The 285,110-nt window shown below is 39.9% G+C and overlaps 4 protein-coding genes, 3 long non-coding RNA genes and 1 pseudogene across 13 annotated transcripts in view; 3 read left to right on the top strand and 5 right to left on the bottom strand.

Annotated features, from left to right (window-relative positions):
- Positions 1–37,659: 37,659 nt before the first annotated feature.
- On the top strand, positions 37,660–49,530 carry PSMA1 (proteasome 20S subunit alpha 1). 3 transcript variants are annotated; one of them, XM_082476050.1, is made up of 10 exons: positions 37,660–37,785; positions 39,103–39,147; positions 39,604–39,705; positions 39,826–39,929; positions 41,821–41,909; positions 42,533–42,603; positions 42,722–42,851; positions 44,044–44,123; positions 47,752–47,862; positions 49,167–49,530. In XM_082476050.1, the coding sequence occupies exons 1-10, from the start codon at positions 37,783–37,785 to the stop codon at positions 49,221–49,223; spliced, it is 792 nt and encodes a 263-aa protein (XP_082332176.1). In that variant the 5' UTR covers positions 37,660–37,782; the 3' UTR covers positions 49,224–49,530. The 3 variants fall into 3 exon arrangements, with proteins under 3 accessions (XP_082332176.1, XP_082332177.1, XP_082332178.1); XM_082476051.1 differs by lacking the exon at positions 37,660–37,785 and adding an exon at positions 37,881–38,210 and having other exon boundaries at positions 39,609–39,705; positions 49,167–49,360; XM_082476052.1 differs by lacking the exon at positions 37,660–37,785 and adding an exon at positions 37,889–38,210 and having other exon boundaries at positions 49,167–49,360.
- A 3,759-nt stretch (positions 49,531–53,289) lies between these two features.
- Positions 53,290–89,431, top strand: COPB1 (COPI coat complex subunit beta 1). 2 transcript variants are annotated; one of them, XM_082475999.1, is made up of 22 exons: positions 53,290–53,414; positions 54,118–54,268; positions 57,530–57,759; positions 58,182–58,351; positions 59,898–60,012; positions 61,219–61,311; positions 63,307–63,444; positions 65,374–65,493; positions 66,917–67,024; positions 67,108–67,254; positions 67,976–68,121; positions 69,321–69,417; positions 70,527–70,687; positions 71,583–71,703; positions 75,492–75,719; positions 75,884–76,063; positions 78,241–78,385; positions 79,424–79,543; positions 82,286–82,431; positions 83,046–83,135; positions 84,097–84,252; positions 84,724–89,431. In XM_082475999.1, exons 2-22 carry the CDS (start codon positions 54,178–54,180, stop codon positions 84,781–84,783), a joined length of 2,862 nt encoding a protein of 953 aa, XP_082332125.1. In that variant the 5' UTR covers positions 53,290–53,414; positions 54,118–54,177; the 3' UTR covers positions 84,784–89,431. The 2 variants fall into 2 exon arrangements, with proteins under 2 accessions (XP_082332125.1, XP_082332126.1); XM_082476000.1 differs by lacking the exon at positions 53,290–53,414 and adding an exon at positions 53,694–53,711 and having other exon boundaries at positions 54,117–54,268.
- Positions 89,432–96,573: 7,142 nt separating this feature from the next.
- Positions 96,574–106,344, bottom strand: LOC309636435 (kelch-like protein 34 pseudogene; annotated as a pseudogene). The gene is made up of 2 exons: positions 106,284–106,344; positions 96,574–105,784 (listed from the first exon to the last, which is right to left on the bottom strand). The product of its transcript is annotated as a kelch-like protein 34 pseudogene (transcript).
- Positions 106,345–116,729: 10,385 nt separating this feature from the next.
- Positions 116,730–145,184, bottom strand: LOC309667521. Its single transcript, XR_014267800.1, has 2 exons — positions 145,042–145,184; positions 116,730–139,612 (listed from the first exon to the last, which is right to left on the bottom strand). It is a non-coding gene; the product is annotated as an uncharacterized lncRNA (long non-coding RNA).
- A 142-nt stretch (positions 145,185–145,326) lies between these two features.
- LOC309667516 lies at positions 145,327–174,867 on the bottom strand. Its single transcript, XR_014267794.1, has 3 exons — positions 174,000–174,867; positions 152,681–153,030; positions 145,327–146,965 (listed from the first exon to the last, which is right to left on the bottom strand). It is a non-coding gene; the product is annotated as an uncharacterized lncRNA (long non-coding RNA).
- Positions 174,868–174,962: 95 nt separating this feature from the next.
- Positions 174,963–246,373, top strand: RRAS2 (RAS related 2). 2 transcript variants are annotated; one of them, XM_082476053.1, is made up of 6 exons: positions 174,963–175,352; positions 230,369–230,456; positions 231,373–231,475; positions 231,648–231,756; positions 242,570–242,688; positions 244,859–246,373. In XM_082476053.1, the coding sequence occupies exons 1-6, from the start codon at positions 175,245–175,247 to the stop codon at positions 245,052–245,054; spliced, it is 723 nt and encodes a 240-aa protein (XP_082332179.1). In that variant the 5' UTR covers positions 174,963–175,244; the 3' UTR covers positions 245,055–246,373. The 2 variants fall into 2 exon arrangements, with proteins under 2 accessions (XP_082332179.1, XP_082332180.1); XM_082476054.1 differs by having other exon boundaries at positions 174,971–175,352; positions 244,876–246,373.
- On the bottom strand, positions 180,736–181,652 carry LOC309667520. Its single transcript, XR_014267799.1, has 2 exons — positions 181,566–181,652; positions 180,736–181,232 (listed from the first exon to the last, which is right to left on the bottom strand). It is a non-coding gene; the product is annotated as an uncharacterized lncRNA (long non-coding RNA).
- A 13,325-nt stretch (positions 246,374–259,698) lies between the features above and the next one.
- Positions 259,699–285,110, bottom strand: part of SPON1 (spondin 1) — a 257,094-nt gene continuing 231,682 nt past the window's right edge. The window contains exons 7-17 of one of the 2 annotated variants that reach the window (XR_014267793.1): positions 280,947–281,011; positions 273,376–273,577; positions 272,247–272,387; positions 271,719–271,794; positions 270,524–270,706; positions 267,722–267,892; positions 267,471–267,638; positions 266,435–266,599; positions 264,156–264,419; positions 261,702–262,432; positions 259,699–260,907 (exon numbers count right to left, since the gene is read on the bottom strand). Coding sequence is in view for 1 of the 2 variants with exons in the window: in XM_082476001.1 (XP_082332127.1) it covers positions 262,269–262,432; positions 264,156–264,419; positions 266,435–266,599; positions 267,471–267,638; positions 267,722–267,892; positions 270,524–270,706; positions 271,719–271,794; positions 272,247–272,387; positions 273,376–273,577; positions 280,947–281,011 (1,599 nt within the window). In the remaining variant the exon portion in view is untranslated. Of the gene's footprint in view, positions 262,433–264,155; positions 264,420–266,434; positions 266,600–267,470; positions 267,639–267,721; positions 267,893–270,523; positions 270,707–271,718; positions 271,795–272,246; positions 272,388–273,375; positions 273,578–280,946; positions 281,012–285,110 lie in introns of both variants that reach the window. The other variant, XM_082476001.1, reaches the window with a different exon arrangement.

The raw sequence follows: 285,110 nt of genomic DNA, 5'->3' as shown, positions 1-285,110 counted from the left end.
GCATCCCTTAGCCCAGTCAAGTTGATACATAAAATTAACCACCACAGTGGGTAAAAGGTACAAGGGATCTTTCTGTATTATTTCTTACAACTACATGCTAATTTATAATTATCTGAAAATAAAAGATTTGATTTAAAAATACCTTTCTATTTTAAGATACCATGGGCTACATTTAGTAATAGCTATTTGGGGGGTAGGGGGAGAAGAGAAATACTTTATTAAATTTAATCGATTGTAAAACTGCATCTCGTTTTAGAAATGTTAAAATGTGGAAAAAGTTACATCTTAGAAACTAGGAAATATATTAAGTGTGCATGTTTATTTGTATAATTATACACATCAGACATAGGAAACCACATGAAAGTAAAGATACCAAAATAGTATCCTCTAAATGGTAGGACTTTAGGCATTCTCTCTCTTTTTGTTTTTAGCTTATCTGCATTTTCTCATTCTTCTGCAATGAACACATATTACTTGTGTAATTTTCAAAGCACAGCATATTTTTAAGCCATTATTTAGATCAACCCTTAATCCATTGCTCAAAATCCTGCAACCAATCCCCAAACGATTAGTTATTTCAGTCTATTCACATCATAGAAATCAGTATCTCCCAAAGCAGCCCAGACAACTGTAATTATTGGAAATGAGAGTTATTGAAAGCAAGCCTGTGCCTTCAGAGGGCTTAAGGACATGGATTTGGTCCCAGTACAGATCAATTAACTTGGCTTATTCATAGAGGAAAATCGTAAATGTACACCACCCCCATGGTTCACAAGGGCCAGGCACTACTCAAACATTATCCACAAGAGACACAAACATGTGAAAGCAAACAGGCGATGCAAATCCATCTCTGCTAAGCACGCCTTCTCACACTGGGCAATTCCTCATTTCCTCAAATGGTCAGCAGGAAACATAAACAGATTTTAAAATAGTTGTTACAATCAATAGCCAGATTGAAACTAAGGTGTAAAAAAGCAATCTCATTTGCAACCAAGCCCCCAAATCCCCATTACATACTTTAGTGTCAACCTTCCAAGAACTGTAAAGAAAACTACAAAACCTAATAACACATTGAAAGGAAACCAGACTATATGGAGAGCTATGCCTGCTCATGACTGGAAAGACTAAACAAATGATACAGTAACACTTCCTATTCACAGATTTAATGCAATGCTAATTAATGGGGCATAAAGAATTTTACAAAAGAACTTGACAAAATAATTATAAAATGCACCTGAAGAGAAGCACACAAAAAGGTTAGTGTTCTGGGAGGAGACAAGATAATGCTGCAGAACATCACTTTCCTGGATTTAAAAACATTGTGATATCGTACAGAAGCGATGATCAAAACTCTTGGGCAGTTCAATTCCCAACTGAAGGGGCTATTCTGAGTTAGCATGGTGAGGAGGTGAGGGAAGAGTCCAGCTCTAAAGACCAGTCAGAGGCAATAGGTGTCTTGGGAGGGCTTTTTTGTTTCTAGGACACAGGGACCTCCTTCAAGGTAGTTCAAGTAAAAGAGGGCTTATTTTAAGGCTGCAACAAGCAATTTCACCACATCTAAGGATGGAAACAGAACAGCCAGACCTCACTGCACTAAAATTATGAACCAAGGCAACTCTCTCCATATCTCAAGAACCCTCCCTGATGCACCCCTAGTGCTCACTCGGTCTGAGCACTAGCTGGGTGACACCTCACCCCACCTCCTATCTACCCTGCAGTCCCATCTCCCCGAAGCAGTGGCAGCCCTGGAGGATGTTCAAAACACCTCTTCAATTTTATTCTCCCAGTCTCATACGTAGTAGCTGCTTCCTGAAATACATATCTCTGGTTTTCCTAGCTTCCCCTTATTTGTGTTTACAGCTTTCCAACAGCTGTTTAACAAACTCCCTGAATTTAATCCCTTCTGTTTAACATGTCCACAGTGGTTTCTATTTTCCTGACTAGACCCCATTTGCTACATTGCCAATTCCAAGGCTGACCTTAGTTTGGTGTTTTTTGTTTTTTGTTTTTTGCTTTTTTTTGAGCCAGGTGTGCAAATCACAAGCTGTTTCTCTTGTGAGCAGGTATCCACCTCTGGTCCAAAATATCATGTCCAGGGCATGGCTATTTTCAGCAGATTGTCTGTCACCCCAAACTTTCTGGTGCAGCTGAGAATAGGACAGCCCAGAAGCTGGTGGACCCAGGTGAGAGTGGGAAGTTTGGGGGTGGAGAGGACTGACAATTGAGGAAGGACTACAAAGAGATTTGAGCAGAGTTACCCAAACACACAAAGAGCTAAGACTGAAATCAGAAATCCAGACAGAAATCAGTGACAGGTAGTCACCGTGGGAAACCAATGGGGTTGAAAGCCAAAGGTAGGTACAGGTACAGTTGCAGTCACTGGGAGGAGATTCCAGGAACAGGACTTAGACAGACTGGGACAAAAGTGGGCATTTCAGAAATGTCAGGGACAGTTATGCAGAGATGTGCTTACACAGAGGGCTGAACAGTGTTAAATATAGTCACATAAAGGAATTTGAGAGCAATCGCCATTTATCTGAGTTTGCCCCTAAGGTGACATATTCCCTAACCTGCCCCTTCTTTTTCTTTTTCTTTTCTTAATAATTGCCTTTTATTTTACAATTAATATTTCTTCTTCATTCTATCTGCAGAGTTTTTCCTTTTTTAAGCATTGAAGTGATATGTGTCCATTGTAATATAACATATATTAAAATTTATAGATAAATGGCAAGAAAAATATAAAGTTCATCTGTAATTCAACCATCCAAGGTTAACCTTCCAGACCTCTTTTTATGCCTCTGTATTCATATGCATATACCTATGTTCATACACACATAGTTTAAAACCAAAATTACTTCACTTCTTAAGGGGATGTAAGAGGGAAGAATCTTATAATACTAGACTTTTTTTTTTTTTTAAAGTAGACCTATTGACCAAATCAGAAATAAATTCAAACCTACACAATAAGTTAATACATGAAAAATTTGGTGAAATAAGCAACAAATAAATGAATCTCTGTTAAACAATATCGGAGAAACTAGATATCATTTAAAAGAATCTAAATATATGACCATACTTTACACTTGATCCTAGCCAAAAGGCCAAGAAGCAATATATATGACCATACTTTATAGTATATGCCACAATAGATTTGGAGGTATTAAAAACAGAAATCTATTGTCATTTGAAGATAAAAATTTCAAAGATTTATCATAAAATATATAATACAACATAATAACATACTTTTCCTAACAGAAAACAACGTATCAGTTTTGGAATATTGAAGCATTTAAAGAAATCATTAATGTCAAGGTCAGTGGGTTTTATGCTATAAAACACAAAGCCAACTATTTAATTAAAAAGTGAATTCAAGATAAAAAGCAATGGAATGAGAAACCACTGAAAATAAATGTCAAATAAAGTTTGTTCTCTATAATATATAAGGGACTGATAAAAATATGAAATATCAGTTCCCCTTTCTAGAGAGATAAATAGCCAAAAGATGTAAATAACAAAAAATACAAAAAGTAAATAAACACTTGGGAAAATGCCTTGCCTCACTAATAATTAAGAAAAATGAATTTAAAACAATGATGAGGTAAAAATTCTCCCTACTATCAAAAGTAAAGTGAGAAAAATCCAAAAAATTGGTAAATAGACACTCAAACATTGCTATAGTACTGCGAATTAGGAAAATCTTTCTAAAAAGCAACCTGGGAATAGAGCTTTTAATCCCACTTTGGGGAAGAAAAAAGAGAGATTTTTTAAAACTATTTTTTATATCTGTGCTACTTATTGTGAAAAAACCAGATACAAGTCAAATGCCCCAAATAGAGAGATTAAGTCATCATGGTAACATCAATACATTAATATGGTAGAATATTGAATTGCTTATAAAAATAATAAATCTATGAACAACGTGTGTTAATGGAAATGAAAAAAATAGAAATTTAAATGGTATGAAAATAACTTCTTGATATGAATATGTAAACATTATATCTGTACAATAATAAAGATTTTTAAAAGAAAGCAAGCAGAATCTTGTAAATGGTGGATATTTTACGATCAAGGCATTCTTTGTGCTTTTTGTTGATCTGTTTAGAAACTTTTTGCTTGGATCAACTCTAAGTTTGGTTAAATACACATAAAACCACAATATATACAGTTTTCAATGAATTTTCCCAGATAATCAACTATGAAATTTGGCAGATGACATATCTCACAATTCTCTATCCTCCTCCAACCCATCCCCATTCTAGAACTCCTAGGAACAGCTGAAATTTAGAATGGAAATTCCTACCATTTAGTTATTGTGGTGGATTCTGTAGTACACTGCCTACCTAGATCTCCCCTCTAGGACTGAGGCACTCATTCCCCTACCTGTTTGAGAGTTGGTTGACAGCTCTCAGATGAATGTCTCCAAGAATTGCTCTCCCTCAACTGAAGAAAGCTGCCTTGCCCAAGGTCATGCTCCTTTCCTTGGGGGCAGCAACTCCTAATGACTGGCCAGTGATGGAGGGGAGGATAATACAGGCCAGACTTCCTTGCCTCAAGGATGGGCACCCTATGGGAGCCTTTGTTGCAACTGCATCACTGTTTACTCCTCCCTCTGTTCAACCTACCACCAAGAGAGACCAACACTGAGCCCTCAATATGGCACCATTCTTCCAGGAGACCATCCAGCAACTTGTTGGCAAGTTGATTATACTGGAAGGGGCAGCGATTAATTTTGACTGTAATAAATATATATTTGGGGTATGGGTTTGCCTTTCCTGCCCTTAGGGCCTCAGCCAGCACGACTATCTGAGGGCACACAGAGTGTTTCATCCACCAACACGGAATCCTATAATATTTTTATTGGACCCAGGAACCCAATTCAAACAGAGAAGGTGCAACATGACACATGATCAAGGGATCCAAACTTTCTATTTTATATCACACTACACAGAAGCTGTCAACTTGACAGAGTGATAAAATAGCCTTTTAAAAGTGCAACTGCAGTACTACTTTGGAGGTAATACCCTGCAAAGATGGAGTGACATCTTCCAAGATGCAGCATATACCATAAATCAACAATTATTGTATGTGACTGTGTTCTCAGTCGGTATAATGCATGGTTCTGGAATCCAAGGGAAGGAAATAGGAGAGGCTCTGGGCTCTGCTTACCATCACTCACAGTGACCAACTGTGGTATTTACACTTCCTGTCCCAGCAACCCTGGACTCTGTGTTTAGAGGCCCTGGTGATTGGGTGGGTAATTCTTTGCCTAATTTTGATGGTAAATGGAGCAGCCTGAGAAGGGCATGGTAACCAGAGGCCCACCAGGTAAGACACATACACAACAGCACCGAGGGTGAGGGAAATAAAAATGGATTGCAGAGCAGGGAGACAATGAGTATCAGTTGCAACCTTCAAAGCAGGAACAGTACCAGGGGCTGTAGTTTGTTCCACTAACCTTCCTCTTGTAGGTTTCCCCACGAAAATAGACCAACCAGAATCCTGGAGGAGCTGTTGCCAGAACTTATTATAGTGAAACTGAGTGTATCCAGTGCAAATGGTTGGCTGTGATGGATGCTATGGTATGTCACTCAGATCCTCCTTTCTGAATTGAGGCAATCATTCCCTCAGCTGCTAGTAATATTGGCAGCTGATGGCTCTCAGACAGGTCTCTCCTCTGATATTCTCCTCAGCTGAAGAAAGTCACCTTGCCCAAGCTCATAGGCAGCCCACATCTAATGACTGGTCCCTGCCCAAGTATGAAGGCCCAGTCCTCTTTGATACAAGGCAGGACAGAGTTCCCCACAGGATTGGCGGGCAGACCTTTGTTGTGACCACTCTGCAATTCAAATCATCCTTCTATGCAATCCTACTTCCTTCACTTCTTTGCTGGTATTGAATCCCTGGGCACTCTCCAGAAAACTTCGTGCATGCAAATATCCATCTCAGAGTCGGTTTCTGGGGGACTCAGTATGCAACAGTTAGTTGTTTGGTTGTTTGTTTTTTAACAGAAAAGACTATAACACACAAGGCTTTGTGTGATTATCATATAGACATTAAGAATCCCTGGGTGATCTATGTCTGGAAAGTACATTTACCTCACCAGCAACACTGACATTATTTCCTCGCCTTTGGAGACTTTGTTTTCCTGGGGCTCCATTGCATGTGCAGAATACTAGAAGCAATCAAGAAATCTTTCGGTTCCACTTCTGTCTAAAGGTCATTTCCTTTCTTCTTCAGCTCTCTGGTTGTGTCAGACTCCGAGCTTCTCTATCCCATCCTTCCAGGAAGCCACTGGTCCCATTAGCTGGCATTTGTCTCCCTCCACCCACAGTCAAATAAGTTCTAGATGCTGACATAGTTGTGGGAATTTCTACAGTGTCACCAGGAGGAGGGGAACTTAAGTTCCTCTGGCTGACAGTCACCATCATGTTTCTCTGTTTCTTTCCTTTGCCCCCATGGCTTTTCTCTCTTGATCAGAGAGTTAAGTCACTTACGTACTCCAAGTTATCTTCAAGTCCCTCTGCCTGCTGTGATTCAACACCTTTTTATAGTAAATCTCCACATTACACTTTCCAATTTTATTATTATTATTGTATTATTACACTTTAAAAGTTCTGAATGACAAAGCTACAAATGAAAACTAAGCCTTTTCCTTCCTTCCTTCCTTCCTTCCTCCCTCCCTCCTTTCAGTAAATTTCTTGGGTACCAACTGTGAGTCATTTCTTAAGTGAAGCTAGGCAATACTTAACTTTATTTAAGGTTATTAAATGTGATATTAGGGACACAACCATTCCTTCTTGAGATGGCCCTAGGGGCCAAACTTAGCAGTAGATTGCAGGTCTGTCTGAATCTTGCAGCACATCCCACTGGGACAACAACACAGAGCTCATGCCCTTGGATGGAAAGTATATTAACAGCATTCTCTTTGTGTAGGAAGACCTCCAAGTTTTGTAAAGGCCCACCATATTTAGTTTAGTAAAGTGAAATGCCCCTACCCAGTAGATTTCTATTAATCAGCCAGTCCTCAAAGGCCAACTGGAGAGGGAGGCTGGAAATCATAACCCAGCCCCCTTCCAAGTGACTGCTTTAAGACATGAGGCCCTCTTGTATACTTTTAAATCAAGAGCCACATAAAATTGGACCTTCTCCATCCTCACATTGCTGTTGACCTTAGTCCTGAAGTCTGGACACACTTCTCAACTTTTCTACAACCTCCACGTTTCTGACCTCGCAATCATTCTTCATATGTAGCCTTGACTCTCCCTCAGGACAGAGCATGGGGTCAGCAGAGGGAACTACTGCTCCTCTTCACCACATTATCTCAAAGTACTGTCTTTTCAAATGGAGAAATATATAGAAGGTAGCCAAAAATTGTGACTTTTGATATGCTTACTCCTCTGGTTACAGAATCTTTCTTGTATTTTGTTCATCTTTGGCACCATTTCTTTGACTTTGACTTCAAACTTTTGTTCTGCTCATGAGTCAGGATTCAGGCTCCCTCATACTGGGACAAATCAAAGAAAGCTGAAAGAAGGAAGATAAATTGCACCATAGAACCCTGGAAATTTCTGAAATTAAAGGCACCAAGTGCCTCTGAAGATGGGAACATGGGGTGTGGGTGGAAAGAAAAGATTGCTTGAAAGTCTTTATAACTATCAGTTAGATCCCCAGATTCATCCCAAAAGCACAGCCAAGCGACTACCTAGAAGAAGCTAGGTGGTTTATTCTCTTGAGAGTCTGGGTCAAAGGCTCTCGGCTTGGTGCACTAGATGTAGTGAAAGATGGGGGATTAAATAGAAGTCTCTGTAAGGAATGATGAGCTCCCCTTACCCCCACCCTCCAGCCTTTTCCCCCTGATACTTTCCCAGAAGGCTAGAAGCCAGGTTCATAAACTCTCCTGCAAAAGGATTTCTTTGACTAACTGACTAGCCAGCCTAAGAGAAAGTAACTACAAATAATGCCATTTGGAGGTCCTTCCCACCGTCCCACCCCCAAATGTGACACTACTGTGAAGGCCAACAGTCCAGTACGCTCTCCCATCCACAGAGGGGGCATTTAAGTGCCTCACTCTTAAATACGAATAGACAGCCATTTATGAAAAATCAAAAATGTAAATACAAACAAAAAGAGTTCAGAGGGACATGATGATGTGGGAAATAAAAGAAAACATCAAGCACTAAAATGAATGCCCTTAGAGAAGTAAGAGAAAATGCTGCATCCATGAAATAAGAACAGGATGCCATTTAAAAACAAAGCAAAACAAAAACAGGGACAGGAGGGAAGGGACAATCAGGAAACCAGAAAGAGCTTTAGAAAATAAAAATATGATGGCAGATTAAAAAATTCAATAGAAGAGTTAGAAGACAAAGAAAATCTCCCAGAAAAAAAAGAAAGATAAGAAGAAAATTAAATCAGTTCAAGTGATCCAACAACTGAACCAAGGGTTCTAGAGTGAGCAGAGAAAATGGAGGGGAGGGAATTACTAAAATAAAAATATACATGATAATTTCTCAAAACTGAAGGAAATGTGTTTTCAGATTGAAACGGCTCATGGTGTTGAGGTTCATTTTGCACAGTGGATGAGAAAAGACCCTAATCTAAGGTGCATCATCATGAAATTTCAGAATGTTAGGAAGAAAACGAAGATCTCAAAACCCTCCAGAGAGGAGGAAAAACACCCTCAAGCCCCACAGGAGGTACCTAGTGTCAAAATTCTCAATAGCAATATGGAAAGCGAGAAAACAAAGAAGCAAAGTTTTTAAAATTCTGAGGGAAAATTATTTTCAACCTAGAATTCTATACCCAGACTATCATTTAATGTGCTGCTAAAATAAAGGCATTTCAAACATGCCAGTCCTAAAAAAAATTTACCTTTCATGAACTTTTCCTCAGGAAGCTATTGCAGGATGAGTTCCACCAAACCAAGTGAGCAAACCAAGAGGAAAATATGAGTTCTAGGAAACAGGAGACCGAACAAAAGAGAGACGTAGAAGGAATTCCCAAAATGATGAAAAAGGGAAGTTGCAGGAGGACCGCTGGGCAGCTGGCCTAGAGAGCAACCAGTCCAGACCGGAGCTGGACAATGAAAAGCTCCAGGATGACATCCAGAAGAGACGTCTGTGAGAAAACAAACAAAACTGATAGAGTGAGAGATTTATAATTCTGTCAGAGGGCTTGGGCAGAAATTAGTGATTGCTCTATGGAAACAGAAGTTTAAAAAAGACAATTATTAACCTAAGGGAAAACAAAATGATTATATAAGATACAAAGTGAACAGCAAGCAGCTCACCTGTGAACAATATTTCCATAAGCATAATAATGTAAACACTGAAAATGGGTCGAATCAAAATTGTGATATAATTATAATAGGAGGATAGTTATAGGTGAAGGGTGTGTGTTGTAGAGGGTACTATAAGAAAACAAAATTCTACCCTCCATAATAGGGAAGCAGGAGATAATACCTAAACTGAAAAAGTATTATCTCCTGATTTCCTATTATGGAGGGTAGAAAAAGTCAAGGGGAAAAAATTACAAATAAGCACCAGAAGAAATAGCTAAAAGATGTGATTATAGTTGGCTCCGTAGAGTGGAAATCAGAGGTGGGGAGGAGTGAGCAAAAGGACTGTCATTTTGTTTTGTTGCTTTTGGTAAAAGCCTTGTGTTTGACTTCTTATACTATGTGCTCATATACCTGATTTTTAAAAAGACTAAAGCAAAAAGAAGTGAGTTAGGGAGGAAATAAGGGAGAAGAGAAAATTAGGGTAGAAAAAATAAGATGAAGTCAGAAGTAATATTAGATCCAGTACACACCATTGCTAAAGATAGGCTGAAAATTGGGTTCTGAGCTTTTTAGCAGCCAACACAAAGTGGAAATGTAATCATTTATACAGTTTCACAATGTCCAAGAGATAAAAACAAACTACTTAGTCAGGAGAAATATATCTATTCCTGGTACTGAGATCTGAGAGACAGTTTTCCCATCTGTCCTCCTAAAGAGGACACCATGTGACATAGTGAACCACATCCTCATCAACTTGCCTAAAGCAGATGCAATAAGTTTATAGAGCTCTCTCTTATCATATCTCTCAACATGGTTCGATGGCAAAATGCCAATGCAAAGTTCAGTAAAAGCAACTCTGCAAGAAGATAAAAATCTCTTCACTTCAGAGAGACAATAAAGCATAGTGGCTAGTGTGTGGGCCTGGCTTCCAAATCTGTTCTTAAAATAGTTACTCAACTACTCTGCACTCAGTTTTCTCATCTATAAAATGGGCCTAAATATGATCATCTCCTAGGATTTTGTGAGGATTAAATAAGTGTATGCACGTGAAGTACTTAAAGCAATGCCTGGCATATATAAGCACTCAAAAAAAAAGATAGCTATTATTCAGAGAGGTGTTTTTTTTTTTTAATGGATCTTATATGTTAAGACCACAGTAAACAAAGCAGTGTGGTATTGGTGAAGAGATAGATAGATAGATCAATGGAGATGTACAGGGAAATAGATCCACACAAGCATGGCCAACTGATCTTCGACAAAGCTGCAAAATAATTCAGTGGAGGAAAGAAAGTCTTTTCAACAAATGGTACTAGGGCAATTGGACATCCACAGGCAAAGAAATGAACTTTAACTGAAACCTCACACCTTTTACAAAAATAGCTCAAAATGGATCATAGATTTAAATGTAAAATGTCAAACTATACAACTTTTAGATGAAAACAAAGGAGAAGATCTTTGGAATTTAGGACTAGGTGAAGAGCTCTTAGATGTGACACTCAAGGCATAATCCATAAGAGAAAATTTGATAAATTGGACTCATCAAACTTTAAAAGCTTCTGTCCTGCAAAACATCCTCGTAAGAGAACGAAAAAAAAGACACAAACTGGGAGAAAGTGTTTGCAAACCAAAAAGTACTACAAAAAGTATTGCAAACCAAACATCTGCAAAGGACCATAATGAACTCTCAAAAATCAGCAGTAAAAAACAAACAATCCAATTAGAAAATGGGCAAAAGACATGAAGAGACATTTCTGTAAAGATGATATACAGATGGCAAATAGAAATATGTTCAACATTATTAGCCATATGGAAATGTAAATTAAAACCACAATTAGACATCATTATACATCTATAAGAATGGCTAAAATAAAAATAGTGACAAAACCAAATGCTGAGAGAGCAGTTGGTTCTATTATGTATTGCTGGTAGCAATATTAAATGGTACAGCTACTCTGCAAAATAGTTTGGCAATTTCTTAAAAAACTAAACATACACTTACCACATGACCCAGTAATCACACCCCTAGGCATTTATCCAGAGAAATGAAAATTTAAGTCCACACAGAAACATATACAGGAATGTTTATTGTAGTTTTATTTGTAATAGGCTAAAATTGGAAACAACCCAAATATCCTTCAATGGGTGAATATGTCCATATCATGGAAAATTACTCAGCAATAAAAAGAAACAAACTATTGATACATGCAACAACTTGGATGGATCTCAAAAGAATTATGCTGAGTGAAAAGGAGCCAATATCAAAAGGTTGCATACTGTATGATTCCATTTCCATAACATTCTCAAAATAATAAAATTACAGAGATGGAGGACAGATTAGTGGTTCTAGGGATTTGGGTTGGGGGACGGGAGGAGCATAGAGGGTGACAATAAAGGGGTAGGATGAGGGATCTTTGTGGTGATAGAATAGTTCTATATCTTCATTGTGATTGCGGTTACATTAATCTACACATATGATGAAATTGCATAGAACTATACACACACATACACAAACACACACTCTCTCTCTCACACACACACACACACACACACACACACACACACACAAGGGCATGTAGAACTGGTGAACTCTGAATCTGAATACAGTCTATTGATTGTACCCAGGTCAATTTCCTGGATTTGATATTATACTATATTTATGTAAGATGTTACCACTGAGGGAAACTGGGTGAAGGGTACACTAGATCTCGCTGTACTATGTTTGCAGTTTCCTCTGAATTTATAATTATTTCAAAAGAAAGTTTAAAAAAATAGATACTATGAAAATATTAGGTAAATCCTACTTCAAAATCTTTCTAATTTGGGGATTAAAGTTACCTTTATTCAGCAAAATCTTTCTTTATAGATTGTATAAAATGATAATTTAAACATCTGAAGAGTTGGTGGAAATTGTAGAAATTCATCTGAGTATAGGGCTTCTTTCAAAAAATAGTGAAGGCAAGGAGCCGGGTGTGTGTGTGTGTGTGTGTGTGTGTGTGTGTGTGTGTGTGTGTGTGTGTGTGTGTGTGTAGAAAGAGAGGTGCTGAAGGCAAGTAGCACATTTCCAAATGTCCTTACAGAATGGCACTTATTTCATAGACCAGTGTCCGGCCTTCAGCTTTTTAGTTCAAAAACCTGATTTTCTTGCCGACTGAGCATGAATTCTCATTAACTGAGCTCATAAGACTCAGGGGGACGGGAGGAGCATAGAGGGTGACAATAAAGGGGTAGGATGAGGGATCTTTGTGGTGATAGAATAGTTCTATATCTTCATTGTGATTGCGGTTACATTAATCTACACATATGATGAAATTGCATAGAACTATACACACACATACACAAACACACACTCTCTCTCTCTCACACACACACACACACACACACACACACACAAGGGCATGTAGAACTGGTGAACTCTGAATCTGAATACAGTCTATTGATAAGATATGCCATACATGACAATCTGAGCCACATGCAGATACCCAAGAAAAGCCAAGTTTCTTTCTGTTCTTTAAATACCTTACTTTGAACTCCAAACCCGCATCCTACAACCTGGAGGAATATCAGCCTAACCAATTCTTTGCAAAGGCATCACTGGTCCGATTACTGCCCAGATACCAACTTTCATAGTCTGAAGGGTACTCCTAGGAATAGTGACTGCAAGCTTTTTATGATGCTTGGGATTCAGAGAGTCTTTAGGGCCTAGGATCCAGCCTCCCAGGCACTCCATACAATTTTGTCTTCTGTCTTACATCTTCTCAGGCTCCGATATATCCCCCTCCCCAACCTCTGGGAAACTCCTAGAGAAACCTCTTACTTCCCTAAGATCCCTTCTCCCCGTGTCCTCCAGATACCCAGCATCAAATGATCAATCAGCTTTGCTTTTCCAGAAGGTGGGAAAACCCACTAACTTGAAGCTGCTTCTACTTTTGGTCTTACCAAAATCCCTATGGTAAAGAATTATAAAGGCTTACTACCTTCAAAATGTGGGGGGAAATATAGGGAGAACAGAATAAAATTAATACTTCAACAAATCATTCTACTAAAATACATCGAACCAGAAAAGCCACTTTATTAATTTGCAGTGAGCAATGAATGGCACAACAGGTCACATACACGTGGCTAGCCATTTCTCCCCTCTTTAAAGTAGACATTCAAGATTCTAATTAGACTGTTTTTTGGTGAGCCTGGAAGCAGAACTAGAGGTATTAGAATAATTCAACATTTAAAGGGGACAGCCTGTCTTAGCCTGATGTATCAATCCCACAACAGGGATACTCAAGTCATGCTAAGGGAGCTGCAAACACTGGAAGTTCGTTGACTATAATCCCCTGGATCCATGTTCACTTTGAGAATGTTCTTGCCAGTGGAGTTGCAATAGTCAGAGGCATTTGGCTGGGACTTTGTCTCCCAGGAGAGCACTTGGATGAACACCACCAACGTTTGTCCTAGAGACTGTCCTTTTTCTATGCTTCCACAAACTCTTCCATCAAATAACAGCCCAGTCCTTCTGACCTATGACGCATGTCTCTTCTGGATGATTTTGCATAGATCTGTTCCAATCAATTGCATAGGGCTTTCAAACTGAATTCTCAAAGAGCCATATAATTTCTTTGTTCTTGGGTTAGCCTTCCTATACCCACCACATCCTGATACTGGTATATATAAAACTAATTATATTAGAAGATCTTCAATGTGGGATTCTAAATATCAGACGCATCTAAACAAAAGTATTATCTTAAATAATGTAAAAGTAATTATACATTTAAAATGACATCATTGCAGTGCCCGACTCAGCATGGCGGCCACACACATCCAGTCTGCTGGCAAGGGCAGTGGAGAGCCGGGGGAAGTCATGGCCTTGGGAATGTCCTCTGATGAAAAAGAACCTGCAGGCTTATCAAATAATTTTCGTGTGGAACGTTGGTGTGCTGAAAAGCAGTTCTGTGTGCTTTTCCCCCTTGGTGTGCATCAGCAGTGCTGAGGCGGCAGGCGTGATACAGAAGTGTGAGCAGAGACCGCTGGGAATCCCCGAACTCCAGGGAAACTAAAGGCGACAGCAAGCCTAGTGAAGAGGACAGGAGTTGGGGGCCTGTGGCGGTGGCGGCAGAAAGGCGCCCGAAGGCAATGCGTCCCATCTGCAGCGGCGGCAGCCCAGCAGGTGTCCCTCATCTCCCTAATCCTGGCTCCAGCTGGGTGGTCAGGGGAGCTGCAAGGTCTTCTGGGCGAGCAGAGCCCATAGTCCTGAGCTGTTCTTCGCTGTATTTGGGTCATCTCCCCCCACCCAAGGGGAGAAATCTAGATGAGGTTTAAGAATTAGGGCTTTAAGAACGTGGATCTCATAGTTGAAACCTTGGAAAACGTGTTTTCAGCACAAGGCGTTAAAGTGGATTTAACGCCTTTTCAAAGAGGGTGTCTCCATGGGGGCAGAACTAGAGAATAAATGGATCTTGAATAAACTGAAAAAAAAAATGACATCATTGCAACCATTGAAGAATAGTTAATTGTTTCATACAGCATGAATGATGATGGGTGAAATCTGCTGGATGCAAATGATCCAATAATAATGTATCACTGAAGTCAGATTTTTAAGGTTGAGTGTACACTGTTAAGTATGGAGTGGACTCACTGTAAAAGATCCTGAGTATTTATGTTTGGGTGGGTAATAATACCTTTCTGGATTATTGTATGTGTGCTATGTTGAGATATCTAATCCTCAGACATATCATAATCTAGTATAGGACAGGCAAGTCCATGGCATTTTCTCCCACTCTTTGCAGAGAAATAATGAATGTCTTAGTGAAAGTATCGTACTCTGAATTTGCAAAGTGCTTAAAAGCAATCTTTTTGGTAATTCCTCACCTATATATCTATGTGCACATCAAGAATTATTATCTTATTTTTTATTTTATAGGAGAATAAGAAAATATAGTTAATAATAATAGTAATAATAATAACAGATTTCACAGTCATTTTTCCTATAAAAAGTTTAACAAGTTACATCACCCATGGCAGCAAGAATAAAACTGAGACTGAGCCTGCTCCTTCAAACTCTGTTTAGTTACTTTGTATTCTCTAGTATCCTCTGCTTGTCTTATTTCTCTTTTCAATCATTTTTTTCTTCTCTAGTTTTCTTAAAATGGCACAAGCAGGGTACTCATCGTTACTAATAAGATCTTCCCAATCTTAATTCATTATGTCCAGTAAAGCCAGAGAAAACACTAGCCAAGTAGCCACATGAATGGTTTTGTAATAGCTTTCTCTATCAAGATAAATGGATAGGGACTTCCCTGGTGGCGCAGTGGTTAAGAATCTGCCTGCCAATGCAAGGGACACGGGTTTGAGCCCTGGTCTGGGAAGATCCCACATGCCGCGGAGCAACTAAGCCCATGCACCACAACTACTGAGCCTGCGCTCTGGAGCCTGCAAGCCACAACTACTGAGCCCGTGTGCCACAACTACTGAAGCCCACGCGCCTAGAGCCCATGCTCCACAACAAGAGAAGCCACCGCAATGTGAAGCCCACACACCGCAACGAAGAGTAGCCCCCGCTCGCCCCAACTAGAGAAAGCCCGCGCACAGCAACAAAGACCCAACACAGCCATAAATAAATAAATAAATTTATTTTAAAAAAAAAAGATAAATGGACATGCTATAGCATCTTAGGACTTCTGAAGTAATTCCAGTATAATTTTAGGATTCCAAAGCAGTATATGAGAAAACAAAGGTTTTTAAAGTTCATGTCAACTGGTTTGGGAGTAAAACTTAGCATAATGTTTCTATCAAGTTGTGCTGTTTTATTTTTATTCGATTCCTTGACTATTTATGAAGCACATGAATGTTTATGAAATACATGAATATATTTACTTTGAGATTTGCTTTCCTCCAGCTCATGCATAACAACCTTTTTTTTATTTATGTAAACTTGAAATAATAATAATAAACTAGGGCTTCCCTGGTGGGGCAGTGGTTGAGAATCTGCCTGCCAAGGCAGGGGACACGGGTTCGAGCCCTGGTCTGGGAAGATCCCACATGCCGCGGAGCAACTGGGCCCGTGAGCCACAATTACTGAGCCTGCGCGTCTGGAGCCTGTGCGCTGCAACAAGAGAGGCCGTGATAGTGAGAGGCCCGCGCACCGCAATGAAGAGTGGCCCCTGCTTGCTGCAACTAGAGAAAACCCTCGCACAGAAACGAAGACCCAACACAGCTAAAAATAAATACATAAATTTATTTAAAAAAATAAAATAAAATAATAATAATAATAATAATGCTAGTTGTGTTCAGTTCTGTCCTTTGAGATGAAGAGATGCAGTCATAGCCCCAGAGGGCAGTCATATGGTGTCCACTGCCTCTCAGCATGATAACAAGTAAAGACTGTGCTCAGAATCTGTTCAGATGACCATTTCACCCAAGACACATTTTTGTTAAAGACAGAACACCAGGCATTAGAGGACCATGAGGCTTAGAATTAACATTTTTGTTTTGCTAAGACAAAAAAAAAAAAAAAAAGACCCAGTCCCGTGTCACCTACTGACTCCATCCTACTGCAATTGGAGCATCAGGACAGAACCTGTTCTCGTCCTCATGGCCAGACCTCCAGCCTTGCACACACTCTGTGAAACTCATTTGGCAAGAAGGATCCAAGGGCGCAGGAGAGTGTGCCCTTGGATCCTGTTGCCTACGTGTTGTATGAGGTGGCAAGAACATCTCTTTTGGTTTGGTTTTCACTGCCGGAAATTATAAAATCAGATTACTGCACATAATGGGGCTTATTCTAAGAGGCTAGAGTGAGATTTAGAAGCCTTTCAGTCCACTTAGCAAAATGCTTACAGTTCCCATTTCATTGTGGATGAAACAATAATAAATATTGAGCAAAGGAAGTTAATCCCCATCCGAAGGATTTTATTCAGTTAAACAACAAAAGTTGTGCAGATCCCAGGCAATGAATTTCATATTAAAATTCACAGCAACCCATAGGCACATTTCATTAAAAGCCATAGACATTGTAATGTATCTTTTTCAGTACTGATTCTGTCATGAGTCTAATTGAAAAACAGTAATCGCGAACATCAGGGTTGGGTTTTTTTTAAATCAGTATTTTTCTTTTAGCAACATAGCAGATCTAGGACTGACAGGGACCTATCACGTAATGTTGTCTACATAGTAGTACCAAAACATTTTTCTATACCAAAATTTAACGTTGTATAGCAAGTATCTTCTTTTTTTAAACATTTTTAAAATTTATTTTTGGCTGTGTTGGGTCTTTGTTGCAGTGCGCGAGCTTCTCATTGCGGTGGCTTCTCTTGTTGTGGAGCATGGGCTCTAGACACGAGGGCTTCAGTGTTGCAGCACACGGGCTTCAGTAGCTGTGGCTGGCAGGCTCTAGAGCACAGGCTCAGTAGCTGTGGAGCACAGGCTTAGTTGCTCCGCGGCATGCGGGCTCTTCCTGGACCAGGGATCGAACCCATGCCCCCTGCATTGGCAGGTGGATTCTTAACCACTGCGCCACCAGGGCAGTCCTATAGCAAGTATCTTCTAGAGAAATCTTTTTATTTGATCTTTTAACCAATATAGGCTGGGTGTGAGGGAAAGTAAAGTTATTACACAGTCTTATACTTAGTATTTTTATACTTTGCTTGACATTTGACTATTTTTAACATATTTGTGGCTTATAATAGGAATTTATTTACATTTTTGGTTACATATGTCATATATGCCTATCAATATGATATGGGTGTATCTATGTGATATGTATTCCCTGTGGTGTGGTGGTAAGTCAGCCCTTCAAATAAGTCCTGATTTATTGCCTTTGTGAATTTCCTTGCTGTAAATACTCCTACCGTGGCCAATTTCAAGCTACCAATATGATGATAATGAATGTGGAGTTTGGAAGAGGTGTGAACATTTGGCTCCAGCACACCACTGTATCTATACGTGTGTGTGTGTGTGTGTGTGTGTGTGTATGCATGTAAATATACATACAGATAATGTGTACACACACACACACCTGTGTGTATAGGTATGTATACACCACACAAACACATATACATCTACACACACAACTGAGAGGGCTATGGAGTAGTGAGGAAGACTGAAACCAGTGCAATCCCACTTCTGCCACTCACTAGTTATTTGAACTTGGACGAATCACTTAACTCTTTTGTGTCTGTTTTCTCTTTTGCATAAAGAACATAATAATAGTACTATTAGGGAACCATTGACTGAAACCACCCGCCTTGGCCAGGCACGATAATAATCGCTTGCATGAGTTGTCTCACAACAGGAGGTCCCGCTAAGGAACATGGTGCTGCCACCAAAAACTAACCAGGATAATTTGAGAGGGGCCAAAAGGAGGGAGGAGACGCCAGCCCACCATATATCCTGCCAACCTTTTTGAAACACTCACACTGGAAACCATCTTGACTGAGGAAGGGCCTTGAACTGGAGCAAATATGGGCACAGGCAAGATGACTGGCCAGAGACAACCCAGAAAGCTAACCCCATTACCATAAAACCTGAGACGGTGAGCCCCATGGCAAAGCAGTTCTCCTGGGTTCCCTTACCCTGCTGCTCTCTGACTGCCCGGGCACCCCTTCCCAATAAAGTCTCTTGCTTTGTCAGCACGTGTGTCTCCTCAGACAATTCATTTCCAAGTGTTAGACAAGAGCCCACTCTCGGGCCCTGGAACGGGTCCCCCTTCCGGGAAGAGTACCACTTAATAGACATGTTGTAAAGGTTAAATAAATTAACATATGTCAAGTGCGAACAACAGTAACACTTAAGAGCTATATATCAGCTATAATAATTGTTGTTGCTATTAACATTATTATCTATAAATAACCATGTGGGGACTTCCCTGGTGGCGCAGTGGTTAAGAATCCGCCTGCCAATGCAGGGGACACGGGTTCGAGCCCTGGTCCGGGAAGATCCCACATGCCGCGGAACAACTAAGCTCATGCGCCACAGCTACTGAGCCTGTGCTCTAGAGCTCGCGAGCCACAACTACTGAGCCCACGTGCCACAACTACTGAAGCCCGCATGCCTAGAGCCTGTGCTCCACAACAAGAGAAGCCACTGCAATGAGAAGCCAGCGCACCGCAACAAAGAGTAGCCTCCGCTCAATGCAGCTAGAGAAAGCCCACACACAGCAATGAAGACCCAATGCAGCCAAAAAATAAATAATTTTTAAAAATAAATAAATAAATAAATAACCGTGTGTATATATAGTAATTTGCCAGGATCTTGCCCACCAAAAGCAGCTGATGCTCCACCTTCCTCTCCTCTACTCCCCAATCTCCGCCCCATCTCTCCCCTCCTTCCATTTGCAGGTTCAGGTTAGCCTTGTAGGGACTAAGTTCTTTCCCAGTCAGAATCAGCAAATCTTTAGACCTGAGGCAGGAGCTGTTCTGTTACCAAGTCTCAAGTTGTCTGTCTTACCTACTTGTCCCTCTCTTACAGTGCCCGGAGAGCTCCCCTTACTGGAGCATTACCCTGGATACTTAGCTACCTACCTTCATTCCCCAGAGTCTTTGAGTTCAGCAGTTGCCTCTCTTCTATTGGCTTCTGACCAGTGGCTTGCCTGATCCTTGCTCTGAATGAGAACCTGGATCTCTGGACCTTGACTGCTGGGTTCTAATCTCATGACTTTGCTATGGTTTGGAATCCTGACTGATGATCTTGTTCTGGACCGTCCCCAATTCCTATCCATTTTGCACTTACAATTCACTTGATCTGGGATATCTATAACTATGATGGCCATTCAACCTGGGTTTTCCAGATAGTGTCAATTGTAAATATTTTGTCCTTTAGACACTAGTGTTTTGGTATATAAAGTATATTTCCCAGAGAATTTTTGATGCCAGAAAGAACTATAAAATCCCATAGGCAAAATATGTCCTTTTTTTTTTAATTCAGAAAATATAATCAGGGTTTATCTAACCTTTTAATAAGTTCCCATACTCAAGTGACCACCAGTCTTAATGCCCAGTTGCAAACCACGGTCCAGGTTCTATATATTACTCTATCAGGCAGTACTATATTACATGGTGGAGGTGATTTGGAAAGAAGGCACAGTTAAAAGGAGGACCCAAAAAACCTCCTTGCCCCAGGTTTCAAATAATGGCTGGAATGTCACACATTCTATTCTCATTTTAAAAAATGATTTACTCCATCTGTGTGTACGTATTGTAATCATCTGATATTTACAGTCATTTGAATAGAATGAAGACAAACAACTTGATTGCGTGTTTTCTTCCATTCCACCTCTTAGTGACCACATGTGTATCAGCAGCTATCTCTTAAGATGGCCTGCCCTGGTAAGCTCCTCCCTAAATTGAAAAGTGAATAAATTTCTGCAAAATCTAAAATCAGTGATTTGCGCTCAGTTACCCCACTCTATTTCCAACATATTCAATCTCTGCTGGCAGCTTTTCTGCCTCACCAGCCATTCAAAAGTGAATTCTTAAAAATATTCCCTCTGAGAAAACGTCAAATTCCGCTAGAGCTCTAAACAACAATTATTTTTCTAAATCGATGTCTTCTATTGAAATATAGTAATTATATTATCATTTGGTAGTTGTGGTGTATATGGGTTGCATGCGTGGTGGTGGTTGTGTGTGAGGGGCAGGAATGGAGTAGGAAGGGGAGGGTCAGAGTTCAAACCCTTTTTATTCTTTAGAAATTTCCACACAAGCAACCCTTGGGTCCCTCTCGTTTTAGAACTGACTCACTCTAGCAGTTTAAATAAAATTCATTCTTTTCTACCTAATCCCCTTTATTAAGAGAGAAAAAAAAAAAGAGTAGGATTAGATAGAGAATTTAGTTAAGTCAGGAGGCGTGGATTTTAAACCAGCTTTCTCACTAACTCTCTTGATGGATCCCCAAGAGGTCCATTCTGTCCATAGACAGAATTCAGGGTGTCTGTGAATTTAAAAGGGGAAAAAAATTACATCATTATTTTCATCGATGTCTAATTGAAATTTAGCATTTCCTTCAAGAGCTCTCCCAATTCTGCCCTATCTTTCACTTCCTCCCATTTGTAGGCTTAAATTGGCCATGTAGTCCTTTGATTATTAATGTAGACAAGAAACCACAGAGTGTTAGCAGTACTTATGATTTTTCACCACGAGAAGTCAGACATTTTCTTATTGCTTTCGCATTTGTTGCAGATATCTCAAGATATGATATCTATTCATCACTATTTCAAAATTATGGTACTTAATAGACTTGCTGCTACGTCTTATAATTTAACATGTTAAAAAAGAAGCACATATATTACTATATCATATATTTGTTTTTTAATATTCTGATAACTATATTTTGATAGAATTGGTTTCCTTTGGATTCTTACGTATTTTTAAAACATCTTTATTGAGATATAATACATATAACATAAAATTCACCCATTTAAAGTGCACAATTCAAAGGCTTTAATATAATCACAGAATTATGCAACCATCACTATAATCTAAGTTTAGAATATTTTCATCACCACAAGAAGAAACTTGTACTCAATAGCAGTCACTGCCTACTCTTTTCCTCTCTATCCCTCAGCCCTTGGCAACCACTAATGTATTTTCTGTCTTTATAAATTTGCCTATTCTGGACCTTTCATATAAATGGGATCATACAATATGAGTCTTTTGTGACTGGCTTCTCTCACTTAGCATGTTTTTAAGGTTCACCCAAGTTGTATCATGTACCAGGACTTCATTTCTTTTTATTGCCATCTAATATTTCTTTGCATGGCTATACCATATTTTGTTTATTCATATTGATGGACATTTAGGTTGTTTCCACTTTTCAGCTATCATGAATAATAGCTGAAATGCTATGAGCATTCATGTGCAAATGTTTGTGTAGATATATGCTATGTTTTCATTTCTAATGGGTTTATACCTAGGAGTGGAATTGCTGGGTCATATGGCAACTCTGTGTTTAAACTTTTGAAGAATTGCCAGACTGTTTTCCAAAGTGGTTGCACCATTTTATATCATCACGAGCAGTGTTTGAGGGTTCCAATTTCTCAATATCGTCTCCAACTTGTTATTGCATGGCTTTCTGATTACAGCCATCCTAGCGGGTATGAAGTGGTATCTCATCGTGGTTTTGCTTTGCATTTCCCTAATGGTTAATGATGCTGAGCACTTTTTCACATGGTTATGGGCCATGGGTCATGGTATGTCTTCTTTGGAGAAATGCCTATTCAAATCTTTTGCCCATTCTTTAATTGGATCACTTGTCTTTAATTATTGAGCTGCAAGAGTTCTTTATTCTGGATACAAGTCCCTTATCAGATCTAATTTTTCTTCAGAAAAAAAATGGCAGAAGAAAAGAACAGACATGCTTAGAAAAATCCAGACCTTGGTGTCATTGTTTGATTATCCCTGTACATGAACCAATAAATCCTCCTAATTGTTTAAAAAAAAAAAAAGTTAGATTCTAAAATTAGATCATGGTGATGGCTTTACAACTCTGTAAATGTACTAAAACTGTACATACCTTAAATAGATGAATTTTATGGCATATGAATTATATTTCAATAAAGATGTTTTTAAAAAGACAAAAGAGGGGCTTCCCTGGTGGCGCAGTGGTTAAGAATCCACCTGCCAATGCAGGGGACACGGGTTTGAGCCCTGATCCGGGAAGATCCCACATGCTGCGGAGCAACTAAGCCCGTGTGCCACAACTACTGAGCCTACACTCTAGAGCCCGCAAGCCACAACTACTGAGCCCGCGTGCCACAACTGCTGAAGCCCGTGTGCCACAACTGCTGAAGCCCGTGCGCCTAGAGCCCGTGCTCCACAACAAGAGAAGCCACCGCAGTGAGAAGCCCGCACACTGCAACAAAGAGTAGCCCCCGCTCACCGCAACTAGAGAAAGCCCGCACGCAACAATGAAGACCCAATGCAGCCAAAAATAAATATAAATAAAATAAATAAATTTAAAATAAAATAAAATAAAAAGACAAAAGAAACCATTGCCTAATCTACAGTCATAAGGTTCACTTTTATGTCTTCTTCTAAGAATTGTATTGTTTTGGCTCTTACGTTTAGGATTTTGATCCATTTTGAGTTAATTTTTGTACATGATATAAGGAAGGGGTCCATCTTCATGTACTGTACATTATTTTATGTTCTTAAAAACATTATTCTGAGAGGGAATCCACAGGCGTCACCAGTCTGACAAGGTGGTCCATGTTACAGAAAAAGGGAGGAATCCTTGATCTAGAAATTGGACTATACCCTTACTTCCCTGGGTCTCAGTTTCCTTCCCTGTAAAATTCATGGGTGGGATTGAATTGGGAAGCCCCTTCCAGTTCTGTGGTGCTCTTTACTATGCATACATTATGGGTGGAAATCAATGATTCTTTTCTTAAGAAAATACCTATGTATGACACCAGCTGCTTTATTTAAAAGGAAGCCATTGTTTGGCAGTCGAGGCAGGGCTCAGCCAGAGCTCTGGAAAGTGTTTTAAGGGGTAGAGGTGACACGATAGGGGAAGGAAATGTTTTCTATTGAAAAGCAGTCAATTGCCTTCAACAAGTTGCCAACAAACTGGGAAAAGACTTTTTTTCCTCTGGTTTCAGCTGAATGCCAGCTTTTGGAAGGTAAATAGAGTGGGCTGGATGAAAGGGTTACAAACATCCCCAAATGAGGGAGGGAATTTTTTTGTACAAAGTGAGCAGGAGGAGAGATGCCATACAGGCAGCTGAGGCACCATCAGTGAAGTCATCAAAGGGGAAGAAAAATCAGGAAAATACAATCAGATCTTTGCTTTTACAATTGTAAAGGGACTTTTACAATTTTACGATTGTTCCTCTATATTCTTTACCTTTAAAAAAATTTTTTAAACATGGTACGGAGGGTCTTCATATTTATTGTTTGGGTCTCTTTCAAAATTAAATGATTATAAGTCATTTGCATTTTTAAAAGCTTTAGCATCAAATTCTTTTTTAAAAAATAAATTTATTTATTTTATTTATTTATTTTTGGCTGCATTGGGTCTTCGTCGCTGCGTGCAGGCTTTCTCTAGTTGCGACAAGCGGGGTCTACTCTTCATTGCAGTGCGTGGGCTTCTCATTGCAGTGGCTTCTCTTGTTGCGGAGCAAGGGCTCTAGGCGCGCTGGCCTCAGTAGTTGTGACACACAGGCTCAGTAGTTGTGGCTGGTGGGCTCTAGAGTGCAGGCTCAGTAGTCGTGGCACATGGGCTTAGTTGCTCTGTGGCATGTGGGATCTTCCCAGACCAAGGCTTGAACCCGTGTCCCCTGAATTGGCAGGCAGATTCTTAACCACTGCGCCACCAGGGAAGCCCCAGCATCAAATTCTTTAAGCTATTTGATCATTGTCTACATGCATTGTAATTTTTCCTGGAATCTATTTCTACACAGTGGAACTACAGATCATAATAATTATAAAAGGAAAGCAAAATGTTTGCAAAAAGTTGCATTAAATATGGTGTTTTTAAAAGACTACAGGATGCTCAAGCTGTACAAGTTTGATAATATTAAATATTTAGCAGGGTGTGTATTTATGTGCCTAATAGTAAGTCTGGGATTTTATCACCTGTGTATATAATAAAGTGTCTATTTAAAAAAAAAAGATCAAAATTTGCCTGTTGGTGAGTTTGTAATTAGATAACAGAGTGAAACCACCTAGCTTATGACCAGAAAGCATGTGGAATTGTATCTTTGCCACTGTATTAAGTAATATTATGGACTGAATTGTGTCCCAACAAAGTCCATGTGTTGCTTTGCTGTATACTTGAAACTAACACAACATTGTAAATCAACTATACTTCAGTTTAAAAAAATCCATGCATTGAAAAAAATAAATAAAATACTATGGGATATTTGCAGAAGGGCTAACATAGTCTCCTGAAATATGTAAGCTATCTACCCTGATGCATAGAACACGCTAAATTCTCTGTTTCTGCAAATTTTGCAAGTCTTTTTTTTAAATTAATTTTTTATTGGGGTATAGTTGTTTTACAATGTTGTGTTAGTTTTTGCTGTATGGCAAAGTGAATCAGCTATACGTATACATATATCCCCTCTTTTCTGGACTTCCTTCCAAATTTTGCAAGTCTTTTTTTTAAATTAATTTTTTATTGGGGTATAGTTGTTTTACAATGTTGTGTTAGTTTTTGCTGTATGGCAAAGTGAATCAGCTATACGTATACATATATCCCCTCTTTTCTGGACTTCCTTCCAAATTTTTCAGGTCTTGTGTTGATATCCATTTAAATGAACAGTAAACCTTAATCAAGGAGGGGAAAATAATCCTTAGGGGCTTGAATGTCAGGACTTCCACTTTTCCTCTTCCCAGCACCTTTTCCTCAGGCTCTTCCCCCTTCCAAGAAGGACCGACTGACAATGTGGGGAAAAAGAGTGTGGGCAGAGAGGAAGCAGGGTCAGAGCTCAAGAGCCCTGCCAGTTAGTCAAAGGTCAGCACAGAAGGGACTGTTTGTGAGAGGACGAGGAAGCTGACTTCTCTTGAGCCAGCTGAACTAGATGGCAGCCAGTCTCTATCTCCTCGCTGGGCTGGAGTCGAGTCCCCACGGTTTTATGGGGCCCCATAAAGACAAAAATGCTCTGTAGAACAGGGTCTAGCTTCACCTTTTTAGGTGAACAGGCCAGGTTTCAGCCGGGGGTCAAGGGAGAGAGGACAGAGAGGACCAAACTGGTATGTGCTGCTTCAGAAACTTACAGGCTTATTTGGAAAGACTGAAACTAAATAAAGACTTCTTATTAGCATAGAACTAGAGTTGTGAAATCTAGTCAAAGGGTTGTATGCAAGGATGCTGGGTTTTTATACATATACTCTGATGGGGAAAAACAGTGAAAAACAACATTCTAATTAGGGGAGAAAACTATTGTTTTTCATAAATTTATAACATTTCTCAGGCCAACAATTTTCTTTTGACACTAGAACACAGGAATGATGCTCCCAAGTTTTTGCCCCCCTCCTCAAATTGAAAAGGGAAGTAAAATTCTTTTCTCAGAAATAAAATGCACATTTAAAAAAAAAAAAGAGCATTAAACTAACATTAGATGACTTATTCTAAACGATGTTCCCCTTTAATTGGACTTTTCTTCAGATTTTCTAAGAGGAAAAGTTGACATCTAACTCCATGTGTTAGTTTCTGTTTTTCCTTTGAAATTTTTTTCTCACATTTACTTTCTGGTGGGAGTAGTATTTTATTGTTCTGTGAAAATCCAATTGCAATCCATCAGTTATTATTATCAGTTATTAGACATTTATGTTCAGAACTGATGGACCTTTTTGCTCTTTCTGCATTTAGATGATCTCAGCTTATTTTCTGGAAATGTGCATTGAACCAGAAGTGATATCCTATCCCCCCTGAGGACAAATCTTTCCTAAATGCCTGTCTAGCTCACTGTGTTTTTCACAGAAGGGAGAATCCTGAGGATTGAGTCCAACGGGGAGGAATATTGCCCAAGATGGCCTGAGACAACATAGCTGGATGGCGAGTCCCAATTTTCATCATCTTAGTTGCAAAGAGACAAGGTCATGGCACAGAAGACAACCTTCTGCATTTGAGAACCAGGCAAACGCAGAGAAGCAAGTAATAAAGCTGAAACCAGGGGAGTGAAGGTCTTAACAGAGCTAGGCGGATGGAGAGGGTCAAGGGAAGGGTTTTGGTTCTGAAGCCACAAACCGGAAGCAGGTGCCAGAGTGGCCTTTTATGTCAGCTGTTGAGAGCGGTTCTGCTGCCCGGAGGAGCCACCCAGCACTCCAGGCTAAACGCTGCAAAGCAACAGATATATCAGATCTATGTTTATTCTCTCTCTTATATACTTTATTTTCATCTCAGTACTCTATGGTTTCTTTATCCTTTCATTCTTCCTTCTGTGGGTTCCTGTTTTGTTTTTGTTTTTTTTTTTAATTTTACAGTTTTATTTACTTTTTTATACAGCAGGTTCTTATTAGTCATCAATTTTATACACATTAGTGTATACATGTCAATCCCAATCTCCCAGTTCATCACACCCCCCCCACCCCCCTCCCGCCACTTCCCCCCCTTGGTGTCCATACGTTTGTTCTCTACATCTGTGTCTCTATTTCTGCCCTGCAAACCGGTTTGTGGGTTCCTGTTTTTAAACTCCATTCTCTACAGCTCTAGGCTCCTTTTCGGACTTTTAAATTTTGTTTTCTTTAAGAGTGTTGTAAAAACTAGCACTTTTGCTGTTTTTGTTTTTGTTTTTGTTTTTCTTTGTTCATGTAGTCTGATCTGGAAACCAGGACTTTATGTTGGCCTGGATTTCTCAGGTCTCTAATCAACTCAGTGGAAAGTGGAATGGCTTGGCAACAGGCATAATAATAATAATTAAAAATAACAGTGAGCACAGAACTAAGAAATGAGATTCAAAAATAAGAAGGAAAGTGACGTAGGCTTTCATCTGAAAATATCTATTCTGGCCAACAGAGAAGCACCCTTACGAATCAGTTAATTACATCTCTCTATGTGGAGAAAAGCAAAACCATAGGGAAATTCTACCTTCAAGTGTAAAGTCTGCTTTGTGTATTACCTTCTGGTGAAATTCCCAAACCTTTGAAAACCCAAGACGAAAACAATGGCTGCCACTAGAAAGACTTCCAAGGATACTTTTAAAACAGAGTAGGTTTGTTTTTCTGGTACAACAACTTCAGAGAAGTTCTCACTTAAATCCATGCATGGTCATTTTATATCTCCCATTTATGCACTCTTGTTTGCTGAACTTAAGTCTAGTGAACGAGTTATTTTAAAAAATACTTTTTGAAATTACCCCCACCCTAAACAGCAGGACTGCTGTGTGTATACAAATGCTCTGGAAAGGCACAAGTCAGGTATTGGGTGTAGGCACAGGACAAACCGCATGGTCTGCCTTGGCAGCCCTGTCCTCACCTGCAGGCTGCCCACACACACACTGTCTTCCAAACGGTGCTCCTCTGATGCCAGTTGGCTGACTGAGCTACTGTGGGAGGGAGCCTATGGGAGGGGAGGGTGGAGGGGATGTGGATAAAAATTTTATAAACTAAACTTCAAGCTGAAAACTTGATTTACCCTTTCAGCCCAATTCACATTGGAAGTCCCATCTTTTCTTAAAAATCTTGGACACTGAAGAGTTAAAAGGGTATGGAAGCTGGTGTAGCCTGGGGCTGTCATCCAAGGCCAGCAGCAGGAAGGGTTTGGCTCTGGCTAGGCTACAGACAGGCCATCTGGATGCAGGGAAGGCCTAGAATGCCAGAAGCAGCTTTTCTTTTTTGGTGTTCGGCTTCATTAAGTTCAGCCTGGGGAGAGTCTCTTTGGTTTAAGACCCAAACTGAGAGTCTTCTTTGAACAGGGATTTGATATTTTGAATTTTATATAAAACAAACACCCACTACATATACTCTTTTGGCAAAGAAGGTCATGAAAAGCAATGTCCTCGATTAAACATATTTTAAAAAGGATGTAGACCAGATTCACTAGACTTATAAATATATAGAAGCTATGTGTAGTCTTTAAATAACTTTGCTAGGAATAGATAAATCTGGGTAGGTTATCTGAGAAAAAAAAAATTCTATTTTTTTATATAGTACCGCTCTGTGACTCTTATGAAGAATTCTTTCATTGTTTTTCCTATAGTTCACTTGGAAAAGCAGTTTCACCACGCTGAAATTGCTTTTAGGTCTTTAAAATTATTTTCTTTCTTCATTTTTATTTTCTATTTAATTATATAACATTTGGCATAATGTTAACGTGGGCCAATTGTAATTCCTTTCACAGGAAATTTTTCTTTACTAAAATTGCGAAAAACAAAACTCTGCAGGGAAATTATAGCAACTTCCTACTCTATATCACTCATGAACATACACTCCGTTTGGAAACCACCCTCTTTAAGAGATATGATCTATTCTTCCCTAGCTATAGCAGTCTGTGTTGGATTTGTATGTGTTAGTCTTAACAATGAAAGGAAAAGGTGAATGTAAATTCACTTGGACAAAACAAAGCAGGAAAGAGAATATTATCCTTAAGAGAGTTCTTACCTTAAGGAAAAGAAAATGCACGTATCTTTCTGGGTGGGGAAGGTGAAGGGGGGAAGGGGTGGGTGGGGATTTTTTCTCTCCAAGGCATTAATTGCCACCTAGCAGCAGAGGAGGGAATTGCACACATAACTTTGGACTTCAACTCTAGAAAATATTGGTTTTAAAGGGCACATTACTTTTATTATGATCTAAGGAATTACTAGCCTACTGGTAGTCTAGGGATTGACTTTTTTTCTCTCTTGTAGTGAGGAAAGAAAAAGAACTATAACAAGTGAAAAATTTTGCCTTATTTATAAGAATGCTCTTTCCATCCTAAAATGTCTCTATTCTTTTGTTTCTCAATGGTTACCCTTGCCACCTCAGCAACAGGCCAAAGGAAAAGAAATTCTGAAGCCACTCTGACACTAAAAAAAAGGCTGGCTTTGGCCCATTAAAGGAAGAAATGCCTGTTTTTAATATAGAAAGTAGTTTTCCAAACAATCTCAGAATTATTTCTATGAAAAAGATCAGAACATATTTTATTTTGCTAGGGCAATAAGACGCCATCTATTTTGAAAATTAAAAGACTTTTTTTTATAAAGGATGAAATAATTTCCAGATCAAATGATTATTCAAATGTGTTAAAGAAGGGCGTCCTTATTTCAAACTTCACCAACCATGTTTTTATTTTTGTAGCAGTCAGCCATACTGAATGCCGAAGTTTTAAAGGAGAGTCTCTATAATTGTGTTTCATAGATCTTGGCAGCTAAATAAAAATACCTAAAAATTTTCAAAAGAGATTAAAGCAAAATTAAACAGTTAAGAAGACTTCAAAAGCTAACAAGTTGAAAAACCTCTCGGCTTTACTCTTGGCTAAAATTGTATCTTATTTAAGCTGTTAGATATGGGGGGAGGGAGTGGCTCACTGTATACTTCCAATTTGTCACTTTTTATCCAAATAAATAACAGGCATTGCCACTATATTGATTATATGAGCATATTATCACTAAGGCAGTCAGCAACATTTTGGAAGACAAATGCTGTTTTTAAAAGTAATAATAATAGTAGGTAATATTTACTGACTATTTACCATGTGCCAGGCAGTGTGCTAAGCACTTTAAATGAGACATTCATTTATCACAATAATCATAAAAGATACTGGTTAATATGATCTCGATTTTACAGGTTTAAGCAACAAGAACAACAACAACAAAACAAAGGTTCAGAGAGGTGAAATAAGTCATCGGAAGTCTCAGAGCTTGTAAGTAGCTAGGCTTAAATACAAACCCAGTTCTGTCTTAAAAGTGGAATGCCCCAGCTTTCAGTTCTTGGAATTCTTTCCTATCCACTCTCACTCCAATCTCATGGCTCTGAATAAATCTTCTACAATCATGACCCCCAATTTTGGATCTCCACCCTGGACCTCTCCACTAAACTCCAACTCATATGCCAACTTACTACTCCATATCTCCATTAGAATGTCTAAGAGACATCCCAAACTTGAAATATACAAAACCATAACCATCATCTTTCCCGCCAAACCTACTCCTCCCATCTCTCCTTTGTCACATTTCATTGCAACTTTTTTCTTCCATTTGCTCAGGCCAAAAACATTAGCCATTTTGAAACTTCTCTTTCTCTTACATGTCACATCCAATCCATTAGCAAAGCACTGTTGGCTCTGTCTTCAAAATATACCCAGAATCCAACTACTTCCTACAATCTCACCATTACAACTCTTGTCCAAGCCATTGTCATCTCTCACTTAGATTACTGTAGGCTTGATCTTGTTAACCTCCTTGGCCCCCTATAGTCTGTTCTCAACACAGTGTCAGGATAATCTTTTAAAAAGTCAGTCCTGTAATGTCTCTGTTCAAAACCCTCTAGTAGCTTTCTATCTCACTCAGAGTCAAAGTCCTTATTGTGGCCTAAAGGCCCTATATTATCTGCAGCCCCCAAACCACTTCTTCTCTGATTTCATCCCATACCACCCTTCCTCAGGAATTTTTGTCTGTTTTGTTTACTGAGGTATTCTCAGCATCTTAGTAATAATGCTTGGCATATAGTAAGGTAATCAACAAATATTTGTTGAATTAAAGGGAAATATCTGACTCTAAAACCTTTCCTTTTCATCATTCCCTTCTATGAATATATTGGTGGCTTTGTGAGTTGAAGGTGATCGGCTGGATTATTCACAGTGGCTCTTGTATCAGAGCCCCACTTGTAGACGGATAGAAAAAACATTTTGATCTCTTGGGGTTTTAATGGCTTTAGGCTCCTTTAAGCATGATTTAAAGATTTGGCTCAGGGTACGTCCTGATTCTTAACCAGCAGTTGCAAAATTGATCAGTAAGGGTATTTTGCAGAAAGAATAGGCCAGAAAAGTGGCACTACTCTGTTTAAAGACCATTGTTAGTCACTTCAGGAGTTTTTAGAATTAAATAAAAATAAATTCGAATAAGAGCCAAGTTGAAACTTTCCTATGCACATGTGACATTTATTGTTACTCAACTATCTAGATGACATTCTGTAATAATTTCTTAATTTCTGGAAAAAAAAAAGCATTTCTCAACAACTCAAATATGCCAATGGCTTTTGTACAGGCCTGTCTTTTGGTCACACACACTGAGGAGAAAAATTATCTTATATATTTTAGATAGAATTCTAAAGTGTTAATCTTCCAAATTATGTCTATTAATTTCAATTTGCTCTATCCCAAGCTTTAGCTCTTACCCAAAGAGAATCTTAGCTTCTAAGTGTCTATTTAAAAAAAAAAAAAAAAGGTTGTAGTGGATACAGATAAGGCTACATTTAGAGTGAGCTATCTAAAGACTATCAAATGTTGGTTAAATAAATTGATACATTCCTATGATGAACCTTACGGTTATACAGACATTTAAAAGCATGTGACATGAAGAAATGTTTGTGGTGTAATGTTTAAATTAAAAAGCAGGTTAAAAATAAGCATATATAATTGGATATAAATTTTTGTGGCAGTTTATTTTGTTGAGATACTAATTCTATGTTTTCTCCTATCCCCCTGCTTCTTGACCCCATTCAAGCAGGTATCCAGACCTCAGATTCCTCTAAGGCAAAAAGCAAAAGCTGCATGGAGACAAATATAGGCTCTCCCTATATTTTGAAATGAGAAGGGGAAAAAAAGAAAGGAATGCCTTTGAGGATGATGTGGAAGAGAGATTCCTCAGGATTTAGGAGATGGAAGCCCATAAGTTGAGTGAACATCTAAGACTCCTATCTTGCTCTGTGACAAAACCTCAGAGAGGAAGCCTGCACCTGGGTGCAGGGGGTGCCGAATTTACTCACTTGATTCCGGATTCTTGAGTTCTCAGGGTGGTAAAGAAATATTGGAGTCCTCAGACCTGAAGGGAAGATGGCACAAAAGGGAATCTCAGCAGTAAATCAATGTGGACAGACGACCAAATAATCTGAGGTAATTCCAGGTATTTCCACAATGATTAAGGCCCTAGAAACTTTGGGGCCTAGAAACAATCCTGGATAGAGAGGAAATGCTCAATAATAACTGAGATTGACTTTCCTACCAACATGGCAGGATGGGAACTCAGGGTTAGATTCATGTTGATCTAAAGAAATGCAATATTTCTTTCTATGGAACGAGTCACACCCCACAATATGCATATGCACACAAAGACAATGTATTACATATTATAAATATTGGAAAATGTATTATCAGGATAATTTTCCTCCCTTCTTTGATAGATATTATTGTAGGGGGAAAATGACTAAACTTCTAATAGTAATTTTCTCTACCTAGTGGATTATGTGGGGTTATTTTTCATACTGTCTGCATTTGAAAAAAATTAAAATAAATGTATATTCCTCTTATAATTGGAAAAATATAAAACCAACTGTAAGCTGACTTCTTTCCTATATATTTGAGCAGGTAGAAAACAGGAAAAGGCATATATCATTTTAGGTTCTATTTTCCAGCTATTTCAGAGCCACCAATATTAATGTGCCCAAAAGTATAATATGAACTAAACTTCAAGAAAAGATAACAGATTTTTCTCACATTAAAAAAACTGATGTATACCTCCTGCACCCTGTAAAAACTGAAAATATTATTGTATCTGTCCGGGTCCCAGCAAGAAACAGATGGCACACTCAAAAGGGGCAACTGAAGAGAATATAATCTGAATGTGAGGAGGGAAACAGCAAGAGATGATGCAGTGTATTTATTACCCTCTCTCCCTCCACGTTGGCCAACCTGGCCAACGTGGAGGGAGAGAGGGTAATAAATACACTAATCTCTGTCTCCTACTGCCTTCTGATCTCCTGCTAGCGCTCTCCATCAGCTGAGCTCAACCAGAAGCCAGAGGGGAAGGGAACTTGCTGATGTAACCTCTAAAGGGTGACGCAGATCTATAGGGGCAGCAGAGAATATCTGGCACAGTGACATTAAAGTACAAGTAAATCTGTCATTTTGCTATAAATATTTCCAAATTTAAAGATTTCTACTAGAGGAGTACTATAAACAGAGTTTTGTACTTTAGTTTTTGAATTGGAATATCTGCAATATATTTGGAATTATTACTACTGCTAAAGTACTCTTACTCATCCACGAATTCTAAACTTTATTGAGTACCTAGCTTGCATGATACATTAGATATATATATTATACAAACAGAAATATGGCACAGTCCCTGTCCTCTGGGGGCTTGATTTACTAGATGGAGACAAACTGTAAATAAATAAGTACTACTGTTACAGGTGTGTAGCAGGATGTTAAAATGGGATTTTCTGTCTCAGTTTTGGCTGAGGCTCTAAGGAGAGTAAAGTGCCAACTATTCCCACATTCCACAGTAAAGTGGAAGACCACCAAAATTAGAAATTAAAAAACGGAGGGGGGCTGCTTTTGCCACTTTTAACTGTCTACCCATTTCCTCACTTCATGCCTAGGGAGAGAGGCTTTAATGGAAATTAGATATAGGACCCCTAAGCTGGGTGTCACGGTGGTGGATTAGTGTCTGGCTTATATCTGAGGAACTCATTCATTCAATACTTACAGAGCACTTATTAAGTATAGGCACTACTCTAGGCACAGGTGACAACAGAGGTGAACTAAATAGACGAAAATCCTCTGCCTTCATAGAGCTAACATTCTAGCGGAATCTAGGCAGCAAGAAATTTTGGTTGGCTAACTGTGAAGATGAGTTTTCAATTTTGTCAAAGTCTACACTCCCATAGATGTGAGGCAAAGCCATTCCGTGGGTGTTTCTTTCCGTCAGATATGGGCTACTGGAGAGGATCAAGTGGAAGTGTGAGGAGACCTCCACAGAAAGAAGCTGGAGGTGTATACAACAGACGCTAGTAACTGACACTGAACTTTAGACCAGATGACATGTATTTACCCAAGTGCAAGTGAGGGACTGTGAGCATTTGCTCACTGGGTATGGAAGTGTTTCCGAAGAAGGCATAAAGTAACGAGTCAAGTGTAAACACCTGCTAATCTCAGAGAGCATCAACAGAACTGTACTAGCCACGTTAAGAACTCTCTTGGGGCTTCCCTGGTGGCGCAGTGGTTGAGAATCTGCCTCCCAATGCGGGGGATACGGGTTCGAGCCCTGGTCTGGGAAGATCCCACATGCCACGGAGCAACTAAGCCCGTGCGCCACAACTACTGAGCCTGCGCTCTAGAGCCTGCTTGCCACAACTACTGAAGCCCGCGCGCCTAGACCCCGTGCACCGCAATGAAGAGTAGCCCCCGCTCACCGCAACTAGAGAAAGTCCACATGCAGCAACGAAGACCCAATGCAGCAAAAAATTATTTAAAAAAAAAGAACTCTCTTGCCCTTTCCTCTATTTCATCTGGGGAGAAGTAAGGACACCGAGTTGGTGGTGGTGGTGGTAGGAGGGGGCATGAAGAGAGATTTTAGGCCGGGACATAGAGAAGTCAACCATTCCCCTTTCACCATGGCAGGCTCAAGCTGGTAGAGGAGGGAAGGGGCTTTGCTATTATCTGCCAGTTATTATTATGCTGAACTTATTAACTACTGATCTGAGGCTACTGAATTGCCTAGTTAACTTTTTTTTTACTTGAATGTCAGAAGAGTCATGATATTTGTGCCATATTTCACTCACAGAGCAGGGAAGAAATAACTCCACAGGATGTGTTTTAACATGTGGTGGGAAAGTTTTGTGCAATTGCACCCTACACATCTCATTTGGCAGGGAGCTCCTACAAATCAATGAGAAAATGATTAACAAAATAATAAATTGAGAAAAGGAATGAAATGGCAATTCACAAAAGTAACATAAACAGCCAAGAAATATATGAAAAGATTTTTTTAGTAGTAATCAAAAAATATAACTAAAATTAAAGCAAGAGTTTTTTTGTTTTTTTTTTTTCTGCCTATCAACTTGAGGAAGGTAAAAAGTTCGTACACTATCCAGTATTGGTGAAGGTATAAAGAAAGTGGACTCTCAGGCACTCTAGAAAATATACTGATATAGCTTTTCTTTTCTTTTTTTTTTTGCTATTTAGCCATATTTATCATGATTGAAAATGTGGGTTCCCTTTGGACCTGCAATTCTATTTCTATGAATTCATCATAAGGAGGTAATCAGGAAAGTACACAAAATGTGTGCATGTACAAGAATATTCATTATAGTATTTTTATAATAGCAAAAACTCAGAAATAGTCTAATTGCCCACCCATAGTTAAGTAAATTATTGTATTTCCACACAACTGAATACTACGCAACTATTTTAAATAATATAGATTATTATTTATGGACATGTAAAGATGGCCACAACTTTTTATGTCTAGTATAAAACAGTTTAATATGATTTTACTTTTAAAAATGTTATATATTTATTATACATATGTGTGAGGCACATGAATATATAGAGCTATGTAGAAAAGAACTATCAAAATGTTTATGTGCTATATAATAATTTTAAATGATCATTTATTTAATCATTCATTCATTTAACACTATTTATTAAGCTCTTAATATGTGCTAGGCATTATGCTAGGTGCTGTGAAAACAAAAGAAAACAATCTGTTAATTCAATCTGCTAAACTAACAGTGATTTTGAAAAATGACAACAAGCAGTACTGGTGAGTTTAAGAAGGGGTGCACTCTCATATACTACTATTGAGAATATATTTTGGTAAAACATTTCTGGAGAGCAATTTAGCACTTTTTATGAAAGACTTAGAAATACCCATTTCATTTGACCCTACAATTCCATTTTCAGGAATTTATTCTAAAGGAGCACAGATGTACACACAAAAAATATGTCAAGCAGCTCATAAATGAGTTGCTTGGGAGAGGGGTAACCTAAATATTAAACAATGGGGATTTGGGTAAATAAAGTGTCATATGTTCACAATGCAGAATACTAGGGAGTCACGTTTAACCTAGAAAATGTTTAACAGGAAAAAATGTCCAAAATATACAAGTGACAAGGTTTAAAAAGAAGAGTGTGGTACTAAAGTGCTCGGAACTTGAGCAAATCACTTAATGATCTGAGTCTCTTACTTCATCTGCAAAGCTTAGATACTTAAGGACCCTCTCAACTCTTACCTTTTCTGAGTCTAGGTACTCATCCTTTCTTCTTTATAAAGAAAATAAGTCATCATTGGCAGTCGGTAAATGTTAGGTTGGCAGCTGATTGCAGAGCTGTCCTAAACTATTTCATTTGGGGATTTACTAAAAGATTGCTCACAAAAGAGAAAATACGTGTCTTGTAAGAAAATGTCCACTTTTTCCTTAGTAGCCTAATCTTTCAGGCATCGTGCTTGATTTTGAGGGCACAGAAAGACATTAGTGCCCTCGAAGAGTTCAAAGTCTCTTGGGTGGAGGGAACCAATAATGATGTTAAAGCGTGATAAATGACAACAAAGCCTTGAAAGATGAGTTCTCCAAGGAGTAGGGAAAAGGATTCCAAAGTAGAAAGAAAAACATGTCTACAAACAAGATGCTCGAGGAAGAGTATGGTTCACACAGAGAAACGAACCATTATATGTGGCCTTTCTTGCAGTCTCGTTCTTCTCACACTACACAACACCCCACATCTCTGTGGACGCTGAAGGAGAGGTTGACCCGCACACTCGCTCACCCGGAGTCTCAGGTGCTTCTGGCCGGGTCGGTGAGAAACTGGAGGGAATCTGCAACACACAGGTAACTTTACTGAGGACCCAAAAAGGGCGACTCGGTAGTGGCCGCCTAGCAGCTCTTATAGCTCCCGCGGGGACACCTGTCCCGGGGTTTCCCGCCAATCTCAGTTCCTCCAGCTTCCCAGGCCCCGCCCACTCCCGAGCTGGCTGAGAGCTTTGAGGGCGGGGGAGCGAGGGAAGCCTATCGATATCTCTGGAATAGACTGCTCTACCCTGCGCCACCGCCTTCAAAGTCCCGCAGACTTCTCTGTAGATCGCCTAGCGGAAGTTTAGGCAGCGCTGCTCGGTCCGCGGGTTTTCAGGAGGCCGAAGCCAGCCTCGCGCCGGAACCATGGTGAGTTGGATTCCGAGCTCAGGCTGGGTTTGGGCAGAGGTCCGCTGGCTGGGGGTTGGCGAGCCGCCTCGCCTGTCATCCTCAGAGCGGCCCGAGGCCACGGGACATAGGAACCTTAGCCGAGGGGAGGGTTTAGGCAGTGATTCAGCATCTCCGGCCTGGCCGGGAGAGGGGAGGTCGGTAGTCGGTGCGGCCTTTCCCTGGGGTTTGTTTCGCTTTCCACCGGGCCTTGAACAGTACCTCCTCGGACTACTAGCCGAGTTCGCCCCTCAGTTTCCTTCAGTCGAGTAGATTCCGAGCGGTCCAGAGAGGCCCCTAGTGCTCTGTGTGGGAGAAAGGGAAAATGGGGACTTGAGATCTCCGTGTACTGCCAAATGCGGACTTGACCCCAGGGTTTGGGTTCCTGGACCGCGTTCATTTTCTAGGTGGGTCCCTCTGTAATCTCTCCCTCAGAGCTCGATCAGAAAAGGCCCCTTTCAATCACTTTGTCCAGTCACCTAGTTTTACAAATGAGTGAACCGAAGCTGATAGGAGAAGTGATGGAATCAGGGTTACAATATAGGGCTCAGGGCTTGCAGACTTATGTCTGCCATTCCAGCCCTCAGCCTGCTCACCCCCATGATTAGTCTCCCAAGTACTGTGCTGGTGGACTTGTTTTAATACCGTCCTTAAAGCAGTAAATGGGTCTGTCGCTGTGGCTATTTGTGTCCACTTCTAACTTCCTGGGGACATTCTTGTGTTCATTCATTCAGTATGAATGTTTCAAAGGCACTGTTTTAAGTACAGTGAAGGTTCAAAGATAAATCAGCATATCCCTAATCGTAATATAAAGTAGAAAGGGACGTGTAGATAAAGAACTGGTGGGAGTATGTTTTGGGATTTGGGGAGAAAAGATGGAGAAGACTTCAGGAGGTAGACATTTGAGCTAGTTTAGGGAAAAGTAATGCTTTTGACTATTTATTAGGGTCTGGTATAAGGGAAGAGCATAAGCAAAGATAGGAAGGAAAGTGGACACATAGGAACTTTAGTAATTGACTGAACCTAAAGCGGGTGCTATGGACAGTGTTAGAACTGGAAGATAGGTTGGGAGGATAGGTCCCATGTAGATCTGCTCTCCCCCAGCCAGCTAGCTCCTTGTAAATGTAAAACGGGTTTGCAGCTGAGTACAGCAGTAATCTTACGATGAGGTTGCAATAACAGTCTTTTGTTAATGTTAGATGGAAACAGATGGAAGAACATTTTTTAATGATAGAGCTTGTTAAGATTTGGGATTTGTAATGTTCTCATATTAATAAGTCTTTTTTCATTTACTTTCAGTTTCGCAACCAGTATGACAATGATGTCACTGTTTGGAGCCCTCAGGTAAAATGTTTTATACTATTTCTATGAAGTGGTTTTTGGTGGCTGCAATGTGTTTAGAAACTTATGGGATTGTGGGCAGTGAGAAAATGGAATATAATCACTTTAGACTTTTCTGAAACCTAAATGTATCATTAAAGTAAGTTTCCTAGTTTTTTTGTTATTTATTTATTTATTTATTTATTTATTTTGGCTGAGCTGGGTCCTAGTTGCGGCATGCAGGATCTTTTTAGTCGCAACATGCGGACTCTTAAGTTGCAGCACGCATGCAGGATCTAGTTCCCCGACCAGGGATCAAACCCGTGCCCCCTGCATTGGAGTTTTACCCACTGGACCATCAGGGAAGTCCCAAGTTTCCTAGTTTAACTATGTTCACCTGATTTTTGGGATCTCTAATTTTAAATATATAAGAGGGTCTTGTAAGATGATTCTAAGGTATGTTTTTTTTGTTTGTTTTAGGGCAGGATTCATCAAATTGAATATGCAATGGAAGCTGTCAAACAAGGTTCAGCCACAGTTGGTCTGAAATCGAAAACCCATGCAGTGTTGGTTGCGTTGAAGGTAAGTAAAGCAGTAAATATATCTTCTTCCTTTAGAAAACAGCTGTCAAATATAAGTTTCACTATATAGATAATAAAATTGTAAACTTGTTTTTCTGTCTTAAATAATGTCTCTATGTAGAGAGCACAGTCAGAACTTGCAGCTCATCAGAAAAAAATTCTCCATGTTGATAACCATATTGGTATCTCAATTGCGGGACTTACTGCTGATGCTAGATTGTTATGGTGAGTATGATCGTGGAAAACAAAAACATCCCTTTGATTCATAATTGATTACATTTCTAGAAAAGATCCAGGTATTTTAAGAAGTTGTCTGCCAGAGTGCTTATAAGTTAAGATCATGAATACCTTAATGGATTTGGAGTCAGTTACTAAGTATTCCATTTCTTGATCACTGCAGTATTAATTAATAGAATTAATCATATTAATATTAACGCTTTTGAGAAGTCATTGAATAATGTGTTACTTGATAACTCAGTATATATTGTTTGATATCAGGTCTGAGAAGAGCTTGACACTTTTGTCAGGTTTCTAAGGATCAGCTGAACTACCCTTGCTTTGTTTAATACATCAGTATTCATGTGACATTTATTTTTTGCAAAGCTCAATACTGGGTACTGCAGGGTATACAAAAGTGAATCAGACATAGATCTCATCTTCTAGGAACTTAAAATCTAGTAGACTATCTATAATACAAGGTAGAAAGTGGAGAGTAACAGGTATATCTCTGTGAGAGACCAGAGGAGATAAAGATTATTTCTAGTTGAGGGGCATTGTGTAAATGAAGAGCTGGGGCTTTGGGATCACACAGTCTTTAGTCCCCACTTTTAGCACTTAGTCTGATATTGATCTAGTTACTTAAACTCTCAATTTTTTTAGTGTTTTTTTCTAAGGTTACTGATAAATAGCCTAACATGTAGAACACTTAACACAGTGTCTTTTGGTGTGTGTGTTGGGAGGTGGGAGGTAGTTAGCCAAAAGTAATCTCTTAAGTCTGTGATTTAATTAGGAAAGAAGGAATATAAACACTAAGGGCAAATAATAGTGCTAATGTTTAAAATTTTTAAGTTATCTGGCGAACCCCCCTGCTCTCTTAGGTCAGCAGTATAGTGACGGCATTATTAGTGACAGTTTCTTTTAGCTGTTGAAAATGTAATATATGTTGCGCCGTCAAACATTTTATTTAACGCAGTCTGTCCAGAATATTGTCGTGTCACATGTAATCAGTATAAAAACTTTATTAATGAGATGTTTTACATTGTTTTTTGGTACTAAGTCTTTGAAATTTCATGTATATTTTGTACTTATGGTACATCTCAATTCAGACTAGCCACTTTTTCAGTGCTCACTATTCACATGTGATTAGTACCTGCCACATTGGGCAATGTAGTTTTAGACAGCCCTGGGAAATGGACTTAAATGAAAGTAGAGAACAAGTAGCTTGGTTCCTGCAGCCAACATTTGATCATCACATGTGACATACACATAAACTAGACAAAGCAGCATGAAAGAAAAGTACGTATCCATTTCTTGTTTATTCTCTTGGCTTTAATAGTTAGGCATGAATTTCCTTTTCCCCTGTGTTATACTTGCTTGAATCTTGTCAGGTTTAAGAGTGATACTCAACAGTCTAGTGTCTGGTATCTCCTCTAGAGTGCTGCTTATGGATAGAAGTAACGTTGGCAGGACATGTTAACAGTGCCATACTATGGATTCTATTTCTTGTATTTGTTCTATTGGGGAAATTTTCATCAGCTTTCAAGAAAAAAAGCACTGTCTTGACGGTGGGAAGGGTAAGAGAAGAGACATTGCTCTTTTTCTCTTGCTCAGCCTTTTCTTCTCTATTCTATAAAGTGCTCTGAGACAAAGGTTATCTAGAGCTAAGGAACATTTTAGTCATAAACATAGTAAGATTATGAAAACTTTAAGGTTAGTCATTTAAAATTTAGAAAGAAGAGTTGGTATAAAAATGCATCCTTGTGGCCATGTCTTTATGGTTCCCTTGTATGGATGTAATTCATGTAAATGTCTGGAAGAAAGCAAAAAGAAATGAAATTATTTAGATTAGAAAAACTCTGTGATTTGAAATTACTGATTTTTCTTGTTTCTTTTTTAGTAATTTTATGCGCCAGGAGTGTTTGGATTCCAGATTTGTATTTGACAGACCTCTTCCTGTGTCTCGTCTTGTATCTCTAATTGGAAGCAGTATCCTTTTTATTTATGCATTTATTTTAGCATTTATGGATGTGGACTTCAAAGGGTTTTGATACTTTATCCTTACGTTACTTATTAGGAATATGATAATATGTAACATGGGTAAGATTGTGAAAACTTTAAGGTTAGTCATTTTTCAATAGCAGAATGTTTAAAATTTTTAGAAGGAGAGTTGTAGGAAGTTTTACCACGGAAGAATGGGTCTAAATAAGAAATTGGGCTGCTCTTTTATCAGCCCTTATAGATAAGCAATTAATATTTTACAGATACAGATAAGCCAAATTTCAGAAAAACTAAGCATCATTTTTAGAGGAGATTTAAAACTTTTTATTGGTGGTTCTAGATGTTCCCAAAAAATCCTTGCCCCTTATATCCAAAATGAATGAGATTCTTTACGTCAGAGAAAGTCATTTTGGTAGCGCTCACTTTGGATTTGGTGGATAGCCAAACATTTTTTAATACTAAGCCAAATAAATATTTCTCTTTTATTTTCTTCTTCTTATGGTGGATTATGCAGCAATTAAGAAACTAGAGTTCTTTGTTAATAATGTTTAATTTGGAAATAAAGATAGTACTTTATACCTTGTTAGAACAGGCTCTTTAACTAGTTTAAGAAACTCAGATACCAACGCAGCGATATGGCCGGAGACCATATGGTGTTGGGCTGCTTATTGCTGGTTATGACGTAAGTTCATAGAGTATTGTTATATTTTAATGATTTTTTAAAAACTGACTAGAAGTTTTCTAATTTTTAGCTCAATCAAAGTCAAGAATTATGTGGTGTATTTTTCTTCTCTTTGTAGGATATGGGCCCTCACATTTTCCAAACTTGTCCATCTGCTAACTATTTTGACTGCAGAGCTATGTCCATTGGAGCCCGTTCTCAGTCAGCTCGCACTTACTTGGAGAGACATATGTCAGAGTTTATGGAGTGTAAGTGATTTTTTTTTTCTTGTCCCCTCCAGTCTTTATGTAGTGAATAAATACAGTATTCTAAGTGAAGAAAACTATCTGCTTTACAGAAAGAATTTTTAAAAAGATTAAGCCCATGAAGTGTATATTATTTCTGTCACACATACTAGCTTTTACTTTCTCTGGCTACCACAGTAATTTGAATCATCAGTAGAACTTTTTCAAAATATAAATATGTGTCCCTAACCTTGAAGATTCTTGATTCAATTGGTCTGAAGTAAGTGTGCCCCAGCCAGAGTTGAGAGCTACTGTACTAGCTACCAGTTGTAAGTTCTGTTTACAACTTTTAGTTTCCTGAGATTCTTATTTTTAGCCACGCAGACATTCTGCATTAAGTATTCCATAAATAAATAAGAAGTCAGTGTAGCTGTGGGAAAGAAAGGTAAAAGATGTAAGGTGTGTTGATAGGGCAGGTTTTTGAGTAGTTTGCTTATGCAAGGGTCTTGGATTTTAACACATGCTTTTTATGCATCTATTGGGGTAATCATGTGGTTTTTTTTCCCCCCTGTATTCTATTGTGGTACGTTGCATTGCTTTTGAACATTAAACCAGCTTTGCATTCCTGGGATAAATCCCTTTTGGTCATGGTGTATAATATAAATTATATATATATGTATTATAATGTTTATATAAACATAAATGTTGCTGGATTCAGTTTGCTGGTATTTTGTTGAGGTTTTTTGTGTATATGTTCATAAGGGATATTAATCTGTAGCTTTACTTTCTTGTGGTATCCTTGTGTAGTTTTGGCATCAGGGCCAAAACTACACAAGGATAGTTGTACTTGGCCACATACAAGGAGTTGGAGGCTCCTTTTATAAAGAGCAAATACAGTGGTGAGCATTCCACAGAATACATTATATGAAACTTTGAGCTGTATCATTTGTGAATCAGGATTTTGATTTAACTTAGCATAAGAAAAGGGTAAAGTCAGTAACAAAAATCATGTATCCTCTCATTAAATAACATAATAGCAATCTAATAAGAGATTATTAAAAGATTATATGGCCAAACTTTAGACTTTTGGGTTTTTGTATTATGATATATTTAGTATGTGACTAAAACCATGATTTCAGACTATAGGGCTGACAAATAAAAGAAGCCTAGCATGAAAATGGAATTAAGAAATAGTTGTTAATCTATTATATTTTAGGCAATTTGAATGAACTGGTTAAGCATGGTCTGCGTGCCTTACGGGAGACACTTCCTGCAGAACAGGACCTAACTACAAAGGTAAATATCACATTTCCCAACTGTAGATACTAACATTACGGTTTAATCATTTATCATATAAATGTAAGTAATAGAGGTTTGTATACTTATAGTTCTTTAATTTGCGAGTTGGTTGCCTTGGCTCATTCTCTCTCTTTAAGATGTTCACTAAAAGGGACTGATTTTGAAATGATTTTTAAACATTTCTTTTTAGTATAAAACAATAAAAGCAGTATGTCTGAGATAGAATATTCTTCATTTCTTCAAGAGGTAGGAATATCGTCATATTTTTAATTCAGTTAACAAATATGTACATTGAGCACCTACCACATGCAGGCAGTAGGCATTGAGAATATATAGTAAACATAACAAACATCTTGGCATTTTTGGGACATACATCCAAGTGGGGGAAGAGAGACAATATACCCACAAGTAAATTATATAGGATATTAGAAGGTGATAAATGCTATAGAAAAAATAAAACAGGTTAAGAGGAGTAAGAGTGACAAATAGGGTGTAGGAAGGAGGTGTGGTGGGTATAATTTAAAATAGAGTGGTCAGGGATGGCCTCACTGAGAAAGTGAATTTGAGGGAAAGATCTAAAGGAGGTGAGTGAGTGAGCTATGCAGATGTCTAGATCAGTATTCTTCCAGGGAGTATTATTACAAAGGCCTTGAGTCTAGAATGTCCCTAGTGTTCGAAGCAAGGAGGCCGGTAGTGTCAGAGTCAGTGGTCAAGAGGAAGAGGAGGAATGAAGTCAGAGAGGTAATGGAGGCCAGATTGCGTATGTCCTATAAACCATTGTAGATGCTTTGGATTTTACTCCAAGTGGGCTGTTAGAGTTTGAACAGAGGAATACCATGGCTTGATTTAGGTTTTAAAAGAGTCACTCTGGTTGCCATTTTGAGAACAGATTGTAGTGGGGACATGGGTGGAAATAGTTTCAAGGTTGTTATAGTAATTCAGGTGAGAGATTGTGGTGGATTAGAGCAGAGTCATAAGAGTTGGAGATGATGAGAAGTGGTTCACTTTTGCTTATGTTTTGAAATTAGAACCAAAAAGGTTTGCTAACAAATTGGTTGTGGGGTGTGAGCTTAAAAAAAAAAAAAAATCAGGTTTTTGGCCAGATTAGAGGAAGGAGAGATTGATGAGTTACTGAGATGGATAAGACAGTTAGAGAACAGGTTTTGGGGTAGGGTTGTGGAGGAAGATCAGGCGGTTAGTTTAGGACTTAACAGGATTTGAAATGCCTCTTATTTGTCCATTTGGTGATATAGAATAAACAGTTATCAGATGTTCACCCCCTAGAGTTTGGTGGAGAATGGTCTATCCTAGAGTTAAAAATGTTGGAGTCTTTGTGTAGAAATGGCATTTAGAGACTGGCCTGGATTAGATTTCTAAAAGAATCGAATACTTATACAAGAGGTTTGAAGACTTGGTTAAGGGCACTCTACCCTTTAGAGGTTGGGAGGTAAGTTGGAATCAGCAGAAAGGACTGAGAAAGATGACGAGGGAGGTGGGAGGAAAACTTGGAAAATGAGGCATCCTTAAAAGCAAATGAAGAAACTGCAGTCGTCCCTTGGAATCTGGGGAGGGATTTGTTCCAGGGCCCCCCCTTGGATACAAAATCTGCAGATGCTCAAGTCCCTTATATAAAACGGCATAGTATTTGCATCTTAACCTACGCACATCCTCCTGTACACTTAAAATCATCTCTAGATTACTTATAATACCTAATACAATGTAAATGCGTGTAAATAGTTGTAATTGCAATGTAAATGCTATGTAAACAGTTGCCAGTGCACAGCAAATTCAAGTTTTGCTTTTTGGAACTTTCTGGAATTTTTTTTTTCCCCCGAATATTTTTGATCCATGGTTGGTTGAATCTGAGGATGCAGAACCCACAGATAGAGGGGCCGACTGTCTTTCAAAGAAAAGAGAATGAAAAATTGCCAATAGACCATGGAAGATGTGGACTGAGAATTAACCATTAGATTAGCAGTGATGTCTCTGGGACTTGACTAGACAATCTTAATGGAACGGTGGGGTAAAAGCCTGATAGGAAAGGAGTCAGGAGAAAATGAGAAGAGAGAAATTGGAGACAGCCATTTGGAAGAGATTTTCTGTTGTGGGTTCAGAGAAATGGGGTGGTGGCTGGAAGAGAATGTAGTGAAAAAAGGGTTTTTTGTTGTTTTGGTTTTTTAAGATGGGAGAGATTACAGCAGGTTTGCTGCATGGGTATAAGAATAATCCAGTATCAAGAAAAACATTTATATAAGATAAAAATGAGAAAAACTGCTAGACCAGTTACCTTGAACAGCACACAGGTGGAAAGGTAGGCCTTAGAGAGGAAATTGGGCTATTCATTCCCAGTAACAGGAAGGGAGAGAATCTAGGGACATAGATACAGAAAAGAGTGGATACTGTGGGAGCTTGTGAACATTCTCTTCTGATTGCTTCTATTTTCTCAGTGAAATAGGAACAAGGTTTTAAGCTGGAAGGAGAATGGAGAATATTAGAAAGAGTTGTCCAGGGAATGGGAAATTGAATGATCTAGGGACCCGTATAATACAACAACCACTAAAGGCCTCCTTGAGGTTAATGATCATTAACTAAAGTGAGATCAGTCAGCATATTATAAAATCCATTTTGTTATAATGAATGGATAATTAATATTTAATATGTATATGAAGACTTTATAGCCTGCATAATCTTTTTAAACACTTTTTTCTATTATGAAAATAATATTCTTTCAAAAAAATTAGGAAAGTACATTAAATTGTTTGAATTTGTTTAAAATACCTATAATGTCATCACTCCAAGATGACTGTCTTTTAAAATTTGGGTATACAGTTGACTGTTGACATTTACAACTTGGAAAAGTTTGCTCAGGTATCTGGCTCCCTGATTTCACATTTTTACCGAATCATAGAGAATGCCCTATATATATCCTTAATGCCTCAGGTTTTTGCTGAAATTTTTATCTTACGGGAGCTCTTTTGCACTGGTTAGCGTTCACTGAACACTTTAAGAATTGCTTTTTAATTTTTCCATGTAGAACATAGTTCAATCCCCTAAATTCAACACTTTAGAACCCAAAATTTATTTCCCTAAGAACTATCATGTCTTAACTTACACACGAAACAAATTTGATTATTTCTTAGAAGTTAGGGTTACTTCCTAGCAAAGTGGTTTGTTCCCTCACACTGGTCTTCTCATTCCCATTATGAACAAAGTTGCAAATTTCTAGGTGACATAGACCTTTGGAATTATTCATGATTATCAAAAGTGAATATTAGGGACTTCCCTTCCCTGGTGGTTCAGCAGTTAAGACTCTGTGCTCCCAATGCAGGGGGCCTGGGTTCAATCCCTGGTCAGGGAACTAAATCCCACATGCCACAACTGAGACCTGGCGCAGCCAAATAAATAAATAAATAAATAAATTTTTTTAAAAGTGAATATTAAATCTGCAAATTACAAAAGTTGACTAGTTTTCTTCTTCCTTTTTTCCCTAAGTATTTTTTAAGTCTCATTCAAGTGCTATATAAATTTTTACTCTGCTTTTTTCCATCCAACATTTTATCATAAACATTTTTCCAATCTAAATTCTCTTGAGTTTTAATTTTTACCTTTTTTTTTCCCCCCTCAGAATGTTTCCATTGGAATTGTTGGTAAAGACTTGGAGTTTACGATTTATGATGATGATGATGTGTCTCCTTTCCTGGAAGGTCTTGAAGAAAGACCACAGAGAAAGACACAGGTATATAACTAATTATAAGCAAAAGACTTTAGTTCTATTGTTCCTACCATGACTGTGTAAATCTACCACTTTTGTCTTTAATTATTGAGATAGGCTCATAATTCATGTGTCAGTGGGAAAACTAAGAACTGACTAAAGTAAAATACTGAGGGGTCAGTGATGTCCATAAAACACAAAAAGGGTGATTTGGCTACCTATTGCAGTTTCTCACTTCTGTGGGTTGATGGGCTCAGCTAGGTGGTTCTTTCGCTCATCTCATTTGGGGTCTCTCAAATGTTCCAGTCAGTTGAGGGAGTGGGGCTGGAACATCCAAAATGGCTTTACTCACATGTCTTCTTTACTCATACTTGCTGGGTATCTTAGAGGGACAGCTAGAAGGCTGGGACCTCTGCTAGGATCGCTGGGCCTCTATCCACGTAGTCTCAGGGCCTTTCCTTCACCAGAGTATCTCTTGCAGGGTAGCAGCTCAGAGGTTGCAAAAGTTCAAAAACTCAGAAGTGCAAGCTGCCAGGCATTCTTAAGGCTGAGGCCCAGGACTGGCACAGCATCACTTCTGTACATTCTGTTGGTTAAAACAAGTCATAGGGCCAGCCAAGATCCTAACAGAGTGGGGACTGAGAGAAAATTCATTGGGGACCAGCTTGGGAAACTAAGTTGGCTCTTCACAAATATTGAGAAAAGGATCAAGAAGTATTGGTGAATCTCAGGTTAAATACTAGACTTTTTTTGTTGAACGTTTAGAGTACACATTTGCTTTTGTAGATGCTTATTTGATAGCTGTGTAATTGAAAAAAAAAAAACTGTCATGAATTTCCTCTACAGCATGATTTTTTTTTAACTTGTTGGTATTTGGAGGAGCAGGATTTGCATTATTTAACTGCTATTGGTAAGAACCAGCACTGTTGGGAAGAATGCGGTGGAGTACCACACAGCTGCTTTGTTTGAAAATATTTTTGCTGTGTTCATTAGTGCTAAAGAGGAAAAGAATGTCTAAAATGTGCCAGTATTTTAAGGCTAGTAGTGATAATAAAAGGAAAGCCTTTATTCTTGATCAAGACAAAGTACGATGAAATGCTGGAATTGTTCAGTGATGCTTAGGTTTTCAGAACTGTAAAATTGTATCTATTTTTTTAAAACCCCTTGTTCAGAAATTTTAATAGGACAGGGAACCAAAATTGAGTATCCAGAATGTCTCCTAACTCCTTTTCTCATAAATTTTTTATTATAATGTAATGTTTATGATTAAAAGTATATATTGGTCAAGTGTTCTTTTTACATATTTTCTTTTTTCTTCCTCTCTTAAGCCTACTCAACCTGCTGATGAACCTGCAGAAAAGGCTGATGAACCAATGGAACATTAAATGATAAACCAGTCTATATATGTATTATCATACATGAAAGAATGCAGGAACACGTACTGATGACAATAACCTATACTTTGAACCAAAAGATGCAGAATGGTGGAATGGTGTGTTTTAGGAATCAGTCCAGATGTGAGTTTTTTCCAAGCAACTTCACCAAAACCATATAATGGGGTGCATTTTCTTTAAGAGCGTCTCTATAATCATTTTCTAGAAAGTATAGTTATCTGAACTAACGTTTTTATATGAAGAACATAGTGTCTTTGTGGTTTTAAAGACAACTGTGAAATAAAATTGTTTCACCTGCTGATGTATTGGTGTTTTGCTTTTTAAGCAGCTTCAACTCTGAATAGTAGTCTGAGATTACAGCTGTGTCATCATCATGTGTGGTCACCATGTTTGCCAAATTAAATTGCCTTATTTTTAGTGACAGGAAAAATATTACCTCTTATCTATAACAGCCTTATACTAATGCCCCAGTGTATGGACTGGCTGCATGAGAATCCATGGAGATTTGGTCCAGAATACAAATTTTAGGGTTCAACCCTGGAGATTCTGATTAAAACCTAAGAAACTACCACTTTCTAACAATAGTAGTAGGAAGATTGTTGACATAGGAACGATTTTTCTTTCCAACCAGCAGGTGGCAGTAGTGATATCTCTGGTCTGGTCTCAGTGTAGGGAATTTCTACAAAGATAGCAAAAGGGAAATTTAATCCCAAACCATCATTTCCTCTTATCCTGCCCAGCCCTACTTCAGCATAAGCTTTAGGCTGCCTTCCATTATTCCTATGAACTGTGTATGTAAATATTGCAGTACAATTTTTATCTTAGATCATGCAAAATGAAATTAGAGGAAATCTGTTTTAAAAAACAAAGCCAGTAATCCAGAATTTTGCTGCTAAGAAGCCTAGAAAAATTATTTTATTTTCTGAGATTCATATCTTTCTAGGGAGGAGCAGTTTGTTTATAGATAGGGAACTTGGATTTTTGACCTAATTCTACTAATTAGCTGTTACTGGCTTTGAGCAATTTACTTAGCCTTCCCTTAGGGAAATCCTTTGGAGAATTATTGTGAAGGTTAAGTGGGAAAATTTATGTGAAACTTAGTAGGTTTAAATCTCCCTGTGACTTCTTGAAGGCAGAGTGGTAAGAGAAACTGGCACTTGTTGAAGGAATGACCTCTGACTAAATACAGGAATGTGGAGATGTTGGTCTCCACTCTGGAATCAGCCTCAAGAGACCGCCATTTGAGCTTGAGATGAGGCCACCAGTACCATTTGACCTACAATGTAGTCGCATCAAGGATATGTAACTCACAAACACAAAACAGTGAAAGAGGGAGTCCTCCTACCTGCCTTCAGACTCGGCGTACAGTCTGGGCAAGGGAGCATAAGTGAGAAATTTCATAATTGCTCTTTCCTCAAGCAGGTCTCCCTTCCCATGTGCCTTTCACTGTGTGAGCCTCTGTCTTTGTTGAGTAATTATGTTTAAATGTGTGTGTGTGTGTGTGAGAGAGAGAGAGATTTTTGTGCCTGTTCCCTGAATGTAAACCAACTACTTTGCTGGCACTCAGCCGAAAAAAAAAAAAACTGATCTGTATTGTACTTCGGGGGCAATTTTAGTAATTTTTTTTTCAATATGTAATTTTAGTCTGACACACTGACTTTAGAACTTAAAATCCTCCCCACTCCAGTAAGATTCAATTCCATTATCTGTAGAGAGTTCATTTTGATGCCTTTTCATGTTTTATCTAGTGTGTTATACTCAGGCATTCCATTTAGTCTGTATTAAATAAACAATAAAATTCCTAATAATGTCCTCATAAAACCTATCACTTTAATATAAAGATAACATTTAATTCACTGGAATTATTAGGCATCTATATGTACATCTTTGAAGAACTGGTATAGTTAAAAATAAGAGACAGTAAAGTAGGTGACAGGATTCAGGTTCTCATCCCAGTTTTTTCAGTGTTTAACCATTTTGTGATCTTGGGGGCAAGTCCCTTTTCTCTAGGCCTTGATTTTCTAGACATCTAAAATTTTCAATTCTTAGTATATGACAGGTCCTTGCTCTCAATTTATAATTTAAAAAGTGTTCAAACACAACATTGTAAAACTGTACCCCAATAAAAAAAAAATAAAAATAAAGTGTTCAAAATGATATAATTACATGCTAGAGTAAAACGTCCCAAAACAAAGTTCATGTTATAACAAGTGAGGAAGAATTAGGCTGTATAAGAGCCTGATATCTGTTCAACAAGCTCTGTATTTCAGAATATACAATAATATATATACACCACCAGGGACAATTTTCAGCGCAGACCCAAACTGCCGAGCTTTCTTATTGCTAAGTCTAGTTTTTATGCCTTTTGGGTCCTCTTTTCATGCTGATAGATAGTCAGTTCTTGGTAAGTGGGCTTGGGAACCAGATAACTGCATTTATGAAAATTCCGTATTAAAAATGAAGATAGAAATGGAACAACTTCTTGTACACATACCTTGGGTTGATCTCAAGGGAATTACACTGAGTGAAAAAAAAAAAAAAAAGCCAAACTCAAAAGGTTATATTGTATAATTCACTTATATTACATCCTTGAAGTGACAAAATTATAATGATGGGGAACAGGGTCATAGTAGCCACGGGATAAGGAGGGAAGTGGCTGTGACTGTAAAAGGATAGCAGGGAAGGAAATCTAAAAAAAAGTGGATATATGTATGACTGATTAACTTTGCTGTACAGCAAGAAACTAACAACGTTGTAAAGCAACTATACTCCAATAAAAATTAAAATTAAAAAAAGAAAGCAGAAGGGAGCTTCGTAATGGAATTATTCTATATTTTGACCAGTGGTGATCATACAAATCTAATGGTAAAATTGCATGTGAAACTGGTAAAATCTGAATGAGGAGTGAATTGTATCAATGTCAGTTTCCTGGATTTGATATTGTACTCTAATTATGGAAGTTTTTTTTACCATTGGAAGAAACTAGGTGAAGATGGGATATCTGTATTAATACCATTTTTACAATTATCTCACAAAAAATAGTTTTAATAAAATGAATGTACAGGATTTGAGGAGCACATGGCCTTTGCGATATATTTTGGGTTCTCAAAGAATTTATTTTTTGCTTGATGGTTCCAGAAAGAAGAAATCTCAAAATAGCTGGATTCTAGATAGATGAAGCACTATTTGTGTTCTATCTCCCTAATTGAGATGAGCCTATTAATAAGGTCAGGTTCTGTCAGACCTCTTTGTATTCACAGTATTTTGCTTAAGGTTTCTAAAAAAAATTTATTAATAATTGGCCAGAAAACCCTCTTTGGGGGAGGGGGGTACGTGGAACCTTAAATGGACAAAACCGCAGGTACTATGATTGTAGCTGTAACAATTAGGTCTTTGGAGACCGGTAAAATCCTTTTAAAACAGTGACTGTCAGTCTCCCTTGAAGGATTAAAAAAATTTAATCTAGGTGCTTGTAAAGGATCATGAAAGGGACCGTTACTAAATAAGGACCGGAAATCATACCAGTGCGACTGTGATGTTCAAGCAACTCCAGCCTAACTGCAGAGGCAGAGATTCAGACTACAGCGTTAAGAACTGAAATGGATCTTCATATAATCTAGTGTCTCTTATTAGAAGAACTGAAATTACTTTCTCAAATTGTATTTAGCTACTTTCCCAGTTTATTAGTGGGTAAGCTAGAAAAGGGATTCCAGCTCCCAGTCTAGCGTTCTTTGCCACTGGGCCACAGAGCCCTGTAAAATGTTTTTCCTTTCTGTCCAAGCACTTCTTCTCCTTGGTTGTTTCCGTTTCTGGAAGAAAATACAATTTCTAAGTAGCGTTTAAATAACCTCAACGCTTAACCCAAGCTTGCAGGGAAAACTTAAGTATGTTTTTCCAGCTCCCTCTTTGGCCTAAAGCGGCCGAGGGCTTGAGAAGAGGAAAAGACTCGAAGTTCTTTTAGAATTAGAAATGCTTACGACGTACTCGCAGCGCGCAGACGCAGGACGGAGATCCGTGTCCTCTCTGAGTTGCCGTAGGGGCTAAGGTGGCTGTGGCCTGGGTCGGTTCCCCACCCCCTTCCACGTCAGCCTAGGACTTTGCTGGTCAGCCGCCGCTGCTGCGGGTTGGAGCCGGAGGACACGGTCCCCCGGTTTCCCCAGCCGCTGCCCCTCGGAGTCAGGTAGCGGGCCGCAAGCCCCTAATCTCGGAGAGTCGTCCTGGGCTGGGCAGAGGCGGAGGAACGCGCTCTAGCGGGAAGCTTCGGAAGGGGAGCGACTAGGCCGCTAGCGTCCGGGCCTGGCGAAGTGGAACGCGGGACTGGAAGGCTCTGGGCGGGACGCCCCATTTCGGCCTGCGTGCTGGCCGGGGGTCTTCTCCGACCCAGGGCGCCGGGGCTCGCCATTTCGGACCGGGGCTTGCTTTGCAGGAGGGAAGGGACGGGGAAGCGTCCCACGGATGAACGCATTAAAGCTCTTTAAGGTTTCAGCAGAGTATTCGTGCACGGGCTCTTTTAACTTCAGAAGTTCAGATTGTGTATTATGTTTAAAAATCACTTTTATATCGCGATGGGCTGGAGGGCTGGGGGACTGTCACTGTATGGTGGGCTTTAGTTCTGCAGTACAGCATTCTGAACCCCGGGCGGGATCGTGCGGTGGGAGATAATATACCTTAGGCCAAGGCTGACAAGTGTGTGTTTTTTAATATATCAGGATTTATTTTTATGCAACATAACATAGATTGATCCTCCCCTTCTAATACTTTAAAATTCATAAGCCAAACTGAATGAACTAAAGACAAGAAAGATCACGATAGTTACTGGTTCTATTTTTGTTTTTTGGTTTTGTTTTTTCGCTTGTGATGATATCCTTGTATTTATTTTTCTAGGTTTTTTTTGGCATCCGTTATCTTTAAATCTTGTATCGAGAGTTGGCTATAACCGGAAACCATGACGGCTGCTGAGAACGTATGCTATACGTTAATTAACGTGCCAATGGATTCAGAACCACCTTCTGAAATTAGCTTAAAAAATGATTTAGGTAAACTTTGATAATACTTTGAAAATGAAATGAAAAAAAGCTCATTTGCTTTTCAAGTTCCTTTATAATTAGAAATGCTTAATTTTTGTCTTAATTTTTTTCTTAGGATCTCTTCAATAGAACTTTGTCTTATTAAAAATGAAAATGTGTTACCTTTAGGCCAGCAATATTGGTTTTTAGAAATAAAACATCTCAGTTTAGCTTATAACATGGTGGGATGGGGCTAAAGAAATGTAATGGTTTAGTTTTTAACTATTCCTCAAGATAACGTAACGTCTGGTTTAAATGTAGCTGACAGTTCTCTGTAAATAACAGATTGAGAATGTGTATTTGAATGTTTTAATTCCTTTGTGCACTTAACTTCATATTACTTAGCTTGTAAAACCAAAAGAACTTTGTTCTTTGGGTTCACTACCTGTTGAACAAGTAAGTCAACACTAAGATATATGTATATTTTTCAGAAAGATTTAAGCTTTTCATTTTTAAAGCATTTATGCGAAGAAGAAAACAAAAACTATATTTCTGAATTTTAAAAGTGTATACTGTATCTCCTTTTTGTGAGTGATTCTGTCAGAAATTTTTTAAGTAATGCATGTTCCAAGATAATGATTCTTGTTTGGCTGAACTACTAAAAATAAGTTTAACTTAAACTGATAACTACTGTTTAAAACAGATTAGAGGGAAAATTATGCTTCAAACCTTGAGAGTATCTTTTAAAAGATAGTTTGCAGTTTGAAAGGAGATGATGTTTTGCTTGCATATTCCCACCTCTTAATCAGCAGTAATGGAATATCTCCTGATTTAGGTTACTCAATACTAGGTTTCTATTGAGGTCTGTTTTTAGAGAAGGAAAAAGAAATGTTTTTTTATGGCATTTAAACTGATATCCTTAGTTTACAAAAGCCACCTGTACTGTATTTCCTTTTTTTTTCATGTTCATGTTAGATAGTAGAATGGAATGCAAATTAATGAATAAACTTTCAGTACTATTTTTTTCTCATAATTTAAAAGTTTTAATTTTTAACCCCCCAGAATACTTAAGTTTACTGCTGGTACAATAAACTTTATTGCTGTTTATTGCTGGAACAAAACTTGTCCTTAACTGTAAAAATACTCTTTAACTACCTGCCACCTACCAAATAAATAAATAAGTAGTCTTGAATTTTTTGTATATTTTTTACTTTATCGCAAAAGAGTTGAGATGAGAAAAAGTTTAGGAGTAGCTTCCAATTTGAGTAACAAATACTTTTGTTTGGTGAAATAGTGAGTTGCTTTAACTACCCTTTACCTTTAATCACTGGATGTGAGCCCTGATGACTATACAGTCCCTGGAGTATATTTTGGTGAATTGAATTGATATTTGAAAATTTCTATGTTTTTGATAGTGTTCACACAGGAAAAGAAGTTCTGAAAATTTTGAGTATGTGGAAAGAAGCATTCTTCACCTCAATTTGAATTGTTAGAATAAATGGAAATTGGGGTTAGGGGAACTTGAAATAAATGGTGTTGACTTTTTACAAGTTTGCTTAATAAACTTACTTTTAAAACTTTTTAACCTTTAGTTACAAGTGGATTTTTATCCTGCTAAACTTCTTGGATTTGCTAATTCATGAAAAGTAGCCTAAAACTGGAACAAAAGAAGCCATCAGCATTATAGTGATAGGGTGTTGTCTTGTGGACTTTGTGTCCTTTACACGATCAAACAGATTAGGTAAAAAAAAAATTTTTTTTTTATATTCATAACGGAAGTTTTGGGACAAAGAGAGGAAAACCTGTTTAGACTCAGTGAATACAACTTTAGCCACTTAGAACTTTGCCTATCCGTCTTATTTTGTAGTTTTGTAGTACTGTCCTCTCTCCTGATGCTGTTTTTGTCATCCTCATGACTTAAAAACTGAAGGTTTGCCCAGATTGATACTTATTCATCCTTTTACATTAGTTCATTTCTTGATTTGATATGGCACACAATTTTTTTTCATGTGTGGCAGGAGATGTAATACTCTGAAGCATGGAAAGATGCATGAGAAGTTAGTCTGTTTTAAACAAAACTACTGACCCTTATGGGATAAGTTTGGCAGTAACCCTCACTGTGTTCTCAGTCCAAATACCTGAGGATATTCTCTATTCAACATGTTAAGATATCATACCAAGTTGGTAATAGATATATAGCTTTTGGGGGCTAGAAAGAACTTTTGATTTACCTAGTACGATTCTTCTGAACCTTAAATCCTTCCTATAACTCTACCAGTTAGTCATTCACAGTCTCTGTCTCTTTGGCAACAACAGGAACTATTTTAATAGCCACATATGTTCTGTTGAAAATTTACTTCTAGTTCTCTTCTTTTCCTCTTGATTATTAAAGACTTTTATCATCCCTCTTCATCCTTCCCTCTCCCAGATATTTGTTTATTTTCATGATTTAAACAATTGTAGTAGAGTGTGCTTGTCTCATATTTCTGTCTTCGAATTTTGGATCCAAAAGATTTTTACCATAAATTCTTCAGTATGCAGTAATAACGATGTGAAATTATAGATTGTTTTGCATAACATATAGCAAATATTTTTAGGTTAAGTAACAGTAAACTAGCATTTTATCTTAAATGCATCATCCTTTATTTTAAATAATGGTTACTAATCCAGTACATTTTAATTTTCCTCCAATTTTTTAGGTAATTTCTTAAGAAAGATTCTAAAGTTTTGTAGCCTGTAGAAATACGATGGGATTTTGGAATTAATCTAGTCTATTAATTCCCAACCTTTTTGAGTTTGAGGTTTTTCCTAATTTTGAAAACATGTCACTGATCCCCACCCCCACCCCCGTAATAGTGGTTGTAACTTTGGTTTAGAAAATACACACTGACTAAAAGCTACTTTGAATTCAAGAAGCACATAACAGCATCTGTTTAAATTTTGAAAAATAGCTACATGTGTGTTTGAGATATACATTATTTAGTGCACCTGTATATTCACGGCTTCTGCATTAACTCCATTGGTTTGGGACCAAAGATCTAATCCAGTGCCTTTATATTATGTGTAAAGAATCATGAGGTTCAGAGATGAATGACTTGTATAAAGTCGTACAGCTTGTTTTTGTCAAAGCCAGGTGGAAAACCCTTGTCACTTGGGTTAGTACCATTGTTACCATTGCCACTGATAATGTGAGAAAATGTTTTATTTTGTTAATTGCTTTTAAAATTATCTGAGAAATTTTCTTTTGAAATAATTGTGCTTTTTTTTTTTTTTTTGGAATTTTTGAATCAGAAAAAGGAGATGTGAAGTCAAAGACTGAAGCTTTGAAGAAAGTAATCATTATGATTCTAAATGGTGAAAAGCTTCCTGGACTTCTGATGACTATCATTCGCTTTGTGCTACCTCTTCAGGATCACACCATCAAAAAATTACTTCTGGTATTTTGGGAAATTGTTCCTAAAACAACTCCAGATGGGAGACTTTTACACGAAATGATCCTTGTATGTGATGCATATAGAAAGGTAAACCAAACCATGATTATTTCCAAATACTGCTTTGACTTTTAAATAATTGTAAAGTTGGTGGAATGGGCTTTGTTTTAATTTTTAAAATTAAATCTTGGGTAAGATGTAGGTTGTAGATATTTGGAACTGAAGTTGTAAAAAGTTACTGTGAAAAGTTCTATTGTTACTTTTTTCAGACACTTCCCATGCATTTTATATGTTACTAATAAAAAACAATGACACATAGAATATAAGACATTGATGTGATAAGTAAAACTTGCTTTAATCAACAGGAATGTGATGGAAATTGTGTAATAATCTAGGTCTTTTTCCTCAAACCTACTTTCTGACTTTTTTATTGGAAAATTTTATATTTAAAAATTGTGGATTTTTTGTAAAATGTTGGAACTCAACATTTCATATACAAAATTTTATATCAGGACCTTCAACATCCTAATGAATTTATTCGAGGATCTACTCTTCGTTTTCTTTGCAAATTGAAAGAGGCAGAATTGCTGGAACCTTTAATGCCAGCTATCCGTGCTTGTTTGGAGCATCGACACAGCTATGTTAGAAGAAATGCTGTTTTGGCCATCTATACTATCTATAGGTAAATAAAGGTCTTCCTTTGGCTTAGTTCTGTGAGGACTGTTCAGTCTTTCAGACTGGAAGTTCCAAAGTGGTTCCTTGCAGATTGTATGTAGCTTGCAAATATGTTTTGATTAGCCTGAACATTTTTTCTTTATTATCGTTAAGTTGTTAACGTTGAAAAGTTGAAAGATCTGGCCACACTGGGTCCTAGTTTCTACATAATGACAATCTGCTGAAAGTGAATATGGCCCCCTTTAAACAGGTTGTGCACTTTCCAGTTTATGACACTACCTGTCATTCTCAATTTTAGTACTCCAGCCCAATTAATTAATTTATTAACTTGCTTAGCCCATAGCTTTGAGATTTTGACCTTATTTTAGAATTCTCTTTTTGTGGAATGTGAGTCTTTTTACACTTAGAAGCCTTAAGGAGGGAACTTTTTTTAATAGGAAGGGTTGCAATTCTCAGCTGATTGCTGTCCTTAGAAAGCTGAAGATTTTGGACTTTAAAAGCCATTCTAAAAAGGCAGTTTTAAAGTTTGGACTTTAAAAGAATGAGTTAGATGAGGCTGGAATGCTTGGTTTTTACAGTCACTGGTGTCAATTTATTTAGAATTAGAATGTAATTTATATAAATATCTTTGTACTTTAATAGTTGATTGTTAAGTAATTTCACAGTTCTTTTACTGTTACATTAGATTTTGTTGTCTGTTAGGAAAAGTGGTATTCTGGTTAATAATGTAGAGTTCTTTGAAAGTTACCATACAGACTACACAAATTTCAGAATTTAAACTACAATATACACACAAAAATCATGACATGAGAGTTGGAAATTTGAACACTTTCTATATGATGATAGTAAGGAATTGTTACAGTTTTTAAGATATGATAATGATATTAATATTAGTTTAAAAAAGAAAGAGTCCTTAATTTTAGAGAAGCATGCTGATATATTTACAGAAGAAGTGTTAACATGGTGTGGGATTTGCTTAAGAATAATATGGAAGGAGAGGAAGTAATTAGAGATGTAGGTGAAACAAAAATGACTATGGATTAATCATTGTTAAAGCTAGGTGACTGTTTTTATTAAGCTGGTGTTCATTGTTTTGTATACTGCAAACAGTTTAAATTTTCAAAATAAGGAGTAAGTAAATAAGTAAATAAATACAGTGGATAATTAATAAAATTCAAGGGACTTTTTTTCTCTAATAATTCTTAATGAAGGATCTTTCAGTACCTTGAGGTTGTCATTATGAGCATCAACATTATATCCCTAAAGTATATGAAAGAGAATTGTTAGAGCTATTCGGTTGATAGGTAGCATGTTGGATAAATCAGCTTTTTCTGTACTGAATTAGAAAACATATAATTTGATAACTTAATAGATGAAGATGTAAGCTTCTGATTCATACTCAAAATTTTCTACTTGATTTAAAGTTTTGAAAAGCAAAAAAATTGATAGTGTTATAAGGTTTGATAAAGGTTAATTTTGGTAGTATCCAGAGAGTTACTAAAATAACAAAGTAGATTTTTATTAAATATGGATATTACCTGTTTTATTTCAAGAAATTTTGAACATCTTATACCTGATGCTCCTGAACTGATACATGATTTTCTGGTGAATGAGAAGGATGCAAGTTGCAAAAGAAATGCATTTATGATGCTTATTCATGCAGATCAGGTGAAGTACTTTTTAAAAAATACTTTTATGACTATATTTAAATGAGAATTAAAGATATTTCAGAGGCCTAATCAAGTTTTTAGTCAATAATTTTGTTTATAGTACATGTGATTTGTATATTTTGACTTTTTTAGATTTTTTAACTTAATTTATATAAAAATAGAATTTAAAAAAATTCCTTCTGTGGAATATTGCTTAAGTATATACTCTTTTTTTTTAAAGTAAACATCAGAGAAGCATTTAATAGCAACCACTTTACAGTTCTTCCAGACTGAAATTATTATGGCCATGTGCTGTGGCACTCTGTTTTGGGGCTTTATTTTTCCTTCTTTTAGTATAGATCTAAAATTGTTTAACGGAGAAAAATAGTAGCTTTTTATAGGGTCCGTGAGCCATAGCTTCAAAAGAGGGTGGACTTCAGTGTAGATATGTCTTTATTAGGCTTTTCAAACTTCATAAGTAAATGTCAGCTGTACATCCAGCTTCGCTGGTGATTAAAGTTTATTCTTCTGCTGGTTAGCAGTGACTCTGCATACCTTGGTGGCATCTAATCTAGGAATTTGTACCATCCAGTATTTATTATCAAAATATGCATGAAGACTGGAAAGTATGGAATCTATCCATTCCTCTGAAATCTAGATGCTATCATTTTATCTTTGTAAACGAGATTATAAGAAAGCTGCTTATTTGGGCCACAGTGTTTGTTGTTCTCTAGAGTTGGTTTTATTGACCTGTGTTATTGCTGTTATGCTGTTTACCTGCATGAAGGGACATAATCAGAAATAGTTCAATAAAACTTGTTGATACTTTTACTGTAGAGCTATTGTTGAGGTCATAGTTCTCTATATCACAGTGTTCAGTGTGTGAGAATAAGATTTTTCTTTTGGGTCTCAGAAATAGGAGTAACTGGGCTCATAAGCAGTTGGTTTGTTTTGATTGTGTGGATACCCTGAATCATGTAATACATAATGTCTTTCTACTTGGTTTAGCTGCTAGAAAATTCAGACCCTAGATTTGTGGCCCATTTCTAGAAAATATATTTGACTTTTACATTATGTGTTAACCTTCATTTTTTTCCTTCAATTAATTTTCCTTTGCCCTCATTTCCTCATTTGTTTTAGATTTAGTTGTATATATTTTTTAAAGTTCATTAAGTCCTTTTATTGAATGAGGTTGAGTTTGATAAATATATTGTTATTTTTTCAGGATCGAGCTTTGGATTACCTAAGTACTTGTATTGATCAAGTTCAGACATTTGGAGACATTCTTCAGTTGGTTATTGTGGAACTAATTTATAAGGTAAGACTAATCCTTAATGGGCAAAATTAAGAGTTTGAGATAAGGTTAAGTAGTCTCTGGGATGCTGCTTAATTGCTAGGATAATATGTTTTAACAGTAGAAATATTTTATATCATGGCCTAGTAAAGTCTTCCCCACCCCCTTTGTTTTATCATATTTTCCAAATACTTCCATTCTTTCTAAACCTCCATAAAGAATTCTGTGAAAACTCATGGTTTGACCCAATACAGCTGCGAAGAAATTGTTGTGTACTGCTAAGTCACTGAATAGATTATGAATTAGGCTTTGAAATAAAAGTCAAGATCTTTTCTTGAATACACACCAAACTACTTTTTTTTTTTGGCTGCACCAGGTCTTAGTTGCAGCATGTGGGATCTTTAGTTGGGGCACACGGACTTCTTAGTTGCGGCACACGGACTTCTTAGTTGCAACATGTGGACTCTCTTAGTTGCGGCATGTGGACTCTTAGTTGTGGCATGGGGACTTCTTAGTTGCTGCATGTGGACTCTTAGTTGCGGCATGTGAACTCTTAGTTGCGGCATGCACGTGGGATCTAGTTCCCCGACCAGGGATCGAACCCGGGCCCCCTGCACTGGGAACATGGAGTCTTACCCACTGGACCACCAGGGCAGTCCCCACACAAGACTACTTTGGAAATCTAAAAACAAACCAAAAAAAAGTCTTAAGAATTTTTTTGTTCCTGTTTGTAAAAGAGAATAGAAAGACTTTAGATACGTTAATATGACATTGTAAGCCATTGACTCACAGAAAGTTTAAAACTAGATTAGAGATTTGGATTTTAAAATGAAGTACTTTATTGGCAACATTTTAATTTGATATATCCTTCGAAAGAATTGATTGCATCTTAACGTTCTGAGAAAATAAAAGATGCAATAACATCCAGTTTTGCTATTGATACCATTGGAGGCCAACAAAAATATTTGTTAGGAATGACTTTTATTGAATAGGATGGCATGGACAGAATACCCCTAGCAGACACTCTCACTCATTACAGCCTTTTTGCTTCTGCAGGAAAGAGGCCCCTTTCAACACAGGGTACCCAGTCATTTGGAACTGGCATTTAAGATGAAACCAGAACTATAAATATATAAATATAGTATGTGTAATATATATAAATATAATTCATGTGTATGGTTTAGGGATGCCACTGAGAGTCTCAAAAATAGGGATTCTCTGCTATCCAGTGACTTCTTTGTCTGGTAGGGTCCAGGTTATAGTAAGAGGGAAGAAGTTTTGAGTCATGTTGGAGTAATGGAGATTTGACTGTATACATTTTAGGAAAATCTAACATAAATACTGACTTCAAAAGAGAAAAAGTAAGGAATATTTGCTTCACAGGTAAAGGTATTAAGATGCATTTAGAACGGGATAGAAAATTATAGTTGTCTTCCCAACATCGAATATGGCCCCAAATAATAAGTAGTAGTACTTGAAAAAGAGATTATCTTTCTTGCTTTATTTAAGAATTGGTATTTTTCTTTTATCAGCTGTTGAGATTTATATAATCCATCATGTTTCCCTTTTTGACATGACATCCAGAATAAAAATGTAGGACCGAATTTAATACCTATTACAGTACCCATATTAGTGTGGTTAGTTAACGTGTTGTCCTTCTTTTGTTACTTTACATTTTCTCTTTCTATTTCACTTGTGTATAGTATGCATATCTTTAATTATGAGCCATCTAAAAATCTTTATAGAAAGAGTGGAAATATAAAGTATTATTGAATGAATAAATGGATTAAGTAGCTGTAACAATTATTTGAAGTAAAACCTATTTCTTTCTGAAATTACCAGTGTTGTGTCACAGCGTCTCATCCGACATTGGCCGACATCTTCAGGTGTCCTTATAAGACTATTCTTAGCTTTCAAATTAAGAAAACTAGCATCCCGTAAGCTGATATCTATTTTAAAAATCTATTTGAAAGCAGGTGTTCCTGCAGTCAGTTGAAACCTAAATGTTTTCTTCTCCAGGTCTGTCATGCTAATCCATCAGAAAGGGCTCGTTTCATTCGCTGCATCTATAACTTACTACAGTCATCTAGCCCTGCTGTAAAATATGAAGCCGCTGGAACATTAGTGACACTCTCTAGTGCACCTACTGCAATCAAGGTACTGCTTTTTTTCTTGGGGGGGGGGGGTGCCAATTAGATGATAGATATGCTATCTTATGACTTATGATTTAGTGACATTGCAGTTTACTGTGTGGTTACATGGCATTACATGGCATAGAAATAACTACAAATATTAGAAAATTATTTGATTTCTTACATAGTCTGACCTTCCTTCTTTTCTTTCTTTCTGCTTTCACATGTATATAGAGAGAGAGCAAGAGAGACAGAGAGAGAATAGCAGTATTTCTAGTTTCTGGAGAATGATACTGGTATTTTAAAATCTCCCCCCAGACTTTAATCACATTAAAAACTAGATCTAGGAAAATGGATACTGGATCCTAAAGGATGGACCCTAAAAGAGTTCCAGTGAATATTTTCAACAATGAAATATTTCTCTTTTTTAGTTTACTCTATCAAGACTATGTGAAGAACCCCTGCTATATTCATAGAATGAAGTGTTCTAGAAAGCCAGATTGTATAAATAGGAGAATTTACTGCTTTCGCCACCAATACTTAAAAAAATTCTTTTTAACTTTTTATTTTGAAATAATTTTAGACTTAGAGAAAAGTTGCAAAACTAGGACAAAGTTCCCATTACCCTTCACCCAGCTTCCCATAATGTTCATGTCTTGCATAACAATTATATAGTTGTCAAAACTAAGAAATTACCATTGGAACAATATTGTTAGCTAAACTATAGACTTTATTCAGATTTCACCAGTTTCTCCACTAAAGATCATTTTCTGTCCCAGGATCCAGTTTAGGATCCCAAGTAACATCTAGTTATCATGTGTTAGCGTCCTCCAGTCTGTGACAGTTCCTCAGCCCTTCCCTGTTTTTCATGACATTGACACTTTTGAAGAGTACTGGGTCAGTTTGTTTGTAAAATATCCCTTAATTTTGGTTTGTCTGGTGTTTCTTCCTAATCAGATTAAGGTTATGCATTTGGGCGGGGGGGCGGAAATACCACAGAAGTGATGCACCATTCTCGGTGTATCATATCTAGGAGTATATGACGCTGATACATCGTCTTACTGGTGATGTTAACCTTGATCATTTGGTTAGGGTGGTGTCTGCCAGATTTCTCCACTGTTGAGTTATGATTTTTCCTTTTGTAATCAATCAATATCTTGAGAAGATACTTTGAAACTGTACAAATATCCTATTTCTCTTCAGACTTAACACCAACTAATTTTAGCAACTATCAGTGAATCTTTTCTACAGCAGTTACTACTATGATATTCTAATGGTGATTTTCTATTACCCTTATTCTACATGTATTATTTGGAGTTCTTCCACAAGGAGGACCTGTCCCTTCTCCTTCATCCTTTCTTCCCTCCCCACCTCTCTCCTTTCCTTCTTTCTTTCTTTATATCAATATGGATATTTTATTCTGAGGATTATAATCCAATATTATTATTTATTTTGTTGATCAAATTGTTCCAGCTTTGGTCATTGGGAGCTCTTTCAGGTTTGCTCCTTTGTCCTTTGCTTTTAATGACTCAGGGCCATCTTTATATTCTTGATTTTTCTGTGCTGTAATGCAGGTGTGTTAGAGTTTGCACCTAAACTAAAAGATGATCAATAGCTAAACTATTTGGGATTCTCTGTCAGCTTTTTTCTGCCTTGTTCCTTAGGTTCAGCCCTTAATTTTTGCCCGTTAACAAGTGTTTCTGCCTGTAATAGCCCCTTTTCATCCTTTCAATTTGTGATGCTTCTGATTTTTTGTAACCTTGAAAAAATAGTGAAATTTGTTAGAACTTGGGAAATAGATGGACACATTCCTCTGGGAAAAATGCATAAACTTTTAGTGCAGGAGTGGTAAATGTAGTTTGGTTTCTTGGAGGCTTTATTTGTTTCTTATTTTCAGATTCTGTGTTTAAGGTAGGTGAATGTGTTCTTAAAATATATTTCTTTTTTCATATAGGCTGCTGCTCAGTGTTACATTGATTTAATTATTAAGGAGAGTGACAACAATGTAAAGCTCATAGTTCTGGATCGATTGATAGAATTGAAAGAACATCCTGCTCATGAACGAGTACTACAGGTAAGTATTTTGTAAAAGAGAGAAATCCTCAATAAAATCTTTTTTCAAATTGAGATAATTCCTAAGACTTACTGTCTTGGTTAACTTAAATGCTTGGAGATTGGGCAGTTTAAATTTTGGTCAACTAAGGTGAAACTCTTGAAGCACCATAGCCTTTTGGGGTATTGTCTTTGTTATAAAAAAACATTTCTAACATGAATTAATATGTTACCTTTTGTCTTTTCTATTTGTACTGCACTTGGTGTTCTTAGCAGTAGAGATATATTTGTTTTAATTTTAATATAATTTACATTTCTTGGAAAATAATTATACCAACTGAGAATAAAAGATGATTAAATTCTAGAAAATTATCAGCATACCTATTTAATCTGTGAGAATGATTGTTATAAAAATAAAGCCCCATGGTACAAATAGAGCTAAATTCAATGCTGATCCTGAATAACAATGCTGATCAGAATAACAACAACAAATTTGCTATAAAGGACATTATTGGGACAGTTGGAGAAATGTGAATATAGACTCTATTAGTTAATAGTATTGTTATCAATGTTAAGTTCTCTGAATTTAAGAATTTTACGGTGTTTATATAAGAAATTTTTCTTATTCTTGAGTATACACTAAAACATTTAGGAGTAGAGAGAGTATGACAAAGCAAATGTAACAAGATATTAACAACTGGCAGATGTAAGTGAAGGTTATACAGTTCATTCTTAAAATTTATAGAACATTTTTATCAGAGAAATTTTTAAAAATAGGAAGTTTTCAAGAAGTAACATATTTTGTTTTGCTATATTTAAAAATACTTACTTGCTATAGATTTTTAATTATGCTTCTTTAAAATATTACAGTTTCCTGCAGAGCCAAAATAACATTATCACACTTAACAAAATTGCTAATAATTTCTTAATATTATCCAGTTTTCCCAGATGTCCCTAAAATGCCCTTTAGTTTGGTTTTTCCAGTTCATGACCAAACATCACATCTGGTTGTGATGTATGTGGTTGTGATGTATGGTTCCTTAAGTCTCTTAATTTGAGCAGTATCGTTTTTTCATGACACTGACTTGTTCAAGAGACCAGACCAAATGTCTGGTCTCCTTCTGGATGTGTCTGGTTACTTTCTTTGTGTCATTTAGCTTGTTCCTCTGACTTTTGTATTTCCTATAAACTGTAAGTTTGAGCTAAAGCTTGATAGAGTCACGAGTAAACATTTTCAGTGTGAATGCATCATATGTGATATTATATACTTCATATTGCCTTATATCAGGCGACTCAAATTATCTGGTTTTTCCACCAGTAATGATTTTGTTATAGATCAAAGAATTAAGGTCATGAGGGACAGAATCCTCTATTCTACAGTTAGGATTTTCTTCTTGTGACTAGAAATACTGGTGTTAATTCTGGATTTTTTTGTTCTTTTTTAGGATCTGGTTATGGACATCCTAAGAGTACTGAGCACACCAGACTTAGAAGTACGCAAGAAAACTCTGCAGTTAGCACTGGATCTTGTCTCCTCTAGGAATGTCGAAGAGGTAAAACAAAACTTTGACAGCACTTTGTAAGCCGTCAAGCCAAACATGATGTCATTCTCACTTATTTTTACTTTGTTCTATAGCTGGTTATTGTCCTTAAGAAGGAAGTGATTAAAACAAATAATGTGTCAGAGCATGAAGATACTGACAAATACAGACAACTCCTTGTGCGAACATTGCATTCCTGTTCCGTCCGATTTCCAGATATGGCTGCAAATGTTATTCCTGTGGTATGTAATTCCAATGATCTTAATTTTGAAATTCTCTAAAAATAAAAATTAAGAAATTCTAGTTATTTAACAGTTAAGCTCTGGAAATCTCAACTGTCTGTAATCAATAATCTCATGGTCAGAAGGGATCTTTATGTTTACTATTAAGCTCAAAAGGATAAGGACTCTGACTTCTTTCTCTTACATCTTCACCAAAAAAATAAACAAACAAAAAAATAGTGACAAAAATACTTCCACATATTATTGCATTTAATGTTTGTTACAGTTCCCTAAAGTAAAATTATTCTGTGTGTATAGATCATTCAGTGGGATTTTACCTCTTAAAGTTGAAGGATTTAATTAGAGGAAAAATTAACATAACCAGAATATTTTGTTTTCTGTCATTGTCAGATAAATGAGGTATGTTATTGTAATTTGAAATTTTGACTTTGAGCTCTGAATTTTCTCGAAAATGATTTTACTTTTAGTTACAACTTAGATGTGTCCAGTTAATTTATTTTGAATTGTGGATTTCCAGCTTCTGTTTTATCATGTGTTTTGTAATAAACTGAAAAGCCATCATGACTTTGTTTACATAATGGTGCTTGTCTCTCAACTTACATTTTGTTGTGTATTTGAAAAGTATTATTTATATTCTTTGTAAACTTGTTTAATTTACTTATTAAACCTTAGATAATTTTCTTTCTGAAATATGTAATCGTTATCCATTTTTTTCTTTTAGTTAATGGAATTTCTCAGTGACAGTAATGAAGCAGCAGCTGCTGATGTCTTGGAGTTTGTTCGTGAAGCCATTCAGCGCTTTGATAACCTGAGAATGCTTATTGTTGAGAAGATGCTTGAAGTCTTTCATGCTATCAAATCTGTCAAGTAGGTTTAAAATCTGTTTAAATGTAAAGTCAAATAAGCATTTTACCAATTTCTATTTTTAAGGGTCAGTTGATAGACAGTATAGGGGAGGAGAGGTGTCTCAACACAGTCAAGACAAAATAAGACAAAATAAATGTCAGAAACATGTCACCCCTACTCTCACCCTTAGTTAACCCATAATCTATGGGCAAAATAAAATTTTTGGTACATGTGATTTAGGTAGATTTCTCTATTCTCACTTCCTCTAAAACATTGTAAATCCTAAAGTGACTAAGGAACGTATTTTTAAAAGGTATCATTTTGGGGATACCATTATTATTTATATCCCCCCTTTAGCATTTACTGAAGTGAAGGATTGAAAATACAACCTAAATCTGAGTTGTTTCCTTTCAGATAGCCTTTGCTAATGAGAAAGGACGTTGCATCCAAGTTTTGCTTCATGTAAATCATCTGATAGACTGTAGTAGACTTGCATTATATCTGCCTGTATAGAAAAGAAGAGACTACAAAATTGGTTTTATGATATGAAAATGTATTGATATTTATGGAAGTGAGAAGGATTTGCTTCCTTTCTGGAAAAAAAAAACATATCAAAGTTTAGCTTTTGGCAGCCATAATCTCTTAGAGCTTCAGTTTCTAGAATTTTTTTGAATAAATTTAATGAAAATCTTAGGGAAAAGATGACTGAAGACTTTATTCAGTTTAACATTTTTTAATTAGAAAATTGTTGCTTTCTTTATGTTTTTGGTCTTTTTGTTGTGATCCTCTGCATTCCTTCCTTTTTCATTGTTCTTTTCAGCATCCTGCCTCTTCAGTGAATTACTTTTTATATTAAAATAATACATTTTTTGTAGTGGTAAGTTATAAAATCAAATTTACTTTAGATTTGGTGCTAAATGGGAGATAACACCTTTCTGGGAAACATTTTGGTATTTTATTTTTACTACTGGGTTTACCAGTTGTAGAATGTTCCTAAAAATGATGGATAAGACACTTACTTTCCTTTTAATCCTTTTGATTTCAAGAGAGAATCAAAGAAACTTAGTGTCTTTGTTATATTCTTCCTTAATATTTCATCCATAGTCCCTCACAACTGCAGAATATTGTTTTCTTGCTTAAGCTTAAATTCACAGAGAAAGATCACTGCTTCAAGATTTGTTGGCAGAATCAGTGTTTCAGAACTTGTATTCTTGCTATAGGATTTACCGAGGAGCATTATGGATCCTGGGAGAATACTGTAGTACCAAGGAAGACATTCAGAGTGTGATGACTGAGGTCCGCAGGTCCCTTGGGGAGGTATGTTTTACTTTTAGTAAATGCTACTTTATATGGTGATTTTTACTTTAGTAAACTGACTTTTATGTGGTGATTTGCTTTTGTGTTTTTATTTAGTAGTGCTTGGGCTAAAGAACACTGAAAAAATTTTAATTACACAGATAATTAAGCCTTTGGGCAATGGGAAATTAGGAGAGTTGCCCTCCCCTGCATTGAGCCATAACACCTGTTCTTTTGTCTGTATTATTTACCCTTCTGGGTAAGATTTTATTTGAACAAAAAGTTCTGTGTTTTAAAAAAAGAAAAAGACTTGCAAAACTCTGCTTAATCCTCTGTGTTATGAAAAAAGAATGCATATATTATAAGAACAGGGCTGACTTTAGAATATGTATTTATGTACTAAAACTGGCAGTATTTCCTCATGCAAACAACCATATGGTAGAATAGAAAGAACAGTGCTTGTTAGGAGCCTGGATTCCAGTCTTTCTTCTGCCAGTAATTAGCTCTGGGACTTTGGATATAAGTTCCTTAACCTGACTGGATATCAGGTTTTTCATCTATATAATAAAGGAGTCGGTAGATAATGATTGAAGACTCTTAGAGCTGTTAAGTTAGATGATAGAGTGGTGTTGAGAAATAAATACATAGTATCCATTTAGTTTAAAAGAGGAAGTTGATGAAGTTATTATGTACAAATAAGTTAGATTTATTTCATTTTATGGAAGGATGGGTGCTGGTTTTGGTTAGTATTTCAAGGGAAGGGATGGAGAAGAAAAATAAGGCTTAGTGAGTATCTCCTTTGTCTTAGTCAGTGTCCTAAGCATTTTCCTATTAAGTAACTTGTGTGGAAAGAATTAAGATTTCCATTTAACAGATTAGGAAACTGAGGCTCAAAGTGGTTTAATTAATTTGCCCAGAACCATACAACTGAAAGTGGCATCCAACTCCAATGCCCCTGTTCTCACTACATTATCCTGGGAAGGAATGAAAATTGAAAGCAGAGTCCCAAGTTCCAAAAATCCCATTGTGGGAATAGTTCTGTAGAGAACTATAGAAATGATTGAATATTTAAATATGTTTTGCTTGCTACTGATATTATTGCTAAATTGATGTTTCCAATTGATTTTTAGATCCCAATTGTAGAGTCAGAAATTAAAAAAGAAGCTGGTGAATTAAAACCTGAAGAAGAAATAACTGTGGGGCCAGTTCAGAAGTTGGTAACTGAAATGGGCACCTATGCAACACAGAGTGCCCTTAGCAGTTCCAGACCCACAAAGAAAGAGGAAGAAAGGTAATTTGCGGCACCTGTGCCCTGCCAGCTACACCTCTATGATTACTCCTGTGTCTAAAACACTCAAAGGATTTCTTTTTCTTATTATTGATAGTTTACTCTTTTGACCCGAATGGAAATTTTTGCCATATAAGACACTTGAAAGGAGAACGATGTTTTAAGTTCTTTCTCCCAGAAATTGTGTTAATAGTTTTAATCCTCTGCTCCTTATAACTGTTCTCATTGAAATAACTGTGTTCTGTTTAAACTAAAATTATTTTACTTATGTAGAAAATGCTAAGTGAAGGTAACTGATGATATCTGAGTTTTGTTGCCTTTGGAAAACACATTTCGAAGATTTTCCACTTCTAATTGATGGAATAAAATTTTGATGTTTTCCTCCTTATTTTGTTCTCAATTTTATAGTGAAGTTGATGAAAATTTGCCTAAAATTTTAATGGTTACTATGTACTAGGCATTGGGCTAAATAGTTTGTCTCATATAGTCTTTGACAGTATCCTGTTGATTAACCACTTTTTTTTTTTTTTTTTGATTAACCACATTTTAAAGAGGAATTTGAGGCTTAGAGAAGTTTGCAACTTACTCAGAGGGACACAATAAATAATAGATAAGCTGGGGTTTGAATGTAGCTCATTGGTTTCAGTATATGCACCTTTAACCATTTTCTCTTTCCCTATTCATTTAGCTTTTTTATCATTTGAAGATAAGTGTTAAAGCCATGTGTTTTTTTCTTTTTCCTTTTTTATTCTGAGAGCTAAAGAGGGAACCATAATTGAGATCCGTATCACTGAAGGGTGGCACTGAGAGCATTCAGTAGGCTTCCTTGAGTCGTTTACACACAAGCTGCCTGCGGCTGAGAAGTTGGTGGCTTTCACTTTTCCTGATTGCTTTGCAGACCTCCCCTGCGAGGATTCCTTCTGGATGGAGATTTCTTTGTGGCTGCCTCGCTTGCCACAACTCTGACCAAGGTTGCCTTGCGCTATGTAGCTTTGGTTCAAGAGAAGAAAAAGCAAAATGTAAGTTCATTTATCCTACATTTACCCAACAAATGAATCTTGAGAGTTTATGCTCTAGTTGGGGAAATGGACAAAGTGATATAGCATAACATATATATAACCTAATGATTGTAAAATTGACAAAGTAATGTAATAACAGTAGCGTGTGATAGTCCAGTGGAAGTGATACAAGGGTTTATGAGGTTATTTCTGCTTGCTGGGATTAGTCAGGGCCCAGTGAAGGAAATGTCTCTCCCTCTAGCATCTTTATCCTGTCAGTTACTGTCTGTTTTATCCTAGAAGTGCCTCTTAAATGTATTCCCATTTCTACAGTTCATACCTTCGTCGTAGCGTCTGACCATTCTGACTGTATACTAATTTACAATAATGTACTTTCATTCCACCCAACCCCTACTACCATCCTTTGTGTTATTATCCTATATTTTATTTCTACATGTCATGTTATCCACCCTATGATGGATATTGTTATTATTTTTGCTTTAAATAGTCAGTTATCTTTTTAGTATATATGCACCATTTCTTATTTATCTAGTGTCCAGACTCAGGTAAGGAAGGGGGTGGACATAACTTAGCAAGTTGTAAGAAGTTGAGAGTTGGGAACAGGACAAAGTTCACGTACCTTCCTGGGTGGGTTTTTGGTTTTGTTTTTTCATATTTTTCTTCATGATAAAATGTACATAACATAAAATTTACCAGTTTAACTATTTTTAAATGTACAGTTCAGTGTCATTAAGTACATTCAAATTGTTGTGCAGCCATTATCACTATCCCTCTCCAGAACTTTTTCATCATCCCAAACTGAAACTACCCAGCAAACAGTAATTCCCCATACTCCCTCCCCTAGCCCCTGGCAACCACCATTCTACTTTTCTCCCTCTATAAATTTGCCTATTCTACATACCTAATATAAATGGAATCATACAATATTTGTCCTTCTGTGACAGGCTTATTTCATTTAGCATGTCTTCAAGGTTCATTTTTATGGAAGCATTGTCAGAATTTCTTTCCTTTTTAAGGCTGTATAATCTGCTGTTTCTGTATATCCATTCATCCATTATAAATAGTCCATTTTCTTCCAAGTATTTTTTTTAATGAGAAAAAAGTTTATTTGCCCACATATTTACCACTTATGGTGCTTTTCATAACTTTGTATAAATGCAGATTTCTATCTGATATTTTCTTTCTGCCTAAAGAACTTGATTATTTTTATAATGCAGGTCTGCTGCTGATGAATTCTCTCAGCTTACATTTGCCTGAAAAAAATCTTTACTTTGCTTTCATTTAAAAAAAAAAAAATCTCTGTGGTAAAATTGTGAACGTTTTTATTTTATTTTTGTTCTTATCTTTTTTCACATTGCTAAAATAAGGAGTGATGTAATAAAAACCAATGAGAAAAAAAGTCACTCATGGTTAAAGCACTGAAGTACAAATCTTGTTAATATTGTGGTGGAGATAGATAGAAACATCAAAAGATGGAATTACATTACCAGATATAGTAACAAAAATCTTTCCTTCCTCAGAAAGAGTTTATTATGGTTTTTAATAATGATCACATTTTCCCCTAGTAGTGATCATTTTGTGTTTTACAATACTGCCACTTCACTTAACTTTATAACATTTTCCCATGTTATTCTAAACCCTTCCTAATCATAATAATATTTAATAGCTGCATAATAGTCCATTAGATTCTTTCATTTACTCAAACCTCCATATAATTAGACATTTTATTTTTAGATTAGGGACTTTCAAAGGATTTTTTAAAAAATTTCCATCATATAGATTTCTTATAAATCCATAAATGAGATTTAGAGGGTCAGGTAAATTACAAGGTATATTATCTCTTTTTTATTGACTAATTTTATTTATGGGCAGTAATTTACTTTGTAACTCTCTGTGGGCCATTATTTATTTATTCAGGTCTTGTCTGTTCTTTAAATTATGCTTTTTAAAAATCTCCAGCATTTTAATGTCTCAGTTCTGCAAGTTGGGAGACCATTTGCTGATACCTGCTTTAGAGAACCGGGTTTCTGGTAACATACCTGGTTCAGCAAGTTTGTGACCTTTGGTACAAGGCAGAAGGAAGTTTGGTTGTTTATCACCATACTGGCTCTCCTTCATTTATGCCTTTTCCAACACTCTTCATTTTTTCATGTAGATCTGACTTTCTCTCTGGTATCATATACCTTTTGCCTAAAGAAATTGCTTTAACTTTTCTTGTAGTGCAGGTCTGTTGGCAGTTAATTCTTTTGGTTTTTGTTTGTCTGAAAAAGTCCTTCTCCTTCATTATTGAAAGATATCTTTGCAGATATAGCATTCTAGGTTGACAGTTTTTTTCTTTTAGTACTGTAAAGATGTTGCTTCATTGTCTTCTGGCTTTCGGTACTATCAAGATGTAGCTCCTGTGCCTCTGTGTGTAATGTGTCCCGTTTTCTTCTGGCTGGTTTTGGATTTTCTCCTTATCACTATAATTTCAAGTTTCAGTAATTTGATTAGGATATGCTTTGGTGTGGTTTTCTTGTTTGCTTTTGGTTCATTGAGCTTCTTGGATATGTGGTTTTGTAGTTTTCATCAAATTCGGGAATTTTTTGGCCGTTATTTCTTTAGCTACTTTTTTCTGTCCCCCTCCTCTTTCCCCTCCTTCTGGAGACAATATCTAGGCTCAAAGGATTATCACACTTACTCTTCTGAGGTTCTTTCCCAGGCTTCTGGTAGTTTTTTCACGTATGTATGCTGATCAATACTTAGCCAAAGACATTTTGACAAAGACATAAAGCATGTGTCAGGATAATGCTACATGAGACTAAAAAAGTTAAGTCGAATTCACTGGTGGAAGACCTTGAATAGCAGGCTGAGTGATATGGACTTCAACATGAAGGCTGTAGGAAATCATTGAAGGTATTTGCATGTGGAGTGAAATGATTGGTGCCCAATAAAGATTAAGATAGTAGGTAATCACGCTTAGCATCACCAGTAACAGGACAACCTGACATTATGTGCCTCCTAGTGCAATACAATAAGGTATGCAAAACATCACCCATCTTGTACTCTAACTAAAAGTGGAGAACATTCTGTAGAACAGCTAGCCTGGGCTCTTTAAAAGAAATCATTGTGATGGAAAACAACACAGAAAACCAGGGGACTGGTCTAGGTTAAAAGGGGCTAAGGAGAATAATAGTCAAATAAAATGCATGAAACTGATCCTGGATTAAGAAAAAATTTTTTTGTGTGACAAATAGGAAGATTTAGTTCAATTTGGAGTGTAGTAGATATATTTTGGAACTGTTACATTTCTTAAGTGAGATGATATTGTGATTATAAAGGAAACTGTCCTGATTCTTAAGAGATGTATGCTAAAGCATTTATGAGGTAAAGATTCTTACTTTCATATGTTAAGCCAAAAAAATAAGTGTACCTATATAGGTAGAGTAAGAAAGCAATTATAGCAGAATATTAACAATCCATGAAAAGTGTATCATTCTTTTAACTTTACGTAGTTGGAAAGATAAAAGATAGCATTGGCCTGTGAGGGGTTAGAGTAAGAGAAAATAGTTTAAAAACCACTTCTGTCTATCAATTAAGGGTTAATGAAGGTTTTAGAGGGTGGCAGTTAGAATAGAAAGGAAGGAAAAAGGTGCAAAAAAACAGGGAGATAAAATTTAAAATATTTGAAATCTTATTCAGGTGAAGTGAAAATTAGGTTTATTTCTTGGATTCTGAGTTATAATAAAGTGACATTATTGCATTTGGAGAAGCCTGACAATAAATAAGCCATTTCTCTCCTTATCTAGTCTTTTGTTGCTGAGGCAATGTTGCTCATGGCCACTATCCTGCATTTGGGAAAATCCTCTCTTCCTAAGAAGCCAATTACAGATGATGATGTAGATCGAATTTCCCTGTGCCTCAAGGTCTTATCTGAATGTTCACCTTTAATGAATGACATTTTCAATAAGGAATGCAGACAGTCCCTTTCTCACATGTTATCTGCTAAACTTGAAGAAGAGAAATTATCCCAAAAGGTAAGGTATATATGATAAAGCCATAACAGTGCTTTTTGGTTTTATTGTTGTTGCTGTTGATTTTTCAGTCCTCACGTGTGAGGGCTTGTCCCTATTGAAGGCCTACAAAAAGCTATCTTTTTTTCCATATTAAAGAAAGTTGGTATATTGTATTTTCAACACAGAAAGAATCTGAAAAGAGGAATGTGACAGTACAGCCTGATGACCCCATTTCCTTCATGCAACTAACTGCTAAGAATGAAATGAACTGCAAGGAAGATCAGTTTCAGCTGAGTTTGCTGGCAGCAATGGGTAACACACAGAGGAAAGAGGCAGCAGATCCCCTAGCATCTAAACTTAACAAGGTAACAAAATGTCAAATATACTGGTGAGTTATTTAACTTGGCTACTTAAGAAAGTAGTAATCAGGAAGTTGTTGGTCTTGCTGTTTTTTTAAAGGAAGAATAACTAGTACAGCATCAGTTTTTGTCAAGTTACTCTGATTGATAGGTTCATTAAACATGAATTGAAACTCGGTGGAACCTGATACTTTACTATATGATGGTACTGTAAGTCCCAGAGATGATTTTTAACTTGTTCCAGTTGTGTGTCAAATTACCATAAACTGAAACATAGCGCTGAGGGATCCTTAGTGGTTGACTAAAGCTTTTAAAAGGTAGGGCACTAGCCTCTTCCCCCACACCCTGCCCTCAAGTTTCTCCTGTCCCCTGCTACTTTAAACAGGACAGTTACACTTTTATAGTCTTAATATATTGAGTTCCGAATAGGATTTCATTAGGAAAATTGTCCTAATCTCTCTCTACTCAGATATTAAATTTACAAATCTGGTTTAATCCTTCCTCCATTAGATGAGTAACAGTCTCAAATTGGTTTTGTTGCCCAAGATAAGATCAGTGGCAGAATAGGAACTACTGAAACACTTTTCTCCCTTGGAATTGGGAATTGATATTGACAATATTACAGTTATAAAATTTTCCAATTTATTTTTTTAAATTGTGGTAAAGTTTACATAACATCAAATTTACCCTCTTAACTATATTTAAGTGTACAGTTCAAGTGGCATTAAGTATATTCACATTATTGTGCAACCATCACCACCGCCTATATCCCCTGAACTTTTTTCATCTTACAAAGCTGAAACTCTATACCCATTAAACAATAATTCCCCATTCCCCTCTTCCCTCAGCCCTTGGCAACCACATTCTACTTTTTATCCCAATGAATTTGACTATTCTAGGTACCTTATGTGGAATCATACAGTATTATCCTTTTGTGACTGGTTTAGTTCACTTCGCCTAATGTCTTCAAGGTTCATCCATTTTGTAGCATGTGTCAGAATTTCTTTCCCTTTTAAGGCTGAGTAGTACTTCACTGTGAATATACACCACGTTTTGTTTATCCATTCATCTGTTGATGGACACTTGGGTTGCTTCCACCTTTGGCTGTGGTGAATAATTCTGCCATGAATGTGGATGTTCACATATCTCTGAGGTTCTGCTTTCATTTCTTTTGGGTTAAACCCAGAAGTGGAATTGCTGGATCATAGTGATTCTGCTTTAATTTTTTGAGGACCACTATACTGTTTTACATAGCAGCTGTACTGTTTTACATTCCAACCTTCAATGCAGAAGAATTCTGATTTCTCCATATCCTTGCCAACACTTACTTTTTATTTCTTTTGTAGTAACCATCCTAGTGGATGTGAAGTGATATCTTGTAGTGGTTTTGATTTGCATTTCCCTAATGATTAGTGATGTTGGGCATCTTTTTGTGTGCTTATTGGTCATTTATATATCTTCTTTGGAGAAATGTCTATTCAAGTCCTTTGCATATTTTTTAATCTGGCTGGTTGTTTTCTTTGTGTTGCGTTGTAGGATTTCTTTATATATTCTGGATACAAGTCCCTTATCAGATGTATGATTTGCAGATATTTTCTCCCATTCTGTGGGTTGTCTTTTCATTCTGCTAATAGTGTCCTTTGATGTACAAAAGTTTGTAATTTTGATGTAGTCCAGTTTACCCATTTTTTTCTTTTGTTGCTTATGTCTTTGGTGACAGTATTACATTTTTAAAATGTTATATATACCCTGGATGTTTCTTAAAAAAATTTTTTTTGGTGGGGGAACATCTAAAAATTTATCTTTGTGGAATTACAAGTGTTTCTTGCTTCTAATTATTTTTCCTGAGTTTGGGTAACAGCTAGTGAGTTTAGGTGCTTAGGGATTTAACTGAAAATGTATGAAAATCTATTAAGTTCCTAAGTTGGGATAATGTTTAATGTATTTGCTGAATATATTTAACGTCCTTCTACCTACTGAGCTGTAAAGTGTAGGACCTGTTATTTTTAATGTCTAAGTTTCAGTTACCATCTCTACATTACAAAACAATTTTATTATACATTTCAAATGACTGGTCTAATCTAAGCACATCTGTTAATTACCTAACAGACTTAGTCCTTTGGCTAGGATATGTTTGGTTAAATTGTCTCAGTCATTTGATTATCTTTATTTTTGTTTGACAGGTCACCCAGCTGACAGGTTTCTCAGACCCTGTATATGCAGAAGCTTATGTTCATGTCAACCAGTATGATATCGTCCTGGACGTACTTGTTGTGAACCAAACCAGTGATACCTTGCAGAACTGCACATTAGAGTTAGCTACTCTGGGTGAGGAAATTTACTATAAGGGAAAGATATCGTTACATAGTAAATCTTTATGACAGATTGTTAAGAGAAGTGCACAAGTTTTAGTATAAGAATTCTCTTGAGCCCTTTGTGACATTTTGAATCAAGTCTTAGTTTTACATTTTATATTTAGTCTCCTTCTACTCCAATTTTCTGAACCTCTGTGATACTGACTTTCTTATGCTTATGTTCTTGGTACTTCTAGATGGGTTTATTCAGTGAGCTTGATCTATCATATGTCAGTTTTTCTAGATTAAATAAGAGCTGTTTAAGTTACAGATTTACCAAGTAGTTTAAAGTTTTAATTGCCTTAGTACAGAATGAGGTATTTTCTGAGTCCATAACTAATACATACCATGTGTGGCCAAAGTAATACATCATTATCACATTTAGCAGTGTGAGATTTTTTTTTTTCTTCTTCTTAATCAGAAGAAGAAATCAGACTTTCTCTGATCATTTGTACATATGGCTTTGAAGTTGGAAAATATAAATTGTATACAGGAACAGTGTACTGCACCTAGGAAATTCCATATGGCTTAAGCAAGAGTTAAGGGACTTTAAGAAATCAAGGTAGAACATAGTTCTGCCCTGTCTTCCTCAGCATAGCTTGAGGCCTATATAAAGAACTGTGTTTCTAAGAATTTGCAGTCCTTTCTTCAGATTGTTTTATCTTTGTAATGGAGTGTATAGTTTAAGACTTAAGCTTTTGAGACGTCTGTATCCATTCACTGAAATAAAGCAGTATGCCCAGAGTACCCACCCCCGCCCACACACACACACACACACATGAATTAAATATAGAATTATTCTGAGAAGCCCATTACCTTTTAAAAGAAAATGTGCATTTTGATGTGAATAATAGTGTTAAATGATTTCTTTATTTTGTCCTTATATTTGAATCATAACCCTTCTCTTGTTCCTTGTTCTGCTAGAAACTATAGAGCTATATACATTTTAAGGTTTTACGACTGGAGAGGTTAATATGTATGTCTTTTTAGCCATGTCTAAATTTTTTTTCAGGGGACCTGAAACTTGTGGAAAAGCCATCTCCTTTGACTCTTGCTCCACATGACTTTGCAAATATTAAAGCTAATGTCAAAGTAGCATCAACAGAAAATGGAATAATTTTTGGCAATATAGGTAAGGAATTGTTTTATAGCATGTGATGTTTGGATATTTTATTAACGAATTTCTGTAATGAGTAGCTGTGTGACATTTCTTGAGGACAGGACTTGAATCCATTCATTCATTCATTCATTTATGGGGCATCTGCTACGCTATTCAGTGTTGTACTATGTTCTGGATATACAGAAATGAACCAGATAGAGTCACTGTCCTCAAACTGTCAAGCAAAAGGAGGAGGTAGATAAATAATAGATTACAATACAATGTGATAACGGCTAGTTTATACACCATGTGCTTTGGGATCATAGAGGGAAAGTGCTAACAGTATAGAAGGCTTTATAAAGGAGGAAGGTGTGTTATCAAAGGATAACATTTGAACTGAGTCTCAAACTGTGTATAGGCATTTGTTGCTGGAACTCCTAGGGATTAGCTTGTACAGAGGTATTCAGTCAATAAGCTTTCTTTTTTTTAAAAGCAATTTCTGTGGTAGGAACAAAAAAATCTCTGTCCTCAGATAGCTTCTAGTTGAGTAAGGGAAAACAGATATGTGAAGTAGATATGTGCAGTACATAACGGTAAGTGCTATGAAAGAAGCCTGTGCTGGGTGAAGTGGAAGTCTATGAAGAGATTGTGTCAGTTCTCTCAGAGTGGTGGGGGGTTGGGAGGAAAGGTAAAGGAAAGGCATTGTGGAGGAGCTGAAGCTCAAGTGGGGTTTTAAAAGATCAGTAAATGGGCTACAGATAGAGATTCAGTTAGAACAAATGCAAGTAGTTTGATATACCTGGAGTTTAGAGTGCGCTAGAGGGTGGTGGTAGAAGAGAAGGAGGTTGGGAAGGTTAGTGGCATCTATATTATACTTGTCATGCTAAGAATTTCGGACTTTATCCTGGATATAGAGGGGAGCCATTGAGGAATTATTAGTGAGTGAGTTACATGATTAAATATTTCTGTGGCAGCACTAAAGAAGACTGATTGGAAGAGGCAAGAAGATTAACTAGTAGACTTGCAGTAGCACAGGTGAGAGATGATGGAGAGTTTGAACCAACACAGTAGTGGCTGGGATGGAGAGAAGGGCTGAATATAATAGATATTAAGGAGATAGAATGTCCAGGACATGGTTACTGATTGAAGAGGAAGTGGCTAGAGCAATGCTCAGATTTCCTGCTTGGGTATGTTGGGTTGGTGTTTATGTTAATCACCAAAACGGAACATAGGAGAGAAGGACAAATTTGAGAGAGATGATAAGTTAAACTTGAGGTTAAGTAATGAAGTGTCTTAAGTTATTGAAGGGCAGTTTGAGATGAGTCTGGAACTTGAACAAGAGGTCTAAAGTAGAGATGAATATTTGTTTTAAAACCATAGAAATGGAAGAAATCACCCAAAGAGGGCATAAAGAGTGAGAAGAGGGGAGATTTGAAAACCGAATCCAAGAGAACAGCAATATTAAGAGCTGTTTGGAGTTTTTATTCAGAGCAGTATTAAAGCTGGTCAGAGAAGGAGAAGCCTGCAAAGGAAGTGCGTTAGAGAAGCAAGGAAAAATTCTGAAGAAGTATCGGCAGCTGCAGAAGATCCCTAAGAGAAGGGCCCTTTGGATTTGACAATCAGTGATACTAAAACGTTTCTTATGACCTGTCTTGGGCAGTGGTGGTGGGTTGAAGGCTGCATAGGACGTGGAGAAATAAAGATAGTGAGTGTAGGCCACTCTGAGTGTACGACCTTGGTTTTGATAAGAATGAGAGAGGGCAGTAGCCAGAAGAGAAATAAAGGATGAGGGAAGATTTTTTTTTGACGATGAGAGGACCTTGACTATGTTTATAAACTATAAGGGAAGAAAGTCAGTAAAGAATATGAAGGTAAAGACGAAAGAGGTAATGATTGATGGAGTGAGGTCCTGAACCAAAGCAGGCATCACAGATGGCAGCAAGTATGAACCTTGAAGAGCAGAGGCCGTACTTGTCTGATAGGAAAGGTAAGTAGGTGAAAGTGATTCAGAGAAAGATACATTTATTTTTAGAGGTGGGGCTGAAAATTAAAGGAACTTATTCTTGGTAACCTTAGTTTTCTCTAAAAGTAGGGTGGGGGAATGTCAAGAAAACAGGCTAAAAAAAGGTAGGCTTCAGTCAGATTATGACTTTCTACCATGGAAGAAACAGTTACAGAAGAAAAGGTCTTGTATCATTAAGTACTATGGCTCAGCAATATTCATCCAGAAATATTAGTTAAGCATCTGCATGAGAACACTACTACCTGTGTATCCTTCTACAGTGTCTAACACTGCAACTGCTATGTAAGCACTCACTGAGTTTGAATCCTGGCCTCCACCACTTAACCAGTTCTGTGACCTTGAGCCACTTAATTAACTTCTCTTTGTTTTTACTTCTCTATAAGATGGAAAATAATAATACTATAACATAGGAATGATGGTCATATTAAATAGGTAATAATTTGTAAAACATAGAGCCCCTGAATTGGGTGATTGGGATTGACATGTATGCAGTGATGTGTATAAAATTGATGACTGATTAAAAAAAAAAAAAGAAATACTATATTACTGTCATTTTAATTACATTCATTTAAAGAAAACATATTTTCAAATTCATGTTGGTAAAAAAAAAAACAAACAAACAAACATAGAGCCCACTATATAATAAGCAAAACTATTTGCTAATGTCAGAGTTGTTATTTGGAAATATTAAAAATTTTTAATTAAAATTTGCCTTTGGTGATTGGGGATCTTTTTATATGTGTATATTGCAGTTTATGATGTCTCTGGAGCAGCAAGTGACAGAAATTGTGTGGTCCTCAGTGATATTCACATTGACATCATGGACTATATCCAGCCTGCAACTTGCACTGATGCTGAATTCCGTCAGATGTGGGCCGAATTTGAGTGGGAGAACAAAGTTAGTCCTTGGGAGATTTCCTTGAACTCCTTATGTTTCTTTTTGGCTAGTGTTGAGGGATTCTCTGATAAAATTAATCCCTCTAAAAAGTGTCAGATGTGAAAAGCAAAGTCTTTCAATATCTGTGCTTACAAATTAGCTTTAACTGGAAAGCATGCAAGTGGTTTGGTTAAGTTATGGTTTTAAATTGGTGAGGGTAACAGTTCTATAATTAATCTGATTGTTCAAGACATTATAAACAATGTTCCATCCCTTGTATGTATGAATAGTAACTTGCCATTGAACCCAGTGTTCAGTAGAAGCTTTGCAAAGTCAGTGCCTGCTAGGGAACTTTGTTCCTGTAAGCCTTGATTTTTATTAGAAATATTTTATATACAGCATGTTGATTGTCTGTGAAGTTATCTGTATCTGAAAGTTCTGATACCAACCTACAGTTTGTTGATTTTGTGGAAGGTGTCATTTACTTTTTGTTGCCCACCCTTTCCACCTAAATACTTGGAAGGAGATTCTAATATGACATACGAGCGATTGTCTTTTCAACCCCAAGATAAGAAATTCACAACTTTCTTAAAGTAAGAGCTATAATCTCGACTTTTTTCTCTCCCTCTGTACAGGTGACGGTTAACACAAATATAGTTGATTTAAATGACTATTTACAGCACATATTAAAGTCAACCAACATGAAATGCCTCACTCCGGAGAAGGTAAAATTTGCCCGTGTACTTCTTAAATCTGTTAGAGAGTAAGATGGTAGATTCTTGGCTTTCTTGTATTTCCTCTAGTGTATTTTGGTATTATTTAGCCTGAGAAAAGCAGTGTCATTCTGAACTAGCTAAAAGAAGTTATCCCATAGAATGTATGAATCTGCTTACTGCTTTCTACTGGAATAGGAACAGTATCTGCTTGTTGCTAGTGCAGTGACCCAACTGAATAGTCACATTGGTTTTTCTTTTCAGTCTTCTCCCTTTTGGCTAAAGGCTTATTCCAAAATAGTTCATGATACTGGATTAGAAAATGTCCATGATCTCTTCTGTTGGCTCTGATTGTGGGTCATAATATATCTGCTCAAGTATGGAATTGTTGATGTACTTTGATTTTCTGCTATGTTTGTGTATGTATGAAAAAAGACTAGAAAGAAAGACCAAAAAGTGAAGACTGCCAGGGAATTCCCAGGAATTTGTTTTTCTTTATACAATTTCTGCTAACTTTGTAATATTGATTTAATCATAAAAGAATGCTGCCAGACAAGTAGGTTTTAATTCATATATTGGTCTATTGAACAAATACTCCAACAAACATTATATGCCTAGTACTCTGTGAGCTGCTGGATGTACAATAAAGAACAAAATAAAAGCAGTCTCTTCATTCATGGAGCTCAGGGTCTGGTATGGGAGGCAGGCAGACAGCTCTAAACAAAGAACATATAAATACAAATGAGGATAGATGCTATTTCTTTAAAATCAGTTTTTTTGAGGTATAATATAGATGCAGTAAAGCTCACACTCTTTACATTTATAGTTCTATGAGTGTCAGCAAATTCACACAGTCATGTAACTACTACCATATGATAAGTCCTGTTTCAAGTGGTCATTTTCCTATGCTATTTGGTCTTGCTTATGTGTAGTTCTCTAGTAGAGTATTGAACTCATCACAAATTTCTTCCAGGCACTTTCTGGTTACTGTGGCTTTATGGCAGCCAACCTCTATGCTCGTTCCATATTTGGAGAAGATGCACTTGCAAATGTCAGCATTGAGAAGCCGATTCAACAGGGACCGGAGGCCCCTGTTACTGGCCACATAAGAATTCGTGCAAAGAGTCAGGTAACAGTTGGTTTTTTTTGAGATGGTCTCTGAACTAAATAAAAAGAGAAATAATTTATGTCTCTTTATTTCTATATGTAGCATCCTCTCTTACCAGTGTTTCATGCATTAGATGCACGTATATTCATAATAGTAGTATCCTTGAATAGAAATATGACTTTACTTCATTAAAATAGCCCACCTTTTGGGCCACTCATTCTGTTTGTTTGCTTAAAATCAGATTAATTCCTGTTGGGTGTTTGTGACATGGGTTCTTCAGAGGTTTTTGAAATCCAAGCTATAAATCTGGTGACTATTTGTAAATCTAGCACTAAAAGTACTTAACCAAGTAAAGTTTTGGTGAGTCTCTTTTGTACATCCTTGGTTTCATTGTTGATGTGGTATCATTGCATGGAGGCTTGGTTAAGAGAGAATAACCTACTGATTGTACATAGTTTCAATAATTATAAACATCTTCATTCTTTCTTACAGGGAATGGCCTTAAGTCTTGGAGATAAAATCAACTTGTCTCAGAAGAAAACTAGTATATAAGAATAAACAAAAAAGTCCTTGCAGCTTTACAATTAAAATTTAGGTATGGGCTTACTGGACTCCAACATATTTTGTACTCTTTTGTGCTTTATGTTATATAGAATCTGAGTTCATGCTGAATGCATTCCAGCCAATAATTTATAGCCTTTCCCTTAAATCAAGATTGATTTTAAAATTATAGTTTGTCTTTTGTCTTAACAGTTCTGAATGCTGTCCTCAAAGTATATAATGTTTCTCACATGTATCAAGACCATTTTCACAGTACAATAAACAGATCTATTCCTAAATCTTTTGTTATTTTATAAATAAATGTGTAATTACATAATTTTAGTTATGAGAAATGGATTTCTTTTAGTTGGGTTATAGATTTCTGTTATAAATTTAAATTGCTATTTGAGTCATGAATATATGAACTTTATTAAGAGAATTTACAAATGCAGTGATATGAAATGAGATAGGCCTTGATTTACTTGACTGATTTTTACTAATTTAATATTCTAACATCAGTATCTGTAAGAATGCCTTACCATGTTCTAAAGGGCTTTTCTCTGAAATTTAGGTCCAGGAAGATGGTATCAAATACCTTGAGAAAACAGGTCCATCTTCATTTTAAAAGAGTACTATGAACTCTGACTAAAATAAACACACTATTATCCTGAATCATAATGAAAAGTAGATAATCCAAAATAGATTTTTTAATCATTCACCTTTAGCTTTGGGTATTCTTTTACGTTTGTTAGGAATTAAATTGATTCCAACCAGTTACTTGAGCTGCACTGGGAGGATTCAACTCCAGAAGATTCAGAAAGCTGTCCTGTTTCCATGTTGCCTCTATGCCTCACTCTCACCCCTCCCCTTTTCCTCACTTTACACTAGGCCTGGGCACCATCACCTCCCAATATGATTCCAAATGCCTTTCTGAGCTGAGTTCCCTTGGGTCAGATTGTGCTGTTCTTTTGGCCCTTGCTTTCCTTGGGGATGATTGAGGTAGTCTGCTCTTTTAGCTAAGTCTGAACACTAAACTATTATACTTTGTCTTCCAGCTAGGATTCAGGCTGCATTCAGGATGAGTCCATAGATAAGGTCTGTGAAGGAGTGAAAGCATCTCCTATTTCAGCACTTAAGTGAGAATGGAATGATTTGTTTGGCGTGTGAAGGAGATTGATACCTTGTATGATGTCAGAAACTTTGAAGCCACTTGCTTTTTTAATCAGAACCAGAGGACTATAGGGCATTTGAGATTCGCAAAGTCAGTGGCTACCAAATGGGAAAGATACTAGGAATGCTGGAAGGGGATCAGTTTGATGCAAAGTCAAGGGTTGGAGATTTGTGATGAGAGCAGAGGAACTGATGCAACTTTGGATTAGATCATTTCCCAAGTTCTGTTTTACTGAACATAGCTTCCTTGATGTCATTAGATATGAGAGAAAAGGGATTCCATAGTTAAGTAAGTTTGGGAAAAGCTTTATACTGTCCTGTACTGGGGATTCACAGTGCACATTAGCATACTAAAAATTTTGAGAGGCACTTCAGTAAAGAGAGCAGATTAGTTTGGTTTAACCCAGCATATCTTAATCTTGCATAACTGGGGAATCCTTTTTCCATAGAACACCTATTGACAATACGTAAGGCAGGAAAAGCAGCTTAGCACATTAAACATTTTGGTTTTTTATTCACAATCAACCATTACTGCATTTTAAATCTCAAGGATGTATGCCTCTGTATGTCCTAGAATATATCTCTGTTTATACTCTCAGAAAATTGCTTAACATTCTGGGCATTTTTGTTAGGATCAGATTGGCTCACATTGCCATTTTCTTAAATTCGTAAATAAGGAGAACAAAGAGAAAAAAGTTAAAACAGTTGTTTCGTTAGCATTTTATTAGCTTTGTACACTTGCTAAATGTAAACTGAGTGAGATAGCAGCACTGTTTAGAAAAGCTGTTTACACTGCTCTCAATAGGGATCTAAAATACATTTTATATGCTCACATTACAAAATATCATATAATTAGGACCATGATGTGTAGTAAGAGAATAAACACAGTATCTGGCACCAAGTAAGGGCTTAATATGTAAATGTACTGAATGAAAAACTGTAAATCTTACAAGAAAATTAAATGGCCCTTATATTTTGCTGTCTTGACACTAGAGGGAGCCGTATGCAGTTACTTTCATTTTGGGATTAGAAGTGAATTGGAGTTTATAGAGTTATTTTTATAAGGAGAAAAAACAATATAATTTTTTATTAGCAAGGAGATTGATATTAGTGATATTTTGCTAGCTGTGAGAAACTTTTCCACATGATTTATAAATAATACAGGAGACAGGAATTCAGGATATCTAAAAAGACAAGAAAACCAAAATATTTTTTAAAATTCAAATATTATCAAGTGTGAAATATCTGTGCTATATATTGGATAAAGTAAGTGGTTCTACTGGTGACCTTTTCCTTCCACATTGGTAAATGTCCTTAGCTAATTATTTATAGCCTTTCCCTTAAACCAAGATTGGGTTTAAAATTATAGTTTGTTCTTTTGTCCTAACAGTTCTGAATGCTGTCCTCAAAGTAGGGTCAGGCATATCAGCTCCCTGCCTTACTGCCCTCTCCAGACTCTCAATGTTATCTGTTCCTACCCCCCACCCCACCCCGAGCTCTACTCTCCACCCCCAGGAATCTCAGGAGCCTGAAGAGGAAGCCGGGTATAGTGCAGAAGTTCAGTTTAGAATCAGAGAAGTGTACAGTCCTGTCTGAACTTACTTGCCGTGTGGTCTAAGACAATGGTGAGTAGCTGATTTATTGAGTGCTTACATGTGGCAGGCATAACACTGAGTGCTTTTTCCATGGCATATATAATCCTCCCAATGACTCTTACCAGGCAAATACTATTAATATCATCATTTACAGATGATGACTACAGTCATAAGAGAAGATGTTACTTCTTATCAATTAAGGCTTAATATTAAGAGTTGAACTCAGATATAAAGCCAGGGTTTTATATCTGACATGAAAGCCTTGCAATTAGTAATTCATTGACACGACTGCCTCATCTCTTTGTGCCTCAGTGTCTTTGTGCCTCAGTGTCCTCATTTGTGAGGTGCTTATAATGTCTACTTCATAGAATTGATGTGAGGAATGAAATGATATAATGTATTTATGATGAATGTTTGGCACATGGTAGGTGCTAATCAGTAAGTATTCATTCTATTTCTTTCCCCATTCTCCTTCCTTACACTGTAGAGAAGACAGAAACCTATTCTCCACATGATCTTCATACCTCCCTCAGAATTTAGGTCCTAATTTTACACTACTTGAATGCTTTGTTTTTGTTTTTAACACCAGAATCTTACTTAAAGGAAGCTTTATTTCTCAAGAATTCTTTATAACAGTATTTATCATGTCAGGTTTTTTTTTTGTTTGTTTTTTTAAAGATTGATTGATTGATTGATTGATTGCTATGTTGGGTCTTCGTTTCTGTGCTAGGGCTTTCTCTAATTGCTGAGAGCGGGGGCCACTCTTCATCGCGGTGCGCGGGCCTCTCACTATCGTGGCCTCTCTTGTTGCGGAGCACAGGCTCCAGACGCGCAGGCTCAGTAGTTGTGACTCACGTGCCTAGTTGCTCCGCGGCATGTGGGATCTTCCCAGACCAGGGCTCGAACCCGTGTCCCCTGCATTAGCAGGCAGATTCTCAACCACTGCGCCACCAGGGAAGCCCTATCATGTCAGGTTTTAACTAACTTTAGCACTTTTGCTTGTAAACTGTTGTCACAGCTAAATGTAACTGTCACAACCCATATACCTCATATCATGGGTGGTCTGTGATGAACATACTGTTTTTATTTGCTTTCAGGATGACAGTCGAATGACTGATTCTTTAACAACTGAGTATAGAAATATGTGCAGCCAGATTACAGTAACAATGTGATATTTAGAGTTGCTCACTTAGATCAAAAGTCACTTCTAGTAATTGACCACTTTCTCTGTCTTTTCTCTATCTCTGGCATGGCAGAATCTCTTTGATTAAGAAGTTAGTTATGCAGTGACAAAAGAAGGCAAGTGGGATTTGTGCCTTTTTTCTGGGTTCTGTGTATAATTGTGGGAGTCTGAGAAAACTATTTTTTTATTGATTGTAAAACCAACAAGACAGACAAATGAAATACAGCATGGTGGGCTGAAGCAGCCCTGAACGAGATTCTCCTAAATTTAATCTCAGTTCTCTGAGTAGCTTTCTGAGAATAGATGTATCTGTCTGGGTCTATCTCCTTATAAAATAATACAGTTAACTGACCTCCAGGGTTTCTAGTTCAAAAAATTCATACTAAAAAGCCTTGTGGGGCTTCCCTGGTGGCGCAGTGGTTAAGAATCCGCCTGCCAATGCAGGGGACACGGGTTCAAGCCCGGGTCCGGGAATATCCCACATGCCGCAGCGCAACTAAGCCTGTGCACCACAACTACTGAGCCTGGGCTCTAGAACCCGCGAGCCACAGCTGCTGAAGCCCACGTGCCTAGAGCCTGTGCTCCACAACAAGAGAAGCCACCGCAATGAGAAGCCCATGCATCACAATGAAGAGAGGCCCTGCTCACCACAACTAGAGAAAGCGTGCACACAGCAACGAAGACCCAACACAGCCAAAACTAAATTTAAAAATAATAATAATAATAAATAAAAACAAAAAAAGCCTTGTGTTTTTACATATACCTCTTAAACGAACTTTATAAATCAACTGGGAGATCTCCACCTGGCTGTTACCCACAGACACCTCAAAATCAACGTTATGAAATGGAACTTATCTCACTCCTCAGACTTGTTCCACTGCTGTGTTCCCTGTCTGGTTAGTTATGCTAGAAACTCACTAGTCACCCTTAACTCTACAGTCACCCCCTATATCTCATCAGATACCAAGCCCAATGTTCTCCCTTCCTCAGTATTTTTCTAATCTTTTTTTCCCACTCCTACTGCCATTGCTCTGGTTTAGACTTTTGTCATCTTTATTGTAGTCTATTACAGTGGCCTAACAATAAACTTTACATATGATTCTAAATTTAAAGCCTACACTTTAATCCTGACCACACACAAGAGTAGCTATATGATTGCTTGACCTGATCAGACCTTTCCCTGGTAATACCATTTTGAGAGGCATAACTAAAAAAAGAAAGTCCAAAAATTTTAATATTATAAATAATGACAATTAAAAATGAGACACCCCAAAATGGGTATTGATAAGCAAATGATGTTAAGTCTATATGATGTGTACCAGAGTACTCAGTAGATAGATAAGTATTTATTGAATGACCAAATGAAGAATGTAGCTATAGAGAGAACAGGGTGTGGACACATGCCTATGAAATGTTAGGTGAGGAGGGGGAGGGATAAATTAGGAGGTTGGGATTAACATATACACAGTACTATGTGGTATAAAATATATAAAATAGATAACCAACGGGGACCTACCATACAGCACAGGGAACTATACTCAATATTTTGTAATAACCTATAAGGGAAGAGAAAAAGAATTCTCATATATTCATATAGATATGTATAGCTGAATCACTGTGCTGTACACCTGAAACTAACAAAATATTGTAAATCAACTATACTTCAATTAAAAAAAAAAGAATGTTAGATGAGAAAAAAGACACCACTCTGTAAGAATGTCTCCTACATTAAGATGAATCAGGATATGTTATAGATATACTGCCTGTCTGTCTCTTCAGGAGAATAAAAAATCAAAATATCACAACAGTCATATCACTAGTACATCTTGAAAATAAATGCTGTTTACCACCTCAGGTCACTGGGTGTGGCTAAGATATTTCATTAGCTAGAGTCCCTGATTCTAGCTCTTGTGATTTTTTTTTATTTATTTTTAAATTTTTTTATTTTTTTAATGTCTGAAACATTTATATTAACATATTTCCATACAAATAATCCAATGAAAGTTTAGTATTAGTTGTTTTGTTTGTTTGTTTGTTTATACTGCAGGTTCTTATTAGTCATCAATTTTATACACATCAGTGTATACATGTCAATCCCAATTGCCCAATTCAGCACACCACCATCCCCACCCCACTGCAGTTTTCCCCCCTTGGTGTCCATATGTCTGTTCTCTACATCTGTGTCTCAACTTCTGCCCTGCAAACCGGCTCATCTGTACCATTTTTCTAGGTTCCACATACATGCGTTAATATACGATACTTGTTTTTCTCTTTCTGACTTACTTCACTCTGTATGACAGTCTCTAGATCCATCCACGTATCAACAAATGACTCAATTTTGTTCCTTTTTATGGCTGAGTAATATTCCATTGTATGTATGTACCACAACTTCTTTATCCATTCGTCTGTTGATGGGCATTTAGGTTGCTTCCATGACCTGGCTATTGTAAATAGTGCTGCAATGAACATTGGGGTGCATGTGTCTTTTTGAATTATGGTTTTCTCTGGGTATATGCCCAGGAGTGGGATTGCTGGGTCATATGGTAATTCTATTTTTAGTTTTTTAAGGAACCTCCATATTCTCCATAGTGGCTGTATCAATTTACATTCCCACCAACAGTGCAAGAGGGTACCCTTTTCTCCACACCCTCTCCAGCATTTGTTTGTAGATTTTCTGATGATGCCCATTCTAACTGGTGTGAGGTGATACCTCATTGTAGTTTTGATTTGCATTTCTCTAATAATTAGTGATGTTGAGCATCTTTTCATGTGCTTCGTGGCCGTCTGTATGTCTTCTTTGGAGAAATGTCTATTTAGGTCTTCTGCCCATTTTTGGATTGGGGTGTTTGTTTCTTTAATATTGAGCTGAATGAGCTGTTTATATATTTTGGAGATTAATCCTTTGTCCGTTGATTCATTTGCAAATATTTTCTCCCATTCTGAGGGTTGTCTTTTCGTCTTGTTTATGGTTTCCTTTGCTGTGCAAAAGCTTTGAAGTTTCATTAGGTCCCATTTGTTTATTTTTGTTTTTATTTCCATTACTCTAGGAGGTGGATTGAAAAAGATCTTGCTGTGATTTATGTCAAAGAGTGTCCTTCCTATGTTTTCCTCTAAGAGTTTTATAGTGTCCAGTCTTACATTTAGGTCTCTAATCCATTTTGAGTTTATTTTTGTGTATGGTGTTAGGGAGTATTCTAATTTCATTCTTTTACATGTAGCTGTCCAGTTTTCCCAGCACCACTTATTGAAGAGACTGTCTTTTCTCCATTGTATATCTTTGCCTCCTTTGTCATAGATTAGTTGACCATAGGTGCGTGGGTTTATCTCTGGGCTTTCTATCTTGTTCCATTGATCTATGTTTCTGTTTTTGTGCCAGTACCATATTGTCTTGATTACTATAGCTTTGTAGTATAGTCTGAAGTCAGGGAGTCTGATTCCTCCAGCTCCGTTTTTTTCCCTCAAGACTGCTTTGGCTATTCGGGGTCTTTTGTGTCTCCATACAAATTTTAAGATGATTTGTTCTAGCTCCGTAAAAAATGCCATTGGTAATTTGATAGGGATTGCATTGAATCTGTATATTGCTTTGGGTAGTATAGTCATTTTCACAATGTTGATTCTTCCAATCCAAGAACATGGTATATCTCTCCATCTGTTGGTATCATCTTTAATTTCTTTCATCAGTGTCTTATAGTTTTCTGCATACAGGTCTTTTGTCTCCCTGGGTAGGTTTATTCCTAGGTATTTTATTCTTTTTGTTGCAATGGTAAATGGGAGTGTTTCCATAATTTCTCTTTCAGATTTTTCATCATTAGTGTATAGGAATGCAAGAGATTTCTGTGCATTAACTTTGTATCCCGCAACTTTACCATATTCATTAATTAGCTCTAGCAGTTTTCTGGTGGCAGTTTTAGGATTCTCTATGTATAGTATCATGCCATCTGCAAACAGAGACAGTTTTACTTCTTCTTTTCCAATTTGTATTCCTTTTATTTCTTTTTCTTCTCTGATTGCCGTGGCTAGGACTTCCAGAACTATGTTGAATAATAGTGGTGAGAGTGGACATCCTTGTCTCGTTCCTGATCTTAGAGGAAATGCTTTCAGTTTTTCACCGTTGAGAATGATGTTTGCTGTGGGTTTGTCATATATGGCCTTTATTATGTTGAGGTAGGTTCCCTCTATGCCCACTTTCTGGAGAGGTTTTATCATAAATGGGTATTGAATTTTGTCAAAAACTTTTTCTGCATCTATTGAGATGATCATATGGTTTTTATTCTTCAATTTGTTAATATGGTGTATCACATTGATTGATTTGCATATATTGAAGAATCCTTGCATCCCTGGGATAAATCCCACTTGATCGTGGTGTATGATCCTTTTAATGTGTTGTTGGATTCTGTTTGCTAGTATTTTGTTGAGGATTTTTGCATCTATATTCATCAGTGATATTGGTCTGTAATTTTCTTTTCTTGTAGTGTCTTTGTCTGGTTTTGGTATCAGGGTGATGGTGACCTCATAGAATGAGTTTGGGAGTGTTCCTTCCTCTGCAATTTTTTGGAAGAGTTTGAGAAGGATAGGTGTTAGCTCTTCTCTAAATGTTTGATAGAATTCACCTGTGAAGCCATCTGGTCCTGGACTTTTGTTTGTTGGAAGATTTTTAATCACAGTTTCAATTTCATTACTTGTGATTGGTCTGTTCATATTTTCTGTTTCTTCCTGGTTCAGTCTTGGAAGGTTATACCTTTCTAAGAATTTGTCCATTTCTTCCAGGTTGTCCATTTTATTGGCATAAAGTTGCTTGTAGTAGTCTCTTAGGATGCTTTGTATTTCTGTGGTGTCTGTTGTAACTTCTCCTTTTTCATTTCTGATTTTATTGATTTGAGTCCTCTCCCTCTTTTTCTTGATGAGTCTGGCTAATGGCTTATCAATTTTGTTTATCTTCTCAAAGAACCAACTTTTAGTTTTATTGATCTTTGCTATTGTTTTCTTTGTTTCTATTTCATTTATTTCCGCTCTGATCTTTATGATTTCTTTCCTTCTGCTAACTTTGGGTTTTGTTTGTTCTTCTTTCTCTAGTTTCTTTAGGTGTAAGGTTAGATTGTTTACTTGAGATTTTTCTTGTTTCTTGAGGTAGGCTTGTATAGCTATAAACTTCCCTCTTAGAACTGCTTTTGCTGCATCCCATAGGTTTTGGGTCGTCGTGTTTTCATTGTCATTTGTCTCTAGGTATTTTTTGATTTCCTCAGTGATCTCTTGGTTATTTAGTAACGTATTGTTTAGCCTCCATGTGTTTGTGTTTTTACGTTTTTTTCCCTGTAATTCATTTCTAATCTCATAGCATTGTGGTCAGAAAAGATGCTTGATATGATTTCAATTTTCCTAACTTTACTGAGGCTTGATTTGTGACCCAAGATATGATCTATCCTGGAGAATGTTCTGTGCGCACTTGAGAAGAACGTGTAATCTGCTGTTTTGGGATGGAATGTCCTATAAATATCAATTAAATCTATCTGATCTATTGTGTCATTTAAAGCTTCTGTTTCCTTATTTATTTTCATTTTGGATGATCTGTCCATTGGTGTAAATGAGGTGTTAAAGTCTCCCACTTTTATTGTGTTACTGTCAATTTCCTCTTTTATAGCTGTTAGCAGTTGCCTTATGTATTGAGGTTTTCCTATGTTGGGTGCATATATATTTATAATTGTTATATCTTCTTCTTGGATTGATCCCTTGATCATTATGTAGTGTCCTTCCTTGTCTCTTGTAACATTCTTTATTTTAAAATCTATTTTATCTGATATGAGTATAGCTACTCCAGCTTTATTTTGATTTCCATTTGCATGGAATATCTTTTTCCAACCCCTCACTTTCAGTCTGTATGTGTCCCTAGGTCTAAAGTGGGTCTCTTGTAGACAGCATATATATGGGTCTTGTTTTTGTATCCATTCAGCAAGCGTGTGTCTTTTGGTTGGAGCATTTAATCCATTCACGTTTAAGGTAATTATCGATATGTATTTTCCTATGACCATTTTCTTAATTGTTTTGGGTTTGTTTTTGTAAGTCCTTTTCTTCTCTTGTGTTTCCCACTTAGAGAAGTTCCTTTAGCATTTGTTGTAGAGCTGGTTTGGTGGTGCTGAATTCTCTTAGCTTTTGCTTGTCTGTAAAGCTTTTGATTTCTCCATCGAATCTGAATGAGATCCTTGCCGGGTAGAGTAATCTTGGTTGTAGGTTCTTCCCTTTCATCACTTTAAGTATATCATGCCACTCCCTTCTGGCTTGTAGCGTTTCTGCTGAGAAATCAGCTGTTAACCTTATGGGAGTTCCCTTGTATGTTATTTGTCGTTTTTCCCTTGCTGCTTTCAATAATTTTTCTTTGTCTTTAATTTTTGCCACTTTGATTACTATGTGTCTCAGCGTGTTTCTCCTTGGGTTTATCCTGTATGGGACTCTCTGTGCTTCCTCGACTTGGGTGGCCATTTCCTTTCCCATGTTAGGGAAGTTTTCGACTATAATCTCTTCAAATATTTTCTCTGGTCCTTTCTCTCTCTCTTCTCCTTCTGGGACCCCTATAATGCGAATGTTGTTGTGTTTAATGTTGTCCCAGAGGTCTCTTAGGCTGTCTTCATATCTTTTCATTCTTTTTTCTTTAGTCTGTTCTGCAGCAGTGAATTCCACCATTCTGTCTTCCAGGTCACTTATCTGTTCTTCTGCCTCAGTTATTCTGCTATTGATTCCTTCTAGTGTAGTTTTCATTTCAGTTATTGTATTGGTCATCTCTGTTTGTTTGTTCTTTAATTCTTCTAGGTCTTTGTTAATCATTTCTTGCATCTTCTCAATCTTTGCCTCCATTCTTATTCTGAGGTCCTGGATCATCTTCACTATCATTATTCTGAATTCTTTTTCTGGAAGGTTGCCTATCTCCACTTCATTTAGTTGTTTTTCTGGGGTTTTTTCTTGTTCCTTCATCTGGTATATAGCCCTCTGCCTTTTCATCTTGTCTATCTTTCTGTAAATGTGGTTTTTGTTCCACAGGCTGCAGGATTGTAGTTTTTCTTGCTTCTGCTGTCTGCCCTCTGGTCGTTGAGACTATGTAAGAGGCTTGATGGGAGGCTCTGGTGGTGGGTAGAACTGACTGTTGCTGTGGTGGTCGGAGCTCGGTAAAACTTTAATCCACTTGACTGTTGATGGGTGGGGCTGGGTTCCCTCCCTGTTGGTTGTTTTGCCTGAGGCAACCCAACACTGGAGCCTACCTGGGCTCTTTGGTGGGGCTAATGGCAGACTCTGGGAGGGCTCACGCCAAGGAGTACTTCCCAGAACCTCCGCTGCCAGTGTCCTTGTCCCCATGGTGAAACAGAGCCAGCCCCCGCCTCTGCAGGAGACCCTCCAACACTAGCAGGTAGGTCTGGTTCAGTCTCCCCCAGGGTTACTGCTCCTTCCCCCGGGTCCCGATGCACACACTATTCCGTGTGCGCCCTCCAAGAGTGGCATCTATGTTTCCCCCAGTCCTGTCGAAGTCCTGCAATCAATTCCCACTAGGCTTCAAAGTCTGATTCTCTAGGAATTCCTCCTCCCGTTGCCGGACCCCCAGGTTGGGAAGCCTGACGTGGGGCTCAGAACCTTCACTCCAGTGGGTGGACTTCTGTGGTATAAGTGTTGGCCAGTCTGTGAGTCACCCACCCAGCAGTTATGGGATTTGATTTTACTGTGATTGCGCCCCTCCTACCGTCTCACTGTGGCTTCTCCTCTGTCCTTGGACGTGGGGTATCCTCCTTGGTGAAGTCCAGTGTCTTCCTGTCGATGATTATCCAGCAGCCAGTTGTGATTCTGGTTTGTGATTCTGGTGCTCTCGCAAGCTCTTGTGATTTTTAGATCTGTAATCTTGATGTCTTGGGCCACCCAGAGAACTAGCATCTCCTTGTAAGTAAGCACTGCCTTCTCCTATAAAGAGGGTGGAGGCTGAATCTTAACGCATAGGATTGCACCAGCCAGAACGTGGGGAAAATGCTATGTGGCTCAAGGAGTCTGTCCAGGAAAATTTCTGAACTCTACTAAGCTATGCAAAGAGTTTCTTAAAGCCCAACAACATAAAAAAGTGAATTTAATTAGTCGTAATCAAAATGTTCTCTCTCTATGAAGTTGTTTAAGGTCACACTTTTTTTTTTTTTAATGACCCCGTGCTTTCAGTAAATGTATGACTATCACTCATGCTTTGAGTAAAGGTATGACTGTGAAGAGTGTGGTTTTCAAACTTTCTCTGCTAGTACACTAGGATTCCACAAGCTGGACCAATGTGTTCCCACAGCTAAAATCAAATAATGGTAGTCTTTTTTCCCAGGTCCAAGAAAATTTGGTAGAAAGAATTTTGTCAATTTTATGTTTCTTCTCTATAAATGTTAACACATTAAAACCTGCTCCCAAATTTTAAAATTAATAAAGAAGCATTATGGGAATATTTGGCTAGCTGAATGTTCTTGGTCTAATAGCTCGTCTTTGTGACCATATGTGCTCCTGGTGGTTTTATATTTTGTGTTAGTAACTTGTTCATTGTTCATCAAATTGAATTAAATGTGTCACTATCATGGTGGCAACAAAAGACAACTTGATTCCTAGGTGCTCCATCACTGGCCTAGGTGTCTGTGTGAAATGTAACTTATAAAATGCAGATGTTCTTAGGTAATTCATACAGACTGTATACTCATAGACACTATTTAATGAAAATAAGCCTTGGTAATAGAAGTATAAATCCAAGTTCAGGTAGTCCCTCGCTTATGCCTTCACTGTAGAGAACTCTGGAAAAGCCATGGAAGAGTGTGCCCTGGTTTGGGGCACTCAACCTGTAAGTAAGATTTTCCCCGTATTCCCCAACCTAAGGCACAAGGCAGGGACTTTCTAGGACCCCTGGGTTCTGACTGATAATACCAGCTACATGTCTAGTGCTGTGCGTTGTCCTGAAGTTACTGAGGGTAAGATACAATTTGGTGCATATTTTAAGGACACATAAACACCCGATCAGAGGACTGTTTAATAAGTCTTATAAAAATACACCAGCTGCTATAAGAGCACAGAAAACTGGTGACTGTCAGAAGAAAGTCAAAATAGTTTTCACAAAGAGATGACATTTGAACTAAGCCTTGAAAAGCATAAATTTGCATGCTGAATGTCAGATAAGGGATGGGGAAGAAGGAAGGCCATTCCAGCCACAGAACAATTGGATAAGTCACAGAAGTGCATAGCACAGAGAGGCGGGTTCTTCTCAACATAGGGTGTGTTGGGGGCAGACGGTGAGACTGGAGATAGTAGACAAGGGTCAGATCATGAAGGCCAGGCTGAGGCATTTGAACGTCATCTTGTAGAGAATGAAGTACTAAGGATTTTAAGAAGGCAAGTGAAACTATCAGATTTGCATTTAGAAAAACCTCTGGCTATGGTTTGGAGAATAGATTGGGGTCATGGGAGACCAGTTAGGAGCCTGTCATAGGAGTCAAATCAAAAATTATTTTGACAGAATAAGTTGTGGAGGGTGGGACAGCATGGGGGCAGGTAGAGGCCTTAAAAAAAAAAGTTACAGGTTTGCCTAAGGGCAAATGCTGCTCCAGTAAGGCAGGCTGGGTTACCAAATCTGCTTTTCCTCATATATAAAATGGGAATAATTATCCTTACCCTACCCATCTGAAAGGGTTACTGAAATTGCAATAAAATGTAATATGTAAAGTTGTGTACAAATGAGTGACAGAGTGGTTATAATAGTATTTTCATTGTGATCTTCATCCACAGCACATATACCATGGGGCTGAACCATGTGAAATTGCCTCTTTTATGAGCTTAAAAAAAAAAAATCAGATAATAGCAATGTCATTTGATTCAGCCTAATAGTTTGTGGGTTACTTAGTTTTTCCTGTTACTTCCTGCCTCCTTTTAGACCATATTATTGCCTCCTCTCTCTTTTTTTATTTTTAAAGATGAGCAATACATTTCATCAAGGGGATTTCCAGGAATGCTAGGGAGGCAAGTGTGGTAGAAAATGTGCAGGCTTTGGAGTCAAATAAACCTGGGATCAGATTTTCCTCTGTAATTTATTTACTGTGATCTTGGGCAGGTCAACCTGCTTCAGCCTAATTTTTTTCATCTGAGAATGGAAATAAATAATGCCTGCCTTGCAGGGTTATTAAATGAGAAACTTCATGCCATTAGTATGTGGCATGTAAAAGGTGTCAAATAAGTCTCAACTCTTCCCTACGCACCCCCTCCTCATTTGTCCTACTTGTTCACAGAGGGTGTGGCATAGAACTCTAGCTACCTGCTTCTTTGCGTCCCAGAAAAGCTGAGTTACAGCTATATACCAGGAATTTTGGTGTGTGTGAAAATTTTTCAGTTGTCATAACTTCAGGCCAAAACCTTCTAAATGAAGTGACCATTTAAACTATCAAACATCATTCCATGGAATTGCTTTAGTGCACAATTTGTGTCAAATTTTTCCAGAATGCCACAAGCCTCATCACTTTTCATATCATTCAGGAAGTTACTCATTTAGCCCAGACTTCCAATAAACTCATACATACAGACTGTGTCATATTCCCCTGGAAGTGTCATCACCCTTTTATTTTTTTCTTTTAATATGATAACTGCTTTTTTGCAAAGGAAATAGTATTGATTTCCTTATATTCCTGACTCTGAATCCAGCCCCAAAAGGTGAACTCACAATTGCTGACCCTCCACATTCCTGGATCCCAGTAGCACAATTGGATTTCTGCCTCAGTTTCCCTGCTTAATATTTTTGTTCCCTGATGAGTTTTGATTTTGATGAGCTCCTACTTTGTGCAAGGTCTATTCTTGTCACAGCTTGTATATGGTGAACAAGCCAGACAAATCTTTGCATTCATGAGCTTACATTTTTGTGACAACAATCAAATAAGGTGTTTTCAGAGTGGATAAGTGCTATGAAGGAAATAAATAGGCTAATGGGATAGATAGTGGCTGGTAGATGGAGGGTAACTTAGAAGGGTTTTCAGAGAAGTAAGGAGGTTAAAAGACCCTGAGGTGGAAATGAGTTCGGCATATCTGAGGAACCAAATGGCTATTTTTTTTTCTTTTTTTGCAACAGAGGGATAAAATGGTGGAGATGCAGTAGGAGAGATAGACAGGGGAGGGACAAAAATTGTTCTCTGAACTCGGGCCTCCAGCTCCCCTAGAGGGTTGGATTCTGCATCTAGGCACGCCCAAGACCTTCCTTTCAACCAGAAGTGTGCCATCCAGAAGTATGCTGTGACTGCCAATCTGAATCCATATCTATTTCATGGAAACTGGCTGCCTTGCCCTATCCCCTTGAATTTGCCCCTGGCTGAAATCAAGCCAGAGTCCTTGTTTCTCCCCTAAGTGATGGCCTTTTTTAACTTAAAAATTAATTACTGCTAAATAATGTCTGCTCACTGAAGATAGAAAATGAAGAAAGGCAAAAATTTGTTTTAATTGTCCACAGTCTCACCATCCAGAGATAAATTCTGGTTAGCATTTTGGGATATAGCGTTTCAGATATGTATTCATTTATATTTTTATTTTATTCAAAAAATGATCATAATGTGACCTTTTCATATAAATGATATAAATTTCTATATCAACAAGTCAATGTCTGCATCTACATTACTTTAGTTTCGGTCACGCTGATGATATACCACAATTGATTCAACTCATTCACGGTTTTGAGAGCTAATAAAGTTATAATTATGACAATCATAGTAGGTAATACAGGTTAGGAATGCTGGTAAATTTTACACACATCATTTCTGAGGTACAGATTGTTAAGTGACTTGCCTAACACCACACAGATAATAAGTAACAGACAGCTGAAGAAGAAATGACATCTGCTGAGCAGGTACTGTTGGCTAGGTGTGGTGCTAGTCTCAGCAGGAAGATAACTTCTGCTATTTCCCTTCAACCTCACAGGGTAGAACTCTGTAGCCCTTCAGTGACTGGAGTGGAGATAGGCATCTGGATGTCCACTCCCACCAAGACTGCATATAGTGTGTACAGAAATCAAGGTGCTGTTAGGAGGAAATGGATGCTGGACAGCCAAAGTTTGGCTGTCGTTATTCTCATGCCTTAGGCTGCAGTCCAGGTCCCATGTTCCGGTGTCCTTCCAACAGGGCTCCCCCAAACTAAGGCCCTCACCTCTTACCTTCTCTGAGGCTCAGTTTCGTCATCTATAAAATAGATAGGCCATGGTTTTTATTACTGTTGGCTATTAAGCATGACAAGGGCCCAAGTTTCTGGGAATGAGGTTGGTCCTCACCAATGCCCTTTGAAAAAGTGAGAAGGGTACCATCAGAGTTTGGGAACTAAGGGACTGAGGAGGAAGGGAACCAGACAGGATCTGGTTTTTCCTCAAGGTTATTGAAGGAAACAGTGAGAGGAGATGGGGTGTGCGACAAGTCATGATTCCTTTGAAGCCCTGCTGGTTTCCTGGGAGAACTGCTCACAAGTTGACCTGCTGGCCTCTCATTGGTTCCCATATAAGGCAGGGCAGTCAGCCAGTAACAGGCATCATCAGACAATTGGGAAGAGGCTAGGAGGCGGAAACAAGCATGATGCCTCATATCTGGGGGATCTGAGCTGTGCCTTTGCACCCGGACAGTTAAGTTGTTGACAGCAAACTGCAAAGGGACTAAGCAAAAATGGTGTCGTTCCCATGGCAGCCAGGCCCTTAGCAAAGCAGAGAATAAGCTCCTCTGTGGGACCAAAGAGGCTTTTTTTCCCTTTCCAAGAGCACTGGGGAGGTGGCATGTAACTACCTGTTTGTGGCCCTGTGTTCTATGTGGATTTCCACCACTAACTTACTTGGCGTGGCATATCCTCTTCTCTGGCTTAATCTTCAATTCCCAGCTCACATGCCACTTGTACTACAGAGCTCTCTCAGGTTCTCCCTAGTGGCTCTTTCTTCTGTGCTCACACAACACTCTCTGTTCCAATATTACACCACATAGCACAGCTCAGCATGTTACCGCTCTGTCTCCTGCGTTAGTCTATGAACTCCAGCGGTGTGGATTGTGTCTGATTCATCTTACTATCCCTTTCCAGCTCGGTAACTAACATGGGATTAGCACTCAATGAGGTTTCCTGAATAGATGAACCTGTAAAATGGAGAGAGCCTTTGCCCCACCTTCCTCCCACACTGTTCTAAGGTGAGAGTCAAGAGTTAAAGAACTTTCATCCACAGGCTACCATTAACTCACTGTACCATAATGATAATAACAACTCACATGTGGGCAACACTTTACAGGTTGCAATGCAGTTTTGCATCCGATTCTGTATTCGATCCTCATAGTAAGCCGGTTATGACTTTTATCAGTTCGCAAATGTGAAAACTGAGCTCAAAGAGGTGAAGAAATTGGCTAAGGATGCTCAACAAGTAAGCGATGGGGCAAGAAATGGAACTCTGATCTCTGACCCAGAGCCTGCCCTCTCTTTATTACATGTTGTTACTTTTACTTTCACTGCTGGAACCACCCTCAATCTGTTGGAAAACAAGTAAACAGACGAAAACCTCTCCTATAAACTGTAAGTTCATGGTAGATTACTCTCTTCATCTAAAGAAAACTTGCTAAGTGGTAACTTGGCTCTCCCTCAAGGTCATACCTCCTCTATATTCTCTTCCAGTCTGTCTCTTTTTTTTTTTTTAATTTCACTGTAGTTTTTCACATATGCATTTATTTATTTATTTTATATAAATTATTTTATTTATTTACTTTTGGCTGCGTTGGGTCTTCGTTGCAGCACGCGGGCTTTCTCTAGGTGCGGCGAGTGGGGCTACTCTTCATTGCAGTGCATAGGCTTCTCATTGCAGTGGCTTCTCTTGTTGCAGAGCACGGGCTCTAGAGCGCAGGCTCAGTAGTTGTGGCGCATGGGCTTAGTTGCTCCGCAGCATGTGGGATCTTCCCGGATCAGGGCTTGAACCCATGTCCCCTGCGTTGGCAGGAGGATTCTTTTTTTTTTTTTTCTTTTTTTTTCCTTATAAATCACCTATTTTATTCATGCAGTCCTCATCACATTTCTTTGTGACCTAATCACACAGCCGCCACCACCCCGCCACCTCACCCCCGGTTACAAGTTTTAACTTTGTCACTCCATTGGTGGTACAAGCCAGAAGAAGCACCTGTCCAGTGTATACAAGAATCTTCTCTGAGATCCTGCAAAATCAAGCTGGCTTCCCATTTACCTGACAGGAACTTTAAAATTTCACCTACTCCTCTTTAGTTTCTCTGTGATTCTTTTGGGAACGTGGGGCAGAGGGTGGGGGGGTACCATTAAAAATAAACTTAAAAAATATTTTTTTACAAATATTACCTACAGCATGTCTGCAGAATGAACATTTAAAGAGGATGAACAAAATAGAGTTTTGATTTGTTTTTGTTAGGTGTTCCACTAAACCAAAGAAGCCTGATTATTATGGCTAAGGGCTGCAGAAATAAAACCAATGAGCTGCCAAAAGCCAGGGCAAAAGCAGACTAGGGTAAGTAAGGATGAAGTACAGAAAAACTTAACCTAGGTTATTTTCTCAAAAAAAAAATGGTGCTTTCTTAGAGATTTTTTCCCTCTCAGTTCCATATCTATATTAAACCATCAGAGCAGAACTATAACCATGATTCTGGATCATAAAATCATAATTCTCCCTACGATGATTGCATGTGTTTAACCAAGGCACTTTCCCTTCACTATTTATTCAGACAAATATTTATTTATTCAGATAATGCCATCTTCTAAAACCATTTATTACAGTCTTTATAGCTAAGAATTTTCTGGTCTTGTACATAACTTCTTATGGTACGTTTTTTGGCTGTTTGGCACAGAAGTAATCACTGTTTAGCGCCTGGGAAACACTAACTCCAAGAGGGAAAATAGGGTCATGTTTTATTTTCAAAGTCCATCTCTAGCCCAGCATGAGAATTTCGAGAAATCCCCAGTTCAATGAAGATGATTCATATATCCTTCTAAATTTGACCCGTCCTGTCTCCCATTCTCAGAGTAAGGGGAAATGTTCCTCTTTGGCCAAGCCTAAGGAAAAGCCCACGCACGGGTTGCTCTGTAACCCTGGTCAGGGGCGACTTGCTCACTAACCCATTAACCCCAGCACTAAATCTGGCGCCTCTCCGGCCTCTCCCTCCCTCTCCTCGTCCCCACCCTCGGCCAGCTGCAGCACTGCGCACTGCAGGCCGCTCCAGGCCCAAGGCAGCGCGCAGCCAGTGTCTTCCCAGCGGTCCAGGTCGAGGTCATAACCCACCATGTTGCGGGTAGGCACCTGGCGTGAGTCCAGCAGCAGCACCGTCTCCTCCACCACGGCCAGCCTATAGCAGAAGCGGTCGTAGGGTAGCGGCCGCAGCCGAGTCCACTGGTCGGTGCCGGGGTCGTAGCGCTCGATTTTGGAGAAGGGCTCATAGCGCCCCAGAAAGGCGAACACCGCGCCGCGCAGTGCGGCCATGTGGTGCCCGAAGCGGGCCGTGCGCATGGGCGCCCTCTTGCTCCACGCCTGCTCCCCAGGGCCCAGGGAGAACACGTCCCGGAGGCTGCTGGCACCGCCCTCGCCTCTCCCCGCCTTGCCCCCGGAGACGTACACGACGCCGCACTTCCCGACGGCCCCCGCGTGGCCGTGCAGGGCCCGCGGCAGCGCCCCGGCCGCCGTCCGGCGGTCCCGGCGCAGGTCGTACATCTCCACTGAAGCCAGCGCTTCGCCGCCCGCGCCCAGGCCTCCGACGGCCAGGAGCCCCTCGGCCACGGCACCGCACCAGAAATGGGACCGCGCTTCCCGCATAGCGGGCACAGTCGTCCAAGCGTGAAAGCGCGGGTCATAACGGTGCACTTGGGCCATGACCGCCCGCAGGCCGTCGGCTGTGGGGGAGGAGCCGCCGCCCGACGGGCTCTCCACGCCGAGGACGAACAGGAAGTTGCCCGCGGCGCACACGCTGTGCCCCAGTAGCGGAGCGGGCAGCCGCGTGAGGCTGCGCCTGCGGTGGTTGTACACGTCAAAGGCCACCACGTCCTGGGTAAGCTCCCACTCCTCCTCCTACTCCACCTGCTCCTCTTCCTCCTCCTCTTCCTCGGGCTCCTGCGCGGCGCCCCTCCCCTGGCTGCCCGCGGGGGGACCACGACCTCCTCGGTCACCACCTCCCGCCTCCTGCACCCCCCGACCAACAAGATGCGGGTTTGGGGGCTCCGGACGCTGGTCTGCTCGCCCTGCATGAGCGGCTGGCGGGAGGGCGACGTGTGGTAGTTGAGGGCCTGGATGATGAGGCCCTTGACCCGGGAGGGCAGGGTGAGGCCGGAGCCCGAGTACACGCGCCGCAGCATGTCGGTGGGCACCAGGCCGAAGCGGACGCGCTCGAGCAGCGCGGCGCAGTGGGCCAGCCGTTCGGCCTCTTGCTCCTGCCTCAGCCAGGCCAGGGCCAGGCCCAGCAGCCGGGCCTCGGGCACGTGCGCCACGTCAGGGGCACCCAGCACGGCCCTCAGCGACGCGGGTTGCTCCAGCAGCCCGGCAGGGCCCGCGCCCCGCGCCAGCAGCTCCTTAGGTGGCTCACAATGCAGCGCTCGGCCGCGCCCAGCGTGTGCACCAGGCCGAAGCGCGCCGCCACGTTGGCGGCGAAGCAGCAGTTCTCCGGGCCTAGCTGGCGCTCCAGGTAGCAGCCGCACAGCCCCAGGGCCTCGGTGACCTGCAGGTAGCTGGCGGCCTCCAGCGTGTCCTCCACGGTGTCCATGGAGAGCGGCAGCCAGGCGGTGTAGATGAAGTCCAGCAGGCGCTGCAGGCCGGCCGCCAACGGCACATGCAGGTGGATCACGGGCGCCCGGGATTCCCGGGTGTGGCTCTTGAACAGTGCCCTGAAGTAGTCGCTGGAACACGCGAGGAGCGACCTGTGCGCCGGTAACTCGTTGCCCTCGGCCTCCAGAGTCACGTCGCACAGGAAGCCCTCGGCGCGCAGTGCCTGGTAGCCAGTGAGCAGCGCGCCGCCATGAGCTTTGCAGTAAGACAGGAAATCGGCGGGAGGATTCTTAACCACTGCGCCACCAGGGAAGCCCCTCTTCCAGTCTCTTGATTAGAAGCTACCTCACATATTCCACTGGAGCCTCCACTGGCAGCCTCATCATTCCCCATTGACACTAACCTACCACCACATTTCTATCACATGCAAAATTCACTTCTCCTTCGAGGCTTATGCCATCCAGCTCAGCCCATCAGACATTCTGTCCTGGGGCCTCGACTCTTGAATGAGTGATCCAAGGATGGAAGGAACAAGGGGAGGGCCTGTCTTTGAGGCTCATGCCATTTATGCTACCTTCTGACCACCTCTGTCCCTAAATTCTCTACTTCAAGTCCTGCCATCACCCAGATGACTGTACCACGTGAAACCATTTAACATCCTAGCCTCTTTCTTCCATAGTGTTGGCAACAATAACCATCACTTCACACCACGGTTATACCCTGGGCCTTCTCTAGACCTGGAGCCACTCCACTGTAGGGATCTTAAGATCTAGTATACTAACCCTCTGACTGTCATCTCCTGGCTCCCTAGCTCTCTCACTCTTACCCCACCGCACCTGCCCCTTGGCATCCAGGATACCACCAGGCTTCTGTCCTCCCAAGTCCATCACTTCCCTTAATACTTCCCTTCCTTCCCTACTCTGCCTAGATTTTAGAGCACAGCATGAAAGCCAGCATTATCCTCCTTCCATCATACCTTTTTTGAAAACTCTAAACTTCATATCAGTGCAACCTTCTGCTTTCTCCACCTCTATACCTGCGGTGCTGAGTTCAATCACACAGATTGGGTCTAAAGCAATTCTGTGGTCTTTATCCTTGACAAGACTCTCAGAGGTATTGCAACCTTGGTCATCTCGTCACAATAGATATGAATTCATTAATTAACAAAACTGATTTATTTATCATCTGTTATACACCAGGCGATGTGCTACATGTTAAACATATAACAGTAGACAGAAACAGCAGATGCAGTGCCTACCTTCATAGAATTATAGTCTAGAGGAAGAGAGAGACCTTGTCCACTATATACAAACATATAATTACAGTTGCGAAGAGTGCTGCAAAGGAAAAAACTCCAAGTACAAGAGCATACTATAGGAAGAGGTACCCTAGTCTGAAGGGTCAGGGAAGGTCTCCCTGAGAAAGTGACATTTAATTTCTGGCCTAAAGGAAGAGTTCAAATTAAATTACTGAAAGGAGCAGAAGCAGAATGGAAGGGCTTTCCAAGTAGTGGGAAGGGTATCGGTGAAGGGCCTGAGACAAGAGGATGAAGTGAACGAAAGGGGACCTTGTGAGAGTGTATGAAGGGGATTGAGGGCAAGGTTGGAAAAATCAACGTGAGCTACATCTTTGGGCCATTTTAAGGATTTTTGAACCACTGTAGGATTTTATGCAGAAGATGGCATCATCTGATTTGCCGTGTCTTTTAAAAAAGGTCAGCCCACTAGTAGTATGTTAACAGGGTTGAGTGCAGGTAAGTAAACCAGATAAGAAGCTATTGTAATTGTCCACTCAAGGGCTGATGGAGATAGGTTTAAGAGCCTCCAAACTCCAAAATGCTAATAACCTGCTTCAGATTCCTCCCACCAGTATCACCACTAGCACCACTTTTAGCAATTGACTTGCTTCCTACTTCTTAGGAAACTAAAAATATCAGGTGTGAACTTCCTCAGTTTCCTGCTCATGCACCCACATATAAGCTAATTATACTTCCTTCCCTTCCTTCCTGCCAATCTCAAAGAAAGAGGGCCAGGTCTTCTTTCTGAGGCCCATCGTTCCCCCTTCCACCTTCTCCAGGACCAGTAGCAGGCTCCATTGCTTATCAACTCCTGTCCTGTCAACACACTCAATTCTCTTGCAATCAGAAAAACAAAAAACAAAATCCACTCACCTCCTGCCACCCTAGCTACTACCTTATCTCTCTCCTTCCTTTTTATAACAAATTTTATATAGTCTACACTGCCTGTAGCAGGGATAGTGGTGCTCACCCCATATTCCAGGTACTCCCCACATTCCCCAGCTTCTTTGACTGGGGCTGGTATCTCATTCTGGACCAAAGCATAGAGCAGCTGGCATGTGACCTTCCAGTGAGCTCTTCAATGGCTGAGGCAATTGTAGAGGGGGTTCTGTCTTCCACAAGTTACAACGTCAAGGTGATGGAGCCTTCATCACTCTGAGCTCCTAAGTGACAGTGTAGAGCAGTCCGTCCAATACATAGGGTGTAAGAAAGAAACACCATAAGGTGCTGAAATTTGGGGTAAATACATTTACTGCCTCTACCTCCTCACCTCCTGTGTGCTTTTTTTTAAAAAGAATTACTTTATTTCTGACACACTTTTAGCTCTCAGACTTCTCTCTGTCCACATTTTAAAAAAATATTTATCTATTTATTTATTTATTTTGGCTGCACCGGGTCTTAATTGCGGCATGCGGGATCTTTTAGTTGCGACATGTGGACTTCTTAGTGGCAGCATGTGGACTCAGTTGTGGCATGCGGACTTCCTAGTTGCGGCACGCATGCGGGATCTAGTTCACCGACCAGGGATCGAACCCGGGCCCCCTGCATTGGGAGGGTGGAGTCTTACCCACTGGACCACCAGGGAAGTCCCTCCACTGACATTTTACTCAGGCAAATGGCACAATTCTTTTATTGCTAAATCATGTAATTTGATTTCTCTGTATCATATGACCTAGTTGGCTACTCCCTTCTTGAAGCTTCTTCTCTTCTGGCTGCTATGATACTAGCATCTCTTGGTTTTCCTCCAGTTTCTCTAGAACATAGGTTTTGGAGGTCAGCTTTTTTCTCACACTATCAAAGTGAAATCGAATGGCTCTTATCAAGTCAAAACCCCACTTAAAAGGCTTCTATGGCTTTCCAAATCTAAGCTTATCAGACTGACATTCGAGACCGTCAGCGATTTAGCTGCAATCTATCTTTCCAGATTTACCTTCAAGTCTTCTTCTTTACACAGCTTACACTTTACTCAATACAAGATTGATGAGCTCTCCTCCTCTTTGACCTTCATCACGCATCTGTCACATGCCTCAGTCCTGGTTTCACCCATTAAGTAATTTAAGCATGTATGCAAAGATGCTTGTACAAGGATTGCTTATAATAGCAAAATATTGGAAATGACCTAAATGTCTATCTCTAGGCAACTGCTTAAACAGACTGTGGTAAATTCGTGCAATGTATACTATGAAGACAATAATGATGTACAGTCATGGAAATTGTTCACAATTTATTAAGTACATAAAGCAATGAAGTATACATTGTCTCATATTTGTTCAGATACATAGAAAATATCTGGAAGAGTATATGTTGAAATGTTAATTATCACAAGTGACAAAAAAATAGACAAATTAGGCTTCTTCAAAACTTGAAACTTTTGTACCTCCAAGGTCACCATGAAGGAAGTGAAAAGACAACCCATGGAATGTGAGAAAATGTTTACAGATCATATATCTGATAGGGGACTTGTAACCAGAATATATAAAGAACTCTTACAACACAATAATAAAAAGGCAACCCAATTAAAAAATGGGCAAAGGATCTAAATAGACATTTCTCCAAAAAAGATATACAAATGGCCGATAAGCAGATGAAAAGATGATCAACATCATTAGACATCAAGGAAATGCAAAACAAACTACAGTGAGACACCACTTCACACCCACTAAGATAACTGTAATCAAAAGGACAGATATAGTAAGTGTTAACAAGGATTTGGAGAAACTGGAATCCTCATACACTGCTGGTAGAAATGTAAAATGGTGCTGCTGCTTTGGAAAAAAGTCTGGCAGTTCCCCAGAAAGTTAAACATCAAGTTACTATATGACCCAGTGATTCCATTCCTAGGTATAAATCCAAGAGAAATGAAAATACATTCACACAAACACTTGTACATGGATGTTCACAGCAACATTATTCATAATAGCCAAAAAGTGGAAAGAACCTAAACATCCATCAACATAGATAAGCAAGGGACTTCCCTGGTGGCACAGTCGTTAAGAATCCACCTGCAAATGCAGGGGACACAGGTTGGATCCCTGGTCCAGGAAGATCCCACATGCCGTGGAGCAACTGAGCCCATGCACCACAACTACTGAGCCTGCGCTCTAGAGCCCACGAGCCACGACTACTGAGCCCGCGTGTCACAGCTACTGAAGCCTGCGTGCCTAGAGCCCGTGCTCTGCAACAACAGAAGCAACCGCAGTGAGACGCCTGTGCGCCGCAACAAAGAGTAGCCCCACCTCGCTGCAACTAGGGAAAACCCGCGCGCAGCAAGAAGACCCAACACTGCCAAAAGTAAATAAATAAATAAAAACATAGATAAGCAAAATATGGTATATCCATACAATAGAATATTATTTGGCAATAAAAAGAAATGAAATCCTGATACACAGTGCAACTTGGATGAACCTTGAAAACATTATGCAAAATGAAAGAAGCCAGTCACAAAATACCACTTATTGTATGATTCCATTTATATGAAAGATCCAGAATAGACAAATCTATAGAAACAGCAAGTAGATTCATGGTTACCTGGGGCTAAGTGTGGAGGGGCATTGAGGGGAAATAGGAAATGACTGCTAATGGGTGCAAAGTTTCTTTGGGGGTGATGAAAATGTTCTACAATTGATTGTGATAATGGTTGCACAACTCTGAATATACTAAAAACTATTGAATTTTATACTTTACATGGCTGGATTATATGGTATATGAATTATTGATACATCTCATTAAAGCTGTTTTAATTTAAAGTTGTTAATGGTATTGCTTTTATAAAGCTTGGAAAGAGTAGCAGCATCAGTAGGGAAAAGGGGAGAAGGGTTTATAAGAAATTAGCATGCAACTCTGGCTTAAGCAAAAGAAAAAGAAATTTATTGGAAGGGGTAGTTCATTCATAGAAACTAATGAATTACTGAATAACCAAACCTTGTAGGGAAGGAATGAGAGCAGCTCTGGTAATTTTGATGGTCCAAGTTTCAAATTCCCAGGAGAGTATTTGGTTGTCTCAGCTTGGGTTAGGTGCCTATCCGTGGATCAGTCAACTCTGGGTGAAGGGGAAAAAGGCTCAAATAGCAAGGACCTGATTGCAGGAGGCCTTCACTTGTGTATCTTATTCATTTGCATCGTAAGAGTACAACAGCTGTAAGCGGGGCAGATAAACAGACACAAAGCAGTATTTACTAAAATTAAGTGAAAAAGCAAGGTTCAGAACAGTTGTCTAGTAAGACTCATTTTTTTTTACTAAAACTTTATAAAATGTGCAAATTAAAACAGGACCCAGGCAGGTAACATATGAGTATTACAGTAAAGCCTAAGACGTGCTGGGACTGTAGCAAACTAGAGAGAGGGTCCCACATTTAAAGGGAGCAGATGCAACTCCATTCCATCTGATTTTGTGCTGCTGGAATGCAATCCACTGTTGCCAGATCTTTGGGTTTTTCTTTTTCCTTTTTTTTTTTTTAATTAATTTATTTTATTCATTTATTTTTGGCTGCATTGGGTCTTTGTTGCTGCGCACAGGCTTTCTCTAGTTGTGGTGAGCGGGGGCTACTCTTCATTGCAGCACGTGGGCTTCTCATTGCGGTGGCTTCTCTTGTTGTGGAGCATGGGCTCTAGGCGCGTGGACTTCAGTAGTTGTGACATGCGGGCTCAGTAGTTGTGGCTCAGGGGCTCTAGAGTGCAGGCTCAGTAGTTGTGGCACGTGGGCTTAGTTGTTCTGTGGCATGTGAGATCTTCCTGGACCAGGGCTCGAACCCATGTCCCCTGCATTGGCAGGTGGATTCTTAACCACTGTGCCACAAGGGAAGTCCCGATCTTTGGGTTTTTCAAGCAAAGCCAAACACTTGATTTTTATGCGAAATTTCCTGAGTTTAAAAATCCTCTGGGGGCCAAACAAAAATCTCTATAGGCTGTGTCTGTCTGCAGGTTTCCAGTTTGCAACTTCTGTTCTATATACTTGTATATAAATAGAAAATGTTTAAGACAGACCCGAGTTTGTACCTGCTGTGTGATCTTGGATAAGTTATTTCCCTCTAACATGTAAAATGGGGACAATAATTCCAGCCTTCAGAGTTGCATCCATGAGTTAACATAAAGTGTTTAAGAACTTTCAGTTAAAGATGGTGGATTGACTGCACACATATAATTTTACTCCCTCCTGAAAACCCATTAAAACCATAGTAAAGGGATTTATAATAACAGAGATTCACAAGGTTGGGGGGAAAGGAGACAACAGCAATAAAAATTTGGAATCTGGAATGCAGATGGACAAGTAGTAAACTGACCTGGCAGATCTAAGAAACGAAATCCTACACATAGAGAGGGAAAAGCAGACAACTAACCTGGTCTATACCACAGCATCTTCAAAAAGCTCAGGAACTGAGGACAAAGGAAGTGCGAAATAAATTTAAGAAAATTGATTGAACACTGCCTAAGAAATGGATTCTTACAGTTTCCTTCATGTTTTATCCCCCCTGAGTAACTGCCTTTACTCCACTCTAGAGGAAGACTGCTGGGTTATTTCAGTCTAGAAAGGATTTTTTTAAAGAGAAGAAGAACGGGACTTCCCTGGTGGTCAGTGGTAAAGAATCTGCCTTCCAATGCAGGGGACGCGGGTTCAATCCCTGGTTGGGGAACTAAGATCCCGCATGCCGCAGGGCAACTAAGCCCGCACACACCACAACTACTGAGCTCTTGTGCCTCAACAAGAGAGCCCATGTGCCACAAACTACAGAAGCCCATGCTCCCTGGAGCCCATGTGCCACAACTAGAGAGAGAAAACCCGCATGCCGCAACTAGAGAGAAAACTGCATGCCTCAGCGAAGATCCTGTATGCCTCAACTAGGACCCGACGCAGCCAAAAAAAAAAAAAAAAAAATTAAGAAAATAAAAAAAAGAAGAAAACTCCCTGTATTAAGGGCTGCATGGCACAGTTGTGGCCTAATAAATATATGTCTAGTGAAGCTGAATGCTGAGACCTCCTAGCTCTCTTTCCCTTCCTGGCTCCCAGAAGACAAGCAGCCAGGTATCTACCCTCTGAACAGATGATTAAAACATTTTTTCTGAAGGATCTGATCAGCCAAAGGGGAAACAAATAGAGCATACTAACACTGGGGGGGCTGCCCGACAAATGGCCTAGTCAGGTTATCCCACAGTGAAACTCCAGCAAGCCTCACCCATGTGCTCAAAGCTTCAGATCTATCTTGTGTCCCTTCTTCAACCAGAGCAGACAGTCAAAAATTAACAAACATCTGAGTAAAACCTCTAACAGGAAAGATAAAGACCAAAACAAACAAGCAGATAAAAGTAACTTAAAGGAAAGAAAGATAACACAGGAAAAGGAAAACTTCTAAATCACTATCATTAATATGCTCAAAGAGATAAGAGAAGAATTTCCTTGCTATTTTTCAATAAAGGAACATTCAGAGAACAAAACAGGGCCTGTGGAAACTGAAACCATGATAGTAGAAATGCAAAATTCAGTAGGAAGGCAGGAAGTTAAAATTGAAAAAACCTCCCAGAAAGTAAGGGGAAAATTCAGAGATGGATGGTGGGAGAGAAAAGATAAGAAAATTAAAGGACAAGTCCACAATTCTGACATTCAAATAATAGGCACTCAAAGAACAGGAGTAACTGAGGGAAGGAAATCATAAAAGAAATAATTCAAGAAATTTTCCCATAACTTGAGGTCTCATTTTTCCAGAATGAAAGGACTCACAGAGTATCTAGCACATTGACTGAAAATATATCCATATGTGGAAACTGGTGAAATTCAGAACATCTTTGTGTACTTTCAGATTCTAAAAGCTTCAATAAGAAACAATAGGTTACATACACTCAGGAATCAGAATGGCTTCAGGATTCTTAAGAGCAACATTTGAAGCCAGAACAGAATGGAGCAAAGCCTTAAAAATTCTATAGGCAAATAGTTTTTGACTGAGAATTCTATACCCTGTGAATCTATAATCAAGTGTGAGGATAGAATGAAGACATATTCAGGCATGCCGTGTCTGAAATCACCCTTTCTCATCAAAATAAGAAAATACTAGCCAAGAAAACAGAAGTTCCAACAAAGAAGGAGATTAAGAGCACCTGAGAGGTGACAATGAAGAGAAGTCCTAGGATCACAGCTTTGCACTAGGTGTAGAGGACAACCAGTCCTGATGAGAGCAAGGTGATTCAAAAGAGCAACATTGTGGGCTCTCACTGGGCTAAAACTGGTGAAGCCATTGGTACCTGTGAGCTCCCAAATAGGGGTGTAACCCAAGAAAGAGGAAGATACCAATTCTAGGCAACAGGGACTCCAACTCAGGAAAAGTTTAAAAAAAAAACGAATTCCCAGGATGACAGGGAAGGAAAGTCCCAGGAAGAGATCTGAGCATGAGGGCTACAGTGCAAACAGTTCCCTTAGGAAAATGAAGGTCTCCAAGAGGGCTGTCTTCAGGAGGAAAATTTGAACTGATAGACTACCTGATGCCATTGACCACGAGGAATACTGTAGTGAAAGATTATTGGAATTTATCAGAAGAGTTAGGTATAGATAATAATTACAAAGAAAATTAAGCATATGAAAAAACCAAGGCAATTGTTAACTTTAGGAAAAGCAAAAGTAGGAAAAAGTATATAATTTTGGTATACTTCAACAGTCAATTGTAAATAGCATTTGCATAGGCACAATGACAACTGATTTAACCAAAAATTGTAATAAAATTCTATTGGTAGGATGGGGGAGAAGAAACAGAAGGGATGGAGGTGAAGAGAGCTAAATCCTGTTAAAAAGGAGTCACTACCCTATGTCTAAAACTGATAAATCAAAAGGTAGCAATAAGAACATATTATTTAGGAAAAACAGAGATTTATAAATGCCAGAAGAAACAGCTAAGGATCTAAAATTGTTACTTCTGGGGAAGGAGACTTAGGGGAATGGGGAGGGGAGAGGCAGGGCAAGGGATTATTGTTTTATATTAGGTGTCTCTGAAGAGTGGGATTGGCAGGGAAAGGGTTTTATTTACAACTTTATATTCTCTATTATTCAAAATTTTTATAATACGCACACATTACTTTTATAATTATAATAAAAAATAATAAAGCCAACAAGTTCTCCTTGTTTTCTGCCTTCTTGGAAATTTCATTTCCAAGCTGTTGGGACACCCAAGGATGTTCTCACCATCACCAGTGTCAAGACCTGTCTGTGGGTTTGTTTCCTTTAAGCTTGAATGACAGTAGGGCAATGGCTCTGTGGGTGCCACACTATGGTTTCTCTTCTCACTCAAGGACCCATGTCAGCTTTTAGCATAATCCTATCTTCAGGTCATCTCCAAGGGACAGGAAGCTCTGGTTCCCTCGGCTAACTTAGCCACAGTCTTGCACACCAAAGAGCCTTTATCAGACCATGTCCTGCTATGCAGTGTATTTCTCTACTTTGAAGTTCTCTCCTCCAACATTTACCTTGTTCCCACTAGACAATCTTTTCCATTTTTGTACCCCCCAGCTCCTGGGATAGGTATTTCTTGGAGCATAATAACATAATAGTAACTATTTAAGTTTGTGTTTAGAGCACACAAGAGAAAACATCCTGAAATCAACTTTGACATTCATAGTGTATGGTTAAAAGCTGGAGGCTGCCAGCAAACCAGCTCAACCTTTGCCCCAGACAAAGACATTTTCTTATTAGATGGAACAAGAAAAGAATCTGCCCTCTGCCATGGAGGAAGACACCTTCTCCATCCTCCTAGGCTCTTTACTATACAAACATCCTTAAAAAGATAGTATGGAACAAAGTTGATACAAGATGTGCAGATATGCAATGGAGAATTGTCTCCCAAGACTGACCCATAGAGACAGTGTTTGTTGTTTTAAGCCATTAAGGTTTGGAGTAATTTGTTACACAGCAATAGATAACTAATACACTCATATATTTTTATTTCTAGTACTCTTTATTCCTTTGTGTAGATCCAGATTTCCACCTGGTATGATTTTCCTTTTGCTGGAGTAGTTCCTTTAACCTTTTTTCTAGTGCTGGTTTGCTGATAATGACTTTTTTCAACTTTTTTATGTCCAAAATTATTTCTTCTTTGTTTCTTTGAAACAGGTTTATTGAGGTATAGTTTAAGTACCACAAAATTCACCCATTGGAAATGTAAAATTTCAGTGATTTGGTAAATTAGTAGGTTTGTGCAATAATCACTGTAATCCAATTTTAGCACATTTCCCATCACTTTAAAAAGTTCCCCAATGCCCATTTAATAATTAATCTACACTTCTACCTCAGACCTAGGCAACCATTTAATCTACTTTCTATCTCTTTAAGTTTGCTCTTTCTAGGTATTTCATATATATAGAATCATATAGGTAGTTTTTACTTCTGGCTTCTTTCACTTAGCATGTTTTTGAGGTTCATCCATGTTGTAGTATGTATTAATAGTTCATTCCTTTTAAATAATAATATTCCATTACATGGATATGCCACATTTTGTTTATTCACCAATTGATGAACATTTAGATTGTTTCCATTTTTGGCCTTATGAATAATACTGCTATGAAAATTTGCATACATGTCTTTGTGTGGACATAAGTTTTCATTTATCTTGGGTAGATTTATATAAATAGAATTTCTGTGTTGTGTGGTAAGTTTGTGATTAACTTTTTGAGAAACAGAAAAATTGTTTTCCAAAGTGGTTGTACCATTTTATTGCACATTCCCACCAGCAATGCAGGGGGTTCCAATTTCTGCACATCTTCCCCAACACTTGGTGTTGCATATCTTTTTTATTATTGCCCTTTTGGTGAGTACATCATTGGCTTCTCATTGTGGTTTAATTTGCACACGATTGACAAATGATATTGAGCATCTTTTCACGTGCTCATCAGCCATTTGTTTATCTTCTTTGGTAAAATGTTTCTCAGAATTTTTTGCCAATTTCAAAATTGGTTTGTTTCTATTATTGAGTTCTAAGAGTTCTTTATATATATATATATATATTTTAATTTATTTATCTATTTATTTATTTTTGGCTGCCTTGGGTCTTCGTTGCTGCATGCGGGCTTTCTTTTTAGTGGTAGCGAGCGGAGGAGGCTACTCTCCGTTGCGGTGCGCAGGCCTCTCATTAAGGTGGCTTCTCTTGTTGCAGAGCACAGGCTCTAGGCGCACAGGCTTCAGTAGTTGTGGCACATGGGCTCAGTAGTTGTGGCTCACGGGTTCTAGAGCGGAAGCTCAGTAGTTGTGGCACACGGGCTTAGTTGCTCCGCGGCATGTGGGATCTTCCCAGACCAGGGCTTGAACCCATGTCCCCTGCATTGGCAGGCGGATTCTTAACCACTGCACCACCAGGGAAGCCCCTTTATATATTTTAGATACAAGTCCTTTATCAGATGTATTATTTGCAAGTATTTTATCCTAACCTATGGCTTGTCTTTTCATTTTCTTAATGGTGTCTTTGAGGCACAAAAGTTTTTTATTTTGATAAAGTCCAATTTATCAGTTTTTCGTTTAGGTTCATGATTTTAGTGTCATTTCTAAAAACTCTTTACCCAACCCAAGGCCATGAAGATTTTCTCCTACATTTTCTCTTAAAAGTCTTATAATGTTAGTTAGCTCTTACATCTAGGTATATGATCCATTTGAATACATTTTGTGTATAGTGTAAAGTAAGTGCCTGAGTTAATTTTTTTGCATGTGGATATTCAATTGTCTCAGCACCATTTGCTGAAAAGACTATCCTTTCCCCCACTGAATTGTTCTTGACCATAAATGTAAGGTTTTACTTCTGGACTATTATTTCAGTTCCATTGATCTAAATGTGTATCTTCGTGCCAATACCATCATCTCTTTTTTAAAAATTTATTTTATTCAAGTATAGTTGATTTACAACTAAATGTTTTATTAATTACTGTTGTGTTAATTTATGCTGTACAGCAAAGTGATTCAGTTATACATATATATATTCTTTTTCATATTCTTTTCGATTATGGTTTATCACAGGATATTGAATATAGTTCCCTGGGCTATACAGTAGGACCTTATGTTTATCCATTCTATATATAATAGTTTGCATCTGCTAATCCCAAATTCCCAATCCATCTCTCTCCCACCCCCTACCCCCTTGGCAACCACAAGTCTGTTCTCTATGTCTGTGAGTCCGTTTCATAGATAAGTTCATTTGTGTCATATTTTAGATTCCACATACAAGTGACATCATATGGCCAATACCACCATCCCTTGATAACTGTGGCTTCATAGTAAATGTTGATTTCCTTTATTTTTGAGAGAGATTTTTCTAGGTGTAGAAGTCTAGGTTGACACTTTTTTTTCAGCACATTAAAAATGTAATGTTACTCTCCTGTGGCTTGCATCATTTCATATGAGACATCTGTTGTCATTATCTTTATACCTCCGTATGCAACATGTTTTTTTCTCTAACCATTTGAAGACTTTTTTCTTTATCATTGGTGTAAGTATTATGCTGTACCTTAGTGTGTTTTCTTTTTTTCTCCAGATTTATTATGGTATAATTGACAAATGAAAATTGTAAATATTTAAGGTGTACAATGTGATGTTCTGATATGCATATATATTGTGAAATAATTACTAAAATCAAGCTAATTAACAACTCCATCACCTCACATAGTTACCTTTTGTGTGTGTGTGTGTGTGTGTGTGTGTGTGTGAGCGTGATGACAACACTTTTAAGATCTACTCTCTTAGGAAATTTCAAATATACAATATAGTGTTATTAACTATAGTCACCATGCTGTACATTATATCCCCAAAACTTATTCATCCTGGTACACCTGAAACTTTGCATCCTCTGACCCACATCTCTTTTTTTTTTGTTTCAATTTTATTTATTTTATTTTTGACTGTGCTGGGTCTTTGTTGCTGTGCGTGGGCTTTCTCTAGTTGCGGCGAGCAGGGGCTACTCTTTGTTGCGGTGTGCAGGCTTCTCATTGCGGTGGCTTCTCTTGTTGCAGAGCACGGGCTCTAGGTGTACAGGCTTCAGTAGCTGTGGCAGATGGGCTCAGTAGTTGTAGCTTGCAGGCTCTAGAGTGCAGGTTCAGTAGTTGTGGCACACGGGCTTAGCTGCCCTGCAGCATGTGGGATCTTCCCGGACCAGGGATCGAACTGGTGTCCCTGCATTGGCAGGCAGATTCGTAACCACTGCGCCACCAGGGAAGCCCCTGACCAACATCTCTTTATTTCCCCCTCTCTCCAGCCTCTGGAAACTGCTGATCTACTCTGCTTCTATGAGTTCAACTTTTTTTAGATTCCATATGTAAGTGATATTATGCAGTATTTGTCTTTCTGTGTCTGGCTTATTTCACTTAAACTAATGTCCTCCACGTTCATCCATAGTGTCACAAATAGCAGAATTTCCTTCTTTTTTAAGGCCGAATAGTATCCCATTAATGAACATTTTGGTTGTTCCCGTATCTTGGCTATTGTGAATAAAGCTGCAATGAATGTAAGAGTGCTGATATATTTTTGAGATACTGATCCTTAGTGTGTTTTCTACATATTTCTTCTGCTTTGGGGTTCATAAGCTTCTTGGATCTGTGTGTGGGTTTACAGCTTTCATCAAATGTGCAAAATTTGGGGCATTCATTCTTTAAATATTTCTTCGGTCCTCTTCTTATCCTTTTTCAGGATTTCAAATTATACATATATTTGGCCCCTGGAAGTTTTCTAGTAGCTCAGTGATGCTCCATATTTTTTTCAGTGTTTTTTCCTGTGTTTAATTTCTATTGTTATGTTTTCAAATTCACTAATACATTCATACGTCATTTTATTGTGCTTCACAGATATTGTGCATTTTACAAATTGAAGGTTTGTGGCAACCTTGCATGAAGAAATTCTATTGATGACATTTTTCCAACAGCATTTGCTCACCTCATGTCTGTGTGTCACATTTTGGTAATTATCACAATATTTCAAAGTTTTTCATAATTATGTTTGTTACGGTGATCTGTGATCAGTGATCTTTGATGTAACCAATATGACTTGCCAAAGGCTCGGATGATGGTTAACATTTTTTTAGCAATAAAGTGATTTTTAATTAAGGTATGTACATTGTTTTTTTTAGACATAATGCTATTGCACACTTAGTAGAGTGCAGTAGAGTGTAAACATAACTTTTATATGCACTGGGAAACCAAAAAATGCTTGTGACTCGCTTTATTGAGATACTCACTTTATTGTGGTGGTCTGGAACTGAACCTCCAGTATCTCTGAGATATGTCTGTATTTTCTTCCTCAGTGTCTAATCTGTTAGTCCTATCTAGTATATATTTCTAGTATTAGGACTCCTTTTTTTTCCTCCCACTTTCAGGAATCAGTGCCCTCCATTGCTTGTTGTCCAATATCTGAAAACAGTCATTTCATATATTTTGTCTTGTTTTATAATTATTTTAGGCAAGAGGTTAAATCCAGTCCTGTTATGCCATCTTGGCTGGAAGTGGAAGTCGTCTATTCCAATAGCCTCCAAAATTTCCGCCAGGTATTCTCTCTTATTGTGAGAATTTGGTACACACTCATTGGATTGGTCTGGGAATATTTAGATAACACATGTGAAAAAGAATATAAAAACTCCCATAATTCCCCTATAGTAATAACTCTGGTTAGTGTTTTGTGTATTTCATATTTCCTTATAGTTTTCTTTCTATCTTTTGATTTTGCATGATTTTACATCAATCTTCCCCTTACTTGACTTGTTTCTAGCCCTTGACACTAATGATCACTCCCTCATTTAAAAAATTTTATTCACTGTTAGCCTCCAGGTAATCTCTCTCTCCTGGTTCTATTTCAACCCTTCCAAACCCTAAGAATTCTCCCCCCCCAGAGAGGTCCACAATAGGCTTTGGAGGGCCCCTTGAGCTCTCTGTATGATATGTGAAATTATATGTTTTGAGGATATTTTCCTTAAAAGGAGATTCATTCTAGTTAACAGATTTTCAGAGGGGGCCGGATTCACAAGAATTTAAGTACCTCTACCTTCGAGAGAAACCGTAGCCAGGAAGTTGTTTTCAGAAACCTGAAGCTCAGTTCAGAGCTTAAACTTCACCTTGGGAATGGGATGACTTCCCATGGGGAATGGGATGACTGCAACTCATGTCACTCAGTTCTGGGATGAGGAGAGAGCTGGAGGGGGCTGTGTGCAGGAGCTCTCCACCGCAAACAGGGACGTTCAAAAGGCTGACTTCTCAAGGCATAGGACCGTCCTCTCTCTCTTTCTCTCTGTCCCTCTCAGCATTTCACGTTCTTGAGCACACATACCAGAATGAATGCAAACTCAAAATTCAAATGCACACACACCTCTGCATACACACAACATGCACACCCAGAAACACGCAGCCAGGCACACACATACCCATTCATCTGCATGCACACAGATACACATGCACACACAAACCGGCCACATACAAATATGCGGCCTGGGTGGCACACAGCCTGGCCCACGCATGCTCCATGTGTAACCACAGGCGCGCACACACAGCCACGCATGTGAGAATCACAGGACCTGGCGCCCACCCACCCCCCTGCAGAGAGCGAGCGCTGCCCCTGGCATCGGGCCCGGGGAGACAGCCGAGTGGAGCCATCTGTCAGGCTGAGGTTCCTGCGCCGCCCATTCTGCCTGAGCTCAGACGATGGGTATGCCAAGCATGCAGCCTCGCTATTCTCTCTGGCTGAATCATGCTGAGTGAGCTGGCCCGGCCAGAGTTTATCAAATCAGAACAGAATTTTGGCAAAACAGATGACTTGTGAGCTTGGCATTTGTGGGCCGGGGAGGTGGAGACCTGTAGGGGGAGGAAGGAGGAGTGGAAGTGAGGAGAGAGGAAAATTACTTGTCAACACATGGAGAGATGGTGGAGAGTGTAGTTCAAGAGGCAGTATAGCAAGGGGACTTCAGGACTGGATGTAAAGTCAAAAAACCTGATTCAAATTCCAGCTCTGGCTCATAATAGCCATGTGACTTTGAACACGTTAAAGCACCTCTTTGAGCTTTGGTTTCTTCTATAAAATCGACCTAATAAAATTATCTCATAGAGTTGACAACAGGATTTTATGAGATAGGACTTATCAACTAGCACAGTGCCTGGCACGTGGTGGCACTTAATAAATGATGGCTATTATAGTTAGAGAACATGAGAGTTCAAAGAAATCAAGTAGAGGAGCAGCCCAGCCTGACCAGCCCTTTTAACTCACCATCCCATCCCCACTGGGCCTGGGTACCCCAGCGTTGTTTCCAGTCTTCATCTGAAAACCAAATGCCCTGATCCACCTTACACCCCATTGGCTTCTTGTGTGGCTTCCTACTGTTCCTCACACTCCCCTCCTGAATCTGAGAATTGACACTGCCCCTCTGATACTTACCTTCACTTCTGCACACCCCCTCGGGCTGCTTCTGCCTCTGGCACCTCAGCCCATGTGACTCCCACCACCCCCATTATCTCATTTAGGTAATAGTCATAAAGATAGTAGCAATGCATGGAATTTATTAAGCCCTCACTATGTGACAGAAATTTGCAGAATAAATCTAATTTACCCCTCCTGACAACATTGTAAAGTAAATACTATTGTTATCCCCATTTTACAACTGAAAAAACTGAAGTACCAGAAGATTGTTATCTGCCCAATGTAAGACGTTGATTGTAAGTCTCACTATTGTCTCTTGTACTGCTAAGAGACATTGGCAATTAAACCACGTTACAGTGCTAAGATGCTTTGATGCAGAGATGTTTAAAATAAGGGGGTGTGGGTGGGGAGCATACATTACAGAATTAATGAAATACAGTAGTTGTACTGGAGCCAGGATTTGACCTCTGGAAGTCTGTCTGACTCTAGGGCCTACATCACATTGTACCACCCTCAAACTCACATTTATGGAACCCTCTCTGGAAAAGACGTTGTGCTAAATTCTTAATGTGCATTACATGACCTCATTCAGACCTCATTAACCATCCTATGGGGTAGGTACTGTTCTCCAGTTTCTTTTACAGATGAGGAAACTAAAGCTCTGAGAAGTTATTTAATTTGCCTAAGGTATCATCCAAAGTCATGAAACAGATTCAAAACCAGGCCTGTCTGACTCCAGAGTCTTTGCTCTTAACCATCGTGCAAGTCAGATACCTTCTCTCAGCCTGGATGGTTGTTCCCCAGAGTTCCCTCCAAAGGTTTCCTTGGGGGCCGGCTATGGGGCTGAGGCACAGCTGTTGTCCTGGTGATTTCTAACCGTAGACTTGGTTTTGCTGTGGGTGGGTGCTCAGTTGGTGGGGGGCACAGTCCTCGGCAGAACACTGGGCGTCTTGTGCTGCTCTCTCTCTGGGTGGGATGACCCCTCTGCAGGTCCTTCTGGCACTGGACCTGGGTTACCCCACTGGTAACGTGGGGAGAATAATCCTACCCCTGGACCTATCAAAATGCGTATTCTCTTCTTTGAGTTCAAAAGTGGAAAAAATCTGCATAAAGGATTAGTGCTTCAGCAGACTGTCATCTATGGATCTAGCCCCCAACTAAGTTCCAGATTTAGTTCCCAAAATTTCCCACCAAACCAGGAAAATCTCCAAAGGACCCTCACCTCCCTGCCTTTGTTCACCCCTTTCCATGTATCGGAAAGGCCTTCTTCTCCTCACCTAACATAATCACACCCATGCATCAAGGCTAGTTCATAGGCTTCCTTCCAGGAGATGTTCCTGGATAGATGTCCATGAAGTGATTCATTTCTCCCACCTAGTCGTGGACTATAAGCTCTTAAGACATGCATCACTCATAGCCTTGTCATGTAATTATTAATGTATAGTACATTTCCTCCATGGAGGACTTGTGTTGGTTTTTATTTTTTAATTATTTATTTATTTATTTATTTATTTATTTATTTATTTATTTATTTATTTATTTTTGGCTGTGTTGGGTCTTTGTTTCTGTGCGAGGGCTCTCTCTAGTTGCAGCAAGTGGGGGCCACTCTTCATCGCGGTGCGCGGGCCTCTCACTATCTTGGCCTCTCTTGTTGCGGAGCACAGGCTCCAGACGCGCAGGCTCAGTAATTGTGGCTCATGGGCCTAGTTGCTCCGCGGCACGTGGGATCTTCCCAGACCAGGACTCGAACCCGTGTCCCCTGCATTGGCAGGCAGAGTCTCAACCACTGCACCACCAGGGAAGCCCTTGTGTTGGTTTTTGCCTCTCCCCCTTTTTGATAGCAGCAACTTGATTTTCCCCTGCCTCTTCTTCTGGCTTCTTCACATAATCCTTCCTCTTTTTATTTCTCTGCCTCGCATATTGATTGAACTATCATAGTGATTATGAGTGCAGGCACTGAGCTGTGAAAGGTTTTGCTTCTGCCACTTACTAACCATATGATCTTGGGGAAAGTCACTTACATCTTACAAATAAGGACATAGTTTTTTTGCTTCATAAGATTGTTGAGAACATCAAATGAAATTATAAATTGAAGGACTGGGCCTGGCACAAGGTAATGCTCAAGAAATGTTAGCTGCTATTATTTTTATTGTCACAGTTAAGAACCTTTAAGTACCAAGGAACAGAAATCTTAACTCAAACTGGCATAAACAGTAAGGAGATTCTTCATCTTCTATAACAGGAAGGCTTGAAGTAGAGCAGCCTCCAGGCATGGGATAATCAGGGCTCTGACTCTGTTTCTCTGCAGTTCTAGCTCTGCTCTCTCCTTTGTATTGGCTTTGTCTGTAGCCTGGCTTCCCTCATTGTCTGGAGATGGCCGTGTCACCATGTCCTGAGCAACTGTGACAACATGCTTCCTTGTTCACATTCATCACAACAGAGAACAAACCTCCTCCCCCTCACCCCCAACAGAAAAATAAATCCCTTCTTTCAATCTGTTTAGGCCAGCTTAGGTTATGTGCCTGCCCCTGGACCAATGACAGTGACCAGGGGGATTCCCTGTGTTAACTGGCTTAAGCCTGGCTTCTTGAACTCGTCACTGGTAAGTGAGGTTGAGTTGCCAGGACTGGCTTAGACAAATTGGGATCCACCTCTGGAGTCCAGCTTTCTCCTGGTCATGAGGTTGCATCCTGGCAAGTGGGGAGGGGTTCTGTTAGAGAGAAGGGAGGAATATCTGGATGTTGGCTGGACAACCAACAGCATCCTCTGCAATGATAACTATTTCATTGTTTGCATGCTAGCTCACAAGGGTCTCTTCAGGCCTTTGCTCAAAAGGCTCCTTACCAGTGAGGTCCTTCTTGACCATGAGACCAGTTACATAAAAAAAACACACACATTCCTTACATAAATAAATACTCTTTACCTTACATAAATACACATTCCTTACATAAATAACTACCTTACATAAATACACATTCCTTACATAAATAAATACTCTTTACCTTACATAAAATAATACTCTTCCACTCCTCTCCTCTGCACTTCCTATCTCCCTCACCCTGCATTAGTTTTAGCTAAAGCACTTCTCACCACCTGATACATCATATACTTCTGGCTTCATTTGTTTCTTGTGTCTCCTTCTTCTAGAAAATAGAGATTTTGGTTTGTTCAATGCTGTATTTCTAGTGCCTAGAAGAATCCTGGCCTGTAGTAGACACACAATAACAATTTATTGAATGAATAAATGATTCAGACCCAGATTTCTCTCCTCTTCCTCGGAGACTATCACCTGTTGGGGGTCCTAGGAATGGTTGCATCCTTCACAGATCCTCCTTTCTTTCTCCCCCTGTTCTTTCTCTCCTTCTATTCCCTCCTCATCTGACCCCCTGTCCCTCCAGTACCCAAATGCAGAGCAGGCTGGCATTTGTAATTTTGCTTTCCTTCTACACAGTATTGATTGTAAATCTTTTCCTTCTCCCTTTCATGCTAAGGATTACCTCTTTTCTTTTTTTAACATCTTTATTGGAGTATAATTGCTTTACAAGGGTGTGTTTGTTTCTGCTTTATAACAAAGTGAATCAGTTATACATATACATATGTTCCCATATCTCTTCCCTCTTGCATCTCCCTCCCTCCCACCCTCCCTATCCCACCCCTCTAGGTGGTCACAAACCACCTAGCTGATCTCCCTGTGCTATGCGGCTGCTTCCCACTAGCTATCTATTTTACGTTTGGTAGTGTATATATAGGATTACCTCTTATTCACTACATGCAAAATGTTAAATAATTTGTGTTCAAACAAAATTAGAAAATCTGAGTGACCTTTCCATCTGGCAAAGAATTAAGACATGGCATCTCAGTTTTTTGAGAACTACATTTATGTTTTTACACATGTTGTAAATACACTGTGTATTTATAGAAATGCATATGGAGTGTTTCCCTGTAGGTCCGTATGAGTGTACCACTCCATAGCTTCCTAAATTTGTATCCTCTCTAAAGTTTCCTTTGGTACAAATATTAAACAAATTTTTAAACCCCATTTGAATTTATTGATGATAGCCTTTAATGTACAAGGTTGAAGTGCTTGAATGCATTAACTGAGTTACGACCTTACAAGTAAAACACACATAGTGAAACACTGAATAGGGAAAACTGTAATGAAATGGGAAAAGGAGAGCAGCTACCAACAAACTTGCCTGGTCTTTTGTGAAAAAAAATTTTTTCCACTATTCAAAGAACATTACAAACATCTTGCACTGAATTATAGTAATGGTTTGGAGAACACTCTCTCCTCCATGATTGAATCTGCAGATCAGAGCATGTACCGAAAGCCATTTGCGAAATATTTTCCATTTTAGCTTCCTTGGGAGGTGTTTCCTACTATGCCTTGTCTTCAAAAGTTTAAAAGACTCAGGCTCTCAGGTTAACAGGTAAGACCTGCTATGTTGCATTCAAAATGATTCTTCTGTTTCCATCAAGCTCATCACACTCCCCCCAGGAGCATCCGTCAGCACTCCAGGACAGTGCTGCCGTAGTTCAGAGGGTCCAAATTATATCAAAGAAGTTTTAAAAAGTAATACTTTCTAACGCCGAAACAGGACGTCAATGTCTGGGGTTAGGTGTAAAAGTCCTTTATTTTTTCTTTTCTTTTTGGAAGTGTGCTCTACAATATAGATGTGTTCTACATCTATGCCCAGCAGATATGCCAATTATTTATCAATGAGACATTTTCTGAAGAGTTTGGCTATAAGCAATCTTAAATTACTCAGAAACATCTCTAAATGCTGCCCCCAGTGTATATCAGGAATGGATGTCACACAGGATCTCTCTACGTTTTCCTTTTTAATGTGAGGATCTGGTAAGAAATTCAGCTATTGCAGAAAATGTGGGGTATTTCTCGTTAGCTGAGAGACAGTTCAGGTTGCAAAAAATTCCGCTTGGGTCTGGACTCAGATTTGGGTTTGGATTCTGCTGGCTTCATGACTGTGAGCAAGTCACCTAACTTTAAAAAGAATTTTTTTCCTAATTGAAGTATAGTTAATTTACAATGTTGTGTTACTTTCTGGTGTACAGCAAGGTGATTCAGTTTGATGTATCTATATCTATCTATCTATCTATCTATCTATCTATCTATCTATCTATCTATCTATGATACTGAGTATAGTTCCCTGTGCTATACAATGGGTTAAACACATTTTTAAGGGAAAAAATCTCTGCTCTCCCCCATGCCACCCCTACCCTAACACCTGTCTGCCTCTAATGAAGGACATGTAAGAGAGGCCTTCTTTCCTTATGTGGTATTTTCTGACTCTAGGACTGGACAAGAGAACAATAATAAACGTAACAACACATAACATGTATTTGCTCAGAAATTTCCAATGAACCTGCCCGTCGTTCTTTTCTTAATTATATAATTGATATGTGTTCATAAAATATTACTTGTTTAAAGTAAAAAGTGAAAGACTCTCCATCTTTTCTAATCATACTCCCCAGAGGTAATCACTGTTAATAGGTTAGTGTATATTCTCCAAACTTTTTCTTTGCATACTTGGCGTGTCCTCCAGAATTTCAGTTCCTTCTCCTTGATACAAATTGTTGCCAGGAGCAGCTACCTGGGCAGGGATTACATTTTCTAGCCATCCTTGCGCCCAGGTGTGACCATGCATATCGTTTTTTGCCCGTGGAATGTAAGCATAAAGGGCGTGTGTCATTTCTGGGCCAAAGCTTTCAGGAAGTGAGCGTGACTCTTCCACACCCTGTTCTCCTGCCTGCTGAAGCTCTGGGGGACGACAGAACCACAAAATGAAAGGAACGGGTCTTTGAATCACTGAGGGGAAAAGGGCCACCTGCCAAACAACCATGAACTTAACGTGAGTGAGAAATGAAATTCTATTATGTTTGGGTCTTTATACATTTGCGGATTTATTTGCTGCCGCAGCTAGCGGTACGATAATTAATATAGCATATACAAACACAAGCTTTTTTAGGTTACATTATACTCACGTATGCAAAATTTTAAAAAATGGGATCACACATTCGAGCATGATGTCATTTGGCTTTCACAGCTGAGAGAGGTCATCTGAGAAGCAGGGCCAGGAGGTGAAAGAGCCAGAGCTGGAACCTGGGCCTCCTAGCCCCAAAGTCTGTATTCTTTTCAGCGCCCTCAAGCCAGCTATAAACTGGCCTTCACCGACCTCTTTGATGGTGTTAACATGCAAGAAGGTGTTATTTGTTAGGCTTCTTTGAAGACTCAGAACAGCTGCGCTCCCCTCTGAGGTAGGGGGTGGGTAACCCAGGTAGGCTCTGCCCACCCAGAAGCCTGCGGCTTCCTGCCTTCCTCAGTTCAAGGGTTTCTCGGAGAAGGAGCCCTCAAAATGATCACATTTCTCAGAAGACGTAGTTCGGTTTGACAAGCACAGGTTGCAAAGACTGCCCAGGGCGCAGGGGTGTGGGGTTGTGATGACCAGCAGTGAGAGAGGAAGAGCTGCAGCTGAAAGCCTCCTTCTCCAGCCCAACACGAACATCCCCAGGGCCTCAGCATTTACAACTAGTGAGATTATGTCCCCAGAGGGACCTCCCTCCTCCAGGTTCCAAACACCACCAAAAAGCAAGCTGTAGAACACCAGATGGCCTCAGCTCTCATAGGCCTCCAGGAAACCTCTACGGTTCTAAGAAGCCCCCATTTCCTGCCTCCCAGGAGTCAGGGAGGCCCTCACTGGCTGCCCCCTCCACCCCCGGAAACATTCCCTGGGGGATACCTCCATGTGCACAGCTGCTCATAGAAGCAATGTGGGCAGCAGGATGGGGTAGGGAGGGAGGCCCCTCAGCTTATCCAGACTCTGGGGTCCCCCACTTCTCTGGGGCACCCTCCACACCCACGTCTCCCAGCTCAGCATCCATCTATCACCTCCTGAGCTAAAGACAGGTCCAGAGGTGAGCCAAAGCAACAGATAACTAAAAAGGTACTTCACTGTGGTTGTGAAATTTTAAAAAATCAGTGTTTCCCAGTATGGTAGCCAGATAGCCTTGGTGGGACATAAAAGGATTTAATGATGCCACATAAACACCAGCATTAAATAATATTTAATTATTCCTCTTTTCACCCCTTTTCAACACTCTTGATTACACCAAAAAAGAATGTCTGTTGGGTGCTAGTAGGTCTTTAACACCTTTCTAATACCAGTAAGACTCATCAGGAAAAAAAAAAAAAGAGAGAGAGAGAGAGAGAGAAGGCACAAATAAATGTTAAACATAAAAATGGGGTCATAACAATTGGCACACAGATATTAAAATGATATACCAGAAATAAACATTTTCTAATGTAATTTTTTTTAAAAAAGATACCCTTTACAAAAGCAACATAATTTTATGCATCTAGAAACAAATCTAACAAAGGCTGTGTTCCTGGACTTTATCAAGAAAATTGTAAAACTTTAATGAAAAAAATAAAATAAAACCTAAACAAATGAATAGATATAGCATTATAGGAAGAAGACTCGATATTATAAAGGTGTCAGTTCTCCTAAATTATTCTAGAAATGTATGCGATCCCAAACAATATATGGACAGGGTTTTGTTTGCTTATTTGTGTGTGTGTGTGTGAAATTTTTCTGGCTGATTCTAAAATGTTTTTGTTAAGAGCAAAGAAGGCTGCTATTTTATAAATTTATTTATTTATTTATTTTTGGCTGCATTGGGTCTTTGTTGCTGCGCACGGGTTTTCTCTTGTTGTGGCGAGCGGGGGCTACTCTTCATTGAGGTGCATGGCTTCTCACTGCGGTGGCTTCTCGTTGCGGAGCACCGGCTCTAGGTGCGCGGGCTTCAGTAGTTGTGGCTCACGGGCTCTAGAGGGCAGGTTCAGTAGTTGTGGCTCACGGGCTTAGTTGCTCCGTGGTATGTGAGATCTTCCCGGGCCAGGGCTCGAACCCATGTCTCCTGCATTGGCAGGCTGCTATTTTATATAAGGTGGTCAAGAAAGGCATTTCTGGGAGATGACTGTGAGGAGTGAGGCCTTCTGGGGAGGTGGAGCAAGGCTCTGAGGCAGCAGCTGGCTTGGAATGTTTGAGGAATAGGTGGGGGTCAATGTGGCTGGAGTGGACTGAATGAGTGGCAGAAATGAGGTCAGAGAAGGATCCAGGGGCTGGACTGCACGGTCCTTGTAGGCTGTGGTAAGAGCTCTAGAATTAACTCTGAGTTGGGAAGTCACTGGAGTTTTTGAGCAAGGAGTGACCCAATCTAATTTAAACATGTTAAAGATTTTTTAAAATTTATTTTTACTTTAGTTAATTAATTTAAAATTTTTATTTTATATTATAGTTGATCAACAATGTTGTGTTAGTTTTAGGTGTACAGCAAAGTGATTCAGTTATGCAAAAACATGTTAGAGATTTTGAAAGGGTTGGAAATATTCAGTAAACATGTTTTCAGGTGGTATGGAAATGCAGTAAAAACTGCGAAGGGAGCACATGACTGAATGACTGAAATTTTGGAAAATTCTGCTTTGAATAATCCCTTGGGTCACAGATTTGGTCTTTCTACTTCACTCAGTCCAAACAGAATGGGAAAGGATCTAAGTTGTTGGAGCCAACACTGACAAATGTGCAGTAGGGCCAGGCCAGGCCCAAGTCCTCTTCCTGCCCCTTTGGTTCGTGGCTGATGCCCCAGGGAATCTCCCCCATGGCTGGGCCTCTGATTACAGCCTTCCAGGGAGTGAGTCCAAAAAACGCTAACTCTTCTGGCTCCTGAAAAATATCATTGACTTCCAGACTAATGAGGCTTAAAGAAGGCTAAAGGTGAAAGGTACTCCAAAGAGAATAACAAAAATAAATTATAGTACAACTAGCATGTCCCTAAGGGAATTCATTATCTTCTCTAAAAAACTGTTCCTTCTCTGGTGTTCCCTAGTCCAGTAAAGGGCAATACATTATTCATTCATTCAGTCAACAAATATTAATTAAGCATGTGTTGTCAGTATGGAATTCACTGTGATGAGCAAAATAGACACAGTCTCTGCGCTCACCTCATGGAGCTTATAGTCTAATGTGGGGAGAAAGACAATTCAAAAATAAAGAAGTAATTCTTACAAAAGGCTTAGTGCTGTGAAGCAAGCAAATAGGGTGACGTGGTAGATAGAGCAAGGGTACTACAGGCAATGGGAGGGCCAAATGTGGCCCACTGCCTTTTCTTTGTAAATAAAGTTTTATTGGAACACAGCCATGATCATTTGCTTACATTTTGTCTGGCTGCTTTCATGCTAAAGTGGCAGAGTTGAGTAGCTGCGACAGAGACCATATGGCTTTCAAAGCTTAGAATGTTAACTATCTGGCCCTTTATGGAAAAAGTTACCTACCCCTATGATAGAGGATAATGGACATCTCATATCAATGTCTTATGGAACTTTCTGCAATGATGGAAATGTCCTCTGTTTGTGCTAACATTGTAGCCACTAACCATGTGTAACTATTGAGCACTTGAAATGTGGCTAGTAACTGAGGTACTTAAAGTTTACCTCATTTAATTAATTTAGATTTAAATTTAAGTAGCCACATGTGGCTAGAACAACATAGCTATATAATGACACAGGTCAGAAATGTAGAGGTCTTCCCTGAATCCTCATTGCTTCCCGGTGCTTCTCCTAAATACCTCCTAAAGTCCCAATAAGCCAATAAAAGTCAAAATCAAAATGTATGTTCACCATAATTGCAGTTGTGTCCAAATGTGTACAAGGATATGCCGAAGTATGTGTCTAATACTTGAAAACTACTACGGTTAGTAGTAGTTACTTTATTAAGTGGAGAAGCATGGCAAGTGATCTTATTTTGCTCTTTCAACATTGCCCTTCATTCTGTTGAATCATTCTATTTATTAAAAATCTGAGATTAGGCTGTGCTTCATTCTTTTGGTTGTTGGGAATAAAGAAACATTCAATTCATCTCAAGTAGTGTGTCTGACGTGAGTGTGAGAGAGAGAAATGGAAAAGGAGACAGACTTCCTATTGACTCTAAGGAGAGGACCCCTGTTGTGTCATTGGGCCATAAAGTCTGGAAAATTGCTCTGGATCTAAAGAGGCTCAAGGGAACCTTAACAACAGGGTTTCCATGGCCCTTCATGGCTCTGGTCTGTGAATGTGACTCAGGTAGTCTGTACATCTACATGTCTGCTCCATTTTCTCAATACTATCGCCACTCATAGCTTCTTTTTTTAAATTATCATTTATTTATTTTTGGCTGCATCAGGTCTTAGTTGTGGCACGTGGGATCTTAGTTCTCCAACCAGGGATCGAACCCACATCCCCTGCATTGGAAGGCGGATTCTTAACCACTGGACCACCAGGGAAGTCCCCACCACTCACAGCTTCTGATCCTTCATAATTTCTGTTTTCTTACAACTTTTGCCTGCTCATCATAATTGCCCCTGGTTCTCTCTAAATCAGAACCCCTGAATATCTGCTCCTGCTGCTAAATACCTCATTCTCTCAGCGTTTCTCTGTTTAAATTCCTAAATGGGGAAATATAGTTATCCCAACTCCTCTTTTTGTGCCATCACATTCTATAGGTCATTGGCCAGCCTGTGGATTTGTTACACTTGAGTTCAGCTTTCTGCTTCCCAGTCAGTTGTAGCCAAAGGGGGGTAAGATCAAGTGGTAAAAGTAGGGCTACCCTTGGCTGCAGCTACAATGAGCGGAGGGACTGTGGGTATAACAGTTGAGTTAATTGACACGTTGAATACCATCCTATAAAGCCTGCACTAGCTGGGACCACCTCCAGGGGCCCGAATTTGTGATACTATGATTCTCCCATGAGGCTTTGGGCCCTGGGGAGCTCGTTCGGTGAACTGAATTGACTCTTTTTACAACCAGAAGTCCCAGATGGTTGCTTGGTTGAGGCAAACCCGTTCCTCTCTCTCCTCCCATCCCCCTGACTCAGACTTCCCCTATCTGCTCCCCAATTTAGAAATGCTTCAGCAAGGGAGGGAAGGACAACACTTCCCCCGTGTGGGGCTCAGAGTCACAGAAAAAAACTGTTGTCCCTTGGGAGGAAGCCTGCTATGGAGGCTGCCGGAGAATTTCTGATTCTCTGCTTTGGGCCTTAGTAATTCAGGGATGATGTGGTTGGAGCCTGAGGAGAGAAGTTTGCAATTTCACCCCTAACAGCATTGGCTTGAGCTCTGAAGCTTGCTTGGGCCACCTCTGACTCAGGGCTGAGTTAAGGAATTAAATCTGCTGCCTCCCAAATTTGGCAGGGTTGGTAATGGGCGGTGGCTGCACAGGCCCTGGGAATCTCCTAGGCAGGCAGAGTGGGCTTCACTGGGCCATATGTGGGTGGGAGTTAGAGGGGTCTGGAAACTTTTCATTCCCAGCACGCCTTCCCCAGCTGCTCTAAATGCCTAAAATAAGCCAGCAGATCTTTTCTTTACCTTTGGAGGCTTTGATGCCAATTAAAATGCAACTTCTTTAATGCTCAAGACTATCCTCAAAGCTGACCTCAGTCCCATGAGCTTTATGGAAGACTGAGTTTCACATCCTTCCTTCTTATCTGGTTTGGAGAGGGAGACAGCGGGAGCAGTGGGAGCCTGAGGGAGGGAGCATGTGTGTGTGTGTGTGCGCGCGCGTGTGTGTGTGTGTGTGTGTGTGTTTTGGAGGTAGATGTGGGAGGTGGAATTCACAAAAGAAACATGCTCAGAATTGGGGCTGGAGCCCTCCTGAATGCAGATGTACCTCTAATAAAGACCTAGGTCTATTCCTGGCTGTGCCACTAATTCTCTGTATCCTTCAGCAAATTGCTTAACCTCTCTGGACCTCAGTTTCCTCATGTGTAAAATGAAGAGGTTGGGTAAGGAAGTCTCTAAGGGCCTTTCCCGTTCTGAATCATTGGACCTGAAGCAAATGCCTTCTGGAGGAGAAAGCCAGTGAGAGGAGGAAGTTTCCACTGGAATCTCTCCTTTTAGGCTTTGAAATAGTAAGAGCAGCAGCAGTGGCTCATGCCCAGAAAGCTGGAAAATGAGGATGGTCTTACAGCTAAGCTCAGACTGCTCCAGCTTCCAACCTGAAATTCCAGAACCTGCCAGTTTCACCTCCAATCCAATTGGAAAAAAATGTGTCCCTTCTTCAAGGTACTTGACTGCTGTCTTCCAGGAAATTGTCTTAATAACTCTACAGATCTAGAATGTCTGCAATGTGAAGGGTACTCTCTGGAGCTGTGCAAAGCACATCCTGCACAGTCTTAAGCAGCAGGCTTCCACACCATCACACGTTCTGCCAGGGACAGGGTGCAGGCTCTGGAGGCACTGGGTACCATAGAGACCAGACTATAGAACAGTGGTTCACAGACTGCTAGGCGCCACCCCAGAGCTTCTGATTCAATGGGTCTGGGGTGGACCTTGAACATTTGCATTTATAACAAGTTCCCTGCTGCTTGACTGGGGACTAAACATTGAGAAACCCCACTATCAAGTATTAGAGCAGAAAGAGGTCTTGGAGGGGAAGCCCCCTCCCCTTCTACATCCTTTCTTCCAGATTAGGAAACGGAGGGAAAGTGATTTGTCAACATGATGGGTCTATAACCAGATTTCCCATCCAGGTTTCTTTCTACTCCATCATCTTGCTGTTCCCTGGATAGTGATATTGATGGAAAACCCACCATCCTCCTTAGCCTTCCTGGAGATTTTTGAGGAAAGGTAAGGTTGAGTTGGGGCTTCCTGGAGGCTGGGGAAAAACCTACATGCAGCTGGCAGGCCCTGGGAAATTCTTTCTTAAACTCAGGCTGCACCAGCAGGGGTGAAGCCTCAGCTCATTAAGGGATGCTGATGGGGCACATGGCAGCAGTTCCGGCCTCAGCCCAGAAGAGGGGAAGGCCTTAGCAAGGACAGCCAGTTCAGAATTAATTGTGTGAAGCTGCGGTTTCCTGCTCCACCTCTGCCACCCCTTGCTGACCTTGAGTGTATTGTTTGGCATTGAGGTCCCAAACCTTGTGTTCTATCCCTGAATTCCAAATCTAATTTCTCTATAAGGCAAAAATCCTGCTTCTGCTTGAACACTTTCAGTGAGCAGAAACTCATGCCTTCCCAGTTAAGTCCCCAGCCTTCATTGGAGAATTTCTCTTTTCCAAGGAATATGTACAGTGATGCCTAAGGTTTTCCTAAGACCTAAGCACTTTGTCTTCCCAAGACCAGAAAGACTCCCTCATGCCTATCAGCTAATTAGGTGATTAATAAATATCTGTTAAGTGAATAAAATGGGATGAGGATATGTGGGCAGAGTCAATCTGACCGGAAGACTGGCTTTATCAGCAGCTACTTTTTGGTGCAGACCACTCAGCCTTACCATGGCCCATAAGGCCTTGCATGATCTGGCCACTGACTTCCTCTCCAATCTCCTCTAACATTACTTTCCCTCATACTCATTACTTTTGTAACTTTATATTTATTTGTGTGACTGTTTAAATAATGTGTCTCTTCCACCAGATTGGAAAGTCCAATGAGGGCAGTGGCAGTGTTTGTTTTGCTCACCAGTGTATCCCTAGCACTTAGCAATGTACCTATTATATAGTACATGCTCAAAAACTATTATAAAAAGAAGGAAGAAAGGGATTGCCTACTCTATGGAGGGTCCTTGCTTAGCCGTCGTAAGTTCTCTTAAATAGGCAGAATATATATAGTAAATAATTTGGCTTAAATACTGAGGGTAACACTCCAAGAAAGAGCCTATTTCTAAAAAAATATTGGATGGATGTTAGAGTAAAGGCTAAGTTGCTATAACAAAGGGGCCCAAAATATAATGACTCAGAGAAAATGGAAGCTCATTTCTCTCTCACAAAAGAACCCCAAGGTAAGCAAGCCAGGGTGGCAGAGCCCTTCCAATATGTACAAGCATTAAGGGTCCCAGTTCTGCCATCTTATTGTTCTGCCATCCTCAATGCCATTGTCTTCATCTGCATGGTCAAAGATGGGCCATGCATGACCCATACATGTTTCCATTTGTGAGAAGGGGATAGAGTTGAAGTCCAGAGCAAGTGATTTTTTTTAAACAAATGAGGCAAAGTGGCATCCTTCACTTCCACTCACAGTTCATTGGTGATGACTTAGTCACAAGGCCACATCTAGCTGCGAACTAGCTAGAAAACAGGTGGCCATTTGCCTGGCTTACTCTCTACTGCTACGAAAGAAGGGGAGAATGGATTTGGGAGGATACCTGCCAGTATCTGTCACAATAATAAGTAACCTTTGCTCAGGAGATATAATCTTAACCCAAATTTTTAGGCCTAAGCCACTAAGTCCCACCAATTAATTGCCAGGAAAAAATTTTCTTTATGGATTCTCCCAGTTATCTCTTTTTTTAAAAAATAAAAATTGATTGATTGATTTATTGATTGCACCGGGTCTTAGTTGCGGGATGTGGGATCTTTATTTGTGGTGTGAGGACTTGTTAGTTATGGCATGCAGACTCTTAATTTAGGCATGTGAACTCTTAGTTGCAGCATGCAGGATCTAGTTCCCCAACCGGGGATTGAAGCCAGACCTCTGCATTTGGAGCGTGGAGTCTCACCCACTGGACCACCAGGGAAGTCCCCTCCCAATTATTTCTGAGAATGTTTCAGGGTGCTATTCCATATGTGTTCAAGAATAGGTCCCTCCTCAATTTGGCAACATATATCAAAATTACAAATGTTCATACCCTTTGAATCATCAAGTCCACTTCTAGGAATTTCTCTGATAGATATATTTACCCACATGAGAAATAAAACATGCACTGTTGGTGAAAGGAAAAGATTAAATAAAATATAATGTTCCCATACAATGAAGTACCATCTAGCTTTTTATATTTTTAATGAGGAAGCTTTTTATGTACTGCTATGCTAGAATATCTAAGGTATATTGTTAAATGGATTTTTTAAAATGCAGAACAGTAAGTAGATTATGCTACCATTTTTATAGACTAAAGAACAATATATGTATTACAGTTGACGCTTGAACAACACGGGTTGGAACCACACGGGGCCACTTACACAGGGATATTTTTTAATAGTAAAAAATACTACACAGTCCATTGTTGTTTGAATCCACAGATGTGGAGGAACTGTGGATGTGGAAGGACAACTATAAATTATATGTGGATTAACCCCTGCATTGTTCAAGGGTCAACTGTATGTATATTTATATTTGCTTTTGTGTTCATAGGATATCCCTGGAAGAATTGAAAAGACACTAGTAATGAGGGTGGGGAGGGGATTGGTTGACGAGATATCTGGGGTATATACTTTTTATACTTTTTTCATTTATACTTTTTCATTTAGGACCATGTGACTACATTGCCTATTTAAAAAGAAGGAGGGAAAGATGGAGGAGGTGGGTGGAGGGAAAGGAGAGGAGAGGAGAGGAAAGGACAGGAAGAGAAAAAAGGCAGAAAGAGGGGAAAAGGAAGAAAGAAAAGAGAGGGAAGGAAGACAAGAGGGAGAATTATTTCTATTCTTTCTCTCTGTCCTTCCCTCCATGCAACCAAACTGCTGCCTCTCCTGTAATGATCCCTGAGGTTGCTGCTCCGCGGGCCCAGCTGTCCGCTGCTGGCAACTCCAGTTGACAGTATTTGGGTTTCACAGAGGGCACTGCTCTCCTTTTGGCTTCTCTGGCTCAAATGTGAGACAAAATCTTCTCTTCAGTGTCCCATACCCCAGCAGAGACCAGCCCATAACATTTAAAGAGTGATGACTGATGACTCCAGAATAAAGAAAGGCAAGAATAACAAAAGACCATCACTTCCCATGACTGCACAAACTCAGATTCTTCCTCAGGATCCTCTACTGGTCCATCTCCCTGCCGGGTTCTAGGCCTGGCCTCTCAGGAGGAGTCAATGTTCATCATCACCAGGACCTCTCCAGGAATATCCCCACTTCAGAGACCAAGCCAAACTCGCCCAGAAAGAGAAGGAAGTTTCTCCCTTACCCCAGTCTATGGGGTGGCTCACCAGAATTTACTTCCGGCTAAAGGACTGAATTCTTGCCAAGAGGATTAACAGTGGCAATGCCCATTCCCTGCAGGAGCTATCCCCTGCATGCCCATAAGGGTGTATTTTGGCCTTATGGTCCTCAAAAAACAATTCCAAGAATCTGACTTGAATACAGTTCAAATATCTTGTCAGGGGCTTCAGAAATCAAATTAAAATCAAATTAAGCTATGTAATCTGGGATTTCAATTGCTGACCCAGGCAGAAATATACCAAACTAAGTCCAGTTTCAGTTGGTCTCTCCTCAAGGGCTCAAAAATCCTGGGGTCCAGGGTTTTCCAGAATCAACTTATTACATAAAGGAACAACAACAGCCAGATCTTAGACACAGTATTAGAGAAAGGATAAGCATAATGGTACCAAGAGCCTGGGATGACATCATTATGGCTACTGAGCTCTACACATAGCTCTAAGTTTCACCACTGTAAGAAAGAATGATGATGGATTGTATAATTGTCCTTGTGTGGTGAGAGGATATTTGTCCACAGATACAAACTTGTAATTCAAGGAGAAATTCAGCACAGATTTTTTTTTTAATTTATTTATTTATTTTTAAAATTATTTATTTATTTTTTGGCTGTGTTGGGTCTTCGTTGCTGCATGCGGGCTTTCTCTAGTTGCGGCGAGCAGGGGGCTACTCTTCGCTGCGGTGCGTGGACTTCTCATTGCAGTGGCTTCTCTTGTTGCGGAGCAAGGGCTCTAGGCGCGCGGGCTCAGTAGTTGTGGCACACGGGCTTAGTTGCTCCGTGGCATGTGGGATCTTCCCGGACCAGGGCTCGAACCCGTGTCCCCTGCATTGGCAGGCAGATTCTTAACCACTGCACCACCAGGGAAGTCCCAGATTCTTATATAAAGGATAGGGAGCAAAAACATAAGCAGTGTCTTCTACGGGAATGTAGCAAAAACCTCAAGGGAAACACAAGCTGTGTCTGTGGGGCTGATTCCAGAACTCAGTGGGGAGGTGGGTAACAAGAAAGAGAGAGGAGAAATGTTTTTGGGGAGAAGTCCACATCGGAAGGGAGGGTAGTGAGGGCAGCCCATGTCGCTTACAGAGATTGCTGTCTGGCCCAGGCTAGCAGATTAGAATTGCAGTGTGCTATGCCAACAGCTCCATGGTGTGTGAACCCACAGAGGACACTCTGTGTTGCCTTCAGCTTCCATTTTAACAGAACCATGATTTTGTTCTGCCATCCACTTCTCCCTCATGCAGCTATGTGCATCAGGGGAAGTGATCTTTGCTCCCAGCTCCAAGGGAGAGGCCTGGCTGACTGGTCTAAAGGCAGTCTTACCCCTTGCCTGTGATGAGTCTTGGAATATGCATATGACCCAATTCCGGCCGATGAGAGTGGAGAAGTCTGCTGGAGGATTCTGGGAAAAGTTTCTTTGTTTCAAAGAAAGAGCCATAGAGAGAGACGCTCTCTCTTCTTCCTCTGCATTTTGTGTGATGCCTGGAACTCATCTTGAAGTCATCTTGCAGCTTGAAGGATGAAGTCAACATCGAAGATGACATACTGAGAGCTGGAAAGAACCAGGATTCTTATGACATTGTTGAGCTTCTGTATCAACCAACCTGGGAACCTACCCTACCTCTAAATGTATTGTAAAGCAAATTTCAGTTGGCGCTTCAGTCACTTGCAACTGAAAGCACATACTACACAAATATTTATTGGAATCCAACTATTTATTAGGTGCTGAGGAAACAGTTTTAGATGACAGCACATCTCTACTTCACAGAGCTTATCTTATAGTGGAGGAGGGCTAGGCATCAGACAGTTGACTTAACAGTTGTTTAATCGTGATATTGTAAAATGCTACAAAGGAGAATGTTGCGTAAGAGAGGATTTGACCTTGTCTGAGAGTGGTGCATTTGTTTCTCAGTCTCTCTCATCTGGGCTTTTTTATTTCAACTGTGCTTCTTGTAAGAAGATAGTCTGCACTCACTTCTAAGATTTGCTTCTTGGTAGGGGCTTGTGGCATCCATTTGATGACTATAGGGCTATCCACACACTTAAATATAAAACCATCAGGACCAGAGCTGACATGCTTCTGTGAAAATTGTGGAGCCTGTAATGTGTTCCTTCTTGGATGGAAAGAGCCTAACCTGTGGTTTGCCTAGGATGAGCAAATCCCAATTCACAGGCCAGCAATGCCAGAAACCCTGGGAAATGAGAGACCTAGGAGGGCTGGGGACAATGCTTGAGAACTTCTTACAGCAGCACAAGTATTGAATAAATTACAAGAATCAATTAGTAGACTTCTGATTACAAGATAGCAAAATCAAGTTCTTTTTCCTCTCTTTCTTTACTCAGAAATTAGCCCACATAAACAATGAGGTCAATAAAAACAGAAACCGCATCTTTAATGACACATTCTGAACTAGAGAAAGCAGGTGGCCTTTCCTTCTTCCCTTGACTTCTTCTTCTCCGCTTCCTTACTCCTACTTCCTGGAATCATCTGCTAGATGAACTTCTGCACCCAAGTTCTTGTCTCAGGCTCTGCTTGTGGGAGAAGCCAAACTAAGGCAGAAGGAACTTGCACAGGGGACCCTGACAAGAAGTAAATTGATTTTCCCTGCCATATCATACAACGTACCCTCAGGAATTGGAAAGACACCAGGAGCTCTGGAAGGTAGGAATGAGATCCTCCAATGAACAAGCCAGTTTTCTGCCTATGGGGAAGCTACAGGGAAGCCCTCTATCAACAATCCTGCCCCTAGGCAGATTCTAATCAGCATTTTAGTGCCACACTCTTTTCTTCCTCCAGAAGAATAGTAATTTTTAAAAGCAATCTCAAACTTACAGAAAGTTTGCAAGTATAATACCTATGTAGGTGTTGGTGGAAACTGATGAATTTCAATATACGTGGAATAACTTTTACTCCCCTGAACTATTTGAGAGGAAGGCACTGACATGATGAGCCAACACCACTGAGTCTTTTAGTGTGTATTTCCTTAAAGCAAGAACAGGGACTTCCCTGGTGGTCCAGTGGGTAAGACTCCACGTTCCCAATGGAGGGGGCCCAGGTTCGATCCCTGCTCAGGAAACTAGATCCCACATTCATACCGCAACTAAGAAATCCACATGCTGCAACTAAGACCCTGTGCAGCCTAAATAAATATTTAAAATTAAAATAAGATAAAAGCAAGAACAATCTCCTACTTAACCACAATGCAACCATCAAAATCAAGAACTCAGCATTGACACATTACACCCAGGCAAGTTTCACCAGTTATCCCAATGAGATCATCTGCAGAAAAGCATGCCAGGTCAGAGTCACATGTTGCATTTTGTTGTCACGTCTCTTTAGTTTCCTTTAATCTGACACTGTTCTTCCATCTTTCCTTGACATTCCTGACCTTGACACATTTGAAGATTACGGTCCAGTTATTTTGTAAAATGTCCCTCAATTTAGATTTGCCCGAGATTCAGCTTTGGCAGATATATCACAAGAATGATGCTGTGTTCCCATTGCATCCTATCAGGTGGTATAGAGTTTCAATTTGTTCCATCACTAATGATCACTTTGATCACTTGATTAAGGTGGTGTCTGCCAGACTTCTCCACTGAAAAAGTACTCTTTCTTTTCGTAACTAATAAGTATTTTTACTGTGGTTTTAAAAAACCACACATAACATAAAATTTACCATGTAACCATTTTTAAGTGTACAGTAGAGTGGCGTTAGCTATATGCACATTGTTGTGCAATAGAAGTCTAGAAATTTTTAATCTTGCAATACTGAAACTATCCATTGAGCAACAATTCTCCTTTTTGTAACTAATAAGTATTTTGTGGGAATGTGTTTTGTAACCATACAAATATACTATCCTTCATCAAGTTTTCAATTTACTTATTTATTTATATCAGTATGCACTCATTGTTTATATTTTATATAGTGGATTATACTCCATTTAAAAAAAATAAATTTATTTATTTTATTTATTTATTTTTGGCTGTGTTGGGTCTTCGTTGCTGCACTCGGGCTTTCTCTAGTTGCAGCGAGCGGGGGCTACTCTTCGTTGAGGTGCGCGGGCTTCTCATTGCAGTGGCTTCTCTTGTTGCAGAGCACGGGCTCTAGGCACACGGGTTTCAGTAGTTGTGGCACTCGGGCTCAGTAGTTGTGGCACGTGGGCTCTGGAGGGCAGGCTCAGTAGTTGTGGTGCATGGGCTCAGTTGCTCCATGGCATGTGAGATTGTGAGATCTTCCTGGACCAGGGCTCATACCCGTGTCCCCTGCATTGGCAGTCGAATTCTTAACCACTGTACCACCAGGGAAGCCCCCTATACTCCATTATTATCATTATTTATTTTGATGTGCAAATTATTCTAGATTTGCCTGGTGGGGGTCCCCTCAAGCTTGCTTCTGTGTCCTTTTTACCTGTCCCCATTGTTTTTTGAGCATTTCTTTATTTTCCTTATACGAATTCCAGGTTCATCTTGTATATTCCCTCATTGAGCCCTTAAATCAACCATTTCTCCAAGGAGCCCTGGTTCCTTTTGGTGGAGGATGGTTTTTAGAAACCAAAAACTGAGTGCTAGGTATGCTCATTGTGTTTGGGATATCACTCCTTCCAGACCCTAAGAATGGGCAGCTAGGGAATATACTTATGTATATCTGTGTGTGTGTGCATGTATGCACACATACAGACATTTATATGTACAGTATATATATTTCTACATATATTGAAATTCATCAGTTTCCACCAATCCTAATTCAACACTACATTCTGGTTTTCCCCCTTTCAATACTTTTAACTCCATACTCTGACAGTGAGAAAACTTATGAATGTCTAGGATACTCTGTTGAGTGAAACAAAGAAAGTTACAAAATAGTATTTGCACTATGAGATCCTGTTTTTTAAAGTTAATAAAGTTTATATGCATAGTAAAAAAAAGTCTAAAGAAATTTTATCAAACTGCTAGCACTGGTGTTTTTTCAGAGAACTGGGATTATGGGAGCTTTGTACTTTCTATATTACATCTATATTTACAGTATTTAAAATTTTGCCAAGAGCAGGGATTTATTTATTTTTTCTTTTTTTGGCCACACGGAGAGGCTTGTGGGATCTTAGTTCCTTGACCAGGGATCAAACCTGTGCCCTCTGCAGTGGAAGCACAGAGTCCTAACCAGTGGACCGCCAGGGAATTCCCAGGAATTATTTTTTTAATAGGATGTTGGTAGTTATTTTCTTACTGCCCTGCAGTCACACTAAAGCTGAAAGCTGGAAAAACAAAACAAAACAAAACAGAAAATAACTAAATACCTCACCTTCTAAAAAGAACAGCCTACATTTGGAGGTATACCCCCATACCTTTCAATCTTCTCCTGGGCTTACAAGGAGGGTACAGAATTTGTCCTGCTGCCACCATCTATCACCTCTCCACTACTATACCCTCCTTTCCAAAATATATTAAAATATAGAGGAGGGAAGACAGCAAAGATTTCTTGAGGATAGTTGGCCTGTGGAGACTGTAGCATTTCTTCAAGGTGAGTGGGTTCTTTCTTGTCTACCTGAAGCCTCATGCTGGGGCATGGAGGGAGAGCTCCAAAAGAATCATTTGTAAACATTACAGTTGCCTGCAAGAAGAGACCAGAATTCTATTCTACAGTTGGACATCTGCCTAGGCAGTAGATTACTGAACTATCTCATGTCTAACTGAGCAGGAGAGAATAAAATTGGAGAGGGATGGCAGGCCAGAGAGAAGAAGTGGGGCAGTGGAATAGTCTGCACACCCAGTGCTCAGAGCTGAAAGTTTCTGTGAGTTCCTTGAAGGTCAAGTGAATATCACGGAGTAGGAGGGCTTGATCCTTTTTATTGTTGTTCTACCTAAGAGAGCCATCTGCCAGACAGGAAACCCCAGCATTAAGAAGCTGTAAAGTATGCTCAGGGTTGGTATTCAAAGTTGGATGTCATGGCTGCTGCTTAATCAGAATATGCACTAGACATAAACACCTTTGACACCAGTACTGCTGCTGTCACCCTGATAGTGGTAGCTGAGAGGTGTGGAAGAGCAGAGCCCCACCTCCCGTGTCACATGTGCTGCGTTTTGTCCACTTGCCTCTCCAGCTCCATTCCCTACCCTTCCCTGCCCTGCTCTATGACCTGGGAGGTTTACTTCTATGGACATTATCACCAGTCTCCTTTGCCCTCTGGTTTCCAGCTGGGTCTGGGCAATAGGAGACACTAGCAAGAGATGAGAGGATGGGAGGAAAGAAAGGTATTTATCCCCCTGTCCCAATGCCCTCCACGCTGGGCCACAGTTTTACAGTAACTTCCCTCATCTTCCTATGGCCACAGCATTCGGGTGTCCCCTCTCCCGTGGTTAACAATTCCTTCCCCATATCCCTTCCAACCTAGTGGTGGTACAGGCTTCCCCCTGACTACCCTTGGGTGCTTCAGCAGTCCTGGTTGGCTCCCTTAACCTTGTCCACTCCTCTGCCAACAGTCTCTTCATTAAAGTCTCTTCAGTTACTCTTTTGAATGTGGTGTCTCTTGACTGATTTGTCAGACCACTCTTTAGTGGGGAGGTTCCTGCAGTTCCCTCCAAGAACTCCCACACATTCTCCATGAGAGAGCCTACTTTTAGAAATCTGCCTGACAGAGGTCATCAATGGCCCATCACTGTCAGCCAGAGAAGCAACAATAACCAACAGAGGGAGGACTATAGCCAGGGCCAGTCAAGACACTCTCTCCTTCCTTCTTGCCCATCTCCCAATACTAGAGGCTTAAAGAGGGAAAGGGATCATTAGAGTCTCTGATGTGGCCCAATCAGAGTACCTGTCCCATTGTCTGGAGTCTAAACAAATCGAGTAATTAAACAAAGAATAAGTTAGATAGATGGTAGGCAGAATATCACCTTTTTGGTGATAAAGGCTAAGTTGGGACATACAGCTGACAGTGAGAGCCAAAAAAGTCTGCTAACTGAACTCCAAAATTATGCAGACTCACCATTCAGTGGAGGTAGTGCTGGACCACAGCTGCCTGCAGATATGGGGTGCTGCCCAGGTAAGACATACAGTAGGGAGGAGCAGAGGAGAACTCCTGTTCCCTGCAGGCAGGCTCTCACCCAAGAAAAATGAGGAGAGAAGATGTCACTGAATCAAACATATCCAGATTATGAATCAGTAAGTCATTCCACTTTCTGTGGACAGAATAAATAAATGGAGAATGTCACACTAACCAAACTCTCCCACTTTGAAAGAAAACACTGATGCTGGAGAAGCCTTCCCCCTATTTTATTTTATTTTATTTTATTTATTTATTTTTGGCTGCGTTGGGTCTTCGTTGCTGTGCGAGGGCTTTCTCTAGTTGTGGCGAGCGGGGGCCTCTCACTGTCGCGGCCTCTCTTGTTGCGGAGCACAGGCTCCAGACGCGCAGGCTCAGTGGTTGTGGCTCACGGGCCCAGTTGCTCCGCGGCATGTGGGATTTTCCCAGACCAGGGCTCGAACCCGTGTCCCCTGCATTGGCAGGCAGATTCTCAACCACTGCGCCACCAGGGAAGCCCCCTTCCCCCTATTAAGGAGAATAGGTATCTTCACGCTATATTTCACTCCCCTACTTATGCTCTAAACAATCAAGTTCCCAACCTATAATCTTCAATAATGAGTTTAAAATTAAACCTTTTTAACTCCAAATGGATTAGAGACGTGAACGTAAGAGTTAAAACTATAAAACTCCTAGAAGAAAACGTAAGAATAAATCTTCATGGGACTTCCCTGGTGGCGCAGTGGTTAAGCATCCGCCTGCCAATGCAGGGGACACGGGTTTGAGCCCTGGTCGGGGAAGATCCCACATGCCGCGGAGCAACTAACCCCGTGCGCCACAACTACTGAGCCTGCGTGCCACAACTACTGAAGCCCACGTACCTAGAGCCCGTGCTCCGCAACAAGAGAAGCCACCACAATGAGAAGCCCGCGCACCGCAACAAAGAGTAGCCCCCACTGGCCGCAACTAGAGAAAGCCCATGTGCAGCAACAAAGACCCAAGGCAGCCTAAATAAATAAATTTATTAAAAAAAAAAAGAAAACGGGCTGAATTTGAAAGATGGCCCTGGGTAATAAAGAATCTAACTCCATTAAAAAAAATAAAAATAAATCTTCATGACTTTGGGTTAGGTAAGGCCTTTCTAGATACAACACCCAAAGCACAGGAAACCAAAGAAAAAGTAGATAAATTAGATTTCATCAAAATTTAAAACTTCTGTACCTCAAAAGACACCATCAAGCGAATGAAAAGACAACCCACAGAATGGGAGAAAATATTTGCAAAAACAGGGAGATCAGCTCGGTGCTTTGTGACCACCTAGAGGGGTGGGATGGGGAGGGTGGGAGGGAGGGAGATGCAAGAGGGAAGAGATATGGGAACATATGTATATGTATAACTGATTCACTTTGTTATAAAGCAGAAACTAACCATTGTAAAGCAATTATACTCCAATAAAGATGTTTAAAAAAAAAATTTGCAAAAATACATCTGATAAGAGACTTGCATTCAGAACGCATAAATAACACTTACAGTTCAATAAGTGTTATCAAACACTTATTTATTTTTTAAGAGATTGGAGTTTATTTATTTATTTATTTATTTATTTATTTATTTATTTTTGGCTGTGTTGAGTCTTCGTTTCTGTGTGAGGGCTTTCTCTAGTTGCGGCAAGCGAGGGCCGCTCTTCATCCCAGTGCGCGGGCCTCTCACTATCGCGGCCTCTCTTGTTGCGGAGCACAGGCTCCAGACGTGCAGGCTCAGTAGTTGTGGCTCACGGGCCTAGTTGCTCCGTGGCATGTGGGATCTTCCCAGACCAAGGCTTGAACCCGTGTCCCCTGCGTTGGCAGGCACATTCTCAACCACTGCGCCACCAGGGAAGCCCCAAACACTTATTGAAGACAAATAACCCAATTTAAAAAGTGGGCAAAGGACTTGAATAGACATTTCTCCAAAGATGTACAAATGGCCCATAAGCAAATGAATAGATACTCAACACCACTAATCATTAGGGCAATGCAAATCAAAACAACAATAAGATACCACTTCTTATCCACTAGGATGGCTATAATAAAAAAGATAATAATAAGTGTTGCCCGAGGATGTGGAGACTAGAACCCTCACACCCTGCTGATAGGAATGTACATGGTACAGGGCTTTAGATAACAGTCTAGCAGTTTCTCAAAAGTTTAAACATAGAGTTACCATATGACCCAGCTATTCCAAGAGAAATGAAAATGTACATCCACACAAAAACTTGTACATGAATGTAAATAGCAGCATTATTCATAATAGCCAAAAAGCAAAAACGAACTAAATGTCTATCAACTGAAGAATGAATAAATAAAATGCGTTATATTATTCAGCAATAACAAGAAATGAAGTACTGATACATCGTACAACATAGATGAGTCTCAAATGCATTAGGTTGTATATCTATCTACCTACCTACCTACCTATATATCTACCTATCTATCATTTATCTATCTAGAGAGAAAGAGAGGACAACGTAGCAGATGAGCAAGAAAATATTTGCAATGCAGAGTGCAAAATTCTACCTCAGAGATTAGCTCTGAATACTACAGTACAGATCAGAGGTGGAGAGTCACTGCAGCTTTCATGGGGTGGATGATGCTTCGAGTGAGCTTGGAAAGATGTGTAGGCATTGGCTAAATGGAAGGGATAGAGAAAATTCCTTCCTGGTAAAGCAAATAGGATGTGGTAAATGCAAAGGTAAAAAATGAATTCAGGAAATATTTGTCAAGCTCCTACTCTGTGCTAGGTACAGTGGTGAGCACTGGAATTCTGCAATGAAAACGATCATGGGAAAAGTTCTTGGGCCCAATGTCCACCCTGGACCAATTACCCAATGATGGGGATGAGGAATAGGGTGATGCAGCAGTAACATGGCTTCTGGGAGTAAACTCCTAGAGTGAGGCAGACGGTTTCTCTAGAGACGCCAATACCTCAAAATATGTCCCACTGGGGCTGTGAAGGTAAGTGTTGCGTGTCCCAGGCTCTGATGGGGTCTCTGCAGCGTTGACAGCTTTTCCTGTGTCTCTTCCAGGTTACATACTCCTGATGCTCCCAAGGTACAGTCCCCTACTCTTTGCTCCTAGTCCAAGTTGTGCCACCAAGGGATGGACAGTGAGTGACTGGCCAGGGCAAAGGGCCCTCTGAGTCTGAAGGAAGCCGGGAATCTGAGGGTACAGCCCTCCCCGAGAGTCTGGCCTGGGGACAATTGATTGGGCTGGCCCCAAAGGAGGCAGAGAAGATCTAGAAGACAGATGCCTACCATAAAAGGCTCCCTGCTGGGCAGCTCAACTTTGCCTCAGAGTCATTTCCATGAAATTACCACCCCAAGGCACTAATGAGGTGATCTGGGAGACAGCTGGTATTTTGCATAATTCTCAGTAAGCCACTATTAAGTGGAGACCATGATTGACTCCCGTGTATCTTCCAAGAACAATACAGGCATGGGGATGAATGTCATCGAAGGAACAGAGACTGAGGGACACCTTGCTGCCCCCTGTTGAGCAGCCATCCCTAGGGACCCCTGGAATGGCCTTGGGAGAGGAGAAAACTCTAGCTTTTGGAATTCTGCTCCAAAATTGTTCTATATCTGGGTCTGGCAGGGTAACGATAGCATCTCCCTGGCTCTAGGCTCCTTATTAGGTCTGTATCTTTGTTTGGTTCACATAGCAATAGGTACCTTCCTCTGTTGTGGCATTTAGAACCCAATTTTTGTTTCAGATTTCTTTTAACTTATTACAGCCAAAGCATTTACTGCTGCAATGGATAGCCAAATGCATTCCCAAATTCAATCTCTTACTTATGCAAACACAAACTTCGCCACCCCTCAGAGCCATATCTAGCCTGCTTTAGCCCTTAGATCAGTGCAAGGAATATAATAATAGCGAGTCAGCTACATTCTGTGGGGAGCCGGGTGTAACAACTCATCTCTGCTGAAACATCTAGTTATGCTGGACTGGTCGTCATGGAAACACAGCTGATGATGTGAGCATATGGCCTAGAGCCTCTGTCTCTTACATTCCCAGTGAGGGAGGGGAGCTGGTACTTGAGAACAATGTGACAATGTCCTGTATTATCTGTTGTGCTTGTTGAATGAAGGGGGAGAATAGATTGCTGCGGAGAGAGCTGAATTCAGGGTGCTGTGAGGAATTAGGACTTAGAGAGCTCTGGTTCTTCTGTAAGCAGACACTGAGTAAGGCCTGTGCACCTAAAATGTGTGCAGATGGACGTGTGGAGGGTAGAGGAATGGTGAGGAGGATGCGGGGGAACAAATGTAATGAATACTCACCGTGTGCCAGACAATCTATTACAGATAATAATAATAATTGGCATGTTTTGAGCACATAGTAAATGCAAGGTACTTTACATCATGATTTCATTTAATCCATGCAACAAACTCGTGAAGCTGATTCCATTATTCTCCCAATTTTTCAGAAAAGGAAACTCAGTAAATAATTGCTCAAAGTCACGCAACTTGGAAGTGGTAAGTCCAGGCTTGAATCCAGGGTTGTCTATCTCTAAAATAGCTGCGGAAACCTAAGCTATGCTCTCTCTCTACTGTGATAAGTGCTTTGGATATCTTATTTTGTTAAAAAAACATTGTTTTGGTATTAGAGTTCACACCAAGCTTTTAAGATATAGTACGAGGTGCTTGTCTGAAATATCCTCACGTATAGCAGATGAAAGTCTTTTGAACTGTTAATTGTATTATAGTGTAATTCTCATGATAATTTGGTGAGGATGCTAAAGTCATTTCCATATTACAAATGAGGAGTCTTATGCTCAGAGAGATGAAGCAATTCGCCCAAGGTCACATGGCTGACGGTAAAGAGGGAGTGGAAACCAGTGAGTGTCATTCAAAGCCTGTGCTCTATCTACTCCCTATTCTGTGTTAGGGCCAGGCAAGCTGTCTCTCTCTGTCCATTGCAGCTTCTGTTGCCATATTGGGTTGACTCTGAAGCCCCCTCCTCTCTGACTGAGAGGCTTACATACCTAACTGCCTTCTCAATTTCACAGGCAAACTTAACAAAACAACCAGACCAAAACAACCAAAACAACCACCATCACAACAGGAAAACCCAACACAGCCAAAGTTGAACTAAAGGTCTTCTCCCCCAAAAGCTGCCCCTCCTCTCATACCCCAATCCCAGTAGATGGCATCATCATTTACCCTATTGCTCATTCCAGTAACTCAGGGTACATCTTTAACATTTCTTCTCTTTTCCCTTTTTCATATCAAATCTGTTATTGAGTCCTGATGGTTCTACCACATTGGTCTATTGTCCTCACTACCCTGACCCACGCCATTACCATCTCTTGTCTGGATTATTGCAAGAGCCTCTTAACAGGTATCCATGCCTCTCCTGTTGTGTCTTTCCAATCCAGTCTTCACTGCTGCATACTCTCAATATCACTGTTTTGCTTAAATGGTTTCCTATGATTCTTTGGAGAATGTCCAAAATCTTTAACATGGCTTCTCTGTCATGTTATAATCTGTTTCGTACTCTGGCAGCATCCTCTGTTTTTCATTCACAGCACCTATCACATTTATGATTAATTATTCCATTAATTATCTGTATGATTATCTGTTAGATGTGTCTTTACATTAGAGTCCAGATCCTTCATTCTAGTCCTCACTCTGCTACTGACTGTCTATTCAGGCTTGAGCAAGAAGCAAGATTACTGCTTTTATGCCAGTCTCTATTGTCTGTCTTTGTCTATGTCCTCTGCTGAACTCTGAGCTCCTTTGACTAGAAGAATTTGACTAGAAACCAAGTCCATCTGACCTCAGAACCTAGATTTCCTAATTCTTGCAACAGGACAAGAATTAAGAAAATAATGGTGCAGATGAGGAAACGGAAGCCCAGAGTGTCAAAGGGATTTGCCTGACATCACACAGAGCCAGAGCAAGAACTCTAGCCTGCTGGCTCCTAACCCAGGGCTTGTTCCTTCATCCCACTGTCTCCCAAGAGCAACACCTGGCAGAGGCTAAGTGGAGCCGAAAAGGCACTTCCATGTCTACCTTGAGTGTTGGCAGCATGATTACTAGACTTTGTGGAGTCTCTGTACCCCTCTTCCCAGCCCGAATCTGTATTAGAGCTGAGCTCTGGATGAGCTCAGCAGGTTGTTTTTACTAGTCTGATGCAGCACTGCTCACTGGCTCTGCAGGGGTCCTGGGGCAGGGGCATCTGCGTGAAGGGGACATGTCCCCATCTGGCCCCAGGGGACCTTCCTGGGTTTCATATCGCCTTGCAGTCCTTGATAAAATTGTCCCTGGGACCCACATGGGGCTCTGCTAGCTCATATAGCACCGTACGGCATATTACAGCAGGCATCCTCTCAGGAGGACAAATGGGGAAAGGGAGTCATTCTGAGAGCCCAGGTTAAACAGCCTCCTTCCTCTGCTGGCTCAGCCTCAGCTGGGGACCCTGGGCTGCCTCCTCTGCTGGGTGCTTTCCTTCGGGACACAAACTTCTGAGCCCCGGAAATCCTTCCCCTCCTCTGGCCATTTCTCTTCATCCTGTACGATTTGTTCCAAGCTCATTCACCACCCACTTGTCAAGAGGTCTAGAGGACTGCACCTCCACTCCTATTGTTCTGCACCAACCGCCTGAATCATGGCTGTTCCCCTCCTGGTTCTCACAATCTAGGGAGAGAGACCAGGAAAGAATCCCAGGTGGTTTTGGGAGTCACCAAAATTGCATCAACTCACCTTCTTTCAGAATCAGACATGGGCTCATTAATGGGACCTTATAGGCACAGACCCTGACTGAGGGGTCAATTAGGATGGTGGGGGGAGGGACTCAGAGAAAGGCAGTGGGTAAAGGGGAGCCAAGGACACTGGACTGGGGGTCAGGAAGCCTCAGCCTGTCCCTTCCCTGATGTGTGATCTTGGGCAAGTCTGGTCCCTTTGCTGGGCCTTGCTCTCCTCAGCATGGTCTGGGGAGTTATCCCCAGTGATCTTGGGGATCTAGGATCTTGGGCAGTGTGGACATGCCATGATGGGCTCTGTACAGTATATTAAGGAAAATATAAGGCAAGCACTTAAAGGAGTGTTATATGTTTTCTTAGGAAATAATTTTTGTTAGACTTGTTTAAAGTATTCATTTACTAAAAGTACAGGTGGCATACAGATACAGCAAAACACGGGAGAGTGGTACGTCAATGACTGCTACTTGAGCAACGTGGATTTAGGGAACATTCCATTTCCCCTAAATGGTTCCTTTTACATCTTCTCGATTGTAAAACTCAGAGCTAAATTCAGAACTCAGTCTCAGAAATTGTATTGATCTTTATATTAGCAGGTATGTGTTCTCCTTTGCTTTGGATCTGATTTCCTTTCTACGTCTAAATTATCATTTCTCTGTGGAGCTTTCCATTGCAAGCTGTGGAAATTGGAAGGCAGTGAGGTACCATGATATATACAAATCACATTCAGAATTAGAGACCTAAAAGGCATACATCTGATGAACAGGGATTGACATTAGCTTAGTCCTTCATAATTTGCAAAGCAGTTTTCACATATCCTTTCTTACGTCATTTTTTTGTCTTCATTAATAACATGCAGAGTTACCTGTTGGGGTAAATATTATCATTATTCCCATGTCACAGATGGGAAACTGAGGCATGAAGCAGCAAGAGGACCTGCTCATGGTCGAATGAGTTGAGAATCAGACCTAAGTCTGACTCCTGTTTCCATATTTCTTCAGTGTGTGGATGAAAAATTGTCACTCGTCATCTTCTCCTATGAGGATTAGTCACTAGCCACTGCAGTCGCTGACCTTCAACACATCCTGAAAGGAGTTCAGGGCTCAGATCAAGAATGGGGCACTCTGTGCTCTGGGAAAAACTGGCAGAACAGGCCTTCAGATAGATATTTTCAGGAGAAGAATTTATGAGCCCAATTCTTGCATCTTGTCATATCTAGAAAAGCACTAAGATCATTAATGGAGACATCTGCTCCTCATGACTAGCAGCAACCCTCTGCCCAAATGTGTGCTTGACTGCACGTAACCTTATTCACAAAAATCACATACATACTGACCTCCACCCCTGCCTCCTCCCAGCAGTTCCTCAGAGCTCTCTGAGAGGCTGTTTCCCAGGCTATAGTCTTCATTTTGCCCCAAATAAAATTTAACTCACAACCCTCATGCTGTACTTTTTTTTTTTTTTCGGTTGACAAGTGTCACCATAATTGCTTTGTTTTTGTGTTTGTAAAACTAGACAGATACCACCCCCCCCCCCTTGGTGGGGATGGAGGGGAGGACAGTAGGGAGTGAGGCATGCCCCAGGCTCTGAGCTTGCAGCACATGGTTCCCACCTCCCAGGCTCACGCCTGCCTTACCGGGGCCTGGCCGGAGCCCCGCTGGGTTTACAGCTCTTATTCGGGCTGTGAGCGCTCAAGGCCATCTTCAGCAGGTCGGGGCGCTTGCAGAGCCGCTTCCCCTAGTTGGCTGGGCTTTTCACAGGCTTAAAGCATCATACCTCTGTGAGCACAGCCTGTTAGCAGCCCAGGTCAGCAGCCCTGGGTCCATTCAGAGCCACCCTTCCAAGTGCATCCCCGCCATCCTGCAGCCTGAGTTTCCTCTGACTTGCCCAGCCTCTGTCTCTGTCGTCTGTTCCTCTCTCCTTGTCACTACCTGCGCTCTTGGCTCTGGGAGCAGTTCCCTAGGTTTCCCCAAGCTCGAGAGCTGTGGAGAATGTTGGGAATTGTGGCAATGGTTTCCTAGGCATATGGGCAGTCAGCAGGTTTTTCTTAAAAAAAAAAGTGGGGGAAATAAAACCCGCCTCCCTAAACCTCCGTAATATTTAAGGGAGGAAAACATGATCAAAGCATGAAGGAAACATACAGAAATTTCTTCTAATCATCCCTGCCTCCCAACCTGAGGACCGACCACTGTTAACATGTTAGCATCTGTCTTTCCATATTAATATTTTTTATGCCTATAATAGCATACATTGTTTTCTCTACAGAAAAAAAAAGCACCAAAATAGTTACTATTTTGTAGGGTTCTTTGGTTTTTGTTTTTGCTTGTTTGTTTTTCTTCTTCTTAGCAGTAAATCATGAATATTTTCTATGCCAACCAATATTCTTCTACAATATGATTTTTAATGATTGTACAGCATCCCATTATGGATATATCATAATATATTTAATCAATACTCTTGTTTGGCATTTTAGTGGTTTCCTTTTTTTTTTTTCTGCAATGCTGTGATGAGTATTCAAGAACTTACATTCTGATGCATTATCTCTGATTATATTCTTACATTCTTGGAAGTAGTATTGCAGGGTCAGACAGCATGCACACATTTAAAGCTTTACTCCAGTTCTACAGTGTTTTTAAAACTCAATTTTATTTACTGTAAAAACAACATTAGAGCAGTAATAACGAATTCCTCAAAAGAAACATCACCCACAAACTTCCTTCTCTGACAAATCAGTTGCTTTTTTTTGCTCATGTTCCTGTCCATATGCAGAGAGGAGTTTTACATGATGGTGTTTATGCCTAGGTTAGGCTATTATAATTCCCAGGAATGCATACTCATACAGGCTTCAGGGTCTAATTGAAACCATTTAGCTAAAAGGGAAAAGAGTCCCACCAAAATTCAGCAAAAGGGGTTGGAATCTGGTAAGTCTGTTGGACTGGAGCTGGAGAAGCTGTTCTAGATCTCAGGCAGCTTTCCAGAACTCAGGCGGACCTCCTGATATCCATGCCAACACTCTGTCATTTACCTCAGTTAGCTACTCTTTGTGCTTTTGCTTCTTTCTGTGTCTCTTTCTCTCCTTTCCCCTGGCTGACTTCCTCACACTCTGCTCTGTATCTTTTCTCAGCCTAATATTTTCCAGTTCCAGACAACACACATGTTCACAGCCTTTCATTCCCATACTTGACCTCGTGATCTACATGTCCTTTAAGCTTCAGCCCCTGATGTGGTTTGCCTGATTCTCTTAGTATTCCCCCAATTCCAACTCCAAAGGATGAGAAACCTGGACAGAGACAATATGGCCGAGTAGAAGGACGTGAGCTCACCCTTCTCACAAAAACACCAAAATCACAACAAACTGCTGAACAACCATAGACAAAAAAACGCTGGAACCTACCAAAAAAGATACCCTACATCCAAAGACAAAGAAGAAGCCACAACAAGACGGTAGGAGGGGCACAATCGCAATAAAATCAAATCCCATACCCGCCGGGTGGGCAACACACAAACTGGAAATTAATTACACCACAGAATTTCCCCCACAGAAGTGAAAGTTCTGAGCCCCACGTCAGGCTCCTCAGCCCGGGGGTCCAGCAACAGGAGGAGGAGCCCCCAGAGAATCTGGCTTTGAAGGCCAGGGGGGTTTGATCACGGGAATTCCACAGGACTAGGGGAAACAAACGCCACTCTTGGAGGGCGCACACAGGGTCTCATGCACACCAGGACCCAGGGATGAGAAACCTATTGGTCCAGTTTACTCCTGTTTGAGCAGAGTTTTACACCAAAGTAACTCAGAGGATGTTGGCCCCTCCCCCGCCTCCAGCCATTGGGCTGTATGGAGAGGAGGGGTCATAGAGCCACATGGCACAGAACGTGGTTGCTGGGCTACTCTGCTCAGCAGGTGCTGTGGGTGATCCAGTTCCTTAAAAAGTGATAGCGGTAATGGAAAATAATCTGAAAAAGAATATATATATATATATATATATATATATATATATATATATATATATATATATATATATATAAATGAATCACTTTGCTGTACACCTGAAACATTGTAAATCAACTGTACTTTAATTAAAAATAAAAAAGGGCTTCCCTGGTGGCGCAGTGGTTGAGACTCTGCCTGCTAATGCAGGGGACACGGGTTCGAGCCCTGGTCTGGGAAGATCCCACATGCCGCGGAGCAGCTAAGCCCGTGAGCCACAATTACTGAGCTTGCGCGTCTGGAGCCTGTGCTCCGCAACAAGAGAGGCCACGATAGTGAGAGGCCCGCGCACCGTGATGAAGAGTGGCCCCCGCTTGCCACAACTAGAGAAAGCCCTCGCACAGAAACGAAGACCCAACACAGCCATAAAAATAAATAAATAAATTAATTAATTAAAAAAATATATATATATATATAAAGAAAACATTAAAAAAAATAAAAAATAAAAAAGATAAGGAACCTGAGCTCCAGTGAGACTAAAAAAAAAAAAAAAAAAAAAGTGATAGCAGCTATTATAGGTAGCTGGGTTTTTATGTATAGTACAATAACATAGATAAATTATGTATTCTAGTGTTTGAATTATTTTGTCATAAGCATATAAAGACTTCATACTTATCCAACTTAACGTGGGCTTGATAGTTTGTCCAGTGAGTAGACTGCAATTTGTTTAAGCTATCTCCTATAGTTAAATATTTAAATTTACTGGCTTTTTTAAAAAAAAACAATTTGGAAAATTCTGTAATGAACAGCTTATCAGTATATATATTTAGTTTTTTTAGATTTTTCTCTTCAGTGTTCAATTAGTAATGTTTTTAGCAGCAAGGAAAAGCAGGCTTCTTCTAAATGGCCTTTCAAATTAGGGGTTTTCGTTCTCATATAATAAGTTACTCAAAGGCAAAAGCCTGCTGGCTTTGGTTCCCTTGGCCTTTTTCGCATGTCAGTGTTCTCAAAATGGCTGCTGAAGCTCTAATCATAACATCAGTATCCAAGGCAGAAAGGAGGAAGAGATAACGCTGGTTCAGGTCTGCATTTTGTTTTTATCATCCCAGAATCACCACCAGTAGACATAGACTTAGGTCTGTCTGGCTAGAATTGTGTTACAAGGTCACCCCTACCTGCAAGGGAGGCTACAAAAGCATCTTTCCAACCTCTTTATTTGGAGGCAGCAAAGTAGAAAAGAGACAGTAATGTGCATTAAACCAACCTTCCTGGTGTTGTCACAGGGGCTTCTCAAATGTGCTGAAGCTTCAGAAAGCTTCCTGCAAATAACATCTTGCCTGGAAGCCTATTCGGAAAGCAGATAAATGTGGAGTTGCTTTAGTTGAAGTGAGGATGGGGGCTTAGAGCTTTATGTGGTCAACACCCCAGCATCCAGTAGAAGGCATTTCCTGCTTTCCAACTGTCCAGCACCTATATCATCTTGCAATTCATACCCAAGTTTTCTGTTTGGGGAGACTCCCCGTATGTGTGGAGACTTGGGAGAGAATTCCCATCTCCCGCTGGTAAGCCAAAGACGGATATTCTTCACCCCTACCTCCTGCTTTCTTGCAAAACCCAAGGCATGTGATTTAGGCTCAGTTAGGCATTCTTTCCTATGTCTTTGAATCAGGAGCATGTGACAGTATGGGGGTGATTGAGGTCATTTTCCTCTCAGCAGCAGGGCCACATGCACCGGACTCTGCTCGCTCTGAGACGTGTAGTGTGGTTCCAGCTCCCTAGCCTGCTGGAATTGTCTTGTTTTCTGCCTGCTTTCGGAACCTGCTTGTATAGCTTCCCACTGATTCTGTGAACCTCTGAGTTCTTTCAGTGCATTGACTTTTGGCTTAAGATAGCCAGGGTTGATTTCTCTTGCTTATAGATCCAAACCCTGGCTAAAACATACCTTTCCTAGCAGTCCCACGGACAATTCTGTGGAATTTCTAGGGTTGCAAGGAGCATAGTTTAAAATCTGCTGCCTTAGGAGTAACCCCTTGGAATGGAATTAAGGGACAAAGGTACAAACAGTTTAAAGTTTCTTGATAATTATTGCCAAAGAGCGTTCCAAAAGAATCGTGTAACTTTACTTAACCACAAGCACTGGGTATTCTCATTGTTTTCATTTTTGCTAGTATAATGGCAGGGAAATGGTTCCTATTAATGTTTTAATTTGCACATACTTGAAAATATGAAGCTAAACACATTTCCTTGTGCTGATTTATGGTTGTATTTCTATTTATGGAAGGGATCTGTTTATTCAAGATTTAATTTTTCTTTTTATGATAGCAACTTCATATAATTTATATATTAATTCTTTGAATATTTACTGCAAACATCATTCTATTTTATCTTCCTTTTGTTACTTTGCTTTGCACAGAAGCTTCACATTTTTACGTAGTAAAATCTGTTCATCTTTTCCTTTGTGATTTCTTCTTTGCTTCAATGCTTGAAAAGTTATTATTCCTCCAAAGATCTGATAAATAGTGAATTCAATTTCCTGCCAGTTTTTCTGTGATTTGGCTTTCATCTATTTAACTCTTTTATCCATCTGAGATATATTTTTGAGTATTGTATAAAGGTATGAATCTAAATGATCACACTGAGTTTTAGATTGATATACTTTTGTAAATAAGCCAAGCCTCTGCATTTTTGTTTTGCTTTGATTTGAGTTTTAGTAATACAAAGAATATTGTGCAGGGAGCTGGGGCTTGTTATTGAGACAAATGTGAGTAAAATGGAGAAAGAACTTTAGACAATTGAGATAGAAACAGAGAGAGAGGGAACGACTGAAACAGAGACTGAAAAGCTGAAATAGATACTGAAATAGAAACAAAGAGAAGTGAAGACTCATGGAGAAAACACAGTCTCTTCAGCAAGTGGTGTAGGGAAAGTTGGACAGCCGCATATAAATCAATGATGTTAGAACACACCCTCACACCATACACAAAAATAAACTCAAAATGGCTTAAAGACTTAAATATAAGACATGACACCGTAAAACTCCTAGAAGAGAACATAGGCAAAACTTTCTCTGACATAAATCGTACCAATGTCTTCTTAGGTCAGTCTCCCAAGGCGATAGAAATAAAAGCAAAAATAAACAAGTGGGACCTAATCAAACTAATAAGCTTTTGCACAGCAAAGGAAATCATAAACAAAACAAAAAGACAACCAACGGACTGGGAGAAAATATCTGCAAATGATGCAACCAACAAGGGTTTAATTTCCAAAATATATAAACAGCTCATACAACTCAATAACAAAAAAATAACCCAATCAAAGAATGACAGAAGACCTAAATAGACATTTCTCCAAAGAAGTCATACAGATGGCCAATAGACACGTGAAAAGATGCTCAACATCCCTAATTATTAGAGAAATGCAAATCAAAACTACAATGAGGTATCACCTCACACCAGGCAGAATGGCCATCATTAAAGTCTACAAATAACAAATGCTGGAGAGGGTGTAGAGAAAAGAGAACTCTCCTACACTGTTGGTGGGAATGTAAATTGGTGCAGCCGCCATGGAAAACAGTATGGAGGTTCCTTAAAAAACTGAAAATAGAGTTGCCGCATGACCCAGCAATCCCACTCCTGGGCATATATCCAGAGAAACCTATACTTCAAAAAGATACATGCATCCCAGTGTTCATAGCAGCACTATTTACAATAGCCAAGACATGGAAGCAACCTAAATGTTCATCTACAGATGAATTGATAAAGAAGATATATATATATATGTAATGGAATACTACTCAGCTATAAAAAAGAATGAAATAATGCCATTTGCAGTAACATGGGTGGACCTAAAAATTATCATGCTAAGTGAAGTAAGTCAGGAAGAGAAAGACTAATACCATATATCACTTATATGTGGAATCTAAAATATGACACAAAAGAACTTATTTACAAAACAGTAATAGACAGACATGGAAAACAAACTTATGTTTACCAAAGGGGAAAGGGGGTGGGGGAGGGATAATTAGGAGTTTGGAATTAGCAGATACACAGTATTATATATAAAATAGGTAAATGACAAGGTCCTGCTGTATAGTGCAGGGAACTATATTCAATATCCTCTAATAAACTATAATGGAAAAGAATATGAAAAAGAATATGTATATATATATATATATATATATATATATATATAAATAACTGAGTCACTTTGCTGTATACCAGAAACTAACACAACATTGTAAATCAACTTAATTTAATTAAAAAAAAAAAAAGAGTGAAAAAGAAAAAGAAGTAAAGACTCAAAGGGCAAGATGACAAGGAAAAGAAATGGAGGTCCAGTGCAGGAGAGGGTTTGGGTGTCTCAGGCCTGGATCTTGGCTTGGTGACCACTGAGGCTGGGGAACTGACTGGCAGAGGCTCAGATGATGTCAAGGAGCAGCAATGGGGCATCTCCTTCTGCTACACCTGCTCCATCCAGCTTTAGTCTGTCCACTGAGAACACCAATTCCCATTCATTCTCCAGTTGGCTCCAGGTCTGGGGCATCTCAGGGGCCTAGAGGAAAGTATCTTTCCTTTCTCCTATTCATAGTCTTCCTTCTCTCTGGTCTGGTTTCAGGCAAGCATTCAAGGAAGGACAAGATCCTGAAGACCGGTCATCTAAAATGGCCACCAGTGGGGGCTGTATTGTCTGAATGTCTCTGCCTGGTCCTGAAGCCCCATTATTATCCTTATTAGAGGGGTTGAGTCATTGTACGCATCAATAAAAGGCAGATGTGGGATTTGAACCCTGGTCTTATCTAATTCCAAATCTTGTGCTTCTTTCCCATGCATCAAGATATTGGGCTTATCCCACATCTCCACTAAAAATTGTCTTCTCCAGAATGCCCTTTGTCTCTGCTTATCTATATATGTCATCATCCCATCACATCAGCCTAAAGGGCTATTTCCCACCTCTGATTTCCTATAGCTCAGGCTTCATTTGGCACTGAGGCCTTACTTTTAGGCCTGTCTTCTACTCTTACCTAAATATTGAGGTATTTTTGTCTTGTCTCCTCAACTGAGTTATAACTTGGAACTGTATTTTACCCCTTTGGACTTCCTTGCATCACTTCACACTATGCTGTCCAGTTATTGGTTCATTCATTCACTCAACAAGTATTTTATCAGAAACTTCTATGTGCCAGGCACTGTGTGAAGGACTGAGAAGGCAAAACGAATTGTTTGTCAAAAAATATTTTCCAAATTAGTTTTAATACATTCCTGCCCTGTAGTATGGTCCCAGATGCTGGCACGCTCTAGTCACAGAAAGGTATGAACCAACAACCCCCTTGCTGGTCCCTAGGCTCTGGTTCTGGCATGAAAATCTGTGCAGAAAGGCCAAAGAGGAAATGGCTTTCCCTGTTGCTCACGAGGGTACTTACAGGCCTGGACCTTGGGGTATTGTGACTCTAAAATATGATCCTTTTTTTCAAAGCTCTTATCAAGGTTTGCATCTTTAATAGGTAGCGCTGAGAGGATGTTGGCATATATCTTTCCCTGGGGTCAGACAGACCTGGGATCAAATTCAGGTTCTACTTATGTGGTCCTTAACCAGTCCCTTCAGTTCCCCAAGCCTTAGTCTCCTCGTCTGTAAAACTAGGGTGATAGTAGCTGCAGTGAACATAAGAGAATGTGCATATAAAGCTCCCATCTCATAGCAAGTTTGAAGGACAGGGGAGATGTTATTTATAATGAGAGCTTCAAAATCCCCAAGTGTGACTTTGGGCTCTTCAGTACCTTCCCTGTCTTTTTTTTCTTTTTTTTAAAAAAATATCTCCCTGGCTAATTAACACATTGTCTATACATTTTAAAGCTCTAGGTGGTTGTTGGTAAACATTTTTTGGACATATTGCAATTTGTAGTTTGTAGTGTTGGTAGTTATAGTATCTAACTCTAAAAATAAATGTGTTTCTGAAATGAGTAATAAATAATTTTCTGAGTGTAAAACTCTTTTCCCACATTCATTTTAAAGAAGTTTTTAACTAATTAATTTGTTTTTCTGAATAGATAATACAAGAATAGTCTCCCAGTTTCTTGTTTATCCTTCTAGAAATAAAAAAATCAATGATACAACTAACTACACATTTATATATGCTCTCCTTTTACACAAATGGTGGTGTATTATACATACTGTCCATTATTTCATTTAAATAAATCTTGAAGATTGTTCCAAGTTAGTATGAATTCCTTTTTTTTTTTTCTGCATAGTATCTCCTTGTATGAATGTACCTTGATTTATTTGACCAGTCTTGAATTAATGGACATTTAAATTGTGTCAGTCTCTTGCTATCTGCTATCACAAATAGTGCTTCAGTAAATAGCCTCATGTATGTTATTTTCTACATGCATATACCTATTAAATAAGTTATTAGAATCAGATTTGCTAGGTCAAAGGGGATGTAAATTTGTAATTTTGCTAGATATTGCCCACTCCCAAAGAATGTTTACATCTTGGTTGGGGTTCCCCCAGAAAAGCATATCTCTGTGACAATGATTCTATTGCAAGTAGTATATTTGGAAGGTTCAGGAAACACCAGAATGCTGAGGGGAAGGGGAGTGAAACAGGGAATGGAAGGCAACCATTAAAGGGATGTATTATGAAACCAGCTAATACAGTAGGTGACTGAAACTTAATCCCACTTGGAAATGATGAGAAATGGTGCAGAATACTTGCTTCTGGATTTTCCTAAACAAAGGTGAGGAAGCTGCATCTCCCCAGAGTCATTGGCTGAAGGCTGCTCTGGGAGCATGGTGGTGTGAGATACGAATAGCGGGGTAGGTGTTAATTCCCTGGTCTGGCCTTCTGGTGGCCAGAACAGACTTACACAGTTCAGAAAAATCCCTCAGGCAAAGATGAAATTTTGGGGGCATTGAGTCCCTGAGTACATTGAAAGTACAGGATATGGGCTGGACTCAACTAGCAATGAATGAAAATTAGTGTTTCCCCTGACTTTTGCTCCGTAAAGTGTTATCAAATATTTCATCTTGCCAATTGTATAGGGGAAAAATAGTACTAATAACAAAAAATAGTGACTCCATGTAGTTTTAATTTTCAGGTCTATTATAATCCACATTGATTTTTAAAATAAAATAATTTAAAACTCACCGTCTATCTAACACTTCTCTAAATATAAAGGACTCTTACATGTTCCAGTAAATCAACACACCCTCATCCTACCCTATGAATAGGTGTTACAGTTATTCCCATTTTAAAACAATAAAGAGAGGAGTAAAGAGGTTTAGTAACCTGCCCTAAACTACTCAGTTTATCAGTAGGGATTTGATGTCAGATTTTCTTGTTTCAAAACCAATGTATCCTTGGAAAAACTGTTCTCTTCTAAATGGGATAAAACAGACCAGTCACGTAACCTCTCAGTTTCTTGATCTGTAAAACAAAGAGTAGTGAACATCTATTGTTTGAGTCTTTCCAGCATCCATTCTCCATTCTTCAGATAGCATCTATATTATCACCTGGGAATTTGTTAGAATTGCCAATTCTTGGGCTTTACCCCAGACCTACTGAGTCAGAAACTCCTGGGTTGGAGCCCAGCAATCTGTGTTTTAACAAGCCCTCCAGGTGATTCTGATTCATGCTGAAGTTTGAGAAACACTGCCTCAGGGGAAGAGAAATAAGTGGAGCCATCTTGCCAACACCAGGGCAAATCCGGTTTGAGACTTGAGTCATACAGGACGAACACAGCTGAGAGATACAGAGAGTGAAAGAGTCCTGACGATACCATTTGAGTCTCTGAGTCTAGCTGTCCTTAAAGTTAGATCAACAGCTGTATCATTTAGTTACATGAACCAATAAATTCTTTTTATTTCAGTTTGAGTTGGGTTTCTGTCACTGGCAACCAAACAAGTCCTTACGGTCAAGGGAATCATTTATTCCTCCTTATATTTCCAAGTGGAGAGGTTCTCTTTGAGCACTGGTTCTCAAAGTGTGGTCCCAAGATAAGCAGCATCAGCATCACCAGGGAACTTGTTAAAAAATAAGACTTATCAGACCATACCAGAGATCCAGTGAATCAGGGTCCTGGGGGTGGAGCCCAGCAATCTGTGTTGTAATAAGCTCTGCAGGTGATTCTGATGCCCACTAAAATTTGAAAATCACCAGAGTAAGGCTCCTAGCCTCTCTCCCCATGCCTTATTCATCCTTCTCCACGAAGAAGGTATGACTTCTACTTGACTATCCACTTGAGTTTGGAAGAATGACGTGGGCATGCTCTGTTTAGCTCCTTCCTTTGTTTTCTTTGGGAGTCAGCCTGACTAAAAGCGGGCAGTTATTCTGTGTTCCTCTATGTGCTACAAGTTTTACGGAGGCAGAGCCCCATAAGATGAGGCCTGCAGTTTTTCCAGCCCTGCCTATAACTCAATGGTACATTTATTCTGGGAACAGTGTAAGCAAGCCTACTTGGCCTCACGTCTAAGCCATATCCTCCAGTCTGTGTCTTATCAGCAACAGAGCTGACCTTTGGATCTCCATCTATTGGCTTTCTGTGTCCTATTTCTCAGTTGGTTCAAAACTTGGGTGGGGAGGAGGGCTGTTATTTATTGGGTCCCCTAATGCCCCAACACTGACTAATATAGGAGGTAGAGTAGACCTGTCAAGTCCCTTCCCTTTCTAGCATTTAGGATGCCGTGTCTCACACTCTCACTCCAGGGCTCCTGAGTTCTCCAAAAAGAAAACCTTGTTCTGACCAGACCACTGGTGTTGCAGCTGCAGGAGACAGAAGTATCCCATGTCCCATGGGGCGCAGGAGGGAAGATTGCAATCACAAAGCATTTCCTTTCAGTTCTCTCCTGAAACAGTGTAATTCTGTGGGGACAGGAACAGGGCTTAGAAACCACTGCATTTTAAAAAGCTTCCTAGGAGCTGTCTACCTTGCCTTATTATCAGGTTCTACCAGCTGTCTAACCTAAATCCATATAGCTGCATTTGAAGTTGTATCCTTTTGTTCTGGAGGCTAGAGATGTCTTAGCTTATTCAAAAGGAGAAAGGACTTCGCTCTTCTCTCTGCCACTCTTTCGGTCTTTCCTGAGTTCTTCACAAGTCTTTAAAACAGCCATAGTCACAGTCCTGGAAAGGGGTGTGGGTGAAAGAGAGAGCTGTTTGGAGCCCTATAAACCAGGCCTGGGTGCTAGAGGAAGCTCAGTTTTCAGGGCTCAGTCCCCATAGCGCAGCAGGCATGTCTCTCTTTGGAAAGCTGCTGCGGAGAAGTAAGAGAGAAAGCAGCCATCACTGTTCAACCTGACTGATGGAGAATGACATAAGTATTTTCTATATATTGACTCTGATTCTCAATCTTCATGGAATAGTTAAGTCTCCCAGATTATCTAACTACCACTTATTTTTACATAGTTCAATCATATAGGTACAATTTTGGTTTCTGCTTTGCCCGTATCATTAAAAATTGTTCATAAACATAATCTTATATTTTTCTTGACTAAAAAGAAATAGAGGTTGGACTTCATTAAAATAAAAAACTTGTACATCAAAGAATACTATCGAGAGGATGAAGAGCCACAGAAAATATATTTGCAAATGACATATCTGATAAGGGTTTAATATCCAGAATATATAAAGAAGTCCTACAACTCAACAACAAAAAGGCAAATAAACCAGTTAAAAAATAGGCAAAGGGACTTCCCTGGTGGCACAGTGGTTAAGAATCTGCCTGCCAACGTGGGGGACATGGGTTCAAGCCCAGGTCCGGGAAGATACCACATGCCGCGGAGCAACTAAGCCCGTGCGCCACAACTACTGAGCCTGTGCTCTAGAGCCCGCGAACCACAACTACTGAGCCCACGTGCCGCAGCTACTGAAGCCTGCGTGCCTACAGCCCGTGCTCCGCAACAAGAGAAACCACTGCAATGAGAAGCCCGTGCACTGCAACGAAGAGTAGCCCCCGCTCACCGCAACTAGAGAAAGCCCGCACGCAGCAACGAAGAGTCAACACAGTCAAAAATAAATAAATTTATTTAAAAAAATAGGCAAAGGACTTGAATAAACATTTCGCCAAAGAAGATATATAAATGTCAAATAAGCATATGAAAATGTGCTCAACATCATTAGTCATTAGGGAAATGCAAACCAAAACTATAATCAGATACCACTTCATACCTTTCAGGATGGCTATTATAAAAAAAGGAAGATAGCAAATGTTGTTGAAGATGTGAGGAAATTGGAACCCTCTCACGTTGCTGTTGGAAATGTAAAATGGTGTAGCTGCTATGGAAAACAATTTGGCAGTTTCTCAAAGAGACATAAAATTACCATTTGACCCAACAATTCCATTCCTAGGCATATACCCAAAAGATCTGAAAACAGGAACTCAGGTACTTGTACACAAATGTTCACAGCGGGCGGTATTATTCACAATAGCCAAATAGTGGAAACAACCTAAATGTGTATCAACAGAGATGAATGGATAAACAAATAGTAGTATATCCATACAATAGGATACTATTCAGCCATAAAAAGGAATGAAGCATGCATACGTGCTATAACATGGAGGAACCTTGAAACATTATGCTAAATGAAATAAAACAGACACCAAAGGACACATGTATGCTTACACTTATATGAGATATCTAAAATAGGAAAATTCATAGGGACAGAAGGTAGACTAGAGGTTATCAGGGGCTGGGGGTAGGAGGGAATGCGAAATTGCAGGAAAAAAAGGTAAAAAATACAGAAAAATGAAAAGTGGCAAATAACCTAGGATAACTGAATATACTGCCTTTCTTTCTTTTTTAAAAAAAATCTATTAATAATGATTAAATACAAAGCTTTGGAGCTCAGACCTTATGGGTTTAAATATGCACTCTGCAGTTTACTAGCTATATGACACCTCTGTGCCGAAGCTTTTTTTTGTAAAATACAAACAAAAATAGAATCCACTTCAGTTGGTTGATTTGTGGATTAAATTGGATAATACGTTTTAAGTGATTAGCACAGTGCCAGGTTCATGGTAAGTGCTCAGTAAATGGTAGCTATTATATATATATATATGTAACACTGGAATCATACTGTATATACTGATTTGTATCCCACTCTTTTCATTTTCCTATATAAATAAAAATTATTTTTAATGGCCACATAGTGTTCTATACTATGGCTATAGCATTATTTATTTAATCAAGTCCCTGTTGTTGAATATTTAGGTGGTTTTTGATTTTTTGTTATCTAAGAAAATGCAATAGTGGACACCCTTGCTAGATTCTTCCTGGCAGTTATGCCTGAGAAGGGTGGTGTGACTTTGGCCCTGCTTAGCCTTCTGGACTCTTGGGCTCCCAAGGCAGTGCACTACATTAAGTCAGGCCCCAGGCTGGGAGACAGAATCTGAGTTCCTGTCATGCTTCTGCTCTATCTCTAAGCAATGGTGGGGAACGCTCTTTTCTATCTGGGCCTTTGCTTCCCCATCTATAAAATGAGAGCATTAGAGGGAATGACTTCAGGGTCCCTTTTCTGCTTTAAGCCTCTATGATTCTCTGATGATCCTCCACTAAGCTGTGGATTCCTCCAGCTCTGTTGTGGCCTTCCTTAGGGCTGTGTGTGCACACGCTCCAGCCTGTGTTTCAGCTTCTATTCTTAGCAGCGTGATCTTTAAACAAGGAATAGATTTGTGCGTCTGTCTCATCTCAGATGCATGCAGCTCCTGCTGGGTTGTTTCATTCTCCACCAGCCATTCATTCACATTACAAGCAGGGGCCTATTAAGGAAATAAGTGGATGGTGCTCTTCCATTAACTGTGATGAGATTCGAATGCTCTCTGATCTGGGGGTTTGGCCCTCTTTGGTCACCAGGCCTGGGCTCTGTCTGACTCAGCTGTAGATGAAGTCAGGGGAATCTTAGTTTCAGCACCTCCCTCCCCACTCCACCCCCAAATCCCTTCTCTGGGATGGGCCAGGAATGGTATTTCTGCAATGGTCATTTTTAGAGATGATGAGTAACCAACATTCCAGATGAGAGGGTCATTGTTTGTCCTGAAAAAAAAGAGTGGACATGCATGAGTCTACTCTCCTCCAAGAGTTCCCAACTGTGGTGGTGTCTCAGAGTCACTTTGGGTATTTGTTTATTTATTTATTTATTTTGAATTTTTGAATTTTATTTTATTTATTTTTTAAAACAGCAGGTTCTTATTAGTTATCCATTTTATACATATTAGTGTATACATGTCAATCCCAATCTCCCAATTCATCACACCACCATCCCCACCCCCCCACCTTCCCCCCTTGGTGTCCATATGTTTGTTCTCTACATCTTGTCTCTATATCTGCCCTGCAAACCGGTTCATCTGTACCATTTTTCTAGGTTCCACATATACGCGTTAATATACGACATTTGTTTTTCTCTTTCTGACTTACTTCACTCTGTACGACAGTCTCTGGATCCATCCACGTCTCTACAAATGACCCAATTTCGTTCCTTTTTATGGCTGAGTAATGTTTCATTGTATATATATATACCACATCTTCTTTATCCATTTGTCTGTCAATGGGCATTTAGGTTGCTTCCATGACCTGGCTATTGTAAATAGTGCTGCAATGAACATTGGGGTGCATGTGTCTTTTGGAATTATGGTTTCCTCTGGGTATATGCCCTGTAGTGGGATTGCTGGGTCATATGGTAATTCTATTTTTAGTTTTTTAAGGAACCTCCATACTGTTGTCCATAGTGGCGGTATCAATTTACATTCCCACCAACAGTGCAAGAGGGTTCCCTTTTCTCCACACCCTCTCCAGCATTTGCTGTTTGTAGATTTTCTGGTGATGCCCATTCTAACTGGTGTGAGGTGATACCTCATTGTAGTTTTGATTTGCATTTCTCTAATAATTTCGCTTTGGGTATTTAAATACACAAATTCACATTCTTGGTCTGCAAATAGAGATTTCTATTTACCAAGTCTGGGGTGGAGCCTAGGTTCTTCATTTTAAGATACTACAGGGGACTCAAATGTGCATTCTAGGTGGAGAACATTGGCATATAGTAGTAGGACTTGCAAACTCTTAAAGCCCACAGAGGCCAGACAGGTAACGTCAAATGGGTGGGGTGTGATACAAGAGTACTGATTACTGGGCTTCCCTGGTGGCGCAGTGGTTGGGAGTCTGCCTGCCAGTGCAGGGGACACGGGTTTGAGCCCTGGTCTGGGAGGATCCCGCGTGCCGCGGAGCAACTAGGCCCGTGAGCCACAACTGCTGAGCCTGCGCGTCTGGAGCCTGTGCTCCGCAACAAGAGAGGCCGCGATGGTGAGAGGCCCGCGCACCGCGATGAAGAGTGGCCCCCGCTTGCTGCAACTGGAGGAAGCCCTCGCACAGAAGCGAAGACCCAACACAGCCATAAATAAATAAATTAAAAAAAAAAAATTAACTGCTTCCACTTGTGTCCTCTTTAAAAAAAAAAAAAAAAAAAGAGTACTGATTACTTTGAAGAACAGGAACATCCATACTTTTCTCAAGGGCAGCCTGTACTTACCTTTAGCCATTGTCCTATGATAATGCAGGCCCAGTGTTGGTAGATGTTCCATTTAATTTTTTCAGGAAGAGTTAGAAATCTAGATTTGTTTGTGAAATATTCTAAATTCAAATATCAGCAACCAATTCAAAACTTGTATTCAAAACATATCTTTTGGCCAAATCTGACCCTGAATCTGCCCACTGAAGTCTCTTGACACCCCTTTAGCCAGACCATCACTCCACTGAAATCAAAATGGTACATTCGGGCTTCCCTGGTGGCGCAGTGGTTGGGAATCTGCCTGCCAATGCAGGGGACACGGGTTCGGGCCCTGGTCTGGGAAGATCCCACATGCTGCGGAGCAACTGGGCCCGTGAGCCACAATTACTGAGCCTGCGCGTCTAGAGCCTGTGCTCCACAACAAGACAGGCTGCGATAGTGAGAGGCCCGTGCACCGCGATGAAGAATGGCCCCCACTTGCCACAATTAGAGAAAGCCCTTGCACAGAAACGAAGACCCAACACAGCCATAAATAAATAAATAAAATAAAATAAAATAAAAAATTAAAAAAAAAAAAGAAATGGTAGCTAAAAAAAAAAGGTACATTCAACATCTCTTTTGATTGGCAGCATCACGCTGTCTCTGTGCTATGAGGCTTTGTGGGATTCTGGGTAACACCCAGCTTGGCATGGGGCATAGTGCTCTGAGCATAGGAGTCAGGAGACCTGTATCCTGCTTACAACTTGCTAGGTGACATTGGGAGAGAAATTCCTTCCCTAGTCACAGGATTTCTTTCGGTAAGATTAGGGGCATGATCTCTAGTGTCCTTTCCAAGGTTCTGGGTCATTCTTCTGATGAAGATTTTTGTACTTCCCTGTTATCTCTTAGCTACTTGAGAAAGAAACTTTTTAGATTAAGATGAAAATTCATCTTTAATTGGCATGAATGACAACTAGTTCTTTCTCTGCCAGATACTCCTGTCTTCAGCGGTTTGTTTTGCAGGGGAATTTCTTTTTGCTGTAGGCTTTTGGGATATTTTGTAAGGGCAAGAAAGCATTTTGGGACAGAATGTCTACGTGGAGTTGAACATGTGGGCTTCTTCCTTGCTGAACACTTGACTTTGAGTTAAATTTTAAAAAAAATAAAGGAATAGAGTTGATATGAGGAATATCTTGAAGTAAAAAGACATTTCCTTAGTAGCTCAAATAAAACCCTGCAATTGAATCTTTCATCCTCACAGCTTTGAGATTTGATTCATATGCCATAAAACTCACTTTAAGAAGTATATAGTTCAATGGTTTTTAGTATATTTACAGAGCTGTGCAACCATCGCAGATATCTAATTCCAGAACATTTTCATATCTCCAAAAAGAAACCCCATACCCATTATCAGTCACAGAGCATTTCCCCCTCGGTCCTGGCAATCACTAATCTACTTTCTGTCTCTATAGATTTTCCTATCCTGGACCTTTCATACAGTGGGAATCATATAATATGTTGTCTTCTGTGACTGGCTTCTTTCACTTAGCCTAATGTTTTCAAGATTCATCCATGTTGTAGCATGTATCAGTACTTTATCCCTTTTTATTGCAAAATAATATTCCATTGTATGAATACCCTATATTTTATTTATCTGTTCTTCAGGTGATGGATAATTGAGTTAATTCCACTTTTTGGCTATTATAAATAATGCTGCTATAAACTTGCACTTTCAGGTTTTTATATGGACATGTTTTAATTTATCTTGGGTATGTACTTAAGGCTGGAACTTCCGGGTGGTATGGTAACTCTATGTTTAACTTTTTTGAGGAAATGCCAGATTGTTTTCCAAAGCAGGAATGCCATTTTACATTCCTACCAGCAGTGTATGAGGGGTTCAGTTTCTCCAAATCCTTGTCAACACTTGTTATTATCTGTCTTTTTGATTCTAGTTATCTTAGTGGGTGTGAAGTGGTATCTCATTGTAGTTTTGATTCTGTAGTTGAATCTGTTCTTGATTGGCCTCACCTAGGTCATACGCCCATCTATCAGCTAATTACTGTGGCCAGTAGGGGTTGATAATCTTCAGTGAATTAGGGTAAATCCCTGGAGCTGCAGGTGGGAGTCAGTCACTCTCAAACCACCGAGAGAAAATTAGGAGACACTATATGAAAGGAAGGAGAAACGGATGCCTGGGAGGCAACCAACACATGGTTTCTACAGCATGGGTTTGCTTGCTTGGTTGCAGTGTTGGAATTGTCCTGTACACAGAGGTTGCAGTGGTACAGAGTAGGAAGGAAAGAAAATCTTGGTCAGGACTCAGGCAGAGAAGAAGCTCAGCAAATAAGGATTGAAATAGGTTCTACTGAAAATAAGTTTCTCCCTGAAAACTCTAGTCACTGAATACATATGTGCACACAAGCTTGTATTCATTACCACCTTATCCTCTTTTTCTTTTACTGGTCAAACTATCATCAGGCTCAGAACCCCCTGAGTGCTCCTATACCAGATGCAGAGGCACAGAATACTAAGGAATTCATTATAATTGCTTTAGGACCAATACCTTATTCCCCCAGTCTAAATAGTTGTGACTAGTATAGGTTTTTTTTTTTTTTTTTTTTTTTTCTGGCTGTGCCGTGCGGCATGCAGGATCTTGGTTCCACGACCAGGTATCAAACCCGTGTCCCCTGCAGTGGAAGCGTGGAGTCTTAACCAGTGGACCGCCAGAGAAATCCCTATGTGTGTTTTTTTTTTTTTCCCTGTCAGGGAATAACTTTCTTTCTTTTGGATATTTTTGAGATTTGATAAGCTTTTCAGATGATCATATCTTTTTTTTTTTTTTTTAAAGTTTCCCCCATCCTTGTTGATTTCTTTCTTTCTTTTTTTTTTTTTTTAATTTTATTTATTTATTTATTTATGGCTGTGTTGGGTCTTCGTTTCTGTGCGAGGGCTTTCTCTAGTTGTGGCAAGCGGGGGCCACTCTTCATCGCGGTGCGCGGGCCTCTCACTATCGCGGCCTCTCCTGTTGCGGAGCACAGGCTCCAGACGCGCAGGCTCAGTAATTGTGGCTCACGGGCCCAGTTGCTCCGCGGCATGTGGGATCCTCCCAGACCAGGGCTCAAACCCGTGTCCCCTGCATTGGCAGGCAGATTCTCAACCACTGCGCCACCAGGGAAGCCCTCATATCTTCTTGAAAGGAGAGAAAGATTTTGGATTGTACTTTAGAAGAAAAGCTGCATAAGGAGGACTCATTGGTTATCTTTTTGGTCCTGAAGGATTATGGGAAATTTCAGGGCTAAACAGACACTGAGAGAAGCATAACTGGCCCTTTCTCAGCATTTCCTTGACATGGGTTCCTCTTTCTTTTTCTTTCTTTTCACATTGCTAACACTATCTGCATTAAGGCTTTTCTGGCTATTACTGCTGTGTAAAAAATACCTCCCTCCCCTCAAAAAAAAAAATAAAAAAGGTTCTAAGACAAACATTTTGTATCATATTAAGAAAGCTAAAGAGATCTGACAACTAAATGCAATGCCTGACCCTAGACTGGATTCCGTACTAGAGGGGAAAAAAATGCTCTAAAGCACATTATTGAATCAACTGACAAAATTAGAATATGAATGGTAGATTAGACAAAAGTATTCACATCAATGTTAAATTTACTAATGTTGATAACTGTATTGTGGTTACGTAAGATAATATCCCTATTCTTAGGAAATACACACTGAAGCCCTTAGGGGTAAAGGGCATAATTCCTGTAACTTACCCTTAAATGGTTCAGAAATTCATTTTAATATATGAATTATATATATATACATAAATTTATCATAAATTTATATGAATAACTATATCATATATATGAAAGAGAGAGAGAAGCAGACATAGGGGAGAACGATAAAGGAAGTGGGGTAAAATGCTCACATAGTTGAATTTGGGTAAAGGCGTATGGCTGTTCTTTATACTTTATAGATTGAAATTATTCCCAAAGAAAAAGTTTAAAAAAGCACAACCAGTTTACTGTTTTATTTTGCTCATGATTTTGTAGGTCAGGAAGGGCTGACCTGGGTAGCTCTTGCTTGGGGTCTTTCATGCAGTTGCAGTCAAATGCCAGCAGGGGCTGCAGTCATCTGAAGGCTGGACAGAGCTCGGTGTCCAAGGTGTCTCACATGGCTGGCAGTTGATGCTGGCAGTCAGCTAGACCTTTGACTGGCATGCTTACATGTGGCCTCTCTAGCATGGCAGTCTCAGGGTAGCCAAACTTCTTACGATGTTTCTCCCAGAGTGAGAATCCCAAGAGAACAGGTGGAAGCCACGTGGCCTCTTCTGACCTAGACTTGGAAGTTATACAGCATCTCTTCTGCTGCATTCTACTGGTTCCAAGAGAGTCACTAAGCTGTTTCCAAGAACTTGCAGTCATGTTCCAAAACTGCCATAAATGCTTACTACATGCCAGGCACTGTTTTATGTGCTTTATATGTATTAACTCATTTGATTCTTACTAAAAACCCCCTTAAGGTAGGTAGTCTTACGGTCTTTATTTTAGAGAAGAGAAAACTGAGGCACAGAAGTTCAGTAAGCTCCCAACATGATACTATTAGTGAGAGAGCTAGGATTTGAATCCAGTCTGGCCCCAGAGCCCACGGTCTTATCTACTGCCCTACACTGCCTCAGTATACAGCTGTGATTCCTGCTACATTTGGTTAAACGGCTATACACATAGATAATCACTTTTAATTTACAAGCACACTCCCCCAACACAATCAAAATCATGTGACACATGGCTTACCTTCTCTGCTCTGGCTTCTTCATATGTGGTTTGCTTTCCCTGGAATACTTTTCTTCCAGTTATTCATCTCTCTATATTACTTATTCTTCAGGTCTTTTAGGAAGCCTTCCCTGACCACCCAGCTCTGGAGTGAGTGCTTCTCCCATGGCCACACGGAGCTATTAGTTATAGCCCTTATCATTATGCCTGACAACTTGCCTGTTGTCCTGGCCGTTTTCCCATTGGATTCTTAGTTCCCTGAGGGCAGGGAACTGTTCATAAAAGGATCGGTAGCACTGAGCACAGTGCCTGGTATGTAGTGCGTAAAAAAGCATAAATTAATCTCTCACACTCACACCCCTCAAATACAATTACCGCACATTTTTCACATATACACACAGCCACTAAGACACTCTCCTGATACAACATATGCCACATATACTCTTGTCCACGCACCCTCAATCACTGTGATTCAGTCTCTGTGACATCCCTCACACACCGCAAGCATATCATACACACAATTATTGTGACAGCTCTAATCTTCAAGCACTGTCATACACTGTTTTTCATACAGTCATGGTCACCATCTGTACTCTTAAAACAGGATATTTACCCTCCTACAAACTGAATTAAGATGACAACAGCTCTATTTTTCACACACACCTTCGCACACTGTATTTTTTATCCACACAATCCCTGACCATCCCTGACATATACAATTATGGTCACACACTGTCTACCATCTTCTTCCCACTCCCACACTCTTTGTCACACACACTCGCACACGCACACGCGTGCACACACCCACTCACAGTCAAGGGATTGCAGGGGCACATCTGAGGGGGTCTGAGCCCTCCGTCAGCTCCCGAATCTCAGCCCAGGCCAGCGCGGACCCGCCCCGCCCCGCCCCGCCCCGCCCCCTCATGCATATGCAGCACCTCAGCCTGGCGGCCCGGCCCCCAGACGGCCATTTGTAGCTGCGCTGGAGGCTGTGTTCGGCAGGCGCTGCGAAGACGTGTGCAGGAGTGCGCCCCCCGGACGCTGCAGCCCCTCGCTGCTGCGGTCACCTCGCTTCTCCGCGCCTCGGCTGGGACCCGGCCAGCCCGGGCGCCGCGCTGCCGCCCGGACCGGCCCTCCAGCAGCTCCCGGCGCCCGGGACCCCCGCCCGGCCGCTCGCCCGCAGCCCGCCGGCCGCACAAGTCCCCGGAGCCGGGCCTAGGGCGGGCGGCGGCTCGGCGTGGCCGGGCTGGGCTCGGCGGCGTCCCCATGGCCGCGGCCGGCTGGCGGGACGGCTCCGGCCAAGAGAAGTACCGGCTCGTGGTGGTCGGTGGGGGCGGCGTGGGCAAGTCGGCGCTCACCATCCAGTTCATCCAGGTGCCTAGAGCGGGCCTTCCCCGGGGCGCCGGGGCGGCGGCGGGCGGGGGCTCGCGCTACCTGTGGCGGGGCGGCTGCGGGGACCCCGCCCCGGAGGTGCCGCGCGGGCCGGGGGTGGGCGGGAGGCGGGCGGGGGGCTCCGGCCGGCTCTGCCCTACTGCCCTGCGGTCGGGGCGCCCCGCTCCTGCCTGCTGGGCGCCCAGCTCGGCGTCCCGGGAGTCGGGCTTCTCAGGAATGTGTCCGGGAGGGCGGAGCTGGCGGGGTGGGAAGCGCAGATCCACCTTCTCGCTGCGGCCGCGGCCCGAGCCCTTCGGGAGAGGCAGCGCTGCCGCGCCGGGCTTCCTGCTCCGAGGCTGGGGCGCCGGGCGTAGGGCGTGGGGCTGGAGCCCCGCGCGCTGGGTTTCCAGCCGCCCCGGCCGCCTCCTGCACCGTGGGTGCAATCCCGGTGGCAACTTGGCCGCGGCTCCGCGTGATCTCTGGGCTTCTCCGCGCACGCCGAGCCGGAGCTGCCCGCTTCAAGCAGTGTTTCTCTTTGTGTGTGTTTGTGCTTTTCTTTTAAGTAATCTCTTAGGTAATACGTCCGGGTGGGAGTGTGTGATAATGCCCCAGGGAAATGGTGGCCTCGAGGAAGTTAAGAATGTTTTCCGATAGGGGTGAGACCATTTCCTAGGTATTCCTGGTGCCTTCCTGCCTCTCGCCGTGCCAAGGTGAAGTTTGGGGTGGGCCAGGCTGGGAGATGACCGACCGAGTCGTGCGTTCTGTGTCCGTTCCAACCACTCTCTCCCCCACCCCCAATCCTCTCTGGTAGCTGGAGGCGGAAAGTCGGGTTGTAAAGGAAAGGGCGGTGGAATTCTTGATTCTTAGGATTTGCTCTTGGTAGGAGGTTTGAGTGGTCGTTTTTGGGACTATTAAAAGAGAGAAGCCCAGATATCTCTCTGCTTTTGTCAACCTACAAGGTGTGGCATATGCTGGGAGAGAATGAAGGTATCGCGTTATAGCAGGTAACAAAGATACTCTAAGTATATCAAGAGTATGGTTAAGATGCTTTGGTGAAATATTTTTGTTTGACCCATTTGTTATCAGTTGGCATACTTGAATAGCGTATTTCATTTCACTTAATGTTTACAGTGACATTAAAATACCGAGTACTGTAGCATAAATGTGATTGTTACCTTTCACATTGACTAAATGAGCAATAATTGCTGTTACACTGTTTCGAGTATTAAAAACTGCTGCTAAAACCTTTGTATCCAGGAAGAGATGTTTATGTAGTGAGCATTTACAGTATGCTCATTAGTGGGTTAAAAAAAAAATCACACTAAGAGGTGAGATGCTCAACTTGGCCTTTCAGTTTAGCTGCAGTTTAGCTGCAGAATCAGAGATGCCGTCATGTTGCTATTTCTCATAGGGCCAAGAGATACTTTAAGTAACTGATGGCAAAGCAAAACAATTTATAGCTAAGTCTTTCTTTGCGAACTGTAGTTAGGGGGAGGTGGGAGGTTGGTGAGGAGTGAGAGAATAATCCTGGGTTCCAGTATTAATAAATAGTGTTTAAAAAAAAAAAGTGTTACCTAAAAGATTTAAACCACAAATATTTCTTTAGTGTTTTGGGGGGAGGGACCATCGAAATGTATTTGAATCTGTAAGTTAATTATTTAGTTAAGGTATTGGAACCTTTTTTTTTGGAAATAGTATTAGAAACCATTAAGATAACCGTAATTTCTGTCTGCTTAATGATTTTCTAGAATTCATTTGTTAAAGAAACACCTTTATGAATAGTGTTGTATCTAGGTACTCTAGATTTAAAAGAAGTGAAAGAGGTGTGTGTGCATGAGAGACGTGTATTTATACATAGAGAAAGAGTGTGAGCTTTGAGTCATACAGACTTGAGCGTTAGATCTTGCTGTGTTATTTATTTACTGGGCGAACATTGAGAAAATATTATTTAGCTTCTCTGAACCTCAGTTTTCAGTAAAATGGGTCTGATCTCACCGTCTTCATAATCCTTTAAATTATGGGAACATCCTTTTAGCATTGTGTCTAGTATGTAGTATGTGCTCCATTAATGATGGCTATTATAAGCTTATGTGTACACTTCTGTTAACACGTTTAAATGCAAAGGGAATTCAGAATCGAGGAAAAGTCAGTTTGGGAAGGATTGATAAAAGTACTGCGTAGACGTGATGGTGGGAAGAGAGGACATGTCTTACCTGAGTATGGGGGCTGGGGGAGTCATATGCTAGCTTGGAGAGAGGAAGCAGGCAAGGAGGGGAGTGGGATAGGCCCGTGACCTGGGGCCAGTGAAAGGGAGGAACATGGCCTCTGACTTTGAGGAGGCTTTCTGGAGAGGCGGGAGCCAGACCTGGATCGAGTCTCATCTCTACCACTTGCCGCCTGTGTAATCTTAGGTAAATTACTTAACCTCTCAGTACCTTAGTTTTTCCCATCTGTGAACTGGGGACATACAAAGTACCACATACGGTTGTGAAAATAAAATGAGCTAACATATGTTCAGGGCCTAGAACAGTGTCTGGTACATAGTAAGGCTACAAACATTATTATTATTGTTGTTACTGTATTAATCTTAGCTTATGGAGCTAAGGTGACTATCATCTACACTTAATAGAGCTGCTATTTATTGTCTGACTCCTGGGAAATTAAAATTCATTCTGTTATGATTGTCTCGCAGTAGTAATTGGAAGGAGAGAAGACTGCAGAATGATAATAACCTTAATGAGTGGAAGCCAGTTCTCTCTGTAGGAGATCAGGATGGTACAAATTGGTTTTATTTATTTTGTAAGACTCCTGAGATACGACATTTTTTTACAGTGTTCAGTATGTATTTTTCTATTATGTAATCTTGAGTAGAAAAAATATAATGAACAAATTGGGGAGTGGAGAACTTGAAAAAACAACTTTGCCTTTAACCCTGACTTTCCTTAACCTTAAATTTACTTGTTGCCTTTTATGCATATGAAGAGCTACAAAATTAGGAAATCAAGACTATAATTACTTAACTGAGATGGCTTTTTCTCTTTAAAAATGAATGTAACACATCATAAAACATCCATGATTAAAAATGTAGAATATTATTAAGAGTATATGTGTGTGCATGACCTCCTTGTTTCCGTTCATAGTTTTTTGAAAGACGTCATAAGTTTTGTTGGTGAATACAACCCCTAAACGATGAGTGGATTCTATCGTTAGGAAATGATCTTAACGTTGTAGAAAGTGAAATGGAAAGAGCGTTGACTACCTGGGTTTTAGGTCTCCCTACTCAGGTGATGCTGGGGAATCTTTTAATTGTCTGTAATCTCTTCAGGGCTTAATTTCCTCTATAAAATGTTGGGTTTGGGTGAACAAATCTCTGCACCTTTGAAATTCTAGGTTCTTTCTTACTCAGTTAACAAACTAGGTATGTGTCTTAGGTCAGGTTTCTTAAGTTCTCTGAGCCTCAGTTTCCTGTATGAAAAGGGAGACTAATATTAGTACCTTTAGGGTTTCTGGAGTAAATAAAATAATTTATCCAAATCATTCAGCACAGTGCCATCTAAGAATAAGTCAAATAATAAATTTGCTGCTGTTACTTCTGTATCTTGTTCCTCCAAAACTAAATTTGTAATTTATTCATTTTTTCTTGACATATAATCTGATCTGTTTTAAGTCTTCAGCCCCTTTTCCCCTCAGCTTCATACTCCTCTCCTCACTTTTGTGTGATATTTAGGTAATGAATGTTGATCCCATTTTGAGTTGGGGAAACTTTATCAGTTGAGCGTTGATTTTTGGAAATAATGGAGTAACCGTTGGGTTTTCTGGCAACTCTGAGAAAAGACCATACATGTTTTACAGAATTAAGGAGAGGAATTTCCCAGCCTCTGTTCTTCATTTAGCATCGTGACTTATTATTCAGCAGTTTGTCAGATTTTGAGCTATGTAGGGGGTAGCTGATTTCTCAATTATTGAGTTTTAGTCAATCTTAACAACCTGTTAGCCTGGAGCTGACTCAGACGTTGCTTTTTACCTAATTTGCGTTTTGGTGAATGTTTTTCCATTGCCTTTTCCTGGGTCAGAGCTCCTAGAAGAGATTTCAAGGCACATGCATTTGTGTTAAAGTTAGTTGATCTTTGTGTGAAGTTTGTGAGTTTAGATTCCTGAATTTCTTCTTCTGTTGCTACATCTTGAACATGTGCCCTGCATTAGAAATCACTTAAAATAAATTTTATCTGTGAATTTGAAACTATACTGTAGACTTATTTTTAGTGTGCAAATTACTGTTTTATATTTTCAGAGTAATTTACAAATGAATTCTTAGCATTGAAAAATAAGGTACCCCCTGCTAGTGGTGGTACATACTAGAGATTTCCTAATTTTGGTAGGAGTTGAAATGGTTCTTGTAATGATTTTTTTTTTTCCTAATCTTTTGGGCGCACTGCGTGTCATATGGAATCTTAGTTCCCCGACCAGGGATTGAACCTGCACCCCCTGCGTTGGCAGGGCGGAGTCTTAACCACTGGACCACCAGGGAAGTCCCAAGGAGCTGAAGTGGTTCTGATGACTCAGACATTGTAATTCCTAGATACAAATGTTAGGCACTCAAGGAAGAACACTTTCTTTTAGAGGATGACTGCTTTTGTCAGAGGAGAAATTCTAACCTAGGGTTTCTTAAAACTCATTCTTCTTATTCATTTCTAACCTTTGTGTGTGTGTGTCTGTCTGTCTGTCTTGGGATGGGGAGGTTGCAGGAGTTTAGTGGGGATACTTCTCTTGAGTAGATTAAGAATTCTGCTTTCCCTTGATATAACACCATTTGAAGGCAAAGTGATGACAGGCAGCTACCTACTGGGATGGGATTTTTAATTCATCTGTATTGCTGAAATGTCAAGGGTCATTCCTAAACTTTGAAATGAAACTAGTCTGTTTAATTCAGTGAGGAAAGTAAATTGCTAACTTTAAGGTGGGGGAGGAGTGCAGAAAGAGACTTTCTTAAAGCTGTATTATTTTAAAATTTTTTAAAGGTTCCTTTTTCAAATTAAAATTGATCTCATAAAATAGAAACAGATTTTGTGATGCTGCATGAACGTTTATTACTTTTTTTTCCCGCCTTTTGGTGAGGAAAAATAGAAGTGTCTTTAGGGTATTAGTTCCTTGCTGAAAAGTGATAATGAGTAAAAGACTCTGCTTGTAAACAATGTAGAGTTGTCATTGAATCTTCTTGAAAGACCTTGATCTTGAATTACTTTGGGTAGAGCCATGAAGTCTGAGTTTGGGATTGAAACTTAGTTTAAAGTAATGTCCTTGGTAGCCATTGATTTATTTCTATTTCACAAAGAAAAATGTCTTTTCAGGCCTTTATGAAATAGACAAAGATTATATATATACATATATATATTTTTTAGTTTATTTATTTGTGGTTCTGAAAGAAGCAAAGAAATATAAGTTGACTAAATTTGTGCTACTGGAGCTATATTGGACTTGAGTTCCTTCTAAATTATATTTTAGATTTAGCATTTTATAAGAGCAATGTGATAAACCAGTTGTTTATTGGTTACATAACATTAAATCATAGTTTAATTAAAAATATTATAGTTACAGAATTGGTTGTTTATATATATTAGTAGTTTAATATTGCCAGCCAATTTATCTTGTCACCTCATATGATGATGTTTTTTCCTAGGAGAAAGAATTTATATACAAGTTAGTAAATGTTCAGTACTGAAAGTACAGATACACATGCCAACATGATATTTGATGTTGCTTTTTAAAAAAACTTTACCCAGTTTTCCCACATGCTACCATTTTACTGTATTTGTTTTATTCCTCCCCCCCATGTATACACAGTTTTTTCTGAATCATCTGAGTGTAAGTTGAAGACAATGCTGCCTTATTTTTATTTTTATTTTTTATTTTATTTATTTATTTATTTATTTATTTATTTATTTATTTTTGGCTGTGTTGGGTCTTTGTTTCTGTGCGAGGGCTTTCTCTGGTTGCGGCAAGCAGGGGCCACTCTTCATCGCGGTGCGCGGGCCTCTCACTGTCGTGACCTCTCTTGTTGCGGGGCACAGGCTCCAGACGCGCAGCCTCAGTAGTTGTGGCTCACGGGCCTAGTCGCTCCGCGAGCATGTGGGATCTTCCCAGACCAGGGCTCGAACCCGTGTCCCCTGCATTGGCAGGCAGATCCTTAACCACTGCGCCACCAGGGAAGCCCGCTGCCTTATTTTTAAATACTTCCATGTATATTTCCTAAACACAAGGGTACTTGCTTACATAAATATAGTGTATAAGCAAAATCAGAAATTAATATTGATATATTACTAATGTAATATGCAGAACTTTTTCAGATTTTGCCAATTGTCCCACTAATGCCCTATATGGCAAAAGAAAATCTCACATTATGCAGTGCACTTTGTTTCCATGTCTTCTTTAATTTGGAACAGTTCTTTAGTCTTTGTGTTTTATGACATTGACATCTTTGAGTACAAGTTAGTTATTTGTAGAGTTCCCTCAATTTGAGTTTGTTTCTTCATGGTTAGATTCATTTTGGGGGCAGGAATAGCACAGAAATGATGTGTTCTTCTCAGTGCATTATATCAGGAGACATAAAATGGATTTTGATTTGACTACATAGGTGCTTACCTTTTGACTCAGTAATGCCAATCTAGGAATTTTCCCTGAAAATGTACTTCCAACAGTATGAAAATACATGTGCATGAGGTCACAGCATTAGAAACAACCTACAGGAGAGAGAGAAGTTGAATAGAACATGGTACATTCACCCAGTGGAGCATTCTGCAGCTATAAAAAGAATAAGAACCATCTCTATGAACTGATGGGAAATGCATTCCAGGATAAATTGTTCAGTGAAGAATACAAAGTGCAAAAGTATCTACTGTATTAGTGATATACTACTTTTAGTGTAAGAAAGAAGAGGAAATGAGAAAATAGGGCTATATTTACTCATTGGGGCAAAAACAGCACAGAATGGATGAATTTGAGATTAAAGAGATTATTGGTTAGCTATGGGGGTGGGTAGGGATAAGGAGAAAGCAATAGAGGGAATAAGGATAGTGACTCTTCTGAGGATACTTTTCTGACTTGTGGAACCATGTTTAATGTTTCACATACTCAGTATATAAACAGCAAGCACCAATAAAATCAAAAGGTGGAATACAAACAAAACAAATGAACTGAACTTTATATCAGATGACTAACATAACCACACTGAAGGAGGGAGAGAAAAAAAACTAATGTAAGTAACTTTTGAACCCGGTATGTGGACTATGTCCTCAGGATAAAGACAAAAAGAATTCGAAATAAACACTGAACTCTGGTTAATAGGCTTTTTTTTTTCCCCCCTCCTTCATCACAGAGGCATGGGTTTGCAATTCTGAAACAATTTTCTATACTAGGATTAAGTAAATTAGTAAATGTATTGTGGAAAATGGGAGCCAAGTTCCTCACTACTGGAGAAGGGAGTTATCATTGTGGAAAGGGTGAAGGCTAGGAAGAACTCCTGATGCTTGATTGGAATTGAGGGTACTGGCATAAACTCATGGTTTAAAAAGTATAAAGATAGATATAGAAATAGGTGTATGTGGATACTCATAACACATCTATACATCTTTTTTCCAGCTCTGTCTGTTGAGAGTGCATAGAAACAGTGACACCCTATTAGCAGTGAGAACACCCAGTGCTGGATCTTGGTTTCTAAATACCATTCTTTACTAAAAGGAACCTTGGAGAAATGACTGATCCCCGGGCTGGGGCAAGGGAAAAATAGAAGATGAGCTTGGAGCATCTTATAGTGCCAGAAAGTAAAGAGCTGCTCAGAAAACAAAATGATGGTGGCATGTCAAAGAGACACAGCCAGCCTGGAAGAACTCCCACTGGCTAACTCTGGGACAGTATCATCATCAAAATAAATAATGATAGTAGTTGATTATTGCCCATAAATAATGTAAGAATCTAAGAATCCATACGGATAAATAAATAAATGAAGGAGGAAGGGAAGTTCTTCCTTAATGTAGAATTCTGACTAATAAACATAGAGGAAATGGTGGAATTAGAAAATCACCATTTGGCAGTCAAGCAACTGATTTAAGTAAGAATCATAAATGGATGTTAAAAGCAGTATGTAAAAGTTTGAGAGTAGCTGTATATTAACATAGTCTCAAAGTATCTGCCCATAAGGTATTGTTATCGAATTGGGAGTGCGTAGTCTTAACCACTGGACCACCAGGGAAGTCCCAAATATCCTTATTTAAAGCAACCAAAAGTGTGTGTGACTGCAGTGTTTTTAAGAGATTGTTTTTTGTCTTTTGCGTTTGATTTTGTTATTATAATTGTAATAGTAAATACACTCAGTGGTGTTAACCCCTTTCTCATTAGGAGCTGTTGCTTTTATTTGCCAGTTCTTTCATTCTAACTGGTTTCAGTGCTTATAAACAATCCTCATGAGCAGCTAGTTTTTACTTTGAATTGTTATTTAGAGAACACTTTTGAGTACTTTTTTAGTCTGAGATTAAAATTTTACTTTTGCGTGATACATGATGACTTGGCTGAGTATAAAATTATTGGATCCCAAGACTTTTGTATTACAGCAGTTGGAGGTACTGCTTTATTTATCTTCCATGTCTTTGCCTTTATCTAACTGGCCTCAAGTTTCTATTCTGCAGGAATAACTAGTTTTCTATTTGTATGCTTGTAGCCTTCTCTTATCACTGGAAATGGAAACATTTATCAGGATATGACTAGAAGTTTTTCTCTGATCACCAGTTTTCTCTGAGAAATGATGAAACACTCTCAGGTCTGGGAAGGTTTTCTTCTTCATTTTTGAAGTCATTTTCCCAATTATCTTCTGAAATACCTATTTGTGCATTGATTCTTTGAAATCATTGTTCCATATTTTCTTAAGTTAATCAGTGAGAAGGCTAAGATAGTCTCCATTCAAGAATTAGTCAAATTTGCCTTCTGTATCACTGATGAAATTTTCTCGATGTCAGATCAAATTACTCTCTTAAACAGATTTAATGCCCTTGATATCTCAGTCTAATATTAATCAGTGGTGATGTTCTCTTGTCTTTTCTTAAGGCCACAAAACTGGTGTTTTCTAAAGCTTGGTACTGCTTAAGGAAACAACTCCAGCCAAGGAAGGGTTTTTTCTTGAGTGGCAGAATGTAGTTTTTAAATTTTTCCTCTTACGACGAGTTGATCTTAGCCATTCTTGGTGCTGGAAGTAAAGAACTGGCCGTCCCTCAGAATTCCTGCAGGACACTGAAATTCCAGTTGATCTTAGCCATTCTTGGTGCTGGAAATAAAGAACTGGCCGTCCCTCAGAATTCCTGCAGGACACTGAGATTCCCATTTTTTCTTTGATACTGATGGGCAAGTTGATACTAGGGAGCTTTGATATTTGGAGTATCAACAAATATGAAATTCTATGAAATCTGCTAAGACATTCAGTCAAATTTATGTTTTTTTTTTTTTTTTTGGCTGAGAGGTATAATTTTGGAGAATTAGAGATGGTTAAAAGGGATAGTTTTCAAGTTTATTAATACTTCAAATCTAAGCTTTCTGAATTGAGGCAAGTAGAAGAGGCTAGGGAAGATAGTGGAGGGAGAGTGTGTATGTGAAGCTGTAAAATGCAGATCAAGGCAAAGATTTTTCTTGTAGGTATAGAAATAGAAGGGCCTAGAATCAAAAGTTGGAGTCCTTTCTTTAGCGTGTGTGTGTGTGTGTGTGTGTGTGTGTGTGTGTAATCTGAAGTATGCTTATTTTATGCTGTATTTTACGATTTCATATATAAACTTTGTTGTGCTTTCTCCTTTCTTTAAAAAATGGGATTGATTGGCATTTATTTCTCACAGTAGTGCTTTAAGTAACTTACCTGCTATAATTTATATTTTAAAGGTATTTGAAAGGTATTTGAAAGGATTTCTAGTAAGAGGTTTTCTAGAATGTTTCTTACATTACCATCATCACAAAGTCTGTAGTATCCTTAGTGACTTTTGTAAAAGCATTGTAAAACTGATTTTGCATTATTACTTTTGATATGAAATCTTGTACTTTTTATTAATTCTTAGATAATTTTAATTTCAGTTTGGATATTCCCTTAATTTTTACATGATTTAAATTTGAGGAAGGATTGAGTGGCTCTCTTTGTAGATTTCTAGCTTTGTTGGGCTATGGTCAAAGAATGTGACCTGTAAATTCCCTGTTTCGGAACATTAAGAATTTTTAATGGCCAAACATACCATTGATTTTTGTAAATACTCCAAGAACATGAGAGAAGAATGAGTATTTATTTGTAGCTTATAAGGTGCAAAGTTTTACATAAATCTGTTAAAATGGAATTTGTTGATTGTATTATTCAAATCTTCTGTATCCTTTTTTCTTGTATATTTTTAATCTGTGAAGCGCTGAAATTTTTATTAAATTTGTTTTAATTTTTTCCTTGCATTTCTAATTTTGCTTTGTTTTGATTTTGTATTACTTGGTATATAAAATGTTACGATTACATCTTTCTTATAATTAAATAGTACCAGTCTTGTGCAGAATTTTACTTTGAATTTCAACCTGTGATATTAATGTTGCCCTTTCTATTTTTTGTTTGTATGCATTTATTTCATTTATATTTTACTTTTTTTGGTGGTCATTTTATGGTAAACTTTTGTAAATAGTACATAATGTGATCTTTAAAAATCAAACCAGAGTCTTTGTCTTTTAGCAGTGGAATTCACCCCATTCACATTTATTGTATAATATTATGTATTTGTGAAATAATCTAGATAAATTTGCTTTGATCCTTTTTACTCTTTTTATATTTTATATTCTTTGCTTTTAACCTTTGTTTTTGCAGACTTAATTTTGTTTTTGTTGCTTTATTTCCCCTGCATTGAGAGTAAAAAAAATAGAGATTATTTTAAAAGTAGAGGTTGTGTCTGAGAAACTTATTCCTTGTGGTTGCCTTTGTCATAGTCATAAGTAGTCTGTGAAATTAAACACCACAGCTGCCATGTTTTTGTTTTTTAAAAAGATGTCCTAGACCTGGAAAAACTCATACTGCTTATCTGAGAACAGGCAGTTTGACGTAGTGTAAAGAATCCTTCTTGCGAGTCAAGATATTTCTCTAGATCTTGATTTAGCCACTATATGACTGTGGCTTTGGATAAGATAACCATTCTGTGTTTGATTCACTTTGGCATTATTTTAAACTCTAAACAGTAGAATGTTTACAAGTAAAACAAGTATTTTAATAGAGACTTTTTATAGGCTTGGAATTTTTGCCTGAATGTCTGCTCCTTGGTTATACTTGTTTGTACATTTTATTCTTCAAATTTAGATTTTGAGTGTCATAGACCAGGAATACTTTTGTTACATAGAAGTAAGCATATAGCAAAATATTTATTAGTATTTATTAATTGCTAGTATTGGGTCTTGAACAGGGCATAATAAATAATTGGAAAAAAGAGGTCTTAGGAAACATGAGTTGTATCTATTATGGTTCCATAGCTGCTGGTCACTGAAGAGGATGTAGAACTAAACTGTTTTTGATTTTGGATTTCAGAGTTTCTCTGTAATTAAAAAATTGTTTATATGTGACATATGCACATTTGAATCTTGAGTTTTAGAAGTTTTAGCAGTTGATCCACAGCATTCAGTTTTATTCAAAATAATCTTTGGAGAAGATTGTCCTATTTTAATTTCTCTCTGGAAATTCTGACTCAGGAAATGTAAAACAGCTTGAGAGTAAGGTCTTAAAGATTTATTACTTTTGTCTTGTTTCCTGGTGGGTTTTCTCTTAATGCCTTGGTTAAATGATGACATGTGGTTGAGATTACAACAGTCAGCAATTTGTTAGCTGAAAGGAAAAGAACAGTAAGCAAGTAGTTGAGTCAAACTGCAAAGGAAGATTTGTGATAGATATAACATTTAAGTTTCAAAAATCTTGTGGAAAAGATATGTAAATATTAAATTTGTAATTTTGTCTCTTTTGCCTCTGAAATTAAGATATATCAATTAAATAAGGTAGGGAAATTCACCTTATGTGTGTATATGCATGTGCACAAGTGTGCACAGGTGTGTATCTTACTTAAACTGAGAAAGGAGTGAATTTAGGTTAGAGAAAGGGTCATTGTTTTTGGAATCAAAAAATGGAGATAAAATATAAAACAAAGGTGTAGGTCTGTGATAATCTAATGACTTGCAGAAGTTTAAATGAATAATAATAGTAGCTTAATTGAGTACTACATGAGTTTATTATTTTCGGATATTGCCATGGTCCATGCCAACAAGTTGGTTTGAATTAGCTTCTTTTTGTTAAGTTACTTAATGTTAAAAATTTCTTATAACCATTGCAGTTATGGTAAACATAAGTCAAAAGTGCAAAGTTGAAAGTTAAGAATGGAGTAGAAATTGGTGAGCTTGCATGTTAGTAATTCATACTTCATCAAATGTTGTGTTTTGGTATTATTTCCTTACCATCATGAAGTCTGATAGGTTCTATGGTCATAATTTTAGCAGGTGGTAAAATAGTATGGAAAACGTTGTCTTCTGTTACAGTGTGATTCTCAATTTTTAATTTTACATTTTAGAGACACAGACTGATGTTTTGTTTATTTTTTTTCCTTCCTCAAATGGCAAATTATGTATTTAGATTTCTTTATAGCAGATAGTTTCAGGAAGGAGCCATTGGCTGAGCTGATTAGTCAAATGAAGTTGTCTGACATGGGTTACTTTAGTTTGTGGTTTTAGATGAGAACAGTACATGGTGCACAGCTGTTGCTCCAGCAGCTTTGTTCCAGCTGTCTTACTGGCCTGTCACAAAATACCCCACATTCCTTTTATTTTAAATGGAACCCCTTGTAATATTCTATACTTTATTACTTAAAATGGATCCTGCCAATTACTTTAATGACTTTTCTTCACTTTTATGCCTATCAATAGCTATTTATTTAGAATGATGCTAAAATGGATTATGAGTAACAGATTTAAACTTTGTCACCTTTGTAATTTTTTGTTGTGATTTAAAGTTGGATATGCAAGATATTTATACAAGTTGTGTTAAACATTGAAAAAGGCACCAAACTTAAATAATGTCCCCAAATAAGTAGTTGCATCTGGATGATGAGACTGGCATCTTCTAATTTCTTTTTTTAACCTTGTGTTTGTATTAATAAGCTTCAATAGAATTATAAGATGAAAAGCCGTGATTTTGTGTTTATAAAGTTTGTACAGAACCTATATAGGTAGACTTCAGTTTATGTTTTTTTGAGCAGGTGGTTGTACTTCAATTCATTTTACTATCTTACACAGTAACTGAATTATAATACTAAGGGCTTCAAGTTTTGTTTTGTTTTTTAATGAGGAACAAGGACCTAATGAAGAATAGTTTGAATCAGTAATGACTAATATATATTGAACATTCTCTCTGTTAGATACCATGCTAAAAGCTTTACAAACATTGTCTTAATCTTTACAATTTATTGTTTCTTTTTTGCAGACATAGAAACTGAGGCTCAGAAGTTAAATAAATTGCTTAAGATCCCACAGTAATGACTGAGATGGGACTTGAAGCCATATTTTCTTGATTACAGAGCACCTAAGGGGACTATGCTCTATTACACTGCCCAAATAAAACACGTTTTATTAAGTGAGTTACCTTAATAATGAAGTCTTTGCTGAAGTTTTTCTTTGATTAGGTTCATGAAGCACTTTCCATTTAGTTGAAATTAGGAAACCTGGGATTGAATAGGCAGTGAAGGGTTGTTTACAGTATCTCTTTGCCTCCCTCTCTGCTCCCTCCTTCCTGTCTGTGATCAGTCTCCTGTTACTCCTGCATGTGCTGTTTTGGCTACTGCTCTCCCCTGACCTGGCAACCCCCAGACACCTGCCCCACACCTATTTGAAATTCCTGCTCTCACTTAGTGCATTATGACTGGAGAAACACAGTCTGATCACACTTAGTCACAATCTGTGTGAAGTATACATCCATGACTCTTGCTGTATCCTTTACCAAGTAGGCCCTTTTAATCTAATTCTTAGTCATCCTTCTAGATGTGACTCAGGGTTCATCTGAGCCTTTCCTGAGGGAATATCCAGATTGGATGAGGTGCCCCTCCCATGTGCTTCCATAGTATGCTGTGCGTTTTTTCCCTGAACCTTTTCAGAGTAAGTTGTGGAAGTAATGCCCCGTTAGAGTTTGTTTCCTGAAGAACAAAAAGAGAGTCTTTTATGTAACCTTTGTACAGTTATCAAAATCAGGATATTAAAATACTATTATCTAACTTACATTATTCAAACTTCGCCAACTGTTACAATAATGTCCTTTATAACGAAAGAAAAAAAATGTTTTTTGCCCAGGATCCAATCCAGGATTGCATGTTGTGCTTATTTTTCATGTCTTTTAGTCTTAAAAGTTATCTGTAAAATATCCCACAATTTGGGTTGTCTTGTGTTTTCTTATCATTAGAATCAAATTGTGTAGTTTTGGCATAAATATCACAAAAGAAAAGTCTTTCTCCAGTACATCATATTTAGGAGGCAACATTTCTCCATAACCTTTGATGTGAAATCTGATCCCTTAGTTAATTGCTGAAAAATTGCTACTGTTCCCTTTGTAATTAACATCTTATGGGTAGAGATCCTGAGGCCAGGTTAATAACTAGTTATTTTTGAGCTTTTGGGGTTGTGTCTCTTACTCTTTCTTGAATGCCCTCCTTCCTCCCTTCCTTGTTTCCTTCTTCATTTCTTTTTTTTTTTTTTTCTTATTTAAACTTGCTATCTCCAATTTGTGTTTTGTGACAAGAGTTTTTTTTTTAATGCTCTCAAAGAACGCTTGTGTCATACTCATATTTTCTTTAGGGGCAAAAGCCCCCAGTTAGTACATTTTCTTTATTCTTTAGAAGGATGTACACTTTCTTGGCCTTGATTTATTTTGTCTGTAAAATGAAGTGGCTGAAACAGATTATATCTAAGATCCTTTCAGATTCTAAAGCACATGAGTTTATGAGTTTTAAAAAATTAGATTGTTACATCCTGTTTGACCTTTTCCACCCTAAGTTTTCTAAAAAATTGTTTTCCTACTTCTTTCTGTATAATATATAAATGTCTCATTGCTTTGGATTGTAATCGACCTATTCCTACTTTGGGGCCATGATATTCTTCACACCTAGATAATGTCTCTTGCCAGACTGAAAGACAAAGTGGTAGTCTTCTTTTTTTGGTGGGGTGAGGGTGGGAGTGGGGGACGCATTCCCATAACAGTCAATAAATAAATCTGTCATTCCTTGGAGTTTTCTAAATTACTTAAAACAAAAGAGAAGAGAAGAAAAAACCAATTCGGTACAATAGTGTTTATTACCTTTAAAAACATGATTTATGTATAATTCCTTTTGGAGGATTTTACAGTTTCTAATCATTATATCATGATTTCTAAAGAAGTGAGAATCTTGATTCATTGTGGAATTTAGAACAAATTATTTAGTTGTAGAAGTTACTGTGCTATAAACAGACTGAAAGAATCGAGTGTTATTTCAACGTTGTTAGTAATTTTAAGTTCTGTAGTAAAAGTATTAGGTTATTTAGTGAATTATTAAAAATTAATTGGCCACATTTTAACTTTTAAAAATAATTCTTCCGTAAGAGTTTTGTCATAACTAGCATTTACCTTTTGTGATGTTTTACATTTATGCAATATTTGTTTTCAGAGGACTTTTACGTGCATGATTTCCTTTTATACCAGCACCAACCCTTTACGATTGGAAGGCGGCATGATGTTGTCATGGTCATCATTATTTCCATTCTGTAGTTGAGGAAATGGAGGCTTGGGAAGAAGTGATTTTCTCAAGTTCCTATAGTAGGTAAACAGTGAAGCTGGGATTTAAGTTGGTTTTCCTGACTCCTAAAATACAGTGGTCGTTCTACAGAACTAGGAATGTTAAGTTGGAACAAAAATGCCAACACTTTCTAGAGGGGAACTGAAAAGAGTGATACATACTCATTTAATGAATGGAATTCTGTTACGTGACTGTTACCAATATGAATCTCGGAGGAGCACTGAATAGCGGAGGGGTGGAGAGAGGGAAGAGTAAGTGAGGTTTCATCAGAGGCACACTTGATGACTTGATATTTCTGCTAAAACTGCTGATGATGGCACCAATGAAAGCTAGTGTGGGGCCCAAGCTGTATAATGGCATCCTTTCTCTAACGTGTAGCTTCACAAGACTGAGGTATCTGTTTTACGAGTATCACTGTTGTATAAATGCGTGAAAATGGCAAACACCAGATTTAGGTATTTATTACCTGTTGGGGTAGGGAAGGAGAGGAGAGGGGAATATGATTGTGGAGGGACATATAAGGGTCTACAGTCATATTGCTAATGTTTTATTTCCTAAGTTGGGAGGTAGGTATAAATAGTCTTAATATTTTTTCTTCATAACATTTTCTGAGATATTTTATAGTTAATTAAGAACAAGAATGTGCTCTAAATTGACTTAACTATGTAGTCAAATGGAAACTTTGAGCCTTTCATTTGGTGTTCAAGGTATCATGACTTGGTTGACAAGACACAAGTGTGTTCTTTAGGGGTTTTCCTTCAGGGTGGGAAACTATTTTCTTCCCTGTCTATTCAAACAACAAATAAGACTTTGAGTGCGATTCTAATTACGTTAAAAAGTTGATAATTGAGTTTGTGAGTAAAACATTTGTATGAATGTGTGTGTATAAGTGTATTTGTTGTGATTTGCTTTTAAAACTACTATACCCAGTTTTTGAAGATTTCTCCAAAGCACAGTATCTGATTTCATCATGGTGGTTACAGGAACTGATGATTCATTTTGCCTTAAATTTCCTGTATGAAGAACTGATACCTTTACCTTTTCCCAGAATAAAATTCTTAGACTATTAGTAGATATAAAAAATGAATGCTCACATAATGTGGTTTTAGGTAGGTGTGAGTAAGGATTAAAAGAAAATCTAGAGTATTATATACTAGACCTGTGCTGTGTGCTATACTGTTAAACATTTTTGCTTATGAAATTCACTCATTTATAAAATGGGTAATTCCTGGACTATTTTCATCAAAAATTGATAATTTTGGGGGGTAGGATTATCTGTTTATTTAAAAATATGCTACCCGTTTGATGGCCTTGTGAATGAAAAGGAATCATATTTCCAAGTTTGGGTGATTATAGGATTAGAAAAAATGCTGTTGGTGGTTGTTCATATGAAAGCTTTTTATTTGCCTTTATTTGGGTACTTCTGCATTTTGGAGAGGTAAGATGGGAGAGAAAAGGAATTCTGTGTTCTTCAGTGTGAAAGTATGTACAGTTAGATGTTGCTAATTCCCTCAATAAAGAAATGGATTGAAAATGTGATTAAAGGGCATCTTTAGATTTAAAGATTATAATGTGTGCTTAAGAGGAAGTGGGTGGGGTAGAGTAGGTAAGAGGTAGAAGGTTGGGGAAGGTGGAGTAAATGCTCTTGTTCTTGAGTTTAGAGGTTTGAATGATCTCCTTTTGGGGGGATTACCTACAGATTAACTCATGATGTAAGTTGCAGGGGTCTCTTGGTGATTTTGGATGGATTCTGAATGTCATGGAAGGACTGGACTCTTGTGGTATTGATTTTTGGAAACTTGAAAAAGTGTTTTGCTTCTAGCATGGTTTAATTTTATAGGTTTTCTTCTTCTGGTGTCTTCTCATAAGGAGAGCCATTCTTCCCATTCCAGTGGCAAGTGGAAGCTGTGGTCCATTAAGACTTTTGTAATAGACAGAATTTGGAAAATGTTCTACATGCGGGGGTTCTTTGACCTTTCTTTGGTACAAAGGACTCTTTTGGGATTCTGGTGAAGCCTCTGGACTGCTCAGAATACTGTTTTTTAAAATGTATACCACATAGGTTTATAAAAGAAACCAATTACATTTAAATACAGTTATCAAAATATTAAAAACAGAAGTCTTTTTTAACACATGTTGAGTATAAATGCTATTCTGATTTATCTGCAATAGCTGTTACATGAAATATCTGTGATTTCTATTGGTGACAGTCACAGGTACTGCTACAGAGGTTTATTGAAGGAAATACTAAATTTCTGGTTAGAGGTTAGTGAAAAAATTTTTCTCCATCCACGTTTTTGAAGTTTTAATCCCAAGAAACTCTTTTTAATGCAGAATGAATGAATAAATAAATGCAGTAAGGATTTGGAACCAGATGACTGTTGGATTGAGTCTCATTCACCACTTACTAGTATCTGCATACTTTCTCAACTCTGAGCCTTTATATCCTCATCAATATAATGGAGATGGTAATAGTACTTGTGGGAACACCTACAAAAGTAAAATCCTACAAGTACTGTTACCATTTCCATCTACCATCACAGTCGACTGGTATTGTCATTCTACCTGTTTGAGTGAAGTATAAAAACCTTACCTCCCTTTATGTCCCTTTACTCTCCCCTGTTTATAATATACTTTTTAAAAAAATTTCTTACACATACATATAGAACTGCATCAGACCATATTATAATTTTTGCTTCAACTTTCAGGAATACTTTAGAAAACTCAAGAGAAGGAAAACCTGTTGCATTTATCCATATTTTTGCTAACTGTTCTTCCTTCCTGAGGTTCCTTCTTTTATTGTCTCTTTTCTGTTTAGAGAACTTCTTTAGTCATCCTTTAAGAGTAAGTCTGCTGGTGACAGATTCTTTTATACTTACTTTATCTTTTTTCCATAAGACAGTATTTTTTTCTGGGTGTGGGATTCTGGATTGATAATTCAGCGCTTGAAAAATTGTGCCACTCTGGTCTTCATGTTTTCTGATGAGATATCTGCTGTCATTCTGTTTTTCCCCTATAGATAGGTGTTTTTCTCTGACGGCCTTCAAGATTTTTTCTTTGTTTTTAGTTTTTAGAAGTTTAGTTATGATGTGTCTTGGTGTGGATTTCTTCAGGTTTTTTACCTTTTTAGGGTTTGCTCATCTTCCTGAATGTATAGCTTTATGTCTTGCCAAATTTGGGAATTTTCCAGCTGTTATTTCTTCAAGTACTTTTTAAGCCCTACTCTTTTTGTCCTCTCCTTCTTGTATGCTGATAATATGAATGTTTAATCTTTTGTTACAGTCTCACAGGACCTTGAGGCATCATTCATTTTTTTTTTTTTTTTTTTTTTGCAGCCTATTTCTCTCTGTTTTTCAGATTAGGTAGCTTCTATTTACTGTCTTTCAGTCCATTGATTATTTCTGTTCTTCCATTCTGGTTATTTTGGTTATTTTATTTTTCAGTTTTAAGTTCCCATTTGGTCCTTTATAACATATTTGTTTGCTGACTCTTTTGACTTCTTTGCTGAGACTTCGTTTTTTTTTCCCATTTATTTCAAGCATGCTTGTAATTGTTGAAACATTTTTGTCCAGACTGCTTTAATGTCTTTGTCAGGTGAGTTTAACATCTCTGTCATCTTGATGTGGGTGTCTGTTGATTGCACTTTTATCATTCAGTTTGAGATCTTCCTGGTTCTTGGATTTTCTTTCATTTTTTTTTTTTAAACTTTGGGTTTGTTTATTGATTGATTGATTGATTGATTGATTGCTGTGTTGGGTCTTCGTTTCTGTGCGAGGGCTTTCTCCAGTTGCGGCAAGCGGGGGCCACTCTTCATCGCGGTGCGCAGGCCTCTCACCATCGCGGCCTCTCTTGTTGCAGAGCACAGGCTCCAGACGCGCAGGCTCAGCAATTGTGGCTCACGGGCCTAGTTGCTCCGCGGCATGTGGGATCTTCCCAGACCAGGGCTCGAACCCGTGTCCCCTGCATTGGCAGGCAGACTCTCAACCACTGCGCCACCAGGGAAGCCCATTTTTTTAAAAAAAAATTTATTTATTTATTTATTTGGCAGTGTTGGGTCTTAGTTGCCGTGTGCGGGATCTTTAGTTGCAGCATGTGGGATCTTTAGTTGCAGCATGCATGCGGGATCTAGTTCCCTGACCAGGGATCAAACCCAGGCCCCCTGCATTGGGAGTGCAGAGTCTTAACCCCTGGACCACCAGGGAAGTCCCGGTTCTTGGATTTTCTGTTGAAACCAGAACACATTTTGTTCTGAGGCTTTGGATCTTACTCAAACCATCTGTGTTAGCTGACTCCTTGATGTTGCTCTGGCAGAAGGAAGGTGGAGGTGCTGCCTTATTACTGCCAGGTGGAGGTAGACATTCCAGATGCCTCACCAAGGTTCCACTGAAAGCTGAGGTGAGGGGAGACACTCCTTATTATTGCTGGGTGGGGGTGGAAGTCCAGACTCCCCTCATGTTCTTCAGTGATGCTCTTGGGTGAGAGAGGTTCGTTATTGGTCAGTGGGGATGAAAGTCCTGGCTTCCTACTTGGCCTTCTCTGACACTATCCAGTGGGGTATTGGGGTGCCTCTTTTTTTTTGTTGTTGTTGTTGTTGTTTTTATTTATTTTTGGCTGTGTTGGGTCTTCGTTGCTGTGCATGGGCTTTCTCTAGCTGTGGCAAGTGGGGGCCACTCTTCATCACGGTGCGTGGGCCTCCCACCATCACGGCCTCTCCCGTTGCGGAGCACAGGCTCCAGACGCGCAGGCTCAGCAGTTGTGGCTCACGGGCCCAGCTGCTCCGCGGCACGCGGGATCCTCCCAGACCAGGGCTCGAACCCGTATCCCCCGCATTGGCAGGCAGACTCTCAACCACTGCGCCACCAGGGAAGCCCTTGGGGTGCCTCTTTATGGCCTTGAGAGTGTGGAGTTAATTTCAGGCATCTCACAGTTGCATATTTTTAAAAAATTGGCTGATGATACAAACAATTCCTATGTTTCAGAAGAAAAATGGCAACAGGTGAGCAACAGACAATTAAAAAACAAAGTATAATAAATGTTCTAAATTGTCACCCCTTACTGAGTAGCAAAAAAAAGCCATTTTAAGAAACGAAATTGAGTTATTTGTAGTGAGGTGGATGGACCTAGAGTCTGTCATACAGAGTGAAGTAAGTCAGAAAGAGAAAAACAAATATTGTATGCTAACACATACATATGAAATCTAAAAAAAAAAAAAGGTTCTGAAGAACCTAGGGGCAGGACAGGAATAAAGACGCAGACATAGAGAATGGACTTGAGGACGTGGGGGTAGGGGGAAGGGTAAGCTGGGACGAAGTGAGAGAGTGGCATGGACTTATATATACTACCAAATGTAAAATAGATAGCTAGTGGGAGGCAACCGCATAGCACAGGGAGATCAGCTTGGTGCTTTGTGACCACCTAGAGGGGTGGGATAGGGAGGGTGGGAGGGAGACGTTAGAGGGAGGAGATATGGGAATGTATGTATATCTATAGCTGATTCACTTTGTTACACAGCAGAAACTAACACACCATTGTAAACCAATTACACTCCAATAAAGATGTTAAAAAATAATAATAAAAATAAAAAATAAAAACCTAGTTAACTTTTTTTTTTAAAAGCCATTTTAATATTATCAATTGACAAAGATTAATAAAAGGTTATCTGTTGTAGGTTAAAGATATAAGGATATGGGTACTCTCACATTGATATTGAAATTGTAAATCAACCATCTGAATTAGTCTTAAATGTCATAGATTTTGACCTAGTAGTTAATTTTCAAGGCATTTTTCCTGATGAAGTAATTTGCTATAAGGTGCAAAGATTTATATACAAAGTTTTGAGACAGTGTTACTTATAATAACAAGATTTTGGAAATAGCCTATATCAGGGGTCCCAAACACCCGGGCCGCGGACCGGTACCAGTCCGTGGCCTGTTAGGAACCAGGCCGCACAGCATGAGGTGAGCGGCGGGCAAGTGAGCACAGCTTCATCTGCTGCTCCCCATCGCTCACATTACCGCCTGAACCATCTCCCCCCACCACTGCCCCTGGAAAAATTGTCTTCCATGAAACCAATCCCTGGTGCCAAAAAGGTTGAGGATCGCTGGCCTATATGATCAATAATAAAGATGGATTAAGTAATTGTCCATGTCATTAAAATTAATTTTTAAGAGAATATTTGGCAAGGAGGAAATACTCATTAAGTAGGAGGTAAAAGCAGAGTATAAAACTGGACATACAGTACAATAGATTTAATTATATTTTGTTTTGTTTTTGGCATTGTGGCTAGGGACCTGGTATTTTTAGACATTAGAGACGATATTTTTCTTTAGTGCAGGGACAGATCCAAATGTTGAGGGGCCTGAAGCTTATGTGGTTTTGGGGACCCTCTTTAAGAAAGAATACAGAATTATGTACACAGATGAATATTTGTTTAGAATGAGAAAAGAGGCATTTGTGTAAATGAAGGGCCTCAAAACCCAACATTCATTTTGTGGTGAATCTGCCTCTGCTCTAAAGTATAAAATTTGGTATATGTACACTGAAACTTCATTAATTTTATTCATATCTTTTGTGTTCTATATTTTTGATTACATGCTATAGATAATGTTTTCCTAAACTTCCCATGTTTCTAATAGTTTTTGCATTGACTTATACTTTTTGTGTAAATAATTTTGTTTCCATTATTGCATAAAGACATTATAAAATCTCATTATAGCTCTTGCCAAATAAATTTTACCATGTTTGATAATGATGTTTTCATCCTTGTTTTCCTCATTTGACTAAATTTGATACATTTTTTTGCTCACCCTTTTATTGTTAACCTTCTGTTTTTTTGAGCACTATATTGTTCAGTTTTATTTAAAAAGAACTCCTGTTGAGCCTCTTCTTTTTTAAGGAAGCCTCTTAATATTATTACGATTATTTTGGTCTCAGTTTGGCCTCTTTGTATTTTCCCTTCTTACTTCTGTTTGACATGTGTTGTAGTTTCTTTATTTTGGAGAGACTTTTAAGGAGTAACATACTATTCTTATTACTGGCTTTATTATTATTTTTATTACGTGTGTGTGTGTGTGTGTGTGTGTGTGTGTGTGTGTGTGTGTGTGTTGGGTGAGGGGAGAGTAAATAAAATTTTCATCCATGAAATTCTTTCTCTAACGAGCTGTGGTAGTGAGTATATATGAATATGTGAAGAGTTGGTTGGAAGAGATTAAAATTATGTACTGCACATTTTCTTTTCCCTTAAAGCATTTAGAGATTCCTTCAGTAGGGGAGAATTTATGTGGCTTGGGTTATGTTGCATGAATTTATATTGTTATAATTCTAGTTGCAATTTGACCGATAACTTGTCTTTCAAATGAAATCAAGTGAATTTTAAGATAACTGGTTATTCTTCTGGTTTTATAATCCCCACATCCTTGTGGGGTCCTTTTAGGTTGAGTGTTTGTGTGTGTGTGTGTACACGCAAGCAATGCAAACTTAGTTTGCTTACTTTTTAGTATATTAGTGCAAATTAAAAGGCAGTTTTTCTAGTACTGATAAAAATACTTCTGAACCTAATACAACACTGCTTGCCTTTTCTAGTGTTAGTAATGTCAATTTGTGTTTGCTCTTTAAACATTTAGGAAGGCCCTGGAACTGATCCCTGCCCCCCAAGTTGAATAAAGTTAGTATATAGAATGAGACTCCCCCCGCCCGCCACCCGCCCTTAACTCTGAAGAAGACAACTTCCTTTATTTTGCATTTTTGGGTGGTGGTTATAGCACTTGTTTTGAGGTTTGACCACCTTTTGTTCAGCTATTTTTATTTTTACATGTCACTTTGAGTATACTCAGTGGTGTTTTAACTATAACATCTTCTGTAATGAAATTCATGCATGCATATTATGTCTTAAAACACCACTGTTGTTTTGACTTAATTTGGCTTAATTGTTTTATGCTATTTCTGCTTTATGTGAGTTTTTTTTTAACAAGTGAATGCCTGTTTTTCCATAGCCGAACTCATATTCTTAATAGATTTGCAATGTTTGTTTTAAGATATGACATGAATTTCAACTGCTTGGTTTGCTAAGTGTCCCCACCCTCCCAACCCCCAGCAACTCAGTAGAGGACAGACATTTTGCTTTTATTGGAAACTATGTCCTAAATTGAATTAGAACTCCTGATTTATATGCCGTCAGCTGACATATAGGTATAGGAGAACTTTTACCCCTTAAATTTGTTTTTCTTACCCACTGTTTAGCTTTCACAGGGCTTACTAAACAGTGAAACTTAATATTTTATGTTGAATATTTACAATCTTTTCCAAAACTTTATTAGCATTGGAAAGCATATATTTCCTGAAATAAGTTTCAATCTCACAACAATTGGTGTAATCTAGTATGTGCCATAACTTTTTATTTAAAATAGAAGCATCGGGACTTCCCTGGTGGTCCAGTGGCTAAGACTCTGCACTCCCAATGCAGGGGGCCCAGGTTCGATCCCTGGTCAGGGAACTAGATCCCACATGTCGCAACTGAGAGTTCGCATGCTGCAACTGAAGTTCACATGCCACGACTGAAGATCCTGCATGCAGCAAGGAAGACCCTGTGCAGCCAAATAAACAAACAAATATTTAAAAAAATAGAAGCATCATGTAAAATAGTTAACAATTGCATACTTCCTGGCACAGAAATTCAATATACAGAATGTTAAAAATTACTTAGTAGCAGCAGCGTTTTAGAAGGTATATAATCTAGTTACTTGTAGTTTTAAGTTATTACTGTTTCTGGTTTTATGAAAAACAAGTAAAGCATTAAGTATATGCCCTGAGCTTTTTAGATTTGCACATATTCTGTTGAAGGCTTCACTGATATTTTCATGTTCCATGCCATGGGATAATGAGGTCATTTTTAGTGCTATTGAAGGAAAGAAAACCAAACTCTCTTGAAGAGATTCTAATATGTCTGTGTTTTGCCTAATGCTTTCCTATAATATTCCCAGACAGAAGGTCTTAAATTTGAGGAAGTAGTCGGGAGATGCCTAGTGAGATTCTAAACTCCATCTTCCCTCACAATGGGATCAATTGCTGCTTCTTCCCCAGCCCCCACTCCATTTCATAATTGGACAGTGGTATTTTATGCAAAAATTATCGTTTTCCAAACCACATCGAAAATATATTGGAAGAAGAGATCTGTTGTACAACAGCAAACAAAGAGACAGTTCTTCCACATACTTAAAAAAATGTATAACGTCTATATCAGGAAACCTGAGAATGCTACCACATTTCACATAGAAGACCTAAGTAAATAGAAAAGCACACTATATTCTTGGATTTGAAGATTCAGGTTCTTAACTGTGTCAATTCTAGAAGTCAATCCACAAGTTTAATGGCATTCTAAAAACAAACAAACAAACAAAAAAACTCCACCAGACAGTTAACTCTGTTGGGGTGAGTATTAGTGTAAGCTCATTTTGTAGATGAATAAAATGAAGCTCAGAAATCAAGTAACCTCTCCAAGGTCAGAAAGCTAGGAAGTAGTTGAAGCAAGGCATCACAAGAAGGTTTTTGAGAGCTCAGATGTAATAATAGCTAATATGTAGTAAGCACTTACATTACTAAGCACTACTTTTCCAGGCAAAGTACTATGTATTTTCTCTATTAGAATAGCATCTAAATATATTTAGAAAATCAAAATTTGTGAGGCCTATAGGGTGGTTCTAGAGCTAATGCATGCTGTATTTATAGATTTTATAGGTCTTTTATAATCTCCTCCTCCCAATTTCACTTTTCCCCATATGCATGAGCAGTTGTTCCAGCATCATTTATTGATTATTCTAACCTTCCCCTATGATCTGTTATTCTGCTTCTTTATATATCAAATTTCATATATGTGGAATTTTTTTGGGGGGGGCCTACTGTTTTATTAGTCTTTTTGCCTATTCCTGTATCAGTTCCACTGTATCTTAATTTCATGAATGGTTAGGATGAGCTTCACTGCTGTGTTCATTCAATGCAAGTTTCCTTTTTTTTTTTTTAAACATCTTTATTGGAGTATAATTGCTTTACAATGGTGTGTTAGTTTCTGCTTTATAACAAAGTGCATCAGCTATACATATACAATGCAAGTTTCATTGAACAAATACTTATTGGGCAACTTCTTTGTGCCAGGAATTGTGTAGGTGTTGGGAAAATAGCACTGAACAAAACAAAAAATTTTCATGGAGATCACTCTTGTAAAGAATTTCTTGGGTATTTGTCTTGCTTATAAATTTTAGAATCAGCTTGCAAGTTCCATGAAAAACCTGAGAGCTTTTTCAACTTTAAATTGTATCAGATAAGGGAAAATTGACATTTTGACAATTCTATCCATGAACATAGAATGCTTTTCCATTCATGTGTATCTGCCTCTCTCCCTCCCTCCTCCTTTTTGGCCTTTGTTTGGCTTTATAGTTTCTTTTCATATTTTATTAGGCTTATTCCCAGTTATCATATATTTGCTGTTGCTATTGTAAATGGATCTTCTATTTGACTTAAGTTTTCTAATGGCTTGTATACAGAAATGGCTTATTTTTGGCTGGGGGTTATGTAGATTTAGTTTTGGGTATTCAAGTATCCAAATACCTTGCAAGGTATCCAAATACTTTGCAGAGCTCTATTTCCCATAATTATTTTGTATATTCTGTAGGGTTTTCTATGTAGATAATCATATCGTCAAATACAGTTGACCCTTGAACAATGAAGGGGTTAGGGATGCCCGACCCTTCTTGCAGTGGAAAAATCCAGGTATAACTTAGTTGGCATTCCGTAAAGGTGGTTCCTCCATCAACCAACCATGGATCATGTAGTACTGTAGTATTTACTATTAAAAAAAATTCACATATAAGTGGACGCATGCAGCTCAGACCTGTGTTATTCAAGGGTCAACCGTGTGTGTGTGTGTGTGTGTTTAAGAAAGAAATGGAAAATTTTATTCGCACCAACCTGAGGATTATAACCTGGGAGAGAGTCTTTTCAGGAAACTCTAAGGACTGTTCTAACTGTAATCTGTTTTTAATTCTCATATCATTTTGTTTTCTTGATTTATTGCATTGGTTAGGCTCTCCAATATAATGTAGTAACAGTGGGCATTCTTTTTTTTTTTTTAATTGAAGTATAGTTGATGTACAATATCATGTAAGTTACAGGTGTACAACGTAGTGATTCACAATCTCTAAAGGTTATACTCCATTTATAGTTATTCTAAAATATTGGCCATATTCCATGTGTTGTACAGTATATCCTTGTAGCTTATTTTATACCTAATAGTTTGTACCTCTTAATCCCCATCCTTAAAGCCCCTCCCCCCTTTCCTCTCCCCACTGGTAACCACTAGTTTGTTCTCTGTATCTGTGTCTGCTTCTTTTTTGTTGTATTCAATAGTTTTATTTTTTAGATTCCACATATAAGTGATATACAGTATTTGTCTTTCTCTGTCTTACTTCACTTAGCATAATACTCTCCAAGTCCATCCATGTTGCTGCAGATGGCAAAATTTCATTCTTTTTTTATAGCTGAGTAGTATTCCATTGTATGTATATACCACATCTTCTTTATCCGTTCATCTGTTCATGGACACTTAGGTTGTTGCTTCCATATCTTGGCAATTGTAAATAAAGATGCTGTGAACACTGGGGTGTATGCATCTTTTTGAATTAGTGTTTTTGTTTTTTTGGATATATACCCCGAAGTGGAATTGCTGGGTCATATGGTAGTTCTACTTTTAGTTTTCTTTTTTCTCTTTTCTTTTTTCTTTGGCCGCACCACGTGGCTTGCGTTATCTTAGTTCCCTGACCAGGGATTGAACCCGGGTCCTGGCAGTGAAAGTGCCGAGCCCTAACCACTAGACCACCAGGGAATTGCCTACTTTTAGTTTTTTTAAGAAACCTCCATTATAGTGGACATTCTTTTTTTTTTAATAAATTTATTTATTTATTTATTTATTTTTGGCTGTGTTGGGTCTTCGTTTCTGTGCAAGGGCTTTCTCCAGTTGCGGCGAGCGGGGGCCACTCTTCATCGCGGTGCGTGGGCCTCTCATTGTCGCGGCCTCTCCCGTTGCGGAGCACAGGCTCCAGACGCGCAGGCTCAGTAGTTGTGGCTCACGGGCTTAGTTGCTCCGCGGCATGTGGGATCTTCCCAGGCCAGGGCTCGAACCCGTGTCCCCTGCATTGGCAGGCAGACCCTCAACCACTGTGCCACCAGGGAAGCCCCCTATAGTGGACATTCTTATTCTTGATTTTAAAGAGTTTCACTGTTAAAAAAATGTTTGCTGTAGGTTTTTGGTTCCCTTCTAGTCCCCCTTGCTATGAATTTTTAAGATAAATGTGACATTTTCTCATGCTTTTCCTGTATTTCTTATGATCATATTGTTTTTCCTTTAATCTGCTCATGTGGTGAATTATGTTTGTAATTTGTTCAAAAAGTCTGTGTATCCTTATATTCCTGGATTCTTGGGATACATCTGTCATCAGTCATAATGTATATTCTTGTTTATGTACTGTTGGATTGATTCTGCTTGCTAATATTTTGTTTACGGGCTTTTAATTTTTTTGTATCTATTTTTTTTGTGAAGTTGGCCTATAATTTTCATTTTTCTTAATGTCCTTGTCTGGTTTTGGTATCTAGGTTATACTGGCCTCATGAGTTGGCAAGCATTTCCTCCTTTTCTGTTCTCTGGAAGAATTTTTGTAATACTGGAATTACCTGCTCCCTCAGAGTTTGGTAGAACTGGCTTTTACAACTTCTGGACCTGTTTTTTTTTTGTGTATGTGTAACAAGGTTCTTTTGTTTTTTAATTTTTCCTCCTTAATTGGTCCTAGAATTATTCATGCTTCCTAATTACCCTATCCCCAAGCAAGGGTGAGCTCAAGTAAGAGAAGGGAGCATTTACTGATAAGAAAACCTAGGAAATGCAGCATTTCAGGAACGAGTCAATTTCAATTAGGAACAAGCTGGAGGGCGGAAAGGGAGCTAAATCTGAGACTTCTCTCATTAAGAGGGGTCCCTCCAACCAGGCCGAAGTGGTCATAGGTGGGCTAAAGTGGTCTTAGCAGGTTGACAGCCCCCTGCTCTCTCTACTCCCACTTGCTTCCGAATGATCAAGCAAATGTGCACTAACAGAAGACAAGACAGGGCAGAAATAACAAATAACAGAGTTAGGCTCCACCCACACCCTGCGCAGGGACGTCAGGTATTTTGATACTTTTTGATCATTCTTCAGAGTATCAGTATAAAGAATGAGGGACTCCACTGCCAGCCTTGCAGAATTCCCGGCCACATTCCACCACCCTTCCATGAAGGGAAATTAATTGAGAGAAAATTTAGGTTTTCTCATTAGTCATGCTAGCAGAAGGAGAGATGGTATGGACATTCCCTAAAGATTTTAAAGTATCGACTTTGCATTTACTTGTTTACAATCAGTTTATCTTTTTTTTAAAAAATTATTTATTTATTTATTTTTGGGCTGTGTTGGGTCTTCGTTTCTGTGCGAGGGCTTCCTCTAGTTGCGGCAAACGGGGTTCACTCTTCATTGCGGTGCGCGGGCCTCTGACTATCGCGACCTCTCCTGTTGCGGAGCACAGGCTCCAGATGCGCAGGCTCAGCAGTTGTGGCGCACGGGCCTAGCTGATCCGCGGCATGTGGGATCTTCTCAGACCAGGGCTCGAACCCGTGTCCCCTGCATGGGCAGGCAGATTCTCAACTACTGCGCCACCAGGGAAGCCGTCCAGTCAGTTTATCTTTTATCATTAAGTTGCTTAAGTTGCTACGAACTTTAACTCACATTTTCAAAGTATTTTTCTATTTTATATCATGCTTCTTTTCATGATTGGTTGTCAGGGTCTTGAGAGATGAATTTTAAAATAAATTTAAATTATTTGGTATTTTTATTTTTACCAATCCATGATACTTTATATAAACTGACAGTATATTTAGTGCCTTTTAGAAAAGTTCCATTCCTGTGCTTTTATCTTAAGCCATTCTTAGCTAATGTTTTTGCATAACTTTTTCTGAAAACAAAAATTTGATTAAGGGGAATCTCTGGGGAATGGGGAATCTCTTTTAACTATGAAAGCTAAGGTCTACAGAAAAAAAACCTTTCTGATACTTTTATTTTACAGATTGAAATTAGCTAAATGTTGTAAGTAAATAAACGAGAATTGCTTAAAAGTCCGTCTAAAATTTTTGACTGGATTAATTTCCAGTCTCAGTGTCAATTGACTTCGGACTTTTGGTAGAGAGCATGTGACTCTAGACAAGCATGCAGTCATTCTAGGTATATTGCTGCTTAAGAAAAGGGCTTTTAAAAAATCTGTTAGAACATGGGAAAAAAGATCTTTCTCTCTTGTGGTTTTACAGGGTGCCAGGGGTTTAGTTGCTTGTATGTTTCACTCAGTTGCTTTCTGTTCAATGAATAGGATCACCACCATGCATCACAACTTTGCAGACTCACTGCAAAGGAAATAGCAAGAGATAAAATGACTTCAAATGAGTGTGGCTTTTTTGTGGGATGGGGTGGGTGGGCAATGCTACAACTAAATAAATTGAATTATGCAAGAAGACCTTTGTTTAACTCATCTTTATATTCTCACACTGACTCTTTTTTGGGTATCATTTTTTAAACATTTTATTTTTTATTTTATTTTATTTTTAACATCTTTATTGGAGTATAATTGCTTTACAGTGGTATGTTAGTTTCTGCTTTATAACAAAGTGAATCAGTTATACATATACATATGTTCCCATATCTCTTCCCTCTTGCGTCTCCCTCCCTCCCACCCTCCCTATCCCACCTCTCTAGGTGGTCACAAACCACCGAGCTGATCTCCCTTTGCTATGCGGCTCCTTCCCACTAGCTATCTATTTTACGTTTGGTAGTATATATATGTCCATGCCACTCTCTCACTTTGTCACAGCTTACCCTTCCCCCTCCCCATATCCTCAAGTCCATTCTCTAGTAGGTCTGTGTCTTTATTCCCGTCTTACCCCTAGGTTGTTCATGACCTTTTTTTTTTTCTTCTTAGATTCCTTATATATGTGTTAGCATACAGTATTTGTTTTTCTTTTTCTGACTTACTTCACTCTGTATGACAGACTCTAGGTCCATCCAGCTCACTACAAATATCTCAATTTCATTTCTTTTTATGGTTGAGTAATATTCCATTGTATATATGTGCCACATCTTCTTTATCCATTCATCTGATGATGGACACTTAGGTTGCTTCCATGTCCTGGCTATTGTAAATAGAGCTGCAATGAACATTTCGGTACATGACTTTTTGAATTATGGTTTTCTCTGGGTATATGCCCAGTAGTGGGATTGCTGGGTCGTATGGTAGTTCTATTTTTAGTTTTTTAAGGAACCTCCATAGTGTTCTCCATAGTGGCTGTATCAATTTACATTCCCACCAACAGTGCAAGAGTGTTCCCTTTTCTCCACATCCTCTCCAGCATTTATTGTTTCTAGATTTTTTGATGATGGCCATTCTGACTGGTGTGAGATGATATCTCATTGTAGTTTTGATTTGCATTTCTCTAATGATTAATGATGTTGAGCATTCTTTCATGTGTTTGTTGGCAATCTGTATATCTTCTTAAACATTTTCACAATGACTAGTTCATTGTAAATATGTAACAATTACAATGAGGTGTTTAGTATTTTTATAGTCATATTTTGTTATCATTTCTCTAGTGAGCTCTTTGTTTTTCTCTTTTGGGCGGATAGCTTACGTATTTTGAGCACCTTAAGGTAAGAGATCTGAGGCCTCACAAAGTGGAACTAACCCCCTTTATCGTGTCATGTTGGATTCTTTTACATCTGTTTTTGTTAGTTTATCCAGCAAGTTTCATTGTTTTACTCACACAGTTCTTTTGCAGTAGGAAAAATAAAACTAATACTTGTGTCTCTCTACCATAAGCCTTTTGGATAGGATCATGGCCTTTTATCCGTTAAGTGTTAGGTGTGAGATATTTTGATAATACTTTAAAGGGGAAGGAGAAATCCTTCAGTATGTATGGTAAGCTTGCAGTTTTCTGTGCTCTTTCTTAGAAGGCAGAAGAGAGTCTGGATAGTTTATATCTGTGTTTATTGCAATGCAAGTCATACTTATGTACCTAGGAAAAACTTCGCCTGTTTGCCAGCTTATTGCCAATGTCAGGGTTCACTGACGCCTGTGGGGAGAAGGATTTGAGGTCTGGACATTGTACTCCATAAATATAGAGAAAATAGGGGTAATACATTTGTTTTCTGCAGGTAGCTCTCAGTGTAACGTAGTGGTTTGGGACATAGAATTGAGCCAGACTGCTTGGAATCAATCTCCACTCTACCACTTACTGTCCTGTGGCTTTGGGCAAGTTACTTACCTCTTATGTCTCCCTTTCCTCACGGGTAAGATGGAGACAGTAATAAGAGTACCTGCCTACTTCATGGACTTATTGTGAAGTTTCAGTTAATATATTTGTAAAGCACCTAGTGCCTGGCACATAGTGAACTCTAGAGGTATTGTGACTTAAGGTGTACAGATATGTTTCCCTGAAGGAGTTGGAAGTGTGAAACTTAATTTTTCTAAAAGTCTGATTTAAAGTTACTTTTGAATAGCCCCCAAAGTGGGGAATCTAAGAATCAATAAAATGTCCCTGCTGGGGTTATCTTTACTGTAACACTGTCTGCCTTCCTCTGGAAACATTTCTTCTGTCTTAGCTGCTCCATGGCCTGGCAAGCTGGGCTCTTTGCTGGGATAACCACAGCAGGGGAGACTGAGTGAGGGCCTCACCTGGCTGGATACAGGAGTCCTGCTGTGAAAGAAGGGTTTTTACTTCTCTCATTAGGGCACCTGATTGAACAGGTGCCATCTCATCTCTGGGCACTTTACTGTTAAAAAGAAGTGAACATCCAAATAGGACTTATTGGGCTAATGATTTCATTCATTCAGCAAATACTTCTCCAGGGTTTATGTGCATGACCTTAAAGGAGTTTTTGCAAAAACAGGGTTTTCCTGTCCTAAAGTAGAGCTTTAGTCCTAACTGAAGGGAAAATCATCATGAAAATGTTTTGTTCTTTCTGCTATCTCTGAAAAGAACCCAATTCTCTTTTAGAAATGTAGTTTATTTTACGACTGTCTCCCTTCATACACTAAAAGCTTTACTATGATTTGTTTTATAGAGGAAGATCAAGAGGAAAAACTGTTAACTTCTCTCATCTTCTAAGTATCTTGTTGATAAAAAGGCTTTTCTTCTTAGGTAAAGAAATTACCTGTGAATTTTTTTCCCAAATAATTAAGTGAAATGTCAGTATGAATTTATTCATGTTGGCTTTAATACTTTTTATTAATAAAGGTATTCTGCATCTTTACAGGTCTGTCTTGCCTTTTATAAATAAAGCTGTTCCTGGCAAGATGTATACATTTTGAATTCTATTTTTCCCATTGATTTATAGGATTAAGAATCTGTGGAACTGCTCATACCTACTCCCGTCCCCCCTGCCCCCATAAAGATAGCAATGTCAGATGGTAGAACATTCATATCTGTGCTCCCATATAGTTTCTTATGCTGACCTACCTAGGGCTTATCATTCAGAAACTATATAGTATCTTATCCATTCTAAGACACATTAAAAAATTCTTATTTTAATATCCTTGTAATTAGGATGCATCTTCCAATTGATGGCATCCTTGAGTCAAGAAAAGATTGTACTTGTTTTCTTGTCTTGCCTCCTACTTGAGGATGAGTAGACTCCTTGAGGGTAAGAACTGATATTCATTTATTTTTGTTATCTTCAATGTCTGATTTGCATCTAGAGCCTCTGCTTTTGCTGAACTACGGTGTATCAATTTTTAAGATCATCTCAGTAAGCGTTAGTTAAAATGAGACTTTCACTAGGACACTTTTGCAGGGCGAAACATCTAAAAGGAGGGCCTGGTAATTGCTGATAAGTAGTTAAATGCTACTTCTACTTCCCCTCCTTTGCACCTCTTCTCTTTTGGTTGATTCTGTTGCTTAGTACTGATGCATACCTCACAGGCAAAGTATTACATACATTTTACCTGAATTGGTTGCTTTTAGCAGATGACAGTGATGTGAAAGAGTAAGAATGTTATATTTTTATGATATACTCTTATATTTTGAGCATCCTTTGGATATTGCATGGTGTCAAAATCACTTTCCATTATGTACATGAGGAAACGGTGGGGGGAGGGGGGGAGGGGGAGTCAGTTGCTTAGGGACATAATGTGTAGTCCCTGGTGATGGAAGGCCAGACTTCTTGCTCAAGGCTTGTGCTTTAGAAGAATCCTCTTCTGAATTACCTTTCTTTTGTTATTTTCATTAGTTTAAAATTATCTGATTTACAAATAGCTCTGTGATTATGAGACTTCGGGTTTTCACATCCTTATCATAAAAAACCAAATGTTTGCTTGAGAAGGTGGGGTAGATCTAGTCTCCCTTTATCTTGCCCCTGAGCACCTTAATTATCAGTCTTGAAAAATCTAGATGTGATCTTGGTGCTAGAAGAAACTGCTGGGACTTCCCTGGTGACACAGTGGTTAAGACTCTGCCTGCCAATTCAGGGGACACAGGTTCGATCCCTGGTCCGGGAAGATCCCACATGCCGTGGAGCAACTAAGCCCGTGCGCCACAACTACTGAACCTGCGCTCTAGAGCCCCTGTGTCACAACTACTGAAGCCTGCGCACCTAGAGCTAGTGCTCCGCAACAAGAGAAGCCACTGCAATGAGAACTCCGCGCATCACAACAAAGAGTAGCCCCAGGGCACTGCAACTAGAGAAAGCCCACGCACAGCAACAAGACCCAACGCAGCCATAAATCAGTCAATCAATCAATCAATCTACTCATGCTTCTTCCATTTAAAAAAAAAAAAGAAGAAACTGCTTAGTGGATCTAGTTGTTTCCTTAAGTTAAGCTTTTACGGGTGAGGGATTAGAAAAGTCTGGTCTAGGACCTTAATTAGTACTTTTTCTGGAAATGACTGCCATGTAAAATTTTAAAATAGGCTTTATTTTTTTTAGAAGAGTTTTAGATTTACAGAAAAATTGAAAAGATAAAACAAAGTTTCCATATACTGGCGGCACCCCGGTCCCCCATTGTTAACATCTTATATGGAACATTTGTTGTAATTATTGAACCAACATTGATACATTTTTATTAACTAGAGTCCCTACTTCATTCAGGTTTCCATAGTTTTTATCTAATATCCCTTTTCTGTTCCAGGATCCCACCAAGACACCATGTTACATTTAGTTGTCATGTTTCATTAGGCTCCTCTTAGCAGACCTTCCTTGTTTCTGGTGACCCTGACCATTTTGAGGAGTACTTGTCAAGTGTTTTGTAGAATGCCCCTCTATTGGAATTTGTCTGATGTTTTCCTCATAACTAGACTAGGGTTATGGGTTTTGGGGAGGAAGACCACAGAGGTAAAGTGCCATTTTCATCACATCACATCACATCACATCAAGGGTACATACCATCAGCACGGTTTATGACTGTTGATGTTGACCTTGATCATATGGCTGAGGTAGTGTTTGTTTGGTTTCTCCACTGTAAAGTTACTCGTCTCCTCTTGCTTTTTTTCCGTATTCTTTGGAGGGAAGTCATTATGTGCAGCCCACACTTAGGGTGTGGGGATGCTGTGTGATATTGAGTAAACATATTTAAATGGCACAACAGTTTAAAAATGTACCTGGAGTTAGTGAAATTTTTGTTTTTAACAAAAATATCACTGTTTAAATAAAACATTAAGCAATGTGCCTGCATTCAGAGATTTGGTTTGGCAAAAAGTTTCAGGCTTATTTTCATTCTGTGTTTCAGCCTTTGCTATTGCATGGCAGCTGTTAAGGTGTTCCTCTTTACCTGCTTTTTGTGTTGTCTATTTGATAGTTACTTTTGAGAAAATAGTATGAAAGGGAAATATGGGAGATCATTAGTCAGAAACTCTTGAATAAAATTTGTTGATACTTTGATCTTCATCTATTGCTTTTCTGCACATGAAAATATTATTTCTAAAATTGAGGGCTTAGTTGATATGTAAATTATGATTAGAGACCAGAACAGTTCAGGACCCAAAATGATCAAGGGAAAGCACCTTGTCGGAAACCCCCATGACAATAAAGCTCTCCTTGTAGTTCCCATTTGTGTGTTTCAATTATAAGGCTTATGTTAAAATTAGATCAGAATTTCCATTGTAGACTCTCAATTTCATAGTTGTGTAACTGCCATACAAACTTGATTGTAAACAAAGGCCTTTAATGATGGGCCTGATTTGAGCAATTTAAGAAAGGGTTATTCAACTTGCAGGGTAGAAAATACATGTCTGGTTTCACATTTTAAGTTGAGAAATCGTGAAGAGAGGCTTTGATTTTAAAGAGGAACTTAAAATTCTTTTTCATATACTTTTCCAAATTTTCTATGAGGATGTATTATTTTATAATAAGGAAACTAAATGGAAAATAATAAAATTAACTTGTTAAATCTTGGCTTATATTTTAAAAAAGAAATTTATTTATATTTATTTTTGGCTGCATTGGGTCTTCGTTGCTGCGTGCAGGCTTTCTCTAGTTGCGGCAAGTGGGGCTACTCTTCGTTGTGGTGTGTGGGCTTCTCACTGTGGTGACTTCTCGTTGCAGAGCTCGGGCTCTAGGTGCACGGGTTTCAGTAGTTGTGGCACGTGGGCTCAGTAGTTGTGGTGCACGGGCTTAGTTGCTCTGCGGCATGTGGGATCCTCCCGGACCAGGGATCCAACCTGTGTCCCCTGCATTGGCAAGCGGATTCTTAACCACTGTACCACCAGGGAAGTCCCATTGGTTTATTATATTTTAAAAGAAAGTATTATTTTGACTGCTTTCCCCAAACTGCTAGAAATTTGGAACTATTTAACTCCATTTACCTTCATTCACTTTTTGTGTTTTTGTTAAATAACTGAGTCAAGTTTAGAGAATGAAAGATAGTTATTACGTGTGTCTGTGTATATATCTTTGTAGTAAGTTGTAGTGCCAGTACTGTGAAGACGGCTCAATATTTGAGTTCCAATAGCTTGTGACTAGAAAAAAATTCTCTTTTGTCATTCACCCCTCTTGGGTTTATAAGCTACATACAGAAAATAATTAGGAAGATTGGGGAGGTCAGATTTTATAGGTCAGTGTATTTCTTTCCTAGGTCTGCTATAACAAATTACCACAAACTTCATAGTTTTAAATAACAGAAATTTATTCTCACAGTTCTGGAGGACAAAATCCCCAAATCAAATTGTCTAACAGAGTTGGTTCCCTCTGGAGGCTCTGAGGAAGAATCTGTTCCATGCCTCTCTCCCAGTTTCTGGTGATTGTTGGCTGCTCTTGGCTGTTTCTTGGCTTGTGGACGCATCACTCTAATCTCTGTCTCTGCCTTCACGTGGTCTTCCCTTCTGGGTCTTCTCTGTGTTTGTGTGTCTCAAATCTTCCACTCTTTTCTCTTATAAAGACACAGTCATTGGATTTAAGTCCTGGATGATCTCATCTGGAGATCCTTAACTTAATTGCATCTGCAAGGACCTATTTCCAAATAAGGTCATGTTCACAGGTACCAGGGGTTAGGAGTTAAACATATTCTTTCAGGTGCCACAATTCAACCCGCTACAGTGAGTAAGCCCCTTCCTGAATTTGCTAATAAGCACTGTAAAGCACTGTAAATTTGCTAATAAGCACTGTACTTTTACTAAATGGAATAATAGTTATAGAATCTGACTTATATGTATATAAATGTGATTCAGAATTTAGTTGCATGTTTACTTTCTCTTCATGTGGTTTGCAATTGATGTGGCATTCTTTCACTGTGAAATTAGGCTGTACACATGCAGACAAGTTATAATTTGTGACTTTAAATGGTGTGAGCAAAGTCTTGAATTCTGTGAGCATAGGCCATTTAGCTCTTGGCTTTTTAAACCTACATAGTTGGGTATTTTTGTAAGATGAATGTTTATATGGTTCTTTTTGATATGAATCATGTCTGTCTCCACTTAAAAGAGTTTAAATTTATCCAGTGATCTAGTCTGATTTAAATTTGTGTGCCACAAGGAGGGACTTTAAAGAAACTACTGAGAATTGCAGGGTGGATAAATAGGATTAGATAATCAGAAGTAAGCAAGGTGATCCTTGGTGTGAATAGACAGAGCCACTTTCTGAGAAGTGCTGGCCCAGCCTCCTGGCACGTGGTTTGTTTGGAGAGACACTCTGGTGAGAGCATTCTCTCCTTCTCTCCCATTTTGAGATATGAAGGTCATGAGGAATTAAGTTCTTATTGTTATTAGGATGAAACAACAGCAGTATAGGCTCATTCAGGTAGTTTTTTAAAGTTTAGTTGTGCTGTAGACCCATAGCTATAATATTTGACAATGTAATTTCTAAAAGCCCCTGCCCCCATTCTCTATCCAGAAGAGTCTGTTGTTTTTTTTTTTTTTTTTTTGGTAGCACTTATTTCAAAAATTGTCACCTTCATTCTGCTTGTTTATGTATTGTCTTCTCCACTAAAAAGTAAGTTCTGCAAGTGCCAGAACCATGTCAGTTTTATTCTTATTCAGGACTATGTCCCAGTTTCAAAGTGGCAACATACTTGTTGAATAAGTGAACTTAATGTATCATGGACACTTTAAAAAAATTACTTATTTAATTTATTTTTAAAATTTTTATTTGTTTATTTATTTTTGGCTGCGTTGGGTCTTTGTTGCTACGCGCGGGCTTTCTCTAGTTGTAGTGAGCGGGGGCTGCTCTTCGTTGTGGTGCGCAGGCTTCTCATTGCGGTGGCTTCTCTTGTTGGGGAGCACAGGCTCTAGGCGTGAGGGCTTCAGTAGTTGTGGCTCATGGGCTCTAGAGCACAGGCTCAGTAGTTGTGGCACTCAGGCTTAGGTGCTCCATGGCATGTGGGATCTTCCTGGACCAGGGCTCAAACCCGTGTCCCCTGCATTGGCAGGCGGATTCTTAACCCACTGTGCCACCAGGGAAGTCCCTAAATTTTATTTATTTATTTATTTATTATACATCAGGTTCTTATTAGTTATCTATTTTATACATATTAATGTATATATGTCAATCGCAATCTCCCAATTCATCCCACCACCACACCCCCCTTTTTAAAATATTTATTTCTTTGGTTGTGCTGGGTCTTAGCTGTGGGAGGTGGGTTCCTTAGTTGTGGCTCACCAGCTCCTTAGTTGCAGCACGTGGGCTCCTTAGTTGTGGCATGTGAACTCTTAGTTGCGGCATGCATGTGGGATCTAGTTCCCCGGATCAAACCTGGGCCCCCTGCATTGGGAGTGCAGAGTCTTATCCACTGAACCACCGGGAAGTCCCTCATGGACGCTCTTGAAATTCATACATTGAGACTTATCTCATTCCCTTTAATGGCCGTTTACTATACTATATATATTCTATATATATATATATATATATATTCTATAATGTACAGACTGTAATTCATTTAACTGTTCCCTGTTATGGACATTTAAGTTATCAATAGTTTTTCACAATAACAAACAAAGCTGCCCGAACATCTTGTTTGCGTGTATGCGTATCTGTATATGTATCTGCGGTAGCTTACGATGTTGCCTTCCTCCATTTATAGTATATTCCTGTAAAACAATTTAGCACATTTTAAAATGTACTATTGAAATAATTTTCAGGCATAATTGACCCTCTGTGGGACGGATCGTGGCTTAATCTCTTTGAAAGGAAGTATCATAACCGTTTTGTCCATTATGTATAGTAAGACTGGGAAGGAAAGCAACAGCCAATAGAGGATGAGATTAGAGCATCAAACTCTCTAGTAGTTTTCATTTCATTTAGAATAAAATCCAGAGCGCTTACCAAGACCTTCAAGGCTCTGCCCGCCTCCCTGTGAACTTTCTGAACTTGTTTGCTTGTTGTGTTGTAGTCATGCTGACCTCCTTGCTGGTCCTCTGACGTGTTACACATCCTCTCACCTCACTGCCTTTAACTTCGTGTCCTCTCTGCCTGGCATGGTCTGCCCCCAGGTAGCAGCATGGCTCACTCCCTCAACTGATGCAAGATTCTCTTAGATGTCACACTGTCTCTGATGCCTTCTTGGCCATCTTTTGCATTATCACATCCTCCCCTCTAGGTCCTGCTGCTGTCAGCTCCCTTGATTTTTATTCAGAGTTTTCATCATCTCTGATACATCATGTTTGTTGATTTGTTGATGGTCAACCGCCAAAAAACTGCAGGCTCTGTGAGAGCGGGAATTCCATCCTTAGCTCCTGACACATTGTAGGTACTCCATTAGCATCTGTAGATTGAGTGGGTTAGTGAGTGAACCTAAGGAAGATTCATGTGGAAGTTTTAAAAGTTTAGTAGAATGTGGGCTGGGAAAGTCATCACCCTCCTTTACTTCTGGTTTTGCTTCTATAGGCCCCTTTTCTGCTCTAGAAGAGATGAGAAATGAAAATGGGGTATAGGATATTCGTAGGTAGCAGTGGATAGAGGGGAAAGGAAGTGAAAAAGGAAGTAACAACCCAGGCTCTGGGGAGCAAAAGTTACAGCCAGAAGTGAGTTGGTCAGCTCCCTGCTTGCAGGGCAGCCTTTTGTTTCTAAGTTTGGAGAGGAAGAGAACCAATTTTCAAATGCCCATTTTGAGCTAAGCAGGGTACTGGGTACTTTACAGTGTCGTTTCACCTGAACAGTAGCCCTTTCAAATAAGAATCATTATGGCCATGTTACAAGTCAGGAAATTGAGATTTAGGAGATTAAATAACCTTCCCCAGATCACATAGGTATCATCTCAGCTTTACAGATAATAGAACTTGGTGTCAGTGATGTGATTTGCTACAAATCCTACAGCTACAAAGTAGCAGGAGCTAGGGCTTTAAGCAAACCATCCTGACTCAAGATCTGATATTCTATTGTGCCACAAACTTAAAACAAAGACATTTTCAATAGCACCTACAAATTGTATTTGACACACTGTGGGAGCTAAATATGTCATAATAAAATTAGAGAGCTGGAAAGAGTCTTTTAAAAGATCATGAAGAGGAAATTGCTCATTTACAGCTAAAAGCCAGGAAAGAGGTTGACTCATCCAGGAACACTCATCTAGGTGTCGAGCTGGGACTAGAATCTAGGTTTCCTCACACTCCTGTGCTCTGCTTTTATTACTAAAGGGCTTATATTTAATCTGTCTGGGTCTTTTCCCTTGGTTCCTTCTTTCTTTCACATGTTTCAGATTTCAAAACCTGCAAATTAATTTTCCCTCCCGCTCATGTCTCCCAGCAACCCAGTTCTTTCCACAGGTAATTGAAGTTAAATAACAGTTTCTTGTGTATCTTTCCAGAGATATTTTATGTATATAAAGCAAATGTTTAAACTGTGTGTGTTTATTTAATGATGTGTCATGTGGATTACTCCATATTAGCACATGAAGTCATTCTTATACTTCTTTTTTATTGGCTGCACATGAAGTCATTCTTCTTCTTAATTTTGTTTTTATTGGCTGCATTCATATTGAATGAATGTTTCATAATTTAACCAATTACTGAAGAACGTTTTAAGTCCTTCCAGTTTTTTAAAATTAAGAACAATTCAGTAATGAATGACATTGCACAGGTCATTTCTTTCATGCACAGGTGTATCAGTAGAATAAATTTCTAGAAGTAAAATTGCTAGATCAAAGAGTATATGTTTTTGTATTTTTTTATATTGCCATACTTAGACCTTTATTTATTTATTTTTTTAATATATTCTTTCAATCTGTGGCTTGCCTTTATTTATTTATGGCCATGCTGCTAGGCATGTGGGATCTTAGTTCCCCTACCAGGGATCGAACCCATGCCCCCTGCAGTGGAAGGAAGTGCAGAGCCTTAACCACTGGACCGCCAGGGAAGTCTCATTAGACCTTTATTTTTTCATTCATTTATTCATTCATTTATTTATGGCTGCGTTGGGTCTTTGTTGCTACGCGCGGGCTTTCTCTAGTTGTAGTGAGCGGGGGCTACTCTTTGTTGCGATGTGCGGGCTTCTCATTGCGGTGGCTTCTCTTGTTGTGGAGCACGGGCTCTAGGCACGTGGGCTTCAGTAATTGTGGCACATGGGCTCAGTAGTTGTGGTGCACGGGCTTAGTTGCTCCGTGGCATGTGGGATCTTCCCGGACAAGGGCTCGAACCCGTGTCCCCTGCATTGTCAGGCAGATTCTTAACCACTGCACCACCAGGGAAGTCCCTAGACCTTTATTCTTAATGTAGAAATGGAGTGTTTTCATTTTGAATAAAGCTGTTTTTAACTGTCTTTCCTATTTGGCAATAGCAGTTTACAGTTAAAAAAATAACTTATTTTAAGAGTAATAGGATTTCTTTTTTAAACTGATGCATGCTGATGCTTTGATGTTAATATGGCAGGTTAAAGAAAATGTAATGGAAGCAGTATTGCTTTGGAGTCAGACCTGGATTTGGATCTCAGTTCCACCAACCTACTGACCTTGTGACGTTTGGCAGGTCACTTAACTGCTGAGTCTAAATGATCTTATCTGCAAAATGGGAATAATAACACCAGCCTTATAAAGTTGTTGTCTAGAACTACCGTCTTTCATTGATTCTAACTCACACATTTTTTCTCCTCTACATTTTAGTATCTCTGACATTAAGCTGCTTCATAATCAAAGATGTGCCATAGTTGTTTTGGCATTTTTTTCATTCTTGGCATATAAAATAATGATGGGCTTAGAATTGACAGCATCTTAGATTTGATGAAGTAGGGCGACTCCAAATACTCGCACAAGGAAACTGTGCTAGGGCATTTCATAGGCAGAGGAAGTTCAGTGTGATGGGGAAAGCTCAGGGTTGGGGTAGGTGTGGATGGGTGTTAGGGAGGTGGGTATGGCAATGGAAATTTTGTCCTAGGCAAACATCACAGCAGATCCACTACACAGTGGGAGGATAGTGCAAATGACTGATGGAACACAGGAGCAGATATTACCCAGAAATGTGGGTATATGGAAGTTGGAATTATGGCAACTTGTTGGTGGGTAACAGGACTTTGGCTCATGGTTGAGATTTAGGAACTGTGTATTAATTTTTGGCAGGAAGATTTATAAAATAATGGGACTGTTGGAGAAAATATTTGCAAGTTGTATATATGATAAAGGATTTGTATGAAGAATATATTAAGAACTCTTACACTCAACAATAAAATGACAACCCACTTTAAAAGCGGGCTAAGATTTGAATAGACATTTCTCCAAAGAGGATATACAAATGGCAAATAAGCATGTTTAAAAGAGGCTCAACATTCCATTAGGGAAATGCCAGTCAAAACTGCAGAGAAATAACTGCTTTATACTAGGATGGCTAGAATCAAAGAGACAGATGTTCAGTAACAAGTGTTGGTGGGGATATTGAGAAGTGAGAGCCCTTGAACACTGCTGATGGGAATGCAAAATGGAACAGCCACTTTGGGAAACAGTTTGGCTGTTCCTCAAAAAGTTAAACATAGAGTTACCATATGATCCAGCCATTCCACTACTAGTTATGTATCCAAGAAAAACAAAAACATATGTTCACACAAAAGACTGTACATGAATGGTCATGGCAGTATTGTTCATAATAGCCAAAATATGGAAGCAACCTGAATGTTCATTACCTGATGAATGGATAAATATAGTATGGTATATATCCATATAATGGCATATCATAAAAAGGAATGAGAAATGAAGTACTGATACATGCTACAACTTGGATGAACATTGAAAACATTATGCTAAGTGGAAAAAGCCAGAGACAAAAGGTCACATATTGTATGATTCCATTTATATGAAATGTCCCTAACAGGCAAGACTATAGAGGCAGAAAGTAGATTAGTCGTTTAGTGGCCATAGGAATGGGAGGGGATGGGGGAAATGGGAAATTACTGCTAATGGGTATAGGATTCCTTTTTGGGGTGGTGAAAGTGTTCTGGAATTAGATAGTGATGGTGGCTGCATAACCTTGTAAGTTAATAAAAACTATTGAATAGTCTACTTTAAATGGGTGAATTTTATGGTATGTGAATTATATCCCAATAATGCTCTTAAAAGCAAACAAACAAACAAAAATGTGGCCCTTGTTCTAGGAAGGGCCTGAGTTACTTAGCAGATTATTATAAGAAAAGAGTTCAGAGTAGAAGAAACCCAATTATAAGAGCTGGAACACATGTTGATTGGGAAAGTCTATTAAAAGGGAGGAGAAATGGTGATATTGGGGTTTGGGAGTAAAATAGAAGCAGTTATCAGCATTGTAGTATCGTGCCAAGGTCAGACGAGTAACAAAGCTAACAAAGCTGAGACTCTGAATGTGGATCTTGTAACAGTTGAAAATGTTTCTTGCCTGAAGCTGATACTGTTCCTCAGGTCTGTGTGGTGGGGCTGAGCCTGCAGAGAGGACCTAAGGGACTCCAGTGTGGGGAGGACCCTGGTATGGAAAGGAAGGATGCAGAGATGGGACCCAGGTTAAGCCTGGACAGTTTTGTGCCCCTAGAGGTTAGGGGCAGCCTCGTTCATCTAAAGTGTCCCACTGAGGGCAGCATAATGTTGTTTAGGCAGCCGTGGTCCACATGAGGTAGAGGTAAGAAAGGCTAACTTAACTAAGGTAATAGCTATGGGGATGGAAAAGATGGGGTGGGTGTGGAAACTCCCTAGGAGTGCAAGGTTCAGTCAAGGCAAGAACTGAAAGACACAAGACTTGTGCCTTGGTGTGAAAAAGGGAATGTCAGATTTACTCAGATTTCCCATGGGGATGGTGTGAGGTACATATGATACACAGGCTTATATGGCCCTCTTTGTTTATCTATTACTCTTTCTGTGCCAATTATCATTGTGCTTTTAAAAAATTGTTAGTTCTTATCCTTAAAACTTCCTGTAGGCTTTATAAGACTGTATAAGACTACAGTAATGGGGATGAGAGCAAACAACTATTAAGTTCAAGGAAGTGAAATACACTTTATCATGCTACATGATAGAGGCCACTGGCTTATTGTTGCTCAACGGTTTGTAAATATTATGCCAACATTAGACATTAACTAGACATGACTGTCTAGTTATGTAGGTAGCTCCTGAGTCAAGCTTGACTTACATGCAAATAGTTTGTATACATGAATCGTGGCTGTAGCTGTGGCAGCCCTTTCCCTCTTGTTGACAGTTTTGAAAATCACTCACTGGCATTGTGAATGGAAAATGTTGTGTGATCTTGTCTACCCCATAGGTTAGCTTTACAAGTTGTAGGGTGGTGGAGGGCAGGGAAAGTGGAAAGAGGACAACCTTTCTCTTTTCTTCTCTCCTTTTAAAGCCTGTGGGTTTGGAAGGATGAAAGCTGTGAAGAATACAGGGAGCTGGCATCATGAAATGGCGGTTTACCCCCCCAGAATAATTTTCCCTTCACAGAGTCTGAAGCTTTTCTTTTTCTTTTTGAACCGGAGGTAAAAATGTTACTGAAGGTTCATTTTGGTTTAGAATTTTGCTTTTGAAAAAGAGCAAGCATTTGCAGGGCTGGGGTGAGCTGTCTCATGCTGCAGTGTGCTCTCATTTGGACCGATAATTGTCTACCTGGTGCCTCTGGCTGAGAGCTAGGGTAAGAGTGTAGTAGTGGGGAGTTGGGGCAGAATGAGGAGGCTGGGTGTACAAGGGGTGCCCCAAGACAAGCTTTTCCTCCTTATAAGCGTAGCTTTGGCTGGCTCTGTACTCTGGGAAAGGAAACAAAACTCTTCTTGGGCCAGACGACTCTGCTTCAGAGGTTAGACTCAGGGTTAATAGTGGCTCAGGACCAAATTTCAACGGTAGTTTTTGTGGTCTGGCCTATGGACCTAAACACAGATTAGAACAGTTTTCCCCTGGGAAAATGAGCACCAAATAACTGACTTTAGAAACAAACTTTTGTAATAGATCCAGTTTGTAAGTTGATTTCGTACTGTACTCTTCTTAGTGCATACTAGACCCATTGATTTGCAAGCAGTTACTTTGCTTGAGGTATGTATATTATCGCTGAGATTGCACAGAAGTCACATGAAAGGCGCACATGGTGGCTTTAGACAGTCTGAGACAGCAACATTGACTGAAGGCCTAAGTTTTGTTAAAAAGACGCTAAAAGATTACAGGGTTTAGGGTAGCTTTTATTATTCTGCATTAGAGTTCTGGAGGATAAATTATGGAGATCTCTGTAATTATGCATGTTAGATTAAATGAAATACTCATTTCAATCAGGAAAAAAATATGTACTTGAGTGAAGGAATATCAAGCATATTGGAAACACTTGACATGAAAGTAAGGGAGGGTGTTGCAGGGAACAAAGGTTCTCTGTGACTTGACAGCTGCTGTTAAAAAGTGACACCAGGAAGCGCCCGACTCTGGCTCACAGCTGCCTGAAGTTGCTGTAGTCTTCTCTAGTGTTACCAGAGGAATTTGCACGGCTCCTGTTTTAGCAAACAGAGGCTCCTGATAGCTAACCAGGTCCTTATAGTGCTCTTGGAAATTAATTCCTAACTCCTCATTATGATCTTCATATTTACTGGGTTTTCCAGCAGAAAATATTTTGAGGCTCTCACTATGTGCAGAGTACCTTGCTTAATGCCAAAGAAGTTCTGAAAGGCGTGAGGTAGGCCTTGGATTCATCAAATCTAGTTGGACATATATAACAGGATTTTAACTGGAACTCTAACCTATTTTAGTTTCTCTTGAAGCCCCAAAGGCTGGGAATAAAGCAGTAGTTGCCAAGTGACTCTCATATTTCAAGGACTTGCATAGAATAGAAGGTGGCCTTAAATTGCTATTGCACATTTAGCCCATGCTTTATCTCCAGGAAGTAAAAGTGTGGAGAGTTAAGGGTTCTGAGACAAGGATGTTTTTTGGAGAGAGCTGTCAGTGTGCTGTGTGTTCTTTGTCCTTTCCCGCCTCCACATTCAGCAGAGAGGAGAGGATGCTTCTCTTAAGCCCCCTTCATTGAAGCCTAATGATGGGGGAAGCTCTAATAGAATCATTCTGAGAACTTGACATGTATCCCCAGGTGTTTGGAGAGCATAAGGATTAGTATGTGAATCTGTGGATTGATAGCAGAGAGGAAGGAAGAGGGCTGTTTAGTTAGCAATATGCACTTTGAAAGACAGTAGGTTTCCCTGAGTTTCTGGATGAAACCAGCTTAAAAAGCCTTCTAAAAAGAGACACTGTGCATGGCTACCTAGAAGATGCTGTGAATCGGGAGGTGCCCATGGGAACCCCAAGGATTGAGAGTTGGAAGTGTAATGGCCAGGACTCACTCATGTCTTGGGAATTGCACGTGGAGGGTCTCACTGGTGTACTCTTCCAGGAAGCCTGTAGGCCCTCATGAGAAAGTTAGCATGGACATCAGATTTCATTGGTGTGGTCTTTTCAAGCCCCCTTACTTCTCCCCACTCCTTCAGCTCCAGCCCTTAAGGAGCCAGAGCAGAGGCAGCCTTGCTGGGGGTAGAAAAGATGCATAATAATATGGGGAAAGAGAGAAGATGACTGGTCTTAACTATCCCCACACCCCTGTCCAATCGCAGACGTCTCAGCTCTGTGTAGAAAGGGGAGAAAGAAACTTTAATTTAGATGAGTATTGACTAATGCAATTAAGACGCTGTACTAGAAATCTTAATTATTATGTTTTTTCTTTTTTTTCAGTTTTTTTAAATTGAGGTATAGTTGATTTACAATGCTGTGCCAATCTCTGCTGTACAGCAAAGTGACTCAGTTATACACATACATACATTCCTTTTTAATATTCTTTTCCATTATGGTTTATCACAGGATATTGAATATAGTTCCCTGTGCTATACATTAGAACCTTGTTGTTTATCCATTCTAAATGTAATAGTTTGCATCTACCAACCCCAAACTCCCAGTCCATCCCTCTCTTTACCCCCCTCCCCCCTCCCCCTTGGCAACCACAAGTCTGATCTCTGTGTCTATGAGTCTGTTTCTGTTTTGTAGATAGGTTCCTTTGTGCCATATTTTAGCTTACACATATAATTGATATCACATGGTATTTGTCTTTCTCTTTCTTACTTCACTTAGTATGATAATCTCCAGTTGTATCCATGTTGCTGCAAATGGCATTATTTCATTCTTTTTTTTATGGCTGAGTAGTATTCCATTGTATATATGTACCACATCTTTTTTATCCATTCATTCGTTGATGGACATTTAGGTTTGTTTCTATGTTTATTTGCATTTGTTATTTGTAGACTTTTTAATGATGGCCATTCTGACCTGTGTGAGGTGGTACCTCATTGTGGTTTTGATTTGCATTTCTCTAATTAGTGACATTGAGCATCTTTTCATGTGCCTACTAGCCATCTGTATAGACATCTTAATTATTGAAATCACAATGTTCTTGGGGTTGAAAGTAATTGAACAACTATTTATAATTGAAGAATGATTGGAAAAAATTAGGAGATTTGCCTTAGATTTCATTCAGGTGCAAGGAAGAACTTGCGCACAGAAGAGCTTTGAAGGAACGTTTTATGCTTATAACCTGTTGAGTTTATTAGCTCAGTGTTTCATTTATATCTTCATATATACACATACATGAAAAGATGAGCAATTATAAAGGAAATTGTAAGTACCGATTACATGGTATACGTAAAGCTTGATATACGTATTTTCCAAATCACAACTTTTAATGATAAGGTAGACTATTTGAAGTTGGGAAAACCCAGACTATCATCACCTTAAGGGTAAGAGGAATTCAGAGCATACCGAGATCATTTTCTGGTTGGAGTACTGGAGGCCTTGCAAAGAAAGTAAGATGTGGTTTGGGCTTCATTAGCTATAACTTAAGGCTTACTGTGTATCATAGGCTGTGCTGTAAAAATACTCCACATACATTATTTTTACTTTTTACAACAATCCGGCAAGGTTAGTATTATTTCCATCTTACAGACAAGGAAACTGAGGTTCAGGCAGATTAAATGAGGTGCTCCAGTTTCCCGCATCTGGTAAAGGTGGTAGAGTTGTATCCTGGTCGGTGACTCACACCTCAGGCTCTTCCCACTTCACTCTGCTGCCTCCCTGGCGGCTGCACACCAAGATCCAGTGGTGGAATGGGCCGGGATAAGCAGGAAGAGGAGTGGTGCACACACAGCATCACTGGTGATCGCAGCTGTTCAGTCCCTCGGGGCAGCTCTGTGAGCAGCCCTAACCCTTCACCATCCCCCTTCCTTGTGCCCGCTTTCTGCCTTCTGGGTTTCCTTTTCCATTATCCTTCAGTGCCACATCTGAAGTGGACACTGGAATATGCCCTCCTTAAATTAGCCCTGTTCTCACTCTTTTCTGTTGAGAAAATGGGCTTTAGAGATGTTAATCAAACTAAGAGGAAGTAGAATGGCATCTGTGTTTGAATTTCAGTTCTCTCAAGCTCCGTAGCCCATACGTTTTCTTCTCATCCTGCTGCTTCTAGTGAAGACTTTATAAATGCATGTATTAATAGAAAGCAAGCCCTCCTAAAACCTCATGTTTGGGTTTATTTTATCATAATTTAAGAAACAATACAGGTTTTGTGGCTAGAAATAATAATAGGAAAATACTGACTTAAAGTGGAGAGGAGCCAGAGAACCACAGAATTTTGTGTCTAGAACGTTTCATGACCTGGGTTCTGTGTGTCGCTTGGGGGAAAAGGGAGAGGTGAGCAGGATCTCAAGAAAGGTAAGAAAGGAACATGAAGTTGTTAGTCTTGGTTTTCCTTGTTCCTTATTTTTCATGGTACTTTTACTCCTTATTCACAGGCCAATAAAGGAATGAAAGATTTGAAATTTTATGAATTATATTAAATAGCAGGAATTCTGAAACATTCATGAGGATAAGAGCTGAACTTAAATTGTAGTTCTTCTCCTTATTAGCTGTGTCACCTGGAAGAGGTAACATAATTCTGTGCCTCATTTAAAAAAAAATCTGTTAAGAGGGAAATATATATCTAAAGGATCATTGTGAAAATTAATTGGGAAAATTTTATATGTATCAGTTATAAACTGCTTGCCACATAACAAATGCTCTATAAATGATGACTCCTGTTACTGTGATGGAGAATATTTCATTTGTTTAAAATGGGAGCAGTGGAAGCAGGAATGGAGGGTGAGTATGAGTGTGCTTTAACTCCAGAGAGTCAGGGTGAGTAGAGCAGAAGGAACATTGGCCAAAAGCCTGGAAACCTTGCTTTTAGTGCTGGATCTGCCGGTGATTTGCTCTTTAAACATTAGGCAAGTCACTCTACCTCTGACAAAAATCTCTGTCCTCATGGATCTTATATTCTAGTCGGGTTGGGGGAAGCATGGACAATCAAAGTGAAAATGTGAAACATAAAGATAACTGCAAAATAGTCTGGCCAAGAAAAAAAATTCAACTTTCTAGGTGAGTTAGTTGGTCTTGAGTAGAGTGAGGTGAAAGCTCAGGACTAAAAACGATCCAGTTTATTCTTCCCTTGATTTGACCCTTCCTGTAGTATTTAATGTGCTACCACCAGATTTAAATTTTTTAAAATAATATATGCAAAAGTAGAGAGAATAGTATAATATACACTCGTATACACATTACCCAGATTCAGTAGTTGTCAAGGTTTTCCCATACTGTTTAACCAGTTTCCTTCCTCTGCTCTCTCCCTTTCCCCTCTTCTTTCCTGTGTGTTTAGAGGACTCCTAAGAATCGTGCTGTGCTCAGAAATGCCCTGTCATTTGTTTACAGCTCCCCAGTGGCACCTTAGGTCTAACCTCCTGTCCTTTTTATATGCGAGGGTGGTGGACTTTAACCAGTGAGCTGGATTTACTGAGTTTCCCAGAATCTCCAGTAAATTACCCAACCCAAAGTGTAGACCAGGCACCGCTCTGTGGCAGTGCTTGGGAACTACACTTTCACCAGCAGCTCGGTGTCTGGAGAGAGTGACTTGTCACTCCTGCCCACTAAATGCAGAAGTTGCCTCAGCTTCTTCTCTTTCCTCCCTGGGCTCCTCCTTATCTTCCTTAAGGCAACTTCTTTGAATGGGAAGAGAACGAAGTGGCAATTCTCTTAAGCCAAGCGGAGCTCCTGTTGTGCAACCTAGTGGCATATATGCAGGAATAACATTCCCAGCTATCACTATTCTGTTACTGAGAGCTTTGGACAACCCTACTCAGACCAGAGTTTATCAGGGAAAGTCTCCCTGTCTGAATGGGACAGCTTCCCTAATCTTAAACTTTTCTCCATAAATCCTAACAACCTTAAAGAGACTTAGGTCCACATTTGCCCTTCTTACTACCTGGAAGGCATCCCACTCATTGAAAGGAGGCATTCCATTTCTTTCTGGCTGAGATTCTTCTCCATGCATCCTTTCCTGTGTTTTCAGGAAAGCACATTACTTTCACCACCCCCGACCCTCATTACCCCTTTCAATGGACTGAACTCTTGTCCACTGTGCTTTCCTGCCCTTGCCTGAGCCTCTACTGTCTTCCACAATGCAGTGCTGTGTTTTGGTGTTTTTTTCTTGCTTTCTGCTACAAAATATCCTTTCTGGGCTGTGGTTGGTAGCTTTTTTCAATTTCAGGAGAGAGACTGTTTTCAGGCAAATTGCTGGGGCTCTATGTTTATAAGTGAATTGTACACATAGTTCCTATGTACGACTGCAGTATTAACTGCTTAAATTTTGTTGCCTTCTGAACAAGCATGTTAGTCGCATTTCATGCTGTTTCTGTTCTTTGGCCAATACGATTAATACTCCCCATTCCCCTTGCCGCCAGTCACAGCACAATTGCTAGATGTGTAAAAAGCAGTGGGTTCTGTGAAAGTAAGGACCTTGTCCTTGGGATGCCCCATAAATAATTGTTGAACAAATGCATGAAACCAAGAGCAAGAGCAATCAGCAGAAGGGTTTCAGGTCGTGAAAAATAACACTTTGAATGGTGAGCAACACACATCAAACTGGAGGGCTTTGTGAACTGTGTAAAGAAAGGGCTGAATCCTATAAGCAGTGGGGAACCATTCATGCATTTTATAGAGGTATAATTTGTATATGTACAAAAAAGTGCACACATCTTAAATGTGCTGCTTGATGAGTTTTTACATATGTATATACTTGTGTAATTACTGCTCAGACCCAAAAAATATTTCCAGAACTCCAGATGGGGAGCTTTTATCTTGATACACAACATTTTGGATACCAAGTTTGGTCTGTGGTATAACTAGGATTGGAATTATAACAGCTGTTCCTGGTATTAGCACATCTTTTTACTTGAATAAAAATGTTAGTTCATACCATTTTATTACATGACAAAAACAGTACACTGACTAACATTTATTAATCATCAGCATGTCTTGGCGCTTTATATTCATTACTTCATTTTATCTGTTCCATGGGGTTTTGTTACTATCCTGTTTTACAGATGCTGAAGGTTAAAGAGGTAAAGTAACTTGCCTTAGGTTCCACAGCTAGAAGGTAGCAGAATTAGAATTAAATCCAGGACTGCCCATCATCAGAGACTGATTTCTTGTTGGTGATCTGCTGCCTCAAATATCTGGGGCCCAGGTTTAAGTAGCAAAAATGTTATGTCTTTGTGGTAGGAGGTAATGGTTATCTTTCTTAGCTGCACACGATGGTTGTTGTTTTTAGGGACATTATAACCTGTGGCTTATTAGAATTGTGAGAGGGAAAGGGATCTTTGATTCTGTGACAGTCAGGCCTCAGCGTAATGTTCCTTAAGATGGAGCTTTATGAGGGAGGATGATGCTCTCAGTGAGGATGGCTCTTTAAAATCGGTATGTAGCAAGGTCTCTACAAATTTTGAAAATAGGACACAACAAAGATGAAATGTAGACCTAAATATCCAGAAATTCCAACAATTAATTTGTCTTAAAAATTAATGAGTGGAGGGCTTCCCTGGTGGCGCAGTGGTTGAGAATCTGCCTGCCAATGCAGGGGGCACACGGGTTCGAGCCCTGGTCTGGGAAGATCCCACATGCCACGGAGCGGCTGGGCCCGTGAGCCACGATTACTGAGCCTGCGCGTCTGGAGCCTGTGCTCCGCAACGGGAGAGGCCGTGACGGTGAGAGGCCCGCGCACCGCGATGAAGAGTGGCCCCCACTTGCCGCAACTAGAGAGGTCCCTCGCACAGAAATGAAGACCCAACACAGCCATAAATAATAAATAAATTAATTAAAAAAAAAAAAGAGTATCTACACATTTAAAAGTTAACATTTAAAAAAAAAATTAATGAGTGGAATAAATGCATGCCAGTGTTAGTGAAGTGGCAAAATTCTTATAACATTAAGATTGTATTTCAAGAGCTAAGACATCCAAAGAAAATATGAAACTTCCACAGTCACAGAAAGGAAAAACAGTTTATTTTAATTGCCCTCTAAGTTGCTTAAACCAACAATCCTCTATATGTGTTATTTTTTTAAATTTGGTATCACAATGCAAAAAAACCCATCACATTGAAAGAGTTCTAGCTATTATACATGACTTGGACATTTGAAAAAATATACTTAATATTTGTCCATTGTGTTTTCAGACAAAGTGGGAGGGACATTTTGGCACATTTAGGCATAACTTGGGAGTAGTCAATGAAACTTAGGTTTTACAAGATGAAAGCATGGCAAGAAGTGTCAGATTACTATGGAGAAACATGTTTCAGGAAACTAATCTTAAGATATAAATAGCATGCTTTATCCAGCTTGCTTGGTGAAAGACTGCTGTTTTGTGTTGTTTAGAGTAGTGGATACAAAGAATATTGTTATTGCCAGTTGTATTTACTTTTTGAAGAGGTGTGGGTGCCAGAAAGTCAGTTCAGGATTGTTTTGATGTCTGTGTATTTTTGAATGGGGATGGGGTGGTGATGGAGATGGCTTTCTACTCAAAGCTGCTCCTGTTGGTAAATGTTTTTGTTTTCAATAGACGTTGTTTAATAAATCATGCATTTAAATGAAGCCATCAAAAAGGAAATAGGATTATGGATGCCGAATTCTGTAATTAAAGTTAATCCAAAAATATAAATAAAAAATAGAAAGTGTCATTCACAAATAAAATAAATATGTAGAGTCATGGTAGCAAGCAGATCAGTCTCCCTCCCGCCGCCAAACCAGGAGTTTCTTTGCTGCCCTGTTCAGAGTGCCTACTTCTGAGTAGCTTTCTGGTGTTTGCACAGCTCACCATGCAGGGGTTGTCACTTAAGAATGATGTGTCTCTGGAGCCAGCAGGTCCAGCTTCCAGGAACCCTTGCCTGAAGAATGACTGAACACCTTTGGCGCCTGTCCCTAGCATCAAGCTGCCTTCTTCCAAGTCATCCCTCAGATTTTGTAATGAGCTAGTGGCAAAATAGGCTGTGAGGAAGTCAGTCAAGAGGGACAGAGTGAAGGAGATACTCAGAACTGATGTCAGTATCCTAGTTAGTGCCCTTCTGTATGAAGGGGGAAATAAGTTGTCTTTCAGATTCTTGTTTCTGTTTTTTTTCTAAAACCTTTAAAAAAAGACTGTGAAATGTAACATACAAACATTAAGTGGTTCGCTAAGACTCTTCCCTTCTTACTCTGCTACCTTAACTGTCCTCCTTCTGGTGATGATATCATAAGATAATAGTTGGGTGGCTTTGCTAACAGAAGAAGAAATAGAAGTTAAGATGAAAAACTAACAGAAATATTAGTGAAAGAATAAGTTTGAGATCCACAAAGATGAAAAAAAATCCTGAAATCATTTCCTTAGGATAATACACAAGGCAGCCGAAAGGGAACTCTAAGACAAGGTGTGCGAAAAGTGGAGAAAAGAAGATGAGGCATTGAATCAGGCAGACTTCGTGTTATCCTGTTTGTTTCAAACTACTTTGTTCTAAGGACTGATGCCTGCCATCGGGTTGCAGATAGACCTGAATTATAGCTTACTGTGTTTTTCTAGTTTTTCTGGAATTTGAGATCTAGAGTCTTAGGTGTATATAAGTTAATTATGAAAAGAAAAACTGCAGTAGATCTTTTACAGTCTTCTTGCATATTTCAGATGAAAATTCAGAGATATTTAGTACCCTTTCTCTACTTGAAACCTGCTCTGAATAGACTTCATTTAATGGGGAATTAACATAGTAGGATAAACCTTAATACAATGAAAATATTTTGATTAATTCTGGATAAAGTTACATTGGTACTTGGGCAAGTAAACATACATTTTAAAATAAGGTTCTTTTTCTTACAGTCCTATTTTGTAACGGATTATGATCCAACCATCGAGGATTCCTACACAAAGCAGTGCGTGATAGATGACCGGGCAGCCCGGCTAGATAGTAAGTAATCTTCCTTTATTTGATGGTTCACGTAACATATTTTTAAAAGTAAGCTTTGATGTTTTGCTAGGTTAAATACTACAATTGAAATGTTAGATGATCTTGAATATAAGCCCATCTCTTTCATTAGTTTTGGTTGATGAATCTGCATATTAGGCAATTTAAATATTCCTCAGTAAATGTTATGTAAAACAGTAATTGGATTGAGCTTGTTCTGGTGAAATTGGTCACGTCACTGTAACTTGCTGAAGTTGTGTTTGTTGGGACATTTGGAAAAAACATGAGGTTTCGGCTCTTCCTACCTTTTGATGAAGGCTGAAATGGGTGAAGTAAATATAGAAAAGCTTCAATATTTGCTAACTTGCTTAGAGTTTATAGCACAGAGGCCTTAGCAAACAGTGTTTTGTGCTTGGCTAAACTTTCCACCCCTCCACAAAAGAAAGCCCTGTTCTTTTAACTTGTATGATTCTTTTATTCACAGAGATCAAGAACTACATTAGCATCTGTACATTCAGTATGGTATTTGGGGGGTGGGGTGGACCAGCATTTCTTTCTTGAATTTACAGGTATCTTTTTCAGTTCTTTTCATGGAGGAGGTAAACATCAAGAGACTTCAGAGGTTATCTGACTGTCTGCCTAGATGTATTTGATATTCTTAACCTTGTAATTGCTATGCTAATATATTCTAACTACAAAATCAATCTGTACTGATGAAGATAACTCTGAAACTGTCTGCCATTAGAATATATTTGTCTTTAGCATTGAATAAAGTACTTAAAGGAGAATGCCATTTTTAAAATTATACTAAGTATGATGTGCTCCAGAGGACCCAGTTTAACTGGGCCTGCCCTTGTGAGGAAGCCATTTTTGTAAGATGAAAACACGAACATAATTACATTTCTTGTTTTTTCTTTAGTTCTGGATACAGCGGGACAAGAGGAGTTTGGAGCTATGAGAGAACAGTATATGAGAACTGGCGAGGGTTTCCTGTTGGTCTTTTCAGTCACAGATAGAGGCAGGTTTGTATCACTATTCAATTGTAGGTCTCCTGTTCATGTCTAGATCACTATTTCATTGAATTTGCATTCTTGTTTTTATAGAAAAAGGAAAAGTAATAAAGTAGTAAATGGAGCACGGGACTCTGAATTCTCATAGTTGACCAAATTGATTAATTTGTTTTTGTGTTTTTAGTTTTGAAGAAATCTATAAGTTTCAAAGACAGATTCTCAGAGTAAAGGATCGTGATGAGTTTCCAATGATTTTAATTGGTAATAAAGCAGATCTGGATCATCAGAGACAGGTGAGAAGGAATTTTGCTATTGGGAAGCCAATTATTTGTAATCATGTAAGTGAACAGATATGTTTAATGAGAAAGTGGCATGATCAAAAACACTGTGCTGAGTGTGGCAGACTGGATTTTATAGAGGTCCTGTAATAGGTGACAAATAAAAAGGAAGTAGATTTGGGGACATGACATTTTTACGTATTATACAGAACTTCAGTGGACTCTATAAGCCTGCAAGTATTTGCACCAGCTCCATTCACATGTTGTAATTTCTTAGGTAACACCCACAGCTCTAATTTAGTTAGATACTCTTAAACTTACCTGTAATTCAGTATTAATGCTACATTACCTCATTTAGAGAATGACTTTGATTTAAATTACAGTATTTGGATTTTTCCTAAGTCCCATTAATGACTGAATTTTCTGTTAATTCTTCACACATGGGCAGCTCTAACACCAGTAACCTGCAGGAAAATAATATTTTTAGTATTTAGTAGCAGGCTTGTTTATACTCACTTGTTCTTCACCCACTTATTTCACATTTAATTTAAAAACATTTTGGTAAATATTGGCCTCATCTTTTTGTGGGGGGAGGAACAAGATCAGATATAAATTAATGGAGGCTCTACATTATTTGGGGGTTCTTTTGGTGTCTTCATTTCTTTTAGGTCTTTAGTCTCTATCCCACATCTGGAATACAATTGTTTAAATACTTAATTTTTGCCGGTATTTAAGTTCTCTTTTGTTTTTATATAACCTTGTGTTAACAGACTTTTGTGTTAACAGATTTTGATTGAAAGTGCAAACATCAGGAAAAATTGGTTGATAAACAGCATTGAGGATAGCCTTCCATTTTGTAGTTAACTATTATTTAAAACATAATCTTTGATTTGTGTGCTCTATTTGTAAAGTTTTGTTGAAGGTATACCAAGTTTAAAGCATGAACTTAAGAGAATGATATTGTTCTAATGCTAAGGTTTAGAAATGGTTACCTGATGTAGAATGAATTTTACTGTCAGACCTCTTTCAAATCTGAATTATTATAAACTTAAGGTGAAAACATTCAATCTTCATTTCAAACCAGTATAAGCTGTTGGAAGTAATTTAGGATATGACATTGCTCACATCTTAAAACCTGGAGTAGACAGTCCATCTTTTTTTTTTTTTCTCATTTATATGTTATTTTTTGGGGACCATTTCCTTCAGTGTTTCTGAATCTAATTATGTTTATTAAATATTGCCCAGTAGAACCTTTTTACTGCTCTTCTCAGGCCTTTCTAGTACTAGAAACACTTTTAGATGTCATTGGATCTGGGGAATAATGGCAAAGTAACTCTGCAGGGAGCAAGCAGTTCTTGCCCTATCTAATGCTAGTTAGATATGTTTCCTGCCGTGATTTTTCTCAAACTTTTTTATGGTGGTAACTCCAGTAAAGGAATAAGTGGTAGGCCTGGGATGAGGTGGGAATCTTCTATAGTTTAGGCAGGATTAGGGAGAACAGAGGAAAGGGAGTATGTCCATCAGAACTAAATAAGTCTTGCTATGATTAGCTTGTGGGCAAGGGGTCTGTATGAGTTACTTTTAAGTCATTTATATGTTGAAGATTGCCAGTATTTGGAGTGTGGTTTCCATCTGTCTGCAGATATTAACATATTGTGACACTTTGGCTTTGTTTTTACCATAGATTTATAAATTTTTCATCTTAAGTTTTTTTCTTTTTATAAAAGTAATAGATTTCAGAGTAAAATAAGAACAAGGTGGTAAAAGAAGCAATATAGGGGATGATAAGTTTAATATTTCCATCCCCTTAAAGGTAGGCAATTAGCTTGGAGTAAGTTCTTAATTTCTCTGGTTTAAAACATATACATAGACATTAAGTACTATGTACATGCTGAAAAGTTGAAATGTATATATATCCAAGGGAGAAAAGCAAATGGCTGAAAACTGACTGCTTAGTTTTCTGCTCATTCCTATAGATTCTCCTCTCTGAAGGATAGGCACAAAGAAACATTTTATTCCTCCCATGCTTTGTGTTCTCTTTTCTAGGTTCCTTCACCCTGCACTCAGGCGTAAAAGTCATCATCATTACTCTTATGTGAGAGCCTTTAGTGCTGACTGGAAATCCTACTACGTTTCTCTAGTCTATTCATTTCCCACTTGTTTGGATGATTATTACTTACTTTCTATTTTTAAATTAATAACACTTTCTTCCCCTTCCTCATCCTCAGCAGATTGATGATGAGTGGTATTTTCCTATTTCACTGAGAAATTTTTACATGTTCCCAAGCTCCACATACGCTAACCTAAGGGCGCGTATGCCCCATTAATTCTGCTTCCTCCCACTTGCATGGATAAACTTCACCTCCCTGACCAGCCTCTCTGATAGGCACTGAAGCCCGTCTGTTCCTCCTCATGGGCATCACCCCAGCAATTGTTCCATCCAGGTGTTCCATTTCTCTCCTGCATGATTATTCCCATCAGCATGCGACATGCTACAATGCTCTCACCTTTAAAACAAAAAGTAATAACCACAGCAAAAGCTAATCTCACATTCCTCTCCGAGAACCTTTTTTGCTGCTCCTCCTAGTAAGCAAAACTCCTTAGAAGCGTTATCTACGCTCGCTCTCTACTTCCTTTCCTTTCTTTTTCTTGTTTGCACTGACTGCAGGCATGTAGCACCCGGTCAAGGTCACCACTTGCGCAGATGTAACATTTGACACAGTTACCCACACTTTCCTTTTTGAAACACTTCGTTTACTTAGCTCTGGAACACCATTCCCTATGCATCCTCCCCCTTCCCACCTCCTTTTGTTGGTACTTCCTTGTCTTTCTCAGGTGTCTTAGGGCTCAGGCACACTCTCTTCTGTGTACATTCTGTGTCCTGGATGTACAAAGACAAACATGCCTTACCCCTCCAAGCCTTGAGGGCCATACTTGGTGCAGTTGAAATTGAGATGCTGTATTAAAGGTTTTTACCTTTTAAAAGTCTCTTCAGAATTAAAGATGATGTTCTGTAATGCCTTGGCACCCTTACTTGCTCTACCAACTGATCCTGGACAGGCCACAGGTACCTCATAATAACTTCTTCCACTTGTTTGGAAATGCTGACTTTTTGGTCATCTCTTTAGGTCAGTGACCAGTCTGGCTTGCTCTTAGTTGCTGATCAGCTTGTTCTTTTCTGCCTTTGTCTTAGGCTCTACCCTTTGGACTTTCTCTAGCTTCTAGCCCGTTTTCTCTTACATAGCAAATGCCAGTTCCCCATGTTCTTTGAATTTGTGGGTCAGCCCTGGGCATTCCTACTACTGCTCCTGAGATTCTGAACACATGAGGGAGGGGAGATCAGCCAGAAGAGGCTTTGCCTATTTCCTTTTGACTTCTGTATCTCTGTGGACTTGCTTCATCCACCCACCTATTCATCCAATTTTTTATAGAACACTTTCTAGGCACTTACGACAGAGCAGTAGAAAAAACAAGGTCACCGAAATAAAAAGAGATCTGTAGAATTTGAATGGCAGTGTTATCACATACCTGGGCCCTTAGAGGTACATTGATCATTTTGTTTATCCTGTCAGAGGTATAGGAAGAAAATATGGGTAAATGATTTACTTGCCCTTGCTAAAATGTAAACGTAGGTAAATATGACAACATATTGATTCTGAAATTTCATACAGCAGCTGTGTGTGGGCTTGGACTGTGGACTTCATGATAGCTCTGATTTCAAGTTCCTTGTCCTTGACTCAGCCTCGTCTAGAAATCAATGGTTTTTTGCCTTTTTAAAAAAATTTGTTTTTGCTTTTTTGATTTTCCCCCTTTTACCTCTCCTGGCTTGCCTCAGTTTCTCCCTTTCCTGTCCCCCTTGTTAGGTACTTAATTTCTACTGGCCACCATTAATTCCAGAAAGGAGCCCATTACACTTATAACAATAGATTACTTAAGTATGTTAATCCCCACTCCTCTTATCTGTAAGTACCTTGACCACACTGTGCCCTGCAGCCTCCCAGGAAAAAGAACCCCCTCCGCCCAACACTAGAGTAAGGGTCTTCTCTGGCCTTACCTGTTTGTGCCTTGTCTGCATCTAAAAGATTTGTAAGCGCCATGACGGCTTCTCAGTTTTGACCACTTAGTTTTGTTCATGTTTTGTCCTTAGCACAGAGAACAAAGGTATGCACTCAATATACAGTTGCTGAGTGAATGAATCAAGGCATCAGTGAATCAAGATGTGGTATTAATATGATGACTCTTTCTACATAATAGATATTTTTGAAAAACAAAACAAGTTTTGCTTCTGTAAACTTAGGTTATTCATTTACTTGACACATCCCTAAGTGACTATTGCAGATGTTGTACTCTATTCCTATTAAACTTAGTTTGTTTAATAAAATTGCTCTCATCATTCCCATTTTGCTCTTCTCTATTTAGAAATACGTAGTATTAGATAAACTCATGTTATTGTGGATTTTCACAAATATTCATTTGTGCCTTAGAACTGAGTCCCATTGGAGGTTCCCAAATGGTAAATCTGAATTTCTTGCATCAGGTTCACCTTTGTTGTTTAAAACAAAACATTTCTGGTAGCACTCAGACCTACTAAACCAGAATATCCAGGTTTAGGATTTGGTATCTTTGTAAAATTCTCTGGGTTGGGGAACGTCTAGGAAATCCTTGTTTGTGTAGCTTTCAATCTTCTGTTGATTTCTAGCTTCACAATGTTTTGGCTTTGGTACATGTGGTGTTCTTTTTGTCATATTTTTTTCCTTTGGTGGTAGTGATGCTATTTTTACTTCTTCGTTAAAAGTATGCTACACCAGTGAGCTCATAAGCAGCTTTATGTGTGGTTAGAGATTTCTTGACCAGAAATGTGTGTATGAACTTTGCTGACCTCAATTCCTGGAAGACTGATGTGAGACCATGCTTTAAAAATAAATAAATGAAGCACATAACAGTCTTAGCCGTGGGATTGTTTTATCATCTAGACCGTTAATTCATTAATTTTTCTTAATTGTATAAAGATAGGTCATTTGCTGTTTCCCTCTGGCCGAATTACATTATGTAGGTGGGATAGGGCAAGGTAGCTTTCTAAAGAATAATTGAGCAGAAATACAAAGAACAAAATTCTTAAGGACATATATTTCCCTCCCCCAATCAAATTACTTTATATTAGTAAAGTAAGTAATTTATTAAGATTGACATGTCGCAAAAATTTATTTTTACTTTTCTTCTTTTATATCTGTTTTCTTTTACTTCAAGATGTACTTATTTGGTCATACTCTATTTCCTTAATGTATATTTATTAAATAACTACTATGTGCTCTTCTAGGCTCTGGGTGTACAAAGACAAATATACCTTACAACTTAGCTAAAAAGGACATAATGGTGGGATAATGAGAAAACAAAACCAAAAATTGTAGTGTAGTGTGTTGACTTTTTTTTGCTGGTCATTATAGGATGTGATGTGCCTTCTGGGATGCTGTTGTAAAAACAACACTAAGGAGAAGTTTTTGATTGCTTGAGTCTTGAAGTATTAGTATGAAACAAATTAGGAGTATAGAGTTGGGAGAGAAGGGATGACATCCCAGGATGAAGGAACAGAATTTTTGACAACATGAGGATATTTTTGTAGGAAGGAATTTTATGTCAACTTTTCTTAAAAAAGGAATTGTCCTTTCTAAATTGGTGGCTCTGTAAAGATTTATTTTCTTACTTGGCTTCCTTACTTATTGTTAATTGCTTGCTTGATTTGATTGATTTATATTTCAAACCATAGGCCTTATGGTACATGTGCTGTTTTGAAGAGAGGCAGGGTAAATTTTAAGGTTACATAAACTTGGGTATACTAATACTGTGTAGAACCTGCCTGCCACTCTTTTGGAACACAACAGAGTATAAACTGTTATGAAGTAATTGTTAGATATATGTGCATTAATGTAATGGCCTAATGATATTGCATTGAAGGTGCTGAATTTTGAGAATATAATATTAAATTAGGAGAACAAGCTACCTGAAAGGATTAGAGGGAACAATACCTTGAGCTAAAATAGGGCCCAGGAATATTCTAATCAGCCAGAGTGTCAAACTTGATAATTCCTGGGGTATCGAATAGTGCATTGAAAAGGGTTTTGTTCTAGTAGTGGGGCAAAATTAGCCTTAGATGAAATGCTGTTCTGGTACTGTACAATAGAAAGGATCAAACTTTCCGAATAATTGCATCCCAGAAGAAAGCTCAAGAATATTTATAGGAATACAAATTATCCGGAACTCAATAGGTAAAAATCTAGTAACCACGCATCCACTCAAAACTTACCAAGCACGTAAAGAAGCAGGAAAATATGACCCATAGTAAGGAGAAAAAACAGTGAATAGAAACAGATCTAGAAATGACACAGATGATAGAGTTGGTGAGCAGAGAAATTAAAATGGATATTATAATCATATATACCATATGTTCAAGAAGCTAGAGAAAAGACTGAATATTGAATATGTTAAGTAGAGACATGGAAGATGTAAAAAGATCAAAATCAAACTTCCGGAAATTAAAACTACAATGTCTGAGATGAAAAATACACTAGATGGGATTAACAGCAGAAGTAATGGCTGAAAATTTTCTAAATTTGATGAAAACTTACAAAGCTCAACAAACCCTGAGCACGAGAAATATGAAGTAAACTACAAGGCACATTATAATGAAATTGCTTAAAAGCAGTGATAAAGAGAAAAAATTGAAAAGTAACCAGAGGGGGGAGAAACATCGCATACAGGGCATCAAAGATAAGGATGACAGCAGTCACACTGTTTCTCACAGGAGACGATGCAAAGAAGATGGTGGTACAGCATCTTTCCAGGTACTGAGAGAAAAAACTCATCTGAAAATCTACTTCAAAAACAAAGGTGAAGTCAAGACTTCTCCCAGATAAACAAAAAGTGAAAGAATTTATTACCGGCAGACCTACGTTAAAAGAAATGCAAAAAACAAGGAAAACCATACCGAATGGAAATCTGGATCTATACAAAGAAATGAAGAACACCTTTACCCATTTATGTGGGTAAATATAAATGACTTTTATTGTTATTTAAATCTCCTGAAAACATAATTGGATGTTTAAAGCAAAAATAATAACAATATATTCTAAAGTAATAGGTATAATAATAAAAAGAGCAGGAGGGAGAAACATACTATTGTTATAAGGTTCTTAAACTATACATGGATTGACATAATATCATTTGAATTAGACAGTGATGAGTGAAACATGTATGTTATAAACTCTAAAGCAATTATAAAAATAACATAATAGGTACATAGTTTATTAGCCAACAAAGAAGATCAAATGGAATCATAAAAACAATACAGTTAACCGAAAAGAAGGCAACTTTTGATAAGTAGAACAAAGAATAAATGGGATGGTTAGGAAACAAATTTCAAGATGACCCAACTATATCAGTAATCACATTAAACATAAATAGTGTGAACACCTCAATTAAAAGGCAGACATTGTCAGATTGGATAAAAAGCAAGACCCTGCAAGAAATCTACTTTCAACGTAAAGACACAAATAGGTGAAAAGTACAAAGGATGGGGTAAGGTATACCATGCTAATACTAATGAAAAAAAAGTTGACGTGGCAATATAAATATCAGACTAAGTAGATTTCGGAGCAAATATTATTACTAGGAATAAAAAGGATCATTTCATAATGATAAAGAGATTAATTCATCAAGAGGACTTAACAATCCTAAACATTCATGTAATGAATAACAGCTTCAAAATTCTTAAAGCAAAAATGGGAAGAACACTTATAGTCAGAAGTTTCAGCACCTCTTTCAGTAATTGAGCAAGTGGAAAGAAAATCAGTAAGGATATAGATGGTTTGAACAACACTGTTGGGCAACTTATCCTAACTGACGTTTAGTAAACACTCCACTGAACAACAGCAGAATACACATCTTTTGAAATGAGAATGGGTCATAGAACAAGTCTCAATACAGTTAAAGGGATTCTAGTCAGATGATGTATGTTCTTTGACCACAGTGGGATTAAATTGGAAATAACAAAGATATCTAGGAGATCTCCAAATATGAGGAAATTAAGATACTTTTAATTTACCCTCGGTACAAAGAAAAAACAGGACATTACAAAGTATTATGAGCTGAATGATAACTAAAACAACATATCAAAATTTGTGGGATGCTATTAAAGAAGTACCTATAGAGAAATTTATAGCATTAAATATTTGTACTAGGAAAGAAAAAAGGTTTCAATTCAGTGACTAGCTTCTACCTTAAGAACTATAAGAAAAAGAAAGAGCAAATTAAAACCATAGTAATCAGAAGAAGTAAAATAATAAAGATAAGAATGGAAACCAATGAAATCGAAAATAGAAAAAACATAGAAAAGTAAATAAAAACCAAAAACTGGTTTTTAGAAGATGAAAGTTACAAATCTAGCCAGAATGATCAGGTTTAAAAAAAAAAAAAAAAAAGACAAATTCAGTAATGGGAGAGATAACCATCCTTTCAAATCTTTTTTTTTGTTGTTAATAAATTTAGGGAAGGCTCTTTTATTTATTTATTTATTTTTGTCTTTATTTTTGGCTGTGTTGGGTCTTCGTTTCTGTGTGAGGGCTTCCTCTAGTTGCGGCAAGCGGGGGCCACTCTTCATCGTGGTGCGTGGGCCTCTTCACTGTCGCGGCCTCTCTTGTTGTTGAGCACAGGCTCCAGACGCGCAGCATCAGTAGTTGTGGCTCACAGGCTTAGTTGCTCCGTGGCATGTGGGATCTTTCCAGACCAGGGCTCGAACCCGTGTCCCCTGCATTAGCAGGCAGATTCTCAACCACTGCGCCACCAGGGAAGCCCTCAAATCTTAATAGATATTTAAAAGATAATAAGGAAATACTATAAACAACTTTATACCAATAAATTCAGCAGGTTAGATGAAATACACCTATTCCTTGAAAGGCACAAACTCAAGAAAAAAATAGATAAGCTGAGTAGTACTATATGTATAAGATAAATCCAATTTATTGTAAAAACCTTTCCTCAAAACTCCAGGCCCAGATGGATTCACTGGGCCAGTTTTACCAAACTGATTTTGCTGAAACTATTCCAGAAAATTGAAGAGGAGAGAATTCTTTCCAACTCATTATATGAAGCCAGTATTACTCTGATACCAAATCAGACAAAGATACAAGAAAACTACAGTTCAATATTTCTCAGAAACATAGATGTAAAATTTTTTAATTAAAATTTTAGTAAATAGAATTCAATATATGAAAAGAACAATGCATTATCACTCAAGTGGAGTTAATTCCAGGAATGCCATGTTGATTTAACAGGCAAAAGTGAATCAGTATAATTTATCATATTAACAGACTAAAAAGGAAAGATCATATGATCTCAACCGATGCAGAAGAAAAAAATTTGACAAAATGCAGCATCGGTTCCTGATAAAAACTCTTTATAAATGGAATAGTGAGGAACTTTATTAACCTGATAAAGGGCATCTGTAATAAAACCCTACAACCAACAGCTTACTTAATGGTGAAAGACCAAATGCTTTCTCCCTAAGATCAGAAACAAGTCAAAAGTACCCCCTCACCACTGCTGTCTTGGAGCTTCCAGGCAGTGAGGTAAGGCCAGAAAATGAATGAAAAAACATCGACATCAGAAAGGAAGCAACAAAACTGTCTTTATTAGCAAATGGCATGATTGCTTATGTAGAAAAGCCTATGGCATTTACAAAAACAAAGCAAAACAAACTCACCTAGATAAGTGAGTTTAGCATAGTTCCAGGTTCTAAGATAAAGATACAAAAATTATGATTCTATTTTGCAGAGAAAAATGTATATCATTGAAAAAAGATGAGAAGAATGTCGTTCTGTATGGATGATAAGTTCCTAAATTTTCTTTTTTTTCCTTTTTGCCCATCTGTAATTTTCTCACCTTCTATAAGTGTTTACTTTTGTGGTAATGACAGCAGTGAAAGTCACTTTTTCAGAAATATGAATTTTCAGCCCCACTATATAAATATAAATGTAATATAGTTTAATAGTTGTAGGTAATTATCACTATTCCAACCCTCTACATTTAAAATATATATAGGGCATTTACTATATAGGGCTAATATTCAATTAGCCTTTTCTTATTCTGGCCTACCATTTATATGTCATCAGCAATGCTACCCTTCCCTGCCTACCTTCCTTCATTTCTTCATGTAAGGAAGGCATTGTGAGGGCTTGTGGTCCTATTCATTATTTTTTTTCCCACATATTTATTGAGAGTCTTCCAAGTACCAGGTACTGGGGAATGCAGATGTGAAGAAGACCCCATGGCTTCTTGAGGCATGTCCTGCTCTCCAGCCTCATCTCTTGCCATTTTCTCTCTTAGCTTACTGTATTCCAGCCACTCTAGGCTTCTTTCAGTTTCTGGAACTTGGAGTGCCCTCATGCCTGCTGTTTCCTTTGTCAGGGATACTTCTTCACCCCGACCCAACTCCATACGCTTTACCTAAATATCACTTCCTCAGGGAAGCTTTCCCTGACCTGCTCAGCAGGGTTATACACTCTCATAGCACCTTGTACTTCCCAGAATTTACCACTGTTGTATTTAATACTTTTTGAGTAATCAGTAGGCTGACATCTTGCTTCTGTCATGTTCTGAGTTTTTCTGCAGAGGTGGGCTTCAGCACTATGAGTTAAGCTATTAAGTGTCTTGGTTCGTCTTAAGACAAACCAGCTTGGTCTCTGGCTGGATTAACAGTACAGTGTGTGGCCGAGCAGTAGATGGAGCAGATCTAATTGTTAATACTGTGCCTCAAACACAACTCTTGAAATTTCAGGTAACGCAGGAAGAAGGACAGCAGTTAGCACGACAACTTAAGGTAACATACATGGAGGCGTCAGCAAAGATTAGGATGAATGTAGATCAAGCTTTCCATGAACTTGTCCGGGTTATAAGGTAAGCAAAACACATCCCAGAAGTTTGTTTTAATTTATTGAATTTGATGGGTAGTCACATTATGCTTTTAAAAAAAATTAACTAAGAAAAAAAATTACCATTAAATGTTTTTTGTAAGAAAGAGGAAAGTGTATGTAGGAGTGATTCTTTTCTGGGAATCATTTTTGACATGGTATGTTACAATTTTTAATTACGTACATAATTCTGGTTCTTTCCTACATAAAAAGCCTAATTTTATTATATTGAAGTAGAGAACACATAGAGATTTTGAAAAGAATTGGTGCACCTTCCAAAGGTGGCGGTGGTGTGAAGATAGTGACGACAGCAGCTAACACTTGAGCGGTAGCCTCTGCCAGATCCTGTGCTAAGTGCTTCACGTGTATTACTACATTTAATCCCCACCACAACCCACTGATGCCCCTACTCTCCCATGAGAAAACGGGTACAGAGAGGTGAAATAATTTGAACATATTAAATGGCAGAGCTGGGACTTAAATCCAGGTCTCTGATTCCAGAGCCTGTGCTCTTAGCTTTGCTTCTTACCCACTCCTTCCAGGCCACGAGGAAGCCAGGCAGCAGGGATTCAGCAGTCCCACAGGGTATGAAGTGTGATATCCAGACTTCATAGAGGTTTTCTGTTCGCTGGCCTAGGAGGCCTCTGTGGTTCAGAAAGTGTTAATGGGTTCCAGAAAGCTGGAGGTGGTGAGTGAGGTTGGCTGGAGTTGGTGTGTGTGAGAAAGAGTGAGTTGCTTTAGCAGGTGGGGTTTTGTGAGATTATTTTGGGTCTTGGTGGCTTGGCCTCTGCTTCATCCTCTGTTCTTAGATCTGCTGGTTTCCCTGCTAGTTAGTTTGACAGGTATATGGAGTTAGTTCCTGTTAGTTGTACGTCTAAGGTGAATTGACATTTTGAGCTCTGGGCTTCTACTTGTACTTTTTCTTAGCCCGTTACTAGGGCATTCTTTTTGTGGGGTGGAAAAGAAGATTGCTTTTTATTTTTTAGTACTTTGTTAAAAATCCAAATTCAGTTATTTTTTAATGAATACAGAGTCTCAGTTTTGCAAGATGAAAAGATTTGGGAGGTGGATAGTAGTGCACAACATTGTAAATATATGTAAAGCACTGAACTGTACACTTAAAAATGGTTGAGATGGTAAATTTTATGTGTATTTTACCCGCCCCCCCCCCAAACCAATTCCTTTTTTTTTTTTTTTTGGCCATGTTGGATCTTCGTTGCTGCGCGCAGGCTTTCTCTAGTTGTGGCGAGCGGGAGCTACCCTTCGTTGCGGTGCGTGGGCTTCTCATTGAGGTGGCTTCTCTTGTTGCAGAGCACGGGCTCTAGGCACACGGGCTTTAGTAGTTGCGGCATGCGGGCCCTAGAGTGCGTGGGCTTTAGAAGTTGTGGCATGTGGGCTCTAGAGCACAGGTTCAGTCGTTGTGGCGCACGGGCTTAGTTGCTCCGTGGCATGTGGGATCTTTCCAGACCAGGGATTGAACCTGTGTCCCCTGCATTGGCAGGCGGATTCTTAACCACTGCACCACCAGGAAGTCCCACCAGTGCTTTTTAAAAATAATTTTTATTGCTTTTTTGAAATATTTAATCCCTGGTTTTGATCCTCAGAATTGATCCACATCCATCAGTCAGTTAGGAGTGAGGAGGGGGTACATGAGACTTTTTTTGTGCCAGAAACTGTTAGACATTTGAACATAACAAAATCTTCTTTAATCCTCATAGCAACTGTGAAAGGTAGGGTTTTATTATCCCTCCTTAAAAACACACCCCTCAGAGAGATCAACTAACTTGTTTAATACAGACTTGTAGTTACGAAGTGGCAAAACCAGGATAGGAATGGCATACCTCATAAGGGCAGGTACTCTAGTGATGGATGTTCATTCCTAAGGATACCTTAGAGTCATGGAATTTCAAACTGGGAAGGGAACTTAGAGGTTGTTGAGTTCAGCATCTCACCTAATTGAATACTCACCCATAAATGAAACTCAGACAGCTTTGCTTATGCTCATGTTGAAGCATTTGTACCTCCCTGCCCCCAAAGATTTGCTTTGATTCCCTAGTTGAAATTTAACATTGAAAAGCATATGCACATAAACCAGACTCATCCAACAATAACCTGCATTTATAATAATGTATTACCAAAAAGTCAATTATCTATAGGTTTTTCTATCTTACAGGAAATTTCAGGAGCAGGAATGTCCTCCTTCACCAGAACCAACACGGAAAGAAAAAGACAAGAAAGGCTGCCACTGTGTCATTTTCTAAGAATCCCTTGAATTTTAGCTACCAACTGCCAGGAAAAGCCCTCATCTTCTCTTCTCTCCTTACGGTTTACATCACGTTGGTACCTTTCTAGCCTTAGATAAATGATCACCGTGGTAGCCTTAGACCAAGAAGCTGGCTAATCCTTTCCATGAAGCTAATCCAATGGTCAGTCAAGACAGATTTAAAGGAAACACTAAGGCTGCTTCAAAGATTATCTGATTCCTTTAAAATGGATATCTATATACACAGACACATTCTTTTTTTAAGGGCTTACTTTTAATAGGGATGGATCAGTTTTGGAACCTAAGCTGTTTGCCAAGCTGAAGTCATAGGTTGTGAAATAACTTTTAACTTCTGGAATCATATTGCCTACTGTTACTCTAAATAGAAACATAGGGAGTTTTTTTAAAATGTGAATTTTTGCCTATCTCTAAAAATTTTGATGTCAACTTTAGTTAACCTTAAGTACACTGAATTGAATCCACAAAAGTGAGACATCTCAGACCTTTACTGATGCTATAGCCTTTTGTTTTCCAGTGGCCAAAATACCAAAATGCCTACTGTATTTATAGGTTAAAAACTGCGTGTAAAGCCTTTACTATTATTCCTAAAGATAATATTCTATGTGGCCAAATATTTGGACTCATTTTGGACTTAGGCATTTTAGTGTTCTTGGTTTTTTAATTTAACTCTTTTCACAGCCATGTTGAGAGTAAAAATAAATAATTTCTGTCTGTCTTCCTTTTCAAGTATTTCTGGATAAGGGATTCAAAAAAACTAAAACTGTTTTTGTTTGTAATATAAAATATGGAATTGATCTTTCCAGGGTCAGAGATGATTAATGTTTTGCTATATACTTTTATACATTATTTTCTTATCAAACTAGTTAACAAGTATTTTTATATGTTTGTAAGCAAATATGCTTTCACAGCATACCTTGTGTATATGTAAAGATAAGTATTTAATTCTCACTGTTCACTTTTAGCTGACAAAGGAAAAAAAGTGAAAACTACAGAAACTGTGGTAGAACCTTACATGCTGTTCTGGTCCTGGTTGTACCCGCCTTTGGCCAGTCACATAGCTACTCAAGAAACCTTCCCAATAGAGTACAACAGGATGAGAATCTGAAATCACTTCCGATATCCCCTACTAGATATTGACTGCTATATCAAGTAGTAAGTGGTAAAACTTTTAATTGACAATTAGTATAACTGTGGGTGACTTCTGATTTTGTTTTTAATTCTGTGGATTGTGTTTAAACAATTCAAAAGTATGTTCCTGATTTTGAGATACTAAGTGGTATTGCACAGTTGTCACTTTATTGAATGTGTACAACAGTTCCATGAAGTTTATAAAGCATACCCTTGTATAGCTTCAGGTGCTAGAATTAAAATTGATCTGTTATCACAAGATGATGCTTGATGACTTGTTATTTTGGTGGTTTATTGAAGGAATGAGTGTTGGAGGAAACTTATTTTCATAGCTCTGTGCCTTTTCCTGAGGATTTGAATCTAAGATCAATACTGGTTATTTAGTAGGTGAACTTGAAGTGAAATGGCTTGGTGTTTTTAGTGATTTCCTGAATATTTTCTTAAGTCATTGTTTCTTTAACTTTTTCTATGAAGTGCTCCTGACAGAGATTCCTCACTGTAGAGGGGAGAGGAGGGTGAATACATACACATATACTCTCTCCGAGGATGATGCCTAAAACAGCTGAAGCAAAGCACACAAATTTATTTGAATGCTAATTAAAATTACTGCCCAGGAAGATACCACATTTATCCCGTGGCTTTTGGTGCTATAGCACTATCTTTTGTATCCTTGTTAGTACTTTCAGTTGGGGAAGTTTTTTTAATTTATCGTTGGTAACTTCAGATAAAAAGAGATAGTCTATACAACATTCATATTTAGTGGGAAACCTTTTGTTTTATTCTGAGTAGATGATTTATAACAAAGCAGCCTAAAAGTTAAATTTTGTTATCTCAGTTTACTTCTTTTTTTCTCTCTGTGCTTTACTTTGGATAATTTTTACTCCTACATCTTCAAGTTCCCTAACGTTTTCTTCTGCAGTTATTCAATCTGCTGTTAATCCCATCCAGTGAATTTTTCATTTCAGACCTGACGTTTTTTCTTCCTGTAGAAGTCCTGTTTTTTAAAAAATGTATCTTCTGTTTCTTTCCTCGTTATGTTCATGTATTTCTCTTATCCAGCCCCTCTCAACTGAGTTCCCAGAGAATTGGGTCTAATGCCTTATCTGTTGTATGTAGTGAATTAACTTCTGTGCATCTGGAATGGTTCTAGCTGTGTACCATCCTTGGGAGAATTGAGAAAATAATCCCTCAAATAACTTTTTGTACTGCTTAATTCTCTCGCAGAACCCCAGTTGAGAAAGGCTGCTCTGAATATTTAAACATGGTTACAGTAGCTGTTTAACATCCTGTCCGCTGATCATCTCTATAAGTTTAGGATCTATTTCTATTGACTGATTTTTCTCTAGTTATGGTCTCATTTTCCTGCTCCTTCACATGTCTAGTAAGTTTTTATTGATATTAGATGCTGGACATTGTGTATTTTATGTTGTTGGGTGCCTAGATTTTGTTGCCTTCATCTAAAGATTCTTGAGCTTTGTTCTGGTAGCCAGTTAATTTGTTTGTAGTTCAGTTTGATCCTTTCAAGGCTTGTTTTTAAGCTTCATGCAGACTCAAGTAGCTTTTTTCCCAGGATAGTTTAGCTCCACTACTAAGGTGTGGCCTTTTTGGGGTCTCTACTGAATGCCCTGTGTAATCATTGAGGACTCCAGTTTGGCTCATGGGAACTCAGACAATTCCCAGTCCCAATATGAGCTCTGGGGAACCATTCTATTCGCAGCTCCTAGGTCATTCTTTCCCTAGCCTCCTGGAGTTTCACCCTATACATGCATATGTTAATATTTAGCAAAGACTCGTTGACCCTCTGCATATTTTTGGAGCTCTTTCTCTGTTTGGCTCTCTCCCCTCCAGAACTTTGTCCTGCAGCTTTCAGCTGCTTCACACTCCCTGATCTCCAGTGTCTGTCTTTTCAGCTCAGGGAAACATTTGTGACCTGCTTGGAATCCCCTATCCCCTCTGCAATCTGGAATGTGTCTCTAGGCAGAGAGCCAGGACAGTTTTAAGGTTTAGTTTATTTGTTTTTCTTCCATCAGGGATTGTAGTCCTGTGCTGCCTGGTGTATAATGTTTGAAAACAGTTGTTTCACATATTTACTCTAGTTTTCTGATTGTCTAAGGTAGGAGGGTAAAATGTGGTTCATACTACTCCATGACTGGAAGTTGAGGTCGTTTGCATTTGATTTCCATCATATAATCAGAGGTACCTTGTAGCCATCAATCTATGACTTGAAATCTTTTCTCACAGAGAATGGCCAGTCTTGTGACACGAATAGTCCTTGTCTGTGTGGCCATTGTATTTTCCTCTCTAGCTGGGGGACCGGCAAACTTTTTCTCTAAAGGGGCGGTTCATAAATATCACCTTGGGCTTTGCAGGCCATGTGGTTTTTGTGCCAGCCACTCAGCTCTACCATTGTAGCGCCAAAGCAGCCATAAACAATGTATAAATGAAAGAATGTGTCTGTGTTCCAATGAAACCTTATTTGTGGACACTGAAGTTTGTATTTCATATAATTTTCTTTCTGTCTTCTTCTTCTCCTTTTTTTTTTTTATTATTTATTTGGCTGCGCCGGGTCTTCGTTGCGGCATGCGGGATCTTCGTTGCGGCATGTAGGATCTTTCAGTTGGGGCACACGGGCCCACACGATCGCACACGCGATCTTTTAGTCACGGCCTGCAGGATCTAGCTCCCTGACCAGGGTTCGAACCCGGGCCCCCAGCATTGGGAGCACGGAGTCTTAGCCACTGGACCACCAGGGAAGTCCCCATGTCATTTTTGTGTGTCATGAAATATTAATCTTTTGAATTCTTTTCAAAAATTCATTTAAAATTGTAAAAATAATTCTGTACAAAAACAGATGGCAGACTGGATATGATCTGTGGGCCATGGTTTGCCAATCCTGCTCTTTAGCACATTTAGCATTTGAAATTGCACTCCCAACTTCAGAATCTCTTATGAATGTGGAAATTCTTTCAAGCAGGATTTCCTGAATTAACAGTCATGAATTTCTGTCCTAGGAATTTTCTCCCTATATTGTTTGTTTAGGGCTTTACAATGTTTCAGAGTTGAACATTATGCTCTATTGACACACCTCTTACACTGATGATTCTCTAAATTTGGGACTTCAGAGTTTTGTAATATATATATATATATATACTTTATCCTTTGACTATTAAAATTCAGTGTAACAAAGTTGTATATACTTAAGGTCTAACTTGTTCCTCCTCTAACTGTTCGTCACCACTTGTTTTAATTTCTTTCTTTCCCCATTCCTATACATAGTGATGCCATTGAACAGGTAACTGGCAGGTAAATAGGAGATGATGATAAAGTGATCACTTTTCAGTATCATTCAAACACTTAAAGGTACTTAACCAGTGACTGCTTATAAAGTTTCAAAGTACTTTTTAGAAAAAAGGCATTTTAATTTTTTTTTAATTTTAATTTTATTGGAGTATAGTTGATTTACAAGGTTGTGTTAGTTTCAGATGTACAGCAAAGTGATTCAGTTACACATACATTTATTCTTTTTTAGATTCTTTTCTCATATAGGTTATCACAGAATACTGAGTAGAGTTCCCTGTGCTATACAGTAGGTCCTTGTTGGTTATCTGTCTTACATATAGTAGTGTGTATACGTTCATCCCAAGCTCCTGATTTGTATCTCCCCACCAAGTTTCCCCTTTGGTAGCCATAAGTTTGTTTTTGATACCTGTAAGTCTGTTTCTGTTTTATAAATAAGTTCATTTGTATCATTTAAAAAAAATTAGATTCCACATATGAGTGATATCATATGATATTTGTCTTTCTCTGTCTGAATTACTTCACTTAGTATGATAATCTCTAGGTCTATCCATGTTGCTGCAAATGGCATGATTTCATTCTTTTTTAATGGCTGCATAATATTCCATTGTATATATGTATCACATCTTCTTTATCCATTCCTCTGTCGATGGACCTATAGGTTGCTTCCATGTCTTGGCTTGTAAAATAGTGCTGCAGTGAACATTGGGGTGCATGTATCTTTTCGGATTATGGTTTTCTCTGTGTATATGCCCAGGAGTGGGATTGCTGGATTGTTTTTTAAGGAACCTCCATACTGTTCTCCATAGTAGTTGTACCAATTTACATTCCCACCAACAGTATAGGAGGGTTCCCTTTTCTCCACATCCTCTCCAGCATTTATTGTTTGTAGACTTTTTGATGATGGCCATTCTGATCGGTGTGAGGTGATACCTCATTGTAGTGTTGATTTGCATTTCTCTAATAATTAGTGACGTTGAGCATCTTTTCATGTGCTTTTTGGCCATCTGTATGTCTTCTTTGGAGAAATGTCTGTTTAGGTCTTCTGCCCATTTCTTGATTGGGTTGTTTGTGTTTTTTTTTGACATGGAGCAGGATGAGCTGTCTGTATATTTTGGAGATTAATCCCTTGTCGGTTGCTTCATTTGCAGATATTTTCATCTCATTCTGTGGGTTGTCTTTTCATTTTGTTTATGGTTTCCTTTGCTTTTAAGTCTAATTAGGTCCCATTTGTTTATTTTTGTTTTTATTTTCATTACTCTATGAGGTGGGTCAAAAAAGATGTTGCTGCGATTTATGTCAAAGAGTGTTCTGCGTATGTTTTCCTCTAAGAGTTTTATAGTATCTGACCTTACATTTAGGTCTTTGATCCATTTTGAGTTTATTTTTGTGTATGGTGTCAGGGAGTGTTCTAATTTCATTCTTTTACATGTAGCTGTCCAGTTTTCCCAGCACCACTTATTGAAGAGACTGTCTTTTCTCCATTGTATATTCTTGTCTCCTTTGTCGTAGATTAATTGACCATACATGTGTGGATTTATTTCTGGGCTTTCTATCCTGTTCCATTGATCTAATATATTTCTGTTTTTGTGCCACTACCATACTATTTTGATGACTGTAGATTTGTAGTATAGTCTGAAGTCAGGGAGCCTGATTCCTCCAGCTCCGTTTTTCTTTCTCAAGATTGTTTTAGCTATTTGGAGCTTTTTGTGTCTCCATATAAATTAAAAAAATTTTTCATTCTAGTTCTGTGGAAAATACCATTGTAATTTGATAAGGATTGCATTGAATCTGTAGATCGCCTTGGGTAGTATAGTAATTTTGACAATATTGATTCAGTCAATCCAAGAATATGGTGTATCTTTCCATCTGCGTCATCTTCGATTTCTTTCACCAGCATTTTATAGTTTTCAGAGTGCAGGTCTTTTGTCTCCTTAGGTAGGTTTATTCCTAGGTATTTTATTCTTCTTGATGCGATGGTAGATGGGATTGTTTCCTTAATTTGTGCTTCTGATCTTTCGTTGTTAGTGTATAGGAAGATGCAACAGATTTCTGTGTATTAATTTTGTATCCTGCAACTTTACTGAAATCATTGATGAGCTCTAGTAGTTTTCTGGTAGCATCTTTAGATTTTCTATGTGTAGTATCATGTCATCTGCAAACAGTGACTGCTTTACTTCTTCTCCAATTTGGATTCTTTTTATTTCTATTTCTTCTCTGATTGCCATGGCTAGGACTTCCAAAACTATGTTGAATAGAAGTGGTGACAGTGGACATCCTTGCCTTGTTCCTGATCTTAGAGGGAATGCTTTCAGCTTTTCATCGTTGAGAATGGTGTTAGCTGTGGGCTTGTCATATATGGCCTTTATTAGGTAGGTTGAGGTAGGTTCCCACTGTGCCCACTTTCTGGAGAGTTTTTTCATAAATGGGTGTTGAATTTTGTCAAAAGCTTTTCCTGCATCTATTGAGATGACCATATGGTTTTTATTCTTCAGTTTGTTAATGTGGTGTATCACACTGACTGATTTGTGGATATGGAAAAATCCTTGCATCCCTGGGATAAATCCCACTTGATCTTAGTGTATGATCCTTTTAATGTATTGTTGGATTCGGTTTGCTAATATTTTGGTTAGTATTTTTATGTCTGTGTTCATCAGTGATATTGGCCTGTACTTTTCTTTTTTTGTGGTATCTTTGGTTGTGGTATCAGGGTGATGGTGGCCTCATAGAATGAGTTCAAAAGTGGTCCTTCCTCTGCAGTTTTGAAAGAGTTTCAGAAGGATAGGTGTTAACCCTTCTCTAAATGTTTGATAGAATTCACCTGTGAAGCCATCTGGTCCTGGACTTTTGTTTGTTGGCAGTTTTTATTTTTAATTAATTAATTAATTAATTTTTGGTGTGTTGGGTCTTCATTGCTGTGCGCGGGCTTTCTCTAGTTGTAGCGAGCGGGGACTACTCTTCGTTTTGGTGTGCGGGCTTCTCATTGTGGTGGCTTCTGTTGTTGTGGAGCATGGGCTCTAGGCACGTGGGCTTCAGTAGTTGCAGCACATGGGCTCAGTAGTTGCGGCTTGTGGGCTCTAGAGTGCAGGCTCAGCTGTTCTGCGGCATGTGAGATCTTCCTGGACCAAGGCTCGAACCTGTGTCCCCTGCACTGGCAGGCGGATTCTTAACCACTGAGCCACCAGGGAAGTCCCTCTTGGGAGTTTTTTAATCACAGTTTCAATTTCAGTATTATGATTGGTCTGTTCATATATTCTTCCTGGTTCAGTCTTGGGAGATTGTTCCTTTCTAAGAAATAGTCCATTTCTTCTAAGTTGTCCATTTTATTGGCATATAGTTGTTTGCAGTAGTCTCTTATGATGTTTTGTGTTTCTGTGGTGTCAGTTTTAACTTCTCCTTTTTCATTTCTAACTTTATTGATTTGAGTCCTCTCCCTTTTTTTCTTGATGAGTCTGGCTGAAGGTTTATCTATTTTGTTTATCTTCTCAAAGAACCAGCTTTTAGTTTCATTGATCTTTGCTATTGTTCTCTTCATCTTTATTTCATTTGTTTCTGCTCTAATCTTTATGATTTCTTTCCTTTCAAAACTTTGGGTTTTGCTTGTTCCTCTTTCTCTAGTTACTTTAGGTATAAGGTTAGGTTGTTTATTTGAAGTTTCTCTTGTTTCCTGAGGTAAGATTGTATTGCTATAAACTTCCCTCTTAGAACTGCTTTTGCTGCGTCCCATAGGTTTTGGATCGTTGTGTTTTCTTTGTCATTTTTCTCTAGGTATTTTGTGATATCCTCTTTGATTTCTTCAGTGATCCATTGACTGTTTAGTAACATATTGTGTAGCCTCCATGTGTTTGTGTTTTTTACAGCTTTTTTCCTGTAGTTGACTTCTGATCTCATAACATTGTGGTCAGAAAAGATGCTTGATATGATTTCAATTTTCTTAAATTTATTGAGGCTTGATTTGTGGCCCACGATGTACTCTGACTTGGAGAATGTTCCATGTGCTCTTGAGAAGAAAGTGGATTCTGCTGTTTTTGGATGGAATGTTCTATAAATATAAATTAAGTCCATTCGGTCTAATGTATCTTTTAAGGCCTGTGTTTCCTTATTGGTTTTCTGTCTGGATGATCTGTCCATTGATGAAAGTGGGGTGTTAAAGTCACCCACCATTATTGTGTTACTGTTGATTTCTCCTTTTATGGCTGTTAGCATTTGCCTTATATATTGAGGTGCTCCTATGTTGGGTGCATATATATTTACAATTGTCATATCTTGTTCTTGGCTTGATCCCAGAATCTTTATGTACTGTTCTTTTTTGTCTGTTGCAACATTCTTTATTTTAAAGTCTATTTTGTCTGATAATGAGTATTGCCACTCCAGCTTTCTTTTGATTTACATTTTCATGGACACCTTTTTTCCATCCCCTCACTTTCAGTCTGTATGTGTCCCTAGATCTGAAGTGGGTTTCTTGTAGACAGCATATATATGGGTTTGTTTTTGTATCCATTCAGCCAGTCTGTGTCTTTTGGTTGGAGCATTTAATCCATTTACATTAAAGATAATTATCGATATGAAGGTTCTTATTGCCATTTTGTTAATTGTTTTGGATTTGTTTTTGAAGTCTTTTTCTTCCCTTCCTCTTTTGTCCTCTTTTTTTGTGATTTGATGTCTATCTTTAGTGATGTGTTTAGATTGCTTTTTCTTTTTTGTGTGTGTATTTAACATAGATTTTTGGTTTGTGGTTCCCTTGAGGCTTTGATACAGCAGTCTGTATATAAACAAGATTGTTTCAAGTTGCTGATCTTTTCATTTCAAATGCATTTCCGATATCCTGCATTGGTACTCTCCTCACGATTGCTGGTTTTGAAACTATATTTGTGTGTGGATGATTTCCTACCTTTACTTTATGTTTGTCTTTACTGGTGAGCTTTCTCATTCATAATATTCTTGACTCTAGTTGTGGCTTTTTATTTTCTGCCTAGAGAAGTTCCTTTAGTATTTGTTGTAATGCTGGTTTGGTGGTGCTGAACGCTCTTAGCTTTTGCTTGTCTGTAAAACTTTTGATTCTCCGTCGAATCTGAATGAGAGTCTTGCTGGATAGAGGATTGTTGGTTGTAGTTTTTTCCCTTTCATCACTTTAATCGTTTACTCCCTTCTGGCTTGTAGAGTTTCTGCTGAAAAATCAGCTGATAACCTTACGGGGGTTCCCTTGTATGTTATTTGTTGCTTTTCCCTTGTTGCTTTTAATATTTTTTTCTTTGTCTTTAATTTTTGTCAATTTGATTAATATGTGTCTTGGCGTGTTCCTCCTTGGGTTTATCTTGTGTGGAACTCTCTGTGCTTCCTGGACTTGAGTGAGTGATTCCTTTCTCATGTTAGGGAAGTTTTCAACTCTAATCTCTTCAAATATTTTCTCAGGCCCCCTCTCTGTCTCTTTTCTGGGACCCCTGTAATGCGAATGTTGGTGTGTTCAATGTTGTCCCAAACGTCTCTGAGACTGTCCTCATTTATTTTCATTCTTTTTTCCTTATTCTTTTCTGTGGAAATGATTTACACCATTCTGTCTTTCAGCTCACTTATTCATTCTGCCTCAGTTACTCTGCTATTGATTCCTTCTAGTGTATTTTTGATTCCAGTTATTGTATTGTTCATCTCTGTTTGTTCTTTAACTCTTCTAGCTCATTGATAAACCCTGCTTGTAATTTCTCAGTCTGTGCCTCCATTCTTTTTCCAAGATCTTGGATCATCTTTACTATCATTACTGTAAATTATTTTTCAGGTAGGTTGCCTGTCTCCGCCTCATTTAGTTGTTCTTGTGAGTTTTTATCTTGTTCCTTCGTCTGGAATATATTTCTCTGTCGTCTCATTTTGTCTGAGTTTCTTTGTTTGTGGTCTCCTTTCCGCTGGCTGGAGGATCATAGTTCCTCTTGCTTCTGGTGTCTGCCCTCTGGTGGGTGAGGTTGGTCCAGGGGCTTGTGCAGGCTTCCTGGTGGGAGGGACTGCTGCCTGCCCACTGGTGGGTCTCGTCCCTCTGGTGGTCAGAGCCGTGTTAAGGGATGTGTTTATAGGTAGCTGTGAGCTCAGTGTGGCTTTAGGCACCCTGTCTGCTGATGGGTGGGGCTGTGTTCCTATCCTGTTGGTTGTTTGGCCTGAGGTTTTCCAGCACTGGAACCTGAGTAGGGCCAGGCCTTGATGCCAAAATGGCGACCTTCAGGAGAGCTCACACCTATCAGTATTCTCTGGGTCCTCTGCCACTGGTGTCCTTGCCCCCCACAGTGAGCCACAGTGGATCCCTGCGTCCCCGGGATACCCTCCAAGACTCGTAAGTAGGTCCAGCCTCGGCTTCTATGGAGTTACTGCTTTGTGCTGGGTCCCAGTGTACGTGAAACCTTGTTTGTGCCCTCCAAGAGTGGAGTCTGTGTTTCCCCCAGTCCTGTGGACCTCCTGCACTCAAGTCCTGCTGGGCTTCAAAGCTAAATGCCTTGGGAATTCCTCCTCCTGATGCTAGACCCTTAGGCTGGGAAGCCTGATGTGGGGCTCAGGACTCTCACTCTTGTGGGAGAACCTCTGTGATATGATTATTTTCCAGTTTGTGGGTCGCCCATCCGGCAGGCATGGGATTTGATTATGTCATGAAAGTGCCCCTCCTGCTGTCTTGTTGTGGCTTCTAAAAGCATTTTAGTTTGAACAGATTTCTTTGTGTAAGGCTTTATTGGGTGTTCTGGGGAATGGATAGATTTCCTTCCTACAGATTATTCAGTGTCTAGTGGAGGAAGATGCAGAGTGACAAAAACAAATGCCGAGAGGGTAGAGTTAAGGCAGAGTGTGAGGAGTGTGCAGAAAGTTCTCAGGTCCAGCAGAAGTGATACTTTATATTCCTCCTAGAAAATCTGAGGGAGCTTAGCTTCTTAATTAGAAGTGATGTTTTCGCTGGAGCCTGACAGATTGGTAGGCTTTGAGGTGGGAAGAGAGGAGAAGAGTGAGGTTTGGAATGGCTGGGGAAAAGCCCGGGCAGAAGCACAGAGCTGGCAGCCTGCAGGGTGTATTCTGGGATTGGAACCTTAATCTAAAAGGATTTTAATGCAGTGGGGAAAAAATTATAGAGTAGACTGGGCTTGGGTTGTGGAGGGCTTTAAATATGATGGCCCTTCTGTATATAATGGGAAACTGCCAAGGTTTCTGAACAGGGAGTGCCCGAATTCAGTCTAGTGTAGTATGGATGATGGAGAAGTATAGATTTAAGGAGGGCTGGTTAGATGAGAGGTTATTGGAATCATGGAATCTGTTCTCTTTCCATTTGTTCTGCTACTTTTGTCTAAGCCCCTCTGTCTCACACCCACGTTATTGTAGTAGTCTGTGAAGTAGTCTTTATTTCCGCTTTGCCCCCACAAAGCCGTTCCTTCAGTACAGTCAAAGGGATCTTTTTTAGACCTAAATTAAATGTTACACTGCTGCTTAAAATCTGTCATCATCTCAACGCACTTGGACTAACATCTGAATCCCTTCCCATAGTGTACAAGGAAACCTTTTGCAGGATCTGTCATCTTCCTGCCTCTCACATTCAAGCTGACTTGCTCTCTCACACCCTAGCACTGGCGGAGTATTTTCCAAATCACTTGTTTCCCTTGACTGTTGCCATTAGCTGTTTCACCCTTTTGCTCCTGGCTTAGGTGCCACCTCAGAGAGCCCTCTTTGACCACCCATTCTAATTCCACACTGCCCTGTATTTACTTCATGACACTTACCCACCTGTGATTATTTTGTCTGTCTTGTCCGACCTGTACCTTAATATCATAAGCTCTGTGAGGGCAGAACTGTGTCTTTTGGGTTTACTGCTTTACCCACTTTGCCTGGCATGTGCAGAAAACCATTTGCTGTATGAATAAGGAGCACAGGCAACCTTCTGGTGATAGAAATAAAATATCTGGTGATTGTGGCAGTTACATACAGGGTTAGTCTAGAAGGTATTGGGGAATGGGGATTGGAGCATGAAAGAAGAGGCAGGGATTAAAAGTGCAGATTTGGAATTGATCTATTTTGAGCTAATGATTTGAGGAGGTGGGAGTGGATTGAGATAGAAAGTGTGTTTGAGAGAAGGTCCAGGGTAACACTTTTGGGGAGAATGAACATTTAGGAAATTAAAAGATTAGAAGGCAGGAAAAAGCCAAGAGAAGCAGCCCATAATTGGAAAGACCCAGGAGACTATTGTCGAGGAAGCTGAGGGGTGGTAAAGAGCTTTGAGTGCTGTGCAAGGATTTGGGGGGTAAGGGGCAGCAGTGCAGGTTTAGAGGTTGCTGATGAGTTTGAGAGATTTGTTTTGGTCAGTCTGCTTGGGGAACCAGATTATAGTGGGTTGTGGTGTGATTGGAGGAAAAGGAAGTGGGGGAAGTAAGTTTGGGTTACTACTCGTGGAAATTCTGTGGCAAAGTCAGAGGGTGATGGGGCAGTTGAATTGCTTGATAGGGTAGGATGTTAGAGGCATAAGAAGAAGAGCCAGTGCAGGGCACTCAGTCATAGATACGTAGGTATGCAAGTCTGGAAGCAGCTATTACTGTTTAGGTACATAAGCATTTGAGAGATTCAAAAGCTTGTGGTTTGTAGGCGACCTCCCTTTCTGACTGCTGGTGAGTGAGAATGGCATCGTGCAATGCTGCTCAGACTGAGGTAAAGGTCCAGTTTAAAAAAATTTTAACCTTCACCATCGTGGAATGATATAATTAACTAATGTAATACAAAAAATGAACTGTTAGAAACATAATCATACTCTCGGATATTGTGGCAATATCAAATTACTGTAAAAGTTTCTGAATGCTTTTAATTTCTGTCTCTCATTGTAGGATGGTAACGAACAGTTTGTGGATGCTCCCAGGCTGCAGTGTCTCTTTCAGTGGCACTAATGTAGTGGGTGAGGGAGCAGGAGATCCAAGTATTTTTCCTGAGTGGCCCATCTGAGTTCTTAGATGGGCTAGTAAGTTCCAGGTTAAGATCACCCAGTAGGAGTCGCATGCTAACACTAGCAAAAAGTAGAGACTCTACTTTTATAAACTCCAAGTGTAGTAAATAAGTCAGTAGTCTTGAATAAGATGTTGGCCCCTTTCCCTTCTAATACTTAAAATTACTTGAAGTAAAGGAAAACTGTTTAAACACATAACAGTTAAACTATGAGGATTACTACCTTAAATATGAGTACTATTAAAATACGAGAACTTTTACCAATCAGTTCTAAAGCCAGGAAGTAGTTAAGCACATATTCTGAGTTTTATGAAGAATTCAGAGCAATATGAGAAAGTGATAATGATAGATAATGAATGCTATCTCCCATTATGACATTATGTTGAGTGAAAAGTTGCATTTTGCTCTGATGATAGCTGGGTAAAAGTATTGCATGTGTATTTTATTTGTCAGGACACTTACAGTCATAAGTGGTAGAAATGCAGCTCAAGCCAGCTTCAGCACAAAGTGGGCATTTCTTGGTTTATGAGGAAGTAGGGGACTGGCGGGGTAAAACACATTCAGTGAAACTACTGCCAGGTTACCATCAGGACTCACTCTGAAGATGGGAACTGGCTAATTGTGGAGGTGGGGTAGAGAAATCCTTCAGTGTACGAAAGCTTGTGACCAAGCCTGAGGCCAGAAAAGGTAAAATAACAGCAGTGGTTTGAACCCAGGCTACCCATGCTTAAGCGTTGTACAACTTCTTCCTCTGCCCGACAGAGCGTACTGACAGTGTTTCTAAAGCAGGGGTGCCATTATTTAAATTTGACATTTTAGTACAGATCTTTTGCTCACAGATTTCAAAGGATTTAAATTGAAAAATTTGTCTTCATGCTCACTAGCATTCAGCTGCTATTTATAGTTTGTTACAGTATCTCACTCTTTTTCAAAAGGGACTATTTTAATTCATTCTCCCTGCTTTGGGCAATATGAAAAACAAAATGAATTGTCTTATGAAAATTAATAGCACCAAAGAGTGCAATGTCTTGTCTTCCGTGATTCTGTGTTGTATTTAGAGATTAAACATTTATGTTTAGTTTTATCTGGACAATGCTGTCCATTTCTTTAGGATATAAATATTTAACTCGGGGGGGAAAAGACTGCACAGTCCTAGTACAGTTTAATATTTAACTCCTTTAAACTGAAACATGGGCTGTTAGGTCACAGAAATAATTTGACATTGCGAATTTTTGTCTTGCTGTTTTAGCCGTGGACTTGACCTGGACTAAGTTTCTGGAGAATTGTTGTCATGTGAGAATGTGTAATGTATCCTTACTTCCTGGAAGAAGTACACAGACCTTGACTATGCCTAAAACACGTTTAATACACAAAGTTCAAATTAAAAACAGCACAGAATTGTTTAACTTTTTCAATTCTGGGTCTGAAGAAGCCCAGGCTTTATTCTTATTTGCTACAACAGATTTCCTTCAAATAATGCATTGGCAAGGTGACAGGTGAGTGACCCCATGTCTGGTTGGGGAATATATCTCTGAACTTATTTTCATCTTAAAATGTGGATGTAAATTGGAGTCCAAGTGGTTTGGCATTGATAAAAAAAAAAATACACAATTATAGTTGTTCTTTATATGGCAATTTTTAACTGGGTGTCTTATGATCTATTTACTATCTCAGGTATCTCAAGTCCAAACAAATTTCATTTTTGTAGTAAAAAGTCTTTATTTCCAAAATGATTGGTTAGCCAGAGAAACTATAAACCACCTAACACAAGACTTTGGTAAGAAAGAGATTTGATGTTTCTTAAAAATTCCCCCTTGTAAACAAAAAAGAATTAACACTTATGTAACAAGAAACATGTTACCCATTCTCAGCCATTAACCAGTTGCCTGCTTTCAAGTCTCCAAAATTTGGATTAAAAATGGGACAAATAAGAACATGAGATACTAGGGTGGCTTGTCCTTAGAGTTACTTAGGAATTGCCATTATATGGAACTTTTTGATGATTTTCATGGGTTGAGAGGAAGGATGCGTCTGGGTAGCTAAGAGTAATGTTGCCAAAGCGAGCAGATTCTGTATCAGGACTTTTTTTTTGTCCAAGTAGAAATTAAACTTGTATTTCTTTAAATTTTGTGCTGCGTTGTGGGAGGAGAAAGCGGTTCACTTAAGGATTAAAAAAATAATGTTGGAAACAACTCAAACCTCCAGAAAGCTCAGGAATGTTAATAGTGGTCCCTCCAGAATGAGGGTGCAAAAGGCGTATCTTTTGCTGCCTCTGATTGAAATGGAAACAATTGTTAAAAAGACCCAACCTTCTGAACACTGAATTAGTTTAAAACTAAAACACAAAAGACAGACCCAATGAGTTTTTTATTGAACAGTCTCTCTTGTGTTAAAGAAAATAGTACAGATTCAAGGCTATAGCATATATATATATATGTTGTGTTTGGAATATCCTGATGTGTTTAATGCAGAGTCTTAAAGTAGTGTATTCAAAGCAACGTATGCATCTCATCCATGGTACATATTTGGATTAAGCATGATAAAGAAGGCCTGCAACAGAAATGAAACAGTAATTTTAACAAAGAATGAGTAACAACTGCTGATGGACTCAACTCGGTAAAATGACCTTTTACACTAATCCTTGATAGTCAGTCTCCCTGAATTTGGTGTGCTTATGACTGCTCGGAAGGGGATGGGAAACCATGATCTTGCCTATGGTTGTGTCAGAGGACCAGACCCCTGGTGTGGAGGGCTGACGTAGGTTTGACTTCCCACCAGATTTTACGGCCAAGCTTGATTCTGCAACATTCCTTTCTCCCTAGATTTGTCGTCTGTTTTTCTTGGCCTCTGAAACACTTTTTCTATGTGTAAAATTTTAGGACTTAAGAAACCCTTTCAAGTACAGAGAGAGATAGTATTTATTTCTGTTGAAGGAATGGCTTGGTGGGCTGCGGACAGATTTAACAAAATGTTTGCATAACTGAAAAAATGTTTTCTTGTTAGAAACTCGTTTGAGAACTTAAAAGTCTGTGTCGGAAGATTTTAAAAACTCAGGTTTGGGACTGCTACAGAGGCTAGTTTTGCTGCCTTGGCCTTGGTTCTAGTAAGGATCTAACATCAGAAGGTTCATAAGGCTGGCTTCCTAAGAGAATTGTGTCCAAAAAACCCCCAAAAAGAAGGGAAAAATGATTTCTAGACTTAGTACCTTTTACCTCAGTTGTAAGAACTGGTTACCTTATGTTCAAATAAAGCAGCCATCATTTCTTTCCTCTGGGGCATCAAGAACCGATATTAGGGGTTGAGATACATACGAATTTCTCAGTGAAAGAAGAAAAGCCACCCACCATCAATCAGTGCTTCTCTTCATGTCTGCCAGCTGTTTTCCCCAAGAACTGTTGATGACTGAGGAGACTCAACAACGGGCCCTAAAGTTCCACTAAATGAGAAGAGACGAGCAAACAATAGTTTCCTGCAAGAGGGAGCAGGCCAGACGAGAATGAGGGGAATCTGCACTCCACCTGACGGGGACTGTCTCCCCCATGCTGCGCCCCAGCACCAGGCACAGAGTCATCTGCAGACAGTTGCCTCTCCATGTGCAGGAGGCCGGGGTCTCTTTCCTGCCACCCAGGTGGGTGCTCCAGAGGGACACGTTTCCACTCAGTGCAGGTGGCTGACACTACGCGTGCTGGCTGAGGGCTGGCTGAGGATGAGGGAGCACCCCCTCAGTCTGTGCCCACCAGGAGGTGCACAGAAGGATGTCCCTGGCATCCACAAGACTACTGGGCAGACCACACTGCAGAAATGAAAACTAGTGTACACGATTTAAATTGCCTTAAACAAACAAACAAACAATCCAGCCACTGGTGACTCTGGGGGGTCTAGAGTGCAGCCCTGGGAAACGTGTACCCTTGTTAACACGGGTGGACATGGCATGCTCTGATCTCCTTCTTGTCTTTGCAGCTGGTAAACTGGGAGCTTTTGAACCTTTTCTTTACAGTCATGTAGCGTTCCTGGATCCCGCCTCCACACAGTTTGGTGCATTCTGACCAGGCTGTCCATGGGCGCATCCTGCAGCCTGAAAGCATGAGAAGACCTGGTTAGGCCAGCAGACACGAGGGAAAGAACAAGGAAGCTGAACTCTAGTAAACAGCTGTCAAACTTAGTTAGTTGTCTGGGCTTTTCTGCTCTTGTATGTAACGATTTGTTGAATTAAATAATGGCTAGAGTCCTTATTAGGGACTGTTAGCTTATATGTGACAGACTGCAAAAATTGGCCATAAATGCTTTGCAGCTCTTCCCCATCAAGGGGCAGAGTCTGCTTCTCCACCTCTTGAATCTGGGCTTGGCCCTATGACTTGCTTTTGGCCAATGGGACATGAGCAAGCATGGCTTGAAAAAAGTTGTCGGGAACCTTTCCACCACTATGTAAGCAAGCCTGGCTATCTGCTGGAGAGACCACGTGGAGAGAGGCTCCAGAAACACAGGTGAGGCCAATCTAGACCTTCCAGCCCCAGCTGAGCCACCACCTGGCAGTAGCGACTTGAGAGCCTAAGCTAGATGCCAGAAGAATCAGCTAGCTGAGTCAGGCCAAGTTGCTGCCCTACAGAATCATGTTAATTTCATTTGTTTTGGGGTGACTTGTTAATGCTGCAGCCACTCAAGGAGCAGTTAACCACTCACTCTTACACTTTGCTCCCCCAAGTACTTAGCCTCTCCAGTACTAAGTTAACTCAGGTATAATTGATTATTTTTCCCATGTAAATAGACATGACTTTCTCAAAGAAAACTTCCCTGACCCCAATATTAGGTTAGATCTTTAAAAAAAAAGTGCTTCCATAGCACTCTATACATTACTCCATTGTAGATCCAATTAATTACATTTATGATTATCCAGTCAATACTACGCTGAGTTTTATGTCATAGTGCCTGCCTGGCACATAGTTGGGCATAATGTTTGTTGACTGGCCGACTGACCACCATGTGCAATAGACAACATTTTGATATGGGAACAGCTCCCTAGTGGAAAGATAGTGAACTTCAGGTAGCTCCGCATTATCTGCACTTCTCTAGTCCTAGATGGAGGTGTAATGTCTTAAGGAAGAGAAGAGAAAAGAAAAAGGGGTAATTTGAGCTGCACCTTTAAAAATAGAAACCCATTAACCTTCACTTATATGCGGCACCTTCCTTACCCACTCCAGGGAATCCAAAGACCATCAATTGGCCTGGACCCAAGACTGACCGTGGATCTTCCCAACTACCATTTCATCATTTTGCTGATGATATTGCACTCTTGGCTTGGATCAGCTTATTCAGCAGTGAAGCTCTAGGTGGGATTTGTGTTTTTTGTTTGTTTGTTTGTTTTTTTAAGTCCTGGAACTCCTTCAGTTATGCAGGAGGAGTGGGACACATAATCTCTCTCCTGGGCTACAGAGAAAACTTAACCAGCCTCTGTGCCTCTGTTTTTGCCACCGCCAAACCACTCAGCACAGGCCTGTTAAAGTCATGCTGTTGCTTAAAACCTTCACCTACAGAATCAAGTCATCAGCAGGCCTTTCATGGTCTGGTCCCTACCCTACCTCTCCAGTTTGGTTTCCTGCCTCCCCTCTGCCATACTCTGTGTTCCTTCTGCCTTCCACTTACTACTTGAACATATCTTGCTCTTTGGTACCTCAGTGCCATTGTAATGACTACTCCTGCTGCCTGGGATGCCCTTGTTTTACTGGCAAACTCCTACAAGTTCTTCCAGACCCACTCTGCTTTGACATCTCCCTGAACGCCAGCCTCACACTTGGCAGTACCTGGAAACTGGTCCCCATCGGACTCCTCCCTCAGCTGCTCACTCCTCCGGCTCTCTCGGGCCTCCCTCCAGCGCAGCTTCTGGATGGATGGATTTCGGAGGCATTTCCGGATGCGGCACTTTTTCCGCTGCACAGTCTCCGGGCAGGGTGCACCTCCAAACTGAGGCTCCATTTGGATCATGCGGGTTCGAATCATGTGGCCTTTCCCACATGACTTGTTACATTCCGACCATTGGGACCACTCGGTGAGCTCACAGTCAGTGGCTGGCAAGACACAGATGGGCGTGAGTGTATCTCATGTCTGAAACAAGATATGGTCACTTATACTCTCCTTTGAACATCTCAACACAAGCCTATGGGAAATGCACAGCAGGTGCTGTTACCCCATTTTACAGAAGAAGAAACTGAGGCTCCAAGAGACAGACTGACTTTATCCAGCCCACACGGTTGGTAAGCAGTAGATGCAGGATTGGTGCCCAGATCAAAACCCACATGCTATGCCCTCTTTATGATTTGAGAAGGCTTTTGGGGGGGACCTTGAAGATTAGTTGAAAGCCTCTTGCCTTGCTCTCTAAGCTTCTAGAATATTGTCAAATCAGCCTCAATGGTACAGACTAGCTTCCCACAGCCAAGGACCCTGATTTTCTGAGGAAAGGCACAGTTCATTGGTGCCATTTTCCAGAGCTGCCCCCGTGGACTAATACTAAGGACATTGTGACTTTTGCAGTAAGACCCAGGCAGTGTCTCTTGTTCTCGATATCATCCTCGGTCTTATATGTGGCAGTCTGCAAAAAACACAGGAGTCAGAAATAGGAAATTCAGTAGAGAAGAGGGGCAGTAGCAAGTGGTGTCATGGTTTATCTTAGTAAGAGATCCAGCAAAGTCTTCTCATTAAGCCAGCATCTCACAAATGTGGACGAAAGATAACCCATTAGAGTGATTCTCAGGATGCTTCCTAGGGAGGCAAATGATTTCCAAACTCCGCTTCCCTTGCAAAGTGAGGGCCCGGCTGGATGGATCTAGGAAAAACTCATTTTGTTCATGGTCTTAGGCCTTTTCTCCCTGTGGGAGCTCAGGCAGCTTTCCCATCTGCAGCGTGGGGATAATGTTATTTTTCTCATTAGGTTGTGAGAATTAAGTGAAGTAATGCTCTCAGCCCAGTTTCTGGCCCACAGTAAGTGTTCCATAAATGTTCTTTTCCTTCTCCCTTCATTCACTGGACCCTATGGATATAGAGTTTTGTTTAAGTCAGTAACAGTGTCTCAGAACATTCTGGAGCCCCAGCTCTGGTGAGCTGTGTTGAACACGGGGTAGATCTTAGTAAAAGCCCCAGGCTTTGTTTAATTTGATGGTCTGGGTCATCTCCACACATGACTTTGGCTAAAACAGCTCAGGAGCTGTAATATGTAACAGTGGTGGAGGTCTGCACTTCCCGAGTCCAGTGCTCGGCACTTGGTACCAATTATGTGGTTTAATTCTCAGAGCAACCTAGGAAGTTTTTCTCACTATTTTACAGATGAGGGACAGGGATGCTAAGTAATGTGCTGCAGTTTATGCAGCCAGTAAGGGACAGAGCTGGGATCTGTCCCCGGGCAGGCAGCCTGCGTAAGGGGAGGAAGCACGGAAGGCTGCAAGTGCATTTCAGAGAAAGCCAGAAAGCAGATCTTAGCAAGTGTGTCTGACTTTCCACCACCTGAAAGGGAAGCTCTCATGGAAGACTAGCCAGAAAAATGGGCTCTCTCCTTGGAAATTAGTCCCCAGATAATAAACTCACCCTCACCTCCTCTCAAATCTCTGTGAGATTTGAGAGGAGATGAGGGTGGGCATGGAGCTTTTGAGCTTGTTGACTTGCTGGCCCGTCTTCTTATCAAGGCTGCAAAGGTACAGGAGTCACTGGTTTAAAGTCTGCCCTTTGGTCGTGGGTAAATAAACTGGTCACAGGGAGGAGGAATAAAATTAAAAAGCTTGGAAAATCCTATGGGTCAGACAAGCCTCTAACTTGGGCAGGGGGTGGAGAACTATGAAATAAGTTTTATCGAGCCTGTGCTGTTTTCCACCTAAGTCTCCTGTTTAGGCTTCACAGCCATTTACAACTTGGGTGTTTTGTAGATGGTCAGTGGGATCCCCTTTTACTACTGAGAAGATTGAGAGTTTAAATAACTGTACTAACACAGAGATCCAGGGCCCAGCAAAGAGTCATAACTGTACGACCTAGCCCAGGGCTGGTTAGCAGGAGGAGAGGGAGAGGAGAGGTGGCTTCCAGGAGCTCCAGGACTTACGGCATTCGGGCAGCATGCACTTTTCCACTTGCTCCAGCTCCTCATTACAGTCCCCGAGTTCGGCCAGAGACTTGAGCATCCGCTGGCGGGTCCGCATACCCTTCCCACAGGTCACGCTGCAGTCGCTCCACTCGGACCACGGGGACAGCAAGCAGGGGATAGTGTCTAGACCAAGAGCCAGGTTTGCCACTGAGAACAGGCTCCCTTTGTTTTTTTTGATCTGGTGCCCCATACCCTTTGTCCCCCACTCAGGCCCCTTGACTAAAGTGAAATTGACCAATGGGTTCAGATAACCGAAGTGACCCCCCTGGAACCAGGAGTGGCTCCACAGGCCACTACCTGCTGCTCTTGTCACTCTGTTGCATCTCCTCTGATCCAGCTGGTGCTCATGATGTGGCTCAGTAATATGAATACACAAGTCCCCACCTGAAGCACCCGTGAGGGTCTGAGTAGGATCTTACTAGAGACAGAAACATCCCAAGTGCCCCAAGAACCGTGCACTAAAAGATAGGCTCAATGATGCGTTTTTGGACACTTCGGTGCTGAAATCGCTAGAATGTGTATGTACTTGGGTGCGTGTGTACATCTGTGTAGTGATGTGTGGGCCTATGTGCATCTGTGCGTAGAGCAGGGGTTGTAATGCTTTATGGGGCCACAGGCAAGTCCAACATAGAACAAGAATGAGGGGGTCTGTGATGACTTGAGGAATGCACAACCTGCCTACATGTACTCTCCCCCCCTCCAAAAAAAAGATACTATGGGCCCTGTAAAACACAGCTACAGGTGAATTCTATCCAGAGGCCACCAGTTTGCCACCCCAGCGTTGCTCAGAATGCCTCTCAAAGGAGGCCACTCTCTCTGGGTCTGGATGATGTCCTCACACCTATAGCTCTCATCTTGCACCTAGAAGTGCCCTGCAAGGATTGGCGGGGGGGGGGGGGGTGTGTCCATATTTCCTCTTGCACCTGCCCAGCCTTGACGGTGGTAATAGTAAGGGCTGCTGTGGTCCTCTGTCCCCTCTCCCACGCCCACTCACGGCACTCGGGCATCATGCACTTCTCTGCCTGAGACGTCTCAGCCTTGCACATGGAGCCGTCCGCCGGGCTCATCTTGACCATGCGGTGCCGCTTCTTCATGCCCATCCCGCAGGTGGCGCTGCACTCGTCCCACTCGCCCCACTCGGTCATCAGGCAGCTGCTGGGAGCTGGGGAGTCCTGCGGTGTTTAGCATCGCCTTGACAGCCTCAGGAGCCCCGCGCCCGCCCCTCCCGCCCGGCACCCCACTCACAGCACTCCTCGTTGACCGTGCACTTCTCCGTCTCCTCAGTGGGCAGCGTGCACACGGAGCCGTCCTCCGGGAACTGCTTCACGTACCTCTCCCGGGATCGCATGCCAGTGCCGCAGGAGATGCTGCAGGGCGACCAGGTGATCCACTCGGACATGGTGCAGGTGGAGCCGTCTGCAACATAGGAGCAGATACTGCAGACCGGGCGCCACGACGCCGGGATCCACACGACCAACCGAACTCCTCAAAGGCGGGCATCAAGAAGGCCAGCTGGCATTCAGGGGCAGTTAGGCAATTGAGGATGGAAGTCAACATAAAAGGCACACATCTTTAAACTAGGAATTGTTCTTGAAAGGAAATGCCTTTTTCCAGGTGCACGGAGCACTCGGGATTACTCGTTGTCTCATGACAACACATTTGAAAGATGCTTGGATGGGGGCTTCCCTGGTGGCGCAGTGGTTGAGAATCTGCCTGTCAATGCAGGGGACACAGGTTCGAGCCCTGGTCTGGGAAGATCCCACATGCCGCGGAGCAACTGGGCCCGTGAGCCACAATTGCTGAGCCTGCGCGTCTGGAGCCTGTGCTCCGCAACAAGAGAGGCCGCGATAGTGAGAGGCCTGCGCACCGCGATGAAGAGTGGCCCCCGCTCACCGCAACAAGAGAAAGCCCTCGCACAGAAACGAAGACCCAACACAGCCATAAATAAATAAATAAATAAATTAAAAAAAAAAATGCTTGGATGGATAGGAGTGTGTGTGTATGTGTGTTTGCCTGTTTAGTTCTAGAGAAGAAGAGGGAAATGAAGTCATCCATCCACCCATCCATTTACTCATGTCAGTAAATCTTTACTGACTGCTTAGTGGTATGTACTGAGGTTAAAAAGATGTGTAAGATACGGATTTTGTTCTACTCCAGAACGAGAGATGGGCACATAAACTGCAATAATTCTATGTATTGAAAATATGACAACAGACATAAGCCCAGGAGACTGGAATGGGGATGGTCCTTGGAGTTCTGCGTGAGATTTCACAGAAGAGGGCACATCTGAGTGCACTTTTGTTGGGTAGAGAATATCTGTATTTAAGGTGAAGGGAACAGCTCTTGAACAACCTGTACAGAGTGTATTGTGTGCGGCACTGGGAGATGAGGCTAGAAAGAAGGACTGAAGTCAGAGTGTGAAGCCTCCTGCACGTGTCCGCAGGCTGTCATGTGCACGTGGGTGATGCCTACACGTTGTTATTGAACCTACGGACAGGGTTGCCAGACAGTGCTTGCTGGCGGTGCAGCAATAAAGATGGCTGGAACCCACATTAGACCCAGGGAAATTCTGACACGTCCTACAGCGTGGATGAACCTGAGGACATTATGCTGAGTGAAATAAGCCAGTCACAAAAAGACAAATACTGTATGATTCCACTTATATGAGATACCTAGAATGGTGGTTGCCAGGGGTTGGGGGAATGGAAAGTTAGTGGTTAATGGGTCTAGAGTTTGTTTTGCGAGATGAAGAGTTCTGGAGATAGAGGGTGGTGATGATTGCCTAACTGTGTGTGTGTGTGTGTGTGTGTGTGTGTGTACACTCTTAATATCACTGAACTGTACAATTAAAAATAGTTAAGTTGGTAAATTTGATGCTGTGTACCACCGAAACTACACCACCAGGCATAGCCCAACATGTTTCAGAATTGTCATTACCACCTGGGAGCCACCTGAACTCCACCCCTGTAGAGGGGGTGGTTAAAGATCTCAGCTCCCACTGCAGGCCACAGACAGCCCACCCATCCGCCTCCCCTCCTCAACCCCAAGAATGAGAAAGAGCCTCCAGCGTTGCCAGCCCTGTCACAACTTCCTCCCTGCCTGTTCGTAGGAATGGCCTGTGCATGCAGGGTTCACTCCTCTCTGAAGTGCCTTATCATGGGCACAAACAGCAACAAACCACTGTGGAGTGCAGCCAGGAGAGGTATTTAAGACTGTGCCCCAGGAAGAGCCAGAGAGTGAATGACCTGCAGTGGCGGGTGAGCTTTCTTCAATTATCCTCAGCTTGGAAATGGTTTTTTTCCTGCCATAAACCAGCCCAGCCTATACATCCCTTCCTATTGCCTTGTTACACCTCTGAGACAGTTAAGATCAGAGCACAGAGCATAGATCTGTTCAGTCAGAGAGAGGAAGTGTACCCTGGGAAGTAGGCAGATGGCCTTTGCACAGCAATCAGAGTAGTGCCATGTTGAAGCTTGAGCCATCATGACATGGGCGGTGCAAGCTTACAGTTCAAGCCTGACCTTTGACCAGTTACAAGGAGAGGCAGAATTGCTGCAATCAGTCCAAAGGTCCTGACACAAGGAACTGAGGGCTCTGAGCCAGGCTGAGGTAGGACTTGCACGGGGGTCCATGAATGACACAATTAGGGCAATGATTTAGATTCAATCTCGGCCAACCTGTTCACCTGCTTCTTAAAAAGAGATTGAAGTTAAGGCCCAGAAGCAGGCAGCTTGCTATCTGTAGTTTGTCATAAATAAGATGTGTGCTAGCTCTTTAGTAACTTGTGTCTATTTTCTTCCATGGCTGGGGGGTATAGGGGGTGGGGGAGTGGTCAGTTAATCTCAAGAATTCTTTTGATGTCATAAGACATGTCTGTGTTCACAGCCCTCAAGATACTGTTGGACATGGGAGTCTGCCCTTGGTGGTCCCCACTGACAAATACAGTCAGGGTCCTAGTGCCCCATTGGGGGGTGCTGCCTGGCCAGGTATGAGAGGCTGGCATGGCCAGGCAGGACCCTCCCTTCCTGAGCCTGGGTGTCTCGTCACCTTCATCGCTGCAGCCCGGGCCCGTGCAGGGCTGGAAGTCCTGGGTGTCGGGACAGGGGACACTGAGGTCCAGCTGTGCCTTCAGCATGCGCTGCCGCATCCTCTTGCCTTTGTCGCAGGTGGAAGAGCTGCAGGCGGACCACGGGGACCAGTTGGAGTAGATGCAGGTTTCGGGGGTGTCATCTGGGAAAAGTAGGTGACATGGTTTTCCTGGGAGCCTGTGGAAGCTGTGACTGGCCCTCTCTCCCCAGAAGAGCTCACGCGGGGACGAGAAAATCCCCGCTGTCTACCCAGCCTCCGGGAGCCTGGGTGCTCCGGGGATGCAAGCAGCCATTCACTTCCCTTTCAAAATTATAGTTCGGGCATTCCACTAATAAAAATCTAAGTAACTTAATAATAAGGAAAGACTCTCTTACTGTCCCTTCCCCTCAACACTTGAACACAGGCCCCTCACCTGGCAGACATCGTTTCCACACAGGTGCAGGCATATCACAGGCAATTTGGGGGAAACAGGTTTTTTTGTGTGGTGTTTCTCATCCTCCTGGTGACCCATACACAGTGTCGTGATGAGAATAAGGGTGGCCGGTGTTCGCTGAGCACTTATCATGTGCCAGCATCATTCTAAGAACCGTATTTTTCTTATCCCATTAGCTCCTTACCACAGCTCTCTACAAGGCGGGTTCTTCTATTATCCCCATTTTACAGTTGAGGAAACTGGTAGAAAGGTGGGCCTCTTGCCCAGGGCCACAGGAGGAGAGCCCAGCTTGTCTGGCTCCAGATCCTATGAGAGAACTTGAGCTGAAGCCAGGGCTCTGCCACTGCCTCCTGACTGTAGGGTCTGGGCTCACTTTCCTTGCTGGGGAGGTGGATGGACCCACTCCTGCCTCACAGGCTAGTGTGAGAATCAAAGCAGAGAGTCACCTGAGTACTGTGAAGCCTATGCAAATGCCATTTGCCTGATACTGCTGAATATACCAGTGTCATACCTTCACCAATTCCCTTATACTTTGTGCCTAGCCTTGGTCTTGTTGTGAATTATATTTCAAGCAGAAATCCTCAAAGAAGGGATTACCAAATCAAAGGATATAATATATTTGTGGCTTTTAAAACATGTTAGCAAATTGCTTTCCCAAAAGATAGTTTATGTTTAGTTCCCAATTTATGTTGCCACCTGCAACAAAGGAAGACGACTTACCTTCATCTTTCTCTTCTGGAGCCAGGTCTGCTACAATATCGTCAACATTGTCAGGTACAATATTGCACTGTTCCCCCTGCAAAAGGAATTTTACTTGGAGGGCTCACATTAAAGAACGGAATGTGTGTGGGAAAGATGAAAGAGGACATAAAATCGAATGCCCACCCTGTATACAAATCCTAGGCCATGGCGGAGTTCTGGGCCCACTTTTACAACCTGACCGGAAAAAGAAATGGCAGTAAAGCCACAACTTCCCACTTCCTGACCCATGGCAGACATTAGCAATTGATTATGGCATTCATGATGAAGCCTAGTTACCTGGAGCAAATCATTTGGTTGAGTGTCAAACTGTACCACCATGTTCATTTTGCTCATTTATATCTTATGAATAATTTGCATTCTAGAAACTCTGGGAGGCCCAGAAATTCCACATCCTGAATATGCCAGGGACCCCATGATTCAAGAGCTGAAAGGGGTCCGGTTTCCTGATGGGAAGGGTCTGTGCCAGGGTGAGCTCTAACCCAGTACCTTCCGAGCGATTCTCTCAATGACAACTCTGGCTACTTGAGTGATGGACCCGCCCTCTGGATCGTAAAAAGGACTCTGAGGATGGTCCAGGCTGGTCAGGGGTCGGATTTTCTCCTGGGGAATTGTGGGCTTGTTGGGTGACTGTAGTGGAGAAAACACAGATACAGAGAGTGGGAAATAAAACTGGTTAAAAACCACAAAAATTTGATATATGATCAGAATAAAAACCTTGAAAGGAATTTAACAAGTATAGCTGCTATTTATATTTACAGAATTTTGTTCATGCCATGTGTTGTGCATGAACATTTGTAGATCTATACTTTCAAATTCTCCCATGTACACAGTAGGATTATGCCCAGATGAAGATGCCGAGTTTTAGAGAGCCATTTCCAGCTAGGAAATTGCTGAACCAGGTTGGTCTGAATCCAGAGTTCTTCCCACTAGACCAGGAGTTGGCAAACTTGTCTGCAGAGGGTCAGATGGTAAATATTTTAGGCTTTGTGGGCCAACTGTGTCTGTTGCAACGACTCAACTCAGTTGTAGTGAGAAAGCAGCCCCAGACAACATGCGGTCGAATGCGTGAGGCTGGGTTAGAAAACTCCAGGTTGCCCCAAACCATAGTTTACCAACGTCTGTTCTAGATTGTTCTACCACTGGTTTTCTGATGATTCCAGATTTCGATGCAGTTGGTGTGCCAACCATATCTGAAAAATATTGTCATTCACAGGAGAATCCAAACTCCTTAGCCTGGCCATCCGGAAACCTTCGGAATCTGGCCCAGCTTAACACACATCAACTTCGTGCTGTTCCCCATTCTCTCTCTCTCTCTTTCTTTTTGCCTCCATGCCTTTTGCCTGCTGTTCCTTTGCTTATCTCTGAACTGCTCTTCAGCAGAGTCCCTTCCTGTGCTCTCCTGACCAGCTGCATGGACACTTCCTGGAGCCCGAGTCACATAGCATGTGAGTATGTGATGATGGGACCATGCTGGGCTCCCCTACCGGACTGTGAGTTCATCTGGTACAGAGCCTGGGCCAGACTCATCTCCATGGCCAGGGTATCCAGAACAGGGCCAGACAAGGAGCAGGCGCTCGGGAAGGTTTGTCACTCACCACTCCAGGCACGCACGTACCTCATAGGTCACCCCACTGTCGGTGCCAGCGTCCCAGGGAATCAGGTCCTGCACCACTTTCTGGACCCAGCCGCACTCTTTGGTGCACAGATCCTCTGCAGACAGGCCCACATTCCAGTCGGGACTGGGGCCCATCATGGTCAGGAAGGACATTAAGTGGCGCGTCCTGTCCACTGAAAATTCAGCCGAGGGTGCTGCTCTCCTGGAAACCAAATACAGAGACCTTTACCTTCAGGGCCTTGGGGGTGCATGCTCTGAGGGACATTTGGCCAGACGATGGCTAAAGGATGAGAGGGAGAGAAAGAAGGGGGATTCTCCCACTGGTCTCTACCTTTGGCTACTACTGGTTTCTCTCTCCAAGCCCATCCATTGGCCACACATGGAGAGAACCATATGCTACCACGCTATCCATTTTTAATGTGTCTTCCGCACTTACTATCATTTTGTGTTTTCTTATTTATTTGTTTAGCTGTTTATTGACTATCATTTCTCACTGGAGTGTAAGCTCTGGGAAAGCAGGGATTCTGTTTGCCTTCTTCATGGCTTTATTTCCAGTGCCTGGCACATCGTAGATGCTAAGCCAATGTTTTTGAATAAGCGAGTGAACAAATACTACGGGCTACGTGTGCGCCCAGCCATATTGGAAGTGAGGTGAATTTGACACATAAAAACTACTTAATGATGCCCCAAGCCTTTCCTTATACATTTTCGTAGATGCCTCAGAGCAGACCTGGGGTTAGGATTATTGACTCCAATTTATGGATGAGGAAACAGAGGCTCAGAAGGGTTATGTTATGTAACTTGTCTAGAGTCACAAAGTGAAGTGGCAGAACGGCGACCACAACCCAAGTCGCTCTTAATTCAAGGTCCAAGTTCTTTTCGTCATCAGTTTCTAGGTCCCCACCGCCCCCAGCCCCACTTCACTCTCTAGAGCAACACTGTGCCAGCAGAGGGATCATCTCCCCAGCCTGCTGCCTCCAGTGCCCCCAGAGGCTGCTCAGAGCAAGGCCCTGCCCTGGCACCAGAGCTCACCCATCGCCTCACAGCTGGTTCCTTGGCCGTTTCCTCCAGTGGGCGAGCAGGGACCCAGCTGTAGAGCCAGAGACCTTTGGCTGACAGCCCCCAAGCTGTGAGAGGCAGTTCTTCAACCTCTGTGTCCTCGTGTTGCTAAGACAAGGTCCTAGGAGTGGCCAGAGCCCACCGAGAGGCGTGGTGGGAGAGCTATAGTCACTCAGCCACACTTGGTGGCACACCTGCATTATTTTAGATACTCCTGTGGGGGTTAGAATTATCATCTCATTTTGTAAAGAAGAAAGGAAAGCGTATAGAAGTTAATAAACTTTGAGACGCAGCTGGTGAGGCTGAGGCATGAAGACAGCTCTGCCTGACTCTGCATTCGGGCTGCTGATCATGGGGAGTCCTTAGCTGGGGACCAACTCGTCTGTTCGGTCCGGCTGGCAGCTGTTTGGGAGTCTCTGTGCCCGTCTGTTGGGACCAGCTGCTTCTGGCTGCCCTCACCTGTCCCCAGAAAGCGATGACTCCAGGCTTGCTTGGGCCCTGTGGAACTGGGCCCCTTGGGCAGGCCGGATGGGATCAGGCAACAAGCAGAGAAGGCGGGAAGCCTGGGTGTGCATCACCCCATACCACCTCTTAGAGCTGCGTATCCTTGGACAAATGACTAAACCTTTCTGTGCCTCAGTATCCAAATCTACAGAATGGGCATCCCCATAACTTCTACCCCAAAGGGTTACTGTTAGCGTTTAATGACAGAACTCGCATCCAGTACTTAGCTCAGTGTCTGGCACCTGAACAATTATTACTACAGTAAGCCCCCTACATATGAACCTTTAAGTTGCGCACTTTCAAAGATGCGAACGTGCGTTCCATCAACATCAGGTGTGACTGAAATTGCAGCTTGCCCTCCGTCTCCTATTGCTGACGATCCTTCAGCTCTACCATCTCCCACCTCCTTTCCCTCCTCCAGTCAGTAACTCTTCTTGCCTGTTCACTCGATACCAGCCCCTGTATGCCAGCGGTTGTACTGTACTACTGTACTTTTCAAGGTACTGTACTATAAGATTAAAAATGTTTTCTTTATTTTTTGTTTGTTCTTTACGTATTATTTGTGTGAAAACTATTCTAAACCTATTACAGTACAGTACCATATAGCCGATTGTGTTAGTTGGGTACCTAGGCTAACTTTGTTGGACTTATGAACAAATTGGACTTAAGAACGCAGGAACGGAACTCGTTCGTATGTAGGGGACTTACTGTATTACTGTTACTGAGTGAAGCAGCACTGAAGGGTCATATGGAGATCAGAAAAGAGAGGCAAGGGGAGGGAGGCCTTCCTGAATGCACTTCTCACTTCAGCCTGATGCCAGTGTAGGTTCTGGAACCTGAGTGGAGGAAGAGCCTAGCCTGAACCTGGCTTTGGCATCAGGACGCACGTGCACTTGCATCTGCTGGGAAGGCTCTCCTTCAGTGGCCTCCAAAGTATGGTCCTTGGACCAGAAACATCGGTGTCCTCTGGGAACTTGTTGGAAATGCAAATTATTAGGCCTCACCCGAGATTTACTTAGAGACTCTGGGGGTAGGACCCAGCATTTTGTTTTAATAATCCCTCCAGGTGATTCTAATGTGCCTCAAATTTGAGAATCACTGGTCTACTCATCTTCCAAGCCTCAGGTCATGAGTCACCTCATCCAGGAGCCTTTCTGATCCCCTGCACTGAGACCAGTGCCTTTGGTCTGTATTTCCACACTGTGTAGGTCTCTGAGCTGTACCTTTTGATTGTAATCTCTTCCTCACTGTTTGGTCTCCCCCACTAGACTAGGAGCCCTTTGAGGGCACAAACCTGTTTCACAGCCATATCCCAATACCAGGTTTCCAGTGGGCCAGCTGAACAAGTAGATGTATGATGACTTGAGCGCCACTACTTACTAGATCTTCGGCAAGTAACTCACTCATCCTCTTCCAGTCTCAATTTCTTCATCTGACATTACCCACCTGCTGTGTTGCTGTGAAGCTCAGATGATATGTTAGGAGGCCTTTATAAACTGCTAAAGTCCCACACTTACATGTCTGCTATTTAGTTAGGTACAAATTGGGGGATTTCATTTCCTTTTCCCATGCATGCATTTTCTGGCATGTAGGTCATTGCTTTTAGCAGCTTCTTTAAAGACCTGGTTTCTACAACAATTGCAGTCTGGGGAGCTGCGGCATTGCTCACCTAGGGATTAACAGGACACTGTCTGGGGTCTGCCTTCCAGTAACTGCCTGGCAGAGAGCACGGGCATGTGGGCAGAGCGGGACTGCTTGGCCCTGGACCCCTCGGGAGTCCAGCAGTGCCTTGGAGGAAGGCTTCTCTTCCGTTGCCATAGAGACCAACCACTACACCTGTTACCTTCCCATCTCCCTGAGCATGTGGTTGTGGGTCAGGTAGTCTTTCATATCCTGTACCCCCCATGGATGAAGCTATTCATCATGACAACCTAAGAGGACAAAACCAGCTCTACTTGGGAATCCACAGCTGGAGAAACCAAACCAACCCCCACCCAACACACCACCCTGCTACTCTGCCCAGCTGAAGGATGTAACCATCTGAGAACCTCCTGTGTTTTACAAGGCTTATACAAATCATTCTCTGCTAATGCATTTTGGCCAAATCTGTAACCTGAGTGAGGTATCCCCCAGACCCTGGTAAGTGTTTCAAGGGGTAGAAAATTTGGGGCAACCGATCCCTGCATAAAACGCCTGACCTTAGGTTGGGTGATATGGTAAATTTGACTGTAAAAGCCTGGGAACGATTTTATAACACGTTCAGTTACATCCTGCTCTTTTCTTGTACCCTTGACTGGAAAATTCATCCTCAGGGCCCCCAGCTTGAGGGGAGGAAATGTTTCCTGCCCTCACCTCAAATTGCTTAGGACCCCTGGTGTACCTTCCCAGAGCATGTTGAACTCACTCTTTCCTTGGAGTTCCTTGTTCAATTTCCATCTTCCCTGTTAGGTTCCGAAAGAATAGGGACCATTTTTGTCTTGTTTACAGCTATATCCCGGTGCCTGGCTTAGAACTTGGCATGCGGTAGATTCTCCTCAAATATTTGTTGAAATAAATGAGTTAATCTAGGAAATGAGTATGGAGCTCTTAACACTTCCTTTGGCCTTCAGATCTAATTTTAAAGTATTTATTACTTCTATAATAAAAATGCTATTTAAAATAATGAAATGGATAAGAATATATGTGAGTTTTCTTTAGGAAATGCTAGATATGACTGGAATTATTTAATTTGTCCAAACCATAATAAAAATTCTTATTCATGCTTTCTCATATGCCATGTCTTCCCATAAAGTATTTTATTAATTTGATCTCATTTTTCTATCTGGGATTTAAATTTTTATCACTTTTCTGGCAAAGAGAATTGATCTGGCCATACCATATAACAATATACTGTAAAGTATGATAATTAAAATGGTGTAATATCCAGGATAAGATAGAAATATAGATCAGTGGCACAGGCTGAAGATTCCAGAAACTTTAGATAAGGACTCATACAAAATTGAGGGGGAGAGGAAAGATCATGCAACAAGTGGGGTTGGCCTAACTTAATTGCAGTTTAAAAAAATATGGTATTCACATCTAATATCACACACACACACACACACACACACCCAAACAGCAAAAAGTCAGAGTTAAGTAAAAAACAACCAGATCATAGGAAAAAAAAGTCAAGTTTTTTGATCTGTTAGAGAAACGTTCATTTTCTCAGCTTTGAAACAATAAAAGCAATCACAAAAGTAACTAATTGAATTATATACCAACTAAAAACATCTGCATAATGGAAACAACAGTGTTGAATTAGAAAGGAAAAATGACATGTTAGCAAAAATGTCTCCCTCTAGTTTGACTGACAAATGTTAATATCTATAGTATGTACAGAGCTAGTCCAAATCTAAAAAAAAAAAAAACACCACCACAATCCCAATAGGTAAAGGAAAGTTATCAACAGACAATTCATACCAGAAAAATGAAAACCAAATGAAGACACAGAGATATCTTGTGCATTTTTACATTCAGAGAGGCAGCGTGATGTGGGAGAGAACAAAGGGGACTGGAATAGACCGCTGGCTTTGAGCCCTGGTTCCGTCACTTATTAGCTATGTGACAGCAGCTTTGACCTCATCTCCCTTCACAATTACTAATCTGCAAAATGGGAGCATCCTCAGACCCACCCCAGGGCTTTTTGTGAGGACATTGCTTATCATCATGACTGGCACCATAAAAGGACTTGGTAAATGTTGATTTCCTTCTCACTCCGCTTTTCCAGACAAAGCTTTCAAAAACACAACGAAAGAAAAGAGGCAATAAAGGATTTTTATGGTCCTTCTAGAGACTTACTATACCATTCTAAGTTACAGATCCATATCAGTGAGACTCAGGTCACTCATATGCTGAGTTCTGTCCCTCTTGTTCGTTTCAAATAATCCTCAATAGCGAGCTTTCAAAGTTGCAGAAACTCAATCTCTCGTTTCAAATAATCCTCAATAACGAGCTTTCAAAGTTGCAGAAACTCAATCTCGACACTAGGCGGTGCTAGAGCCATTCACTAGGCTGAAGTCTGTGTGTCTGGAGGAAGGTTTCAGTGAGGTCTCTGCCTTGGACAACTCTGTTTATAACTTGGAGGCATCTAGGGCTCCGAGTCCATCCGGCCTGTTAGACCTCTGCGTTCTCTAGTCCAAGGCCAGTCTTCCTTTACAATCCTGGGGACATCAACGGACCTGGGCAGGTTCTACAGGAGACCGGGAGCACCCTGAAACTTGCAGCCCTGATTGGACAGAAAGATGCCTCTGGCCCCCTGGGAACCGTGGCTGGGATGATTAGGGGGGCACAGACCCTCCAGAGGCATGATTTCTGGAAAGGGTGACCATGTCTCTATTTCACCTGCCTCTCATCTGTCTCACAAACAGATCTGTCTAAACAAATGTTAATTAATCAGAATGGCTGAGAATAATTAAGGAGACTACAGTCCTTCAGAGGATTCATCATAAGGAAGGGAATAAAATTTATTTTTAAAAGTTCCAGTAATTCCTAACAGGCAGACTTAACTGGAGGAACTGGGTGGTGGAAATTCAGCATTGATTTGCAGGAAACCTGGGCATTTTCTATTCAGGCGCCGGAAGAACTTGTGCAGGATGTGGCTTTTGCTCAGAATTTGTCTTTCCTGTGTCTACCTGCACTCTGGGCTTTTGGAGCCACAGCTTGATTTATTGAGCTAAAACAAGTCAGCAGCTAATTTGTTCATTCATGGCTGTCCTTTGAGAAGTGGTCCTGGGGATAAAGATGAAGATCATTGAAAACCAAGTCAGTTTCTCTGGGCAGGACCTCACAAAGTAGGTCACCCTGGCTTTCCACTGGCCTGAGGGAGGCTGGAATCCCATTAACCTCAATAGAGCAGGCTCACAAGGAGGGGCAGGGCTGTTTCTGCAAAACAAAACTTGGCTGCGTGTAGGCTTCCTAATTTGACTTCCTAATGAGATTTGGAAGAGGAAAGGGGAGACTGGGGTATGGGAAAACCAAAGGAAAATTCCTTTCCCTTAACAAGCTGGTAGCACTGAGTGGAAAGGCTTCGGGAATTTGGGAAATCTGAGTGTTTGCCATGGATTAATTCTGTTCCACTGGGGTCTCAAGATATCTGAGGGATGGGTGAAGGGTGGGAAGGTGTCCCCAAATATTTTTTTTCAAATCTTCAGAAATTAAAAAAAAAAAAAAGCTCCATTGATTTTTTCATCCTCTTGGAGCTACTGCCCAATCTCTCTTCTTTCACATCAAACTTCACTGAAGAGTTGTCTGTACTCACTGACTCCATAACCTCACTTTCTGTTCACATTTCACCCTGCTCCAGGCTGTTTACCCTCCCCCCATAACTCAGCAGAAAGGATTCCCAGTAAGGTCACTGATGATCTTGATGTTGATAAATCCAGCTGGCATTGTGCAACTCTGGTCTTCCTTGATCTCTCAGCTGCCCTGGACACAGCTCTCCTTCTTGAATGCTTTCTTCCCTTGGCTTCCCTGTTACCAAGCTTCCTTCCCCAGTCTCCTTGCTACTCCTCTTTTGCTCCCTTTGCAGGCAAGTCCTCCTCAGCATGAAATGTTGGAGCTCCTCAGGACTCAGTCCCAAGCCGTTGACTCTCATTCTCGAGCTGTCTCTCAACCATGTCCTTGGTGTTGACTGTCTCCCATTCCTTGGTGACTCTCAATTTTATATCTCAGTTTAGAATTCTCCCCCTGATTTTCAAAGCTTTATAGTTAACTGTGTTCTTAACACCTCCAATGTCTGAGCGGGGTCCTCTGCAGTGTTAAAGCCATGGGGGACACAGAGACCAAGCCTGCGTTCCCCGAGGAGGTAGGGGCACTTGGTACTGCACGCATGAGCAGGGCACCTCACCTGCCCAGCCACCTGAGAGGCAGTGCTGACTTCTACGACATAACTGGCATGCGGCGGCCAGGAGGCGGGTGGCTCCACGTACAAGGCCAGGCCGGGGGCTGGACAGGGCCCTGTTGCTACTTACACGTTGAGAGGCTGCCAGGCTGGCCACTGAGCTTTGGCTTTGATGACAGTGAGGACCTCATCGCTCTGTAAAAAAGGACCACAGGTATTTAGTGAGGAGAGCTGGGCTCAGGGAGCAAGAGGGCTCTGACATAGTGACGTTGTCCTCCCCCATGCCCTCACCTGCTGCTGAGACTCTACCTGCCCCCGGGTGAGGAGCCCTGGCGTCTCGGCAATCCCAGGAGGTGGGGCTGCGTCCAGGGCGCCTGGTGTGTGCTGGACACCGAGGGGCCCACTGAGCCACCCTTAAGGGTTCCAGCGCAGACCCTTCTCCACAGGAGGCAGGCTCTAACTTGCCCTCTCCCTGGGACGGCCAGACCTCCACATCGTGTCCAGCCTGGAGGGCAGGTCATGCTCTCTGTGTCCAGGCTTCCACTGGGGCCTGCTCCAGCCACACTGCAACCACCATGTGACCCCAAGGGTTGTCACCCCCAAGACCTCTCCTGCTGTCGAGACTCACATACTGGATCAGACTCCCTTGGACAAGGGAGGGCAAGATGAAGCCTGGGGCCCACACTCCTGGGCCACTCACGTAATCCTGCTCTAGTTTGCTTTGGACAGCATGTAGGGCACCCTTAAAGCTTGGGGACCTAAAAGAATTTTTTGAGTAAGAATTTGATAATTAACATTTAGAAGGAAAGCCTTAAGTCATCATCGTAGGGAAAAATCAGAATTTTGTTAATCTTGCTTAACTTTACTTCGAGATTTGTTTGGGTTTTTATTTTCAATTACACATTGGGGCTGAGGGCTACCGTAGGCTTTTCAAGGCTTAAGCTTCCACAGGTCCAAATTCAGTTTTGGCTGGGGTTTCCCCAGAGTGGGGTCAGCTGGTCCTGGAGCTCCCCTTCCCCGGGCCGGGGCCCAGCAGTGCTCAGACACCACTGTCCACGCTGCACAGAAAAGCCCAGGATGTCACCAGCAGGGGCAGCAAGAGCTTTGTTGCCGAATGAACAGGTTTCTGAGTTCCCGAAGGGCAGAGACTGGCTTGGCTGGCCCACAGCTCTGCCCCAGTCCTTGGAGTTGTTCCTGGCAATAGGTACCTAGCATGTATTTGGGATGAATCGGTGAACTTCTCCTTAGTTGGTGGGTACCTTGCCCAGAAAATCCCATGCGAGGAGGAGGTCAGAGGTGCCTCCAGGCTCAGGCCTCAAGATTAGAAAAAGCCTCTGGTCTGGAGCACCTCGTCTGCAACCAGGGAATGGGTTGCCAGAGCGGGGTGGGGAGCTTAGAGGGGACAGGAGCTTAGCCAGATCCTGCTCGGCTTGGGCACCTACTGATGGTCCTGGTGGGGCGAGGGTAGAAGTGAGGCCCACAGGGCACTGCGTCCCCCCAGAAGCTCGCAGCGTGCTCTGAGCTCAGGCTTCCTTGGGGGTTCCCCCTTTTGGTCAGAGGAAAGAATCTGTGGATGCACAGACACCCCCCCAACTCACATGTCTGCAGGGAGAGCGTTTCCAAGTCCCAACAGAGCGCTTTACATTTCTCATGGGAGATTTTTTTATTTGTTAAGACTGTATCCCTGACTCACTCCTAATACGCATCTGCTGAGTGACTGAGAGAAGCTGCCTGACATGAAATCACATGTAGACTCGACCTATCTCCCGAAGGCCAGTGCTGGTCTCCTGTGACCTGGGTTTCCTGTTCTTAGCTCATACGTTCCGTGTCCCACAGCGAGTTCTTCATCTGCCCCTAGAACACTGCTCTTCCTCAAGTGGACCCCCGTCAGGCACATCCACCAGCTGCCTGCATTCCTCCATCTCTTACCCCTCACAGCCGTCCGGCCCCAAGATCCACCGCATTCACAGCCTTACTGTCTCGAGTCCTTCCACGGTCTCCTCACCAGTTGCCCCGGCTCTAGTATCTTCTTGCTTTTCCCCAGTCCACCCTTGACATTGCTGCAAATTTGACCGTATCCATTGCCTGCCTAAACCCTGCAACAGCTCCCCACAACTTCCAGGGTGATTTCTTAATCCCTGAGCTTTGCCTACGTGGCCCGCATCAGCTAGCTTTTTTCTTTGATTTTTAATTTCAGAATAATACATGCTTTTTGTGGAAAAATTTAGCATCACAGACGCACACAATGTAAATGTTGAGCATTCTACTTTAGCATGTACCCTGGCTTCTGCCACTTCCTTCTCCAGAATGTTACAGTTCAGTACATGTCATTCCAGACCTTTTACTATACTTAGGTACTATGTGTGTGTGTGCACATACATTATATACAGCTTTTCCCACAAAAATTGCATCATATTGAATATCTTATTCTGCACCACGATTTTTACATTTTCTCCTTACTATCATATCATGGGAAACTTTCCATGTCAGTACCTATGGCAATATAACTCCCCTTTTCTTGATTTTTAAAGTGTTAGAGATCTTCAAATTCGGGTAAGCCAGGTCAAGACTTAGAAAAAAAGAAATCCAAGTATGAGATCCAAGTAATGAGGTACTGTCTGGAGACAGTCCTTTTGCCCTTGAAGAAATACTTCACTAAAAAATAAAATCAACGTGGGTGGAGTTAAGGGGGCCACCAAGTTAGCTGGCCCTGCAGATGCACCTTGTATTACAAGTAAATCTTGGTTTTCAAGTCCCAACTAATGACAGTGATTTTGCTTTTGCAGCATATAACTCAACAGAAATTGTTGGGGCCCTCCACTAGTGTTTATTTATGGTGCTGACATTCCATCTGTATTTTTTAGAGCCATGGAAGCTCCAAGGATGGTGGTTCCACGTCTGCAGGCACTAGAACAGCTTCTTCCTGTGAACTGTTTCATCTCATGGTTACGCACCATCTGCATGATCAACAGTTCCTTGTTGTGATCTTTTATGTTAGCCAATGAAATAACACAGGAACATTCTGGAAAATATATTTAAAAAACTAAATATTTTTCTTGAAGCATCAAAATTCTCTAGTAGAACCAAAGCTCTATAGGATTGGAGAGGGTCTGGCTTGTTCATGGCCATATCCAAGTGCTGTGGATACTCAGTAAATTGGTGAAAAAGCAAAGCCACACCATTTTTTGATGTATGTGTAGAATTCCATAGCATGGATGTTCTCTTATTTAACCGGCATTATTGGTGGATATTTAACTGTTTATATAAATGATGCTATAATGAACATTTGTGTACATATTTCTTTGTTTACAAGTTACTGTGTCATAGACTCCCAGGAATGATCAAATGATGAAGCAAATTGACAATTTTGGTAGCACCTACCAAATTGTCCTCCAAATGTGTGTACCAATTGATACTTCAGCAAGAATGTGTATGTGCCAATGTCTTTACAACTTTGGGCACACTGGATACTATCAGTCTTTTTCATCTTTACTAATCCAGCAGGCAGGAAAGTAGCATGGTTGAGAGCATAAGCCCTAGAGTCATACCTGATTTCAAATCCTGACTGCACCGTGACTAGCTCTGTGTCCTTTGGCAAGTCTCTGACTTCCCTTAGCCTTCTCATCTCTGAAATAGGGTTAAAAAGTATATCTACCACATGGTGTTATTAGGGGGACAAAATGACATAATTCAAGTAACGTGCTAATAACCGTGCCTGTATTAGCATCAATACTAGCTACTACTCTTATTCTTATTCACATTCAGGCCAAGCTGGTATTAGAACTGATTTGTACTGCCTGAGTACAGAGAATGGAGCACACAGTAGCATCAACAAAGCCACAAGGCCTCAGGAGAATGTCCGCTTATTTAAAGGTTAATGTAGCTGGGTGAGCCTTGGATGGGGGCACTGGGGCTCCAGGTACTTTACATTCTGAAGACTGAAGAATTTAAATTCAGAGTAAGCAACCCAAACTTCAGACTTAAATGAAAAACTGTTTTAACAAGTCTCTAAAGCCCAGAAAGGATCTTTCAAGATCCTTAAAGCCCTTATCCATCTCCCATAGGACTGTTTTCAAAGTATTTCAGGGCACTCAGTTCACGCCTCGTTTGCATGACGTTAGCACTTTCCCAGAGATATGCCAATTAAAATAAAAAACCTCCAAGAAACTACAGGGTACTCACGTCCATCTTCACGGGGATGAGTTCTTCCATTTTGCTTTTGGTAAACATATTGTGAAAATGTTACAACTGTACTCAGACTTCCTCAGGTACCAAATGAAAATTGCACGGCCTA

This window comes from Balaenoptera physalus (assembly GCF_965194825.1).
Source record: "Balaenoptera physalus genome assembly, chromosome: 10".
Taxonomy (NCBI): domain Eukaryota; kingdom Metazoa; phylum Chordata; class Mammalia; order Artiodactyla; family Balaenopteridae; genus Balaenoptera; species Balaenoptera physalus.
The sequence above is the reverse complement of the archived record's forward strand: the minus strand, read 5'-3'. Positions and strand labels throughout refer to the sequence as shown.

Excerpts from the sequence above, each read along its gene's own strand:
- RRAS2 (XM_082476053.1), top strand. The coding sequence starts at position 175,245 with ATGGCCGCGGCCGGCTGGCGGGACGGCTCCGGCCAAGAGAAGTACCGG. Across the intron at positions 175,353-230,368 it reads TCACCATCCAGTTCATCCAG|TCCTATTTTGTAACGGATTA; the intron begins GTGCCTAGAGCG and ends TTTTTCTTACAG. Across the intron at positions 231,757-242,569 it reads ATCTGGATCATCAGAGACAG|GTAACGCAGGAAGAAGGACA; the intron begins GTGAGAAGGAAT and ends TTGAAATTTCAG.
- PSMA1 (XM_082476050.1), top strand. Across the intron at positions 39,706-39,825 it reads CAGTGTTGGTTGCGTTGAAG|AGAGCACAGTCAGAACTTGC; the intron begins GTAAGTAAAGCA and ends GTCTCTATGTAG. Across the intron at positions 42,852-44,043 it reads TATGTCAGAGTTTATGGAGT|GCAATTTGAATGAACTGGTT; the intron begins GTAAGTGATTTT and ends ATTATATTTTAG.
- COPB1 (XM_082475999.1), top strand. The coding sequence starts at position 54,178 with ATGACGGCTGCTGAGAACGTATGCTATACGTTAATTAACGTGCCAATG. Across the intron at positions 65,494-66,916 it reads CTCATGAACGAGTACTACAG|GATCTGGTTATGGACATCCT; the intron begins GTAAGTATTTTG and ends GTTCTTTTTTAG. Across the intron at positions 70,688-71,582 it reads ACAAAGAAAGAGGAAGAAAG|ACCTCCCCTGCGAGGATTCC; the intron begins GTAATTTGCGGC and ends ATTGCTTTGCAG.